Source organism: Haliotis asinina, chromosome 12 (assembly GCF_037392515.1).
Source record: "Haliotis asinina isolate JCU_RB_2024 chromosome 12, JCU_Hal_asi_v2, whole genome shotgun sequence".
Classification (NCBI taxonomy): domain Eukaryota; kingdom Metazoa; phylum Mollusca; class Gastropoda; order Lepetellida; family Haliotidae; genus Haliotis; species Haliotis asinina.
Genome location: NC_090291.1, coordinates 29087831 through 29376188, shown reverse-complemented (window position 1 = coordinate 29376188; position 288358 = coordinate 29087831). Strand labels below are relative to the sequence as shown.

The 288358-nt window shown below is 40.6% G+C and overlaps 15 protein-coding genes and 2 pseudogenes across 16 annotated transcripts; 11 read left to right on the top strand and 6 right to left on the bottom strand.

Annotated features, from left to right (window-relative positions):
* The first annotated feature begins 2001 nt into the window (after window positions 1-2001).
* On the top strand, window positions 2002-2787 carry LOC137258627 (eukaryotic elongation factor 2 kinase-like). The gene has a single exon (XM_067796323.1). The coding sequence runs from the start codon at window positions 2002-2004 to the stop codon at window positions 2785-2787; it is 786 nt and encodes a 261-aa protein (XP_067652424.1).
* Window positions 2788-7872: 5085 nt separating this feature from the next.
* Window positions 7873-26900, top strand: LOC137257366 (RNA cytosine-C(5)-methyltransferase NSUN2-like). The gene is made up of 22 exons (XM_067794693.1): window positions 7873-8295; window positions 9866-9937; window positions 10755-10849; window positions 11334-11441; window positions 12078-12183; window positions 13344-13415; window positions 14163-14253; window positions 14966-15105; window positions 15788-15843; window positions 16295-16369; window positions 16575-16705; window positions 17160-17233; window positions 17849-17976; window positions 19372-19466; window positions 19616-19706; window positions 20224-20313; window positions 22134-22269; window positions 22822-22902; window positions 23311-23449; window positions 24358-24397; window positions 24762-24889; window positions 25785-26900. Exons 1-22 carry the CDS (start codon window positions 8089-8091, stop codon window positions 26192-26194), a joined length of 2565 nt encoding a protein of 854 aa, XP_067650794.1. The 5' UTR covers window positions 7873-8088; the 3' UTR covers window positions 26195-26900.
* A 23210-nt stretch (window positions 26901-50110) lies between these two features.
* On the top strand, window positions 50111-55754 carry LOC137258224 (toll-like receptor 6). The gene is made up of 2 exons (XM_067795816.1): window positions 50111-50229; window positions 53466-55754. Exon 2 carries the CDS (start codon window positions 53604-53606, stop codon window positions 55614-55616), a length of 2013 nt encoding a protein of 670 aa, XP_067651917.1. The 5' UTR covers window positions 50111-50229; window positions 53466-53603; the 3' UTR covers window positions 55617-55754.
* A 1897-nt stretch (window positions 55755-57651) lies between these two features.
* LOC137258094 (toll-like receptor 2 type-2) lies at window positions 57652-61166 on the top strand. Its single transcript, XM_067795653.1, has 2 exons — window positions 57652-57709; window positions 58168-61166. Exon 2 carries the CDS (start codon window positions 58250-58252, stop codon window positions 60287-60289), a length of 2040 nt encoding a protein of 679 aa, XP_067651754.1. The 5' UTR covers window positions 57652-57709; window positions 58168-58249; the 3' UTR covers window positions 60290-61166.
* Window positions 61167-64094: 2928 nt separating this feature from the next.
* Window positions 64095-70003, bottom strand: LOC137257763 (uncharacterized). Of its 2 annotated transcripts, none has more exons than XM_067795185.1 (2): window positions 69856-70003; window positions 64095-66370 (listed from the first exon to the last, which is right to left on the bottom strand). In XM_067795185.1, exon 2 carries the CDS (start codon window positions 66368-66370, stop codon window positions 64925-64927), a length of 1446 nt encoding a protein of 481 aa, XP_067651286.1. In that variant the 5' UTR covers window positions 69856-70003; the 3' UTR covers window positions 64095-64924. The 2 variants fall into 2 exon arrangements, with proteins under 2 accessions (XP_067651286.1, XP_067651285.1); XM_067795184.1 differs by lacking the exon at window positions 69856-70003 and adding an exon at window positions 67991-68034.
* LOC137257461 (monomeric sarcosine oxidase-like) lies at window positions 68710-102553 on the top strand. The gene is made up of 10 exons (XM_067794791.1): window positions 68710-69041; window positions 82840-82976; window positions 86904-86970; window positions 88864-88920; window positions 89291-89422; window positions 89961-90174; window positions 90898-91064; window positions 100992-101178; window positions 101738-101871; window positions 102397-102553. The coding sequence occupies exons 1-10, from the start codon at window positions 68710-68712 to the stop codon at window positions 102551-102553; spliced, it is 1584 nt and encodes a 527-aa protein (XP_067650892.1).
* A 6805-nt stretch (window positions 102554-109358) lies between these two features.
* LOC137257834 (monomeric sarcosine oxidase-like) lies at window positions 109359-121743 on the top strand. The gene is made up of 9 exons (XM_067795310.1): window positions 109359-109730; window positions 112831-112897; window positions 113615-113671; window positions 114100-114231; window positions 114372-114585; window positions 114991-115157; window positions 118646-118832; window positions 119787-119920; window positions 121341-121743. Exons 1-9 carry the CDS (start codon window positions 109631-109633, stop codon window positions 121495-121497), a joined length of 1215 nt encoding a protein of 404 aa, XP_067651411.1. The 5' UTR covers window positions 109359-109630; the 3' UTR covers window positions 121498-121743.
* A 3661-nt stretch (window positions 121744-125404) lies between these two features.
* Window positions 125405-132105, top strand: LOC137258445 (monomeric sarcosine oxidase-like). Its single transcript, XM_067796127.1, has 9 exons — window positions 125405-125740; window positions 126615-126681; window positions 127423-127479; window positions 128046-128177; window positions 128618-128831; window positions 129314-129480; window positions 130205-130391; window positions 131065-131198; window positions 131833-132105. The coding sequence occupies exons 1-9, from the start codon at window positions 125641-125643 to the stop codon at window positions 131987-131989; spliced, it is 1215 nt and encodes a 404-aa protein (XP_067652228.1). The 5' UTR covers window positions 125405-125640; the 3' UTR covers window positions 131990-132105.
* A 1352-nt stretch (window positions 132106-133457) lies between these two features.
* Window positions 133458-141152, top strand: LOC137258177 (monomeric sarcosine oxidase-like). The gene is made up of 9 exons (XM_067795755.1): window positions 133458-133849; window positions 134677-134743; window positions 136111-136167; window positions 136692-136823; window positions 136960-137173; window positions 138093-138259; window positions 138512-138698; window positions 139670-139803; window positions 140622-141152. The coding sequence occupies exons 1-9, from the start codon at window positions 133648-133650 to the stop codon at window positions 140776-140778; spliced, it is 1317 nt and encodes a 438-aa protein (XP_067651856.1). The 5' UTR covers window positions 133458-133647; the 3' UTR covers window positions 140779-141152.
* Window positions 141153-144636: 3484 nt separating this feature from the next.
* On the top strand, window positions 144637-164501 carry LOC137257674 (uncharacterized). Its single transcript, XM_067795035.1, has 4 exons — window positions 144637-144943; window positions 145127-146688; window positions 161240-161531; window positions 161957-164501. The coding sequence occupies exons 1-4, from the start codon at window positions 144652-144654 to the stop codon at window positions 163594-163596; spliced, it is 3786 nt and encodes a 1261-aa protein (XP_067651136.1). The 5' UTR covers window positions 144637-144651; the 3' UTR covers window positions 163597-164501.
* Window positions 153958-155976, top strand: LOC137258611 (tripartite motif-containing protein 3-like; annotated as a pseudogene).
* Window positions 164502-167848: 3347 nt separating the features above from the next.
* On the bottom strand, window positions 167849-169067 carry LOC137257460 (uncharacterized). Its single transcript, XM_067794790.1, has 2 exons — window positions 168987-169067; window positions 167849-168574 (listed from the first exon to the last, which is right to left on the bottom strand). Exons 1-2 carry the CDS (start codon window positions 169065-169067, stop codon window positions 167849-167851), a joined length of 807 nt encoding a protein of 268 aa, XP_067650891.1.
* A 2950-nt stretch (window positions 169068-172017) lies between these two features.
* On the bottom strand, window positions 172018-173236 carry LOC137257459 (uncharacterized). Its single transcript, XM_067794789.1, has 2 exons — window positions 173156-173236; window positions 172018-172743 (listed from the first exon to the last, which is right to left on the bottom strand). Exons 1-2 carry the CDS (start codon window positions 173234-173236, stop codon window positions 172018-172020), a joined length of 807 nt encoding a protein of 268 aa, XP_067650890.1.
* A 2894-nt stretch (window positions 173237-176130) lies between these two features.
* Window positions 176131-177349, bottom strand: LOC137257458 (uncharacterized). Its single transcript, XM_067794788.1, has 2 exons — window positions 177269-177349; window positions 176131-176856 (listed from the first exon to the last, which is right to left on the bottom strand). The coding sequence occupies exons 1-2, from the start codon at window positions 177347-177349 to the stop codon at window positions 176131-176133; spliced, it is 807 nt and encodes a 268-aa protein (XP_067650889.1).
* Window positions 177350-180319: 2970 nt separating this feature from the next.
* Window positions 180320-181541, bottom strand: LOC137257457 (uncharacterized). Its single transcript, XM_067794787.1, has 2 exons — window positions 181461-181541; window positions 180320-181045 (listed from the first exon to the last, which is right to left on the bottom strand). The coding sequence occupies exons 1-2, from the start codon at window positions 181539-181541 to the stop codon at window positions 180320-180322; spliced, it is 807 nt and encodes a 268-aa protein (XP_067650888.1).
* Window positions 181542-184487: 2946 nt separating this feature from the next.
* Window positions 184488-185706, bottom strand: LOC137257456 (uncharacterized). Its single transcript, XM_067794786.1, has 2 exons — window positions 185626-185706; window positions 184488-185213 (listed from the first exon to the last, which is right to left on the bottom strand). Exons 1-2 carry the CDS (start codon window positions 185704-185706, stop codon window positions 184488-184490), a joined length of 807 nt encoding a protein of 268 aa, XP_067650887.1.
* A 7248-nt stretch (window positions 185707-192954) lies between these two features.
* On the top strand, window positions 192955-207624 carry LOC137257676 (uncharacterized; annotated as a pseudogene).
* Window positions 207625-288358: the final 80734 nt, after the last annotated feature.

Genomic DNA, 288358 nt, shown 5'->3' with positions numbered 1-288358 from the left:
TCACAACGAGTTCACAATAGTAACCAAGGCCAAGCCCAAATAAGGAAATCTAATCCCCATGGGTTGATCCGCGGAACCGTTAGAATAATCTCTGGACTGTAATAACAAAGATACCGTTGAAATCAATAGCAAACGGTCATAAGCACGTGCTGGCGTGCCAGGTGCCCTTTCACTGACCAATGAGCTTGCAGTGATCTATTGATACTGACCGGTCAGCCGTGGTCAGAAGGGGAAATACCCTTGCACATTAATATCGGGAGTAACTAAGTGGACGTAATGCACATCTGGTCAGTCGAAAATACTCAGCTGTTTCCCTTATGTCGTCAATTCGCCAATGAGCCATCTGATTCCGAGGTAGGAGATTTTTTGTGTTAACATGTATTTGTTTTCGAGCGAAACAGGGGTATATACAAGTGCTATATGACATTTATATAAGTTCAGGTTTAGTACAGACCAAGTAGGATATCACTGTTTTTAATTAATTATTGATTAAGGCCCGATGTGTTCGACAGTGTGTATCGTGTTTGGTTTGTGCCTGTTCAGCCGTGCACTTAGTCATTTTAACTGCTGTTTATTAATATTTTATATTATATTTCCGTTTTATTCATTTTTGAATGTTTCTTTTCTCGGTATGAGTTATATATACTGTGAATCAGTTCTACAAAATATGTCATATATCTCGTTTCTGGTACAATATATTAATCTTCCAAGAAGGTACTGCCAGTGTTACTCGACGGATGTCTGATCAGACGACAATATGCAGTTTGTGGATAAGACATACATACATATGTGTTGGCCTGTATTTGTAAACATACATACACAGTGGTCATATGTCACTTGGTAATGTGGGCGTGACAAGGACAAACAGCCATATTGGTGATTTATTCATCCAAAGACGTAATATGCGTCTTTTATCTATCTCAGTTAGTAATGTGAGCATTTAGATCGATTCAAAATTGTTAATTTGTGATATACCAAGGTTACTCTATGTTGGAATATTTCATAAGAAGCATATTTTCCAGTTCAGTTGAAACGTCGTTAATTCGGAGTAATTAATCGGAAAACCCCGAGATTACTGTCACAAGGATTGTTAGGAAACTGTTCTCTGACCCAAGTCCCCTTTTATCCGGACGTTATGAGGGAGGACATGTAAGTCTGGATTAACAAGGTTTTACTATAGTGTCTGTACCGGTTTCACTGTCAAACATAAACAGTGTGGAATATTCAGTGAGAGATACAACAAACTCACATTCAATACCTGACGACAGGTGTGCCTACCTGTGCTATGTGTTGTATAGGTAACATGCCTGACAATGGAACAGGTAGATCTGCTGTAGTCGATCACAATGTTAAGTTTATGTAGTTGACTAGGCTAGTCATTAACATTCTTTCCACGCGTCTCTGGTCACTGGGCCAACAGACGAGGCACGTGATGAACGTATACGTCGCCAGCGTTACGCCTCTGATGCTAATGCAGAGGTGCTAACCACACAGGTATATTAGTATCTGACTTGACAAAGCGTGTAATGGGGAAAACATCATATCCGTATAAGATTAGATAACACCGGAATGCATGCTGGGAAAACCACGTCTGGATATCAAGACAACAAGCAGTCACAGGACCATGCAAACGATGATATCACTAGTATAAATCTGACCCCATCTGTTCATTTGCATGTACATGTATATGATATACATGCCTGTTTAGTACGTGGCCTGTTTAGTACTATGCATGAAAAGTGTGGTACTATGACATTGGTTCGACACTTGTGTTCGTTCCAGTGGCAACTTAGTGGGCATTTACACCTAATAACTTGTTGGGTATAGAACCGTTTCGTCGGTTTGGCGAGCAAACACTTTCACAAGTCCAATTACGCTTTATCCCTGTGATCAATAAAAGCAAGACTGTTAATTAATTTTAAAACTGACCTTAGAACACATTACGTCATCTTTAGATGTATAATCATTAATAATCATCTGTTTCAGGCTACTCGTTAGACAATGGGCAATCAGCTGAGCACCGACACTCTTTGTTCTACTGACTCGAACGGACATAGTTACTGGGTCGGCATTGATTGGAAATCGTTTGCAAAGGGCAAGCGGAAGAAGTGTTACCAAGGATGCTTGAACGGCCTTGGGCCAAGGTCAGGAGAGACGGTAGTCGTGAAGGCCTTCAGAAATCAACTTCGGAGTCGGGAGGTGTGGCAAAATGAAGAACTTAAAGGACAAACGGCCAATCTGTTTTTGGACATGTTCAACAGCCAATATCCTGGACGGTGGGACATTAAAGTCAACGTTCCAATAGTTGCTCTCATGGACTCCGTGTCAAAAATAAACGACATCTTGGGCTACCGGAGCAGGTGTAGAAGCCTCAACGACAATGAGTGGGTGGGAATAGAAGAACACATTCCTGGGAAGTTTACACACTTCTGTGTGACGAACACAGAATTTGAACATGAGAGAGCAATACTTCTGGAAGCCTTCTCGCACTTCACGTACCACCAGTCACGAGGAGCTCTAATCATATGCGATTTCCAAGGAGTCGAAAAGGGCGGGGCGTACCACGTGACCATTCCCGTCATCCATTCGCAAAACGAAGAGTTCGGTGGCACTGATCTTGGCGCGCACGGCATCAACGAATTTTTCAAAACTCACCGCTGTAACGATCTATGCAAGAAATGGTCGAGGATGCAGCCACTCTCACCACCTCCATCATTTGAAGACATACACGAGCTACTGCCACTCCGAGCCGTTCCATCTGCTCCACCAATTGACTGTGACGGTTGAATAAACTTCTAGAATGTTATTTTACTCTTCTGCTGCAATCCCAATATTGCAAGAAAAAGTGCTACTGACACTGTCGACATGATCGTCAGGTTTGTGTCAGCTGGAGCATGTGTGTTTCATAGCGTGAGGATGAATACCACCACATGAGCTGTGAATGCTGTAGTCAACAGGGGAATCAAGTGAGTCCGCACCTGGTACTACAGGAACCTCTCCTTCCGGACGATTACGTCAAGCTGACAGATATGCACATGCTGTTTGTACATCTGTGGGTTAGTCTAGTGGTTATAGCGCTCGTTCGCCACGAAGGACATGCCCCACATGGTCACAGTGTGTGAAGTACATTCCTGGTGTTGATCTCAGTGGCGTTGCTAGGACGCCACAGCTCAGATTGACGGCGTGCAAAATGACTGCTTCATTAAAGATACGGTTTCTACTTCACGAACACTTGCCAACGAACATAATCGCAAACACGAACAGGTTCTCGGAAAAAGTGGAGCCGTTTTTGAAGTAACATTGTGAAACGCTGGTACTTTTATGGACGCTTCTATGCATCATGGTGATGTCATGACTTTTGATAACATGTTAATGTGTGAATACATGTTAGTGCGTGCTCGTCAGTATTAATGATGACACCCCTATCAATAATTTGGGGGTACATTAATGTAGACATAGGTTTTTAGCAGACAGATGTTTGACTATAGATGTGCAATATTTGTTTTCGTGAAAGTAAATTGTAGCATGTAATATGACTCTGTAGTTGTGCCAAGGAGTTCTTTAAATAAATGAATCCGTATGATAACTTCTCTGTGTTGAATTGCACTGGGGACTGTCGTGTAAGGCGCCGTGTCTTCTTCCCTAAATCTAATATGATGAAGAAAAACAGACCTATCTCGATGGCCCCTCTCTCAAAACAATCAAATTCTTTTTTAAAAGAAAAATCTATCTCTTAATATCTGAAAAGACATATTAAGACATTCAGTCTTGTTTCAGTTGTGTTTTACACCCATTTTATTGGACATTTTTACAATTTTTGCTTTACGATTCTGCTTGAAAAGCTGTGCCTTCTGATTTGCATCCTTCATGTACAACCTCAAGTTTGAAACAGGGCACGTGTTAATTTGACAGGGCATATAGAATTTGTCATTCATGTTTTCACTCAAAATTGGGTTACCGTGATTAATTGGCCATACTTTATGCACATTCGTTGCTTATCTAGATCTGAAGGTCTGATCACCACCGTTCTTCGTTCATAATCGTCATTAGTGGACAACTCAGACATTAACTCTTGGTGCTAACTGTATCGCCATAACCCTATGTTGAAAAAAATGACGTGGGTCAGGAATTACTCCGGAATGAACAGAAGTATTACCTCTGACGTAACCATGAGCGTTTCAAAAACGAATCTTATGTGACCATATAGCAGTATGGCCTTTTGGTATTGTCTTATTGCCTATGTTGTTACCGAAGTCTTTGATGTATGGTAATATTGTTCTTTTAATAAATAAAGAACTGTTGTTTAAAGCCACATTCATGTCTTTTTCTTTCCAGACATTTGCAAAAGTAGCATGTAGTGCTTTTTGAGATCCTACTGTCCATATCTGTGCATATAAGTGTCGTCATCTTGCATGACCTCTGGATAACCTAGTTAATGACGTCAGTACGAACCTCTAGCCGACCTTGAACAGGCGCGTTTTTCATTCCACATTCACGAGTCATTCTTATCCCGTAAAATCAGACTGAAAACATAAATCAATAACCATTTCTAACACACAATTGCAATTCAAATAAAGTATGCTTACCTCTATTTTGATAATTAATCATTCAGTCTATTCAGTATGTGAATTGATCTAAAAGTACTAAAAGAGATGTTTCTTGTCACAAAATGTGCCACTTACATATGAATCATTGTGGACATTTACAAAAAATACGTTTATTATTAGAGGGATCAATGAGGACAGAAAACAGTTGTTTGTGTACCAAGTCAATGACAGTCATTTCCATTCTGTTCCAACACATTCAGGCACTTTCTTCGGGGAAAATTCATATCTCTGTAAATATTGTCTCACACCATTCAGAAACAAAGTGAGTTACCATTACTGCAGAGTATGTAAACCTTCAGACTGCAACATATCTGATCACAGAGACAGTGTCCTAACTGTCACATGCAGAGCTAATCGGAAGCATGTTTTCAGGCCCATAAAGTCAAACCAGCATCCAAATACCATATCCCTTTGCCCTTTCAGTGTGAATACTATTGGAATTTTCATTCATGTTTTAAAATTTGTGACATTTGGAAAAGCAAAGACGGAAAACATCAGAGTAATCGATACCAAATCACCAAAGTTTGCTTTATCTTTTATTTTTAAATTAACATTTTCGTGATGTCAATATCCAGCCCAGCTGCGGAAACGCGCTTTGGTTTTCACCACAGTCATTGGATGTCGGATTCAAAAGCACATGGTATCATCCATCTAAACTTCTAAGAGATCAACCAACTCTTGCAGCCGTTTTGCGCACCGAGTTGATGTGGCTTTCAAACCCTTACGAGGTACCCATGAACAGCTGGGTGGACTGGGACACATAGTCACAATACTTTGTCCAAGTTCACGGCACGTTGCTGTACCCGCAACAAGGTGTTTGCGTGTATTCATGAGGCCACCATCTGGACATTTAAAAACGGATCCGGGGGTTCTTTTGAGTGCACACTGTTGTGTTCTGTACATTAGGAGTACACTGAAAGAGTCTGAATACAAAGTTGACACAAGGTTCCTACACCCGGGTCACAGGTGGGCTCGATCCTGGCACCTCGAGCTTACTGGATCATTAGCCTGACGCCTTAGACAGCTCGCCCACCATACCCAATGTCGTCTGCACACATCACATAAAATCTGCGAACTGTGGCCAAGCCTGGAGTTAATGGCAAACAAATCAGTGCAATCTTGTGGTAGCCCAATCTGTCTGTGAAGATTCTACGGGCGAAACCCAGGTATACAACCACAGATATATTGAAGACAGGTCAATAATGACTAGGAGGCACTTTAAACCATCACTGTATGGAGCCAGGCAAGTAATGTACCCTACTTCCTCTAAAAAGTGCCTGGGCTCTTATGTTTGCAACATAATTCCAGACCCAGTGCTATTTCTGCATCCTTGTTTTTCGCTGTTTTTGACAAAGTTTCCTTTCACTCAAACTCAACGAATACCGATTCAGGTGCTTCACGGCATGCTGTAGCATGTTGATCATGCTACCTATTAGGCACATAAAAAGTTGCATTTATTTAAGAGTATAAATGTCCTCACCATGTTTAAGTTTACAGGACTATCCAGTTTTAGTGCTCTCATACTTTGGCGTATATGTACCTTCCACCTCATTCTGATTTCTAGGAAACTCTTCGGATTCGATGCGTCATAGTGTAGGTTTCCTGTTCTTTCAGACACTTCTTAACACGATGTAAGCCAAATTTATCTTCTGCCTTAACCACCTCACAATTTCTTAGGGCCAGCACAACTAACATCATTGGGATCATTCTTTGATTGTAGATTCTGTTCAGATACTCTTCCCATGGTGCCATCTCAACAGGGGGTTGAAACATGTGGAAAATTATCTATAGAAAACATACATGCTTAAGTACAATAAACATGTTTTTTTATTCACAATATTATTTACGCCACAATTCAAGGATGCTTCTTACAATAGCGGTTTACGCACGTTCATTACAAGCTGTCCTGGCTGGTTCTTTCCTGACCATAACCCAAGCGATATGGTGAACAACTATTCCAATACCCTAATGTTTATCATAAGGCTGGATTCTCCCAAGAATTTGGGAACGAATCAAATAACACCTTTCACAGACGACCAATCTGGGTAAATGTAGCTGGGGAACTCTATACATAATGATCTCCCTGACTGAACCCCATGTATTCCGTTTAAACCCTTTCACACATTTTCTTACCTCCAGCTAACACATCATTTTCAAAGAATACATGTAACATATGCTCTGTGCAGCATATGACGCTGAAGTTCTACCATTAATCGTCAATGCACATATACATGGATGAGAAGGTGATGTCCAGCCAGAGAAAGAAAGTAAATTACTCCAGTATTCCGGTTGTCAGGGTTACACAAATGCACATTGTAAGGTTCCTAAGTAGATTGCATATTGTAAGGTTCCTAAGCAGCACGGATATTGGCTCCGAGAGGGTATAATCATAGTTCCTCCTTAATAAATGGAAGCCTGAAACTTGAAATGGACTCGACACAGTGTCCAACTTGCCACGATACATTGGTTCACTAACATGTTAGTAAACACTGTGTATCTTAGTTAAGTTCCGACCAGAGTTTCAGAGTTAACACAACACCTCGTTTTGTAAGATAACTTTACCTAAAAAAAATCACCTTGATAATTTAAGATGTGTATGTTGAACTTTTCCAGCCACGTCTTGGCCGTTGTCCAAATGACAAAGAAAATCTTGTCACTCTTTCACGTCTTGACTGTACCGTATAGCTATAAGCCCGCAGCGCGGCTGTGGGCTGGGTAATGTAGACAGCAGTTCTGGTTTGTGGTTTTTCGATTATGTCAGCTTTCACGAAGATGGTAAGGACTTCAAACTGCATCAATTTATCCACCACATCTTAGAGTATGTAGTTCATCTACCATGAACCCGTACTGTGGCGATTTTTCCTGTGAATCTTACAGTAAACAGCATCCATTTTCTATCGTCAAGGTAAACAACAGAGAGTGACAGAGAGTTGTAAAGCTTGATGTCGTTTGTGAAAAAAAATCGTGCAACATGTCTAACGCATAAACATAAAAACAACAATCAACATATCCTGGGGTCGTATGAGTATCGAACCACACAAATCGGCGTGAATGGGAACTGAGTGGATTTATCTGGGTTACAGCTAATGAGTAACTGTCGTTCAGTTTCGAAAAAAATAATCTATGTTCTTTCCAAATCAACACTTACAACCCTTACGGAACGTCTCGTCAGAGACCACATAAAATCTATTACATGTTCTCTGCCCTTATGATTTCACATATACTGTGCGGCCACTTAAAACACACGTGCTATTTTGGACGGGTTGCAACTACCGGAAATGATTACAGTTGGGCCTGAAATAAAATAATCCGTTATTTTCTCGTGTCTTTAATCGAAAAGGGCACATGCCATACCTTGGCCCTTTGCGATAAATGACAAATATAAAAGCTTAACATATTTTTCACCATAAGAATAGTTTTGTAAACACAGTAGTGGCTGTCGATTAAGCGGCGGTGTAATATTGAATACTTCCGGGTTTGAATGCGGCATGTTTTGAGTTTGTTACAGACTTGTTGCAGCAGACATTGTTTGTTTACTCTTGAAGCTTTGAAGACCTGTCAGATAATTTTACCAACAAGAAGTTTTTTAACTGTAAGAGAGGAACACACACACAACTTACCCATGGGTCGGTCTAAACGAGGGAGGAAAAGGCAGCATCAAGATTGGCAATCATGGAGTCAGACACAGGTTATTTACCGTTGATTGTCTCGTTAATCTCTTGTACTCGATGTATTCGTGCTACTTTTTTCTTGAGAATGTTGGTAGTTAGTTTACGTTTTAACCCGAGTCTGTTATGCTAGTGGAGAGGAGTGATCAACAGGCAAGAGCCGCGATGTCTAGAACCACGTGGGCAGAGTATGCGAGTTTTTCGGATCAATCCAAATCTCTCTGAATATGTGTATATGGTACCATTGAATATGATTGGTGATTGAAGGGCGCTTGCTAATTGGGTTGGATGGGGCTTTATTTGAACCCTCAGAAATGTACCCTTGCCGAAATCAAGTTAAGAACAACACCTGGGATTGTATATTTTAGACATGAACTAGTCCATATTACTCAGTCCAATCTCGGTTCATATTGATGCTTAAAGCTGCTGCATTGTAAAATATAATAGTTTCTTCTTTGGAGAAGAAGTGCTAAATAAATGTGTTAGTACCTACACCGAAACATCACACGCATTGCAGTAAAGAAGTTGGTTTTGCTTCAAAATGTGACAGTATTAAATCACTATTATGCTAAATGTAGCTGTGAGATCTTAAATAGTGAATTCCTGTGTTTTTAAAGTGCTTATGAGAAGTCAACATATTTAGTATCTCCTAAAATGAATTTTAAAAAAATATCCTAAAATACTAAAACATTTTTGTGTTTTTTTGCATTCACCCACCACTTGATGTGATGGGAGTCCTATGGAGGGGTTCACTTTATATATACACGTATCTGTATTGTCATGCACCTGTGGTCTTCAGTAATCCATGATTGTCGTAAAAGGTGACAAGCAGGATCGGTTGGCCATGCTTGCTGATTTGGTTGACACGTGTCACCATATCCCAATTGCATAGATGATGATCATAATGTTCATCACTCGATTGAGGTACATTTAGAACATTAATGTTTCTTATTATGCAATTGTCCTTTGAAAGGTCAACATTTTTTATTCTCAGAGACTATAAAGTTCTAATTCCCCATGTTTGTACATGAAAAATAATAAGTTTTTCAGTCTCATAACATGAAAAAAATGTACACAGTTGCAAAATGTAAATAATACATACATAGACCAATACTTTAAAAACTTAATATTGATACAGTTTTGAATGTATCAATAATTGTATTGTTTCGGAAAAGGTATGGTTGTATAGTGGGATCCCTAACTCCTACAGTATGATTTGAAGTCAATCATTTCTTGATGATTGTGTTAGGTTCTGTGTAGCCAGAGAGTGAGTGATTGAGTTTAGTTTTACGCTGCACTCAGCAATATTCCTGCTATATGGCGGCAGTCTGTAAATAATCGGGTCTGGACCAGACAATCCAGTGATCAACAACATGAGCATCGATTTGTGCAATGGGGAACCAGAGACATGTGTCAACCAAGTCAGCGAGTCTGACCACCCAATCCCTTTAGTCGTCTCTTACGACTAGCATAGTCGCCTTTTAATGGCAAGCATGGGTTGCTGAAGGCCTATTCTACCCTTGGAGTATCATGGGTCTCTATTGCCAGAGAATCGATTGAACTAATATTGCATTTGTATGTATGTTGCAGGATTTCAGAACAAATGAAAGGAACTACAAACTGCCAGAAAGGAAAAATGAACTTTTTGTGAAGTACTATAAGGTGAGGATGCGGTACCTTTGATGTGTTGAAGAACATAACTAGACAGGCCCATCTTTGTAGTGTTCCTAATATGTGCGCAAATGTTGGATAATCTGTATCAACCATGCATAAGCAACTACATGACTTTCTACATGACACAAACATGACTTTCTTAAACAGTGGCAATATATATGATGTGTTTTTGAGCATGAGTATGTGTAAGTGAACACAAATTGTGTATTTTAGAATTTTACTTGCCTGTTAGTATTATCCAGGGGTGAGGGGATAGCCATGTGGTTTAGTTTGCTTTGTGTGTTGAAAACCTGGACTAGATTAAAAGCAACGTAAAACTAAACTCTCTCACTCGCCTATCATCCAGAATTTTACCTAATCAGAGGGCTCGATTTAAGAGACTGTCTTAGCGCACTTGCACCAGGTGCGACCTAAGATAAAAACCTAGTTGCACCAGCCAAGTTCCAGTTGCAATGTAGTGTGTTAAAATGTCAGAGGTTTAGGTGAAGTGAAATGCAAGCTGGTCACAATGTCCATTTGTAAATAATGCCGGAAACTCTGTATAAGTTATAATAGTGCTGAGCAATGTTGAAAAGTCACGGAGTATTCTCATGAGTGTTAAGTCAGGACAAAACGAGACAAATATGACTTATTGATAAGTGATTTTTGTGTTCTCAGTAGTTCTAGAGACATGTATGATTTGAACATTGTATACTGACTTGATTGGGCAATCCACTTGTTTGTATCAAGGTATAATTTGTTCAAGATAACCATTTCATAGTATTTCTGCAATATGGGCTAATTATGAGTGTTACCGTGGTTACAGGAACAGAAAATAGTCCCTGAAGGAGAATGGGAGACGTTTGAAGAAATTCTGAAAACAGACCTCCCAGTCACGTTTCGTATCACGGGATCCAGAAAGTATGTATTAGTTGTGCTGTAATATACAGTCTTGCACTTTCATTGGCCGTTTCTGTGGTCACATGCATAATCACATGATGTGTCGATGATTTTTTGTTTTTTTTGACAACATAAATCAGTACATCAGTTGCTAATTTCTCAGTTTAAAAATTTGGGCTGTTCCGCCTGGAGTTTACTTTGACAACAGCATAACGATATGCTTGATTTTTAGAAACACGGTTGACAGTTTTCGAATGGATTGTTATTCAAATTAATTGTTAATGGAATTTGTAGTGTACTGGTAAGACATCTCACCACTGATTGGAGAATTGAAAAATCACTAGGACTGCCTGCAGTAATAATCATGATAATTGATATCTTATGTAGAAAGGCATCTGTTTGAGCACTACTTAAGGCACTGTGACATGCAATCATGAAATGTGATTGACCTGTGTTGCTAGACAAACTGAACTGTGATTGGCTACCATGTTGGCTACCATTCCAGGCAAGCACAAGAGCTCCTCCGGGTGATTAAAGGACAGTACTTCAGCAATCTCGTTAACCAGACCATAGAGGGTGATGTTGAAATCGAACCCCCTAAGAATCTACCATGGTGAGTGTTTAGATGTTCCAATAAATTGAATAGTGAATGTTGCTTGTGAGTTGCTTCTTTTGGACATATTTAGTATTTGAGAATGTATCTCTGTACCTCTCCAGATGTGATTGATTGATTAGTCAGTTTGAATGAGCAGTAAGGCAATGGTCTAATCTGTTTATGATTGCTGAGAATGATGTGAAATTGATGCTATCGTGGTAGGCATGACAAACGGACCCCTCGTGAATGTGGTAAGTGAAAGGTGTCTCTGTTGTTTGTGGGAGCCATGGATTACCCTGCAGTTTAACTGAATCTGCGGTATTGCGAAGAGCTTTATTCCGAGGAATGACTGTATATGCCTGTGAAGAGATTAAATGATCTGCATAAGTTGTAGGTCTATTTTAAACTGTTGCTAGTAATAACGATGTCATGACAACATGTTGCATAAAGCTTCAGCAAGACATGATTCTTGCTCAAGACCAAACCACTGTCCTTTAAAAGTGACCTGTTCCATCTGCAGTTGTGTGAGGTTGAAATAGAAAAGACTTATTTTTGTATCATTGTGGAAAAAAAAGAAAAGAAAATTCAGCAGTTTACTTCATTACCTGAAACGCCTGTGTAGCACTGAGTTACCTCCCCTCTATCCCTTTTCAGGTACCCAGACGAGATGGCTTGGCACATTGACACGAGTCGCAAATACATACGCAGTAGCAACGCCATGCACAAACTGCACGAGTTCCTTGTTGCTGAGACAGAGAGTGTGAGATAACTAGGTCACCGACCTCTTCTTTGCTTATATCACGACTGTTTCTTTCTGTATCTTTCAGTGTTTTGAAAGTGTGTATCTTACTGTAAGACCTTTGGAAATGAAAGAAATGCAGAATTTACAAGGGTCTTACAGTCCCATACACCCTTTCAAAACACTGTGTGATGAATTTATTACCTGTAAAATATTTCTATCAACTTATCTTTAAAACTCAATGATCAAGCGTTGGCAGAATGAGACGCAAAATGTTTTGCCATGATTTTCATAATGGGAGATGCCTTTGGATTTCTTAGTGTATGACGAAAAAAAGATTGAAAAGATTGTTAGACTTTTTATTTTGGGGACATATTTATTGCCACAAACAAGTAAGAAATTATGGCAGCGATTTTACTACTATGTTTATGCTCATGATTGTAATTTGTATATGTTAACTAAAAATTTTCGAATCGGCCATCTGGCCAGTGTCTTTGTACAACCAACATTGTGTGCCACGAGACAGATCCAACTACATGGTTTATACTTTGGCTGTTGACCAATCAGAATGTGGCAAATGTGTCTAAAGGCTAATAATCATGTATGTTGTATGCATAATGCCAGGAAATGCATAGGTTGACAGTTTCACCTTTACACAGCTATGTATTTGACCTATTAATTATCTGCATAATCACCTCTTACTTCTGGGGTAAAAAAGATGATGAGTTCCTGTGGTGATGTAAATCAATTACCAGTGATCAGTTTCACAAACAACTGCAGTAACATATTTGAAATGTCAATTATGCCCTTAACCTTGGCAGTTTTGCATAGAATAAGTGTGGGTCTGTTTTCTTGCTTTTTGATTTCGCAATATTTCGTCATTCATATGATAATACAGACATTTTCATTTAAGCTATGATCTGTCTTGTTCGAATAAGAATGGTCACAATGTTGCCCTGCAAGGAATTATGGATGTAATGCTAAGAGCCCATTCTGATTTCATGATAATGATATTTTCATCATGTTCAGTTTGCAGCATATCTCATCAATTAGGATCAGTTTTATTTTTGTTTTAGTTCTGCTATTTAGATGTGTTATGAACCTGAATAATGAAGATCATCATGGTTTGAGATCACTGTTTCCATGGCGATGCTAATGTTGTTGGTCTCGGTATGTCATAGGGTAACATCAGTCGTCAGGAAGCTGTCAGCATGATTCCTCCACTGTTGTTGGACATCAAGCCACACCACAAGGTAAGGGTCACAGGTGTAATAGCACTTCATGCTCCTACAAACTGTACACACTAGTCATAAGTCTCATATTATTGTAGCATGAAAAAATGTTCCTTGTTATTACCAAGATGTTGTTATCATGGCGATGAGAAAAGGCGTCTAACTGGTGAACTCTCTGAGTGAGGTATCCATTTTACCACGGGCTCTATAGAAGTGGTTCACTCAACCACAAAAGTTGTGTACATGCGTACACACGTGAAAGATTGCACATACATCCTTGGTAAATGAAAACCTTATTTTGTCTGGACTTTTCCATCCTCGATATCTCCTGGGTATACATTCCTATAAAGCTCCACTATACCCTGGATGCATCGAGACCTCCCTTTGCTGGCTCTCCAGTCTCAGTCTCAGGCCAATCAGCTAAGCAGCTGTTACAACCTAGCTCGCCAATGTCAACAAAGGAAGCGGTTGCAGCTGAGAAGTTTTGTTGGCAGTGTGATTCCAAGTTTAATCGGTTAGATAATGTAAACAGCAAAGTGATTTGTGACTAGTACGCTCAGCTTCCCAGCATAGACACCTCATTGGATAAAAAGCCAGCCAAGGGAGGTAATAAATTCATCAGGCGGAGGCGTAGATGAATCCATTGTATAGTGAAGATTTTTTGGAACATATACCCGGGCGATATCAAGGATGGGCCTTTTCTGGATTTAAATGAGCCTGCTAAGTTACTAGTGTACAAACTTTGTGTGTATTTTTTTGCGCCTGTAGATTCTGGACATGTGTGCTGCTCCGGGATCGAAGACTGCTCAGCTGATTGAGTGTCTTCACGCGTTCGAGGATGAAGACAACCCTATCCCAGGTATGTGAGCCTCATGCATAGAGACATTCTGATGGCAGGCTTTCGTTAAACTTCCCAACCAAATTCAGTGCAAGATTAATTGAATTACAGTGAAATATTCACCTTCAACAAGGATTGATATTTGCTTCGTCAATGGCAAAATAGTCCCCTTACAGATCTAGGATTTTCTGTCACTTGTTTAGCAGTCAGTGAAAGTGACAGTTACATTTCAAGCTGGAATTTTTACCTTTTGAATTACCTAATATCTGTGTTAGGATGCTGATGCCCCTTTCCATGTGTTGTCATAAACTATACCAATAACCATTTTCCTATTTGACATGAATTACTGAAGATATTGTCATTTCCAGGAAAGGTTAACATTTATACAGGGTAAATAATTAAAATGGTTATGATCAGAAGAAACCAAATCATTTCTTTTAATCTTTGATAATTGGGGGTGGAATATGCGTTGAGTATTTGCCTTCTGCACTTTTTGGATAAAGGTCGGTATAAAATAATCTCATCATTTTCTTGTTGTTACTTTTTTTTTCCTTTATGAGTTTGAATTTTTAGAGATTCAGATTACACCATGACAGGGCAAACTCATGCACTGCAGTCACCTGATCTTGATGAAACTTCTCACAAAGCATGGTAGGAATGTACAGGGTCATGTGTCTCAACGTCATTAGTATCATGATTATGATTATTCAGGTGAAGGTTTTATTTCTTCCAGATGGCTTTGTAATAGCCAACGACAAGGACAACAAGCGTTGTTATCTGATGGTTCATCAAGTCAAGAGACTTCAGAGTCCCAACTTCATGATTGTCAACCAGGATGCCACAATCTTCCCCAAGATCAGAATCACGCCACAGGTACATCCACGTCCTCTCTGTTCTCGATGTGTCTGTGAAGATGTGGGATAAAGGAGGTCTTCAGCTATTATTTCATAAGGGTGACTACGCTTCAAGTCGCTTGTCGTAAGGGGCGACTAGTGGGATCAGGTGGTCAGGCTTGCTGACTTGGCGGACACTTTTAATCAGTTCCCAGTTGCACAGATCGATGGTCATGCTGTTGACTACCGGATTGTCTGGTCCAGACTTGATTATTTACAGACGGCTGCCATATAGCTGGAATATTGCTGAGTGCAGTGTAAAACTAAACTAACACACTCACTCCACTCTTTTCTAGATGTGTTTGTGAAGATGTGGGATAGAATAGGTCTTTAGGAACTGTTCTTGTCATAAGAGGCGACTAATGAGATCAGGTGATTGACACATTTTCAGTTCCCAGTGGCACAGATATATGCTCATGCTATTGATCACTGAAATGCCTGGTTCTGACTCCATGTTTTGAGAGACTGCTGCCATTTAGCAGGAATGTGTGGTGTAAACCTAAACTCACTCACTCAGTCCTTGATGACCTGGAACTATTGTCTGAGTCTTCACAGTTCTGTGAAGTGTGGTTTCAATTGCCCCTTGCTAATAAATAGTGTGGTTATAAAAGTAATCACAAGTAATCTAATCAGATTTGATTTTTTTACTATTTTTCTTTCAGGATGAAAAACCTGATTTTATGTATTTTGATCGAATTTTGGCTGATGTCCCATGCACGTGAGTATGAACAAGATGTTGGATCAGTACCCAAGGCCTTTACCCCCACGACCCAAAGTCTGTCCCCCCAGTACCCCATGTCTGTATCCCCTGTACCCCATGTCTGTATCCCCTGTACCCCATGTCTGTCTACCCCTCCCCTGTACCCCATGTCTGTCTCCCCAGTACCCCATGTCTGACCCCCAGTACCCTATGTCTGTATCCCCTACACCATGCCTGTCCCCAGTACACCATGCTTGTATCCCCTGTACACCATGTCTGTCTCCCCCAGTATCCTGTGCCAGTCTCCCCATTACCCTAGTCCTTTCTGCTCAGTACCCCTTCAAGTATCCCTCAGTACACCATGCTTGTCACCTCAGTACCCCATGCTTGTCTACTTAATAAATGCCAACATCCAGTGAACATAGCTGGCACCATCAAGGTAATCTTTTGGGTTTCTTTCTGCTTGTAGAGGTGATGGCACGATGAGGAAAAATCCAGATGTATGGGGCAAGTGGAAACCGATCAATGGGCCGAACCTTCATTTGTAAGTTGAAGCCTTCATTTGTATTCTGTGGATAAATTCCAAATTGGTGACAAGTGTGGATTGTGGTATCCTTCTTTTGTTTCTGCAGTATGTTGACTGATATTTTTCTTTTAGTGACAATGATATTTGTGTTGACTATTCGACATGTTTTGATTGACATCTTTGAATTGGCATTCTTGTTCAACAAAACATAAGTTTGTCTCAGGTTGCAGGTTAAGATACTGAAACGAGGTCTGGAGTTGTTGAATGAAGGTGGTCGTCTGGTTTATTCGACATGCTCTTTCAACCCTGTTGAAGATGAAGCAGTTGTGGCAGAAATGCTCAGACAGTGTAAAGGTAAACAACGGTGCCAACCTGTCAAGATCGGATTAGAATTGATCTTCAGTACCCCATGCCAGTTGTAAGAGATGACTCACTGGATCAGTGTTCAGGCTCATTGACTTGCTTGACTCACATCATTGTATCCCAGTTGTGTAGATCTGTGCTTATGCTGTTGATCACAATATTTTCTGATCCAGACACGATTATTTACAGAGAGCTGCCATGTAGCTGGAATATTGCTGTGTGCAGCGTTAAATACCATGTATGTTAAGTTTAAGACAAGCGTCTCAAATACAGATCAAATAGATCTACCCATCACAGGCCTACATCAAGGTGCTTATTACATACACAATTTGCATTTGTTTCAAGTTGATAATTGTGACCAGAAATGTGATGTATGTGAATCTGCTGTCTCTCTATACCCTAGTATAGAAGTAGTAGAATGACCTTGTGTTTCACTAACTTTTAGGGTCGGTTGAGCTGGTGGATATTAGTGAAAGCCTCCCTTCCCTCAAGTTTGTACCTGGACTGTCCAAGTGGAGGGTATGTACTGCATGACAGATTAAGTGTTGATCTAGTGTTATTGGGAAAGCAAACTATGGCTCATGATGTAACACATCACGATGGTCTTCTTGACAAATCACTGAAGATATCTTGTGACCTGAAGCTGTTGGGTGCTGGTAACATTAAGATATTATGAAGCACATAGAGTAGTAGAGTGGTTTTAGTGTTTGCTCATAATACTGAAAACCCGGGTTTGATTCTCCACAAAGGCACAATGTGTGAAGCCCATTTCTGGTGTCATTGTTGTGATATTGTTGGAATATTGTTAAAGCCTCTCCTCACTCACACATTCACTTATTGGGCACAGTACCAGGTGCATAGGCTGTACTTGGGCATACCTTCTCAGGGTGTGTAGTACATGGCAGATTATGCTGTTACTGTTGCTTCATATGATGGACAACAGGTAACACTCTTTCCACGGAATTGAAAATGAAAAACAACCATGGGCATTTTGGGTAGTATTTGTTTTGTGTAAATATTTTTTGGTTGGATTCTTAACTGGCATATTGGTTACTTTCATGTTTAGCGAAATTACTTGTTCCGCTGCTTTGAAAACTTTCTGATATCTAGACAACAATGTATCCTACATTTCAGTTGATGTCGATGGAAGGAGAATGGTTTGACGTGTTCGAGAATGTCCCAAAGAGGTGTTTTGGCACATTCCGCCCCTCAATGTTTCCCCCATCTGATGAGGAGGTGGCATGGATGAATCTGAACCGATGGTACATGTTCTTGAAATCTTTGTGTTGGTTTGCAATATATCCAATGTTTGCATACATGGAATACAACAACATGTATTTCATAGTAGTGTACTGCTAGCATGTTTAATTTTTCCTTATCCTGACTCATGCCTATAAGGCTTATCTCCTCCCTCTATGCGAAGATAATAGAACACTAGAAATCCCTTTGAAGTTCTCTTTATGAAGCAGACATATACTCACGCTCACCCATGAACAGCCTCCCTGTTTCCCGCCAAATTTTGGTCAAATGACCTGCCATGCTTGTCACTTTCTCCTACATCACCTGACAAGGTGGTGGCTAATTAGGTGAAATGACATCTTGAAGTACATTATCATTGTAAACATTTGACTTGATGGGATTTTATTGTGACTGAGCTTTCATTCTGCTCAATGGTGCAGATCTTTGTGTATGCTTTCAGTGAAAAATGTTAGAGTGCAGATTCAGCTATTTTCAGTTTTCTGATGATTATGTAGGAGGTTGTTGTGAGACATTTTAGGGCAAGATAACATCAGAATAAGCTGAAGACACACACCCAGCTGTGAGGAACCACTCTACAAAGAATTCATGGGCTGATGTGTACTTGCTGTGGATTTTGATAATAATACAGTGAGGGGTGCTTGACATATGCTGAAATATTTGCCTCTCTGAAAAGTATTGTGACTTATTTCAAACAATCACTTCACAAAACCTTTTTGAATATATTAGATCCAATCTAATACTGAATACATCTGTTGGTACGCTCTTCAGGTTACGACGGGTTGGCTGTTAAGATAAGTAATGATTATGGCTGGTAATGATTAAGATATCATTGAGCACACTACCTGGTGTATGCACTGTGCCTATGGTGGAGTGAAAACTTTAGGTCTAACAAATTTGGTTTTGCGAATTTGCTGACCGAAAAAGATGTTGAAGATAGGTGGTTGCCAGTTTGTTATTCTCCATGGTAACACTACCGTGTGCTGGTGGTTACAGTCTGATGCTGGGCACACCACTCTTGATTGATGCATGACAAGATCTAATAAGGTGAAATTGTATTTTTAATAAGTTTGCACTGCTACCTTTTGTTGTTTGCAGTTTCACTTCTGTGAAAAGGACTCATGAAGATGTGGGTTATATTTTATCCCCAGGAACCTGTGCTTGTTGTAAGGTGCAATTAACAGGAGTTGGAGATGAGACTCGCTGACTTGGATGACACACATCGTTTCCCAGTTTTGTACAGACCACACTGCCATAAAGCGGGAATATTGCTAAGTGCAGCATTTAAACAACAAACCAAACAACCAACCAACTTCTGTGAAAAACCTCGATAGTATTTTTCCCATTCTAGACAACACAGTTCAGGGTTACCTCTATTGTATATGTTTGTATTGTTTCAGTATGCGTGTGCTGCCACATCATCAGAACACAGGGGGCTTCTTCATCTGTGCCCTCAAGAAGGTGACGAACCTACCATGGACAAAGGAGAGGAAACGTAAGTATTTGAAGATTTACTTAGATTCAGAAAGTCCTTTAGTTGTGGATTTTGGGTTTCTTAAAACTCAAAGGTGTGATTCTGTGGAAGGTGTTTTTGTCCCCTGCCGCAATTTTTGGTTGAAATTTATGTGGATCATTTCATTGCAGCAGTCGAACAAGCTGAAGGAATACAGAGTTCTGATCAGGAGTCAACACCATCACAATCAGATGTTTCATCTGTTGAGAGGAACTCAGATGGGTAGGTAACTTTTGTTCTGAGTATAGTTCAGTCTAAGTACACTGAGGCACTTTGAAGTCATTTAATATTTCTTCACCAATCTCGTTAGTAGTTATGTCTGGTGGTGAACTGGCGCCTTCTTGCATTTCTTTGACAACAAGTTTGGCTTGTCTTTGATGGGAGTGCTCATTTTCGGAACATAATGTGAAAACTTTGCAATACTCTCCTTTGCAATATAGTCACTGAAATGGTTGACGCATATCATTGTATACCAGTTGTGTAGATTGATGCTCATCCTGTTGAACACTGGATTATCTTATCTCATTCTATTATTTACAGATATTGCTGAGTGTGACATAAAACCAAAGTTACTCTTTCATTGCTATATACATGCCAAATCATTTTATGTCGTTGCCAGTTCATGAAGAGTATTTTTCCTTTCTGGGGATATTGATGACTTTGTCATCTTGTTCAAATTGTCAACCAGTTGCTTTGGAGTAGTGTGATGGAAATAATTTGTTGTCTCTTTCTACATAAGACCACCTCAGAAGAGACAGAAGACTTATGGATTTAAGGAAGACCCCTTCCTGTTCATGGAGGCAGATAATAAAGTGTGGCCCCCTATCAAGTAAGTGTGATACTATCAGTTTATGCTGAGTGTGGGCAGCTTGGTTGGCTTTGTGGTTTAAGTATTAGGTTTGATTGTCTTCATGTGTAAACTCAGTGTTGCTGGAATGTTGCTAAAAGTTTTGTAGGGCTTAATTTTCTCACTCTCTCACTCGTGCCTACTTCTGCTGCAGTTTCTTGTTTGATGACATGACCATAGAACATAATTATCTGAAGGTACCCAGATACTATGTTTCATGTAACCATGGTACCCTAATATTTGGGCTTTCCTATCCGTGGTGTCAATAATGGTGTCATGGTACCCTGATGGTATAAGTCACATAACCATGGTGATAATAATTGTGTCATGGTACTCTGATAGTATGGCTCACATAACAATGGTGACAATAAATGTGATGTGGTACCTTAACGGTATGTTCACATAACAATGGTGACAATATTGTGTTGTGGTACCCTAATGGTGTGGTTCATATCATCATTGTGACAAGAAGTATGTCATGGTACCCTGATGTTTTAGTTCAGATAACGTCAATGACAATAATTGTCCCCCGCCGCAACGTGGAACGAGGGACTATATATTCAGCAGTGCTGTACATCCGTACGTACGTCTCGATTCTTGTTAACGTGATATCTCATGAACTGTTGTACCCGATGTCTTCAAATTTTGTGACAGCCTACATTGGGTGATTGTGCAGGCACCATGCAATTTGGATGACCTTGACCTTATTTTTAATGTCACCACGCCTCTTTGACCACTTTTCAAACGCTTGTTATTGCAGTATCACATGAATTGTTGTACCCGATGTCTTCAAATCTTGTGACAACCTACATTGGGGGATTACATAGACACCAATTGATTTTGGTGACCTTGACTTTATTTTCAAGGTCGCTATGACTGACCACTTTGCAAACTCTTGTAAACATATCTCATTGATTGTTGTACCCAGAGTCTTTGAATTAGGTGGCAGCCTACATTAGGGGATTACATAGACACCAGTTGATTTTGGTGACTTTGATCTTATTTACAAGGTCACCATTACTCTTTTTAACATAATATCTCATAAACTGTTGTACTCAGTGTCTTCAAATTTGATGAAAGCCTACATTCGGAAATTACACAGACATCAGTTGATTTTGGTGACTTTGATCTTATTTTCAAAGTGACCATGACACTTTGTTCACTTTTCAGACTTATGTTGATGTGATATCTCATTAATCATTGCAACCAGTGTCTTCAATTTTGAAGCCACAGATTCCATCACATGATGAAATATTTCAGATGGTTGCCAGAATAAACTCTGAAGAGATTAATGTGATCTGATGCTACGTACCTGGATGATAAATCAGTTTTAGTCCTGACAAGTCCTTGTTATGAGTCTGTCATGCCCTCCAGCATCAGTTGCCGCATCTTGTATAGTCATAATGTAATAATGTCATAAGATCCTGCTATATGATGACTGTTCAAAACCTAGTTCACAGACATTAGAAGACAAAGCAAGGTTTGGTTTGATAGATGCTACAAGTAACAAATTGGAATTAAGACTGTCAAGGCTGGCTGACAATTTTGGAAAATGATACTGCGGCTGTAACTAGTGGTTTGCAGATGTTACTGTCTGAATTCATTTTCTGGTTCTGGTGTGTCTGCTCAGACCATGTTCTCCAAAACAGTGATGACAGTGGTGTTGGTAGTGTCTAATCTCATTTAAGTACCGGTATGTCTTAGGAATTAAGGTGATATTAGGTGATGCAAAGGAGCTGTTGTTCTGAAACATAATGACATTTGTTGTTAAGGGTTTTGACCAGGTTTTGGTGTGGTTTTAGGGAATTCTACAAAGTTCCGGATGACTTCCCAGTGACACAGATCATGTATAGGTCAGAGCAGGGAAACAAGAAAAACCTGTATTATGTGTCTCCCTACATCCGCAAGATAGTGCAGTGCAACGTCGACAGAATCAAGGTGAGTTCCTGTCATGCATTCAGTGTGGGACATTCTACGTACTCCTAGGAGCCAGGATTTGCTGACACTGGGTTCAACTTTATAAAATTAAGGAGTTTAAGATCTGGAAGAAAATATTCAAGACACTTTTGGGAAAATTAAGAGTGTTTGCATAACTAATTGCATAACAGCTGTATAGTTTTGGTTTGGGGTACTGTCGGAGGAGGTTAGTCAGGAACCAGTGAAAAGTGGTGTGTTTTTGCTGTTCACGAATTGTATAATGTTTTTCCAAATGGAATAGTTAATGGGAGTTGTGAAAATATTATGTGTAACACTGTTTTCAATGAAAAGCTTCCCTGAAAGGTATGTTGAAAAGCTGCCATTGGAATTCATCTCATTGGGCGGTATTGAAAGCTGGAAAGACTATGTGAAATTCTCTGGTTTAGTCATGTTCATCATAATATTGTCCCCACAAACTTGTTGAGTTGACTTCTTTTTGACATGATGTACATGTGTGTGTTATGCAAACACATGAAAGGAAAAGGGAAATGCATCACTTTTTACCTTTTACAGTTCATCAACATGGGGTTCAAATTGTTGAGCCGGAATCCATCACCCATTGTTCCTGAGTGCGACTTCAGAGTCTCACAAGAGGTAAGAATGGTTGTTGTTGTATGAATAAGATTAAGATAGCTGGAGTGAAAGTACGCTTGAGATGGATGGTGAGTTTAGCACCGAAATGGGCAGTCGAAAAGTGCATGGGTACTCAGTGTGGTGCTCAGACAGTCTTGGGTCAATTGGGTACCCCAGTGATTAAAGTGTTCATACGTCCTTGTTTCGAGTCCCATCATGGGTACAGTGTGTAAAGTCCATTTCTGCTGTCCCCAGCTGTGATATTGCTTGAATATTCTTAGAAGCAGCGTAAAACCATACTGACACACAGGCCGGTGTTTAACTGCTGTGGTGCAGGATGAATAAGAGTGATGCGGTGTGGTATTTGAGGTATTTGAGGAGCTTGTGCACATTCATAACCACATGGTGATTTCATGTGTATTGATGCAGTGTGTGGGCCTTCTATACAAGTGGTTCCCCGGCCGGTTTGTCACAGTCGCCAAGTCTGATCTCATCATGTTGCTGAGTGAGGAAAACCCTTACATCATCAAGTTTACCCGGGATACACAGGATCAGATAGAAAAACTAGGCAAGTGATTAAAGCTTTGATTAAGCATAAATATGTATGAGATGCATATTTGGTTACATTTTCACTTTTCAGCATTGTGTAAGACATGCTGCAATTGTAAGGGTTATTATCTCGTTCATTGCTTATCATGATAATGAAGAATGATCTTGTTTGATTGGTTAATTTTGCTTAATTTCTAGTGGTTAAGTAGTGAGGGTGATTAAACGGCTTACACAATGAGGCATACCTATTAAATATGCATGTAATGTATTAGGAATTATGAAGAAGATCAAAATATGTACAAATTTACTGATTTTATTTAGAAATAATTGTCCACGGTCAGTTAATCAGGTATGCTAGTCATACACTTCCAAGAATAATGAACCTAGTTTTCCTTGGGGGGGTAATGACACCTTGATAAACTTGTAATGATAAACTTGATGACATCGCTATCGTATGACATCACTCCATTGCAAGTATAATGCTGTACTGTGTCCAGAGATGTACTGTTTTTGAAAACTACTGAAGAATGATGTAAGGTGATAAACAGAATCTCGCCCTTGTTATCTACTGATATGAATTATATCAACACTTGTTGGTGAAAGCTTATCACCTCGTGTTCATTTAACTGACATCAGTAGACACATGGATGAGAATCTCAGTATTATATTATGGATTGTGCTGGTCAACATATTTAGTCAACAAACAAGACAGTCTTTCATGAAAACACATAATCATTAGTCTTTTCAGTGGAAGGCCAAAAGGGAATCTGACAGCTAAAATATTGTTCAGAGCTGATTAGAACCCAAATCCCTCTCTCACTTAGCATAGAATGAAGATTTTACACTTTTTGTTGAGTATCCTGATTTCATATGGGAGTGATCTTTGAAAGCTACACCTGTCTAAAATGTTCCTGTTTTAACCTTCAGGTCCTGGGAGTGCTATATTTCGTTTCACGCCAACTGAAAAGTAAGAATTTCTTGATTTCTCTCCATCTTGTTTTAAGTCACTTTGACCAGTCTGTCAGTACTCTGAGCCGACATTTTAGGTGTAACGGATTGCACACGTGAGTGAGTTTTACTCCACAGAGCAATATTTCAGCTATATGGTGGCAGGCAATGAATAGTCAGACCTGGACAAGACAGTCCAGGGATCAAAAGCATAAACATTGATATGAAATGAAACACAAGATTACCTATTTGCCATTCCATTCAGTGCCCTAAATGTATTCTTGAGTTTTTATAGTATTTTTATTTTGAAAAAATAAGGCGTACATACTCCTAATGTTGAATAATTATTTTGGGCCTTGTGTTGATAATGCTCCTTGTTTCAGTGAACCTGAACCCAAGTGTGATATAACAGTGACAGGATGGAGAGGGAAGGTCTCCATTAGATCCTTTGTCTCCACATTTGACAGACAACACTTCCTCTACCTGTGTGGGACAGATCTCCAGGAAATAAGTAGGTTTCAGCTGGTGATGTACATTCTTTCACTTTAGTTGGCTGTCTTTTGAAAACTTTGTTTTCAAGAGACAGAGTTTTGTTTTGGCTGCCTTGTAGTTGGAATCACCCTCTTGGTTTGATTTTTGATACTCATGTTTTTTTTTTTGTCTTCTCTGTCGATAAAATTTAACTCAATCACTCTCTCAGTATTGTTAAATGTAGCTGAAAAGGAGAGTAAATTCATAGTATCAAATAGTACGGCCAAGTTCCAGTTGCAGCAATCATTGCAGCCATAGTGTAAATACTTTGGCATATTGGTTGAAGGATCAAGTTGGGGATCTCAATCATGCCAGTGTTTGATGTACATACCGGGTAGGTATGGCCATGGTCACTGCAAGGCAAAATCCTCTTGTTCAAATTAATCGAAATTCATATGAATTCTTGAAAATATTTATACATTTTCCAATTGATACACACTGATTGTTTAGCAAATTACATGTACCTGACTTATCTTATTTCTGTGCCAAATGTCACATGCAGATTTAAGGGTTTTAGATTCTTAACATCATTCTAAACCCAATGACAATGTAGTTGTCAAATATACCATTTGTCATCTGCAGTGAAGTGATACTTGTGAAGTACTTTTTGTAAAATCTGGGTCAGGTAAATCAGACAAAAAGGCTGGATTTATTGAAAGATTTTTTAAATACAACGGACATTGTGTAAGAAAGCCTGTCTTTTTTGAGGGGTGGATACAGCTTTTTAAGAAAGGAGAGAAGTTCCACAGTTCATTTTCACCGTGAATCACATGAGTTTTGGTGCTGATTTAATAAACTTTCAAGTCAAAAGGGATGTGTTTGTGTTTTGGATCTGCCTATGCCCCTTTTTATTGATGACGTACCAACTGTTACAGGAGCAAGAGTTCAGGAAGAGAAAGCAAGAAGGAAAGCTGCAGAGGAAGCAAAAGCTATTGCTGAAAGTTCTGGTATGGATGGAGTCGACGTGGGGGACTCCATAGAAGAAGATGGAGCTTCCAAAGAAGACCTGGTTGATTCAAAGACTGAGGATCTTAAAGTGGGATCCGAAAAAGAGAAGGCTGATTCAAAAGATGAGGATCTTAAAGGGGGATCCGAAAAAGAGAAGGCTGATTCAAAAGATGAGGATCTTAAAGTGGGATCCGAAAAAGAGAAGGCTGATTCAAAAGATGAGGATCTTAAAGGGGGATCCGAAGAAGAGAAGGCTGATTCAAAAGGAGATCTTAAGGAAGTGAAAGTTGACTCGCTGGCCACCAAGGATGGCACCAAAGAGATAGAGCAGACGTGATGGATGCAAAATCTGCAAAATTCTTGAGACAATGTGTGCAGGAGATCCGATGGAAGTGAAGAAAGAACTATCTGTAGATTCTTACACAGTGAAGCAGATTGCTTGACAATAGAAAAAAACCCATTTGTCTGGAAAAGTATATCAGAAGTTCTTTTTTATTTGTGAAGATTTGTCAAGTGCAATTTGTACAATTGGTACAAAATAAAGTTGAGCTCTTTTAAACAATGTAACAAAATTTGTTTTTACATTACTGATGTTGAAGTAATATCAGTCTTGAGTTTCTTTCAGCTATATATCAGTGTGTGAAGAGGATTCCTCTTTACTAGTATCTTTTAATTTGTCCAGAGCTCTTGTAACCTGTTTCCACTCCCTCGGCAATATTCCTCTTGTGCAAAGGTGGCCCATACAATGAAGGACTCGATATCATACCTTCCAACACTTGACATAATTTCCATAGACTTATATGTTAGTTCAGTGCAGCAATTAATTTGGATCTTTGTAAAATTTGACCGGTAATTGTGAAGTCTCTACTCTGCGCACATAATTTTCAGTTTCAATTTTCCGACCACTATTTAACTAAAGACATCACATTTATGAGCTTATATATGGTTCCACAATGCACAATCCCATAGGCTGCCGTGTTAAAGGAGATCACGGCACTGTCACATGTTGTCGCCATTCGATAAATAAACAACTGAAAATGAAACGGAAATTATGTGATGGTAGGTAAGATGATTCCTCACAAATGTGCGTAATTTGACTTTCATCTTACAATAATTCAATTCATGAAAATTCTTTATGCTACATTAACTTCACAAGTAAGTGTGTTGAAATTAGGTTATGTGTCCGAATATTACTGGCATGCGTTTAACTTTATTATCAGCATGTTTGAACCAGTGAAGGTTTGTGTTACAACTGGTCGTCAGCAACCCATGGGTGTAGTAACAGTTGATTAAATGGTTCATGTGGTCACTCGCTGACTTGGTTGATATGTGTAATCATATCCCAATTGCACAGATACAGTAGATCGATGCTCATGCTGTTGATCTCAGGATTGTCTGGTCCAGATTTGATTATTTACAGACCACTGCCGTATAGCTGAAATAATGCTGAGTACAGTGTAAAACTAAACCCCTCACTCAGTCGCGCAGATTGATGCCCAACGTGTCAATCACTAGACTGTTTGGTCCAGATTCGATTTTTTTTAGAGCTCTACCACATATTTGGAATAGTGCTGAGTGCGGTGTTAGGCAACAAACAAACAAAAAAATATGTCAATGCGCAATCACATGCCTATTGCATAAGAACTATGGAAGGAGGGTCTCTTCCCCAGTGCCATCAGGAAGAGACTGCGGGCTACTAGTCTCAGGGAAAGTAGTCCATCAGATGCCCCATCCTTACAGACTAATAGAGGCAGGACTTCTGGCCTGGTTGAATGAAACCACAACTTTTGAGGGCACTTCCTAGGGTTCATTGTTTCATTTCCTCGCTCCCACACAGTATCAACCAAGGATATACATTTGAATCACATTTCCACACCATGGTTATCCTTCGTAACTAGGGCTTATATCAGTAGGTTTTGCTGTTCCACAATAAATTCTTTCTAAAACAGAGCTTAACTGGAACTGTATGTTTTGCTTCTTTCACATGATATTCGAATCTATCAATAACGTAGGTCAAGAAAATCTGTCACCAAGTTATTCAGTTACCAAACTGTATTCACATTTTCATAAAATGACCTGATTAATCAAATTTGTATATTTCTTTGTTTCGGTAGTGGATGGGGGCTCTTATTCTTCACAGTTGCCGTGTTATACTGACGGGCAAAAGAAACTTTCTTCTCATTCAATTTTATCTCACTCAAAAACAACAGAAAGAAATGGGAGTTTACAATTTATAATTTTTGAAGCAATGACAGGCGTGTGGTAATTACAAACGTTCGATTTTTAACAAGGCTGATAATTTATTGAACATATTATGGTTGAGATGGGGTCAGACTAGAGAATTCATGATCATGGAGTCCATTCTTTAAACACGACAAAGCGTAAACAAAAGTCCCTAAATGGGTTTGTCCCGCTCTGAATAGATTACATACAAACACACGTCTGCTGACTGAAGTTGTTAGGCGTCTGATGACGCCAGCTGGAGTTCTTCGTTCTTCGACAAGGGCTCGAGTCATTTGCTGCACTGTAGCTGGTGGAGTCAGTCCCCATCGAACGACTTTATCAAGGTGGTCACAAACATGCTCGATTGACATGTCAGGAGAGCGTGCAGGCTATGCCAGGACGTTGGCGTGAAAGAAGTTCTGGACAACTCGAGCGACGATGTCTGTTAGCAGCATTCCTCTTTAGGGTCGGTAGGCCCTGATACCATAGGCCCGTAGTCTCCTTGACAATGTCCTTCGACTCACTGGGTGACCGAATGTCGTTGAAGGTTCCTGGCGGTCATGACGGTGGAATCGATGGCCCTCTGTCGCTGTCCTGAAGTTAACCCCGGCATTCTAAAGTGGTTTTCTGCTGAAGTACGACCTGTTTTGTGCTCCAAGGTGGTTTTATGATATGTATGCATGTGCATTTTACCCTATTTGCATAACACGTGCATTTTGCTGTTTTCGATGCAAAGTTTTCAAGAGGTGCGTTTGAGAGAACCCTTGTTGGCAATAACTATGTTTCAAATTGTATTTGATTATATTTACGTTTGTAAATATGAAAAAAAGTGCAAGAGAACGTTTCTTTTGCGCGTCAGTATATTTTCACCTTATCTGGGTCGACCTTTCTGCTGTTAGTCGTCAGTTTTATCACTAGCTCATTAACCCTTATATATTATACTGTTATAACAACAAAACTGCTTGGGACGAGACAGTCAAACTTCTAATTCCTTTTACAACAGTGCTGCAAATGCGACATATACTACAACTGTATATTAGTAAATTGAACAAACGCTACACAGCTGACGTAATTTTAAAAATGCTTCCATTTATAGTCACGGACGCTGTCATGTCAGTTAGGTTTTACGGGTAATTCTCGATTGTTTTCAGGCCGGTGTGTTTCTTTGCTGCATTAGTAAGTGAATTTAGGTTTACGCCGGGCTCGGCAGTAACGGTTTGTAAATAATCGGGTCTGGACCAGGCAATCCAGGGATTGAGATCATTACTATCAATCATTTGGGATACAATGAACGATACCAGTGTGATTCAGTATGTGACTCCGCCTCGGGAAAACAGCGCACGTACACAGCTCACAACCGGACTAGTGTCAACCCACATTAAAGGGTGAAAATCCAACACATGAAAGACGTTGCACCTTTACTTCAACGATATCGGTTTTCTACAATACCGTTGTGCTCTTTACTTCCATAGGACAAAGAAATTGCATGATTGATCGGAAATAGATCCATACCGTTTGTCACTGGGCAAGTTCGGTATAATCACCAAGTGGACAACATAATATTGAACTTGTTTGAACTGGTATTGTTTTGAACACTTAGAAACATCTCGACACTTCTTCCTTGTATTACTACGTATTTATGGTAACAACATAACAGGTCTTGAACAGACAAAGGCATCTCTCACCGGGCTCCTCAGTAACTGATCTCGTTCACAACTATGTAAAGAGATTTCCCTAGTGCACCATACTCGTAGTGCGAGCCATTAACGGGGGTGGGATGGTTGGCATGTGTGATTCAGATTGAGGGTAAGTGCCCACTGCCTCACGTTTGTAGTCAGAGCCAACCAATATGGATTGGATGGTTGTCATGAATGATTTAGAATAACAATAGATCTCCAATACCCCACACCTGTAGTCCCATAAACCCAATGAGGAATGCTATGTGATTTAGGGTGAGGATAGGTCCATCCCTACACTGGACACATGGAGCCGTATGCACATATCACGCATCCAAACATGGACAGAAGCCATACACGACAAATGGAGCCATACATACATATCCCACATCCAACATGGACAGAAGCCATATAAGACTGATGGAGCCAAATAAATATGTCTCATATCCCAAAAATGGTCAGAAGCCATACATATATTTGTCACATGAGGTGAATGGTACCCCTAGATAATAGAGGGGTACACACTAGAAATGAAAACAATTAGTTCTGCAAGAGAGCAGGTTATGGAAGTTTAGATCTATCAGGGAGATGAGCAACTTAATAGTTCCTTTAGTCAAGCTAGATTGGACCGAGGAGAAAAGGAGAAACAAACACATCTATAACAAAACAGAATGAGCAGTCTGATTGTATAACAACAGTAGATACACTTCCTGAACCCGACATTACGCCTTGTAACGTCAGTGAGTGAGTGAGTGAGTGAGTTTAGTTTTACGCCGCACTCAGCAATATTCCAGCTATATGGCGGCGGTCTGTAAATAATCGAGTCTGGACCAGACTATCCAGTGATCAACAACATGAGCATCGATCTGCGCAATTGGGAACCGATGACATGTGTCAACCAAGTCAGCGAGCCTGACCACCCGATCCCGTAAGTCGCCTCTTACGACAAGCTGAGTCGCCTTTTATGTGTAACGTCAGTGGTGAATATACCAAGATATCTGCTTATCGAAAGATTAATAATTGTTTAGTGATATATATTACACAGTTGCAATATCGACATTGCTGTTGGTAACCAAAGGACCTTCTGCAGTTTCTTTTCCACTTGGAGGTTTTCATACAGGACCAAAGAAGTAATTGTCAATTAGCCATGGGCTTGATATCTTTGTGTGTGATTTGTATATTACTAGGGCACATCAGACCTGGCATGTATGTCACATAAGTGTTAAAGTATCACGCGTATTGTTTATATTACTGATTAATATTAGGAATTTCCTATATTTCTAGTGTCTACTGCTAATACCTTAGGTTTTCCATTCTTGACCATGGCAAGTGCTGATGGTTAATTCACCTCTCCCGTCTGTACGGGAGGTGTTCAGATATGGCAGGTATTTGAGTTATAGTCCAGGAGGCGGCAGCTGAAAAATCTGGTGTCGTAGCCTCCCCAGTACTGATTTGGTTTGACACTATTTTCGGTTAGTATGATGTCTTTGGCTCATGAAAAGGACTGTAAAACTCTCTGATTGTGGTATCAGTTTTTTTCACAGGCCATTTTATGTGGTGGGGGTCTGTGAGCATTTTCATGACATTTGGTTTGCTGCCCGACAACACTCTCAAAGTTCATCACGGATAGTTTTACTACTGTTGTGGCTTATGATCTATTAATTATTCATACAGAGAATCATTTTTCGTTTCCTCAAGTTCCAAATTTACATTCCTATTTCATTTAAGATTCTAAGTTTTTGATCCAACCTGTCTTTACATACCCTTCCACATCTCACAAGGGGAGGTAAATTCATAACACGCCATGTGCTCTCAGTATCCACGTGGCAAAGTCATCAAGTCCCCAAGTTAAGAAGGTCTAAAACAATGGTAAGGCACTTACACTTTTAACTTTACATGAAGTGGTAACCTTAAATGCAATACTCTGTTACTCACATATATATTTAGTATGTTGAAGCAAAGGTAGTTCTATGTTATCCATTTTCAGCAGACACATGTTTTTTCTCATAGTACGTCACCTGTTAGCTCACCTTACAATATATATCCTTTATGCTCAGTGAAACTAGTTAAGAATGAAACTGTCATAAGGTTAAATAATAAGATAGCTTTTTCAGTCAATCTTTGTTTGTAACAAGATTTGTAACAAGAAAAAAAGAAGACAAGATTAAAGCATTAAAGAAACAAGCTATTTGGTTATTACAGAATTGACATTGTTAGAATTAAGATGATAAATGAAGAGGATGATGTTGAAGATAGAAGAGATAATGAATACTGAACATAGGGCAAAAAAATGACTGAAAGAGGTTTAGCATATGCCAAGGAGACAACAAGTAAAAGACTGGATAGTGTTTATAAGCAACTATTGAGGAACTATGATCAGGTTAAACCTGAAATTACAAGAGACTCTCTAACAAAGGACCAGGTTGAAGAGATACGTGTTAAATATGCCAAATGGTTAAAATTCTACAGTAGATTGTTTGAAGTTCGTAGTGAGTTCTCTAGGTTACTGTGCAAAGGTGGAGGTTCTGACTTTGATGATACATGTAGGTTGCAAGATATTGCCTTAACAGCTTTGAAGTCTACATTTGAGAATTTCTTCATGCTGCATGGCTCAACCCAACGTGATATTGATGATGGTATCAGGACAAGTGTCATTTCATCAAAGAAGGGGTCTGTTTGTTCTGAAGGGACACATTCAGCACGGTCAAGTGTATCTTCTGCCCAGATACGGGAAATGCAGATAAAGACTGGGTTACAAGCTAAAGTAAACGCACTCAAAGAGAAGCAGGAGCTCAACTTGGAGAAACAGGGGCTTAACACTGAGAAGCAGAAACTTGAAATTGCCCAGTTGAAAGTAAAAATGAAAGTAGAAGAACTGGAGGTGAAGACTCAAATGGAAATATTCGATGCTAGGTGTAGAATAATTCTTCAGGACTTCAACTGTGATCTATGTTAGAATTTTATGGGTCTGAAAAGCAGCTTTCACAACAACGTATTGGCAGTAACATACCTCAGATTGCAACGGAAAAGGAACAGCCTGTCGGACTGACATCAAGGGATTTCAAGGATAATGAGCAACCTATTGACAGGACACAAACTCTTCGTAAGCCAGTGAACATATGCACAGATGGTCAAGTCAGTCATGCTTATGGTGACATTGATGTGATCCATTCTGAGGTACAGCAGTTTCGTAAACCTCCACCTGACATTCAGAGGTTTACTGAGATCCACCTGGGTATCAAAGATTTAAGAGACATGATATAACATGTGATATGAAAGAAAGTGAAGAGGAAAGTTAAATGTAAGCTTCTTAATGCATCATCAAAAGTAATTAAGAGTTATCCGAAAGACCACTTTGAATAGCTACAACAGGGCCGAAGTTATCATTTCTCAATTAAAGGAGCACTATCAACAAGAGTGTTATGTCAATACGTTTTTGAATTTTTGAAACCATTTTGAATTCTGGGTACTATGAAATTCCATATAACATGCTGTCACTCTAGAAGGAAACAAAAAGAACTGATTCTAGTCACAAGAATAATTAAACTTTCAATAAATAAATCACTACCACATATTTCCATGAAAAGTCGGAGAATCTGTAAAATCCCCCTGTCGCAAAGAATAAGCTGTAGAGCATATTAGATTTTGAGATTCTCCTCCTGGACTATTAGATCCGTCTTATGGCCTTTCAGGTATGGCAGGTACTGGAGTTAGATCCGTCTTATGGCCGTTCAGGTATGGCAGGTACTGGAGTTAGATCCGTCTTATGGCCGTTCAGGTATGGCAGGTACTGGAGTTAGATCCGTCTTATGGCCGTTCAGGTATGGCAGGTACTGGAGTTAGATCCGTCTTATGGCCGTTCAGGTATGGCAGGTACTGGAGTTAGATCCGTCTTATGGCCGTTCAGGTATGGCAGGTACTGGAGTTAGATCCGTCTTATGGCCGTTCAGGTATGGCAGGTACTGGAGGTAGATAAGTCTCATTGCCGTTCAGATAAGGCACGTATTGGTATTAGATGCGTCTCGTGGCTGTTCAGGTATGGCAGGTACTGTAGTTAGATCCGTCTTATGGCTGTTCAGGTATGGCAGGTACTGGAGTTAGATAAGTCTCATTGCCGTTCAGATAAGGCACGTATTGGTATTAGATGCGTCTCGTGGCTGTTCAGGTATGGCAGGTACTGACCAATCAATACCCCCTCCCGCGTGTAAAAAATTAAACACGGCAAGTACAGTGATGCAGAGCTCTTAAATTTCACACGGCAGGGAAGAGGAAACCCCACAAATTTGAACGCTGAAGATAAGAACATTTTAACACAGCCTTCATTGTAATAATCCGTATTTGAAGTTTCCATTTCATAAATGTTATCATACAGTGTTTAATATTGTTTTGTATCAACGCCAAAATATATAGAAGAACCTAGCCTTCTAGAAATGAGGATGAAAAATCACCCCCAGGAAATAAATTTAAGAGTCATTTTGCGATTTTGAGTCCTAGTTCTTTCAGGTTATGTCCTGTGTTTATAATAGGTATTCGTACCCAAAATATGATTAAAGTATAATCATGTCACATAAACAGTGACGGTAGTTGCACCATTGGCAGCAGACAGGAATCAATACATGATTTCAAGAAGGGAATTATTGCTCCTGTTATCAGTTTTTCTTATTTATGAAATACACCATGAATATCCGTAAACATGCGGAGGGTATTTTTGATAATTGTTAATTTAAATATTAATCTTCTTGCAGCACTGTCAGTTTAGCGTGGTCTTTGTACAGTGTCTGAAAAAGCCAAAACCCCAACCTAACAAAACCCCAACTCAGAATGGATTCAATCAGACCAGGCAGACCAAAGGACATGTCTTTAATAAATCATTTTCAGTTATTGTTTAGAGGCTGTTTGAGTGATAATAGATATCAATAAAGAACTTTGAACTTGCGGTGCGATAGTTAAATGTTCCCCATTTGTCAAGCCTAAATGTAACGTTCAATTTATGAAATAGATTTTAAGATATGGTGAATTTACTCAGATGCATGGGGCATGTCATGCTATCTATGTACCAGACTACTGACAATTTTAACTTTTAACTTGTTTTAGAAGCGTTTGAAGACATAAGTAGGCATTGAAGACAAAACGTTGCCAAGAAAACACACAAAGGAAAATGCACGTGCAAGTAAGCGGTAATGAGTGTGGTGTTGATCATTATGAAGGGCAAACGTTGTGAATAATTTTGTTGTTCGTTTTTGTGTGAAACAGAGGGCATCAACATGCCACGACTGAGTGCCAACAGTCGAAACATAACCATAGGCCGCCTTCAAGCTTGGGAATTGTAGAAGTGCAGCTGCCCGACATTTCAACGTTCACCAGAGCACCATACCTTGCGTATGGGATCGTTTCCTGTAGACCAGTTCCGCCCAAAACAGCAGCCGTCCAAGAGTTATCACACAAGCCCAGGACCGCTACACCCAGATGATGACACTTGCTCATCGTCTTGGCACTACCATGGAGACGCATCCCTGGATTGAGAAGAATTTCCGTTAGGAACCAGGTGCGCAAAGTGAGGGTTAAACCAGTTGTCGCCCTTTTTTCAGAGACTTCCACTGACGCTGTCGCCTGCGGCGGTGTCTTGGCAGAATCTGGAATCAACCTTAAAAACTGGAGGCGAGTCTGGTTCAGTGATGAATCACGGTTTCTTCTTTACCGGCCAGTTTACTGTCGGAGAAATGAAGGTTTCGACCCTGATTGCGTTCGACAGGTCGACTCGTGGTGCAGAGTGGGATATCCAGTACACACGGATCTGATTAAGTTGTGGTTCAGGGAAATTTGACAGCAAATCGGCGAAGTCGTCACGTCACATGCTACCGACTACTGACCGACAGAGTGAGTGAGTGAGTGAGTTTAGTTTTACGTCGCACTTAGCAATATTCCAGCTATATGGCGACGGTCTGTAAATAATCGAGTCTGGACCAGACAATCCAGTGATCAACAAGATTAGCATCGATCTGCGCAATGGGGAACCGATGACATGTGTCAACCAAGTCAGCTAGTCTGACCACCCGATCCCGTTAGTCGCCTCTTACGACAAGCATAGTCACCTTTTATGGCAAGCATGGGTTGCTGAAGGCCTATTCTACCCCGGGACCTTCACGGGTCTGACCGACAGAGAGTTGTTTCAGCATGACAACGCTGCAGCACTCGTCACGGTCCGCCGCTCTGCTAATTCTAACGTCAGTGTCCTGCCATGGCCTTCCAGGTCACCTGATCTAAACACCCATGGGATGAACTCCAAAATATTCCACCGGCATTTCCACGACTGGTCATTGAGCTGCAGGAAGAGTTGGGAAAAATTCTGCAAGACAGACTTCATCAACGTATCGAGTCTGTTCTGAGACAACAAAGGCCGTTGTTGTGTTGTGCGAACTCTTTGTCTTTTGACATATGGATTTTCCCTTTTTCACTATTGAAATTACATGGAATAAGCTAACTCAACAAAGTCTTCGAAAATGGCTTTTCGTTTCTGGTTTCTGTTTAGAAGAGGAACTGTGAGAGGAACACAAGCGGAACAGTGGCCGTAGTAGACGGTTGGGGCCATGGAGACGCATCTGTGGTCGCAAATGGATTCTAGCCCTACATAATACAGTGAAAACACATCTACAGACAACAAAGTGAGCGGTGTAATGTTTAAAACAGTACTGACACACTGCCTGGTCCCATGGTGGACGTGAAACATATCAGCCGGAGGGTCTCACAGATAGAGGGATCAACATTATGTCCTTTCACGTCAATGAGGAAAGTTCTATCACATGCACGAGATGAAGCATTGTACACTATACGTTCTCAACTGGTCAATAATCAATGGCGAATCCTCCTGAAGACACTGACGCAGCTACGCAATGTCACACAATATACAAACATCGACATTATCTGTGATCATGTTGACAAAGAAAAACACTTTTTATACTCTTGTACTGTTGTCATGAAGCATACTCATTCGTGCAGTGCTCCACACGAGCGAACACCTTCAAGAGGCCATTATCAACTGACCATGAACATGGTATTTGTATTTGTTTTTCTCATTCTCATTGGTAAGTATGTTGCCTTGAGTGTGAGAGTATTGTGTGTAATAAATATATTAGTAATTTATTCCATGCATTATGTGATGTTCAACTATCTTCCACATGAATCACTGCTTTAGGGATTCTCTGAAGTATTTGGAAGTTTACCACGTATTAATGGCTTAGTGTCCAATATGGCTATTTGTACCAAACATTGTACGAGAACCGTTTTCTGTTCTTACCAAAGAGGTAAATGTATTAATTCCATTTAAACCAGTTTTACAAGCCAGTAATTCACTTATCTTTCAGTGCGATATATTGATCATATTTATAAATTCTCAATTCATGGTGCAGGTAAGTGGATGACTAACTGATCTGTCGGGAAGGAGTTTAATATATTTTATCTTCAATGTGCATCTGTAGGACTATACTGAATAGCAAAAGAAACGCAAGTTTCGAAAAAAAAGAAATCTCATAAAAGTAAGCGGTCATGTTTGTCTTCAACTTACTGTGCGAAAACTAAATTATTTGAACGTATTTTACAGAATTTTGTTCTTATGAAATTAGTGAAAATGCAACGATTTCTTCCCTAAGGAGGATATTCTATTGCCAGCTATTATAGACGTGTATGGAATATGTTGGATATATATATTTTCGGTCCCTGTATTACACATTAAGCCTGTATTAACATGCCTCGCCAGAACTAATATGGCATGTGCTGATGGTTAAGTCTCTTCTTTGGTCTGTACCAACACAAACTAATGTGCTAACAATTCTCAATTTACAGAGCACGGAAGAGGAGGTCTAATAGCCCTTGTGGATGAAGGTATACTATATATTTGCATATCTGTCAGTTTGTTGGAGGATAACATGTGGTCCAGTGGTAGACGAAGCCAGTACCAATATGTCTTTTCGTACCGACATGGCAAGTGTAAATATCATGTTTCCGACCTCTCCTGTCCATACCAAGTACTACTCTTACACTCCCTCTCCTGTCCATTCCAACATTGCAAGCGTTAACATCAAGTTTCCTCTCATGCCCATCCTAACATACCAAGTGCTAATGTTATGTCCCCTCTCCTACTCATATCACAATGGCAAGTGCTAACATCAAGTTTCCTCTCATGCCCATCCTAACACACTAAGTGTTAATGTTACGTCCCCTCTCCTACTCATATCACCATGGCAAGTGCTAACATCAAGTTTCCTCTCATGCCCATCCTAACATACCAAGTGCTAATGTTACGTCCCCTCTCCTGTTCATATCACCATGGCAAGTGCTAACATCAAGTTTCCTCTCATGCCCATCCTAACATACCAAGTGCTAATGTTACGTCCCCTCTCCTGTTCATATCACCATGGCAAGTGCTAACATCAAGTTTCCTCTCATGCCCATCCTAACATACCAAGTGCTAATGTTACGTCCCCTCTCCTACTCATATCACCATGGCAAGTGCTAACATCAAGTTTCCTCTCATGCCCATCCTAACATACCAAGTGCTAATGTTACGTCCCCTCTCCTGTTCATATCACCATGGCAAGTGCTAACATCAAGTTTCCTCTCATGCCCATCCTAACATACCAAGTGCTAATGTTACGTCCCCTCTCCTGTTCATATCACCATGGCAAGTGCTAACATCAAGTTTCCTCTCATGCCCATCCTAACATACCAAGTGCTAATGTTACGTCCCCTCTCCTACTCATATCACCATGGCAAGTGCTAACATCAAGTTTCCTCTCATGCCCATCCTAACATTGCAACTGCTAATGTTCCGTTCCATCTCAATGATTAGTATGTCATAATTCAGTCACCATTCAGAGCAATCTATATCATTTCCGGAAATCCACAATTTACTGAGTAAGCATAGAGCCGATGGAAGAAGGTATACCTTATGTGTGCATCAGCCAGTTTGTAAGATTGTAACATGTGGAAAAATCAAGGAAGACACATCGTCATGGTCCAAACTGCACTCTGTAGCGCATGCTCTACGTGACCTCCAATTTTTACCTCTTTGTTCCAAAATTAAGACTATGCATCTTACTTTCATGTTTCTCCAATTGTGTTCAGAGAGCTGTTACAATCAGTCTCCTCACTCCTTCTTATGGAAGTTTCCATCCCCATCTAAATACCACCCGTGAAGATCCGGGTTAGAAATATTGTTCTTCAGGAACCTTGTCGTAAAAGACACATGTCACCGGTTCTCAACTGCGCAGATCGATGTTCATGCTGTTGATCAAAGGACTGCCCACACTCGATTATTTACAGACAACTACCATATGGCTGGAATACTGTTGAATGTTGCGTAAAACTAAATTCACTCATCCAAATATCAGTAGCATATGTGAGCGATCATTCCAAGCTTCAGGAACCGACTGTCTAAACCGATAATTTGTACTTGCGGACATAAAAATGACTGCTACTTTAACACATTTTAATCTGTCTTGCGGTGACGTTCTGCTCATACTATGTGTATTTTAAAAAAATAAAATAAACAAATGGACCGATAAATCATATGTACTATTTAATACTCTTGGAAAATTTTTATCTTTGATTATGACCAGCGGCACAAATAGGCTTTGTATTTTACATGCGAGATCGAATTCCACGGTTGTGATTGGCTATGACGGATGAAAATGACGGTCTACAATGAGTTAATCGTACTATTGCCGAACACGGTAATATCTGTATTATTTGGTTTTCATTATCATTTCGATAATTCACAGGTATGACGGAAACAGTAGACAACGTCAAAAATGACCATTGCTTTATGCATTAACGCGCCACTGTGAGAGATTATATGTGTCGATTCGATGCTGAAACGGTGATGCTAGTAGGTTGTATGAGTGAGTGAGTTTGGTTTCATGCATCTTATTCAGCAATATCACGGCAGGGAGTAACGCATTGTACATATGTGGGAAATCGAACCGAGTCTCTCGGCGTGACCAGCGAACGCATTAACCACTGTGCCATCTCACCAGCGTAAGAGAAAAGGTTTACTTCCCTGTCCTAGGTCTGTTCCCACACATATATAACTCGCTTACTTCTCTAACATAAATGGTTTCCCATACACTCTCATGTAACCATCTCTATCTGTCAAGGCTTTTTTGACTGAGCTTTCCTTGAATAACCGTACTTGTGTTGTTGTGGGTCTGCCAAACAACGCTGAAAATCTTTTTTTTTCAGCACTGTGCTACCCGGAAACGTCTTCATCCCTCAACTACAGAACCCTGCCAGAGACAGGGTCTTGGAAGTTCTGCCTGAAGACCCAAGTTGGAACTGGTTATACAGAAAGCAGTTCCAGAGGGATCAGAGCAATCAAACGAATCAGTAGCAACCCTACTGGCGACTGTGCAAGCTTATGTACCTCAGTGCCAGGATGTTCGACATTTGCCCTGAACCAGTATGATCAATGCTTCACAACCAGATGGTGCCCGGGTTACTTTGATCTTAATTACTCTGTGTTTGAAATGAACAACGTGACTGAACGATGTTCACCAGTAGAGTATGTACCCTCTCCCACCCCTTCACAGGCGTTCAACTAGTTTACACCGGTTCACATGACTGCCATGTGAGTGTACTTATACTTTGTAATGAGAGTTAATATTACTACGTCTTTTCTTCATAAACAAACACGTTTCTGAAACTTGATGGACTTTATGACATTTTGGTTCCTACATAAGAATCACATGTGCTTGCTTTACCTTGACCAATAAACTCAGTTACCTAGTGTGTTCCTGTTTAGTTAAATTTAGAAAAGGAATAACGTGATAAGCGACATCTTAAAAACTAGACTACATGACAAGAGGGGATTTACATTTTCAACAGTCATGTTTTGTTTGTTGTTGAGCAATGTTCTAGCAGTTCCAACCTTTGATATCACATATCACAACTTCCGAATGCAAGATCCAGGAATACTTAAAATATACAGCCCGTTCTCGTCAACACTGCTTTGGGATATGTGAAACAGCGAAACCATTCCAAACACTTAATTTTTAATAGACTCTCTGTTCTGTATTCAAGCACTTTGAAATGTCATTTCGAGTGACCCTACAGACATTTTAGAATTTTACAACGATGTCTTTACTAGCCAATGTGACCCGTGAAGATCACAGGGCAGAATAGGCCTTCAGCTTGCCTCCATGCTTGCCGTAAAAGGCGATTACGCTTGTCGTAAGAGGCGACTAATGGGATCGGGTGGTCAGGCTCGCTGACTTGGTTGACACATGTTATCGGTTCCCAATTGCGCAGATCGATGCTCATGTTGTTGATCACTGGACTGTCTGGTCAAGACTCGATTTTTAATGACCGCGCCATATAGCTGGAATATTGCTGACTCACTCACTCATAATGTGTCATTGTCCTGTATAAACTGCATAAATTATTTTTTGAAATTGCGAAACCTCCTGCAAATCCTTCAAGTATGCAGAATCCATTTTGAAAAGGCTAAATTATAAAAAATAAAATGTTTATCGGGTATCGGCGCGTCACATTTGTTTGTGCGCGTAACATCTTTTTATTACCATTTAACAAAAATAATTTTGACTTTGCCGCGTTTCGATCATCCACTAGTCTACTATAAGAATGGGTGTCTGTAAGAACGAGTGTGACTGAATCTACAACGCTTTAACACGTGCTAAACTTTCCATGCTGTATTTCTGGGAGAGAAAAAAAGAGGAGTTCCTCCCTCATCACTTTTATTTCTATCAAAATGTAAAAACAAAAGTCCTACTGCCCTTGTTACTTTTGAAAAAAATGTGCCCGAGAAACATTTACTTTTTATGCAGACTAACACATTTCACTGAACGTCGGTATATGCATTTATTGGTGCGATTGCTTGACCTGGCAATATGTATCTCTTTGAATAGATTTATATGTGTATCTGTGGAATCTGGCACCAAGGGAAATCGAAGAAAAGGACGTGTCTTCAAGCTTTGGAGCCAAAGGAACTGTTTATTGTACTGATCAGTCATGCTTCCATTTTTAGACACAATTTGTGAATAACAGGTACTACAGTTAGGGCAGGACATGTTTACCTTTTTCGCGAACACCCGGTGTCATCGATGGTTTTCTGGGATCTATTCGTACAATGTTCACAGTTGTACAAACCGGGAGAAAGTTGTGCAGTGGAGTCCTATTTTTGACATTTTTGCTCCTCTATTAACATACTGGCCTTATATGTGGTATTATCTGATATATAATTCAGCTTTTAACCAAGAACAGCATTTAGCATTATCACAGGAATGTGTTCATTTGACTCACATGGCGAACTGAACCAGGATCTTCAGCGTGACGAGCGGACGTTTTACCCGTTAGGTCACCCCGTCGTCTAAATCAGATTTGAACAAAATCTTTCATCTTGGAGAAGTTTTGATGCTTTTACGACTGTTAGTAGCAGGATTGGTCTGGTGGAAGATGAAGCGACGTCTCGGTGCAGATTCTGACACGTTTCTCAAGCTAAAAGGTAAGAATTTACACCTAAACGCCGTTCCGTACCGTAAACATAGACAAGTTTTTATCCATAACGTCATATTCTTTATTTTTGTTTTGCCTCACCAAATTTTAGAATGTCGATAAAGATGTCTTTAGTCTGAGCCTACAAGTTTTATCACACGAAATTACCCTTAAAGTTATGTACATGCTCTTTTTTTTACCTTTTAACAATCACTTTCATTTTGGCGATAACTTCTATTTCGTGACAGAGTGAAGTTTGATGTTGAAATTACTTACTATTTCTTCATATAAAATACACGTGACTGCAATGAAATATTGTTTATGTCGAAATGTATAATTTAAAGCAACGACAGGATTTTGGTAATGCAAACGGGGTCAAATTGTTCGGATGAGGAGATACGAGAAGGAAATCCGTATAGGTAATGTATGTATCAAGTTGTCGCTTGGCTTAACACCTGCGGGATATATCCGGCTACGCCAGTTGGAATGTGTCGTGACGTTATTATGTTCATGACTTGCAATATTACAGGAAAAGCAACGCATTAAGAGTATTTCGATTTTCAACCGACCTTCAGACATTGTGGCCGAGAATGACAAGCTAACATGACTCACTTGTTACGTGACATATACATAAACTGTGCAGTTGCTTTACTACAAACACATACATACATACATACATACATACATACATACATACATACATACATACATACATACATACATACATACATACATACATACATACATACATACATACATACATACATACATACATACATACATACATACATACATACATACATACATACATACATACATACATACATACATACATACATACATACATACATATAATATCAGCCATAAAAATACCAGTATCCCTACATTCCGAAGAATCATGCTGTATGGGTAAGATAAGCTGCCTAGATTAGTTCAGCTGCAAATGTCATGGTGGGCTAATGCGCCAGGCTAGTGATCCAGCGAGGTTGAGGCGTCGGGATCGAGCCCACCTGTGACCGGGTGTAAAAACCGTGGAGTCAACTTTGTGTGCAGACTATTTCAGTGTTGTCACAAATCCCTAGTGTACAGTACACAACCCTGTGCACTTAAAAGAACCCACAAATCCGTTGGTAGATGACCAGATGGTGGCCACACGAATACGTACAAACACCTAGTTACGGGTACAGCAACGTGCAGTAAACTTGGACAAAGTACTGTGACTATGTGTCCCAGTCCACCCAGCTGTGAATGGGTACCTCGTTAGGATGAGAGAGCCTCAATAAACTCGGTGCGCCAAGTGGCAGCAAGAGTTGTATACTCCCCAGGGAGTTGAGATTGAAATACGATGTGCTGTTGAGATTGCCATCCAGTGATCGAGGGAGAAAATACAAGCGCCTTGAGCATGCACTAGTGCGTGGATATGTGCGCTACATAAATATCCTATATCGCTATATAAATATCCTATATCGCTATATAAATATCCTATATCGCTACATAAATATCCTATATCGCTACATAAATATACTATATCGCTACATAAATATCCTATATCGCTACATAAATATACTATATCGCTACAATATCGCTACATAAATATCCTATATCGCTACATAAATATCCTATATCGCTACATAAATATACTATATCGCTACATAAATATACTATATCGCTACATAAATATCCTATATCGCTACATAAACATCCTATATCGCTACATAAACATCCTATATCGCTACATAAATATACTATATCGCTACATAAATATCCTATATCGCTACATAAATATCCTATATCGCTACATAAACATCCTATATCGCTACATAAATATCCTATATCGCTACATAAATATCCTATATCGCTATATAATTATCCTATATCATATATCAAATGTAACTGTACTTCTCATTGCATATCGGGTGGTCAGGCTCTCTGACTTGGTTGACAAATCTTCATGCTGTTGATCCCTAGCATCGACTGTTTACCGACCACAGTCATATAACTGAAATATTGTTGAGAGTGGCGTTAAACAACAAACAAACAAACAAATGTCATTGTTGACTACCTGCAAATCGAACGTCCGGTCAAAGGAAATTATACTACTTTATGCTTGGTGTTGGCAAAAATGAAACAAACAATCATGTTCTTTGTGATTATTTATACTCTGGACTTACTTCATCAACGGATTTAGCATTGCAGAAAGGTCTGGGCAGAGGGAACATAGTGTGGGCATTCTCAGAAACTGTGAGTGAGTGAGTGAGTGAGTGTTGTTTTACACCGCTTTTACCAGCGGGGGACACCAGAAATGAACTTCACATATTACACCCATGTGGGGAATCGAACCCGGCTCTTCTGCGCTACGGGGGAACATCTTAACCACAAGGCAACCCCTCAGCCCTCAGGAGGATGTGTGACTAGACACACGTGCATGTGTTTCATGTTTAATGGCACATGTGTATGTATGTGAATTCACACAGTACGTTTATACGAATATGTGCTGTACATATGCGTTTCCATAACCTACAATTCACATCTAAAGAATACATAATATGGATAAAGAAGACTTGACACAGAACCGTGTGTTCGGCCGTTGCCAAGGGAATCGACAAAAGTTTATGTGTCACATGGAGGCAGGCATTGAGCAGGGAAAAGCAAAAGATGTGAAATTGACCTTTACAAGGAAGAAAGTTTAATTGAATGATTTCGACCAATCACAATCGGGGTGGAGTCGAAATATTGCATTGTTCGGCCTGTTCTTTAGAAACCATTGTAACCTGATCGTGTGAAACACTTCGTCGAGGAAGTTATCTATCATCATAACACAGTTCAAAATGCAGTCATTACAAAAACACTTGGGCTCATTTTCGGATATCCTTTGCCCCGGCTTGATTTTCACGTTTCCCAGCACCTTACCGTGATTTTGTTTGGCTCATTAATGGGTTAAACTTTTGTGATTTCTGGCTTTACTCCAAATTCTCTCATTCCTTTATTTATATATTCCTTTTTCATTTTGCGAATCGTACATTTCTTTGACATACTTGTTAAATGATGATTTCCAGTCATATGAAATAAGAAGTGTAAATAGTTCAGCAATCCTTAGAATAACTTATAAGATAAGATAAGATATTTGTTGCATAGCGTTCCATGAAAGAACAGTGGCAATATTCGATAACCTAAACATATTGTAGATACTGAGAAATACACACATGCATTTCACATATAAAACACGCGTAGTTTATCGCATGGAGACAATGTGAGGAGAGTATGGAAATACACAGAATTCATTTAAAATTGTAAGTATGACATATTTTGGAAATTGTTTCAGAACCTGCCAGAATTTGTTATTTGATGCATGAAAATCACTTTTATGAAGGCTTGAACATGTGTTCACATTTCGACTTGACTTTATCCGTGGTAGATGAATTACATTTATTTGTGTTCACTCTTTAAAACGCATAGTGCGCGCGTGCATGTGCATGTGTGAGCGTGCGTGCGTGCGTGCGTGCGTGCGTGCGTGCGTGTGTGTGTGTGTGGTACGGTGGGAACACCAGGAATGGACTTCACGCATTGCACACATGTAGGGAATCTAACCCAAATCTTCAGGGTGATGTATCCGCTAGGCTACTTATCAAATTAGTGTTTATCCTAACTCACTAACTCGTGAACAGAGGAACTAGGTCGGGCTAGTTGTTCTGGTTCAATTATGAGAAATGGTAACTGGCCATTGAGGTAGATAACTTCAGTGAGTGAGTTTTGTTTTACGCTCAGGAATATTCCTGCTATAGGGCGTGGGTCAGATAACTGGAGGGCAAAGAGGCTCATAAAAATCTACAGTTCTTCTTCAGCAATAAATATGTGTCTCGGGCACTTTTTTCTCCAAACGTGAGGAGGCTGGTATGGAAAAGGGTATAACATTTTATCCTTCTCCCCAACTTTAAGTACCACCTACGCGTCTGGGCACACGCTGAACACGGTTGTTCAATATAAAGTCATTGATCAAGCACGGACATGGTGTCCCCATGACACGATTCATTAAAGTTGGAACGTTTGTCATTGTGGCAATTCATATTGAAAGCGCACAGGATACAAACTGATGCATTAGTGAATCAGATCGGAAGTGCACGTCTATGGGAAACATGATGTGTCTACTTAGGAAGCAGTTTCTGATATGGCGTGGCTGCTGAACTCACATCGTCTTCTGGGTGTAGCCTTTGTGAACATCTTGTTAGTCACACTAACACAGATTAATCCCAATGTCCATCACGACTAGTCTCACAGTCTCCGAACCTCATTATTTCCCCTCCTGTTAGCCTTCTCTCCAATGTTTACGGCCTGAAGCAAGTCTATATTGAGCACCATTGCACGCATATACCGCACCTTCTACCCCCATCCTCTCTGGGCCAGGATATGATTTCATATTAAAATTTAGGTCCACCCACACAGATTCAGGGACCCCATCCGTAACGTTATGAACTGTCACAACTCTTTAGTTTATCATAGGCTTCAGAATGCCGCAGTTGTACGTACGTTTCGTGGAGGGGGACCCAAAATTACAGAAAAGAGACAAAACAACAACAACAAAAAGACAAAAACAAACAAAAAAACTCAAAAACAAAACAAAAACAAACAAACAAAAATCAACAAACAACAAACAAACAAAAAACACCTTCACAGCTGACAAGTAGAATGCCTTCAACTGTCCAGTAGTCAAGGTTCACTTTGTGTCAAACAATGTCCCAGATCGAGGCTTTCTGTGTTTACTTATGTGATGCAATCGAACATGCCCTTTTTATCAAGATTCAAAGAGCATCCTCTCTTGCTCAGAACTGTTCGATCAAGGTTACATCACTCAAGGCTTCAGTAAAAACTAGTCTGTCTCACAGTCCTTGAACCATATATATATTATTTTCCCTCCTGCCTTACCTTCCATACAATGCTCAAAGTTCTACCCGTAAAAGAAGCAAGCCTAGAATTGCTCAGGTTCTGGTTTTTCCATCTCATTGGGGCGCCTTTTCAATTTAAATGGGTTTATTTGCTGTTACTGAAACAGTCTTCTTGTGACCGTTTACACCCAGAATGATATCGGGGAGTTAGCTCCGGGATATCCAAGCCTTCAAAACAGAGAGGGATCTCAGGCAAAGCATGAATCCTTCATTCTTTAGGCGATCAATCAATAAATGAAGTCACTCAGTTGCAGACACGGAACATTCAAGTAATGTATTTAGTAGGACAATTGATCAGTACGACATGATAACTGATGACGTAACACCATAAGTCTTATTGTACAATATCTATACATGATTTAGTAACACCATAGGTCTTACGAAACAATATCTATACATGATTTAGTAACACCATAGGTCTTACGAAACAATATCTATAAATGATTTAGTAACACCATAGGTCTTACGAAACAATATCTATAAATGATTTAGTAACATCACAGGTCTTATTATACAATATCTATAAATGATTTAGTAACATCTTAGGTCTTATTATACAATATCTATAAATGATTTAGTAACATCACAGGTCTTATTATACAATATCTATAAATGATTTAGTAACATCACAGGTCTTATTATACAATATCTATAAATGATTTAGTAATAACATAGGTCTTATTATACAATATCTATAAATGATTTAGTAACATCACAGGTCTTATTATACAATACCTATAAATGATTTAGTAACATCACAGGTCTTATTATACAATATCTATAAATGATTTAGTAATAACATAGGTCTTACTAAGCAAAATCAATGAATGATTTACTATAATTTGTTGACGAACATCGTGCGTCATACTGACGATTAGTAGGTAGTTTTCACCCTAACATTATAATACAAATATATCATGACATACTATTCTTAGCTCACCTTATTCATAAATATTCATGACAAAAGTAACTCGAATAACTTGCTTGAATAATGAGAACTATTACAATTTTTAACATCGCGCAATATTCGTGTAATCGATCAATCTCAAAACACGTATGTAAACACTTCAACGTAACACTATATTTTAAACATTTTCACATTCGTCATGTGTTTTTAAATGTAAACAATAACTGATATACATGACAATAGCTAACGAAGCTATTCAAAGTAAAAGTGGCTTACCTTGAAGTTCAAAAACAAACAGAGAGGGATCTCAGGCAAAGCAGCAATTAGTCTAGTGTGCAAACATCCCGTATATACCCGAGACCTCCTGTTGGAATTTGAAAGCGCAAGTATAATTAGCACTTTCGATATCAGAATAGACCACATGCTGGTTACGTTACTAAAGCTTTGGATGTCAGATGCTAACGCTGACTGGCCAACTTATGAAAGTTAGATGATCAAGGATTATGAATGCCGTCAGAATATCTGAGATTCTGCTGATATCTTTGATAGAATATACTTCACTTTGTCAGCTGTATGTACCCTATCATCCACCCTACACCGACAAAGGGTATCTTCCCACAAGGCAGGTCCCCGAAACGACAGACCGCTTAAAACAACACATTTTATGGTAGGTTGCACAAGGCTTAATTAAGGTATACTATTGACAGTAATGGTATATGTCCAGATCAAAAAGACAACATAAGGTTTATATTTAGAAAGTGTTATACGACCACTGACCATACTTTGACTCTTTTAGCATTATTCGTCTTTTAAAACGTGAAAATAGAAAACATTCATTTAATCTTTTAAAGAAAACTGCTTCGTGAAAAGAAATGTACTCTTCATTATAGATTGTATGCAGAGGAGGGAAGGAAACCAATTTGTAGTGAAATTCATAGAAAAAATGGTATGCTTATGTACCAAATTGACGTCGGGCATATCTTCAGAGTTGTCTAATATATAGTATTATATCGCCTCTTCTTGATCGCCAGATAATAATAAGTCATGAATGCATGTTATTTTAGTTCCAACTGGAAATAATGACATGCTGATTCAACTGTCTTGTGATAATATTATTGTAGAATAAGGTGTAGAATAGTCGCAGTGATTTGTTTATAAATCTGTAAATCTATTAAACTTTACACTGGTACTAAATTCTTACCTACAACATTCCTGTTGTTACTATACTCAGTAGTAACTCTGGGTGAGCTCATTAATTGAATAATGGTGGACAGCATGGAGCAACTAATTAGTGTGTTGAGTCTGTCTTATGGGAGGTCTGTCTTTTGGGAGTGGATCCGACAAACGCTCGTTTAGGAAAATGACCTAACATTTAATTGCATGTAGTGTCTCTTGACCTGTTGTGATTGCATTTAGCGTCGCTTGACCAGTTGTGGCTGCTTCCACCCTGAGGCCATAAGCACTATTTGCCAGCACGCATATAGAGTTAGTCCGAGTGAAAATACAGTCTTATATACATTATAGAGTATTTTCGAGTTTTAGTAAAAACTAGAAGAACAACTGAGCAGTTCTGACACTGTTATATTACTATGAAAATTATGTATGTTTAGATAATAAGCGTTAGCATACTCTAAAGTGTTTAAAGGGTTTTATTGAAGACAAGTGAAGAGCACTTCCAAATTTGAACCATCAGTGACAAAAACGATGTCCGATGAAATTACCAAAGAAAGAGAGAGAGACACACACAGACACACATACAGATATATTTATAATAATGATATAGATGTGTATATTAATGGTCCACTTCACCCCAGTATTGTGGAAGTATGTTGTGCCACAAGTACATAAAAGCTAACAATTACAGGATTACAGTAGTATCAACAATGCACTGTGAGCAAAACTCTGGTGTGAGTGACTATAAACACCAGTGCAAGTAACACCAGCCTTCCCCATTGTTCAGTAGGGAGCGGCCAGTAAACGTCTCCCTTTGAGTCAACACACGTAGATGTGACCTATATTTCACATCGTCAACAGCCTCTTCCGAGGAGACTGGGTACACAAGGAGAGGCAACAGGCAAGAGATGTTCTGCGAGGCCAGTGTTTGCCCGCCGGTCACGACCAAGTGAGTTTTTAATACCGAGATATTTTTCTCGCGTTAAGTATGTCTCATATTTAACTTTAAACAATTGTTTGTGTGTTAACGCTATATAAACATAGTGCTTGATAAACGTCATAGTCTTGCTGCAACTCGAATGTCGGACCTTGGGGCCCTCTGGTGTGTTGTAGTGTAGTTTGTGTACCAATGTAATCGACACCCTACTGGCCTTTAAGTTTAGGCTTGAACCTGCCATTTGTTTCAAATGTGGAGTTTATGTACAACATAAATTAAACGCCGGAGAAGTTACAGTCAGTTGGTAATGGTGTTGATGTGGCCTTGAAGTATTGCATTGAAGTATTGCTTTGAAGTATTGAAGTATGCGGATCATGAAGTGATGTTAGGCACCTCTTTACATCGACGCCGTTAACCTTTGCTGTGGGCAATGTATGCCGAATCATCTTATACTATCAAATTTGTGGTTTTATAATTGCCTTGTTTGAAAATATATGAACAAAAATTTACCATGTTTGGTTTAACCAGGATTCTAACAAGAGTTGACTTCCGCTATTGACTTCCTGTGTAGCAGTGAACATGTTGTTGGTATTACGCAGTAGAGACAGCATTGGACACAAATGCTTTTCAGCAAATTCTTCTACAGCGTTGTACTGGGAATCAGGTGTCCACAATGTTGGAATGGGAAGCAGGTGTATACAATGTTGCACCGGGAGGCAGGTGTCTACAATGATGTACTGGGAGTCAGGTGTATACAATGTTGCACTTGGAGACAGGTGTCTACAATGATGTACTGGGAGACAGGTGTCTACAATGATGTACTGGGAGACAGGTGTCTACAATGATGTACTGGGAGACAGGTGTCCACAATGATGTACTGGGAGACAGGTGTCCACAGTGATGTACTGGGAGTCAGGTGTATACAATGATGTACTGGGAGTTATGTGTCCACAATGATGTACTGGGAGACAGGTGTCCACAATGATGTACTGGGAGAAAGGTGTCTACAATGATGTACTGGGAGTCAGGTGTATACAATGATGTACTGGGAGTTATGTGTCCACAATGATGTACTGGGAGTCAGGTGTCCACAATGATGTACTGGGGGTCAGTTGTCTACTGTGTTGTACTGGGGTCAGGTGTCTACATAGATGTACTGGGAGTCACGTGTCCACAATGGTATACTGGGGTCAGGTGTCCACTATGTTGTACTCGGGCCAGGTGTATACAATGTTATACTGGGGCCTGGTGGCCACAATGTTGTACTGGGGGTCGCGTGGCAACATTATTGTACTAGGAATCAGGTATCTTCAGTGTTTTACTCAGGGTCGGGTGTCTGCAATGTTATGTTGGGAGACAGGTGTCCAGAATGCTGTAATGGGGGTCAGGTGTCTACAGTGTTGTACTGGGGTCAGGTTTCTACAATGATGTACTCGGAGACAGGTGTCTACAATGATGTCCTGGGAGTTAGGTGTTCATAATGTTGAAATGGGGGGTCAGTTGTCTACAGTGTTGTACTGCGGTTAGGTGTCTACACTGATGTACTTTGAGTCAGGTTTCTACTATGATGTACTGCGAGTCAGGTGTCCACAATGTTGTAAGGGGGGGGGGGGGCAGGTGTCTACAGTGTTGTACTGATGTACTTGGAGTCAGGTGTCTACAGTGATGTACTGCGAGTCAGGTGTCCACAATGTTGTAATGGGAGTCAGTTGTCTACAGTGTTGTACAGCGGTTACGTGTCTACAATGGTGTCCTGGGAGTTAGGTGTTCAGAATGTTGTAATGGGGGCCAGTTGTATACAGCGTTGTACTGGGGTCAGGTGTCTACAATGTTGTACTGGGGTTTAGGTGTCCACGATGTTGTACTCGGAGTGAAATAGTGGTAACAAAAACTCCGTATCAAGTGGGACCATGCACGCGTTATATCTGGGCCCCAAGGCGTGTTCTTGATTCAAGCTCATCTACTCATTAGGCGACTTGCTCGTGAACATAACGCTCCTTACAGCAGCTCGTGCGCGGTCTAGATTATGATGTTAGTGGTGTATCATATGAGCCTACCTACAACGCATAAACGGAGTATTTTTATTCCAGGTATTTCTTTATCATAACATGTTTTGATTTCCGACTGCACCCAGCAATATTCCAGCTTCTAGCGGTTTGTAAATGATCGAGTTTGAACAAGACAATCCACTGTACAACATCATAAGCGTGGATCTACATAACCAGAGAAATATGGTATGTGTCAGCCACGTCAACGTGTCTGACATTCCGCCAAGCCTGGGTTCCTGAAGAAAAATTCTAACACGGATGTCTGATACTAGATTTTCGAAGCTCTCTTATCGCTAAGATAGTAGTAACTTAATGTTAATGTATGACACTATCTTAGCGTCAAGAGAGCTTGTCTTTAGATTTACTACAACGTGCATGTATGTAAGTATATACATTTTGGGAGGTTTCAAAGAAAACATGTGTTGCAATGAAATCTTCCTTAATCTTACAAGGACGCACTTGTCACATCATTGATAACAAGAACTGTCTCGTCATCCCCCAACGTATCCTGTTTGGTCAGATATTGTGCTCTTTACACATCCTGTGTAGATACTGAATGCCATCGTCTATTGTACAGATGTCACTTTTCTAGTCGTCACGCACATGACAGAGGATAAGTAATATGCGAGAAAGTAAACATGAATTGCGGTAATTTTTACATTTCATGATTTAACAAAGTATTTTTCTTTATATCCAAACATAACTGAACACAACATTGCGCAATATATACATGTATAGAGCACATCTATCACGGCTGTACGCCGAGTGGATGTTGTAAACGAACCCGAAGCTTTTAGTGGGTGTATTTTCCCTTACTGGTTCTCCTTATGGGCCCATTGCCACAGACAATCTGTCAGCCATCTTTCCCCCACTCTTGCGGTTTCAAACAATGACGCTTGATTCCATGTATTGCTTTCTTTGAACTCTCGTTTATCATCTCCAATACACCTTTCGTAAACATTTCGTCTAATGGAAAAGGATTTTTTGTGTGTTTGTTGCTATGGTGCTTATTCTGAATGGGTTTAATTTACAGCTCGCGTGTTTAGATGTGTGCATGTTGCTTATTTAAGTACTATTTAAGCTGTTTAACGACACCCTTTAAAAAATCAAGTCTAATGATTGATGATTGCCGTTATGAGCACCACCAAACGCCGTCTTTTCGACACCCTACCTATATTAACAGTCTTTGTATACTTTCAGGTGTCGTCTTTAAAAACAAATGTTTCACCGATGAGCGTCAACGACACCAAGGACAGACAATGATATGAACCTCCCAAATGCCAAGAAGCAGATGTTGTGTCAACGATCGAATGACCAAATGATGAAGCAGGATTGACCATGGTGACAGTGTTTCATCATCGGGATCTCACTAGAATGCCGTCCCGTTTAATCTTCATATTATTCAATGTGGCATTTCTAAATGTCTCCTGGCTTCCATGTTTCATGTCATCTGATGTGCAGACCAGTGTATCTTCACTGGGAACAAAGCAGAACCTGCCGACTGAGTGGGAGACCATGTGTAGGTCGGACACCCATCTAAACCTTTCTTTGGTATCCATTTCTTGCACCGTGACAGAAGGTGACGTATGGGATTTCATTCACTTCCGGAACTGGTCCGCCATATTGGATAATGGCACTCGTGTGTCTGTAGACATTATTTGTGAACCTGGAGCCAGTGTCTGTCTCCCCTGGCCGTACCGAGCCAGACACTTGGACTCACTGACGGTCAAGGATTGCATAAACAGATGCTACTTCGCGGACTTCAACAGACCGGAAGTCCTGGAAATTCCTGACTCCCTGAGGGTGTTTGAAGGATATGGTGTTACTGAACAGGTTAACATAATGGATATGTTATCTGTTGACCTGAATAGCCTCCCCCCTGATTTGGAGTGTGGACCGGTGTTTTTGGAGGTGTTCATCTACAGGAACACCTCAACAGACTATATCTATCCTGGTGGATTTGTTCCCATGGAAGATGACAACATAACTGACGCCTTCGTACAAACGACGCGGGACATCAACAGTTTAAAACACATATGCAACTACAGAAATATGAAGGTTTATGATTTGAGTCAAAGGACAGATGCCACCTCAACCATAATATATTCTACTATCATCAACTCTCTATTTCCTGAGTTGAAAACACTAAACTTCTCAAACACAGAGTTACAAGTTTATCCTTCAATTTTGGAAACATGGAGACTCCGTTTTGATAAGCTGCAATATTTGGATCTCTCTCATAACAACATCTCTCGTTTTGATTTAAGAGATATGAGCCTCCTTTCTCAAGATATTGGTCTCATTAATCTAAGGTACAATAACATTCGCACGATAGGAATCCAAGAAATGCATTCTTTTTCAAGAACGAAAGGCGCTGTAATTGACATAAGAAACAATCCTTTTAGATGTGACTGCGCGATGGCGAACTTTAGTGACTACCTCCAGAAGGACATGAAAAAAATGCTAGGTGTAGATATGGATATGAATTACACCTACCTTTGGGACCTAAAATGTGTTACCCCAGAGAGGTTTCAAGGAAGAACGATCAGAGACCTTTCAAAAGAAATGTTGTGTTCAACGGATACAAGAGCCTATATCGCTCAGATATCAGTCCTTAGTGTTGTCGTAATCATTCTGTTGGTCACTATCATTGTCATGACAAGATACAGGAAGGAGATAACCATTCTTGCTTTCACTCGTTTCAATATTATTCTTCCATGTCAACCGACTGAGGACTCAAGCAATAAGACATACGATGCTTTTGTCGCCTATAGTCACCATGACACAACGTGGGTTGTGAAAACTCTCCTCCCACGACTGGAGAGTGGTTCCTCTGACGGGAATAACTTCCGGTTGTGTCTCCACCAGCGAGATTTTGCAGTTGGCGCTGCTATAGCTGACAACATTGTTCAGAGCGTTGAGGCAAGCAGACACACTATCCTGGTGTTGTCCAGGAAGTTTCTGGAGAGCGAGTGGTGTTTGATGGAGTTCCGCACTGCCTTCCACCAGAGTCTCATAGAGAAGAAGAAACATCTGATTCTAGTGCTTCTCGAGGACATCCCTGTGAATGAGCTGGACGCGGACTTCCGGCGTTGCATGCAGACATGGACGTACATTCACATCTCTGACAAGCTGTTTTGGGATAGAATTGTTTATTCCTTGACAGATAAAAGTAGATCAAAAAGGAAATCATCCAATGCAAAAACAGAATGCGCTGACACAAACAATCGTTTGACAGCTCCGACAAGTGACTCTTGTGATAATGTCAGCATAAAGCTACCAGAACAATATGATCTCTGTCTGTATATTGAAAAGGAATCGAAGACAGTTGACCAAATCACTGATTTTTGACTGCAAGTGCCAGGCTAATTCAGGGATAAATGCATACTGAGGAACTGCCTTTGTTTGTTGTTATCAACGAAGAAAGAATTATCAGTTTGAACTGAAAATAAATTGTCAATGTGTTCATTAAACAAACATTTTATTCATGGCATTGTTTTTATATGATTAGTACAGGCGCTGGGCCGCTGTACAGGTTCTGTATGGATACAGTTACAGACGCTTCGTGGATTAGTCAAAGCAGCTATAACTGAAACTCGTGGTTATGATACAGGTCTGGGTTATAGTACATTTGAAGGCATGACATACACATACATCAGGATTATACGAGAGTTGAAGACATGATACACCTCCGGCTAATAATAGACTTGAAGGTGTGATACACTTTCGGGTTGTTAGAGACTTGATGGTTATAAATGTACTTAAAGGTTAGAAAACAAATATACTTCTACGTTATGATGCTCTTCAAAGTTATTGTGCATTTCAAGGTTATTATACTTTTCAAGGTTATAAAAACACTTCCAGCTTACAAATACACGTCAATGTTATAAATGCACCTCTAGATCATAATTACATTCAAGTTTATAATACTCTTCAAGGTTAATGGTTAATGTGCTCTTCAAATTTATAAATACTCTTCAAGGTGGTGATAAATATGCTTCATGATGATAAAAACACTTCAAGGTGATAAATACACTTCAAGTTTATAAATACAATTCAAACTTATAAATACACTTTCTGGTTATAAATACACATCTAGGTTATGCTAAACTTCAAGTTTAAAACACTCTTCAAGGTTATAATACAATTTAAAGTTTTGATTCACTGAAAGGTTATTATACACTGTAGTAGTATGATAGTGCTGATAGTCATAATAGTTCTGTGTGGTAATGAAAAACGAAATGAATATGATATGAACCTTTGATATAATGCTACAACAGAATTCAGGATTTTACCTGGGCTTTATTTACTTACTGCCATTGCCATCACGACAATGAAATATGAAATATGATATCTCTCCACACCAAATGGTTATGTTACTCCGGTTATTATGCCATGAGACATGTCACAGTTCATAAATAGCTGAGCATGTCGTCACTTCCTACTACTGACATGCACCATGTTCCCTTACTGAAGCACGCCACGAATCCCCTTCATTGACGCAGTTCTGAATTAGTCCTTACTGACGCGCGCCACGAATCCCCTTCATTGACGCAGTTCTGAATTAGTCCTTACTGACGCACGTCACGAATCCCCTTCATTGATGTTGTTCTGAATGTCACCTTACTGACGGACGCCGCTAACGCAGTTCTGAATGTGTCGTTACTCACGCACGCCAAGAAGTCCCTTCACTGAGGTAGTTCTGAATGTCTGAACGGCTCCTTATTGACGCAAGCTACCAAGCCCCATCATTGGCGAAGTTCTGAATGTGTCCTTACTGATGCACGTCAAGAAGCCCCTTCACTGACGTAGTCCTGAATGTATCCTTACTGACGCCAAGAATCCCGTTCATTGAAGCAGTTTTGAATGTGTCTTATTGACGAAAGCCCCCAAACCGCTGCATTCACGCAGTTTTAATTGTGCCCATACTGACACATGGTGGTATCTGAAAATCTCCCTTACTAAACACAAGAAGTTGTTATCATTATAATTCTTCTAAATACCACAAAACAATCTATGAAGATTTTATGTAAATGCTACACATTAAAATCTTATAATGACCTTGAAACTTATAAGATTCAACAAGTCATAAATACCGCCAACACCTGGTGTCTTTATCACATTGTAGTTAACACAGTATCAAATGATCTAGGTGCATGATAAGAAGTGCACAAAGAAAAAGGACGGACGAGATCGACATGGGACGACAAGGGACGACAACGGAAATCACAAAGTGTTTCAGCTACATGATTTACTGTTGTGACAGAGGAAGTATGCTTTGCGTTATATATACAAGAGTGTTCATCCTGTTTAGCAGGCTTCTGCATGTCAGGCTGACCAAATCAACTCGTATAAATGTTTACCCCAAAACCTGAAACCTAGATTCAGTATACTCCAGCTCTGCTGGTTGCACCAGGTTAGATCATCAACAGTCAATGAAACAGGTAAGAATTCTGATGGTATACATTTGTGATTTCACAAAGTCGATGTTTATGATTTTGGTAAATCTTTACCCACCATAGAACTACCTGAAGAAAAAAAACATTTGAGTTTTATTTTTTGACAAGACTCAGATCCATCTGAAGCTCAATCACGTTTGATCATAACCAGTCCAATTATGCAGCGTATATTATGATGCTCATCGATACCGATGATACTAAACACGCATGAAGAATACAATGTCATCCCAGAATAGCGTCAGGTCTTGGTTCGTGATTCATGACATTAATTATAACGTTTATATGCGCTCATCCTACCGAGGACATTAGTTTTGGTTTGGAACATGAAATATTATTACATAACTACAAATCCTTGGCAGCTCTTTTTAGGTGCATAAAACAGATTTCAGATTTCATTGAAAAACCCTTTACTTGTACCGCTGCGCCTTTCTATATATCTTTAGAGTCAGAGAAGACATTGAATTATCTGGATCCTTCAGTAGCACCCTGACAGCGCTGTCTTCGTGAGGCCGTTTTCTTCCATCAATGTCCCCTCGTCATCACACTGAATGTAGATTCTGCTCACTGTTACGGTTGTTTCCGAAGACGACAGATTGCGGTTACACCGAAAGACGAGTAAAACCAACAATGAATATGCTCTCACAATCATATTTCAGATTTTGGACGATTGTTACAGCTATTTTGCCATTAATTGACGTTATTGCTGTTACAAACTTCTTTCCCCTTGACATTCCCCCCTCTCTTAAGTTCGGAAATACGAACATGCCAGGAGAATGGAAGTCTATGTGTAAGACCAGAAGCCACAAGACCAACATATCATATATCTCCATGCATTGTCACGTACATGAGAGGGATGTATGGGACTTGAATCAATTCCGGAACTGGTCAGTTAAGTTGGATAATGACACCCTAGTATCTCTTGATATATTCTGTGAGGCTGGAGCACGGATCTGTCTACCCTGGCCATACAGAGCTGGACACCTGCACACACTGAGGGTCAACAGGTGCACGAATACATGCTACTACTCTGACTTCAGTCGACCGGAAGTGTTAGATATCCCAGACTCACTAAGGATATTTGAAGGTTATGACGTGACAGAGGAGAGGAAATTGCTGGATATGTTGTCTATTGACATAAAAAGTTTACCGGCTCCAATGGTGTGTGTTCCATTGCACCTGGACGTCTTTATCTATAGAAACAGGCGGCTTAAAATACTATTTGACGAAGACAGAGAAGATTACCCAGATCTTGAGGACCTGAATATCACTGACACGATCACGAAGAACATACATGATATGGACGATCTTGACTACATTTGCAACTATGAAAATATGAGAGTATTTGATAAAAGTCAACGGATTCAAGCCTCGTCCACCCTTATTTATTCAAGTGTAGTCAACGCACGATTTCCTGAACTTCGGGTATTAAACTTCTCAGATACAGAGTTGCAGGTATTCCCCCCAATTCTCTCAGTCTGGAGGCGCCGATTCGACAAACTTCAAATTTTGGACCTTTCTCATAATAACATATCCCGGTTTGAATTAAGAGATGCAAGCCTTCTCTCTCAAGATGTTGGAATGATAGATCTTCGGTTCAATGACATTCATACAATTGGTGAAAATGAAATTGAATCTTTTTCAAAAGTTGACGGAGTTGTGATTAACGTGAGAGACAATCCATTTCGGTGTGACTGCGCCATGGGAAACTTCAGCACATATCTTCAAAAGTTTGGTGGTCCAGCCGACGCTGGTCTAAACAAGGACTATGCTTATCTCTGGGACTTAGAATGTGACGCACCAAAAAGATTTCGAGGGAGAATGATTATAGAGTTCACACAAAAGATGTTATGTTCCAGTGATATGACAGCCTACATATCTCAGATATCTGCTATTTGTGTAATTGTGATCATGTTCTTGATCTTCGTGTTAGTTTGTGTTCGATATAGAAAGGAAATACAAATACTGACTTTCACACGCTGCAACATCCTCCTCCCTTGTCAGTCATTTGAAAACTCCAGCGATAAGAAGTACGATGCTTTTGTCGCCTATAGTCATATGGATTCAGAGTGGGTCGTTAAAACTCTCCTCCCGCGACTGGAAAGCGGTGCTCCTGACGGGAATAACTTCCGGTTGTGTCTCCACCAGCGAGATTTTGCAGTTGGCGCTGCTATAGCTGACAACATTGTTCAGAGCGTTGAGGCAAGCAGACACACTATCCTGGTGTTGTCCAGGAAGTTTCTGGAGAGCGAGTGGTGTTTGATGGAGTTCCGCACTGCCTTCCACCAGAGTCTCATAGAGAAGAAGAAACATCTGATTCTAGTGCTTCTCGAGGACATCCCTGTGAATGAGCTGGACGCGGACTTCCGGCGTTGCATGCAGACATGGACGTACATTCACATCTCTGACAAGCTGTTTTGGGATAGAATTGTTTATTCATTAATGGATAAGAGTAAACCAAAAAAGGAACAGCCCATCGCAGAAGACGAACTCCTGGCTGGAAACAAAGATGAAAATACTGACAAATGTGTAGGTAAAAGGCTCCCAGAACAGTATGACCTTTGTTAGCATAGAGTCAAATGATAAGGTATTCAATTTTCTTTCCAATGTATACGTGTAATATTGAACTGGAGGCAAATATATAGACTTTGTATGCACTAAAGTATACAATGCCATGACTGGACTCAGTTGTTAAGACTTCTCTGCATTGAATATTCAACATGTTCCAGCAGACACGACAGATCAGTCTCTAGTGTTTAAGTTTTATATCTTGTTTCATTCCAAGAGACCCGTGAAGGTCCCGGGGTAGAATAGGCCTTCAGCAATCCATGCTTGCCATAAAAGGCGACTATGCTTGTCGTAAGAGGCGTCTAACAGGATCGGTTCCCAATTGCGCAGATCGATGCTCAGGTTGTTGATCACTGGATTGTCTGGTTCAGACTCGATTATTTACAGACCGCCGCCATATAGCTGGAATACTGCTGAGTGCGGCGTAAAAATAAACTCACTCACTCACTCATTCCAAGAACAACGGGTACTGACTCTGTCAGCATGAAGAAACAGCATGTTTTCCCACCACTATCGGCACCTGTATAAAATATGTGTACAGTGTATGAGCGCTGTTACAACAATTACATTGACCATTCGTGTCTTCACCGTAACTACTAATTCAAGTCTTTTTCAAGTCTGTCATGATAATAAATGTCTTGATGAGCAGCATGTATTAATACAGTAACAAAAAGTACTGGAATATTTGTCTTGAGTCCACAAAGAGGTCACGTAACCATGATTACGCCTTTGTCCTTAGCAGTCGACAAGTTGAACGTTTGACAGCTGAAATGCACAGGATTTAGCTGAGCTTGAATATAAACCGCGCTATGAAATCATCCTATCCTTGGAATATGTATATCCTATGTACCAGTGTTCTTTAATATACGTTTGTAAAAATAAACATTATTCGTATTTGTTTTAGTTTTTTACGGGAACATCTTACGAGTCACGATGCATTCGAGTTAAAAAAAGCTATGTGATAATTGCTGCGTTCGACAAAATTCTGGTGTAAACTAGAGAACTAAATACACTATACCTCTTTATCAAATACGTCATTGCCAGCTGGCAATACCTTTTGTTGGTTAGTTTGTACTAAAACATGAGTGATACCATAGCTTAGTTAGCACCCAGTAAGAGCAACATTTCCTTGTGTTTGTTTAAGTGTTTTAAAGTCTAAATTTAATTTCGAACCTTTAAAACTGCAGAACATAAGACACAACTGACGGTGGTTATCTTAAATCTTATGTGTGCCAAATTTGTTAGAGGCGATTCATTATCAGCCCAGTCTTCATTCAACCAACCCAGTCGTAACTGAATTAGTCTATTCATTACTGACAGACTAGCATGGATAGTTCACCTCAGGCCAGGGTGGAGGGTGGAAGAACAGACACACAGACACACGAGACACTACATCCGGTTCAGACACACACAGAACCCGAAGAAAGACACATCAGTCTACACTTTGACATAGGCCGATAGATGTTATGACAACAATAAAGCAGGTCTAATGCTTTGGGCTGCAACGATTCGGTTGGATTCATCCAAAATTCAAATCTGACACCTGTGTTTCGTTTTTTGACATCCATTATCAGTAATCCGATTCGACATTTGAATATCTGGCTATTTATATCATTTCCACACGGCCAAAGCGTGTTTTTGACTCCAACTAGAGCTGTTTCTAGAGCTGAAATAAGGCAAAACATGATTGGTTGACGCCGGGCTATTTATCCGATGAAAATAGTTGTTGGAGGACATCGCCAACTTCACGATTTCACGCTTAAAGACCCCACTCTGGCCGTTATATGAAACCTTATGAAGAATAGAAAATGATGGAATCGAGGGTCAAGTATCGAAACTCGACTCGAATCCATGTACGAGTGAATCGTTGCAGCTCAAGTAATACTACATGTAGATGCATGAGGAGCAGACTGTGCCACCGGAGACATGAACCATTTTCTCAGCGATATAGCGCTGCCACGGAAGCAGATTTGGTATGTGTAGATGTTGCTTTAACAACACAGCACGCAGCTACTCAAACCTGAAGCAGAGGGTAAGGCTTGTTAATAGTTTATGTTGTCACGGACCTCATCCATTCTTTGTAACAACGTTATCTTCTCCTACGACCATTTGGATACAAGCGACATATTCTAGCTCTAGTTTTATCCGAGAGACAGAGTATGATTGCATATTAATCATAATAATTCTTGAACGTACCACGTGACTGACTGAGGTGGGTTTACGTCGCTCTTAGCAATATTCCAGAAATGGGAATCACACACTGTAACCATGTGGGAATCGAACCCGGGACTTGATGACGTAACCCTTTAATCATTTGGCTACCCCACAGCCCGGTACATGAATTGTGTGACACACACGGTGTAAGTGCATTACCCGCACCTGTAGGAAACACGCCAGATGAAAGATAACTGTTTTCGTAAACATCGCTAACATGAAACTGAACATTAATATTAACTTCTTATTCCGCAGTATACTCACGTCGGTCGTACATAACTGACAGGTCGTATATACATGTAGTATGCAGACGTCAGTGACCCGGATGACTGGGGCAGGATGTATACAGCTATATTTACCAGCAGAGGAGACAGAGGCAGTTTACCGTGGTGACAATGATATATTCTACCCATCAAACGTTTAGACTCATTCACTTTATGTTGTATATGTACATATGGCTACAACGAAGAAGAATTTCTCTACTACCTTGACGAGAAACAACTGCAAACCTTAATCAGCTTCAACGCACGAGGATGATGCATCAGACTGATGAAAAGCATCTGCAGATATCATGCATGTGAACAGTTGCGTTTTGGTGTAAAGTTTTGATAAGAATTCGCCACTTGTCACCGATTTCATCCTTTATTGAAGGCATGACAATATTTTTTAGCGTTGTGAATTTGTTTCACAATGCATCAGTTCAAGTGTAAACAGTACGTTTAAAGATTATGACTATTTTGCAAAATCTAGTTTAGAACAGTTGACAATAAGTGGGTACATTTACACTGGTGTGTCTAAACTTTTGATGGGTATACATACATATAAACGCAGTTCATTGTATAGTTAGATAAATAAAAACAACCACTAATGAATTGTTGTATTGTTAAGTTAAAATGCTAACCAAGCACTGCTTTTACATTGGTATTGCACAAACATTGGAATTAGTGGTGCGTAGATATAAGTTTACTTAATGTTTTCTGTCATATGTGAAATATTTATGCCTCACAATGATTAATTCATAGCTGTATGTATGGCTAATATGTTTTTGATATGCAAGAAAGTTTTTCCGCAAGTCAACGTCAGTGACAGGTTCTGTGCTGATGTATATACGCCTTAATGTGTTTCATTTTGCGTCTTGGCTACACGGGAGTTGGCATGCGAAATCTCACTTCCAGACATACAACATCCGGGTTCAGAAGATACGTGGCAATAGGCAGGAGGTGTGTTGCTTGTGGATAGGATGGTGAATGCTGAACACAATGAGTAAAGTGGAGCCACAAACAAACAGACACCCAGCAACGTTCTCACATAAACAGACACAGACACACGCACGCACGCACTCACGCACGCACTCACGCACACACACGATCTCTCTCTCACACACATACTCTCTAATACACACACTGACAAATTAACAGACAGTCACAGACAAACTTGCACACTTCGCAACATACATCCACATACTGAGTGAGAATTACTCGACGGTTCTTCAAAAAATTCAAATGATACTACAAAACCCTCATTTGGTAATGATTGTGTCCACATATGGATAAAGCATTCCTCTCCAAGAAAACATTACAGTGGACAGAAGTGTCATATACATTTCATTCCCCATGTGCAGCCACATTTCATCTGTGCCCCGTATGGAGTCATATGTTTATCTACAGTTACAATGCAGAGACATGAGAGTTGCTGGACGTCCTTCTTGTTCGCATCAAGCAATACGCGATAGATTACATTATAGCGATTAAGTAACACTTTTTGTTTCACATAAAATGAATTCAGGTGATTTTCGTGCAACGAACTCAGCTGAATTGTTGTTTCCTGTCACCACAAGTAAGCCCGTAATCATCTTCTGAAACCAGAGAGTTCGAGCTGCGCTGTGGACACAAAATAATGTCTGTAGGCATCATCTTTAAGTGGTGGTCATCTGAATCCTGCGCCTCAAGTCACATGCGGTCAAATCGATTGAAGCTATTCATAACAGACACATGATGTCAGTGTGAGGTATTTCAGTCAGTGTTTGAGATAATGACGTATATATAACTTAATAGCATCATTGAACCTGATCCATTACATGTTTTGGTAGTTTTATGGTACATTGGCATTTGTGCTTTTGAATTCACGTTTTCTTGAACTATTGTGGCACAATTGCCCTTTAACTGAACTAGACAGTGGGTAAATCGTTCGCTCGTCACAACTTGCGTTGTTTTCCTCGATCGGTTCCAGTCTCCGTAGCGAAGATGTTTCCCATGAAGTCGAGCCAAGCACAATGAATTCATACTAACATTCAAACAAAGACATGTTCCCCATGAAGTCGAGCCAGGCACAATGAATTCATACGAAACAAAGACATGTTTCCCATGAAGTCGTGTCAAGCACAATGAATTCATACTAAACACTCCAGATAAATGTATGCTATTAACATTTTTCCTGGGTAGATTTTAAGGATTTGTCCTTGCGTCGTCCATCATTGATCTTTTCCTTGGAACCGTCTGACTGACCACATAGATTTTGGCAGTTTCGAAAAAGGAGGAATTTGACATTATCTCTGTAAAGGACACTTAAAAGTAAGACGACAAGAACGACAACAGCAACAGCTAAAATTGCAACGTACACTTGGTGTGCTGCCGCATTCACGACATCGTTGTAGCATAGCGCTTTCTTTGAGATTTGGCTAATGAGCTTCCCCCTTTTGCTGACTGGAACAACGCATGTGAGGTCCCAAAGGTATTCGTAGTCAGGACTCAGCCCTGCGTCCTTTGGTGTCGGATGTCTTCTAAGGAAGTCACTGAAGTATGCCATGGCGCAGTCGCATGTCAGGGGATTATGCCTCACGTCCACAACGTGTGCAACGGGTGACAGAAACGAAGCCATCTCGGCCTCTGATATTGTTTGAATGGAATTGTAGGTGAGGTTTATAACTTTGATTGGTGCGTCAGAAGTTTGAATACCTCCCTTGAGGTCAAAACGGGATATGTTGTTATGGGACAGATCCAGAATTTGCAGGTTTTCAAGTTTAAGTCCTTTCCATGTTAATAGAATTGAAGGAAATGTCTGGATCTCCGTGGACGAGAAGTTCAGCATTGTAAGCTTCGGGTAGCGGGAGTTTACACATGTGGCGTAAATACTTGCAGACGATGAATCTTGTCTCTGGCTTATGTCGAAGACCGTCATATTTTCAAAGTTACATGTGTGTTTCAGTTTGTTCACATCCCGCGTCGTTTGTACGAAATCGTCGGTGATCTCGTCATTTCCCTTCGGCAGGAAACCATCAGGGTAAATGAAATCTGTTGAGGTGTTCCTGTAGATGAACACCTCCAAGAGCAGCGGTCCACACTCCAGATCAGGGGGGAGGCTCTTCAGGTCAACAGATAACATATCCATTATGTTAACCTGTTCAGTAACACCATATCCTTCAAACATCCTCAGGGAGTCAGGAATTTCCAGGACTTCCGGTCTGTTGAAGTCTGCGAAGTAGCATCTGTTTATGCAATCCTTGACCTTCAGAGTGTCCAGATGTCTGGCTCGGTACGGCCAGGGGAGACAGACACTGGCTCCAGTCTCACAAATAACGTCTACAGACACACGAGTGTCGTTATCTAATATGGCGGACCAGTTCCGGAAGTGATTGAAATCCCAGTTATCATCAACATTCACGTGACAGGAAATGACTACGTTTGAATCTTTAATGACGGATTGACACATGTCTGACCACCCCAAAGGAACACTGCTGTTGGAATGTGCACTGGTTATTTGTATAACTAACGCAATGATTAGCAAGTGGAAGAATTGGGACGACATCGCTGACAATGTATTCGATCTGTCGATTGCTCCGATCTCAGTCGCTAACACCTCCTTCGACATCTGAAAATATAAAATACACCTCACAGTATATCAATCAAAAAATGTATGCCTTCTTCGGCAGTAGTTGTGCAAATGTATTCGCCTATGTAGAACTATTTCAGTTTATAATCAAGCAGAGAAGAAGAAAAAGTCATATAAAATTTATAAAACATCCACGTCAGTGCTCACGATGTCAGTCACTGGGCTGTCAGATGTGATACTCCACAGACTGACATTTTTCTAAAATATCCCTCAGAGTGAAGTACTGACTACGTTTGTAAACTACGATCTACACTGCCAGGTGTCTGACTTCCTTCTTTCTGGAAGGGGTGGCTGAGTGGACTTTGTGCGATGGCGATTACGTGCCTGACTCTGAGAGTCTGGGTTCGAATCCTGGAATCTGTTACCTTACTGGGAAGGTGTAATCCCTGATGTAACATGTCATGCATATGCATGTTTTAACTTTTAGGAGGTATGACCACAAACGGCTATTGAGTGAGTGAGTATTTAACCTCACATCGGCAATATTGCAGCCATATCGTGACGAGAACGATTAATTATAAAAATACAAATGGATAAATAGCACGTACATTGTAAAAAACAGTCAACGAAGGACAGTAAAACTAAGTAACATATCACAGAGTAGAATGTAAAACTAGTGATTAGACCTAAAACAATGAATCTATAGAGGACAATACAATATAAAAAATCATTGGCTTTATATTGTCGATAGCATTCCATAAGATATGACAAATAGCATACACCTATCAACAACTAATCGTTCGCGGAATCTGTTGTGGGACATAAGTATATAATGTCTTTGGTAGTACACCATATAACTGACAATTGATCCGTTGACCCATTCATGCACAACAGATTCACCTGAAGCGCAGATAGATATCTCTCGCGTTGAGCTATCTGGGTCTTCTCAATCATTGTCAATTGATTCATAGGATGGGCTTGTCTACGCCTAGACAATAATGAGACTCATGAATATTCTCTAAACACTGCGAAGACCCACTCAACTGTTATCGTATGCAATTATATGTAGTCATAAATAATTATTTATACTTTTCATGAAGAAAGTTGAATAAAGCGATCATCCGTCTACCTGTAACTGGTAATATATAACCAGGGAACAAGGATAATCTTTGATATCGTAAAAGAATATATAATTCACTCCTGTCTGCCTCGAATGTCCATCTTCAAGGAGCAGTCGCCATCACAGGTATATCACTCAATTAAGAAACATGCTACAGCACTGGAACTATACAGTGCGATTGTACAAATATTGCCACAAGGTATTCACGCATTATTGTGCAGAAATTATGCTATTTTCAGTTTTTCAACATGTACGGTAATTCCTTATAATCCTCACATTAATCCCTCTTCTGGGAGGCTATACTGGAAATACAGCAACACAACAAACGTGCCCTATCTTAACACTTATAAAATATCTATCTTAAGCTAAAAAGCCCCGAACACTGACAAGTGCTAATCGGCGAACAGTCTTACATGAAAGAACGTAATGAATTTAACTGTTACAAGTGGCGTGGTCTTACAGTCTAGACTTTCAAGTGAGTGCAGAGTAACTTTACCAACCACGGACAAACCCTCCTGAGAATGTGCATACAACCTGACCTTGTCTGTAACGACTACTGTGTTGCCTGTGGCTGACAAACACGGCAGATCAATACAATGTGACCATGTCTGTAACAACAGTGTAGTTTGATCTCGTCTGTAACGGCTACTGTGTTGTCTCTCTGTGACCAAAACAACGAACCAGTGCAGTTTGATCTTGTCTGTAACGGCTACTGTGTTGTCTCTCTGTGACCAAAACAACGGACCAGTGCAGTTTGATCTTGTCTGTAACGGCTACTGTGTTGTCTCTCTCTGACCAAAACAACGGACCAGTGCAGTTTGATCTCGTCCGTTACGGTTACTGTGTTGCCTGTCTGTGACCAAAACAACATACCAGTGTTTCGAAAAGTTTTCGAAAAAATGAAATCTCATTCATGAGATGAAGTACGCATTCATGTTTCTGGAACGTTCATGGTAAAGTGAGTCATCCCAGAGGAGATGATGTCATGTAATCTGAAGTCAATACAAAACATTTGCACAAACACACCCACAGTGCAGCAAAACATAATTTTAACACCTGTATCGACGATTGTGGATGGAAAGCATGCATTTCTCTCTGAGGTATTCTTTATAAAGGTTTGTGTCAAAAAGAGCTCTATGTTGTACACGCCACACAGTCGATGCTGCTGGAATCCACTGCCGACGGCCTTATGTAGGGCCAGTTTTGACATATCAACAGCTCCAGCGACGTTCACGACCCTCACACATCAAAGGTGCCGATGGATCATATGGCTCAAGACAGCATTAACGTTCTTCCACGGTCATCTCTTTCCACGCATATGGCTCCCATGGAACATTCTGAGACGTCTGTAGCGTCTGAACGTGAGATTGCAGCAGGTAGACAGCCACTCACAGCTGCACAGTTGGAACAGAGACTGGTGTTTGAAAGGAACCACTTGCCTGAGGCGCGCATTCTTTCAGACCCTAGTGACCTACCTCACCGAGGCGATGTTGCACAGCCTGTGTCCAAGCTCGAGGTGACTATATGCGCTACTAAAGAGGTTGTCACTTTTCAAGTGAAGGCGTATCTCCATTTTACGGACTGTGATCAGTATGAACATATCGCAATTCAATGTCAACAGCAACTTTCAGCTGTTTTCTATAGAATAAATGATTAGACATAAATTTGTTTGTCTTCGATTTAGAAACTTGACAAACAGCCAGACTTGCGTTTCTTTAGGTGTTCAGTATACACCCAATCTTTACTCAGTGGCATCCGTAACGTTTAATCGTTGCTGGGAATAGATATACAAAACAAAAGCATAATAATGATTTCGCATGCCCTGTAAATATTACGCAGTTGAAAAAAACAGGGCATACAATAAGAATGCGTGACAAAAGAGGTCGGATAAATTCAGGAATTGAGAAGTAATGACGTTTTCAATCCCACGTTTAACTTTAGATATGGAATCTCTTTGGTTAACTGTAACCATAAAAAAAATAAAAAATGAAAAAAAACCCCAACCAATCAAAACCAACACACACACACAAAATAAAAAACAACAACAACCAAAACTAGAAACGCCAACAAACCTAAAGTAAAATGTGTAACATTATCAAATTTTTAACGTGAAAGAACAGGGATCTGCCAAACTGAATGTCACCTAATAATGCAGGGTACTTCACAGTTTGTGAATTTGATTGATTAGAACCACAAAACCTGACTTTTAACGACCACACAACGTTGTACATCGACCACATGAATGTGTATAGAGACCACAGCCACATTACGTCGAATAGCAGTCATGACCTTCACACAATATAGAGATTCTAGATAATTATACATATGTTGTTGTGCAAGTCACACTACATAAGAACCTATTTTACACAAATTTACACAAGAAGAACCTTGTTCAGGCGCTTACCTATTGTTGATCCTGTCGACATGCTTGTCCTCAGGCTGTATTTATGTATACAAGCTTTAAGTGTCAGTTTCCTGCAGCTATTGTAGAGTGACGGGACACAAGGTCGACTAGGATGGAGAACAGTCATTCGAACAGCGTATCGCCAATCAACATGGCGGTTCTGTTTTCATCCAATCAGAATTTTTGAGGGATGCTATTGCGACAGGAAGCTGCGCAATTTGTGTACACAGTGTCAGCGGTCAGCTCTCTAGCCATTGGTCATATCTAGCAAGCACGTAGGTGTGTGAATCACGTCGGTATGACCGCTCGTACTTGTAATGCGTTACTAATGTCAAGTGTGCTAACCTCGTGTGTCAGTTTCAAGATGTGGGCAAGCTCGCTGTAACAGAGGAGGTGGCGAATCTGAACGCAACCTTTGTTTACTCTTTGCTCGTTAATCAGTGCATCCAAAATCTACCCGAACCTACTGGTGTAGAATAAATAAGAACATACCTCCGACGAACATACATGCTCACACGTACACACACGCTCATATCGCGATCATGCTCGCACACATAAACACACGCCCGCATGCGCGCACTCATACATACGCACGTACTCACGAGTAAATTCCCAAAGGTGATGAGACAGCTCATAAATTTGGTGAGTGAACTCATCAAGTAGATGAGATAGCTCATATCATTAACTGTATGCAAACCCAAACTCAGGACAGTATTTGACCCTGCTAATCATGGACTTTAAGTCATAGACATTATCTCCAGCTGTTATTCATAAGCCTTATTTCAGGCCATTACTCAAACAGGTTTAGTTCATACTATTATTTCATAACGTTCTTCTGATTTTATTCGGTTTGAACATGCACCATGTGGATGGATACAGGGCTTTATTAATGCTCATCATCATCATTATTATTATGAAAGAGGTGAGTGAATTTGAGATTGCTCCTCAAAACAACAACGTGTCAATGTGGTGGGAGAGCCCATCGGAATAACGGTGACTGCTCGGCAAATCACAGTGGTGAGTTCCTTTGTCAAACAAGGTGAAAGAGCTCATGGAGACTACGAGATAAGATGTGAAAGTAAATGCAATGAGTGGTCCTGCATCGAATTAACCGACAAAGTTGACCAAGGTAAGACTCAGTGGCACGAATCAAGTGAGTCCAAGATTTTCAGTTCGACAGTATTCCACAATGGTCGAGGCATTGTGGGAAGGCCTTGTTCCACAAACAAAGGTCATTCCTGCTGAGGAATCCAGGATGTTTCACGAAGAAATTACATAAAACCCTGTAAAAGAAGCACAAACAAACACGTGGAGTATTTGAGCAAATCCGGGATATCAAGTTTATAGTTGGATCCGCCAGAGCAGCCTACAGTGACTAATGTCTGACGAAGGAGTGATGAACAAACACTCAAACGATATTCGTGATGTCCACAGTGTCCACCGCCATGGACTGGTGAAAGGTACTAAAGATGCGGTATCGTCTCATGGATGCTGAAAGCCTGGCTGTCTGTTTTAAAGACTCTCATGATTGTGTCAGAAATGTAGTGGTGTAGCATGGAGTGAGTGAGAGAGTGAGTGAGTGAATTTAGTTTTACGCCTCTTTTACTAATGTTCCAGCGGCGGTGGACACCAGAAATAGGCTTCACTTATTGTATCCATAACAATCGAACCCGGATCTTGCGTGGTGTCATAGTGCCCCATTACGTGTTCTGAATGATGTAACGTGTCATAGTGCCCCATTACCGTGTTCTGAATGTTGTAGCGTGTCATAGTGCCCCGTTACGTGTTCTGAATGTTGTAGCGTGCCATAGTGCCCCATTACCGTGTTCTGAATGTTGTAGCGTGTCATAGTGCCCCATTACCGTGTTCTGAATGATGTAGCGTGCCATAGTGCCCCATTACCGTGTTCTGAATGTTGTAGCGTGTCATAGTGCCCCGTTACCGTGTTCTGAATGTTGTAGCTTGTCATAGTGCCCCGTTACCGTGTTCTGAATGATGTAGCGTGCCATAGTGCCCCATTACCGTGTTCTGAATGTTGTAGCGTGTCATAGTGCCCCATTACCGTGTTCTGAATGATGTAGCGTGCCATAGTGCCCCATTACCGTGTTCTGAATGTTGTAGCGTGTCATAATGCCCCATTACCGTGTTCTGAATGTTGTAGCATGTCATAGTGCCTCGTTACGTGTTCTGAATGTTGTAACGTGTCATAGTGCCCCATTACCGTGTTCTGAATGTTGTAGCGTGTCATAGTGCCCCGTTACCGTGTTCTGAATGTTGTAGCGTGTCATAGTGCCCCATTACCGTGTTCTGAATGTTGTAACGTGTCATAGTGCCCCGTTACCGTGTTCTGAATGATGTAGCATGTCATAGTGCCCCATTACCGTGTTCTGAATGTTGTAGCGTGTTATAATGCCCCATTATCGTGTTCTGAATGTTGTAGCGTGTCATAGTGCCCCATTACCGTGTTCTGAATGTTGTAGCATGTCACAGTGCTCCGGTACCGTGTTCTGAATGTTGTAGCGTGTCATAGTGCTCCGGTACCGTGTTCTGAATGATGTAGCGTGTCTTGGTGCCAAATTACGTGTTCTGAATGTTGTAGCGTGTCATAGTGCCCCGGTACCGTGTTCTGAATGTTGTAGCGTGAAACACTATCTGTCGTATACACTTGTCCGAGATATCTGAAGCTCATCCAAATATGACCAGCTAATTAAGCGGATTACGATTCGAAGAATTTGTTTCTTACTTCCTACACGTCTGAACTCGGACACTTACTTTGGCTTTATGAAACCACAGAGATGTTTGGAGTAAGCAAGATCAAGTCACTGATAGAAAAACACGGTCAAAATGATTTATTTTTCGGAGAATGAATACATTGAAAATTTCCAAATTCTGAAACTACATTTGACCTTCTCTGTGATGAGCCCCTATCTGCATTAGGATTCAACTCAAGAGAGGGAACGCCTTGATGAGGACCACAAAGATGCCATTGTATCTTGTATACTTTACATGGACACAAAGGGTGCAAATTTACAAATGTTCATAGATACTTTTGCTCTTGCAGCAAATTTACTCCGAGCGTAACTGTGCACATGTGAGTAGACAAGTGCGTTTACATGCACACCTTTGCAAGCATGAGTATATAAACACACGTGTGTAAATTTGTCCATGTATGCAAATGTGCTCATGTAAACGTGGTATTTTTAAAAAATATTTGGATTAAATAAGTAAATATGTGTCATCTTGATTTCGTAGTCTCTCCTTGGTAGCATCAGCCAGGTTATGTGTGTATGCCCTACCTCAAGTAGTTGTTCTACAAGGATGTGAATTTCAATTCATCAAACAGAGGTTCGTGTTGTTTAACAGCTCAAGATGTGTGTTACATCTGTAGTGTGCCATAGTTCCCCTTACCGCATCTGTAGTGTGCCATAGTGCACATTTTACCGTGTCCTGAATACTATGGCGTGTCACAGTGCCCCTCTACCGTATCCTAAATGCTATAATGTGTCATGGGTCCCCTTTACCGCATCCTGAATGCTGTAGAGTGTCATAGGTCCCCTTCACCGTATACAGAATACTGTTGTGTGTCATAGTGCCTATTTTACCGTATCCTGAATGCCGTAGCGTGTCATAAATCCCTTTCACGGTATCCTGAATGCTGTCCAGTGTCATGGGTCCCTTTACCGTATCATGAATGCTGTCCAGTGTCATGGGTCCCTTTACCGTATCCTGAATGCTGTAACGTGTCATAGGTCCCCTTCACCCTCTCCTGAATGCTGTATCGTGTCATAGTGTCCCTTTACTGTATTCTGAATACTCTGGCCTGCCATAGTGCCCCTCTACCGTATGCTGAATGCTGTAACGTGTCATGGGCCCCCTCTACCGTATCCTGAATACTGTAACATGTCATAGGTCCCCTTTACCGTATCTTGAATGCTGTTGCGTGTCATAATGCCTTGTTACTGTGACCTGAATACTGTAGTGTGTTATAATGCCCCTTCTACCGTATGCTGAATGCTGTAACGTGTCATAGGTCCCCTTCACCGTATCCTGAATGCTGTAACGTGTCATAGGTCCCCTTTACCGTATCTTGAATGCTGTTGTGTGTCATAATGCCTTGTTACTGTGACCTGAATACTGTAGTGTGTTATAATGTCCCTTCTACCGTATGCTGAATGCTGTAACGTGTCATAGATCCCCTTCACCGTATCCTGAATGCTGTAACGTGTCATAGGTCCCCTTCACCGTATCCTGAATGCTGTAACGTGTCATAGGTCCCCTTTACCGTATCTTGAATGCTGTTGTGTGTCATAATGCCTTGTTACTGTGACCTGAATACTGTAGTGTGTTATAATGTCCCTTCTACCGTATGCTGAATGCTGTAACGTGTCATAGATCCCCTTCACCGTATCCTGAATGCTGTAACGTGTCATAGGTCCCCTTCACCGTATGCTGAATGCTATAACGTGTCATAGGTCCCCTTCACCGTACCCTGAATACTGTGGCGTTTCATAGCGCCCCTCTACCGTATCCTGAATGCTGTAACGTGCCATAGGTCCCCTTCACCGTATGCTGAATGCTGTAACCTGTCATAGGTCCCCTTTACCGTATCCTGAATGCTATAACGTGTCATAGGTCCCCTCTACCGTATCCTGAATGCTGTAACATGCCATAGGTCCCCTTTACCGTATCCTGAATGCTGTAACGTGTCAAAGTGCCCCGTTTCGGCCTACTGAATGATGCAATCGTGTCCATTACTTTATCATATGCCTGCCCCGTTTCGCTTTGTTAAATGCTGTAGTGTGTGGCATGGAGCCTGCTCGTTAACAACAGGTTGCTTTCGCGTGGCATGGTACCTTAGTTGAATCATGACGCTCCGTCATATTGTTATGACTCCTATGTTGTGCAATGTCTCTCTCAGCGATATCATACAACGACCAAGAAACGTTTACAATTAAGACATCAACATGCTGACCAGGGATATCAAGTGTTGTCCAAGTCTGACATGTCAGCTCTCAAGGAACTACCAGCAGTGAACACAAATAGTCTGACTGTTGATATGCCAGTGAATCCTTAGGAGATTCCGGCTTATAACTGCCCCCCAACAACCCATTCCCATGTTGAAAGAGGTGACCTTGTAGATCGGATGGTGAGAGAGTTCGTTTAGTTTTACTCAGGCACATTCTAGCTATACGGAGCTATATATCCAGTGATCAGTAGTATGAGCATAGATACAAGTAACTGGGATACGATGACGTGTGTTAACCACGTCAGCGAGCTTGACCAGTCGATCCCATTTGTTGCCTCTGACGACAAGCATGCTTTACTGAAGGCCACTTCCAACCGTACCTTCACGGGTCGGATGGGATGGTGACTCGGCCCTCCAAACATTCCATTTGAAAGAAGAGGGAAACATGTTGTCGTTTAGATATTAAAAAGTTCAGTTTCCTCCTGCGAATCCTGGTGTTTTGCTGAACTAAATCGCTCTACGAGACACGTGTTAAAGTGTAGCGGTATTGACTTCAGGCCACGGTCAGCATGTATTGTACGTGCTTAATCGCCAATCAGCAAGTGTCTTCGGCCAGATTACTTGCCCCGTTTACTGCGCAGGCCCTTCTCATACTTGTCAAGCCGACCATGATGTGACATTTTACAGACGCTTCAGTTGTAGAATTTTCAACAGCTGCTATTCTGCGAATCTCGTCATGAAATGATCGCATCAGCCACGTATCATTAGAATTCTGTTACAGACTGAGAAAATGCAACATTGATCCTATCTTTTCATACCCTAATGCCTAAATCACACTCTATGTTTTATCTGTAATGTAGAAGTCTTTCCAACAATGATTGAGTTTCGTCTTTACAACCGATATTCTAAGATGCCTCCAGTCTGTTTGGGTCAAAATAATACTGATAAGTAACAATCTAACTCCAAGTGGGTTCATGATCAAGCAACCATTTCAACGCAGAATGTTAGGAAAACATCAGACCAACCCTGGAAAACAAGGTTTCATAACGTTTGTCTCCAAAATGACAAAATTCCGTTATAAAGTATCGTTATTTTGTTTAGATTTTCTGTGTGAAGTTTTACGAGGGTAGAGTACTTTTGCAGGAACAGCCTCAAGGACGGGAAGCACGTGGAATTCTGACGTCCATCAAGCATAGTCAATTGATTTACTGACATGGTACATGAGTCAGAGAATTTCACCTTTGACATCAAGTCCATTATTTTTAAAGTTTAGGACTTTTGTAAAGACGAAAGTGAAATAAGTCGTCTCATTACGCCCTGGATAAGAGACGTATTTAAACGCCCTTAGTGGCCAACAAAATTTCATGATATTCAAAGTTCTAACACATCATAAATTTTTGCATCAAAAAAGCTAAATAAATTGTTGAAGTTACCACCAATTTGCTTTTAGGTCACATGCAACCAAAAAATCAAACGTAATTAAAACACAATTACCACTTATTTATGACAAATCATATACATTACTGCTTTTAAAAAACCAAATAAACAAAATTATAAGCGTACAATCGTGATTCAAAAGTGCAATATTTTGTAATTGGGCTTACTTCCCGCCGAAACGAAGCCCTCGGGAGACCGAACCCAGTGATAGCGGGTGGATGTGCACTGAAGTATAACGACGGCTTCCGATTGGCTGTTTCATTTGCTGATATGCTGAGGGTTCATTGTGTGTACAGAAAGATGATCTGTTTGATGGGCATTTCAGAAGTGTGGCGAGTCACAAGAAAGTAGGATTCTTTATGGATAACAACTTCTTTTTGTGTACTTGATGCGTCGTTTCAGTATGGATTCATATACTGTTGTCAAACAAAATCATATACACTAAAAGAAGTCGTTATCCATGAAGAATGTATATAGAGATGCTAGGTTTTGAAAATACATGTTCTCTGAATTTGTGCTCGATCCAGTCAAAAGTCATGTCAATAGAGATGGTAAACTACTGCGTGGCTGGAATCTGTCATTCGTCCAAGTACAAAGCAGGACTTGAAACTGACAAGAGTTTGCACCAGTTTCCGTCAGATCCAGTCATCCGAAAAAAATGAATGTAGTTTGTTTGCAACCCACAGACATAAAAAACATGTCATGTGTATCACACGTGCCTAGTTACATAATGTGGTGCACGAGTCATAAATCAATTCATTTTCTTTATGTCGTATAGTCTGATAGGTGTTAAGTTCAAAATTTAGTGAAACGTTTTAACTCCGATTTCGCGGGCTTTTTTTTCATAGCGTTTTTTCAACTTTGTAGGTTGAATTGGCACTTTTTTATGATTTGTTTCGGTAAGTACATACCGAAAGGTACCAGAATCTGCAAAGTTCTGTTTTACGTTGCATGTGACCTTTTTCTAATGTTTTAGTGTTGTTTTTTCCTCTTTGAAGACCTTAAGGTTAACCTATTTTACAATTTCTTTTATAAACTTACATTTTCTTATTTTCAGAGTGATAAACAGGTATGCAAAAGCATGATCCATTCCATTTTTTTTCATCACACATAAAGCGAATAAATTAGTATGCACACTTAAAAATATCAAACAGTTACAAGAAATTGCCCCATACAACATCTCAAAAATAAACATTGGCGTAAAGTAATGTCTTTGACAACTATCCATCACATTTATACAAATATACTGTATTCAGAAAGAGTTAGTAAGAAATGTTGTTAGAAGACTCTATGGCATTAATCACAACACAGAGTAGCAGTTAAAGGGAGACAACGCTTGGCGTATTGTCCGGCATTTCAGCGCTGCAATGAGGAATGTGACACACTTCATACCAACCCGCTTAGACTAACAGCTAGTCTCTGAAATGAACATATGTTACTGAAAAAACGTTCACAGAGAAAAAAAAATAATATCATGAAATGGAACCCTGAGACTTCTTCATTTTCGGACCTGAAGCTAAGGAATATAACCACATTTTCTAGACTTGCGTGGGCTTTCTTGGATATATATACATCAGGGTCTGTACGACAGACTACAACCCGCTAGGTCCACTGACCGAGCTGGTCTCTTGAACTAATAGTGTATATAATATAAGTCACTCAGGGGGTGCCATTCATCACCACTTGCCCCTTTCCTTAACCTCCAGCTGTCCTGGCATATCGGGAATGGCCTACATTCGTCACCACTCACCCCTTTACGTTACCCATTTCGGTCTGGGAGGTAGGTGGTTATAAATTTTTTTGCACATGCACTGGGGAGGTCACTGATCTTGTACATGACATATGAGCATTCACATTATATATACTTCTCCATAAAAATCATGATTACCCCGCTAGCCATAAATTATAAAGGCCCTTAGGAGCAACACTTGACGAGTAATAATAATAATGATAATAATAATATGTGCATTTATATTTTGCGCCAAACTCCACTCAGGAGGTGAACGCTCATAGCACTAACAGTCAAAGCAGGCATATTGTTATAACCAAAGCTGCCTGTTAGGCGCTACATGGTTATAGTCACATAACTTATTCCACCGGGTACCCATTTTCTGCTGGGTGAACAGTGGTAATTTTGAACACACTCACTTGCCTAAGGTGAGACCACATGTGTCATGTGCTTCGTTCTGAGGCAGGACTGGAGTCCTAGAAACTCCCAGGAGTCACCCATCCGAGCACTGTTCGCACCCATCGGTGCTTAACTTCATCTGATTGTGACCTGAGCTTTATGCGTCAGTCCTTCTTATCACTTTTGGAATTGAACAGGAATAGAGTTGTCCTTCTTTCTGGAAGCACTTCTGTTATTTATACGTCGAATTTAAACCCTTCCAGAAGGAAACAGTTCGTTATTCAGCTTAGCCTGGGATAACGCGGGCGGGTAGCGATGGAAGAGGCATACACACAATACACATACACATGGCTCGCCAGTACAGAGGTCACCTTTGTCTTCAGCGCAGCTGTTTAGGGCGAATATGTATTGCCCTGCAAGCTGTGACGTATCTGTTGCTATACTAGTGTTCAATGATACTTCAGGGAAGACAATGCCTACTTACCTAAGATGCAGTTCGCTCTACCACCGTGTGCACACCTCTACACCTTTGCCCTGAACTGTCATAGTTTAAAGCATGAGGACGCTGATTTAACGTTATAATAGTTCAGGGTGAAATTGTGCTTTATTACACCATATATTGTGGTAGAGCGTGCTGTATTTCTTCTCTACGATTTAAGACTTTTTAAGAATAATTACGATCATCAATCTAAGGCAGGAAACAAGCGACGTCGTTGTAACCTAAATTAAGAATCCTTGCACATGGCTAACTGACGCGCTGTCCTCTTACCGTATCTCCGCCTAACCCACCTCTCCATCGTTAAGTAGAACGTTACCAGAAAATGAAATTATAAATAATTTCGTAATGTAATGCATCCACCAGGGATGGTAGCAGGGTAATGCAACTGCAAACCATGAATCAGGATGCAAAGGAGTAGTTGCTGCCGGAGGTTGTACGAGGCGATGACAACTGGCATGCATCATGAAGTCGGTTACAATCATGCAAAAGCGTTCGATTACGTGACAAGTAACCGCTGTGGTAAGAGAATGTCAAAACCTGAGATCAGATGTATTCTGGTTGACTCTAACCATTAGCAATTGGTGTTTACAGCATTATCATTGATGATAAAATTCTCCGCTTTTGAACTTGAACTGTGAAAGGTATTCGCATCTCACGCGTTTATCGGTATCTCGTGGTCATACTTATATGAGTGAGTATAGCTTAAAGTCACGTTTCATCTGTCCTCACGAATTGTGCTCCATTTGTAAATCTACGTGTCTCCGCAGTAAAATGGGTTTTTTTTTCATATTTCACCTGCTCATTCCATGTTTATATTAGACGACAGGATTGGTAGGTATCTGAGACTTAGACATTGTTAATGATTTGTTATTCATGTGTATGACTCAGGGTAAAAAATTAGTCAAAATCTCTAATGTCTCTACTCACAATATAACATTTTGAGAGGATATTTCAAAGTAAATAATCACCTAGAGAGAACAAAAGTGCCAAATAAATTGTTGAAGTTACCACCAATTTGCTTTTCTAATGTTTTAGTGTTGTTTTTTTAGTGATTTTTTACGTTATTATTCTCTTCATCCATATCCAGGACATATCTTTATATGGTTTATTCTTATTTTTAGGAAGTATGTTCAACATGATGTCTCCCCCAAAGTGTAAAATTACCACGGAATTATTAGTAAACAGCATCTGTATTCATTTTAGAGACTTTTCCTTATTTACCTTTTTGTGTTGAGACAATACATTATACATTGTAGACATTCAATCTCATACCCACTAAATTTCAGCCCATTTCTCACCATGTTGCTTTACAGGTTTAAAGTTGTAGAGATTTGTTTAAGGATGTTACCCACGTGACCACCTTAACACTAAACCTGAACATCCAGTGTCACCAAAAGGATTTTGAAATGAACTATTGAGTAGTTTACCTAAGTAAAGGAAACACTCCTCCTTTACACTTTAACCCGATGGGTGCTGAGGGACGTCTGTGTTATCTACGTGACCATATTTTCAAAGGAACATCATATTTTGTCGGATTGCAAACATGTTACACTTATGTACCGTTGGCACTCCACCCGTTCAATGGTTCCAGAAGTAATAATGGCAGAGTCATCGAAGCGCCAAAAGCACATGGCGTCAGGAACCTTTTGTTCACTGGTGTGATCGAAATGTGCTCGACTGTCCATTGACACTTTACAATCCATCCCACACAGTCATAGCTACTTAGGTTTGTGCATCTGTTTTATGTTTGTTTTATGACAGCTTTATGACATGACCTTTTCTAAACAATAAATGATTATTTGCTTTTAACTGACTCTCATCAAACTAAACAGGTAACGTGATTACAGTTTGAATGAATTTTCACTGTACGTAAATAAATATTGTCTGTACTTTAAATAATGAATGAAACGAAGAAACAGTTAACATTTTTGTATCTTATACTGTAACTCTGTCTGTGTACCCGGGTTTTCCGAAACCAAGTCCAGGGCTTTCGACAAGTGAAGTTGACACCAGGGCTTATATTCGGAAACATGGGCTTTTATTCGATTTTTTAAAACAGTGACAATCATATGGAATATAAAAAATCAAAAGTGAAGAAAATATTTTAAGCATTACTTCCACGAACATTGCAATATCTATGCAAAGACATGGAACGCATATTAACTTTTAACTCTTCAAAAATTGGAAATAAGATAGCCACCTTCTCTATCCGTTAGGAGTGAACTCTTTTACTCCATTCTCGAACCAATCGTGCCATTGTTCACCCACTTTGGACTTGAATATCCCGTTTACTCCACCACGTCAAGGAGTTGTAGAAAAGGTTTCATCTTCGGAGGAATGATCTTCATCACTATGTTCAACTGTTTCAGATGGTGCAACACTTTCGGCATAGTATGGCTTCTATGGCTGTCCATGAATTGAACCGATGGCTCAAAACTAATGAAAGGTCCATGACATCTCAAAACTTTGTCAGTCCATTGTTGTACCTGGGCTTCTTTCACGCTGCCACCAGAAGAAACGTCTAAAAGAATGTTTGAAGGCACATCACATTTTGGCAACTTCTTAAGTTCTTTCAGAATCACCACTGCTTTGAGAAAATTGCCACTGCACTTTTACGGTTTTGAACAGATGCTTGCCATTGCCAATATGGGCAATATGGGCAATATGGGCAGTATCGACGTTTTTGTTGCCAATGAAACCCATCGTTGTCGTCATGTCTATATAGCACGGCGTTTCATCCATGTTGAGGATATGAGCCACATGGTAACCCAACGCAAGCTGTTCTACGCCGTGAAGGTGGTCCTGTATGATAGTCTTGATGACAACATGATCTCGGTTTTCTTGTTGACCCTGATGTGTGACATCAGGGTCAACAATGTAGCTTTTAATGTTGTGGCGTTTATAGAAATTGTAAATCAGCGAGTCACTAACACTACGCTGGAGAGCGTGCTCCCGATTTCTCTTAGTTTACGATCATTCTCTCCTTTCTCTGTTCCTTGAACCACGCATACAGACATTGTGATTGTTCAGTTTGTGACTGTAACATACATTTCATTTTCATATATTCAAGCCTTATTTCAATACAACTATTGTACTTGTGAAGCTAGTAGTAATGTTTTGGTATGGTCCAAGTTGGATAGATCAGACCCTTCATTTACCACATAGAACATCATGTAAAATAATTTTATGTTTTTACAAATGAAATTGTGACATCATTTGGGTCTGCTAATTGGGTTTCTGTGTATAACGTCGCACTTAAGAATATTTCGCTCATATGAAGACGTGCATGCGTCGATGGTTTTATGGTACCAGCTCACAGATATACCATGTCACAGTTAACCATGAATACCCAGACAGATTATACCGACATGTCATTGTTGTACTCAGTACTACTCGTAAATGCCATGCAGGGACTATATTTTATGGTGTTTTAGTATGACGTGGCCAAGGATCGAACCCGCGACTTCCACTCTCCGGGCGGACGCTCTAACCACTACACCAAGGAGGCGTTCTATTAACGTGAGGCTTGTGACGAACTGGTACAGTTTGTTAAACGATATCGGTTTAGATATGAAGCACGACCTTTTTGATATTGACCCCTTTCTCTTCGCAAGTAATAAGCAAATATGTTAATGCAACAACAGCTAGATACGTCTTTTAATTCTTAGCTTTATAAGATTGTTCGTTAATGGTGTTAAACAGGGAGGACCTATCAGTTGGATGTTTTTCGTTGCAGACGCTCGGGACCCCTGAGACCACGTGGTTACCTATCTCATTTATTGTTTGTGTCGGGCGATTTGATTGGGTAATATCTCAAAGGCGGTCCTATGAGGAAAGTTAGGAGGAGTCAGTTCAGTTATCATATGGTATATCACTGCAGAATAGGAATATAACAGCCTTACCCATGTGCCTGGGATATAGACTTTGCTAGGCATAGGGCCACACCTGCGTCAGGTACAGACATACGTTCATTTCGACCTACATAGCGTACAACATGTCGGGCAAGACTCGTTATTTTGACACTATCGTCGTCGGGTGTGGAGGAATCGGCAGCGCCGCAGTGTACTGGTTGTCAAAGACATCGTCTTCAGGTATATGCACGCTTGCTATTGAATACCGCTCACATTCACTTTTGACGCCAATAGTTTGACATGCCTTTTTATAGGAGTTCACTGCATTGTCTTTGCGATCTTGAGTAAAACGCATTATGTAATTCAGATCGATAAAATGTAGGTCTGACAAGGTAAGGGCGGGCTTTGTCTTTCTTGTGTCCTTTTCTGAAGGAGAGATTGAGTTCAGTTTCGCCGCTTTTAGCAGTATTCCAGCAATATCCTAGTGGGAGATACCATAAATAACCTTCACATATTGTACCCAACATGGATAATCGAACCCAGGTCTTCGACGTGACGAGCGAACACTTTAACCACTGGTCTACCCCACCGGCCCCTGATGTAAAGAAAATAACTGCATTTGAGTGATCGGATCAATGTTCTTTATATCAAGTGAGGGGAAGTGGTTAAAGCGTCACGCTGAAGACCCAAGTTCGATTCCAAACATGGTTATAATATGTGAAGCTCAGCTCTAGTATTCACCGCCGTGGTATTGGAATTTTGCTGAAAGCGGCGCGAAACTAATCTCAGTCACTGACTTTAGGTTACCTTGAGATGAATTCAGATCGATAGCCCTAGAGAGTTTTATTTATTCTGTCTGTATGTCACATCCAGATGTGTTCGTATTTAGTTGTGATTCATGTGAGAACTTTCTATGGACATTGCTCATGGTCATGGCTGTATTCCAAGCATACATTACAATCCGCTTACCCTCAAGTGTGACGATCCAGGGCACGGCGAGACTTATCCTATGTATGATATTATACTATTAGATACAGTAGGGCCGGTCAAGTAGCTGTGGGTAAACATACCTTTGAGTAGGCTGGGATTATTGACATTCAGTCTATTCTGCTGACGCGGCATAATTACTAAACTGTACACTCTGCTTTCATAATAGATGTGTAGCGTTCAGGAAATTTGGACTATTTCACAAGGGTTAGTCTAAGAGTGTAAAATCGACGAATTGTTACAATGTCCAAACTGTAAATATCTCGCGGATAGTGTCGGCAGTCATTTCCAACAGACATTCGTTGAAATCACCGCTCGACGTACTTGTATTGTTAAATGGAATTGTTTATTAAGAAGTTTCGACTCATCATATTGTAAGACAGTTGTCGCTTACATACATGACAGCTTCAAATCGTTTTGATGTGAAACTCTAGCGCATATGGTTTGATTAAAGTTTACACTGATGCAGATGTTCTCCACCCATAAAACTCATGTACAAAATAAGTAGTGAGGTTTGTTTCCTCTAACCGTTATATTTCAGATGATGAATATTAAATTACAAAATATATCTAAACATAATGAAAATACCGTATGTGTGTGTGTGTGTGTGTGTGTGTGTGTGTGTGTGTGTGTGTGTGTGTGTGAGAGAGAGACTTTATCGGTAGCAAGCTGCCCTCTGATACCTGCAGTCGTCGACTACACGGTAGATACAGCCGCAAACTGTTGTTCAGAGTTGCTTCCCTTTTTAACGCCAGAATCCAATGACCACCACACAGACGGATAATAACAATACACTATACAAGTACAATAAAACAGTGAGCCGCCCTTTCTCGGCTACAAGAGACTATTAGCTAAATTTATATACACACAAAATGAGAACCATACACATATAGAAAATATTATTTAATTACTAAAAACAGATAAAAGCACAACGGTAAGATAGCATAAAATATACATATACATACACAATCTTAAACCGTTATTTTAAACCATATAACACTTGTTTCCGCTTGTGAAGTAAAAGCTTGCTGAATTTAGCAAACTAACACAGTATTCGGATTGACTAACTGTAAAATCATTTAAAGTATCAAGTTATTCAAACATTTACTGAAGAGTCTAAAGCGTATATCATTATAAAGGGGATAGTTTAGTAAAACATGGATTTCATCTTCATCCTTACAATAAAAACATGTTCTTTGCTCCACCAGTGTATCATTGTAGCGACCAGTCTTTATGTGTATATTGTCTACTCCGCATTTGATATCACTCTTAAAATGTCTGTATAGTCGCAGCATATTTCCTCTCTCTCGTCTACTGTGCGTCCTCTGCACCTCAGTTTGTCAACTGGTTCTAAAACTCTTCTGGACTTTGGATTATAGTTCAGTTGTGATGAATCAGGATTCAGGATTCCGGATTCCGGAAGTGGATTACCTTGGATTTGGCTTGATTTGCACTCATCCTGTTGTCCAGACAACAACAGTTAAACAGTCCATCATCAAGTTTAGGTTTTCCCATTCTCAGCCAGAAGGACAACGTCATCCGTGTGGACAAGAACGTTTAGAAAGTGGTCATTGATTTGGACACCAAGTGCAAGCTGATTTATATGACTGATGAGGTCATTGATGAAAATGTTAAAAGGCAGGGGTGATAGCAAACCACCTTGACGAAGGCCACATTTCACGTCGAACCAGTCCGTACATTCAGTATTCCCTACTCCATTCAGTATTCACACAGCTGCGCGTAGAATCATCCAAGACACAATAGCACCGTACATCTTGTCTTCAATTCCACTCTCAGTTATTTTCTTCCATAAATAGCTCTAACGACACAATCATATGTTTAATATTAGCTGCTTAATGGTGACATACTTAAGTTGTATGAACACATCAGACCTGTGTTTTCTTAGTATTTTGGGGGTGTTTTTTTCCACCTTTTTGTAATCTTTTGCTTCTACATTCAAATTTCAGACTAGTGAATTATTTTGTGGGCAAGTAACTTTCAGACATAGCAGGCCCGACTGGGTCTTAAAGTTGGAAACTATTTCGCACACTGTGTGAGACCTGCACCACTTCGGGCTTTTTTCCAACAATAACCTGATATGATATACTATTCACACCGGAAGTACCCGGCATACCGAACTCAGTCTGAGCGAGTGGGCGAACACTCAAGTGTAGCGGAGACTTTATTCACTGATTGGTTCATTTGCCGATACGCTCATCGCTTTTTGTTTCTGGCATATAGCCTGATAACTTCAAATTGCATGTAGTCATTGACTGAAGTTGTGTGTTGAATATTGTCATTAGCAGACAGCCAAGGAGACACATAGGTGTCAATAAAACAGACATTGAGTTTGGTCTGTGACGAGTAGACAAGTTACTTGTTTGTGTACACTTCCTTATAATCCGGGCATCTCGGTTAAAGTCGCGCACCTGGGGTGAAATTAATGAATCGTTTGAACACCGATATCGTGGGGTTATATTTTTTCGTCGCGTTTTTTCAACTTTATAAGTTGAATTTGCACTTTTGATGATTTGTTGGTATAAGTCCATACCCATCCTCGATATCTCCAGGGTATACGTTCCGATCATTCTCTACTATACCCTGGACGCATGTACGGCTCAGATCGATAAATTTATTACCTCCCTTGGCTGGTTTTTTTTATCCAAACAGGGGTCTACGCTGGAAAGTTGAGCGAACCAATCACAACTCACTTTCGCTTTTCAAATCATCTAACCGATTAAACTTGGCAACACAAACCATGCAGAGGTTCTCTGAAAGAGGTAGAAGGAGTTCTGTATGACTTCTCAGTCGCATGGCGAGCATACCCTAGCAGTTGCGACCGCTACCTTTGTTGCCACTGGCAAGCTCGGTTATAACTGCGGCCTAGCTGGATGATGTGAGGATGCAGAGCCAGAGGTAATAAAATTATCGGACCCTAGATGCGTCCAAGGTATAGTGGCGACTTATCGGAACGTATACCATGGAGATATCGAAGGTGGCCCATACCGAGAGGTATCAGAATTTGCAAAGTTGTGCTTTTCGCTGCATGGAATCTGTATGTCTATGCAAGAAAACCTCTCCACTGTTGTTAATCTACCCAGTCCAAGGTATATCAGCAAAACCGTCACGTTTTATCATGAAATAAGCTGGTAAATCATTGACATTACCATTGTATTTCAGTTTTGGGTTTGGAACAATTTGAACTTGGGCATGGAAGAGGCGGTTCAGATGATGTTTCTCGGGTTATGTAAGTACAGAACTCTTAAAAAGTGAAGGTCTGTATTGCTCTATACATTCTCTTGAAAAAGCCATGCACACATGAACTAAATACATGATAATCCGTCGTCAGAAGAAAATTCAATTTGCAAAAATGGCTGCAAGAGATTTTCGAACCCAAACCTTCACGTCCCGAACCTTGCAATTATTCCCTGCACGTAGCTGGAGAGCATTTCAGTTATCTATGAAATGGAGTTAAATGTTTTGGGTTTCCATTATTATGAGTAACGAGTGAAGTCTGTGTCAATCTGTACCAGGGAACCTATATAGAGGGTGTTGTAGAATATCCCTGGCTGTACTAATGACTAATTAGTCTAGGTTTAAAATCCCATATGGCCGTGTGTTCCTTCCCATCCGCAACTGTTTATCATTGCTAAACAATTGTTAAACGGAACGATAGTAAACTGACTATTTCTGTGTTCATCAATAATTTACGTTAATACGTCGCGCAGTAGGATTTCGATCCCGGATTTATTCTCCGTGTTTCGTGGATATGTTTAGCTGCATTTCCATCCCTCCACATTCCTACTGTGGAATATAACAATTCTTCTATATAACCCATCACTAGAGTAGCGTGTGTAGTAGAGGTGCTGCTTTTGTTCCCTAGGCTGTTCCGTTTATTTGCTCATACAACTTGCTGCTGAAATAAAGGTATTGTCTTCCAGCATAATTTCAATGAGTCTATACATGATGGACGTATCATTGAAATTGCGATCAATGGCCAATTTAGCCGATTTGCACATTTTCAAATCCAAGATCATGAGGTATATCAATGGATACATTTTCACGTCACATGTTACTAGAATATCAACCCTAAGTTTTTACTTAGGTCAGTTGATTTAAACAGTGTGTATCAGCTTGAAGGAAACTTGGAACTTTGTGAATGATTTCAGTATTGTATCTGTGAAGTTGCTCAAACACTGAGCAAGACTATTCGGTAGGTCTAAATGTTACGTCTGTGGGATTTCACATTTTCATCATTCTGTTCCATTACTGCTGAGTTTAGTTTTGACTTTTGTATATTTTGGGCATAAAAGTTTGCAGTCTGAAGATTGTATTTCGATAAATAATTATTTCATTGATCTCGTTTATATTTTCTTCAACTCAACATCTTTCTGGTTGTTCCTTTCCCGATAGATTTACTCGTCATATGATAATTCATTCACTTTACTTGCACAGAATTCATAAGAACCCATCCTTCACCTTTATCAGTCTCATTGGTTACATCAGAATTATCAGTTTTTATTCCTGATAGTCCCTCTCTCTCCTCAAACGATAAAGACTCTGTTGGAATTATCGCATGTTTCTCTCTACTCTGTTACTTTTGTTTCCCACTAAGTGACAATGAGATCCATGAATTACGTTTGATGTCACATCGTTCTCAGTGTTGACTATGTCATTCTTTGCTGAAACTGCAAAATGTTCTACAAAATATTCAAAGTCTCAGTCGTCTACAGAAATGATGTATATTCACTTTTTGTTGTCCAACCGCCTTAGTGGGCGATTTCGAACCCTACCCTTTCGAACCCTACCACTATAAAACCAGCTTAAGTCTTGGCTAGTAGAAGCAGCCACACATCCACACGCATGCCCGTCGTCATATTAGCGAAATATCCTTAAGAACTACGTTAAACCCTATTTCACTTCACCTTCAAATGTTCTTTGTTCTGATTTGGCGTTGACGTTGGCGTTGGCGTTGGCGTTGGCGTTGGCGTAAATTTCAAGCCCAGCTGTCATAAAGTGATTTCCGTATTTGTTAACTTCTGTTTGGGGAGATTGATTACTTTAAGATCAATTCGAGTAACTACCTTCGGACTTCGCTTATGATGTGGCGAATGATATAGTTATTATGTTATATTTCCAGTCGCTATGGTTACCACGACGAGGTATACAGTCGCCTTGTTCATCAGGCCTACAGCGCGTAAGTTTGCATGTGTCCTAGAATTGTCCAACAGTCGTATATATATAGAGAGAGTAGGGAGAATATAAGTATGCACATGCAAAGTAACTAAACTGAATTTTGCAACCAACGTTCATCTCGAAAGATGAAGACCCCTGCCAAAAGTATTCGTGAAGTGAGTTTGGGCCGTTTGTTTCTTCAGCATTTAAAATTCAGATAAAATGTGACGAGTAAAAGATGTATTTGTTGTAGGTAACATATCATTTATGTAAGTCTAAATGTAGAAGGATTGTTTTGTAATTTCAATAAGGATCTGCTCTGATGGCAAATTCTCGTATTTTGATCATTCGTATGTTGGAATACAAATGTCTAATCATAGCGTTTAATTCAGATGGGAAACCCTGGAACGAGAAAGTGGGCTAAAAATCATCCACAGAACGGGAGGCTTGCAGCTGGCGAGAAAGGGGGAAGGTGACCACGTGCTGGAGACGTACATGGCTGCGATGACCAGAGATAACGTCAAGTACGACATCATATACAAATAAACAAACAAACAAACAAAATCAGAGGAAAAAGTACATCTGCTCTTCTCTCGTGTCTTTATGTAAAAGAAGTTCATGTCATTATTAGATACAGCGCATACCTGCTTTCACACATGGTGTGCTTGAACCATCTAGACTTTTACCAACCCATAACAAAAATAGAAGACACGCGAAGATATGGGTTAGAATTGGTCTTCAGCAACCCATGCTTGCTTGTATTGGGTGAGCAGGCTTGCTGACACAGGTCATCGTATGTTGATCACGGGATTGTCTGGTCAAGACTCGATTATTTACAGACCGACGCCATTATAGAGGGAATATTTCCGAAAACAGCTCTAAACAACCAACTACAAAGTAGAATTTACATTTGGCTAAAATGAATTGCTGGTACATGAAAAGTTGTAGATCCATGCACAGCTGATCGCAAAATGAAAAGTAATGAATCAATAAATGCAATAATAATGTTCATAAGTTTCAGATCATGCGAACATGAAGTTATTCAAAAGTTTTGGTTTTCAGATTTGATCGCTTGACAAATACGGAGTTGATGCGGCGTTTTCCTCAGTTCAATCTGGAGTCAAACATTGTGGGGTTTTACGTGGAACATTCCGGGATAGTAGACGCCACTATGGCTAATGCAGCTCATATCCAGTTAGCCAGGGGGAATGGGGCAACTATCATAGACAGGTGCCCCGTCACTAGGCTCCACAGGGCTAACAATGGTAATATCGTGGTAAGTATTTAAATTTAGCATTACAAGGGGTGGGGATGGCGGGGAGCAGGAGCATTCGGTTTGATTGTGGAATCGAATTTACCGTATGTTTGTAGTGAGTGAGTATGGTTTTACGCCTCTTTCGGAAATATTCAAGCAATATCACGGCGGGGGACACCGGAAATGGGTTTCACACATTGTACCCATGTGGGGAATCTGGTCTTCGACATGACGAGCGAACACAGGAACCTCTAGGCTACCACACTGTCCCTGTATGTTTGTGGATGTGTCAGCACAGTACCTGTGCACTAGGGTTTGGTCAGACGGCAAATGTATCACACCGATATCACTCGGACTGCTTACTCACTTAAAGTTGTCTCACTTTGAAATGTTCAAAATGGCCTCAGAAGCGCAGGTATCTTGTTTTAGGACAGAAAAAACACACCTGTTTTCAATGTAGGCAAATATCCTAATAAATGTACATGGTAATTTCAAGGATGTTTTCGTTTTTGAAATGTTAAATGCTTGCTGTATCAAATTATTTCGGATACTTTTCAGAAAGAGTTTATAATTTCATTTCAGACAAAATTGAAGATTAAAGATTCAGAGCGGTGCTTATTTTATGCACGAAAGTATATGAAGAGATATGGGTACATTTGGTCATTCAGTTTTTGAGTTCCCCTCTATGATGTTCTTTTAAGCAAAAGCCATGCGAAAATTTTCACCAAGACATCTGTTGAACAGGTCCACACCACGAAGGGCGTGTTCGAGTGCCGGAAGGTGGTTGTGACGTCTGGGGGGTGGCTCAACAAGGTTCTGGGGACGATCGGCGTCCATGTCCCCGTCACCGTCACGCAGGAGCAGGCGACGTTCTACGCCACGCCGCACATGAAGGAGTTCACAAAAGACAGGTAATTATCATTACGCAGACTGCCTACTGTCACCCTTCGGTGTATTGACCTGGGATCCGGTAGGAGATTCAGATGAATTTACCTCTGATAATCGTACAGTGGTGAAAATCACATAAAACTGGGATACAGAGCAAAACTTTCACTATTATCCGACTTCGATATAGGTTACCATTTGCTGTTCACATGAAAACACTTGAAAATGTATAAAATGAATTTCATTTGTTGTCATGGGTACCAGCAAAACACAAACTATAGTATTACAATAGTACTTTAAAATCAGAGAATGAAATGTTATAACGTTGTTGAAAAAAAATATCGTATTCTGTTGGACTTTGAGACTAAACATAAATTTGCTTCGAATATACAAATGACAAAGAATAAGGTAACTCACAATGTGCAACGACGATAAATGTCTATATAGTCTGTTTGCAGTTAAAACGTATTGATGAATTTCTCTTTAGACAAAAAGTAAACCAGTGTAAAGTAAGTTCAGTGAAACTTAGATTGCGAATCTTTGTATAATTTTACCCTCACAATTAAAATTTGAAGTCTCAGATTTTTTTCAACCTAGGATAACAGTTGTTTGACAAACAATCATAGATTCAAATCGTAATTATTGGTTTGTATTACAAGGGGGTAAGTGCAGCAGTTAGAACAGTGAAACAAAAGCACCTGCCGTACGTGATGAGGGTAAACCAGCCCGACTTGTTTCATTTAATGTGCATACCCCCTTGTAATGCAAACAAACAATGCGACTTGAAACTGTGATCGTTTGTTAAACAACTTGTATACCAAGTTGAATAAAATTCTGAGATTTAAACGTTCATCTGGCAAAGTGAAATTATGAGGATTCGCGATCTTAATTTCTATAGTCGATTTACGTTTTTGTTTAAAATGAAATTCATCGGTACGTTTGACACTGTGATCGCATACTGGTGAATAACTTGCGCATGGTTGGCATTGCCATTGCCCGCCATAAAGGCAGATGAGATACACACAGATGGGCCGTGTTGGCTTGTGCTCAGCCTCCGATCGTGTCACGGTCAGTCTGTATCTTGATGTGTACACGTGAGTGTGTTGGTATTGGTACTGGATGATCAAGGCCTTTCTCAACAATGTGGCGGTGGTCTGAACCAGACAATCTAGTGATCAACAGCATGAGTATAGATCTGCACAACTCTGATACTATGACACGTGTCAGTCAAGTCAGCAAGCCTGACCACCTGATCCCGCTAGTCGCTACTTAAGACAAGCATGTTGAAGACCGATTTTAACCCGGATCTTCACGGTGCACCTGCTATGGGCGAGTATCAGACTAAACTGATACGGACTATAGACTAAACATTGTAATACCTACGTAGATTATATCAACTTCTATGTAAATGATGTTTTATCTGTGAAGAAAATACTCAAAAAGATGATACATAAACTTACATTAATATCATAAAACAAAGAAATCAATGCCTGTTATAAACTGCCGACTTGTTAACCGCATTTAGTAATGGACAGTAGTTCCCCGTCTTTTTGTATAGCTTCTAGTGTAGGCAAGCTCAAGCACAGGCTCACAGGACATTGACCTTAGGCGATTGTGAGCTCCAAAGTAGGCACACCGGCTTTTGTGTACACGCTTTAAGATCACGGTGTCAAATTTCAGTGGGATGAGAACTTTCCGGTGATGTAAATGTATACCTCAGCCATTGATTTCAGTTAGGTTTTGAATATATGAATATCGAAATATTGGTTGAAGTCATGGAGATATCCTTAGTAGTTATATCGTAAAGCAAGTTGATGAAACTGGTACATAAACTACACGAACGCCTGAAAATTCAGGCGTAAATTGTGAAAGCACAGATGCTCAGAAACACGTCACAATTTAATTCTGGACTCACAATAGTCCAGAAACTCTCAGCACTGTGGCCACTCTCTCACAAGGGATTTCGCAAAATTAAACAGGCAGCTGTTATGTATGTGTGCTAAGGATGAAAAAATGAAAAAAAATTTTTTCGAAAACTCAAAATTTAAACTCGCTCCAATGGGTCGCGCCAATGGGTAGGCCCATGGGCAGGCCCATGGGCGAAAGTGTTTCATTTCATCCAGAATGAATGTTTTGGAGGTTGTAAATGAATGAAAAAATGTTAATAAGTATCATGACACAAATTTCAGCTTGTTGTGACTTGACTCTGCTAACTGACAGCGATTTTGAAAAATCTCGCCCATGGGTGAAAAACATATTGGCCCATGGACGAGAATAATTAATTTCATTGAAACTACATGTTTTTTTTCCAGGCTGTGCAGTTTTTCAATAAATGAACGTGTATTTATTATTGTCTTGACACGAAATTAAGCTTATTTTGACTTAATTCGGCTAATTAAGAGTGATTTTTCAAAAAGACTCGCCCATGGGCGAAAACCATTTGGCCCATGGGTGAGAATAAAATAAAAAAGTACATTTATGAGTATCATGACAGAAATTTCAACTCACTTTGACTTAATTCTTCTAAATGAGAGCAATTTTGAAAACTCTCGCCCATGGGAGAAAGACATTTTGGCCCATGGGCGAGAATATTTGCCTTCACTCAAAATACATCTTTTCCTGTGGTTTTGGAGGTGTAAATGAATGAGGATATATTTATATGAGTATCATGGCACAAAATCCAACTCATTATGACTTAATTCTGCTTATTGAGACCGATTTTAAAAAACATCTCGCCCATGGGCGAAAAACATTGGGCCCATGAGCGAAAATCTTTCCTTTTCACTCCAAATACATCTTTTCTAATGTTTTGGAGGATGTAAATGTATGAAAGTGCCATTATGAGTATCATGACACAAAATTCAACTGATTTTGACTTAATTTTGCGAATTCAGGAAGATTTTTAAAAATATGCCAGAATAATCACTTTTACTCAAAATACATCTTTTCCCGTGTTTTGGATTTTGTAAATGAATGAGGATATATATATATGTATCATGGCACAAAATCCAACTCATTTTGACTTAATTCTGCTAATTTGTAACAAGTACAAGAATCTGGACTTCCACTTAAATTTTCATAGCTTTTTTTTATTGTCTTGGAGGTTGTAAATATATGAATGAAAGTGTGTTTATAATTATCACGACAAAAAAAAATGAAATCATTCCGGTCTTAAAAATAGATGAAATTCTAATGACAATTCAGTTTAATTTCGTGAGTTTAGTTTTATGTTGCACTCAGTAATATCCCAGCAATATGGCGGCAGTTTGTAGATAATCGAGTTTGGATCAGACAATCCAGTGACCAACAGCATGAGCATCGACCTGCACAATTGGGAACTTATGACATGTGTCAACCAAGTCAGCGAGCCTGACCACCCGATCCCGTTAGTCGCCTCTTACGACAAGCATAGTCGCCTTTTATGGCAAGCATGGGTTGTTTAAACCTTTTACTTCCAGCAACATATACAATACACTTAGAATACTAAGCCTTGAGATTCTTTTGAATTTAGGTATTCTATAAATATACCAAAATTCAACCTATATCTATGAAGTTGAAGTTATTTGTGAAAGCCCTAATCAAGAGTGACCAAACTCCAGTGACTATGCTGGGACACAATGATAAATGGTGTTGTGAGATCTTTAACCTGTATTGAAACATGTCTTGCCAATTTCGCTGACATTCACCAAATGTACCTGCCTAGTAGTTTTAAGTGTACCTACCCAGTTTAGCATGTTTCGTTTTAAAAGTGTGGTCTCCATTTTTAGTAATTCCCGTTTGCCCGTTCCGGTTTTTCCTCGTCCGAGGTTTTATGGGGTATTCTCCCATTTGTCAGACCAGAAATTATCTACAACAGGGGTAGGTCACTCGCTTGTTTCCTTTACCATTTGTACTAATTAGTATGCGCCTCCTCATGCTCCAATGCACACAGTGACCTGATTCGTCTCCATCGCAACTTAGGCTGCGTTTAACAGTACTTCAGTCAGTTTACTGTATCAGTCGAAATCTTACAATGAATGAATGAATGAATGAATGAAGAGCAAGAAGTATATGTGAATGAATGAAAGAAATAATAAAAGAAAGAAGTACATATGTGAATGAATGAAAGAATAAATGATACATCACGGCCATCCCTTCCAAAACATGCTAAAGAACGCAAAACTATCGTTAGATCACATGTGTTAACATCAGCTTGTTATTGTCTCCCTGGTCAGGCGTAACAATTGTCAGACAGGTTAAAACAACAAACTATCTGGTTGACTGCACAGCTACCTGTTGACGTAGTATACCCACAACACCTACTTTTCCTGCGTAACCTTCATCTACATCACCACCCTTAATATATTGAGCAGAGAGCACAGAAGGCCCAATAGCTGTAACCACTGAACCGTGGCGTCTCTCTGCTCCCAAGTTCCCAAGTGGGGGTGTCCTTTTCTACCTATTCCATTGATCTTTAAAACATCTAACAAGCTCAACGCATGCATTTTTTTACTCAAATGTGATGTTATACATATCATAAGAGTATTTTTTATGTGTTATTCAGTTGATAAATTATTATTTCATGATACATATATGTACAATATTTTGCTTCGATTCTGTAACTACCCACATTATGACATTGAGACCATTCTGATTTATCTAGTAAAATACGATTGTATAGTTTTGAGTTTGAATCTTGACATATTTTACCGGTTTGCCACTTTTGCACTCTACCTTTTTAAAGGGGGCGTGCATATTTTGGTGGTTTTTAGTATTCCATCTATTCATTTGGATTTATTAATTTATTTGTTTTTGTTTTGTTTTTTACTGCTAGTGGGCCTGTTAGTCTGCTTTGATAACTGTAAATTTATTCTGACGTTTGACGAGCGGAACATGAAGTGTTGTTATCATGTATGTTATGTAATTATATTATTGGTATGGAGCGGCATTGATATGTATGTTTATGCTTGACAATCCAGTCCCGATTACTTGAGGAGATTAGTTTAAACTATACATTAACGTATCCATACTATTAATGTGTAATCATTATATCGGGCTATGAGGAATACGTAATGTAATCAAGATTGACTTTGCGTTTACTTTTCTATTTTTTAAATAAATTTTCACTATTTTTGCTACACAGATTTACTTTGGCTTCCGTGATTGTTGTCTCGAAGTATTTTAGAAATTATGTTGTTGAGACAACTGGAACTGTTGATCTGCAGTCTTTCAAAATTCATTTTCACGAGATATATTCTCCCTTTTTACCAGTTCTCAGAATGAACATATAGCTGTTTACAAAAAGGTATCTTCCCGTAAAATAAGTAGGACGAAACGTGAAGCATAGCAGCGCATTTGCCATAACTGAAGTTGTTAAAATGATCCTGAAAACTGTCATTTTCAACATTCACCTTGCAAGCAATTTTACCAAGAAACTAAATAACTCATTACTACTGGAAGGAGTGAACTGAAAGCCCATTTTAACTGAAGTCACTGATTGAACTCGCTAACATCGATTCACTTACATTCTGGTACACGTGTCTTATTTCGTTTCCTGAGGACACACATTTTACTTTTTTTATAGAAAAGCCGTGTCTAATCCCATAAAACAACACCGTTGTCACTACACCAAACGATTTTGAACTCGACCCAAAACAAAGGTTTAACTTACAGGACTACCTGTAAGATATTCCTTTCTTGATAACGAGTTTAACAGCTACGCCGAAATGCTGCTTACCTTATAAGAAGTTGTATATCCATAGAACTTTCGTATTTTTTTCCAAATGATCATGACCTGAACAGATATTACTTTGTCAGAGACTTCATGAGTGATTTTCAAGTTCTAATCCACACACTGATTTCCACTTTTTCATCATTTTGACTTTTATCTCAGTTTGTTGAGTATCTCAGCATAACTCGCAAAGACAATGGAAACTGAGCGGAACGATGACGCTTTCTGTTTCTTCCGCGTTCACTTACGTAATTTCCGCAAAGCGCCTACGACAATTTGCACCGAAAAAGTCATGTCTCGTCCGCTGGTCTTGTTTATTGGAGTATAACAGCTGCCGCTTTCATGTGTATTTGACTTGTCATGTACAAAATTCATCCATGGATCACGTTAGGTCATTAGGAGACACCAGCTTTGAAATGAACAGGTGTTCGTGAGTGTATATGGATGAAAAAGACTGATTGCGCAAGACGCGCAGCCAAATATCTCACATTCAAAGGAAATCTCGAATTGATTGTTCTATAAGGCGTCGAGCTGACCGGTTGGTTTTGGTGTTGTGTATAAACCTCCTTTGCAAGAACTTTGTCAAGCATACCTGCTTTGTCCTTTTGCAAGACCTGCACATATTAGTCTTTGAAAGACATTGACATTTATGTGCAGGTGCTCTGGAAAACCTTGTCCGCCACGATATTCCTTCCAATTTAGTTATTGTGTGCATGCTGCATTTCAATTTTGGAAATGTGCTTAAAACATATTTTGATTCTCAAAAAATGTGGTTCGTTTAGCAAGCAAAATATTGCTTTGATTAACACTTCACCAGTACTATACAATATTACAGAATACACAAAACCGGATACACAAAAACGACAAATTATAGCATTGTGATTAGGGGTATATGGGGTTATAGGAGTCCCTTTTTATTCACCGAGACAAGTCCTACACGCCCTGGTGGGGTGTGGATTCGGGGAGGGGATAACGGAGGAGATGACCAAGACACACGTACTCCATACGCTATCATGGTCTTCCTTACTGCTTGAAGATCGACCTTTTCTCACTGTGGTCTATGATGACTTCGGTGAACGGAAAAGAACTTATTCACTGTGAAAACCAGAAAATAGTTGATCCGTCCACGATTTTATCATAAAACACAAAGCTTGATTTTTTAATTTTTTAACAGGAAACTAATTAACTTGTCAAAAACCTTCTCACAAATGTTCAGTGTTTCTACAAAGAGCTAGTCAGACACAACAAACCATAATTCTATTTTTCATGTTTACTTATATGATAGATGTATTTGATGTAATGATATGTATGCATATGTTATTATATGATAGTTCATATGGATGACGACACATGCTTCATTTATATTTTGTATTATATGCTGTATGGGTGAGGTACTGTAAAGCTTGTTCACCAGTCCCAATCAGAGTTACAAAACACACAAATACAACAACATGGAGATGTGTGGAGAAAATAGAGACATATGGAGAACAGCAATGTCATAACTGAACAGAAATCATTCCCTCTATTGGTGAAGGCTGTGTGGGATTAGTTAAACAAAGAAATCTAGTCGACCATGCCTCCTAATCCTCTTACTCCTTAAACAAACGACTTGCCTGGGCTGTCTAAAATTGAATTGAAATTTTGGTAAATTCGATGTCTCGGGTAATACGTAAGGAGGTAATCAGGTGTCAACACTATGGCGTTCGACGCTCCGGACATGAAGGAAAACCAAATACGTTATAAAGTACAGTAATGTGGTCACTATGAGCGAGGCAGACAGTCTGATGAGCACAGCTCATTACGGAAATCTCTTGTCTTTGGAGCTGCTCGTTGAGACGCTGAAGCCTTCTGTCAAGATCTTCTTTATTCTTTATTGTGGCCACTGTCTCACAATATGCAGTTTACATTGCTCACAGACCCTCGATTCACGATGACGCCAACTTTCTCGACTACTGTTCGTGCGACGACTATCATTCAGGAATTGGTTCCGCAGCTCATTCTTTCACCGAAGTCTGTGTGTATGTGTTTTAGGTCGTTAATTAGCGTAGACACGAGTCTTCTGCTATTCTCGGGCATTCTCGGGCACAAGTTCTCCAAGGTATTGGCAAGACATGTTTCAATACAGGTTAAAGATCTCACAACACCATTTATCATTGTGTCCCAGCATAGTCACTGGAGTTTGGTCACTCTTGATTAGGGCTTTCACAAATAACTTCAACTTCATAGATATAGGTTGAATTTTGGTATATTTATAGAATACCTAAATTCAAAAGAATCTCAAGGCTTAGTATTCTAAGTGTATTGTATATGTTGCTGGAAGTAAAAGGCTTAAACAACCCATGCTTGCCATAAAAGGCGACTATGCTTGTCGTAAGAGGCGACTAACGGGATCGGGTGGTCAGGCTCGCTGACTTGGTTGACACATGTCATAAGTTCCCAATTGTGCAGGTCGATGCTCATGCTGTTGGTCACTGGATTGTCTGATCCAAACTCGATTATCTACAAACTGCCGCCATATTGCTGGGATATTACTGAGTGCAACATAAAACTAAACTCACGAAATTAAACTGAATTGTCATTAGAATTTCATCTATTTTTAAGACCGGAATGATTTCATTTTTTTTTGTCGTGATAATTATAAACACACTTTCATTCATATATTTACAACCTCCAAGACAATAAAAAAAAGCTATGAAAATTTAAGTGGAAGTCCAGATTCTTGTACTTGTTACAAATTAGCAGAATTAAGTCAAAATGAGTTGGATTTTGTGCCATGATACATATATATATATCCTCATTCATTTACAAAATCCAAAACACGGGAAAAGATGTATTTTGAGTAAAAGTGATTATTCTGGCATATTTTTAAAAATCTTCCTGAATTCGCAAAATTAAGTCAAAATCAGTTGAATTTTGTGTCATGATACTCATAATGGCACTTTCATACATTTACATCCTCCAAAACATTAGAAAAGATGTATTTGGAGTGAAAAGGAAAGATTTTCGCTCATGGGCCCAATGTTTTTCGCCCATGGGCGAGATGTTTTTTAAAATCGGTCTCAATAAGCAGAATTAAGTCATAATGAGTTGGATTTTGTGCCATGATACTCATATAAATATATCCTCATTCATTTACACCTCCAAAACCACAGGAAAAGATGTATTTTGAGTGAAGGCAAATATTCTCGCCCATGGGCCAAAATGTCTTTCTCCCATGGGCGAGAGTTTTCAAAATTGCTCTCATTTAGAAGAATTAAGTCAAAGTGAGTTGAAATTTCTGTCATGATACTCATAAATGTACTTTTTTATTTTATTCTCACCCATGGGCCAAATGGTTTTCGCCCATGGGCGAGTCTTTTTGAAAAATCACTCTTAATTAGCCGAATTAAGTCAAAATAAGCTTAATTTCGTGTCAAGACAATAATAAATACACGTTCATTTATTGAAAAACTGCACAGCCTGGAAAAAAAACATGTAGTTTCAATGAAATTAATTATTCTCGTCCATGGGCCAATATGTTTTTCACCCATGGGCGAGATTTTTCAAAATCGCTGTCAGTTAGCAGAGTCAAGTCACAACAAGCTGAAATTTGTGTCATGATACTTATTAACATTTTTTCATTCATTTACAACCTCCAAAACATTCATTCTGGATGAAATGAAACACTTTCGCCCATGGGCCTACCCATTGGCGCGACCCATTGGAGCGAGTTTAAATTTTGAGTTTTCGAAAAAATTTTTTTTCATTTTTTCATCCTTAGCACACATACATAACAGCTGCCTGTTTAATTTTGCGAAATCCCTTGTGAGAGAGTGGCCACAGTGCTGAGAGTTTCTGGACTTTTGTGAGTCCAGAATTAAATTGTGACGTGTTGACAGATTATTTCCCGTACAAAATACAATCTTTTTACCGTAGGACAAGTTTCTTCAGTAAGTTTCACCACATCCTCAAAGAACCTATACGAACTGTGTCCTACGCCTCTTGACAAAAACACAAAATACCTGTTGTATCAGTAACATGTGTCATTATTCACACCTGTTGCCAATATCTGTTTTGTTAATTCTCGATCTCAATTAAGTATATGAGTGAGTTTTGTTATACGCCGCTTTTAGCAGTATCCCAGCAATATCACGGCGGGGAACATCCAAAATGAGCTTCGCACATTGAACCCACTTGGGAAATCGAACCTAGGACTTCGGCGTGACAAGAGAACGCGTTATCCACTAACATGTTACCTATATAGGTTTCCAGTGTGGTGTTTCCATGGGTCCCGTTACGACATTTACGGTCTCCCCATCCACGGCAACACAGGGACCAAAGTCGGCGTCGACGCTGGAGGTCACGCGGTCACCGCCGACACCAGGACGTTTGATCCCGATCCAGTGCGAGAAAAGGCTTGCACTGATCTCGTCAACGTGATCTGTCCTAAGGTAAATGCATGACATAGACAGTTCTCTTTTTATATAATATGCTACAAGGCTATTCAGGATGAATAGACGGGTAAACATCAAATGTCTACCGTTACACCATAAATGCCACGGTTGCCCACGAGAAATAGCGCATTGTAAGTACATTGTGTTGCGAATATTTTTAACATGTATATTTGTTTTGCCAGAGTGACTAAGAGCAGATTAGGTTTTCATTTAGGCAACCCAGACATGTCAAGGTGGATCCACACTTAGGGGTTCGATACCCGTGTCTTCGACTTTACTGCTTGGCCACCCGTCCTTAACGTTCCTTGACTGCATGTTATAAACACCACAAAACATACAATTAACGAGACGGAGATTATTCTTGTCATTATATGTTTTTCTGTGCCATGAGCGCAGGAGAATCTCTGTGAATACATACGTGAATAGGGAGGTGAGGTGCCCCAGTGGTTTAAGCATGGACCGTCACACAGAAAACCCACGAACAGAACTGTGTGAGGCATTTTCTTCACTAACTAACTTCCTTGTTTTTCATGACGGTGTACGCCATTGCTTTCAGTTTGCGGGACCGATCCTCAACACCAGGACCTGCCTCTACACTATGCCTCCAGACAGGAACTTCGTAGTCGACACATGCGCGTACAAGGGCTGGTCTGACGTCATCGTTTGTTGTGGCGCTGGACATGCGTACAAGTGAGATATCTTTCGCTGTTTCATCGTTTCAGTTCGTTATGAAAATAGTTCGTGTAGACATTTTAATAAAAATATATACCAGGCGTTATTAATTAAGACGATAACTATAGATAACTCATGCAAAGAAAAGTTTGTCAGAAATAATAGTACTACGAATGTCATCATAATATTAATGTGTTCACAAACGTGACACATCATGCTATACAGACAAAAAGTTTAAACAGCACTTGCAAACATCGGTTATTTAGACCAACCCCCTAAGTTGAAAATGATATTAAACATGAAGCAGTCGGTGTGTGGTGTGGTGTGTAGCGTGGTGTATAGTGTGGTGTGGTGTGGTGTATAGTGTGGTGTGGTGTGGTGTGGTGTGGTGTGGTGTATAGTGTGGTGTGGTGTGGTGTGGTGTGGTGTGGTGTGGTGTGGTGTGGTGTGGTGTGGTGTGATCACTCATCTTCATGTATGGATAGTTTTTTTTGTAACATCTTCGCTGATGGCGGATTTCAGTGTTCATGGTTCTCTTTTCAGGTTTGCAGGGATTCTTGGTAAGATCCTTTGCGAACTCGCCGTTGATGGGCGAACCCAGTATGACATCAGTCGGTTCAACATCACCAGAGACGCCATTCAGGATCCCACCTTTAAACCAACGTTTTTCATGGGCAGCGGTATGGAGGCGAAACTATAACCGGAAATTACACCATCAAGCCAAATTATACTATTAAGCCAAAGTACACACACTATCAAGGGTGTGACGTTAAATATTAACTCACTCACTCACTCACTCATTCACTATCAAGGGTCAAATTGATCGATGCATATACTTTTAAATGCGATATTATTCACATATCAAATCGGTATTAATGTACAGAGTTGTCGTATGTTCATGTGATCCCAGGTCAGTACGCTAGTTAAACTTTGGACTCTAACCTTCCACGACAGCTGGTATCATCAGTATAGTGTTTCATATATAGTCTCTTTATTTGTACATAGCTTGATCGAATGGCGATGTTCATCTGAGAATAATGACAATCTCGACAGATACAGTACTCTACTACTCATAATCAGTACTTATCACGAGGGAATTCTGGAATACCACGTGGAACCGATGTGGTACTTATAACGTGACAAAGCGAATATATATGTATACAAGATAAATCTTTAAGTAAATAATCAAATAGATCTTTGCAGTTCATACTATAATCGTATCTGTATGCCCCTGTGAAGACAATGATTGCTCCAGTATGTCCTTCTCATGGCAATGATTGTATCAGGATGTTCCTGTCTTGGCAATGGTTGCACCGGGATGTTCCTGTCGTGGCAATGATTGCATCGGGATGTTCCTGTCTTGGCAGTGATTGCATCGGGATGTTCCTGTCTTGGCAGTGATTGCATCGGGATGTTCCTGTCTTGGCAGTGATTGTATTAGAATGTTCTTGTTTTGGCAGTGATTGTATTAGAATGTTCCTGTCTTGGCAATGGTTGCATCACGATGTCCTTCTCCTGGCAATGATTGTATCAGGATGTTCCTGTCTTGGCAATGGTTGCATCGGGATGTTCCTGTCTTGGCAGTGATTGCATCGGGATGTTCCTGTCTTGGCAGTGATTGCATCGGGATGTTCCTATCTTGTCAGTGATTGTATTAGAATGTTCTTGTTTTGGCAGTGATTGTATTAGAATGTTCCTGTCTTGGCAGTGATTGTATTAGAATGTTCTTGTTTTGGCAATGATTGTATTAGGACGTACCTGTCTTGGCAATGATTGTATCGGATGTTCATGTTTTGGCAATGATTGTATTGGGATGTGTTTGTCTTGGCAATAATTGTATCAGGATGTTCCTGTCTTGGCAGTGATTGCATCGGGATGTTCCTGTCTTGGCAGTGATTGTATTAGAATGTTCCTGTCTTGGCAATGGTTGCATCAGGATGTCCTTCTCCTGGCAGTAATTGCCTCAGGATGTTCCTGCTTTGGCAGTGATTGCATCAGGATGTTCCTGTCGTGGCAATGATTGCATCGGGATGTTCCTGTCTTGGCAGTGATTGCATCGGGATGTTCCTGTCTTTTGGGTGATTGCATCGGGATGTTCCTGTCTTGGCAGTGATTACATCGGGATGTTCCTGTCTTGGCAGTGATTACATCGGGATGTTCCTGTCTTGGCAGTGATTACATCGGGATGTTCCTGTCTTGGCAGTGATTACATCGGGATGTTCCTGTCTTGGCAATGATTGTAACGTATGTTCTTGTTTGGGCAATGATTGCATCAGAATGGTCCTGTCGTGACAATGATTGCATCGGGATGTTCCTGTCTTGGCAGTGATTAAAGCGGGATGTTCCTGTCTTGGCAGTGATTGCATCAGGGTGTTCCTGTCTTGGCAATGATTGTATCAGGGTGTTCTTGTCTTGGCAATGATTGTAACGTATGTTCTTGTTTGGGCAATGATTGTATCAGGATGTTCCTGTCTTGGCAGTGATTGCATCGTGATGTTCCTGTCTTGGCAATGGTTGCATCAGGGTGTCCTTCTCCTGACAGTGATTGCATCGGGATGTTCCTGCCTTGGCAATGATTGTAACGGATGTTCTTGTTTTGGCTATGATTGTATAAGGATTTTCCGGTCTTGGAAATTATTGTATCAGGATGTTCCTGCCTTGGGAGTGATTGCATCGGGATGTTCTTGTCTTAGCAATGATTGCATCGGGACGTCGAGATTTGCCGACGGCAGGACCTATGTGTACCACAGACGAGGTGCACGTCAAGCTCCACTCTGCGTCAGTGAAGTTGACCGATTTGGTGGCGGTTCGTCATGGTTTGGGGACGTTTCTACGCACACTGACGTTCTCCTCTTGTTGTTGTTCAAGGGAACTTAACTGCTGTCCAGTACAGGGATCATGTTTTGCAACCTGTTCTGCAGAGACACGCCCCTGGACTAACGTCAACAGGTCAATTCACCACAGACCTTGCAAGATCTTCAACATGTCCTTGCTGAGCAATGGCGACGTCTTCCTCAGGCAGTGTTCACAAATGTTCTGAGATCCATGAGGAGACGTTGTGTGGCAGTACGAGACGATAGAAGTGGACACAATCGTTACTGAACACCTCAGTTCCCTTGTTCTCCATTCTGTGAACTTCATTGTGGCGGGTAGTCCAAATGTTAAATGTTATCAACGTTAAAGACAAACGGCGAGATGTTGCCTTGAAATAAATATTAAATTATGGTCCCCAAAATACTGAGTGTCAAGTTTTCATTTTTCTCAGTATATTAGTGTAGTTGTGCATTCGAAATGTGTTGTCTGGGACGTGAAGGTGTCCTTTTGGACGGTGACTTTGACATGTATTCCTTGCTGCTTGTTTTCATAGTAAGAACGTATTTGCCTCTTATGCTTTGTTTGTTTCAGGACGTGTCCTCTAAACATTGCCTGCAACATATCGTTTCTTGGTAGACAGTGCTTGCACCTTTACGGATCTAGTGAAGCAGTGCTTGATGTTCTAGTGCGCATGGTTCTTGCAGTAGGAAGTTCATGTCTGTAGTTTTCTTCAGAAACACTGCTTGTCGTAAGAGGCGACTAACGGGATAGGGTGGTCAGGCTCACTGACTTGGTTGACATATGTCATTGAATCCCATTGATGTTCATGCTGTTGATCATTGGATTGTCTGCTTCAGAGTCGATTATTTATAGAACGACGCCATATAGCTCAAATATTGCTGACTGACAATAAACAAACTAAACTAACAAACTGCAACGGGTTTTGAAAAAGCATGTTCCTGTGAACACTGCATGTAGATCAGGATATATACACTGACTGTAAAATTAGGTCAATGTCCTTAAGGTGCTTGCAACTGGATATTCCAAACGATATTATAGTGGACAAGGAACAGCAGAAAGTCATGATTCCCATAACTGACACTACAGAAGGCCTTCGCCAGCAACAGCCAGAGTAAGATTGCACAAGAAAGTGTAAAGTTGCTCACAACAAGGGGGGCGGTTGAGTAGCCTAGTGGTTAAAGCGTTCGCTCGTCACGCCGATGACCCGGGTTCGATTCCCCACATGGGTACAATGTGTGAAGGCCATTTTCTGGTGACCCCGGGTGTGATATTGCTGGAATATTGCTAAAAACGGCGTTAACCTAACTCACTCACTCACAAGGGTGAGGGTGCATGCGTCCGATACAAGGCATACTTATTGTTGTTAGGCAACTAGGTTAGTCATTGCCATTTCGCTGACCTCGACACAATTGAAACCTAAATTTAGACTTGAAGTTTTATAACGTTAAGCCTACACACGGGCACAGGTCAAAGGTGGTATAGCGTGTTTCTTGTATAAGTACAAACAGGTGGTCCCACGCTAGCTCTGACACATGATAAGACAGGTATGCCGACGAATATATTAACATGGAACAAAAAAAGAGTATGAAACATACATATAGCTATATTCAGCATCTTTCGTTATAAATACAGCTGTCGGGTTCAGTTGCAAGATCACGAATGAATTTTATACATGCTAGTGCACTTAGGTAAAGCTGTCCTTCACTAAATCTACAGTTACAGCACTGTCTTGCGATGAATGACAATGCCACAAAACACAGCTTTTCTGGCAATATACGCTCTTCAAAAAAGAAACGCCAAATGAAATTAAAAAATGATACTTACAATTTTGTACACATATGTAAACTCAAACAATTTTTTAGGGTTGCTCGTTGTTTCTGGAAGGTTTTAGAAGATCATGCTTGACCAAAAGCAACCAAAAATGATTTTGAACGGTTTTATCAATCAGCATTGTCATGATGTACGTGGATGTCATGCAGCACGAATATCAGGCACAATGATTTGTTTCTCACGCGCAAAATATGAGAACAGCATGTGACCATAAAGACGCAAATGAATCTCACAATTTCATCTACGATCTTTGCAAGTACTGTACACGAAAATGGGACGTCTGAACGCTGCCGATCGAAATCAGGCAATTGGGCGATTGCAAGCTGGCGAATCAAAGATTGAGGGGGCATGGATCTGGAACGTTCATTCCAGCACAATAACTTGATTGTGGGATCGACTTCGTCAAACAAAATTCGACAAATGACCGTCGAAGATCAGGAGGACCTAAAGTCACCACTCCTGCCCAAGATCGGTACATGCGGGTAACCCACCTACGTGACCCCCAATGTACCGCCCGGGACACAGCACAAGAACAGTTTGGAGCCCGAAGAGGGTACGATCAGACAATCAGGAACCGTCTCCGATAAGTAGGAATACCTTCCAAACGTCCAAAACTTGCCCCCTCCTTGAAACGCCTACATCGCCGTCGACGAGTGAGATGGTGTAACACGGTGCTGCCATGGAACCTGGCAAACCGGAGGCGCATATGGTTTAGCGATGAATCCCGTAATCATTCGTTATATTCCTACGCTGGGTCTAACAAAACCTAGAAGGAGGTCGCGTCAGAGGTACCGGTTTTCAGAAATAATATTGCTATATGTATCGTTTGAAAACCGTATTTACCGGAAATACCGCGCAGATCTAGGTACTAGTCACATTGTCTCATAACAAGTTAGTTTGTTATGGGTACCCGAAGGTTTTGAAATGTCACTATGGTTGAAATACTTTCTGCGCCTATGTGGTGGTTATTGGTTGAATACTCCAAAGGAGCTGAGAGTGGCCTAACAAACACGTTTTAGGGCGTTTTACCAAACATGTTTCAGGGCGTTTGTTCGTCGTGAGGGTGAGATATAAATTATCTGGTGAAGGAATAGTTCGTGGTACGTTTCCGACTGAATTATACGCAAATGTCATACGGTGACAGACCCAGGTCCTCGCACAAAGGTGAATCCTCATCCCGTTTGGAACACGCCAAAAATATGCAAAACTAAATCATCTGCATTAAACCAAACTCAAAAATTGTGGACAAGTGGGGCAACCCTGCTGGAAACACATGTAAAATCTCTCGATTCAGCAAAAATTCAAGACACGTAACTCGTGCTAGTTTTACATCACATCAGCCGTATCAGTCAAATATTATATGGGTACTTTTTTCAAATTTCAGTTGCTCACTTAATAATGTGATGATTTAAATCGGGCCCCCTAAGTAACAAGGAATTACAGCAAATTTGAAGGAATTGCTTCTCAAATGAAACTCGCCAAACAATTGCAGCGTGTTTCAAGTATTACCGACATTGCTTCCGATAGGGGCAATGTGTTTAGGTTATTACCGCTAAACTACCGATATCGCTGCAATTGTTTCGCGAGTGTGCTGCACTTGTTTACATTTGAGCTGCAAAAACAAATAAATGATGTAGAGACGGATACTGTCCTGAGTGCGCACGAGCGGGCATATACCAGTCTAAGTAAACTTAGCCCCAGTGTCATTCGTTACACTCCTACACTGGGTCTAACAAAACCTAGAAGGAGGTCGCGTCAGGTAACCTTTGAGACAAGTGACATTCGCACATACCTTTTGAACTTTTACCCACGCAAAGGTATGCACCCGAACGATTCCGGATGATTTCTTCCGGGTGATGCCCACAGAGCACCTTACAACAGTGAATAAACGGTCGCTTAAAAAAGCGTTTCTTTTGGCAATATTCAAGGATGTCAGCTAGAGAAAATATTAGCTTATGGTAACCATGTCAGCAGAAACCAAAAAGCATATTACTGCAGGTCAAATATCAGTGCTATATGCGGATTTTCGTTTTTCGTTTGTTGAGAGATCATTGTCAGTGGCCGGTGTATTTTGCAAGTCTCGCCAAGGAGCCTGTATAGAGGTATGGTTGTAGACTATCCCTGGTCTCACCAAACCCCAAATATTAGCCGTTGTCTGATAAGTTAAGTCCGTTTAGCCGTCTCGCATTTGATTGGATGGTCATGGGTCGCTCAAAGGTTACCTGACGCGACCTCCTACTAGATTTTGTCAGACCCAGTGTAGGAGTGTAACGAAGTTTACTTAAACTGAGACATATATCACAGTGACGTTCAGAAGACCAGTAGATGTCAAGGACAACCAGGCAAAACCAGGTGTGGCATCAATAACTGTGGGTGTTCCAACATCTGTTCACCTGCTGATGGCGGGAGGATGTTAACCTGTCAGTGCCCGGATCTAACAACCCAGATATTTCAATTAATTTATTCCGATATATATATTCATTCTGTTCGCTTGAGGGGTTTAAAATGTTTAGATGAGCACAATGTAACTCAATCTGATCGTGCGCTGAAATCCATTAGCATGGAGCAGAACTCGACTTGTCACGTCCGATAACGTGATCATCTAAAAATATATTTGTCCTAGTTTCTATAGAATGCTGCAGGCCGCAGGGACATTAGCTGCTTCTCTAGCAGCCACACTGCCACTTACTAATGACAAAGTACTAATCATAACTACTAGCAATCATAACACGAAAAGCATTTTGAATCTCCAAAACATATACTGACCACTATCAGGTATATATCCAGATAACAGATGTCAGGGTCACAAACCTGTTTTTACATGTCACGTGACATACAATATTCATAGACATAGACATTCACTAGACGGCTGCAGACGTAAAGATAATCCATTCCACCAATAAGCTTCGCCAAATACAAACCCAACATTCCACATAAACTAAAACCTGAGTTATCTTTCCATGGATGGTTACTGTGCCTCACAGACTTGGACATCTTGACCTACTGATAGTACAGCTCCGTGAAGGTTCACTACAGTTCATGCAAGCATCTGGTCTGATCACGAGCAGCATTTATTCAGAGTCCGCTTCACTTGTCACATAGTTATTGTACAATGGCTGCTTCTATACGGCAGTACTATGAATACATTGTCATTGGCTGTGGAGGAATCGGCAGTGGCGCGCTGTACTGGTTGTCCAAGCGTTCCAGCTCAGGTGAGCCGTTTATATAATCTGATATTTAGTCACGTTTGTTTGCTAGGTCGGACATGCATTCGAAAACTCCATGTATATAATACGGGATCGGGTGGTCAGGCTCGCTGACTTTGATGACAGGTGTCATCGTATCCCAATACACCGAGGCTCATGTTGTTGATCACTGAATTGTGGGGTCCAGACCACTGCGTTAGTGCAGCGTTAAACAACAAACCACCCAATCATAAATAATGCCGGGACTGCTTCATGACACGAGGGGAGGTGGTGAGGATCGATAACTGCAACCTTGAAACAATTGTATAACATTCATCAGACAAACGGTAAACAAGTGCTGACATCAAATATGTTGGTGAATGTGAGCATATAAAATGGTGTAGCTGATACACAAATTTACTTTCATCAGCTCATTTCTAATGCTCTATTCCAAACATACATTAATTCAAATACACACATATCGGTATATAATAAATATGACCATCCTTGGCATGATATATACTCTCTACTATGCAGACCAGTCATTGCAAATGTAACTCAAGTAGACATAACATAATATGTAACGTAGTTTCCCATATGATTGATGTACACTATCATATATGTTACCGGAAGAGTTAGATAACGATAGACTCATGAACATTAAGCATCACGGGAATCCAGGGACGATTTTATATGGCTGTGGTCAAAAGATGTGATCATACCCAGACATACCGGAATGCACACACAAAACAAAAACACGTGATGACTTAGTCATTCTCAGTATTCTCCTCACCACTGATGTCGCAACCGACGACGCTGATAAGAACTGGTAGGCGAGTACCGACGGCGCAATCCTAGATGAGTCTGTCACTTTATCATATAACTGACGGCCCATACCTGTCCTGAGTTGCGACCTGATCTGGGTAGGTCATGGGTTGATCCCTGTGTCTGATAACGGTTCCATAGTCTTGCGGTGGTGCTTGGCGATAGGTTGAAAAACATGACTACGGCCGAAGTCGAGTCGTTTGATGGCCTAGGGCATTGTTGCATTGAACTTCTTTTCATTTGCTGAGCATCTGTGATGGCATACAAATGAAAACCCATCGTTTTCAGTGCCAAACAATAAATCTTATTCGTTCATTTCACAGTACTGTGCTTGGTAGCGTTTCCCTCTCTTTTTCGATCTTTTTTGTGGCCCTAGTTTCTCTTACCTACACATAGCTATTCGTGAGACGGGTTGGCATGTCCTATCGTACTTGTGGCACCTTCCATTTACAAAATTCTCTCAAAACGTCTCTGAAGCCCAAAGCCGCTCAGTACCAGACAAACAATCGATTAGCCAGTACATCCAGTAATCTTACGCAAGTGAATGAGTGAGTTTAGTTTTACGCCGCACTCAGCAATATTGCAGCCTTATGGCGGCGGTCTGTAAATAATCTAGAGCAGATAATCCAGTGATCACCAGCATGAGCATCGATCTACGCAACTGGGATATTAGGCTATGAGCCAAGAGCTTGTTACCACAGGGACCAAAAGGTTTCGCGGTTTTTTTATATTTCTTTACATCTCCATATATCAAAAAAGTATCGTGGCCATGTCAGTTCAGTAGCTCAGACTCTACGAGACGACGCTAAATCCAAGATGGCCGCCCCGAAAGACAACCTTTTTCATACAAGGTCCTTTTCTTTCAACAGTAAAGTTCAACAATAGGTTGGAAATGAAAAAGGAGACAAAATGGTTGTGACATTATTAAAAAGTTATAATTATTTCAAGTTATGTTGATATCTTTCAATCATATATTTGTCATGTTTTGTAAGAGTCAAAATTGTAAATTAAAAAAACTCTCCATCAGTGTCACTCTTCAGCACTTCAGGATCCTCACAGTCTGGCTCCCACATGTCACAGTGCTTTTCAGTCCATTTGTAAGCCATTGACAACGTGGCGGTTTACAGACTGTACTTAAAAGAAGTGAACTCCAGATGAGGCTGATATTTATGATATGGAACAGGGACTATCACAATGAACGTGAGGGTGTTCTCACTCTTTGAAATTAAATAGATGTCTTCATAATAAATGGAAAGATGTGTTCTCGAAAAAGTCCTTTTTAGAATTTGATTCTTACAAAATCTGACAAAAATGTCATTTAATGGTATCACATAACACAACGTGCTATTAATTAAATTTTTCTCATCATACAGCACCCATTTATCTCCCTTTATCCATTTCCATCCTATTTGTTGAACTTTACTCATGATTTAAGTTTAGAACTGACATTTTTGTATGCATGTTTAGCGTCAGTACTAAGATACGTGTAGGTATGAATAAGCCTGAGATATATATACATATGAATCAGTCTTGCATGAGTCTGCAATGACAGTGGCTGTGAAAATGGAAATTGTGTGAATGTAACTTAAAAGTTGTGTACATGTGTTCCACAGCTGTGCCGATAACCATCCTCGATATCTTCAGGGTATACGTTCCGATAAATCTACATTATACACTGCAGGCATCTGCGGCTGGGCCCGAAAATTGTATTACCTCCATTTGTTGGCTCGCATTCTTACGGTAGCCAACCAGCTAAGCTGCCCTTACAAACGAGCTTGCCAGTGTCAGCACAAACAGCGGTCGCAGCTACGAAGGTTTGTTCACAGTGCGTCTCAGGTTTTGGGGGAAATCATACAGACAAACTGACAGGTCTGAAACTTTAAAAAATATATGAAGGATCTCCTTGTACCTCTTTCAGAATTCTGCATGATTTGTGTTGTCAAGTTTAATCGGTTAGATAATTTGAAAAGCTTTGTAATTGGCACGCTCAGCTTCCCAGCGTAGACACCTGATTGGGTAGAAAACCTGTCAAACGATAATACAGTTATCGAAGATGCATCCAGGATATAGCGGAGATTTATCGGAACGTATACCCTGAAGATATCGAGGATGTGCCGATAATCAGAGTGAGTGAAAAGAGGTGTAACTGTATTACAGTTATACTACGGGCAACGTTTTCTGCTGCAACGAGCAGGAAAATACGTTCTGATAGATTGTGATGGACAGACAAGACACGAAATAATGAAAAAAATGTGTCAGCTGATAATGGTGACCGACACGGTCATCGCATTTTATGTTTCAGTCCTTGGCCTCGAGCAGTTTTCTCTCGGCCATGAACGAGGAGGCTCACAAGACCTATCAAGGATCATGTACGTTTAACAGAACGGATAACTGAAATTTGCTTTTAGCAATATTCCAGCAATACCATGGGCATAGACACCAGACAATGGGCTTAGAACAGTGTACCCATGTGGGGAATCGAACACAGGTCTTCATGACGAGCGAGCGCTTTAACCACAAGGCTACCCTACCGCCCCTAAATTTGAAGACCTAAAAATGAACGCTTACTTTTATGAGATGTGATGTTTTTCGATACTTGGGTACCTTTTGCTGTTTAGTGTATATGAAAATAGAAACTTTTAAAAGTGTTCGATGGGTGCTGACAAAACGTGCGTACAGTGGTTAAGATACGATATCGGAACGTCATAAAATCATTACATCGGCTGAGATTTATCCTTTCCTTTGATACTCAGATTAAGATAGTCAGGGTTAGTGTTCAGAGGAAGGCATTCTAGACCAAAATGACTAATATTTTGTCCTCATAAATGAGATTTTCTCGAACACCTTGTGTCATCACTGATCATTATTATATGCGCGTTCAAAACTGTGATGCACCTGCTTAGATTAGATTCTTAATTGTAACTGGTGTTCTGACAAAGTATATTTGTTTTTGGTATATTGTCGTTGACGATAGAAACAAACCGTTTCATTGAGAGTTGAAACTGAAACGGAGAGGTATCCCACAAGCTTTAGTGATAGAATACATAGCATATACATGATATATTGAGATTGTCGTTGTGTTACAGACGACTAACGTACCATGATGATCGCTACACCAAACTGACTCCAGACACCTTCAAGGCGTAAGTGAGTTCTTGTTGAATGAGTCAGTGAGTCAGTTGGGTCAAATACCCGCCGAAAGACTCCAAACGTAATTGTATATAAGCCCGATGATACAATTTTGATACTAAATCGGTGATCGATACTAAATATAAACGACCCTTTGTTCTTTGTATCTTAGCAACCACCAAGCATGGGTATCTGTATGGGGGTGTTCCAGAGCACGTTCTTTGAGCAAAAATGTCCCCACAGTTGTTTTTCATTATATACAAATATATTAATTTCAATCACAAACGTATGCCAAAAGTAATGCATATATGTCAGCCGCGGTCCAGGATTGGACGGCTCTTTGCAAGCCCCCCGATGACTATCGTTGACATCAAGGTATACGTGTGTATACGTGTGTATACGTGTGTATACGTATGTATACGTGTGTGTTGTCCGAGTGTAGCTGGAGCCAGATAGAGCGCGAGTCCGGACTCCAGGTTGTATGGCTGACGGGGGGTCTACAGCTGGCCAGGAAGGGACAGACTGACGCCATCATGGAGAAATACGCCGTAGCCATGGACAGGAACAACATCAAGTACGTTATTAAACAATTTCATAATAAAGAATGAATATGAAATTTATTCGTAATTTTAATCCGGTTTGGGGCAATCAAGCTGTACCTGAAATCACACCTTAGGTACATATTGAATTATGTACGTGTAATGTCCTCATCAGATACGACAGACTGTCAAACAAGCAACTGATGGCCCGCTACCCCCAGTTCACAGTGGGTCCAGATGTCGTGGCCTTGTACCAGGAGCAGGGTGGCCTCGTAGACGCTGCCATGGGCAACGCTGTACACATTCAGCTGGCCAGGGGCAACGGGGCTACAATCTTGGAGAACTGTCCCGCTACCAGGTTGACTAGAGCCAAAAACGGCAACGTCATCGTGCGTACTTTACATCACCAACATCAATGTCATTTTACGTAATTTACATCACCAACATCGACGTCAGTGTACATACTTTGCATCAACGTCATTGTACGTACTTTTCAGCACCGACATCAGTGTCATTGTACTTGGTTTACTTGCTCGACATTAACGTCATTGTACATCAAAGTTGGTGTACGTTCTTCAAAGCCTGTGTCAGCCTGTAATGCAATCATACATATTTATCTTACACTGTTTGAGAAACGCTCTTCACAGAAAACCCAATTTTGACTTCCAAGCGTACCATAAAACACCTTTGCATTGAAACAAACAAATGTTAACTCTTTCTTATAACGACAATTGACAGATGTGACAAGAAATACATGCTTCTTTGTGGCAGCTGATCAAGGATTCTATTGTCAGGTCCACACCACCAAGGGCGTGTTCGAGTGCCGGAAGGTAGTGGTGACGTCAGGGGGGTGGCTCAACTCGGTTCTGGGGACGATCGGCGTCCATGTTCCCGTCACCGTCACGCAAGAGCAGGTGACGTACTACGCCACGCCGCACATGAAGGAGTTCACCGAGAAAAAGTGAGAACAAACAAACTCTGCCTAAGACTTGCTGGGTAGCCTCTCTGCTGTCATTGTCAGCAATTCTCCACCTGATATTAATTATTATAATCCGGAGATCTGATTTCAGGACTTTTCATTTAATAGTATTGTACATCAGGCAGGGAAAATATGCCGATAAGTAGGAAACCCATTGTTTTCTATATAGTTGCTACAAAATTCAAATTAAAGTCTTCAGGGGTCAATGTGGAACATGAAACATGAACAAAAGAGCTAAAATTTAAACTTTGACAAACAAGAACGCCAAACTTTATTCTTCCTTTGGTTCCAGAGGTGAGACATCTAGGCAGGACGAGGCCTTCATATGGGTACCATATCTCATATGGGAAACCCCACACCCCACACCCCACACCCCACACCCCACACCCCACACCCAACACCCCACACCCCACAAACTCTTGTATCTTTATGCATATGACGTAAACGTTCCAGCTATACTGACAATTTCATGTCGTTCAATGGCCATCAGATATCCGATTCTCTTAACCACCTGAACTTAAATATAGTAGATCTGGGGCACCGCTTCCTCTGTTCATATGTATATCTCATTTACACATATGGGGCGATGGGTAGTCTAGTGGTTAAGGCTTTGCTGAAGAGACGGGTCCCGTTATCTACAGCGGTGCAAGGCGTTAAGTCCATTCTTGATGTCCTCTGTCGTTTCATTGCTGGAATTCTGATAGAGGCAGCATATAGCCTTACTCACGCACTCGGTTATACATAATTATGGATTCAGAGTGTCAAAACACTATAACTTCAAGAGAACTTCAACTATCCGCATCACCCACAACTCTTCCTAAATGCCCAGCATTATTAGTTTTAGAAGTAGATTCAAGCTGTCACTAGTCAGTAGGGCTAGTGAGATCCTAGAATGTCACAAACAAAATATCCCCAGCAATGGCAAAGTACTTTTCATGATTATATCTACAAGTAATGATTAAGTCAAATGTTTTGTGTGTATATAGGAAATTGGACGGAGAGTATTGAAGGTTTTTAAGTTCTTCCCCATAAAAGAGCAATACCACCAACTTCCGTTGATGTCAAAATTGTTGCCATGGAAACAGAAATTATTTTCATTTGAATTCCCAAACTACCAAAAGGCACTATTTTATCACTAAATATGCGTGTGTACGAACGAAACTGTGAACGGTTTACAGGTTCTCCTCCAGAAAAGAGCACTACAACCAATTTGAGTCAAAGTCAAACTTGTTACCATGGAAACGCCAAAAAATTTAATCCAGAATTCCCAAACTACCAAAACGCACCAGCACACCACCAGACCTATCGTATGCCAAGTTTGGTGGGGAAATATTGATGGGTTTTAATTGTCTACTCAGAGGGTTTTAAAGATCTGCTTCCGTGCACTAGATACAAATGTGCACTGACGCACGGACGAAGTCCATTCTAATATCTCCCGCAAAACGCGTTGCGGGGATAATTATCTTCTTATTAAATTATCTTAAAGGTCACATGCACCGCAAAACACAACTTTGCAAACCTTTCGGTAAAGTAACAGATTATCAAAAATGCAAATTCAGCTGAAAAAAATGAAAAATAACACGATGAAAAAAACCCGCGAAATCGGCGTTCAAATGATATCACCTCAGCGCTGGTATGAAAAGTGATTTCAACAGATACGCTGCGCTGCTACTGTAGCGCATGTGCAGTGATTAGGTTGGCGTCGACAGGAAAGGCGACGAAGACGCGTGAAAACACAGCAAGTGATGCATGCAAGGATTATCGCTACGGTCGAAGTTGGAGAACAAGAGATGTTTCTTGTGATTACAAGCATCTTGGCCTACAGTAATAAAAGTACACTAGCCTCATTCTTGGTTGCAGATTTGCAAACCAAATTTTGAAGTAAGTGTAGCGTTATAAATACTAATTTCATTGTTAAAAATTGCCCACCTTGAAAACTGAAATGTTTTTATACATGTCTATGGAAACACAGAAAAAGATATGGATTGTAGAAAACCGTCTGTCACAGGCAAAACTCATTGTCTGGTTTATTGACCCCTATGTCTGCCTGCCTGTCTGGTAATGACATATGCAACACACAACTTCAATCACTGACCACATGCAATTTGAACTCAACGCCTATCAGGTTGTACACCATAAACAAGTACATTGCTTTATGCTCGTGCATCTGTCACATTTCGTAATTAGACAGAGAGGCAGCTGTGATACCTGTACACATGTTATTACATCTCTGTGGCTTGCAAACAAACTGCATCCATTTTCTATAATGACTTGATCGGAAGGAGACCGATGCGAACTCAGATTGTGATTGTGACTTGAATTTGTACTTGAACGAACGCCAATCTCCAGCCATTCATGATAGTTCACCATCTCAGTATTTGTTGACTTTATCAAACGTAAATGAAGAGAGAGCATGAATTTATAAAACCCAAGATCTCTGTATACATTATTTATGGATGACAACTTCTTCTACTGTATATGATGGGACGTTTCGGTATAGATTCTTACACCCTTGTCACTCTTGCTTGACAACGGTATATGAATCCATACCGAAACGTCGCATCGTATACAATAAAAGAGGCTGTTATCCATAAAGAACCTTTTTATTATTCACAATGCTTCTAAAATACCTACCTAACAGATCCTCTCTACATACTCAGTGTATTCAAATGAACCAGCCAATGAAAGGCTTTCGTTGAGTCCACTCCCTGCCGCTCTGACTGGGTTCGGTCTCCCGGATGCTTTGTTTCGACGGAACTCAACTCAGGTTCAAAATATTGCACTTTTGATTCGCGATTGTACGCTTATAATTTTGTTTACTTGATTTTTATCTCAATCAGCAATGCATATCACATAACATAAATAAGCAATATTTGTGTTTTATTTATGTTTGTTTTGTTGTTGTTTTTTGTTTGTTTTTTTTTTGGGGGGGGGGTTGCATGTGGTCTTTAAGGAATTTAAGTGCCGTCACTATCATAGCAGCTGTCACAGAAAAATTGAGCCATTTGGGCCTCACCATCCTCTGCTGCGTATGCATGTAAATCTATCTGCTTATCATTTCTGACTTTCTTAGATTTGGGGGTGGATTGCGGTCCAGGGGTGCCCTGATTAAGTATGAAATGACAATTGAAATGGGGTGAAAGGGAAGTGTACACCCCACTTTGTAAAAAGGTTGTATCCGCCTCTGCTGCTTGGTCTGTTGGTGTGGGGTTCAAATCACAGAAACGCCCAGAATATGATTCTTGGTTAGTCTTTGGTGAACATGTCGTTTCCACCCATGCATGGCCTCCATCTAGCATACTGATACAAGTTCACCTCAAAGATTCACTATCTATAGGATAACGTCTTTGCCGCGGTTGTCACCCGAAGTCCGTAGAACACGCTAGTTTGGCAAACACGTTAAATTCGACAAACTGTGATTATGTCGAAACTTAACTACAAGCGGGAATATTCAAATCTTTCCTTGACAGATTCCCTATCTGGATTTTCCACTGCCCCCGTTACGACATCTACGCCCTCCCCATCCACGGCAACACGGGGTCAAAGATTGGGGTCGACGCTGGAGGAAATGTAGTCACCGCTGACACGAGGACCTTTGAACCGGATCCTGCTCGAGAGCGGGCCTGTACAGAGCTCCTACAGGAGATTTGTCCCAAGGTACACGTCACACTGTAAAACAACTATACTTCATTGATAAACTAAAGATAATCCTTATACACACAAATGTGATGTAATTGCGTGATTCAGGTCATATATTTTACATCATGAGGATCGTACAACTATCCATCGTTGTTCAACTATCAACTATCTATCGTATATATGTAACTTCATACAATGTTGGGTCGGTGAAGATCCGGGTTAGCATTGATCTTCAGCAACTCATGCTTATCGCAAGAGGCGATTATCGGGATTAAGTGGTCAGGCTCGCTGACTTAGTAGACACATGTCATCGCATCCCAACTGCGTAGATCTATGCTCATCCTGTTGGTCAGTCTGTTCCGGACCTGAGTATATTCAGATATGTCTAGAATAGTGCTGAGTGCAGCGTAAAACTAAACTCACTCGTAGTATATTAATCGAAAATACATTAAACGGATCGATCTATTCCACGGATTCAACTGTTATGTTGAAACTAAGGTAAGATTATACACGACATTTTACTAAATATGATAACATGATAAACGACATTTACTAATATCAGTTGTATCCGTGTGATCAGGTGTTACGACATCAGGTGTAGTGCAGGTGTCGTTGAAGAATCAGGTCAAGGTGAAATGCTACTGCTATTCATTACATTTTCACAGCCCCTCGTATGGCGTCTATTAGGTACCGTCGACGAATTTGATCATGGTATTCATAAAAGTGATACAGATTCCTTCAAAGACTTGGCACTGTACGTTTTGACGGATTCAAATACTTCCGTGTTTGAATTACTGTCAACGTTCCTGTTAGTCGAAGATCTGGTATACCAAGGTTTAACCTTTACACAGACTATATACTGCTTCGATTCGTGTTTTTTATCACACTTATTCTGTGAGACTGCATGTCTTCTCGTGGTACCTCTACGCCTGTACATTTATTTTTAGCCTGATTTGTTCTTGGTGTGTACAGTTCCTGGGACCAATCCTCCAGACCAAGACTTGCTTGTACACCATGCCCCCGGACAGAAACTTCGTGGTCGACACATGCGCATACAAGGGCTGGTCTGACGTCATCGTTTGTTGTGGAGCTGGACATGCGTACAAGTGAGCATTTTCTCGAAAGTAGTGACAGTATTTAGGATCATATTCAGTTGCATTCTTTACGTAAGGCTTGCTCTGTATGAACCAGAGTCCCCCTGTGTCTGTTACTTCCCATTAGCTTTTGCATGAGATATTCTGTCCTTTTAAGAGATTTTAAAGTTTTGACTTAATGAGTAGATCAACCTTACAATGCTGACTGCATATGGTTCTTCGTTTGGACATAGCATTGATAGCTAGATTCATAACCATGAAGAGCCATGAATGTTTTTTTGGAAGTAGTGACAGTATTAAGGATTATATTCCGGCACATTCTGTACGTAAGGCTTGTTCTGTATGATGTGTAACAAATGGCATGTGTTTTTTATTTCCACTTCATGTAATTTATGTTTTATATATGCCATTCTCTATACATTGTCGAAGGTACAAACATCAATTACCACTTTATATTTAACATGTTATTTATACAACGTTTTACATATAGTGTACAAAATCATTGTATCCATGTTTCCTGTAGGCATATGCAATATATAACTGTGCAATAGTGATTGAGTGAGTGAGTGCGTAATTATTGATTAGCTCCGCATGAACAACAGTCATTTATAAACTGCTAAACAATAGCCGAATCATATCCTGAGGTGAATCAACACTAATTAAATTACAGTCATTGGGTAAGAATTGTGTTGTATACTAATGCGACACAATGGTTTTCAACAGCTTGGTAATTTGTACATGTATAAAAATACACTTGGTCAACTGGGGTAAGAAAAAATGTCACCAAAACGCATATATATAGTAATATTTAAAGAGACGATGTCCTAGATACTAATGGGCAACAAGGTATATTATGGAATTGTTGAAACAAAATAAAAGTTTAAAAGTAAAAGTTTTAAAAAAAACCCAAACAGAACAGTGGCGAAGTCATTGTTAAGTGCAGACTAAGCGCCAACACAGTTCACGTTAATGCAAATTACTAAGGAAAGTTGTACTTCACTTGACATTAGAATAGAAAGATGTATATGAGATTGATGATAATTATTTTACAAACAGACATCCAGTCCAATAACTGGATAGAACAGTCTCGTAACGTTTGTGTAAGCCTTGGCATATTCATGGTGGATTTTGCTTATAGCATGATTGCTCTGTCCAACATTTTGCTCGTGCATTTGGACCAATCACCCACAATTACATTATTCACAATTTAAAAAATGCACGATCCGTTCGAGGTTTTCGGACAGGTGCGCTGTTAACAGAACCATGCTGTGTTTTCTATTTTCATACAATTACTTTAAACGTGATAGATTTCTTTTGCCTGGTAGTTTTAGATAATTACTATTAAAAACAAAACATATGAAAAAGCTCAGCTGAGGAGTGTCTTTTCCCCGTCTCTTTATATCCGTATTTTCCATGGATTTTCATTGTTCAGATTTGCAAGTCTCCTTGGTAAGATCCTGAGCGAACTCGCCGTTGACGGACGAACCCAGTACGATATCAGTCAGTTCAATATCACCAGAGACGCCATTCAGGATCCCACATTTAAACCAACGTTTTTCATGGGTACCAGTGTAGAAGCGAAATTATAACGGGAAGGCCAACTCGACTTCCACCTACCCCATGTTTCTGGATGTCATTCGTCAAAACGACAGGTCTTGGTATATATTTATTTGGCGTCTTATTCCACTTATGATTCAGTAACGGAAATCAGCAAGTGTTACGTATACATGATGTGAATGTACCCCATTTCCATGCATATGTGTAATGCCTAACTTACCTGGTGTATGTGATACAAACTTGATTAAGAAAGTAAATAAAAGATTTACATTCTGTAAGATCTTGACTTGTTTTGTGTAGATTCTAATGTAAAGCAGGCTTCATCAATAAGTTACGTATTCGTGAATTCATATGTGTCTAATTGGATGTACTCGTATATTGGTCCATGTATGTACATGGTTACTTCACATGTTCACTTCGATCGTTTCGGACCTATGAACCTTTAGTACTTCGTAAAGGAAGTCGTAGCCCAATGTATGGTGGAAATGAATTATTAGGTCACGACAGGTCTCCTTGCTGACATATTTCAACCAGTGACACACATCTATTGTTATGAGGTGTAGTTAATTTGTTCCGCTTTTGTTATTGCATTCCATTTACCATTCCGTCTTTTTTACTAAAAGTTCGTGTTTTATAAGAATACAAGATTGCAGTCTTTATTACCCACTGTTGCCAGTTGCTCTGGAAATAAAACCTTGGAATATCTTACACACCTTTTTTCATCTACCATTCAACTTGAACACTTTACTGACATTTTACATATACCAAAGGAAAAAATAAGGGATCACATGAAAGCACAAGTATACCTTATTTCCAAGATTTCTCCACATTTTTGTATGAAAAAATAAGGGTATAATGGGCTTTCATGCGATCCCTTATTTTTTCCCTCAGTATGTTATCACTTTGTTATGCCAGCTTTTATCAAAGACTCGTATGTCTGTCTCTCTTTGAAATCTTGGAGGTCAGAGCAGACACTTGTCACCTGTAGATACCACACAGAAGCTGCAGGCAGCCTGCTCGACATAAGGGGAGGTTGACTATTGGACGATGGGAAGTTGAAGTATATATTGGAATCTAACACGAGAACTAATAAACATATAAAACATATAAAGGATAAAACTAAATGAAACACTGAATCTGGACTAGACAATCCAGTGATAAACAGCATGTGCATCGATCTGCGCAATTGGGAACCGATGACATGTGTCAACCAACTCAGCGATCCTGACCACCCGATCCCGTTAGTCGCCTCTTACAACAAGCATAGTCGCCTTTTATGGCAACCATGGGTTGCTGAAGGCCTATTCTACTCCGGGACCTTCACGGGTCTGATCATGATCAAAACATCAGACCAACTATGTGCTTTTCCTGTTGAATGTATGTCCTTAAAATGAAAAAGTTGATTAACAAACTATCATTGCACAGTTCACTATTTGTTACGAGGGAGGACTGTAAAGAGGGAACAGCCAGGTGTGCGATACAGGATGGCGACGGCACCGCACGGGTAAAGGAATCAATCACTTTGTCGGCACTTGTGCACTTGCCTCACGTACACGTAGCTGTCCCTTTCTCTACACTCATTCCTCGTAACAAATACTGACCTACGTAAATATCTTAATGATAGTTTGTTAAACAACGCCTTTATATTTGGGACAATTTCTTCAAAATATTCACAGAGTTTGTCTGATGTTTTGAGTATGATCGGCGTTTCATTGAGTATTTATTAGTTTTCGAGTTAGACTGCAATTCATCGGTCCTCTTTTTGAGTCAAATGGACTATAGTCCAACGTTCTGAAACTATGTGAGTAGATCACATTATAAAAAGGACGGGGTATATATTATATCGGGCAGATGAATCAGTGGAAGGTGGTGAACTGGCCACTTCCCCACGACTCACGGATCACTGATACACCCAAAGCTTCTTGTCGTCTTGGTCAAATTACATAGTTTTGGTTTTACCACCCAATTCGTAAATTCGGAGTGGTATGTATAAATCAGATCTTTACGAATGCGGTTGTTGTTTAACGCTGCACTCAGCAATGTTACAGCTATATGGCGGTGGTCTGTAAATAATCGAGTCTGGACCAGACAATCCAGTGATCAACAACATGAGCGTCGATCTGCGCAATAGGGAACCGATGACATGTGTCAACCAAGTCAGAGAGCCTGACCACCCGAATCCGTTAGTCGCCTTTTATGGTAAGCAGGCGGAGATATGAAAATAATATGGAGTGGACCAGACAATCCTGTGATCATCAGCATACGATGACATGTGACAACGAAGTCAGCAAGCCTGACCACCCGATCCCGTCTGTAATGACGAGCATGGGTTTCTGAATACCATTTCTAACCCGAATCTTCACGGGTTAGATCTTTAAGAGGTGTGTAGGGTGGGAGCACAGTTCGTGTCCATGGAATACACAGCTGCTGTCAAGAGATTCTATACCATCATTTTAAACGAATATTCTCTCTTAGGCCTGGCATCTTGTATTCTCAGTGACCTTTTCATTTTGACGACTGTCCTGAATCTTCGAAGGTATTGATGTAACTGCAGATATGCATGGGTGTAGCCTTTGTGACAAAAGAAAACCATATTGGTCAAGTTTGTGAGATGATTTTGAACAAAGTTATGGCATTATTTGACAAGATATGAATTCATTAAGAATGTTCTTATGGTTTTCAGAAGTGAAAGAATTTAATGCAAATCATTTAGCGTTTTGAAGATTAACATGACATCAAATCCATTTGTTTCAAATACTTTCTATGAATGTGAACAATGATCTTCCTCGACTATAATGGATAATGGTCAACATCTGAGACAGTTTTCTCCTTGAGCATTAGAACATGTCTTCAGGTTTAGCGTCGAGGTAAAAATAGACCAAGATGACAAAGTATGAACCATAATATTTATCAGTGCATATTTTGGGAGTCTTATTGTGTTCTGTGGTATTGTATTGCAGTGTACCGATGTGTCGTGGTAATTGTTGACACCGTTACTATCCAATGCCACTCTAACAGATGCCATGTTCCACACTGGCCAACAAATACAAATGTAAAAGTATAAACTTAAACTGTGCTGCTTACACTAGAAAGTAATTCCCAACAACGAACTACAGTTAAAACACAATCTTCTGACCTAAAACTGTTTATCAGCTGAGCCATTATGAAACAGTCCTAACATTATTTGACAATACATTGCACTGCCATGTAACACTCTTCCCCTTCAGGAAAGCGGGGGTGGGTTAGCCTGGTGGTTAAAGCCTTTGCTTGTCACGCCCAATTCCCGGGTTCGATTCTCCACATAGCTACAGTGTGAAGCCCATTTTTGCTGTCCCCAACTCACTCATTCACTCTTTAGAAAAGGAAGTTGCTAATTCCAGAAAGGTATAGTAAACAATATGCAATGTATTTTGACCGTGCTGTCATTCACATAAACATTCTTGAATGTGTGAATGACATACATCCCTAAACGCAAATTACTTTTAACTTGTCAGAAAACTGTTACATTGGTCAAGTCTGAAGTGCTTCTTAATATTCTTGGGAAAGGTCTCGGCAAGGAGAATCTAATTTGTAACTGCGGATTCTACCTTGACAAGATGTTCGGGATAATCCATTGAAAGGTCAGCGCAATGGGCCTGAATATGTGCTCACGGGGTCCAGGATGGCATCTTTATCTCTGTTAAGCAAAAAGATTCGTTATAAATCATTTCTCTTCTAATACGATTGGGTTCCGAGGTAAGTAATGTATTTTCCCTCGGAACCATAAATTGAGTCGAGTTTATAAAAAGACAACAAACAGAATTTGCTAGTGTAACAAATAATATGTTGCTCAAATTCAAAACGTTGAAGGTATATGTCAGGTCAGGTAACTAGCGCCAGGGTTATCTAATCTGTTTTCACATGCCACACGGCATGCATATTCAACACATCAGCAGAAGTAAAGATTTATTCCACCAATGTAACTGCAGTTCAAATGGGCTGCTAAACTACTATATTATCCGGTAAAATGTATGGACAGTCACACATCTACAGCAGTCTTAACTTGAGTATTTAATAAGTGTTTGGTTAAAACAAATGCATATAGCCTAACCGCAGTACTAATGTACAGGTGTTAGGTATTCCAGCACCGTGCCTGTAGGTTTTCCTCCGCCTATCCCGCATACATAGATTGCATAATGGCCGCGACAGAGAGACAGTACTTTGAGTACATTGTCATTGGTTGTGGGGGCATCGGCAGCTCAGCTCTGTACTGGCTGTCGAAACGTTCCAGCTCAGGTAAGATGTTTTATTATTCATCCTCGTTTGCTCTGTCTAATGGGCAGGGACCTGTCATACATGGGGCCGGTTTGGCCCTGTCGGCTACGGTGATGCTGTCCTTGGTCTCGAGCAGTTTTCTCTCGGTCATGAACGAGGAGGCTCACAGAATGTATCAAGGATCATGTCAGTTAAGCATAGGGAACATGCATCTATGCATAACAACGTCATGTCTTTCCACGATCAGTTAAAGACAGATGATGATTCTTTAGTATTAGCACCATAACCTTGGTCTTTTTGGTGTTTCACCACAGTACAACACGTGCATCACCTCAAGGTGTCTATCTGATATTCCCTGTTTTAGGTGAAGAACTGGTCAGTGAGGTCAACCAATATTCTCACTGTGTTGAAAAAATAATTTCACCATTATACACTCGGTGTGGTTTGGCACTAACATATCCCCACCGTTGTTGATCACATATACATCAAACGTCGTTTTAAAGAACAAACCTAATGAACAGCAGATTAACAGAGAGAGTGCCGGGGTTGTCCACCAGAAACATAGCCCTTCTGATACTCCATCAGTGAGACTATGCTTTCTGGGCTGGGCGTACAGGGGGCTGGGCCCTGACATGATGACGAGCCTTACCGGGATCAACCGAACCCTCCCTGCTGCATGTCATTTTTAATCTGTAAATATGACAACAATATCAAGACAAGAGTATACTCAGTCTCGATTGTCTGTGAAACAGGGACGCAGTGGACTTCACAAGTCGATGGATGGAAAATGAAAATTAAAGTTGAAAGAAAATGATTCAGGTGAAAATGACGACCCCGTTTGATTAACACATTTTCAGTCATTTACTGTCTTCATACATTGTACCTTATATTGCAGTCCTTGGTCTCGAGCAGTTTTCTCTCGGTCATGAACGAGGAGGCTCACAGGACGTATCAAGGATCATGTCAGTTAAGCATAAGGAATACGTACATGCATCTATGCATAACGTTATGTCTTTCAACAATTAGTTAAAGACAGATGATGATGCATCTTGATGCTAAACGTATACGCTGCCAAGCTGGCAAAATGTAAGACGGGTAGTTACAAGAAGACATAACGTAAACTATGTACTGTGGAAGCTGTCATTGGGACTCATTGGGACTGAAGAAATAATCTGGTTTAGACAATGTGCCGGATAGTAGAGCTGATGATAAATGTACGATCCACGAACAGGTCTGAAATTTTATGCTAGTGTTGACAACTTGCCGGATTGGATAGATGCCGGTTTTGACAGCTTCCACTGCACACTGCTGGACAACATATTCATCCCAAGAACGGATAACATGCTTTATTTGTACTCCCAGTGAAGGCACAGACAAGAAGGCATAACTTGACCTGTGTATACTTCATATGTGTGTGTGCTTGTGTTTGTGTGTGTGCTTGTGTGTGTGTGTCTCTGTGTGTGTGTATGTGTGTGTGTGTGTATGTGTGTGTGTGTGTGTTTGTCTTCGTACAAAATGTCAAAATAAGTACAGATGGTCAGTCATAAATATCAGATAGTTATATAAGATCGGAATGTCCTTTTCTCCTGAAAAAAAGATAAGTATGCACACAGTGACAAAACTTCGAATTTCACAAGCATCCGTGTAAAAAGAGAGGTTTTAGTGAATATGTGTGACGTGAACAGTTTGCTGTCGTGTTACAGTCGCCTCACGTATCATGAAGAACGGTACACCAAACTCGTCCCGGACACCTTCAAGGCGTAAGTGACTGGTGTTGAATGAGTGGCAGAGTTGCATTTAATAGCGCTTTGGGCACTATTGCCATTCATCACATCGTGATGAAGAAAACATCAAAGCTGAAGAAACTTTATATACTGCCAAGCAATACAAAATTTCACTTACAAAGTGGATGTTAAAACGGATTTACAAAATAAACTAAGCTGAAGACAGACAACAAGATCTATAGGCATTCAGTATTTCCCAGAAATAAGTCAGTGATAGTCATAATCAATGCTGGCATGTTTTAACAAGTGTGTGTGTGTGTGCGCGCGCACGCACGCACGCACGCACGCACACACACACACACACACACACACACACACACACACACACACACTGCGTATATATACTGAACACCGATCACACAATTGCATAGAAGAAATCTCCAAATATGCTTAATTTTGTTTACATGTACCAGTGAACCATTGTTAAAGAGAATGCCCGGAGCATATTACTGCAAATACGCATAGTAAATGTTTTAGAATTAAAGGGGTGGATTGCACTTGGCAGCTAACCCTAACATGAAGTTATACATTTGTTTGTGAAGATGGGAACAGATAGAGCGCGAGTCCGGCCTCCAGGTTGTATGGATGACCGGGGGTCTGAGGCTGGCCAGGAAGGGACAGAATGACGCCATGTTGGAGAAGTACGCTTTAGAAATGGACAAGAACAACATCAAGTAGGTTACAAGTGCAACGAAAACAAATCAAGTTTGACTGTTGTCTGATTTTGAGTTCTCTTTGGAAGGAGCCATCTTGAAATAAATTTCTGATTCTAGTCCGGTTTGAGCATTCAAGTGGTACCCATACGTATAATGTATGTACAGAACGAATTATATGCATGTTATTTCCTCATCAGATACGAAGGGCGCTAGTGGTTAAAGCGTTCTCTCGTCACGCCAAAGAACCGGATTCGATTCCCCACATGGGTACAATGTGTGATGCTCATTTCTGGTGTCCCCCACTTTGATGTTGTTGGAATATTGCTAAAATGATCCCTCCATTAAAGTTTGTTTGTACCGGTACCTTTCACATTGTTATCGTACTTATCAACTGGGATAATATTTTGGCAGTGCACAGTTTCTTTATATGGCTGGTACACATGTAATGTCCTCATCAGATACGACAGAATGTCAAACCAGCAGCTGATGGCCCGCTATCCCCAGTTCACAGTGGGTCCAGATATTGTGGCCTTGTACCAGGAGCAATCGGGTCTAGTGGACGCTGCCATGGGCAACGCTGTCCACATTCAGCTATCCAGGGGCAACGGGGTTACAATCTTGGAGAACTGTCCCGCTACCAGGTTGACTAGGGCCAACAACGGCAACGTCATAGTACGTCCTTTACAACACCAACATAAATGTCATTTTACGCACTTTACATCACCAGCATCAACGGCGTTGTATGTACTTTACGTCACCAATATCAACGTCAGTGTACATACTTCACATCAACATATACTATACATGCTCAATAACAAATGTATTGTAGTACTATACAATGTCAATTGACTCACTTTACATGCTCGATATCAAAGTCATTCTTCAAATGGAATTTCCATAAAAACGTCCCTGAACATGGCAGCGGCTATACCATTGCATGCACTTTTCAACTGATCTTGAAGAATATGTGAGTACTCGTATCTTAAAAGCCTTTGCATCTGCAGATATATTACATTTAACTTCGGACTAAACAAACTTCGCAGGCTTTCTAAAAATATATCGGTAGATATTGGTAGATATAGTCTGCCATTTCTTTGAGAAATGATCAAAATACATGCTTCTTCGCTGAAGCTGATCAAGGATTCTTTTGTCAGGTCCACACCACGAAGGGCGTGTTCGAGTGCCGGAAGGTGGTGGTGACGTCAGGAGGGTGGCTCAACAAGGTTCTGGGGACGATCGGCGTCCATGTCCCCGTCACCGTCACACAGGAGCAGGTGACGTACTACGCCACGCCGCACATGAAGGAGTTCACCAAGGAAAAGTGAGTACAAATACTGACCAGAACTCGCCGGGCAGTCTCTCTGCTATCACTGTCATAATCATGATATGGTGCTTGTCGGTCCCTGCCTGGCGCTCTGGATTAATGGGTACAACAATGGTCAGCTCGGAGTCACTATAATATGCCTGAGAAGGATATTCACCTGTGGCTTGGTATCTCAGTGAGCTAGCACTGTAAAACCAGCTGTAGTATGGGCTGGTACATGCAGCCACACATACACTCACCTGCACGTCGTCATATACTCTCAAGTACGACGGTACAACCCGTGTAACTTCACCTTCACTGTACAAAGGGGAGATATCCTGTAAGTATGGAAAGTGTTTTGACTCGTTTAAGTCCCTGGATCAGCTGGATATAACGGAACCAGTATTATCATTCAACAAAGAAACAACAACAACAACGACGACGACAAAACATACACACGTACGGTCATTCATACCTTAGCGATAAGGTAGTCGTAAGTGCCATACATTAACGCTAACTTACGACTTTCTTAGCGCTAAGAGAACTTCGAAAATCTAGACCCTGGTGTGTTGCAGTGCAGCTCATTGGTTCATTCTCTAAGAGAACTGCCTATGTAACTGTCATTCTCCCAGTCGCAAACACACGCCAGTTTGTTTAGCAAATATTTAGCAAAGATTGACACAGTTATTAAAGTCGATATCGCTGACTGCAAATTGAAATACAAAAAGCTGTTCTGTTGTAGGTTCCCCATCTTCATTTTTCACTGTCCCCGTTACAATATTTACGCCCTTCCCATCCATGGCAACACGGGGTCGAAGATTGGCGTCGATGCTCAAGGGAACGTGGTTACCGCCGACACGAGGACCTTTGAACCGGATCCTGTTCGAGAGCGGATCTGTACAGAGCTCTTGCAGGAGATTTGTCCCAAGGTATATAAATGATTTCTTTAAACAGGTATCATAGTATATATTGTTGGGTCCATTTCACAAGGGGCTAATGGTATTTAAAACAGAACGGCAAAATCTTTAATGAACTTGGGTTATCGTTTCCAGTCGGCACTGCCCATAGACGAATTAAAAAATGTAAGGACGTAAAAGAGTACCGCGTCATGCTCTACAACCGCTCACAAATCAGCGTTGTTCCATAATTGCAGGTTGGATCAGAGTTCAGCTATCGCAACTTTTGCGACTGACATGTAGACATTTTGGGTGTCGTATACAATAATTTTGTTGGACCTTCGAGGAAAGATGCGTAATGATCATAATACATTAGAAATGAATATGACCGCTGTTTATAAAACAGTGGCCGATAAAAACATTTGCCTATTAGTAAATAAAAACACAACGGTCGACTTTCACGGGGAATTAATTGTGAATACCAAAGTTGAGTGAGTGAGTGAGTTAATATTTAACGTATATTACCAAAATACCAGAATACCAAATTTGATAGGTTTGCTAAATGATCGCTTGAAACGCCTCCGTCCTGTGACCCCGTCTGTTAAACGATTGAATTGGTGTGGTGAAATAAACTACAATCTTCTCCAGGCTGGAGGCCTCTGATACTGAATAAAGCATATTGGCATCTTGTGCTTGGTGTTTACAGTTCCTGGGACCAATCCTCCAGACCAAGACTTGTTTGTACACCATGCCCCCGGACAGAGACTTCGTGGTCGACACATGCGTATACAAGGGCTGGTCTGACGTCATCGTTTGTTGTGGAGCTGGACATGCGTATAAGTGAGCATTTTCTCGAAAGTAGTGACAATATTTAGGATCATATTCAGACGTATGAACCAGAGTCTCCCTATGTCTGTTATTTCCCATTAGCTATTGCTATATTCTGTGTTTTAAGAGATTTTAAAGTTTTGACTTAATGGTTTAAGGAGTAGATCAAACTTACAATGATGACTGCACATGGTTCTTCGTTTGGACATAGCACTGATAGCCGATTAACGGGATCGGATGGTGTTAACACGTGCCATGGTATCAATTTCCACTTGCGTTGATCAATAGTCATGATCAATGAACTCTCTGATTGATACTTGATTATGTAAAGACCGCCTTCATATATCTTGATTATTGCTGAGTTGAACAGAACACAAGAAAAATTAGGTCAAACAAATTAAACATTTTCAGTGGAACACACCGGAGAGATATAATATTGATATTGAAAATAAACCACGAAAAACCCCACTGAAGGGCATAGTGGGTTTGTGGTTAAATCGTTTGCTCATCACACGGAGCACCCGTGTTCGATTCTTCACATGGGCACCGTGCATGAAGCCCATTTCCAGTGTCACCTGTTGTGATATTGTCAGTCAATTTACCCGACTGTTTATATCTATATCTTCCATGGATTTTTATTCTTCAGATTTGCAAGTCTTCTTGGTAAGATCCTGAGCGAACTCGCCGTTGATGGACGAACCCAGTACGACATCAGTCCGTTCAACATCACCAGGGACGCCATCCAGGACCCAACCTTCAAACCAACGTTTTTTATGGGCAGTAACATAGAGGCAAAGCTATAAACAGGAAGCTGCTTCTCTCCCGTGCATCTCCCAGAGGAGACAGTGTCAATGTCAGCATAAGTTGAACCTATTCCACAAAACTGCCATCCTTTCCAAATATAAATTTATTCACTTTGTGTTTGGATTTGTTATCATTCAGCAACGGAAATGTATTTGGCGCTTGCTCTTAGTGTGAATATATCAATTAACATTCCCTTGTATTGCAGGCCTTTCACGTGGTTGAAACTCCCCAAATAGATCGTAAGAATTTAATTCATGGTGATAATCACCACAATTACAACATTTTTTATACAATCTTTAAATGAAGGCTGACGGTTAAAATAATAGGCCAGTACGTTGACCATAATGGTATTCTAGTGGACGTGGACTTTTGTATTTAGAACAGCCTTGGTTGCATTCTGTGAGTACTGGTACACTTAGCACGATGAGAACGCGGCATGCGTACTGGTCGTACGGTACCCGTTTGGCAGTTTCAGTATCGTGAGGACACACTATGTAGACAGTGTTAGTGCACAATGTATTTCAGTATCAGTATTCAATACCTCAGTATTATCATAGCTGTCGATCGATTATGAATTATGAATGCTCGTGGCCTTTCCGAGCCGCTAATGCTCATTAACAGCTAGGGGCCCTAGCCTTATTTACAGGTAGCCCAGACAGTGAATGGCACTTTTCCCAGGAAGCACAACCTGTTCGAACCCACAAAGATTTGACCAGGATTTGTTGGTGATTTGATATGACATTTGGCCAAGATCTGGTGGTGTATCTGCCACGCTAATTAACACAAATAATCTGATGAATGCAAGTAACTGAGATAGGGACATTGGTTGGATCTGTTGTGTGACTCTGTATGAGGGTGTGTACCGAGGGTTCAGCATACGATTTGTATTGCACTTCATTGCGTGGGTTAAGCAATCAAGGTTGTATGTAGTTCACCAGTGTATTCTACTAAAAGTGTGTCTTTATATGGTCATTCGGGGGTTCATCTCCAACACAATCCTATGTATAGACCAGACCTTTAGGGTTTCATGTTTAGAATACTGCATTTGTTAAGCCAGAAGGACGTGTAATTTCCTTAGATTCCGACTAGAAGAATCTAATTTATAATGTGGATTTTCCAGTCCAGTAATCTCGATATCTCGATAACCTCGATGCTCTGCAGGTCATGGGTACCCAGTGGGATGTGATAGTCTGTTCACCTTCTAGCGCCTGACATTCAGCCTGGTTGAAGTGCACGCTGTTATTTAGTTAGCGTTCTGAGCATACACCTTGTGTGTGCAAGTTAGCATAATATAATTACACACATAACTATTAGTTTATGTTTATTAACGTCATTACAACGTGAAATCAGCACACGCCAATTCTAATTCTAGTTTCTGCTCTCCAGGATTTACATCAAACGCATTTCAAAATATATTGTGTGTTGACACTTCTCCTAGAAAGGCCAGGTATGAAGATTGGATAATTGTACCGGGTGCCAAGGTGTCAGACAACATGCATGTGCAACACGTCAGCGGAATCAAAGATAATTTATTCCACTGACGTCACTGTTATCAAGACCTTCATGCTCCAATGTATTTATGCGTTATATGGCATGGGTAGTCACACACCTCCAGTAGTCGTAATTGGGGCATTTAATACGTTTGGTTTATAAGACTATGCATGTGGACGCCCTGCAGTACTATCTAGACAGCTGTTACGTTCTCCAGCACCGTGAAGGCAGGATCTACTGTGCCTATCTCACAGACACAGATTGCACAATGGCTGCGACAAAGAAACAGTATTATGAGTACATTGTCATTGGTTGTGGAGGCATCGGCAGCGGAGCACTGTACTGGCTGTCAAAACGTTCCAACTCAGGTGAGATGTTTTGTTATTAATTCTCGACATGTTGCGTCCAATAATTGTGTTCATTTGTATTATATAAACACTTCGTTGTCTGTATGTTAGGGGCACCATTAGCCTTGTAGTGTACGATTGTGCTGAGTTGCGTGCCTTAGGCTGAACAGGAATCTATGATCATGGTATTTCAGGCTGTCAGCACCATATCCGGGCTCATGTCCAACACGTGCATCACCTCGGGTAGTCTGTTATACAGGCCCCGAAAAATAGGCCCGATACAGATCATCCAAGGGTAGTATATGCGGTAAGGCTAGATGAGTAAGACTCTTGAAAGTCCGTGGGCGCCTTTTCTATAAAACATACCCGGAGTTGCTCCTTTACAGTCTGACACGCCATGACATAGGTGGAATAGTGTAGCTGTAGCTGAACTGCTGTAGTCAGTTCAGCTACAGCATTAGTCAGCAGAAAAAAAGGTCACTTGCTCACTATGTAAATACAAATTTATTTAAGAAAGGGGTGAAACGGTATACCGTGATATTTTGCCTTTGGTTCGGTTTTCTGTAATAGAACAAAATCGGTATATTCGGTTTTCGTACTGTCATTGTATCAAACGTTTTAAACCTTTTAAAACCTTTTTTTCCTAAAATATCTTGAAATCGATTAATTTTGTCAAAATGTATCTAGGTTTGGCTCTTCTTGTCATTTTTCTGCATTATGTTGACATCTCATATACCGAACCAAGGTAGTGAAGCGAGTGCCTGGTAATACAATGTGATACGTGTACGTACGGTAGGAAGAACATACAGTTTCACCCCTGTTTTAAGGAAATGTATTTTATATTTCAGCCCTTGGTCTCGAGCAGTTTTCTCTCGGCCATGAACGAGGAGGTTCACAAGACGTATCACGGATCATGTCAGTTTAGCATTAACGAATAACTTAATTTACACAGATAATATATTCCTGCTCATTAATCGTATGTGTTACTGCTGCACTGTTAGTATGCTGGATCGGTCGTAGTCTATCTGACAGTCCCTGAACCACATTATTTTGCCTTCTGCCAAGCCTCCTCTGCAATGCTAAAGCCTTAAATGAAGCAAGTCTGAATCTCCGGTATCACTGGGTCCCCTTTTCAATATTAAAATGGGTTTGTTTGTTACTATCAAAATAATATTTATTCAGAGACTAAGCATTAGTCTAGAACGGTGTTATCAAGAACGAAGTATCAGATTCATATTATGCCAGATCGATGATTGCTACCCAGGGCAGAAAGCAGCATGACACTGCACGTTTGACACTATGCTAGGTTGAAGGTGACACGAAACAATAATCTGAACATGAACCTTGTTAGATAACACATGTCATATTTGGGATAACACGTACTCAGTGACATTCTGATTCCTGTACTTTTGGTGGTTGACATTCTAGAATATAATTCTTTTCCTGAGAAAGTGTAATCCCAAATATAATATGATTAAATGTTCCACTTTCTAAAAGGCATTGTGTCTGCAGTTTTCGGCTGTTTGGGTTATCCAAATATGCCAAAGGAATACACGGTTTATTTGCGCATGTCGTTGGTAGCTTACTTGTCTACTGGCAGTTGAGTGTCTCCCTCTGAGAGTACGGGTTCGAATCCCGGAACGAAGTTCAATAAGCTGTACTTCACTGAGAACGTATCAACCAAATATAACATATGTTACATTTGGCCACTTTCTAACTGACATTGTGTATTCGTGTACGCAGCTAATTTGATAATATGCTAACATCACTTACATGACAAACATGACAGTTTGTCAGACCAGTAGTTAAACGAAAAGATTATATGACAAATGTACACTGCTTGTTTGACAATACGCTAGCCCAGTTGTTGCAAGAGCGATTACATGCAAACGTACACTGTTTGATTGAAAATATGCAAGATCAGTCGTTACAAGAAAGATTACATGACAAACGTACAGTGCTAGGCCAGTGGTGTGAAACTTCAGTCCCCGGGAAGGAAGGCATCCTCGACCAAAACTCATCATCAAACATGTTAATGGATTAGTTACATGAAGTTTCTTCCATTGTGACATTGAGGGGGGTGATTGACTAGATTGACTACGTAGTTGATTCGTCATTTTTTGTGACAACATACCCAGACGTATCTTCTCTGTACCAAGTCATGTCATCGTCCACAGCACGTATAGATATACATCAACGAAACTGGAAGTGACATAGGTATCTACTTCACTTCCGGGTTTTAAGGAACATCTGTCATATGTTTCTTTGGTGTTGTGTTACAGCCGCCTGACGCACCACGATGATCGCTACACCAAACTCGTCCCCGACACCTTCAAGGCGTAAGTGACTGCCTTTTGAGTGAGTAAGTGAGTGGGTGAGTGGGTGAGTGAGTGAGTGAGTGAGTGAATGAGTGAGTTGTGTGGAAGTGCACCAAAAGCAAAGTTATGAAAAACGCATTAATTACCCCTTGTTTGTTTTAATTAGGCAACCATCCAACACTGGTGTATGCTTTCGTTGCCCCTGGTGTTCAATTCACTTTAATGAACCTCTGATCCACACGGAGTACCATACATATACTGAACACAAAAAGCAATGTTTCTTTTATATTTTAGGGGAATGAAGGCTGATGACATTATTGTATAGACATATCACCCCAAATATATCTATATATATCTATTTGTTTGTGAGTATATTTATATTCATGAGGTACTCATTATCACGGTAGTTGTAATTACCATTAGAGCAGCACAGCAACATTAGTGCAAATGTGTAGGTGACATTGAACAGAAAAAACAGGTCTTGCAGTGAACATTCGGTGGCTACGTTTAGCATCATGGCATATATCTATTCTGTTGGGGTGAAGATGGGAACAGATAGAGCGCGAGTCCGGCCTGCAGGTTGTCTGGATGACCGGGGGTCTGAGACTGGCAAGGAAGGGACAGACTGAAGCACGCTTGGAGGCGTATGCTGTAGAAATGGACAGGAACAATATCAGGTAGGCTGTATTGTGTAGCGGATGACGTAACAAACTGGTTCTGGCTAGGTGAATCTGGATTTCTTTTTAAAGAACGCCACCTAATGAAACTCTTACACAAACTGACAGTTTTATATACATATCATTTCCTCATCAGATACGACAGACTGTCAAACAAACAACTGATGGCCCGCTACCCCCAGTTCACAGTGGGTCCAGATATTGTGGCCTTGTACCAGGGACAATCGGGTCTAGTGGACGCTGTCATGGGCAACGCTGTCCACATTCAGCTGGCCAGGGGCAACGGGGCGACAATCCTGGAGAACTGTCCCGCTACCAGACTGACTAGAGCCAACAACGGCAACGTCATAGTACGTACTTTACATCAACGTCATTGTACGTATTTTACATCAACGTCATTGTACGTACTTTACATCAACGTCATTGTACGTATTTTACATCAACGTCATTGTACGTACTTTACATCAACGTCATTGTACGTACTTTACATCACCAGCATCAACGTCATTGTACGTACTTTACATCAACGTCATTGTACGTACCTTACATCAACGTCACTGTACATACTTTACAACGTCACTGTACATACTTTACAACGTCATTGTACATACTTTACAACGTCATTGTACGTACCTTACATCACCAGCATCAACGTCATTGTACGTACTTCAAAACCCCGGATTCAACGTCATTGTAGTACTTTACACTTTCAAAGTCAGCGTCACTGACCATCCTTTTTCCATGCTCCATACTAACATTGTTGTACTCACCTTACATCATCAACATTAACGACATCGTACGTACTTAACATGCTCTATAAGAATCTGACTATATCTACTGGTCATAAACAACACTAAAGTCATTGTATTTTAATTACATTTTTAATGTTAACGTTGTCATTGTATATGCCGGAACTTGATCAGAACAATGACATTGCATATGCTGATTTTGAATCATTATCTCTTTGTGTATATAGGGAACGGTGGAGTAGTGTTGTTTTTAAAGCGTTGATTCGTCAAACCGAACTCCCGTGTTTGATTCCCATGGTTACAATATGTGCAGGCTTGTTTCCCTTGTCGTGATATTTCTGGAATATTGCTAAAACGGCGTAAAATCCAACCTGCTCACTCTACAGTCTCAAAAGAACGCAATTTCAGTTATATGCATTCTGACAGATATCGTTGGATGAGGCTTGCTATTTTTTTGTGGAACCAAAAAAATGGGAGCTTATATGTTTAGCTGCTTAGTATACACTTCATTTTCACACAGGTCCACACCACGAAAGGCGTGTTCGAGTGCCGGAAGGTGGTGGTGACGTCAGGGGGGTGGCTCAACTCGGTTCTGGGGACGATCGGCGTCCATGTCCCCGTCACCGTCACGCAGGAGCAGGTGACGTACTACGCCACGCCGCACATGAAGGAGTTCACCGAGAAAACGTGAGAATGTGATGGATGAAGATAAACCCCCAAAACTCCTATCAGTCATCATCATCATCTCTCTCTCTCTCTCTCTCTCTCACACACACACACACACACACACACACACACTCACATACACACTAGTACACAATACAATATACCTACCCACATACTGAAACAGTCAATGCACTGCAAGAATGTTTTATGATCATGGTTACTATGTCAAAACGTGACTACAAGTTGAAACCCTCAAAATCTTTCCTTTGATAGGTTCCCCATCTGGATTTTCCACTGCCCGCAGTACGACTTCTACGCCCTGCCCATCCACGGCAACACGGGGACGAAGATAGGGATCGACGTTGGAGGTAAAGCTGTAACCGCCGACACGAGGACCTTTGAACCGGATCCTGATCAAGAGCGGATCTGCACTGAGCTCCTACAGGAGATTTGTCCCAAGGTAGATGGAGGCCCTTTGGTGAAATGTACATTAATTACAAGCCATTAAACATGAAGCATGGTTTATATAGCAATGACCATATGGAGAGTGTGCCTGAATAAAGATGAACGATACACAACTGAACTTGGAAAGTGAATCAGTTATGTAAAACGGCATTCGTTACACTTTGGGGTGTTTCCCTTTTAATCTTTTGCGTTGTTGTGTGTTTTGCTTATCTGTTCTTTAACGCAATACTTAGCGATATACCAGTGGTATGTAATTAATTGAGTCTGGATTTGACAACCCAGTGATTAAACATTGATATACACACTTGGGATATGCATCGGTCAAGTCAGCCAGTCTGACCACCTGACCTCGATAGTTGTCTCATGCCACATGCATTGGTTGCTAGAGACCAATTTTGACTGTGTTTGTTTGAATGACAAGAAATACGCATGAAAGCCGATCATTTAAAACTCCCTTGTTTCAGTAACTTGTTTAAATTACCAAATCAATAAATGATCGCAATCCAAGATGTTTATCTGAAAGGGATGTTTTCTCAGTTTATACGGTGTATATCAGACTTTGTATGCCTAGCTCATTCTAGTATCCATACAGTTGATGCAGGTGTCATTGGAAATGTTATCCATTTCTTGCCGGACCCAAACATCCAAACTTTCCTCAGTCAGCTTTTACATTGCTTTTTGGCAATATCTCAGCAATACCACGGTGGGGAACACCAGAAATAGACTTCACACGTTGTACCCATGTAGGGAATCAAATCCCGCTCAAACCCCTAACGCCTTAACCCTCGGGTTACCCCAACGCCCCTGTAACGTAAGAGCTTGTATCCTTAAGTTAAAACTTTATACCATGGTTTTGGGTATATCCAGCGTCATGCCTGTTTCATATTGTTTCTGTGACACTGCACGTCTTCAGATGGTAACGCCTTAACATTAATTTACAGCCTGATTTGTACTTGGTGTTTACAGTTCCTAGGTCCAATCCTCCAGACCAAGACCTGCCTGTACACCATGCCCCCAGACAGAGACTTCTTGGTCGACACATGCGCATACAAGGGCTGGTCTGACGTCATCGTTTGTTGTGGAGCTGGGCATGCGTACAAGTGAGCACTCCTTGGAATGCATGTTCTTGGTTGTAGTGAGACTATTTAGGTTCCACTTCAGGCACATCCTGTACTTACGCTTTAATATGAATGGTGTGTAACAAATGTCACCAGTGTGAACAATATATTTTTGTTACATTTCGTACAATATGACCAAGAGCAATGTGAATGACGTATACTCTCTACTGACTACTGTATTCATAGTTCCTTATATCTACGTGTCATTTCCAAACCACATTATTGATGAGCGGTGAAGGTCTAACGACTATCATCAATCCTGCAGCTACATTTTAGAGGCGACATAATATTGGTTGAATTATGCCCTCAGATCACATTTTAATAAAATGAAAACCTTCAACATGCATTCAATCTTTTTTAGTAATTTATCATTTTCAGATTTTAGACCTCTAGTGCCTAACCAACAGTCATGCATGACCGCGTGATGCCTTAGAGTGGACTTATGCAAAATGATAGTACTGTGAAATATAAGGTGTTTCGGTATATTAGATTATTCAGTATGTCTTTTGTCTTATTCACATAAAATTAAACCGGGCAATGTTTTCTCGAGTATCGCAATAGATCTTTCTGCATGAATGCATATACATTTCACATATCGAACAAAACAAATTATACCCTACATGACACTGTTTCGAACCTTGGAATCACTTTGATTGAAAAAAACGATGTATACCTAAATTTCTTCGGACAGAAGGATTTCATAATAATAAAATCGGAGGATGTTTGGTCATTTTTGATGCTTATACGCATTGTTGATTTTGCCCGTCAGATTATTTCCATGGCTGTTTGTTTTTACTCAGATTTGCGAGTCTGCTTGGAAAAATCCTGAGTGAACTTGCTGTTGATGGGCGAACCCAGTATGACATCAGTCAGTTCAACATCACCAGAGACGCCATTCAGGATCCCACCTTCAAACCAACGTTTTCCTTATGGAGTAGCGTTGAGGCGAAACTGTAGACAGCAAGTGCTTGTTTTCCGTTCGTGACCCGAAAAAGAATTATTACTATGTACTTAGCCCAGTTCCGCAAAACAACATTCTTTGATATATGTTTATATAGAGTTTAGGTTGTACTTTCTGGAAAGGAATCGTGACTCAGTGAAGGAAATATTGTGTTTGGCTTTTCATTTTGATATGAATACTTCACATGATATTACTAATCTCTTATAATGTAAAAGGAAATGGATTTTGGCATTGTTAAAATAGCAATTACACAACTGGTTATAAAATCACCAAAGGCCTTAGTAGTTCTCACCACTGCTGTTGTAATATCTTTTCCTTCATCTTCAAACTGAGTCTGTGTTTTCAAATAAACAGTTTCATAAACTATGCATCATGGTGTTCTGTAGGACCTTTACAGCGGTTTGAGAGGGAGGCTTGAGTGGCATGAGGAAGACACTGGACAGTAGATGGTCAGCATGACACAACGACTCATGTGGTAACAACCTGGCTATGACTGTTATATCAGGGCGTTGTGTACATTACTAATGCAACGCTAGCCATTTTTAACAGCCAAGCCAGCCATTGTTATCACCTAACGAATACTTATTGACATATACTCTCTACAAAATAGGGGAACCTGGACTTTCAATTTGATAGAAAATATAAGCGTTAACAAATTTTTCAAAGTCAGGCATCTTATGAACGCACCGCCATCTCTCTTGATCACCACCTATAATACCGCGCATGACATACACATGCACAACGCATTAGCAACATACACGTGCATGGCGTGTCATTCTTGATTTTAATGGTTTTTCAAGAGAGTCGATAATTCACCGTAGACCGTTAATTTTGAAAGTCAACTTGCATCACACAGTTTATAGTGTTTCATTGTAGCCATTTGGTTTTTTTTTCATTATTCTGTCTGAAAATGAAAATCGTACACATTCACATTTCATGTCATGCACCAATCGTCTTTCAAGAGCGGTTATTGATCAACAAACAATGGTCATAAGTGAGTGGTTATGTACTCTCAAAACATTCATTATTATCACATCAACACTGACTAACTCCGATATATCTCCTGTTGGTTCACTCCGATTTATCTCCCAAGGTTTCCAATCCTAAATAAAAAATGAAGTTCCCAACTGCTTTAAGATTATAATTTAGCAAATCACACACCTGTCTACCCTTCAACGCATCAAAGCTTTAGTGCTGAAGGTCTCTGAGAAAGTGTCGAGACGCTCTTTGAAATGATACCATACTTGTTTGTAACAATGAAGCTGGGAAACTGGACACTCATTGCTGGAGGTGATCGCAGATTATCGGCCACATTTCTATAGAGCCCAATTTGAACTTCTTCTAGATCACCCTATGACGCTTCAAAGTTGTTTTTCCTGGATCTCTGGATGTCATTCTCAAAAGGTACATTGTAAATGTATTATTAAGCTCAAGTCCTTGGAGAGGTTACATCACTTGCAGCCAATGCTCGTAACCAATTCATATTAGGGTGGACTGGGACACAGTGCTTTGTTTATTGCATGTTGCTGTACCCGCAAATAAGTGTTTGCGTGTATTCATGTGACCACCATCTGGTCATTTACCAACAGATTCGTGGGTACTATTTGCACCGGTTCCACAGTCCACAAATCAGTTAAATCAATGTGTTCATGCTGACCCATGTTCACCTCTTACGACACAGTGCCACTAAAAGTTAAGATAATGATATTGATTAGCAGCGCTGGGCATTGCACGAACTATAGTGCCATATGTGTATGGTTGATTAACATTGCCCAGAAACATAACACTGGGTTGCCAATGATAAATAATTCATGGATATTGAATATATTTCTGTAACAAAAACATACTACCTTAGTTTTAAATGTTTCAGACCTATTAAATGACTTTTTGAGCTCAAATAAAATGTTTTGTGTCATTTGCCATTTCCGGACACATTTAGTTATGTATTTTTTAGGCGGGGACACATGTGCTTTTACCATCCTCAAAAATATCCATGCTGGAGTGAAGGAAATAGCTGTGATTTTCCAAAGAATTAATCACATGACACATGAATGGACACACATGACATACGTATGTGATCAACACAGTCGGTTATGTCACTTATGTCATTTTCCATCCGCATTCGGACTGGAAGGGAGAGAACTCTTTCTGTCACACACCCCGTGGTCAGGTGAAACAGATAGTTTGGTCCAGGTAGGTTGTCGCAGACACTCTCGATAGGACATTAATAATCACACACACGTACAGAGCTGGTACGTCACACCATGGCACACCTGCCACACCATAACACACCTGACACCTCATAATACAGCTTTCATCCCTATCACACCATTATAACATTCCCTGGTCACCCACCGAAGTAACAAAACCACACTCAATGTATGCGTATCCTTATTTGTATTTAATCTCGCCTAGTCCCCTCTACTAGGACACAGAGATGTAATCGGTGCTCCATTCATTTGTGTATGAGAGGGATTAAGTGGAAAGTCCTCCAGTCTGTTTAGTAATTTTCAAAACTGTTATTGATATGATATTTTTACATGTATGTTCGACAAGCCCATATCTGTGAGATAACAACACTCGTGCAGCGTCTGCTGATAGCTTGATGGCGTGCACATGCGCAAGACATACATCTGCAGTGCACATATCCTCACACACGAGAGGTCTCATGTGAATACACCACCTGAGAAAACTTTGACATTAATACAGCGACAACGACATTTTGCAAGCTTGAGAGAAGTGGGAAAACAGAAAAACAGCAACATTATTTTTTCAAAAAACTCCAATATCAATTGAATGAAATATAACGATATAAAAAATCAACATGTTGTAATGGACTGTATGATTATGATATCTTGGTATGAAATATATATTGGAATACATTTCTTGTAGCACATCACTTGACGTGATTACTTGGAGACTTAAAGTAAAGTCTGATTGTTTCACCTACTCAATGTGAAACTGTGTCCTGCCCATCGTTTACACTGGAAACATATATTGCAATTACCTTCAACGTATTCACACTGCAGCTTGTAGCACAGCACAGGGCTCTTTGTCCAAATGTTCCTGTAGACCGATATTCATTATCCTGTTCTCTGATCATAAAGAATATTAGGAACGTTGTTACAATTAACCACAAAACGATATAAAAAAGACAGATAATTTAGTATTAATAAAATTATATTGCCCTTGGTGAAACGACTTGGGCTACACACGTTATACCCACGTGTGGGACTGAACCCGGTCCTCGACGTGATAAGTGTATGCTTTAACTACTTGGCTATTGCACCGCCATTTGAGCAAATAAATTCTTAGGTAAGCTCATCATATCTTATCTTATGTTTGGTCATCTACATTCCGCACATACGTACAGGTTCGTTGGTGCTTTTGTTTGGCAGTGGCTTGATATATCATGACATAAAAGATACAGTCATCTACCGATGATATGTCGAAGTAACGGTTGACTCGAAGTGAAAACATGGCACCTCCATGCTATATTTTTATCATATACGAGTGTCGAACATCGGAAAACTTGCAGTGTTTACCTACCTTGATCCCTCCGACATCGACACAACGGTGTTTAACTGTATATCATCGTGTACTTATCTTGGTCTCTTTGGCATCAACACAACGGTGTTCAGCCGTATATCATCGTGTACTTATCTTGGTCTCTTTGGCATCAACACAACGGTGTTCAGCTGTATATCATCGTGTACTTATCTTGGTCTCTTTGGCATCAACACAACGGTGTTCAGCTGTATATCATCGTGTACTAATCTTGGTCTCTTTGGCATCAACACAACGGTGTTCAGCTGTATATCATAGTGTACTTACCTACACATTGCATCTATCTAGTTGTATCCTTCCAGATGGCGACCTCCCTGAAGCTGACCGAACACTTCCTGACGTGTATAATATGTACAGAGGTGTTTGTCGACCCATGCACACTTGTGTGTTATCACACATTCTGTCGGAAATGTGTCATCAACTACACCAAAACCAGACCAGAAGCCATCAATGCCAAGTCGCTCATGTGCCCTTTCTGCAGCAAAATGACGAAAGTCTCTGATCCTGGCAAACCAGTGGAGAAATGGGCAGATGACGTCAAGCCAAGTTTTGTCATGCAGGGACTTTTGGATTCGTTTGGTCCAGAATCCAAGGGTATGTATATAGTTGCTTTGTGAGTGCGTGCGTGCGTGCGTGCGTGCGTGCATGTATGGATGTGTTAATTTTGGTAAATGGTATGCGACAGGCACTATCAGGTTGTGTTTGGAAGTTTAAAAGTTGTAACGGCGTGTTTCATTTGTGTAAACAATACTTCCTAAATGTATCAATGCTTTTCAGATACAACATTCTGTGTATACTGTAAAGAGGGAGGGGAGACAACTCCAGCTGGTGCTTGGTGTTCTGTCTGTGATGACGCACTATGCGAGAAATGTGTCAGAGTGCATAGTCGCATCCCAGCTACACGTCACCATGACGTCACTGACCTGAGTGGGGAGGTCAAGGTCAAAAGAAGACGAAAGGTCATGTGCACGGAACACAAGGAGGAATGTATGGAGTTTCTATGTAAGGACTGCAAGAAAACCGTTTGTCAGAAATGTTGCATCATTTATCACAGGAAATGTAATTCTGTTGCCACAATCGAATCACAGATCGAGACCATGAGAAATGAACTCCAGAAGACGACAAAGACACTATCAAAGAAGCGCAGAGACACAAAATCCAAAACTAATAAACTAAAATCGACAGTAAATATAGAAAGGTTTCGGTACGCACAAATGGAAGAAGACATCATGTCTGTAACACAGGAAGCCATACAACAAATCACGTTTAAGGGAAAACAACTTCTGGATAATCTCAAAGAGATGTCACACACCCACATCGGACAACTGAAAGCTTGCATAAAATCAAGGCAGTTGTCAGTACAGATGTACCAGCAACAGACGGAGTTGATAGACCAGGCTCTACAATCTGAGTGTGACATGGATGTATATGAGATGTATCAGGGCTGTGATGCAGGTGGTGTGGAGGCTGTTGGGGACACAGACGATGGAGGAATAGTCAGGGTCACATACAGAAATGACACTGAGAAGCTGAGTAAAGCGCTGGAGGGTCTACAGCTGGGTGTAATAGAAGTACTGTATGATGGTGATGTGGACCTGGCTGCTGATCCTGTACTACAGGACACCATTAACGTCAGAGTACCAGAAGAATGTAATGCAGCACAGATAGCTAACTTGGCAGTGATGATGGTGGATGGTACAGATACAGTTGTGATCACAGATCCTGTGAACGAAAGTGTGAAGTCATTTTACACAAGGAACAATCGGTCATGTCACAGTAGGCTAAGTCTAACGAACTTTCCGTATGGTCTTACTAAACTGACACACAAGCAGGTGGCTGTAACAGTTCCACGTAAAAACCAGATTGTAACAGTAGGCGTCAACCCGGACCTGGAACTGCTGTCAACCATCACAACCAGCAAGCAGTACTGGGATGCAACATGTCTGAACCCGTCAACACTCGCAGCAAGCTCCTTGGTCCCGCCCTGTGTAGATATACTGGGTATGAAAGGAAACGTGCTGAAGTCATTCAATCCTCATGACAATGGTAAGATCTTTTGGTATCCCACTAACCTTTGCACAACTAAGACGGGACACATCCTATTGTCTGACAGGGCATCAAAGGGTGTCGCGTGTCTGACCCCCGAGGGTGAGATTGTGTTCCACTACAGACCTACTGGAGACACAGCACTGATGGACCCACGTGGCATCACAAGTACCTGCAGGGGTGACATCCTGGTAACAGACTCCTCTCTACACAGAGTCATCCATCTGACTGAGGCAGGAGACTTTGTAAGAAACTTACTGACAGATGAGGACGGTATTCACGATCCCGTAGGAGTTGATATAGATGGGCGTGGTCGGATGTATGTTGGTCTGTATAATCCCGGAATGGTAAAGATATACACGTTTTGTTTTGTTTGATTGGCATTATTAGAAGCTGGTAAGTGATAAGAGGGTAAGATTCTTTATGGATAACAACTTCTTTATTGCATATGATGCGACGTTTCCGTATGGATCCGTATACCGTTGTCAAGCAAGAGTGGAGTAATACATCATAGAACAGACTTATATACATGGAACCTCCCGGCCCATAAACATCAGAATCAAAGAACACTTATCATCTACAACCAAATCAGATCGGAAATCTGCTATATCCGACCACATCATCAAATGTCCCAATCACAGCATAATTTGGGACAGTGTAGAGCTATTATCCAAAAACCACAAGGACTTCACCCAAAGAAAACTGGCAGAAGCAGTCCAAATCAGGAGACACAAGGACTCAATCAACAGAGATCAGGGATATCTCATCCCAACTGCATACAATGAACTCATAAAAATAACAGATTAGAGCTCACCAGCCACCATTACTCATTACCCTATCAGCCATGCATACTTTGTCACAGCTACAGCCACTATTGTCTTCCTCTTATTGTCTCATCATTACTACCACCCATTGTTGTTGTTGTTGTTGTTGTTGTTGTTAATCCCCCACCATTGATTCATACCTACATGTTGTTATTACTTTATCCCTGTCCATGTATATAAGTCTGTTCTGTGATGTATTACTCCACTCTTGCTTGACAACGGTACAAGGATCCATACCGAAACGTCGCATCATATGCAATAAAGAAGTTGTTATCCATAAAGAATCTTACCCTCTTATAAGATATACACGTGTTGACAATGGACATGGTCGAAGTAATTGTCCACCTGGAACAGCATGGATGGGTCTGGGGTATGTCCGCCCATCTACAGGTATTGCACGGACAATATACTAGTACTAAAAACTCAAACGTACACATTTAAAACTTTAATCCATAGAAAAACATTAGTCATCTCAATGCTACTGTCGTACCCATTTGACAGATCAGCATAATGACATCCCCAAATAAAACTTGCATTAATTCTTCAACAAGTCAGATTTACATGCCTTTTGAATTATCAGTTTTCTAAATATATCTTCTTCAAATAGTTAATGTACCATAAAACGAAACGCCCGCGAATTAAAAATGTGTTCGCTAAAGCCACAAATAACGGCCATTGATGCTTCAGTTACTTCATGTCTAGATGTACCAAGTTGATATTTCGTTCATAATGAAATTATTTTTTCATATTTTTATCAATAGTTTTGTTCTTTGGTGAAGGGAAAGCACATAAGTTTTCCAGTTTCTAATTAGCAGTAACTTTCGGTTCAATTAGTTATGAACAAAAAAACGCTCAATGTTACATCGCCGATTGGATGAATAGGAACCGCAACGGCGGTAAACAAACAACTCCACATCCACACCATAGAGCATGACTGGCACAGGTGGAGGTTAAATATGCACGAGTTGGAGAACTTGCATTAATAAATTTTCTAAATTGGTTCAAATTACCGTAAAATCCCAAATAAATAATAAAATGAACTGTTAAAACACTTCCAACTGGTCACTGTTAGCTTTTGTCTACTGCCCGCAGATGTCACTTTTTCACCTGTTGTATATTTCCCTCTCTCAATATTGTCGCCTCGGTGTTTTTTTTTTATAATATATGTTTTATAATTTATCTCATGACACTTTTATGACGTAATATAAAATGACAAACCAGATCCAAAATAATTTCGTTGTAATGATGTTATAAAGATTTCGCGATCTCAGTGTTTGATTTTCTCTTGTCATATTCAAATGAAAATAATATATCAAACAATTGTAGAGTGAGACATTCTTCAGCTTTCGCCAGGGTGTACATACGAAATTCTTGTAAAGGTTTTCTTATGCATGACACGACACGTTGGAAGAAACGTAATGGTGTCATTTGAATAAAATATGTCATGACGTCGAAAATACAGTTTACAACGAACATTTTCGATTTTTTTGAGACATGTTTTTTTTTCCTCGCTTAGATAATCAGTGATACAAATATCCGAATTTGCAGTGAGTTAAATATGAGGTATTGGACATAAGAGTCGGTTTGCACTCATTTCAACATTTATACAGACTGCCAACATGAAACGTTTTCCTGTCAATCAAGTAATTCATGTTCGTTTTCCTATCTAGTACTAATTTGCCATATATGTTTTTCATTTGTCTCATGTTTAATGACACACCAATTGTTTGAAATCATCCATCCTCTTTCCATTGCCTTTTGTTGAAATCAGTTAATCAGGATAAAGGTTAACTCGTCTATTTTTTGTGGTGTGGATGCAATTACCTTTTTCTTTACTGACAATCCTCAATATGATTCCGATTTTTTCAGTAAGACGTTTGTCATAATAGGCGATTAATATGTCTCTGATCGCCCCTCTCTTTACTTGAATGATGGCACATCATTTCACCCTGATGTTGCTCATAATATCAATCACTGGTTACCCATATCCAGACTCGATTACTGACCGGCCACAGTTATACAGCGTGAATGTGTCTGATTGCGCCGTCAAACAACATTCACGAAAACAAGTGCAATTTATGGAGTATATTTATATACTTATATATTTGTATATATTATATTTATATAATTTAAATAGTCTGATCATCAATCGTCTTTGTCCTTTTGTATTAGGTGTGAGTTTAGTCAAACAGTGGTATAGCTACAAGCCTACAACTAATGCCGATACAAATACCCCGCTTTACACCACTTTTAACAATATTCCAGCATCATCATCACGGGGTTTACCAGAAATGGGTTTCATACAGATGTAGGGAATCGAACCTGGGTCTTCGGCCCGACGAGCGAACGCTTTGACCACTAGGCTACCCCACTGTCCTGAGAGTTAAGGAGGAAGCTGACTTTTATATAGCTCTAAATGTGACAATGCAGATGATAATTTCCATATTAAGTATAAAAGTACAGTCAAATTTGACTAGTGTAGTCACTGGTCTATATCAAATGGAAATGTGAATTTAACAGCATAAGATAATATAATCATATTCATATGTACAGATCTGTATATTTAATACATAAAGATTTATATGAACTTTATTGTCCATGGGACACCCTTGCCTTTCCTGTTATTTTCTTGCTTCTAGTACAAACTGTAATTTACTTATGCAAATAACATGGGCAAAGGTTCTTCAGTTGGAGGAGAACGCGTGTCTGATCCTATTCATATTTTTTGCCAATAAAACTTGTTTAAAACATGGCGGTGTCAGTTCCTGATGTTTGTGCCTGGAGAATCTAACCTTACCAGCCCAGATCATGAAGAAAACGTCTCTGAGCCAAGACTGAAGGAGCAAAGTAGTCTCACAGTGCCTGACTCACACAAGTTATCTCCCTTCTACTTTGTCATTTCTGTGTTTGACAGTGGTGAACAATGATTTGATCGTTTACCTTTTTCTTTGAAGCAACCCTTTTAGCCTTCCAAACAATATGAATTCTCTGTTTAAAACAGATTTTGTAAATATTGCATTTTTGTACTCCAGTATCTCTGCTTATTAGAACATAATCCAGTACCATACAAATGAAACAAGTCAACGTCCTCGAAAGTATCTATCTTTTACTTGAGTAAAGTAAAAGCAGAAATGTGAAAGAATCGAGAGGTCCTTGACGATTTGTTAGTAGCGCATTTAACTACGCTAGTTATTAGACTACGCTAGGTATTAGACTACGCTAGTTATTAAACTACGCTAGTTATTAGACTACGCTAGTTATTAAACTACGCTAGTTATTAGACTACGCTAGTTATTAGACTACGCTAGGTATTAAACAACGCTAGTTATTAAACTACGCTAGTTATTAGACTACGCTAGTTATTAAACTACGCTAGTTATTAGACTACGCTATAGCTAGTTATTATATTTCTAGAAACACAGCGCCAACAGTTACAGTGTCAACAAAAGTTCCTTCTACCTAGTGCCCCAACCACTCAGGTTAACATGTAAATGTGTTCAAACTGAGACATTAGTTTTGTTCAGCCTCGACAGTATCAGGTACACGTTTTCACGAATCCATTATCCTGCTTAACTGTATCCAATTTTACATGTACCTGTAAAAAGGTTCTAAAGTTCTTTGCTAATTGTCTTTCATACTTTACGAGCAACCGCATCAAATGATCGTCCCGGATGTTCATTCTGCATGTTTTGGACATCCGATTAGGAAGTAAATTGTTTGTCAAAACACGGTGAACGTCTTCATGACATCTTCCTAGCAAGTCCATATCTGACACCACCATTCAGGTCTGAAGGGAGCAGAATGTATAAAGACTCTCCCCTGTCAGTCGCCTCTTCAAGGACACCACTTCAGATCCCTTGGAACGAAACTTAACACCATTTAAAATCGTGTTTTCCAGGTAAAGTTGATACGGATTCAATTTATAGATAGGAATCAACTTTCACGTACATCTAACAAAAGCACGGTATCAGATACATCCCTAATAAAGATGTACTTTGCTCAAAGGTGGAAATGAAACGTTTGCTGTCGTTTGTCTTTATAGTATAGATTTCATAAAAGTCTGGATGAATATATATAGGTATGTGTGTTCAATGAAATATGAAATGTCAGTGGAAAGGAATCAACACTTCTAACGATCATCGATAGTATGTTGAAGGGAAAATATGCGAACATTATATGTACTGATTACTGAAAATCAGTAATGACACCAGGTGTTCGCGAGAAAGGACAGATGTGGTGAACGTAATAAGAGTATCAAGACAGACAGTTATGTCACATCTGGTCCCTTCCGCTGGAAGGGAGGCGACTCTCTCTGCCACACCCACACACCCGGAAAACAGATGAGAGGGACTGCTTGGTCGAGGTAGGTTGCTACAGACACTCTCGCTGTCATTAATATAACTCACCACCCACCCAGCCTCCTCTCTCTCTCTCTCTCTCTCTCTCTCTCACACACACACACACACACACACACACATACACACACACATGGAGCTAATACGCCTCACCACGACATACCTGACACACCATCATATCACAGTCCCTGGACACACGCAGGCCCTATAAACGTACACGATGTATGTGTGTCCTTGTTAGCAATCTTCTCTCTTTGTCACAGCTACGACCTAGTTTCATATTGCAATCACATTAAACACATAGAGATAAGGGCTGTAACAAGAAAATAGTGTACTAGTGGTATTGAATCAAAAATCAAGTAATCAATACCGTAATTATAACTTTCAAAATGTAATTCATTGCATATCTTTACTTGACTTGTTGGTAAAATCTAAACTGTTGTGCTTTGTCTACTTTCGTTGTGGAAATGATTTGATGTCATCCAGGTCATGTGATACACACCCGATTACGCTGTGCCATAGGTTCATATGCTTACACTATTTAGGAAACTTTGTTGCAAGACATTATCAGAGCGACAAAGTGGTTTCAACGCTATTTTACTATCTACATATATGAGCTTTAGAAAAGTGGTAAAACAGGGAAAAGACAAACAAATTATTTGGAATGAAAAAAAAATAATATCAACTGAACTTCATATAGCAGTAACGAAATATAAAGAAAAGTCAATTATAACATCTGCAACGACAATCATAATCAATATCAGTTGGTAAGCACATCAGGAAACATTACTCAAACTGAAGTCATATTGTTTCACCTCCTAAATGTAACTCTAAATTTCATGGCTGCACATTGATCTGTTTGGGAGGAATTATATAAGTTTGTGAAAAAAAATCATACTTTATTATCAAAGGTAAAATACTTTACGGATGACCTTTATTTATTTGAAGACCGCCGCCATATTGATGGCATATTACTGAATGCGGTTAAACTCACTCACGTCTGTATTATGTCATGATCCAGCTCTTTGGTATAGAGTCTTAAACCTATCCAAAGCTAGCACGCCTATCCATACTAAAGCATCATCCATAAAATAAATATCTTACATGTCTTATTCTTTAGATTGTTAGAGGGAAATATACACATGTATTACAATTACGTAATTCCCAGCACGAAGGGCTCAGTCCAAATGTTCCTATTAATATTCCTTCTGTTTTTTCTAATCAGACAAAATGGAACATTGCTACGATTGCCTCAGCGAAAGAAATATGTTTCACGAAGCCTACAGAAAATTGGAGGTCATTAATAAAATTATGTTGCCCGTGGTAACATCAGGAAAAAACGAAATGTTTCAAGTACACAAGTTCAATCAACACAATCACACTGAAATCAATATGAACAGTACAGGTTTTCATTTCCTGTTTACACGTGCACCTTCTGTTCACAACAGTGCCATTGCCTCCCCTTATTATTGGATAGTAAACATCGTCTTTATACAGACAGAACGGCACTGCAGAAGAGCCTTCACTTATGACACAAGGGCAAATCTGACATGTTAATCACAACATGCAGGCACTTTCGGTTCACTTACCCACGCGTCCCGAAGAACCGTGATACGCTTGTCTGAACAAAACAAATGCCTTTGAACAACCTCATATTGACACGACAGAAAGTAGGTAGATACAAGAAGGTATTGAACTTGGTGAGAGGACCAAACCTATAATGTCCCTAAAACAAATTATAAACAAAAACATTCTCAAACAATTTCAACAGTTCCGGTTTCCATTCCTTTCGTGTTGACCAACATCTTCTTGAGAGAATTCTCTTCCAGAATTTCTGATCTTGCAACTTTCACTATCTGACCCATAGCCCTATACCCGAATGAAAAGCGCTTTCGGGGTGTGTTTGTATGTGAAGGTCACTTTTAGTGACATCATCTTTTATTCGATGATAATAATATGAGTGAGTGTGTCGTTACGCAGCTTTTAGTAATATATAAGAAATATATCCAGCACACAGGAAGACACCAGAAACGGGCTTCACAAGTTGTACAAATGTGGAAAAATCGAACCTGGGTATTCGACGTGGATGCTTTAACCACAAGGCTACTCCACCTTGACCAGAAGTCAAAGCTTGGAACATTCGTATTAAACATTTATCATTTTCGATTGTGTCGAACCTCAGATAACTTTCAGGATATATCTTGGCACCTCTGACTTCGACAGAACGGTGTTCAACCGTATATCATCAGGTCCGCATCAACACAATGGTGTGAAACTGTATACCATCGTCGTGTACTTATCGTGGTCCCTCTGACTTCGACACAACGGTTTTCAATAGTATATCACCTAACACATTACATTCTGCCTTGTTATATCCTTCCAGATGGCAACCTCCCATAAGCTGACCGAACACTTCCTGACGTGTATAACATGTACAGAGGTTTTTGTCGATCCTTGTACACTTGTGTGTTATCACACGTTCTGTCGGAATTGTGTCATCAACTACACCAAAACCAGACCAGAAGCCATCAATGCCCAGTCTCTTATCTGCCCTTTCTGCAGCAAGATGACGAAGGTCTCTGATCCTGAGAAACCAGTGGAGGAATGGGCAGAAGCCAAGTTTTGTCATGCAAGGACTTTTGGACTCGTTTGGTCCAGAATCCAAAGGTAGACAGACAGACAGACAGACAGACAGACAGACAGATAGATAGATAGATAGATGGGAGACAACTCCAGATATTGTGAAAATTCGCTGTGTAACGTCGTGTTTCATTTGTGGAAAAATACTTTCTAACTGTTCCAATGTTTTCAGATGCAACCTTCTGCGCATGCAGTAAAGACGAAGCGGAGACAACTCCAGCAGCTGTTTGGTGCTCTGTCTGTGATGACGCACTATGTGAGAAATGTGTCAGAGTGCACAGTCTCATCTCAGCTACATGTCACCATGACGTCACTGACTTGAATGGGGAGGTCAAGGTCAAAAGAAGACGAAAGGTCATGTGCAAAGAACACAAGGAGGAATGCGTGGAGTTTGTATGTAACGATTGCGAGAAGGCGGTTTGTCATAAATGCTACATCATTTATCACAGGAAGTGTGATTCCGTTGTCACAATCGAGTCACAGATCGAGACCATGAGAAAAGAACTCATTTAGACGAAAAAGACTTTATCAAAGAAACAAGAAGACACAGAATCCAAAATTAATGAACTGAAACTGACTGTACCTAAAGAAATGTCTCGGTACGCACAAATGGAAGAAGACATCATATCTGTAACACAGGAAGCCATAAAACAAATCACGTTTAAGGGAGAGCAACTTCTGGATAATCTCAAAGAGATGTCAGACACCCACATCGGACAACTGAAAGCTTGCATAAAGTCAAGGGAGTTGCCAGTACAGATGTACCAACAACAGACGGAGTTGATTGACCAGACTCTACAATCTGAGTGTGACATGAGTGTATATGAGATGTATCAGGGCTGTGATGCAGGTGGTGTGGAGGCTGTTGGGGACACAGACGATGGAGGAATAGTCAGGGTCACATTCAGACATGACATTGATAAATTGCGTGAAGCCCTGGGTGATCTACAGCTGGGTATCCTGGTACAAAACACCATTACCGTCAGAGTAGCGGGAGACCACCTTGAAGCAATGATCAATGACTTGACCGTGATGATGGTGGACGGTACAGATACAGTTGTGGTCACAGATCGTGGGAACGAAAGCGTTAAGTCGTTTTACACCAGGAACAATCAACCATGTCACAGTAGGCTAGGGCTGAGGAATTATCCGTATGGTCTTACTAAGTTGGCGCACAACCAGCTGGCTGTGACAGTTCCAGCTGAAAACCAGATTGTAACAGTAGGTGTCGATCCAGACTTGGAACTTCTGTCAACCATCACAACCAACAAACAGTATTGGGATACAACATGTCTGAACCCGTCAACACATGCAGTAAGCTCCTCGTCTCCTCCCTGTGTTGATATCTTAAATATGGCAGGAAACGTGTTGAAGTCATTCAGTCCACAAAATGGTAGCAAGAGCTTTTCGTATCCGTCCTACCTTTGTACTACAAGGACAGGACACATCTTGGTGCCTGCACGGGGATCTAAATGTGTCGTGTGTCTGACCTCCGAGGGTGAGATTGCGTTCCACTACAGACCTACTGGAGACAGCACTGGAGGATCCTCAGAGCATCTCAAGTACTTGCAGAGGTGACATTCTGGTTACAGACTTCTCTCGACACAGAGTTATCCATCTGACTGAGGCAGGGGAGTTTGTAAGAAACTTACTGACAGATCAGGACGGTATTGTATTCGCACGGGGAGTTGATGTGGATAGGGATGATCAGATATATGTTGGTCTGTATTATCAAGGTGTTGTAAAAGTGTATATGCGTTGACAGCGTTCTTGACCGCAGTGTTTATCCACGTTGAATAGCGTTGATGGAGGTGGTACATGCTTATGTCTGTCCGTCTACAGTGAATGAGTATTGTTTACATCATTCTGGCAGGATTAAGCAATTTCACTGCGCGGAGGGTAGAGGGGGTGGGATATCAAAATAGGCATCACTCATTGTAGCCATGTGAGGGATCTTGGATCTCCTGCGTTACGATGCTTTAAGTTTTGGACTTTTCCACCGTCCAGCACCATCTGCGTATATTACACGGACTGCTTCTGAACACTCAAGCATACACTTTACGACATTAATCAATAGAGAAACAATTTATTTGTCTATTTTGTACGTGTTATGAACGCAAGCACTGCTGAAACTGTCCTTCATTGAGACTCCCGAAAACAGCTTGTTAGTCGTAAAAGCCGATCAAACTGAAATGTCAATATCTTTCTCTATTAATACATGGCGCTGCTCGTAACACCAGTCATTGATTCGATTACTGACCGGCAACCGTGATACAGTGTGGATGTGTCTGATTGCGGCCTCAAACAACAGTCACGTAGTCGCTTAAACAAATGCCGTTTGTGGCCTGTAGTCTGAACATCAGTTGTCTTTGTCCTTCTGTATTTGTCATGTGTTTAGTTAAATATGCTGAGTGTGGTATGATCGCAACTCATGGGATAAAAACGTCAGCTTAATTAGCACGGCTGGAAACAACATTGGCAAGGTAGGTCAGGTAGCTATGGAAGTAAGTACAGTGAAGACAATGTATTTAGACTATCAATATTACTGCAACATCACGAAGGGGAGCAGAAAATGGGGTTAAAACATCGTACAGTTGCTGAGAATCTAAACAGGGTCGTTGGGGTGACGTGCGAATGCTTTAATCACTGGTCTACCCCTACTGTCCTGAGACTTGAAGGAGCAGCTGAATGCTTATGTACTTGTAAATGTAAAAATACATATCAAAGTTGCAGTGTGCATTGTAAAAATCTGTACATCATTTGCCAGAAATGTAAGTAGTACATGAAAATTCAATATCAAATGTAAATAAACACTTAACAGCACAAGATGATATAAACATTTTGAACTATGTCCAGATGTATATCTGCATCATACATAGAGATTTCTATTAACTATATTGTCCTGCCGGGCTCCATCATGGTGCCTTTTGTTCTTCTTTTGATTTATATTGTTCACGTATAGAGCACCAGGGCACCAGTTCTGCAGTTATCGAAAGCTGTTGACTAGCACTGAAATAGAATACCACACATACTATCTTATATAACTGAGCATAATTGAATTTAATCAAAGACCGCATGGGTGTTATTAAAGGTACACACCAAATCCTGGAATGTAATGGATAAAACGAGCGAGAATGGTATAATTCGTACTCGCATCACTTCAGAGGCATCGTTTGATGCCAGACGCAAGTCTAACTGGGCTACTAAACACGCAAGGCCGACTTATTGGCTCAAATTGACGCATAGGTAGTTCATTCCTCAGTTAAATTGTGTCGGACAAAGACGATTTGGTATAATTAGTACATTTGCATCTATAGTCTGATAATTTCATTATTCCTAAGATTGTGGTCACTGTTAACAGCAACATTCCCCGGAGCAAGGTGACAAAGATAGCCAGGAACCATATGGTTTACCATTTTGTAAAATAATGTTGATTTAGAAATTTTTGTATATATATTGTTATGAATCTCAAAACGTCAAGTTATGCAGCATTGTTAATTAATGTATTATAAAAATGTTGTTATAATGTATCTTCTTAACCTTTTAACCCTTAAAAAGTTACAACTGTATATTGCTCCCCCTGTCCAGTATTCCACCTTCCAATACAATCTATAGTTGGTACATCAAAGGCAAGACGGTTATCAACGCACAGGAATGCCCAATTTTAACTATCCTCAAACACATGTTCCTTTTGGTGTTAAGGAAAATAGTTGTGAACTTCCTATAAATTGAATACTGACCGTCAGTAATGACACCAGGTGTTCGCAGAAAGGGCAGACATGATGAACGCAATGGCGCTGTCAACTGTCTCGGTTTTTTTCCGCTTTACCAATTCCTTCGGCAGTCTGCTCAAAGGGAGGCAACTCTTTCGGTAGTCAGGTGACACAGACAGTTTGGTCGAGGTAGGTTTTCGCAGACTTTCTGTGCGTCAGTAATGATTTCGCCTGTCAGACCATGACACATCCGTCCTGTGACACCTTTATATCACACCCCTTCCTCACTCAGATCTAACAAAACTACACTCAAAGTATGTGTGAAGTTGTTTGGAATTGTTCTCTCCTTGTCAATGCTTCGACCTTGTTTCATATTACCAGACTGCAATACAAGGGACACACAGATATCCGTGTTGTAACAGGTAATTAGTGTGGCGGACTCATCACAGTGTTTACAAAGTCACAGCACAATAACTTCTTCATTCACTTACTATGTAGTGTATATGATATATCGTGTAACTCAGTATATGTGTAGGTAGCCTAGTGGTTAAAGCGTTCGCTCGTCACGCCGAAGACCTGGGTTCGATTGCGCTCATGGGTACAATGCGTGAAGCCCATTTTCAGTGCCCCCCACCCCTCCTAATATTGCCGGAATCGTGTTAAAAGCTGCGTAAAACCATATGCACACTCACTCACTCGCTCAGGATTTTATAATACTATGGATGACAACATTTTTATTGTTTCAGACTGAGACGTTAGATTTATTCAGCCTCGACTGTATCAGGTACATGTTGCATCTAATTTTACACATACATGTACTTGTAAAAAGGTTCGAGAGTTCTTTGCAAATAGTCTTTCATACTTTACGTGCTACTGCATCAAATGATCGTCCCATGTGTTCATTCTGCGTGTTTTGGAAGTTCCATTATGAAGTAAATTGTTTGTCAAAACATAGTTAACGTCATGACTTTGACATCTTCCTGGCAAACCCTTATCTGATACCACCATTCAGGTCTGAAGGGGGCGGAATGTGTAGACTCTCCCCTGTCCGTCGCCTCTTCAAGGACACCACTGCAGGGCAGAGGTCCTTTGGAACGAAACTTAACACCAGTCAAGATCGTCTTTTCCGGGTAAAGCTGATAAAGATTTAATTTATAGATTGAATTCAACATTCATATCCCCCTAATAAAAGATGTGCTTTACTGAAAGGTGGAAATGAAACGTTTGCTGTCGTTTGTCTTATTGTATGGATTTCATTTTAGTCTGGATATATATAGGATATATAGGTATGTGTGTTCAATGAAATATGAAATGTTAGTACTAACTATCATCCATAACATGGTGAAGGGAAAACAGCTGCAAACTTCATATGTACTGATTACTGAAAATCAGTAATGACACCAGGTGTTCGCGAGAAAGGACAGATGTGGTGAACGTAACAGGAGTATCAAGACAGCCAGTTATGTCACATCTGGTCCCTTCCGCTGGAAGGGAGGCGACTCTCTCTACCATACCCACACACCCGGAAACTATGGACTATGGACTGCTCGGTGGAGGTGGGTCTCTCTCTCTCTCTCTCTCTCTCTCTCTCTCTCTCTCTCTCTCTCTCTCTCTCTCTCTCTCTCTCTCTCTCTCTCTCTCTCTCTCTCTCTCTCTCTCTCTCTCTCTCACACACACACACACACACACAAACATACGTGGAGCTAATACGCCTCACCACGACATACCTGACACACCATCATATCACAGTCCCTGGACACGCAGGCCCTATAAACGTACACGATGTATGTGTGTCCTTGTTAGCAATCTCTCTCCTTGTCACTGCTACGACCTAGTTTCATATTACAATCAACCGTTTATTCTGAATGAAAAAAAACATATCAAATGAACCTGACATAGCAGCAAGGAAATATGGAAAAATCAATTATAACATTTGTAACAACATTCATGATTAATATCACTTTGTGAGAAATATGCACGTGTAATGCGTTTTGTTTCTTTAAAATTAAGTACATTAGTAAATATTACTCAAAATGGAGTCATATTGTTTCACCTCCTAAATCTAACTCTAAATTTCATTGCTGTACATTGATCTGTTAAAATTTTAAAAGTGTGTGAATAATAAGAAATGTATTATACTTTATTATCAAAGGCATGGTACTTTACGGATGACAATTTCATTATTATGACACTTGATCCGACGCTTCGGTATCGATTCTTAAAACGTTTTCAAACTAGCACAACTAGCCATACAAAAGCATCATACTATAATATAGAGCTTGTCATCCATAAAGTATTACATCTGTCTTATTATTTAGATTGTTAAAGGGATATGTATACCTGTTTTGCCATTTCGTTCAACCGCCATACTCTGTACCTTGTATTATAACAGAGGGGCTCATTCCTGACACATCTTGTTTCCCTGTCCCCTGATCAGAAAAATGTAACATTGTCACGATTGTCACCAAAAAAATACCTTTAACCTGAGATGAACCCTTGGTGAAATCAGGAAAGAACGAAATATCTCATGTACAATTTTCAGCTCAGTCAACACAATCATACTGAAATCAATATGGATAGTACAGTTTTCAGTTCATTTCCTGTTCTACAAGTGCATCCTCTTGTGGTAGTGGTGATGGTGATGATGATATAGTTTTGGGGCGACCCCACGCCCTGTAGATACGTACAGCGGTACGCTTGTCTCAACAACAAAAACCGTCTTCAACGTGAGATGAATTCGACAGAAAATAATAAAATAAATATACAAAATTTGACAGAATTTCTGATGCAACTTTCAACTTTCGCTATCTGAACAATAGCTTTGGTTAACATTACCCGTGTGTGAAGGCGCTTTTGGGTGTTCTTTTGTGTAAGTGAAGTTCACTATAAGAAACTTCAGCTATTTTTTGAGTCAAGAATAATTTCGTATTCAAAATAGTCAAAATATGTGAGTGAGTGTATCTTTACGCAGCTTTTAGCAAAATTTCAGAAACGCCGGGGGATACCAGAAATGGGACCGAAACCGAGTCTTAGGTGTGACGAGAATGCATTAACTGCAAGCCCCGTGTAAAACACTACTGATATGTAAAAGTTACAGCTGACTCGAAATGGAAACTGGACACCTTCGTGTTACATTGTATCGCTTTCGGTTGTGTTAAACCTTGCAGTGTTTACCTAGGTCCCTCTAGCTACGACACAATTGTGTTTAACTATATATTATTACCGTGTACATATCTTAGTCTCTCTAACTTCAACACAACGATGTTTAACTATATATCATCGGGCACTTACTCTGGTACCCCTAACTTCCAGATGGCGACCTCACAGAAACTGACCGAACACTTCCTGACGTGTATAATATGTACAGAGGTGTTTGTCGATCCCTGTACTCTTGTGTGTTATCACACATTCTGTCGGAAATGTGTCATCAACTTCACCAAAACCAGACCAGAAGCCATCAATGCCAAGTCTCTTATCTGCCCTTTCTGCAGCAAAATGACGAAAGTCTCTGACCCTGAGAAACCAGTGGAGGAATGGGCAGATGACGTCAAGCCAAGTTTTGTCATGCAGGGACTTTTGGACTCGTTTGGTCCAGAATCCAAGGGTATGTATGTATGTATGTATGTATGTGTGTGTGTGTGTGTGTGTGTGTGTGTGTGTGTGTGCGTGTCTGTCTGTCTGTCTGTCTGTCTGTATGCATGCATGCATGCATGCATGCATGTATGTATGTATGTATGTATGTGTGTATGTTTCTGCAATTCTGATCGAGTTGAAGCTGCACGAATGCTTTCATTTGTATTTGTGTCGTTTAGAAATAAGTGTATAATTATGTAATAAATCATACAATAGGACAGTGAAAGATTTGGAGTGTACGACGTATTTACATCATCAAAGAGTCTGAAATTATTGGATTTAATTCTGGCGGTAAGGTGTAACAATCGCCATCATGTGATCTTTGGGTATTATGAACACTGTTATTGATTCCATTTGTGTTAAGATATATTTCTTTAATATGACTATCCTTTCCAGATTCGAACTCCTGTGCATTCTGTAAAGAGGGAGCGGAGACAACTCCAGCTGCTGTTTGGTGCTCTGTCTGTGATGACGCACTGTGCGAGAAATGTGTCAGAGTGCACAGTCGCATCCCAGCTACACGTAACCATGACGTCACTGACCTGAGAAGGGAGGTCAAGGTCAAAAGAAGACGAAAGGTCATGTGCAAGGAACACAAGCAGGAATGGTTGGAGTTTCTGTGTGAGGATTGCGAGAAAACCATTTGTCAGAAATGTTGCATCATTTATCATAGGAAATGTGATTCCGTTGTCACAATCGAGTCACAGGTCGAGACCATGAGAACAGAACTCCAGATGAACAAAGAGGCGTTATCAAAGAAGCAAGAAGACACGACATCTAAAATGGATGATCTAAAATCGATATTAGGTAAAGAAACGTCTCGATACGCACAAATAGAAGAATACATCGTGTCTGTAACACAGGGAGCCATACAACAAATCACGTTTAAGGGAAAACAACTTCTGGATAATCTCAAAGAGATGTCAGACATCCATATGGGAAAACTGAAGGCACGCATAAAATCAAGAGACTTGTTAGTTCAGATGTACCAGCAACAGACTGAGCTGATAGACCAGGCCCTACAATCTGAGTGTGACATGGATGTGTATGAGATGTATCAGGGGTGTGATGCAGGTGGTGTGGAGTTTTTAGGGGACGCAGAGAATGGAAGAATAGTCAGGGTCACATTTAGACATGACATGGGTAAGCTGCGTAAAGCCCTGGATGATCTACAGCTGGGTACGATAGGTGTCCTGTATGATGGTGATGTGGACCTGGCTGCTGATCCTGTGCTGGAAGACATCATTAACGTCAGAGTAGCCGGAGACAAATTTGAACCAAGGATCAATGATTTAACCGTGATGGTGGTGGATGATACAGAAACAGTTGTGGTCACAGACTGCGAGAACACCAACGTGAAATCATTCTACACCCGAGACTATCAACCATGTCACAGTATGCTATGTCTGAGGAATTGTCCTGAAAGTTTGACAAGGCTGACAGACAACCAAGTGGCTGTAACAGTTCCAGTTAAAAACCAGATTGTAATAGTAGGTGTCAACCCAGACCTTGAACTTGTGTCAACCATTACAACTAGCAAAGCGTATTGGGGAATAGCATACCTGAACCCGTCAAGACTCGCAGCAAGCTCTTCGTCTCCTCCCTGTGTAGATATATTAAATATGACAGGAAACGTGATAATGTCACTCAGGTCACCTAAAAGCAGTAACACGATCTTTCAGGATCCGTCCTACCTTTGTACCACACGGACAGGACACATCCTGATGTCTGATTGGATGTCGAAATATGTCTCCTGTCTGACTCTCGAGGGTAAGATTATTTCCTTCTACAGACCTACTGGAGACACAGCACTGATGGAGCCACGTGGTATCACAAGTATCTGCAGGGGTGACATTTTGGTAACGGACTCCTCTCTACACAAAGTCATCCATCTGACTGAGAAAGGAGAGTTTGTTAGAAACTTACTGACGGATGAGGACGATATTGACACACCAGTAGTAGTTGATGTAGATGGGCGTGGCCGGATGTACGTTGGTCTGTATTATGAAGGTGTTGTAAAAGTGTACATGTGTTGACAGCGTTCATGACCGCAGTGCTTATCTACGGACGCTTTAACCTGTGTGGTTCCCGCTCCGGACCATCTACAGGTATTACACGGACTACTTGTGAGAACACAAACAAACATGTTTATAGCATTAATCAATAGACCCAATGAAATCGTCTATTTTGCACGTTGTATGAATGCTACTACATGCCCTTGCTCATAATATCAATTGCAATGGAAGCTGTCAAAACCGACATATGTCCAATCCGGCAACATGTAAACACTGGCATAAAAACTCAGTCCCGTCCGTGACTTATACATTTATCATCAGCTCTACAATCCGGCATATCATATAAACCGGATCACTTCTCCAGACTCGATTATTGACCAGACGTGGCAATACAGCATTTACATGTCTGACTGCGGTTTCAAGCAACATTTGCTTATTCACTAAAACAAATGCAGTTTAGGGCATATGGTCTAATCATTAGGCGTCTTTGTCCTCTTGTATTTGTCATGTGTTCAGTCAAACACGCAGACAGTGGTATGACTACAACTAATGCAGCTTAAAATGTCCCGCTGCTATTTTCGGTTTCTTTCATTGTTGTTAAACGCAGCACTCAGCAGATGTATGGCGGCAGTCTGTAAATAATCGAGTGTGGACCAGACAACCCAGCGATCAAAATCGCAACCACAGACCTACGCAATGTAGATAATGTACATGTGCCAACCAAGTATATGAGCCTGACCACCCGACCCTCGTTATGATGAACACAATTTACTGAAGGCCAGTTCAAGGGTCTGATTGCTAGGTCCTTTTGCCAGGGATTGCCATCACAAACAGATGCGACTGTGGTTAGTAATGTTTCTCACTAGTTATGACTTTTTAATTGTTTTATGTTTGCATTCCTGGTGATTAAAACGTATTTAAATTACCTACAACTAAGACGAAGTTACTGATCTATCGATTCTCTCTCTCTTTTATTTTAGTAAATCTAATACAGAAATGTGAAAATGGTCCTTGATCGTTTGATCTAGTGGTATACACAGATTGTGAGTCACTTCTTTCTAATGGTTAAACAGTCTACACAAATGACACTGAACACATTACCCTTAAATTACGTTTCAAATAATAATTATAATGATCTCTTGGCCAATGTTTTACCAGAGGTTCAACGACTACCACATCGAACAAATAGCATAATTCTGCTTTGACCGTATCACTATCCAATAGTCATGTCATTAACATGCCCGTGTTGCTGACAAAATGAAACATGTGCCACAAACGCACGAGAGGCCTGTTCATCTGAAAGAAAAGTCCCAGGGGAGCCTATGGAACCAGTCAAAATAGGATATAGCATAATGTTTGTCAGATGCGTCAACCACATCCAGTATTGATATCGATATTTTTGTATTTGCATTTCAGTAAACCTTGAACACAGTACATTGAAATCACACCAGAAGCAGAAAAGAGGGACAATAAGTACATTCGTGCATATCAGGATTACACCACGGCGGACATGTATCTGTTTTATGGTTAGGTCTGTAAGGATGCATCGAACTATCAATGGATTGCAATTGTTGAATCTCCAATAACAATCAGTGGTAGAAATGAAAACAGTATCGATGCATTGATAGTTTGTGTGACTGTAGATGGTTTAGTAATTTTAATGCGCAGCGCGCAAAAGAGAATGTTGGAATTTATGTTTAACTGTTTACTTGATCTGGGTTTCAAAGTTTTTGTCAGTCATTAGAAGAGACTGAAACTACTTCAACTTGTTTTATTTCATACAAACTGTACAGTCATTTTGGAAATGTCCTCAAATAAGACAGTTCAAGGAGGGAAAAATTCTATCGCTATTGCAATATGTATTTCCCATCAATAGTCACCCCTAGGTTTGGGTACTAGTAGTAGTGTTAGAAGACATTAATAGCATGTACGTATTTTCATGAAATCATTTTGTATTTGCTGTTAAACTGACAGAAAGTACTTCACGAGCAACATCTTTGGGGATCATCCAGCGTGTTCATCCTTAATTATTAAGTGAACTGTTTGTCAAAACCATGATGAACGTCTTCCTGTCTTGCTCATCATTCTGGCAGATAACGAAGGGATAAGCAAGGCCCTCGTCTGACACCACCTCCCAGGTCTGAAGGGGACGGGCCGTATGGAGACTCTTCCCTGTGAGTCGCCCCTCTGAAGTCACTACTTCAGGGTACAGGTCCTTTGGAACGAAACTAGCGGTATGGTACCGTTGTGAGATGTCCAGGTCTGGCAATACCTAACAGTATAATGTATGGTCTTCACGTTATTGTTGCCAGTAGCTCCTGTGTCTGAGGAAGATCGGGACTGGGTAGTCTCATACACTGACGATATGAGTGACTGAGTTATTTAGTTTTACGCCACACTCGGCAATATTACAGCTATATTGCGGTGGTCTATAAATAATCGAGTCCCCACCCGACAATCCAGTGATCAACAGCATGAGCATCGATCTGCGTAACTGGAACCGATGACATGTGCCAACCAAGTCAGCGAGCATCACCACCCGATCTCGTTAGCCGCTTCTTACGACAAGCATAGTCGCCGTTTATGGCAAACATGGGTTGCAGAAAGCCTATTCTACCCCGGGACCTTCACGGGTCCACTTGGCGATATGCATTTCATTGATGCGTCTTATGATGGACTGAAGTCCAGACATTTCACCACAAGCTCAGAAGTATTTCTATGTGCTGAATCGACTACAACAGAAATGTTTGTTCTGAGATAGAGACAGTGTTGTAAGACAATTATATTTTCAAAACGTTCTTTATTTTACTAGAATCTCTGCACTTCTACGTAGCTGTCGTAATTAGTAACTGAATTCTTTGGCAATGGACCATTTGACTGGCTAGCTTACAGGCAGCTACCGTATGGCAAGTGTGCGAGTGTGCGGTGTCACGATATACAAGCTTAATCTTTAATGTTAACTAGGTGAATGGCGCGTGCTTCTGGAACGGCAGGACATGCTTTCTCTTTAGCGAACATGTGGTGTCCGATGCTCCGATCATAAACATTTGACAGCTTTCACTGCTTTCTCTCCTCACTAACTGGAATCTGTTTATCATGAGTCAAGACCGGGGTTTCTTTAGCACTAATACCCCCCTTCACACCTGAGGTGGAATGAGCCGGAGTGCTGTCGGAATGAAAATTTCTGGCGATTCCTGGACATTTGAACTGAATTCTAAAACTTCTGAACTGAATTCTAAAACTGCACTCTGTAAGATGCCCGAATGTTTAGAATGTTCAAAACGTTCGAGGTATATTTGAAGTGGAAAAATATCGAACGGCATATGAGGTGCATTGGAACCTGATTCTAAGCATTCTTATTGCATTCTAAGTATTTGTTTTACTTCCATCGAACTGCATTTTAAGCTTTCTGAACATATTCGAGGAAAAATAGAAAAGACAAACCACTTCACAATCCTGTCAGAATGTTTCGTATGCGCCTCGAATGAGTCGGAATGTATTTTGATTACTGCTGGACTTCAGGTTGAATATGCTTCAAATGTATCTGAATATTTAGATTGAAGTTGGAACACAGCTCGAATGTACCTCGAATACGCCTGGAATACAGTCAGAATGTCCCGAATGCTCTCCAAATGACCCCTGACGTCATCTGAATGCTGTCGAATCGCACAAGAACGTGTCCACCTGTCACTGAAACGACTGATAGCATTTGGGACTCTCATTCCATAAAGCTTGAAGAAATTGTTTATTTTCACATTGTCTTCCGAATGCGGGTCAAAATTAGTACATATGTTTGTTCTGGCTGATTCTCATTGATTCCTGTCATTTCGAAAGAGGTGTGAAGGAGCCTTAAGCTTAACGTCTTCTTACTCATGTCCACTGACATGTAGAGAGTGATCAAAGGACTTTGTTGTTATAGGACAAAATGTTATGGATGTCGACTTCTTCTTTATTGTTTTTCTTGACGTTTCTGGGCTATGCCTTGCCCCTTGGTCAGGTGGATGCTAACTAACAGTTAAACAGGATATGTATACTAGTAATGTTCAAGAAGCCAGAGTGGTGATTTTAATTAAAACATAGCAGATGAAAAGAGACTTAAAATATACAAAAGCTGGTATGGCGTTGTTACAATGGATTAAGCAATAGAAACCATTTGACTGGTGTACAATAGTGTGGGGATGATAGTCTAGCAATATACAAAAGCTAGGATAAGGTACTAAGGGTGAGATGATGCTGTAACAGAGGATTAGCAGGTGATTGGTGAAGCCCACGTCTAATTGACTTCCCGGGCATTTGGTAGGTAAAACCCTTGGTCCCTGTTCCTCTGTGGAGCTAATCTTTTGATGTTGATAGCTTCTGAAATTTTTCGTCGCAGCCAATCATGGATGTTCGATGCTATGATGGGTGTTGCTTGCCAGTCAGTGGAGTGTGACGGATTGTTTAGATCTGATTTCTCTACTGAAGTTCTGTGCTCTTTCAGCCTAGTGTCAATGGGGCGAGATGTCTCTCCTACATAGCTGGCGCCGCAGTCACACATAGGCTTGTAGATGTAGCTCCTGGGCTTGTGGGTCGTCTTGGTTGGTGAACATCTGTCACTGGCTTTCAGAATGGTCCTCAGTGTTTTGTCAGACCTGAAGGTCACATCTATACCGGCAGTTTTCTTGAGCAGTCGACAGATGTGGTGGCTAATCTGACCTTGGTAGGGAATGTTAATTCTAACTGGGGATGGTCCAGGTTTTGGTTGGCATTCTTCTTGCTGTTGCAGGGAGGATGATATGTTTCTGTCTACAAGTTGTTTGGGATAGCCGTTGAGGTTTATGAATGTAGTTCTTAGATGGTCTATTTCAGTTTGAAGATGGTCAGAATCGCAGACGGATTTAGCTCGTCTGGTTGGGGTGGAGGCAATTGCACGTTTGATCTGGGGGTGATGGTTGGAGAGGTAGTGAATATACTGGTGGGTGTGGATGGATTTTCTGTAGGTAATGTTGTTGGGGGAGTTCTGCAAAGACACATCTAGGAATGGTAGTTTCTATTGGTCTTCTATTTCCATCGTGAACTGGATGCGCAGGTGCTGCTTGTTGAGATGCTTTCTCTTTAGCGAACACCTGATGTCAATGATTTTCTATGCTCCGATCATAAGCATTTGACAGGAGGATGGTCGGGATCTAGGATGGTGAAGATGTCATCCACCTTTCTGTACCAGGGGAGTGATTGGAAAGGGGATGTAGCCAAGGCTGTCTCTGCGAAGCTGGTCATGAAGATCTCGGTGATTGGCGGTGACAGAGGTGAACCTATGGGGAGCCCATGGATTTGCTGGTAGATGTTGTCTTGCCAGGTGAAGTAGGATGTCTGAAAGCAGCTAGAAACAAATTTGACAATGCTGTCTACTGCGAGTCTTTCCTCAAGGCTACTGATACAAGTGTCAAGTTTGGCACGGAGACTTCATCAAACGGAATGTTGGTGAACAGGTCCACAACGTTGTAGCTAACCATCGTGCCCGGTATGTGAGAGTCCGGTTCTTCACAAACGTAGCAGAATGTGAAACTGAATGTTTGTTCCAAGGTTGGATGTGGGTCATCCTGACTCGATCGGTTGATACTCATGCTATCTGCCACTGGTTATGTAGTCTACAAGTTTAATCAATTAAATCAGTCTGTTCACTGTTCAAGTGGACTCATCGTACGAAATAGAGACACTAAAAACAAAGACTGCGTTGCACAAGATAATGATTATTTTCCATTTAAATTTGATATGGATTTGCGCCGCTGGGCATTGAACGAACTGTATTTTCCTGTACATGTAAAGGGTGAAAAGTGTCCAGAAAACATGGCACCAGCAGGTGTCGCCATTACTGAATAACTCACAGATATGATTCAATATTCACATCATTGTAATACAAGCAAGTTACCTAAGTGTTGTTCAAACGTTTTCTCTCATTTATCATGGTAAGTAGGTAACTACTTTTTTGTTTAGTCTTTGAACAGAAGACATAAACATGAACGCTTACTTTTATGAGACTTCATGTTTTCGAAACTTGCGTTTCTTTTGCTGTTCAGTATATTTGGTAGACTATAAGTGAATGTAAATTGTAGGTATGACGAACGTAATGGGGGTAGCAACACAGTCGGTTATTTCACTGTATCAGTTTTCGTCTACATTCTGCTTGAAGGGAGGCAACTCTTTCTATCACACACACCCCGTAGTCAGGTGACACGGACAGCTTGGTCGAGGTAGGTTCTCACAGACACTCGCGGTAGGACATGACTGACACACACGCACATGCAGCTGATACGTCACAGAATGACACACCTGACACACCATTATATTGCACTCCCTGGTCACACACACTGAAGTAACAAAACCACACTCAATGTGTGCAAGTCCTTGTTTGTATTCCATCTCGCCTACTCGCATTTATGAGTATGTATGTATGTATGTATGTATGTATGTATGTATGTATGTATGTATGTATGTATGTATGTATGTATGTATGTATGTATGTATGTATGTATGTATGTATGTATGTATGTATGTATGTATGTATGTATGTATGTATGTATGTATGTATGTATGTATGTATGTATGTATGTATGTATGTATGTATGTATGTATGTATGTATGTATGTATGTATGTATGCAACAGCATGAGCATCGATCTGCGTAACTGGAACCGATGACATGTGCCAACCAAGTCAGCGAGCATCACCACCCGATCTCGTTAGCCGCTTCTTACGACAAGCATAGTCGCCGTTTATGGCAAACATGGGTTGCAGAAAGCCTATTCTACCCCGGGACCTTCACGGGTCCACTTGGCGATATGCATTTCATTGATGCGTCTTATGATGGACTGAAGTCCAGACATTTCACCACAAGCTCAGAAGTATTTCTATGTGCTGAATCGACTACAACAGAAATGTTTGTTCTGAGATAGAGACAATGTTGTAAGACAATTATATTTTCAAAACGTTCTTTATTTTACTAGAATCTCTGCACTTCTACGTAGCTGTCGTAATTAGTAACTGAATTCTTTGGCAATGGACCACTTGACTGGCTAGCTTACAGGCAGCTACCGTATGGCAAGTGTGCGAGTGTGCGGTGTCACGATATACAAGCTTAATCTTTAATGTTAACTAGGTGAATGGCGCGTGCTTCTGGAACGGCAGGACATGCTTTCTCTTTAGCGAACATGTGGTGTCCGATGCTCCGATCATAAACATTTGACAGCTTTCACTGCTTTCTCTCCTCACTAACTGGAATCTGTTTATCATGAGTCAAGACCGGGGTTTCTTTAGCACTAATACCCCCCTTCACACCTGAGGTGGAATGAGCCGGAGTGCTGTCGGAATGAAAATTTCTGGCGATTCCTGGACATTTGAACTGAATTCTAAAACTTCTGAACTGAATTCTAAAACTGCACTCTGTAAGATGCCCGAATGTTTAGAATGTTCAAAACGTTCGAGGTATAATTGAAGTGGAAAAATATCGAACGGCATATGAGGTGCATTGGAACCTGATTCTAAGCATTCTTATTGCATTCTAAGTATTTGTTTTACTTCCATCGAACTGCATTTTAAGCTTTCTGAACATATTCGAGGAAAAATAGAAAAGACAAACCACTTCACAATCCTGTCAGAATGTTTCGTATGCGCCTCGAATGAGTCGGAATGTATTTTGATTACTGCTGGACTTCAGGTTGAATATGCTTCAAATGTATCTGAATATTTAGATTGAAGTTGGAACACAGCTCGAATGTACCTCGAATACGCCTGGAATACAGTCAGAATGTCCCGAATGCTCTCCAAATGACCCCTGACGTCATCTGAATGCTGTCGAATCGCACAAGAACGTGTCCACCTGTCACTGAAACGACTGATAGCATTTGGGACTCTCATTCCATAAAGCTTGAAGAAATTGTTTATTTTCACATTGTCTTCCGAATGCGGGTCAAAATTAGTACATATGTTTGTTCTGGCTGATTCTCATTGATTCCTGTCATTTCGAAGAGGTGTGAAGGAGCCTTAAGCTTAACGTCTTCTTACTCATGTCCACTGACATGTAGAGAGTGATCAAAGGACTTTGTTGTTATAGGACAAAATGTTATGGATGTCGACTTCTTCTTTATTGTTTTTCTTGACGTTTCTGGGCTATGCCTTGCCCCCTGGTCAGGTGGATGCTAACTAACAGTTAAACAGGATATGTATACTAGTAATGTTCAAGAAGCCAGAGTGGTGATTTTAATTAAAACATAGCAGATGAAAAGAGACTTAAAATATACAAAAGCTGGTATGGCGTTGTTACAATGGATTAAGCAATAGAAACCATTTGACTGGTGTACAATAGTGTGGGGATGATAGTCTAGCAATATACAAAAGCTAGGATAAGGTACTAAGGGTGAGATGATGCTGTAACAGAGGATTAGCAGGTGATTGGTGAAGCCCACGTCTAATTGACTTCCCGGGCATTTGGTAGGTAAAACCCTTGGTCCCTGTTCCTCTGTGGAGCTAATCTTTTGATGTTGATAGCTTCTGAAATTTTTCGTCGCAGCCAATCATGGATGTTCGATGCTATGATGGGTGTTGCTTGCCAGTCAGTGGAGTGTGACGGATTGTTTAGATCTGATTTCTCTACTGAAGTTCTGTGCTCTTTCAGCCTAGTGTCAATGGGGCGAGATGTCTCTCCTACATAGCTGGCGCCGCAGTCACACATAGGCTTGTAGATGTAGCTCCTGGGCTTGTGGGTCGTCTTGGTTGGTGAACATCTGTCACTGGCTTTCAGAATGGTCCTCAGTGTTTTGTCAGACCTGAAGGTCACATCTATACCGGCAGTTTTCTTGAGCAGTCGACAGATGTGGTGGCTAATCTGACCTTGGTAGGGAATGTTAATTCTAACTGGGGATGGTCCAGGTTTTGGTTGGCATTCTTCTTGCTGTTGCAGGGAGGATGATATGTTTCTGTCTACAAGTTGTTTGGGATAGCCGTTGAGGTTTATGAATGTAGTTCTTAGATGGTCTATTTCAGTTTGAAGATGGTCAGAATCGCAGACGGATTTAGCTCGTCTGGTTGGGGTGGAGGCAATTGCACGTTTGATCTGGGGGTGATGGTTGGAGAGGTAGTGAATATACTGGTGGGTGTGGATGGATTTTCTGTAGGTAATGTTGTTGGGGGAGTTCTGCAAAGACACATCTAGGAATGGTAGTTTCTATTGGTCTTCTATTTCCATCGTGAACTGGATGCGCAGGTGCTGCTTGTTGAGATGCTTTCTCTTTAGCGAACACCTGATGTCAATGATTTTCTATGCTCCGATCATAAGCATTTGACAGGAGGATGGTCGGGATCTAGGATGGTGAAGATGTCATCCACCTTTCTGTACCAGGGGAGTGATTGGAAAGGGGATGTAGCCAAGGCTGTCTCTGCGAAGCTGGTCATGAAGATCTCGGTGATTGGCGGTGACAGAGGTGAACCTATGGGGAGCCCATGGATTTGCTGGTAGATGTTGTCTTGCCAGGTGAAGTAGGATGTCTGAAAGCAGCTAGAAACAAATTTGACAATGCTGTCTACTGCGAGTCTTTCCTCAAGGCTACTGATACAAGTGTCAAGTTTGGCACGGAGACTTCATCAAACGGAATGTTGGTGAACAGGTCCACAACGTTGTAGCTAACCATCGTGCCCGGTATGTGAGAGTCCGGTTCTTCACAAACGTAGCAGAATGTGAAACTGAATGTTTGTTCCAAGGTTGGATGTGGGTCATCCTGACTCGATCGGTTGATACTCATGCTATCTGCCACTGGTTATGTAGTCTACAAGTTTAATCAATTAAATCAGTCTGTTCACTGTTCAAGTGGACTCATCGTACGAAATAGAGACACTAAAAACAAAGACTGCGTTGCACAAGATAATGATTATTTTCCATTTAAATTTGATATGGATTTGCGCCGCTGGGCATTGAACGAACTGTATTTTCCTGTACATGTAAAGGGTGAAAAGTGTCCAGAAAACATGGCACCAGCAGGTGTCGCCATTACTGAATAACTCACAGATATGATTCAATATTCACATCATTGTAATACAAGCAAGTTACCTAAGTGTTGTTCAAACGTTTTCTCTCATTTATCATGGTAAGTAGGTAACTACTTTTTTGTTTAGTCTTTGAACAGAAGACATAAACATGAACGCTTACTTTTATGAGACTTCATGTTTTCGAAACTTGCGTTTCTTTTGCTGTTCAGTATATTTGGTAGACTATAAGTGAATGTAAATTGTAGGTATGACGAACGTAATGGGGGTAGCAACACAGTCGGTTATTTCACTGTATCAGTTTTCGTCTACATTCTGCTTGAAGGGAGGCAACTCTTTCTATCACACACACCCCGTAGTCAGGTGACACGGACAGCTTGGTCGAGGTAGGTTCTCACAGACACTCGCGGTAGGACATGACTGACACACACGCACATGCAGCTGATACGTCACAGAATGACACACCTGACACACCATTATATTGCACTCCCTGGTCACACACACTGAAGTAACAAAACCACACTCAATGTGTGCAAGTCCTTGTTTGTATTCCATCTCGCCTACTCGCATTTATGAGTATGTATGTATGTATGTATGTATGTATGTATGTATGTATGTATGTATGTATGTATGTATGTATGTATGTATGTATGTATGTATGTATGTATGTATGTATGTATGTATGTATGTATGTATGTATGTATGTATGTATGTATGTATGTATGTATGTATGTATGCAACAGCATGAGCATCGATCTGCGTAACTGGAACCGATGACATGTGCCAACCAAGTCAGCGAGCATCACCACCCGATCTCGTTAGCCGCTTCTTACGACAAGCATAGTCGCCGTTTATGGCAAACATGGGTTGCAGAAAGCCTATTCTACCCCGGGACCTTCACGGGTCCACTTGGCGATATGCATTTCATTGATGCGTCTTATGATGGACTGAAGTCCAGACATTTCACCACAAGCTCAGAAGTATTTCTATGTGCTGAATCGACTACAACAGAAATGTTTGTTCTGAGATAGAGACAATGTTGTAAGACAATTATATTTTCAAAACGTTCTTTATTTTACTAGAATCTCTGCACTTCTACGTAGCTGTCGTAATTAGTAACTGAATTCTTTGGCAATGGACCACTTGACTGGCTAGCTTACAGGCAGCTACCGTATGGCAAGTGTGCGAGTGTGCGGTGTCACGATATACAAGCTTAATCTTTAATGTTAACTAGGTGAATGGCGCGTGCTTCTGGAACGGCAGGACATGCTTTCTCTTTAGCGAACATGTGGTGTCCGATGCTCCGATCATAAACATTTGACAGCTTTCACTGCTTTCTCTCCTCACTAACTGGAATCTGTTTATCATGAGTCAAGACCGGGGTTTCTTTAGCACTAATACCCCCCTTCACACCTGAGGTGGAATGAGCCGGAGTGCTGTCGGAATGAAAATTTCTGGCGATTCCTGGACATTTGAACTGAATTCTAAAACTTCTGAACTGAATTCTAAAACTGCACTCTGTAAGATGCCCGAATGTTTAGAATGTTCAAAACGTTCGAGGTATAATTGAAGTGGAAAAATATCGAACGGCATATGAGGTGCATTGGAACCTGATTCTAAGCATTCTTATTGCATTCTAAGTATTTGTTTTACTTCCATCGAACTGCATTTTAAGCTTTCTGAACATATTCGAGGAAAAATAGAAAAGACAAACCACTTCACAATCCTGTCAGAATGTTTCGTATGCGCCTCGAATGAGTCGGAATGTATTTTGATTACTGCTGGACTTCAGGTTGAATATGCTTCAAATGTATCTGAATATTTAGATTGAAGTTGGAACACAGCTCGAATGTACCTCGAATACGCCTGGAATACAGTCAGAATGTCCCGAATGCTCTCCAAATGACCCCTGACGTCATCTGAATGCTGTCGAATCGCACAAGAACGTGTCCACCTGTCACTGAAACGACTGATAGCATTTGGGACTCTCATTCCATAAAGCTTGAAGAAATTGTTTATTTTCACATTGTCTTCCGAATGCGGGTCAAAATTAGTACATATGTTTGTTCTGGCTGATTCTCATTGATTCCTGTCATTTCGAAGAGGTGTGAAGGAGCCTTAAGCTTAACGTCTTCTTACTCATGTCCACTGACATGTAGAGAGTGATCAAAGGACTTTGTTGTTATAGGACAAAATGTTATGGATGTCGACTTCTTCTTTATTGTTTTTCTTGACGTTTCTGGGCTATGCCTTGCCCCCTGGTCAGGTGGATGCTAACTAACAGTTAAACAGGATATGTATACTAGTAATGTTCAAGAAGCCAGAGTGGTGATTTTAATTAAAACATAGCAGATGAAAAGAGACTTAAAATATACAAAAGCTGGTATGGCGTTGTTACAATGGATTAAGCAATAGAAACCATTTGACTGGTGTACAATAGTGTGGGGATGATAGTCTAGCAATATACAAAAGCTAGGATAAGGTACTAAGGGTGAGATGATGCTGTAACAGAGGATTAGCAGGTGATTGGTGAAGCCCACGTCTAATTGACTTCCCGGGCATTTGGTAGGTAAAACCCTTGGTCCCTGTTCCTCTGTGGAGCTAATCTTTTGATGTTGATAGCTTCTGAAATTTTTCGTCGCAGCCAATCATGGATGTTCGATGCTATGATGGGTGTTGCTTGCCAGTCAGTGGAGTGTGACGGATTGTTTAGATCTGATTTCTCTACTGAAGTTCTGTGCTCTTTCAGCCTAGTGTCAATGGGGCGAGATGTCTCTCCTACATAGCTGGCGCCGCAGTCACACATAGGCTTGTAGATGTAGCTCCTGGGCTTGTGGGTCGTCTTGGTTGGTGAACATCTGTCACTGGCTTTCAGAATGGTCCTCAGTGTTTTGTCAGACCTGAAGGTCACATCTATACCGGCAGTTTTCTTGAGCAGTCGACAGATGTGGTGGCTAATCTGACCTTGGTAGGGAATGTTAATTCTAACTGGGGATGGTCCAGGTTTTGGTTGGCATTCTTCTTGCTGTTGCAGGGAGGATGATATGTTTCTGTCTACAAGTTGTTTGGGATAGCCGTTGAGGTTTATGAATGTAGTTCTTAGATGGTCTATTTCAGTTTGAAGATGGTCAGAATCGCAGACGGATTTAGCTCGTCTGGTTGGGGTGGAGGCAATTGCACGTTTGATCTGGGGGTGATGGTTGGAGAGGTAGTGAATATACTGGTGGGTGTGGATGGATTTTCTGTAGGTAATGTTGTTGGGGGAGTTCTGCAAAGACACATCTAGGAATGGTAGTTTCTATTGGTCTTCTATTTCCATCGTGAACTGGATGCGCAGGTGCTGCTTGTTGAGATGCTTTCTCTTTAGCGAACACCTGATGTCAATGATTTTCTATGCTCCGATCATAAGCATTTGACAGGAGGATGGTCGGGATCTAGGATGGTGAAGATGTCATCCACCTTTCTGTACCAGGGGAGTGATTGGAAAGGGGATGTAGCCAAGGCTGTCTCTGCGAAGCTGGTCATGAAGATCTCGGTGATTGGCGGTGACAGAGGTGAACCTATGGGGAGCCCATGGATTTGCTGGTAGATGTTGTCTTGCCAGGTGAAGTAGGATGTCTGAAAGCAGCTAGAAACAAATTTGACAATGCTGTCTACTGCGAGTCTTTCCTCAAGGCTACTGATACAAGTGTCAAGTTTGGCACGGAGACTTCATCAAACGGAATGTTGGTGAACAGGTCCACAACGTTGTAGCTAACCATCGTGCCCGGTATGTGAGAGTCCGGTTCTTCACAAACGTAGCAGAATGTGAAACTGAATGTTTGTTCCAAGGTTGGATGTGGGTCATCCTGACTCGATCGGTTGATACTCATGCTATCTGCCACTGGTTATGTAGTCTACAAGTTTAATCAATTAAATCAGTCTGTTCACTGTTCAAGTGGACTCATCGTACGAAATAGAGACACTAAAAACAAAGACTGCGTTGCACAAGATAATGATTATTTTCCATTTAAATTTGATATGGATTTGCGCCGCTGGGCATTGAACGAACTGTATTTTCCTGTACATGTAAAGGGTGAAAAGTGTCCAGAAAACATGGCACCAGCAGGTGTCGCCATTACTGAATAACTCACAGATATGATTCAATATTCACATCATTGTAATACAAGCAAGTTACCTAAGTGTTGTTCAAACGTTTTCTCTCATTTATCATGGTAAGTAGGTAACTACTTTTTTGTTTAGTCTTTGAACAGAAGACATAAACATGAACGCTTACTTTTATGAGACTTCATGTTTTCGAAACTTGCGTTTCTTTTGCTGTTCAGTATATTTGGTAGACTATAAGTGAATGTAAATTGTAGGTATGACGAACGTAATGGGGGTAGCAACACAGTCGGTTATTTCACTGTATCAGTTTTCGTCTACATTCTGCTTGAAGGGAGGCAACTCTTTCTATCACACACACCCCGTAGTCAGGTGACACGGACAGCTTGGTCGAGGTAGGTTCTCACAGACACTCGCGGTAGGACATGACTGACACACACGCACATGCAGCTGATACGTCACAGAATGACACACCTGACACACCATTATATTGCACTCCCTGGTCACACACACTGAAGTAACAAAACCACACTCAATGTGTGCAAGTCCTTGTTTGTATTCCATCTCGCCTACTCGCATTTATGAGTATGTATGTATGTATGTATGTATGTATGTATGTATGTATGTATGTATGTATGTATGTATGTATGTATGTATGTATGTATGTATGTATGTATGTATGTATGTATGTATGTATGTATGTATGTATGTATGTATGTATGTATGTATGTATGTATGTATGTATGTATGTATGTATGTATGTATGTATGTATGTATGTATGTATGTATGTATGTATGTATGTATGTATGTATGTATGTATGCAACAGCATGAGCATCGATCTGCGTAACTGGAACCGATGACATGTGCCAACCAAGTCAGCGAGCATCACCACCCGATCTCGTTAGCCGCTTCTTACGACAAGCATAGTCGCCGTTTATGGCAAACATGGGTTGCAGAAAGCCTATTCTACCCCGGGACCTTCACGGGTCCACTTGGCGATATGCATTTCATTGATGCGTCTTATGATGGACTGAAGTCCAGACATTTCACCACAAGCTCAGAAGTATTTCTATGTGCTGAATCGACTACAACAGAAATGTTTGTTCTGAGATAGAGACAATGTTGTAAGACAATTATATTTTCAAAACGTTCTTTATTTTACTAGAATCTCTGCACTTCTACGTAGCTGTCGTAATTAGTAACTGAATTCTTTGGCAATGGACCACTTGACTGGCTAGCTTACAGGCAGCTACCGTATGGCAAGTGTGCGAGTGTGCGGTGTCACGATATACAAGCTTAATCTTTAATGTTAACTAGGTGAATGGCGCGTGCTTCTGGAACGGCAGGACATGCTTTCTCTTTAGCGAACATGTGGTGTCCGATGCTCCGATCATAAACATTTGACAGCTTTCACTGCTTTCTCTCCTCACTAACTGGAATCTGTTTATCATGAGTCAAGACCGGGGTTTCTTTAGCACTAATACCCCCCTTCACACCTGAGGTGGAATGAGCCGGAGTGCTGTCGGAATGAAAATTTCTGGCGATTCCTGGACATTTGAACTGAATTCTAAAACTTCTGAACTGAATTCTAAAACTGCACTCTGTAAGATGCCCGAATGTTTAGAATGTTCAAAACGTTCGAGGTATAATTGAAGTGGAAAAATATCGAACGGCATATGAGGTGCATTGGAACCTGATTCTAAGCATTCTTATTGCATTCTAAGTATTTGTTTTACTTCCATCGAACTGCATTTTAAGCTTTCTGAACATATTCGAGGAAAAATAGAAAAGACAAACCACTTCACAATCCTGTCAGAATGTTTCGTATGCGCCTCGAATAAGTCGGAATGTATTTTGATTACTGCTGGACTTCAGGTTGAATATGCTTCAAATGTATCTGAATATTTAGATTGAAGTTGGAACACAGCTCGAATGTACCTCGAATACGCCTGGAATACAGTCAGAATGTCCCGAATGCTCTCCAAATGACCCCTGACGTCATCTGAATGCTGTCGAATCGCACAAGAACGTGTCCACCTGTCACTGAAACGACTGATAGCATTTGGGACTCTCATTCCATAAAGCTTGAAGAAATTGTTTATTTTCACATTGTCTTCCGAATGCGGGTCAAAATTAGTACATATGTTTGTTCTGGCTGATTCTCATTGATTCCTGTCATTTCGAAGAGGTGTGAAGGAGCCTTAAGCTTAACGTCTTCTTACTCATGTCCACTGACATGTAGAGAGTGATCAAAGGACTTTGTTGTTATAGGACAAAATGTTATGGATGTCGACTTCTTCTTTATTGTTTTTCTTGACGTTTCTGGGCTATGCCTTGCCCCCTGGTCAGGTGGATGCTAACTAACAGTTAAACAGGATATGTATACTAGTAATGTTCAAGAAGCCAGAGTGGTGATTTTAATTAAAACATAGCAGATGAAAAGAGACTTAAAATATACAAAAGCTGGTATGGCGTTGTTACAATGGATTAAGCAATAGAAACCATTTGACTGGTGTACAATAGTGTGGGGATGATAGTCTAGCAATATACAAAAGCTAGGATAAGGTACTAAGGGTGAGATGATGCTGTAACAGAGGATTAGCAGGTGATTGGTGAAGCCCACGTCTAATTGACTTCCCGGGCATTTGGTAGGTAAAACCCTTGGTCCCTGTTCCTCTGTGGAGCTAATCTTTTGATGTTGATAGCTTCTGAAATTTTTCGTCGCAGCCAATCATGGATGTTCGATGCTATGATGGGTGTTGCTTGCCAGTCAGTGGAGTGTGACGGATTGTTTAGATCTGATTTCTCTACTGAAGTTCTGTGCTCTTTCAGCCTAGTGTCAATGGGGCGAGATGTCTCTCCTACATAGCTGGCGCCGCAGTCACACATAGGCTTGTAGATGTAGCTCCTGGGCTTGTGGGTCGTCTTGGTTGGTGAACATCTGTCACTGGCTTTCAGAATGGTCCTCAGTGTTTTGTCAGACCTGAAGGTCACATCTATACCGGCAGTTTTCTTGAGCAGTCGACAGATGTGGTGGCTAATCTGACCTTGGTAGGGAATGTTAATTCTAACTGGGGATGGTCCAGGTTTTGGTTGGCATTCTTCTTGCTGTTGCAGGGAGGATGATATGTTTCTGTCTACAAGTTGTTTGGGATAGCCGTTGAGGTTTATGAATGTAGTTCTTAGATGGTCTATTTCAGTTTGAAGATGGTCAGAATCGCAGACGGATTTAGCTCGTCTGGTTGGGGTGGAGGCAATTGCACGTTTGATCTGGGGGTGATGGTTGGAGAGGTAGTGAATATACTGGTGGGTGTGGATGGATTTTCTGTAGGTAATGTTGTTGGGGGAGTTCTGCAAAGACACATCTAGGAATGGTAGTTTCTATTGGTCTTCTATTTCCATCGTGAACTGGATGCGCAGGTGCTGCTTGTTGAGATGCTTTCTCTTTAGCGAACACCTGATGTCAATGATTTTCTATGCTCCGATCATAAGCATTTGACAGGAGGATGGTCGGGATCTAGGATGGTGAAGATGTCATCCACCTTTCTGTACCAGGGGAGTGATTGGAAAGGGGATGTAGCCAAGGCTGTCTCTGCGAAGCTGGTCATGAAGATCTCGGTGATTGGCGGTGACAGAGGTGAACCTATGGGGAGCCCATGGATTTGCTGGTAGATGTTGTCTTGCCAGGTGAAGTAGGATGTCTGAAAGCAGCTAGAAACAACAAATTTGACAATGCTGTCTACTGCGAGTCTTTCCTCAAGGCTACTGATACAAGTGTCAAGTTTGGCACGGAGACTTCATCAAACGGAATGTTGGTGAACAGGTCCACAACGTTGTAGCTAACCATCGTGCCCGGTATGTGAGAGTCCGGTTCTTCACAAACGTAGCAGAATGTGAAACTGAATGTTTGTTCCAAGGTTGGATGTGGGTCATCCTGACTCGATCGGTTGATACTCATGCTATCTGCCACTGGTTATGTAGTCTACAAGTTTAATCAATTAAATCAGTCTGTTCACTGTTCAAGTGGACTCATCGTACGAAATAGAGACACTAAAAACAAAGACTGCGTTGCACAAGATAATGATTATTTTCCATTTAAATTTGATATGGATTTGCGCCGCTGGGCATTGAACGAACTGTATTTTCCTGTACATGTAAAGGGTGAAAAGTGTCCAGAAAACATGGCACCAGCAGGTGTCGCCATTACTGAATAACTCACAGATATGATTCAATATTCACATCATTGTAATACAAGCAAGTTACCTAAGTGTTGTTCAAACGTTTTCTCTCATTTATCATGGTAAGTAGGTAACTACTTTTTTGTTTAGTCTTTGAACAGAAGACATAAACATGAACGCTTACTTTTATGAGACTTCATGTTTTCGAAACTTGCGTTTCTTTTGCTGTTCAGTATATTTGGTAGACTATAAGTGAATGTAAATTGTAGGTATGACGAACGTAATGGGGGTAGCAACACAGTCGGTTATTTCACTGTATCAGTTTTCGTCTACATTCTGCTTGAAGGGAGGCAACTCTTTCTATCACACACACCCCGTAGTCAGGTGACACGGACAGCTTGGTCGAGGTAGGTTCTCACAGACACTCGCGGTAGGACATGACTGACACACACGCACATGCAGCTGATACGTCACAGAATGACACACCTGACACACCATTATATTGCACTCCCTGGTCACACACACTGAAGTAACAAAACCACACTCAATGTGTGCAAGTCCTTGTTTGTATTCCATCTCGCCTACTCGCATTTATGAGTATGTATGTATGTATGTATGTATGTATGTATGTATGTATGTATGTATGTATGTATGTATGTATGTATGTATGTATGTATGTATGTATGTATGTATGTATGTATGTATGTATGTATGTATGTATGTATGTATGTATGTATGTATGTATGTATGTATGTATGTATGTATGTATGTATGTATGTATGTATGTATGTATGTATGTATGTATGTATGCAACAGCATGAGCATCGATCTGCGTAACTGGAACCGATGACATGTGCCAACCAAGTCAGCGAGCATCACCACCCGATCTCGTTAGCCGCTTCTTACGACAAGCATAGTCGCCGTTTATGGCAAACATGGGTTGCAGAAAGCCTATTCTACCCCGGGACCTTCACGGGTCCACTTGGCGATATGCATTTCATTGATGCGTCTTATGATGGACTGAAGTCCAGACATTTCACCACAAGCTCAGAAGTATTTCTATGTGCTGAATCGACTACAACAGAAATGTTTGTTCTGAGATAGAGACAATGTTGTAAGACAATTATATTTTCAAAACGTTCTTTATTTTACTAGAATCTCTGCACTTCTACGTAGCTGTCGTAATTAGTAACTGAATTCTTTGGCAATGGACCACTTGACTGGCTAGCTTACAGGCAGCTACCGTATGGCAAGTGTGCGAGTGTGCGGTGTCACGATATACAAGCTTAATCTTTAATGTTAACTAGGTGAATGGCGCGTGCTTCTGGAACGGCAGGACATGCTTTCTCTTTAGCGAACATGTGGTGTCCGATGCTCCGATCATAAACATTTGACAGCTTTCACTGCTTTCTCTCCTCACTAACTGGAATCTGTTTATCATGAGTCAAGACCGGGGTTTCTTTAGCACTAATACCCCCCTTCACACCTGAGGTGGAATGAGCCGGAGTGCTGTCGGAATGAAAATTTCTGGCGATTCCTGGACATTTGAACTGAATTCTAAAACTTCTGAACTGAATTCTAAAACTGCACTCTGTAAGATGCCCGAATGTTTAGAATGTTCAAAACGTTCGAGGTATAATTGAAGTGGAAAAATATCGAACGGCATATGAGGTGCATTGGAACCTGATTCTAAGCATTCTTATTGCATTCTAAGTATTTGTTTTACTTCCATCGAACTGCATTTTAAGCTTTCTGAACATATTCGAGGAAAAATAGAAAAGACAAACCACTTCACAATCCTGTCAGAATGTTTCGTATGCGCCTCGAATGAGTCGGAATGTATTTTGATTACTGCTGGACTTCAGGTTGAATATGCTTCAAATGTATCTGAATATTTAGATTGAAGTTGGAACACAGCTCGAATGTACCTCGAATACGCCTGGAATACAGTCAGAATGTCCCGAATGCTCTCCAAATGACCCCTGACGTCATCTGAATGCTGTCGAATCGCACAAGAACGTGTCCACCTGTCACTGAAACGACTGATAGCATTTGGGACTCTCATTCCATAAAGCTTGAAGAAATTGTTTATTTTCACATTGTCTTCCGAATGCGGGTCAAAATTAGTACATATGTTTGTTCTGGCTGATTCTCATTGATTCCTGTCATTTCGAAGAGGTGTGAAGGAGCCTTAAGCTTAACGTCTTCTTACTCATGTCCACTGACATGTAGAGAGTGATCAAAGGACTTTGTTGTTATAGGACAAAATGTTATGGATGTCGACTTCTTCTTTATTGTTTTTCTTGACGTTTCTGGGCTATGCCTTGCCCCCTGGTCAGGTGGATGCTAACTAACAGTTAAACAGGATATGTATACTAGTAATGTTCAAGAAGCCAGAGTGGTGATTTTAATTAAAACATAGCAGATGAAAAGAGACTTAAAATATACAAAAGCTGGTATGGCGTTGTTACAATGGATTAAGCAATAGAAACCATTTGACTGGTGTACAATAGTGTGGGGATGATAGTCTAGCAATATACAAAAGCTAGGATAAGGTACTAAGGGTGAGATGATGCTGTAACAGAGGATTAGCAGGTGATTGGTGAAGCCCACGTCTAATTGACTTCCCGGGCATTTGGTAGGTAAAACCCTTGGTCCCTGTTCCTCTGTGGAGCTAATCTTTTGATGTTGATAGCTTCTGAAATTTTTCGTCGCAGCCAATCATGGATGTTCGATGCTATGATGGGTGTTGCTTGCCAGTCAGTGGAGTGTGACGGATTGTTTAGATCTGATTTCTCTACTGAAGTTCTGTGCTCTTTCAGCCTAGTGTCAATGGGGCGAGATGTCTCTCCTACATAGCTGGCGCCGCAGTCACACATAGGCTTGTAGATGTAGCTCCTGGGCTTGTGGGTCGTCTTGGTTGGTGAACATCTGTCACTGGCTTTCAGAATGGTCCTCAGTGTTTTGTCAGACCTGAAGGTCACATCTATACCGGCAGTTTTCTTGAGCAGTCGACAGATGTGGTGGCTAATCTGACCTTGGTAGGGAATGTTAATTCTAACTGGGGATGGTCCAGGTTTTGGTTGGCATTCTTCTTGCTGTTGCAGGGAGGATGATATGTTTCTGTCTACAAGTTGTTTGGGATAGCCGTTGAGGTTTATGAATGTAGTTCTTAGATGGTCTATTTCAGTTTGAAGATGGTCAGAATCGCAGACGGATTTAGCTCGTCTGGTTGGGGTGGAGGCAATTGCACGTTTGATCTGGGGGTGATGGTTGGAGAGGTAGTGAATATACTGGTGGGTGTGGATGGATTTTCTGTAGGTAATGTTGTTGGGGGAGTTCTGCAAAGACACATCTAGGAATGGTAGTTTCTATTGGTCTTCTATTTCCATCGTGAACTGGATGCGCAGGTGCTGCTTGTTGAGATGCTTTCTCTTTAGCGAACACCTGATGTCAATGATTTTCTATGCTCCGATCATAAGCATTTGACAGGAGGATGGTCGGGATCTAGGATGGTGAAGATGTCATCCACCTTTCTGTACCAGGGGAGTGATTGGAAAGGGGATGTAGCCAAGGCTGTCTCTGCGAAGCTGGTCATGAAGATCTCGGTGATTGGCGGTGACAGAGGTGAACCTATGGGGAGCCCATGGATTTGCTGGTAGATGTTGTCTTGCCAGGTGAAGTAGGATGTCTGAAAGCAGCTAGAAACAAATTTGACAATGCTGTCTACTGCGAGTCTTTCCTCAAGGCTACTGATACAAGTGTCAAGTTTGGCACGGAGACTTCATCAAACGGAATGTTGGTGAACAGGTCCACAACGTTGTAGCTAACCATCGTGCCCGGTATGTGAGAGTCCGGTTCTTCACAAACGTAGCAGAATGTGAAACTGAATGTTTGTTCCAAGGTTGGATGTGGGTCATCCTGACTCGATCGGTTGATACTCATGCTATCTGCCACTGGTTATGTAGTCTACAAGTTTAATCAATTAAATCAGTCTGTTCACTGTTCAAGTGGACTCATCGTACGAAATAGAGACACTAAAAACAAAGACTGCGTTGCACAAGATAATGATTATTTTCCATTTAAATTTGATATGGATTTGCGCCGCTGGGCATTGAACGAACTGTATTTTCCTGTACATGTAAAGGGTGAAAAGTGTCCAGAAAACATGGCACCAGCAGGTGTCGCCATTACTGAATAACTCACAGATATGATTCAATATTCACATCATTGTAATACAAGCAAGTTACCTAAGTGTTGTTCAAACGTTTTCTCTCATTTATCATGGTAAGTAGGTAACTACTTTTTTGTTTAGTCTTTGAACAGAAGACATAAACATGAACGCTTACTTTTATGAGACTTCATGTTTTCGAAACTTGCGTTTCTTTTGCTGTTCAGTATATTTGGTAGACTATAAGTGAATGTAAATTGTAGGTATGACGAACGTAATGGGGGTAGCAACACAGTCGGTTATTTCACTGTATCAGTTTTCGTCTACATTCTGCTTGAAGGGAGGCAACTCTTTCTATCACACACACCCCGTAGTCAGGTGACACGGACAGCTTGGTCGAGGTAGGTTCTCACAGACACTCGCGGTAGGACATGACTGACACACACGCACATGCAGCTGATACGTCACAGAATGACACACCTGACACACCATTATATTGCACTCCCTGGTCACACACACTGAAGTAACAAAACCACACTCAATGTGTGCAAGTCCTTGTTTGTATTCCATCTCGCCTACTCGCATTTATGAGTATGTATGTATGTATGTATGTATGTATGTATGTATGTATGTATGTATGTATGTATGTATGTATGTATGTATGTATGTATGTATGTATGTATGTATGTATGTATGTATGTATGTATGTATGTATGTATGTATGTATGTATGTATGTATGTATGCATGCATGCATGCAACAGCATGAGCATCGATCTGCGTAACTGGAACCGATGACATGTGCCAACCAAGTCAGCGAGCATCACCACCCGATCTCGTTAGCCGCTTCTTACGACATGCATAGTCGCCGTTTATGGCAAACATGGGTTGCAGAAAGCCTATTCTACCCCGGGACCTTCACGGGTCCACTTGGCGATATGCATTTCATTGATGCGTCTTATGATGGACTGAAGTCCAGACATTTCACCACAAGCTCAGAAGTATTTCTATGTGCTGAATCGACTACAACAGAAATGTTTGTTCTGAGATAGAGACAGTGTTGTAAGACAATTATATTTTCAAAACGTTCTTTATTTTACTAGAATCTCTGCACTTCTACGTAGCTGTCGTAATTAGTAACTGAATTCTTTGGCAATGGACCACTTGACTGGCTAGCTTACAGGCAGCTACCGTATGGCAAGTGTGCGAGTGTGCGGTGTCACGATATACAAGCTTAATCTTTAATGTTAACTAGGTGAATGGCGCGTGCTTCTGGAACGGCAGGACATGCTTTCTCTTTAGCGAACATGTGGTGTCCGATGCTCCGATCATAAACATTTGACAGCTTTCACTGCTTTCTCTCCTCACTAACTGGAATCTGTTTATCATGAGTCAAGACCGGGGTTTCTTTGGCACTAATACCCCCCTTCACACCTGAAGTGGAATGAGCCGGAGTGCTGTCGGAATGAAAATTTCTGGCGATTCCTGGACATTTGAACTGAATTCTAAAACTTCTGAACTGAATTCTAAAACTGCACTCTGTAAGATGCCCGAATGTTTAGAATGTTCAAAACGTTCGAGGTATATTTGAAGTAGAAAAATATCGAACGGCATATGAGGTGCATTGGAACCTGATTCTAAGCATTCTTATTGCATTCTAAGTATTTTTTTTACTTCCATCGAACTGCATTTTAAGCTTTCTGAACATATTCGAGGAAAAATAGAAAAGACAAACCACTTCACAATCCTGTCAGAATGTTTCGTATGCGCCTCGAATGAGTCGGAATGTATTTTGATTACTGCTGGACTTCAGGTTGAATATGCTTCAAATGTATCTGAATATTTAGATTGAAGTTGGAACACAGCTCGAATGTACCTCGAATACGCCTGGAATACAGTCAGAATGTCCCGAATGCTCTCCAAATGACCCCTGACGTCATCTGAATGCTGTCGAATCGCACAAGAACGTGTCCACCTGTCACTGAAACGACTGATAGCATTTGGGACTCTCATTCCATAAAGCTTGAAGAAATTGTTTATTTTCACATTGTCTTCCGAATGCGGGTCAAAATTAGTACATATGTTTGTTCTGGCTGATTCTCATTGATTCCTGTCATTTCGAAAGAGGTGTGAAGGAGCCTTAAGCTTAACGTCTTCTTACTCATGTCCACTGACATGTAGAGAGTGATCAAAGGACTTTGTTGTTATAGGACAAAATGTTATGGATGTCGACTTCTTCTTTATTGTTTTTCTTGACGTTTCTGGGCTATGCCTTGCCCCCTGGTCAGGTGGATGCTAACTAACATTTAAATAGGATATGTATACTAGTAATGTACAAGAAGCCAGAGTGGTGATTTTAATTAAAACATAGCAGATGAAAAGAGACTTAAAATATACAAAAGCTGGTATGGCGTTGTTACAATGGATTAAGCAATAGAAACCGTTTGACTGGTGTACAATAGTGTGGGGATGATAGTCTAGCAATATACAAAAGCTAGGATAAGGTACTAAGGGTGAGATGATGCTGTAACAGAGGATTAGCAGGTGATTGGTGAAGCACACGTCTAATTGACTTCCCGGGCATTTGGTCGGTAAAACCCTTGGTCCCTGTTCATCTGTGGAGCTAATCTTTTGATGTTGACAGCTTCTGAATTTTTTCGTCGCAGCCAATCATGGATGTTCGATGCTATGATGGGTGTTGCTTGCCAGTCAGTGGAGTGTGACGGATTGTTTAGATCTGATTTCTTTACTGAAGTTCTGTGCTCTTTCAGCCTAGTGTCAATGGGGCGAGATATCTCTCCTACATAGCTGCTGCCACAGTCACACATAAGCTTGTAGATGCAGCTCCTGGGCTTGTGGGTGGTCTTGGTTGGTGAACATCTGTCACTGGCTTTCAGAATGGTCCTCAGTGTTTTGTCAGATCTGAAGGTCACATCTATACCGGCAGTTTTCTTGAGCAGTCGACAGATGTGGTGGCTAATCTGACCTTGGTAGGGAGTATTAATTCTAACTGGGGATGGTCCAGGTTTTGGTTGGCGTTCTTCTTGCTGTTGCAGGGAGGATGATATGTTTCTGTCTACAAGTTGTTTGGGATAGCCGTTGAGGTTTATGAATGTAGTTCTTAGATGGTCTGTTTCAGTGTGGAGATGGTCAGAATCGCAGATAGATTTAGCTCGTCTGGTTAGGGTGGAGGCAATTGCACGTTTGATCTAGGGGTGATGGTTGGAGAGGTAGTGAATATACTGGTGGGTGTGGATGGGTTTTCTGTAGATGGAGAAGGTAATGTTATTGGGGGAGTTGTGCAAGGATGCATCTAGGAACAGTAGTTTTTGTTGGTCTTCTATTTCCATCGTGAACTGGATGCGCAGGTGCTGCTTGTTGAGATGCTTTCTCTTTAGCGAACACCTGATGTCAATGATTTTCTATGCTCCGATCATAAACAGTTGACAGGAGGATGGTCTGGATCTAGGATGGTGAAGATGTCACCCCCCTTTCTGTACCAGCAGAGTGATTAGAAAGGGAATGTAGCCAGGGCTGTCTCTTTGAAGCTGGTCATGAAGATCTCGGTGATTGGCGGTGACAGAGGTGAACCCATGGGGAGCCCATAGATTTGCTGGTAGATGTTGTCTTGCCAGGTGAAGTAGGATGTCTGAAAGCAGCTAGAAACAAATTTGACAATGCTGTCTACTGCGAGTCTTTCCTCAAGGCTACTGATACAAGTGTCAAGTTTGGCACGGAGACTTCATCAAACGGAATGTTGGTGAACAGGTCCACAACGTTGTAGCTAACCATTATGTCCGGTATGTGAGAGTCCGAGAGTTTCTTCACAAACGTAGCAGAATGTGAAACTGAATGTTTGTTCCAAGGTTGGATGTGGGTCATCCTGACTCGATCGGTTGATACTCATGCTATCTGCCACTGGTTATGTAGTCTACAAGTTTAATCAATTAAATCAGTCTGTTCACTGTTCAAGTGGACTCATCGTACGAAATAGAGACACTAAAAACAAAGACTGCGTTGCACAAGATAATGATTATTTTCCATTTAAATTTGATATGGATTTGCGCCGCTGGGCATTGAACGAACTGTATTTTCCTGTACATGTAAAGGGTGAAAAGTGTCCAGAAAACATGGCACCAGCAGGTGTCGCCATTACTGAATAACTCACAGATATGATTCAATATTCACATCATTGTAATACAAGCAAGTTACCTAAGTGTTGTTCAAAGTTGAACTAAAACGTTTTTTTCTCATTTATCATACTTTTTTTATTCAGTTTTTGAACAGAAGACATAAACATGAACGCTTACTTTTATGAGACTTCATGTTTTCGAAACTTGCGTTTCTTTTGCTGTTCAGTATATTTGGTAGACTATAAGTGAATGTAAATTGTAGGTATGACGAACGTAATGGGGGTAGCAACACAGTCGGTTATTTCACTGTATCAGTTTTCGTCTACATTCTGCTTGAAGGGAGGCAACTCTTTCTATAACACACCCCGTAGTCAGGTGACACGGACAGCTTGGTCGAGGTAGGTTGGTCGAGGTAGACACTCGCAGTGGGGCATGACTGACACACACGCACATGCAGCTGATACGTCACAGAATGACACACCTGACACACCATTATATTGCACTCCCTGGTCACACACTGAGGTAACAAAACCACACTCAATGTGTGCGAGTCCTTGTTTATATTCCATCTCGCCTACTCGCATTTATGAGTATGTATGTATGTATGTATGTATGTATGTATGTATGTATGTATGTATGTATGTATGTATGTATGTATGTATGTATGTATGTATGTATGTATGTTCGCATTTATGAGTATGTATGTATGCACGCACGCACGCACGCATGTTTGTATGTATATATATATATATATATACAAACTTACTTTTCTGAGTTATACTATTCTGAATTATTAGAAAGAAATATTTATGCTTTTGTTCATCCATTATAACTGTATTTAATCCAAAATTGTTTATTAATGCTGTGAGCAACCAAAAATACAGAAAGTGGTTACTTCTGTGGACAACAAATTTCAATCGTTTACGGGTATATGTTCGAAATGTTTACTTGTAATGTTTAAATGATGACGCTAATGTCCCTTTTGTTTTTTTATGAATGTTCATCGCATGTAATAGTTTCCGTATGTAATTAACTGTATTTTCACGATGTAACAATGCAAAATGTTTTGGATAAAAAATATGGAAACATCAAATTGTTTGGTATATAACATTGGTATATAACTTTATGATGAAGATATGTTGTACCCATGTTAGAGATCGAACCCGGATCCTCGGCGTTACGAGCGAATCTTTTTAACCACTAGGCTACACCGTTTCCCTTTGTGCAAATATGCGCCTTTGTGCAAATATGCCCCTTTGTGCAAATATGCCCCTTTGTGTAAATATGTCCCTTTGTGCAAATATGTCCCTTTGTGCAAATATGCCCCCTTTGTGCAAATATTTGTACATTTTATTGTTAAACACCTGTTGAAGTCAAGGGAAAATTCATGTTTGGTCATCTACATTCCGTACATATGTACAGGTTTCTTTGGCACTTTAATATCTCTGAGAGTGTTTGGCAGTGGCTTGAATATCATGACAGATTACAGTCAAATACCGTTGATATGTCGAAGTTACAGTTGACTCGAAATGAAAGCTTGGCACCTTCTTGTTACATCTCTATCATGTATAGTTGTGTCGAACCTCGGATACTTACAGTATTTACCTACCTTGATCCCTCTAACATAGGCGCAATAGTGTTTAACCGTATATCACCAAATACTTACTTTGGTTTCTCTAACGATGGTATTCAACTATACTGACCGCTAAAGGACCGCGAATTTCAAAACCAAATGCAAAATTACACGCAAAAGGTATGTAGCGTTTTGTTGACATGCTTCCCAGTCCGATATGATAGATATTACCAACAGCATATCGACCAGACGTACCTTAAAAGACAGACGCGGTAAAAGGTCCCGTATGACATTCGTGTAAATGAAAATGCACATGTAGATCGTGACAACCCTACCAATGACATAGAATCCCGAATTTGCCTGAAATCATTCTTGTGTTGACACGATCGCAATATCACGAGTTACGAGAGATGAGAGGAACCAAGCGATTGGAAATTGGCCAGGATCCACGGAGGGTAGCCAATTATCTTACCGTTTATGTTCGAACAATCTACCGCCTACAGGAGCTCTACCAGTCTACTAACAGCGTGCAGTGGACAACCTTCAGTAACATCACAACGTCAATACCGACGGATTGTCAACGTCAAACCAACCATCTACAGAATCGCTTCAGCAGAGCCACTGAAACAGCTCGCCAGATCATCGGGACTCACACCCATTAATGCCAATACAGTGCGTCGACGTTTGTGCGAAAGACCGTGCTGCCATAGACCATATCGTGTTTAGTGGTACCATTTTGGGTGAACTCTAAATGTGATTGCCGAAAATGTGTTAACCATAATTGGCAAGTTTCAACGGAATACTCCGTTTTAATTGTTAATTAGAGCGATTTATAAAGTGTGAGTGAGTGAGTGACTTACGTTTTACGCCCCACTCAGCAATATTACAGCTGTATTGCGGCTGTCTGGAAATACTCGAGTCTGGACCAGGCAATCCAGTGATCAACAGCATCAACATCGATCTGCGCCAATGGGAACCGATGACATGTGTCAACCACGTCAGCTACCCTGACCACACGATCCCGTTAGTTGTCTCTTAGGACAAGCATAATCGCCTTTATGGAGAGCATGGCCTATTCTACCCGCACCTTCACGGGTCTTATAGTGTGTAGTTTTAGATACCTCGATCATTATGCGTTTCCTTTGCGGTTCAGTATATATACTTTCATGTACATTCCTAAACATTGCTCTTGGTTATGTCCTTCCAGATGGCGACCTCACAGAAGCTGACCGAACACTTTCTGACATGTACAATATGTACAGAGGTGTTTGTCGATCCCTGTACACTTGTGTGTTATCACACATTCTGTCGGAAATGTGTCATCAACTTCACCAAAACCAGACCAGAAGCCATCAATGCCAAGTCTCTTATCTGCCCTTTCTGCAGCAAAATGACGAAAGTCTCTGACCCTGAGAAACCAGTGGAGGAATGGGCAGATGACGTCAAGCCAAGTTTTGTCATGCAGGGACTTTTGGACTCGTTTGGTCCAGAATCCAAAGGTGTGTATATAGTTGCTTTGGATACAGTCCAAATTCATACTTTCTGCAACTCTGATCGAAGTTGTAGAAAGCTTTCCTTTGTATTAGTGTCTGTTATAAATTAGTGTCTAAACTGAGTGAACGATTTTGGTTAATCACACGATCAAACTAAAGTAAAGTTATTATTAAAGCCCTACATTTTATTCTGGTAAGTGACATACAACCATCTCTATCATGTTCTGTTTGGATGTTGTGAAAGTTGTCATGTACTGTCATGTTTCAATTATGTTAAAGTGCGTTCTAAATGTATCAGTTATTTCCAGATACAACCTCCTTCTGTGCATACTGTAAGGAGGGCGGGGAGACAAATCCAGCTGCTGTTTGGTGCTCTGTCTGTGGTGACGCACTATGTGAGAAATGTGTCAGAGTGCACAGTCGCATTCCAGCTACACGTCACCATGACGTCACTGATCTGAGTGGGGAGGCCAAGGTCAAAAGAAAGCGAAAGGTCATGTGCAAAGAACACAAGGAGGAATGCGTGGAGTTTCTTTGTAAGGATTGCGAGAAAACCGTTTGTCATAAATGCTGCATCATTTATCACAGGAAGTGTGATTCCGTTGTCACAATCGAGTCACAGGTCGAGACCATGAGAAAAGAACTCAAGAAGAAGAAAGAGGCGTTATCAAAGAAGCAAGAAGACACGACATCTAAAACTAATGAACTGAAATCGACAGTAAATAAAGAAACGTCTCGATACGCACAAATGGAAGAAGACATCATGTCTGTAACACAGGAAGCCATAAAACAAATCACGTTTAAGGGAAAACAACTTCTGGATAATCTCAAAGAGATGTCAGACACCCACATCGGACAACTGAAAGTTTGCATAAAGTCAAGGGAGTTGTCAGCACAGATGTACCAGCAACAGACTGAGTTGATAGACCAGGCTCTACAATCTGAGTGTGACATGGATATATATGAGATGTATCAGTGCTGTTAGGCAGATGGTGTGGGGGCTGTTGGGGACGCCGACGATGGAAGAATAGTCAGGGTCACATTCAGACATGACATTGAAAATTTGAGTAAAGCTTTAGGTGATCTACAGCTGGATGCGATGTGTGATGTAGACCTAACGGTTGATCCAGTTCTGCAAGACACTATTAACGTCACAGTAGCAGGCGAAGAACTTGAAACCAACGTCGCTGACGTGACAGTGATGATGGTGGATGGTACAGACACAGTTGTGGTCACAGACTGGAACAACACAAGTGTGAAGTCATTCTACACTAGGGACAATGAACCGTGTCACAGCAGATTACGTCTGAAGAGATTTCCGTATGGTTTGACAAGGCTGACACACAACCAAGTGGTTGTAACAGTTCCAGCTGAGAACCAAATTGTAACAGTAGGCGTCAACCCGGACCTCGAGCTGCTGTCAACCATCACAACAAGCAAAGAGTATTGGGGAGTAGCATATTTGAACCCATCAACACTCGCAGCAAGCTCTCCGTCTCCTCCTTGTGTTGACATCCTTGGTATGACAGGAAACTTGTTGAAGTCAATCAGTCCTCTCTATAATGGAAGCAAGATATTTCAATTTCCCGCCAACCTTTGTGCCACAAGGACAGGACACATCCTGGTGTCTGATTGGGGATCCAAATGCGTCGTGGGTCTGACCCCCGAGGGCGAGACGTTGTTCCACTACAGACCTACTGGAGACACAGCACTGATGGAACCACGTGGTATCACAAGTACCTGCAGGGGTGACATCCTGGTAACAGACTTCTCTCTGCACAGAGTCATTCATCTGACTGGGGCAGGGGAGTTTGTTAGAAACGTACTGACAGATCAGAACTGTATTCAGAATCCACGAGGAGTTCATATAGATGGGCGTGGTCAGATGTATGTTGGTGTGTTTCTCTGGAATCAAGGTGTTGTGGAGATTTATAGGTGTTCACAAGGGTTGTTTTAGATGAGGGAAAACCACTGAAACAGCCATGCTATCATCAGTGCACTTTCATATATTCACTTATCCAAAGGATTCTTCTTTCAAGTCGTTAGACTATTAGAAAGCTGCGGTATACAGTAATATAGAGTCAAATGTTAGAACTTGGAATTCAACACAATATTTCATGTATACTACTGGAATAAAGTAACTGAAGTATTCGATGTCATGTCATTTTAATGCACAAAGATACTAACATGATTTATGGTGTTCCCTTAATCACTGTTGAACTCTTGACAGGATAATATCGAAATCTGTGTGATTGGCTCTAAGCATCGTGACAGGCCGTTGAGGAGATGTGGTGTCACAGCTTCATCATGGCCGGAAGAGTACCTGAATGTTCTGCTGTCACAAGAAATCTGTCACGACATTTGGACGGGCATTGTTGAAGCGTGACGTTATGTCCTTGTCCTTGTCCTAAGGTTAAATAGTCTCATCCCTGTATCGCACTCTGTCAGACTGTCACTGACAATGACATGTTGTGTCCATGAGATGTAAGATGTCGTATGTTGAGCTCCATCAGTCGGTTCCGTAAAGTCCTGGGCCTCGTTCCAAAGATCAACTTAGCGCTACGATCGCTTTATTGAACAGAGTCCTGGAACCGACTGGCCATAAGTCAGGAAGGGTCGAGCAGTCAAACTGGTATTCTGGAATCGGTTCCTTCGATGGGACAGTCGAATGTGGTTGTCTTGCAGTCCGAGTCAAATCACTCATGTTTGCATGGTGCTGGAAACGTATCCACAGAGGTGGCATCGTGTGCCAAGGGGCACCAGTCTCCAACATACCCACTATACGTAGAGACGCTGATGTTCTGTAAGCCGTGGGTTGAGATTAACGTGTTTTCCACAACCTTTAGAGCTTAAAGAATAATCAACCGCTTCAAATATCCAAACGCATGCAAGTGACAAAGTTCATTGTGCACGAAGTGCACGTACCAGGGACGATATGTGATGTCAAATTTCATGCAATGTGCTTTACTACTTGTGTATTTAGGGTTATTTTTATAAATTTTAAAATAACGTATATTTTATGCAATTTTATGTTGTGCGGTTATTTTTTTTCGATAGAAACATAAATATGAAATGACCCATCATACCTTTCTTTGGTAATTGAAAATTACTATGCATAAGGAGCTGAGAGGTAAGGTAAATCACCTAAGTAAGATAATAATATGTATATTGACTGAGAACTGTAAAAGTGAAAATGTATATCACATTTTCATTGTGTTGTAAAAGGTATAGACGCCTTAGAAATACCAGTAGTGCAGTCCCAAATCCATATATAACGGTAGTAGGATGTATCAGCACAAGACAATGTAATCCTGCTTATATATGTAACGCAAAGAGATTCATTTATCCATCCACCTATTTAAAGAGGTTACACAGCTTGACTAAAGGCATCGTCACTGTTGTTAGCACTGTTCCCTTGCCTTGCCAAATCTTTTCGGGGCGCTGGGGTAGCCCAATGGTTAAAGTGTCCGGTCGCTATGTCGAAGACCCGGGTTCGATTCCCCACATGGACACATTGAGTGAAGCCCGTTTCTGATGTCACCTGCCGTGATGCTGCTTGAATAGTGCTAAAAGCGGAGTGAAGCTATATGTACACTAGACGCCAGGTGTTAGAGCAGCACATGGTCGTAGCGGTTACTGTGTTTCTGCCGCAGAGGGCCAAACCTAACCAGTCAAAATACTGAAGACGAACCCCGTTTCTGTACAAAGGTTGTGTCTCACAGTCCCTGAGCCTCGTTATTATCCGTTCCTCCAAACCCTTTCTGCAATACTAAAGAAGAAGCAAGTCTACATTTACTCACCTGTTGCTTGGGGATTTTTTTGGGGTGTGTGTTGTTTTTGTTTTTTGCTTTGTTTTGTTTTGGTTTTGGTTTATTTTTTTTTGTTGTTGTTGTTTTCTTTGGGGTTTGTTGTTGTTGTTATAAATATAAATAAAATTGCATATCCTTCACCACCATTTCATATTGCTCATTTATTGAAAACTCAGAAAGGATCACAATATTTCTAGACTACTCTGACACAAAAAGCATTAGTGTAAGAACCAAAATGTTAACATATATCATCCCATGACATCAAAGACAGAGAACGCACAAGCTATAAATTATTAGTGTTTCAATGTACTGATTCTACCAAGTTCCAATGGTTCCAGTATCAGATTTTGCACGATATCCTACCCATAAATTCTCTCCTTTATAAAATGGGATACGTTGAAAGCAATTCATGCAGCTATTGTTCAACAGAAGAGGATTCTATATTCCATTTGTTCTGGGAATGCCATTATATACGCTCCCTTTGGAATGATTTGAAAAAGTGGCTGCTAGCAGAAGCTCAGGTGTTTTTTTTCTTGGCTACACCGAAAGAAATAATAACCTACTCATCATCATCACATTAATAACAAAGCATTATATATTCACCAAAAGATCACAAAAGAAAGCGCAAGAGTTCACAGAAATCCAGAGGCAGCTAAGAGATTATTAGAGACTAACTAAATATGCAGCCTCCATAAATTCAAATATTGACACTATTTATAAGTACTAGTTGACATGCCGTTTACCTTTTAGTTAGTTGTAAATAAGTATAGCTAAACACTCTGAATGTATCGGAAAGTCTAATGCTGCCATTCTCGTTGCGTCAATAACGTACTCGTTGCTTCGTACATTTTCTCGTTATTTTCTGCGTTAGTTCAAGTTTCAGTAAAAACTGAAAAAATTCGAGTACTATGTGGTTACTTCAGTTGCTGTTTTCGTTGCTTCGTCCGTTTTCAGTTTTCTTTCCAAAACCTGAAGTAACGAGAAAATACTAGAAGCAACGAGTAAAATAATCGGTAGATATATGTTGTTCACTTACGAGGTATTAGCAATATATAAAAGGATCATTTTTATACTGTGCTAAGACCCCGTTAGTGACAGTATATACCTTGACGGCAGTTTTTAGCATTGCAGGCCCCTGTGGCCATCAAAGACCAGACAGTAAGGTCTATGGTAGAATCAGGTCACCACAACACATCAGTTCGTTTCAAGCTGTTCGGGCTATATGAGATGCTCTGGAAAATCGCACATTCCGAGTTACAAAGTTCGTGGTACCTCTGCTTTCGTTATGATGATATATTCATCGCAGGCGTTTCAAGTAAAAACTACTTGCAGAAATAGAGCTCTGTATCCCTCAAATTTACACAACTGCTAACAGGACATGTCGAAATAACTCACTTCGGCCTAACTGGGCATTCTGTGGGATACGTAAGAGAATATCCAGAAAAACATGTTTACTCGTAAAATCGGGCAAACACGAATAACTGCTGAAAACAACAGATCAGATTATACATGCAGTTATGTCGACTCATCTGGCATGAAATGCATGCACTGCCGACACAAAGATATTTTGTGCTTTGTCATGTGTGCTAAATGTGTTCCATCTACTGATTAACATCATACAGGTCCTTCTTTCATAAAGTTTATATTAAGATATGTATAAGAGTATGATACTTGATGCTCACGGAAAAGCATCGTATTAAATGTCTCCAAATATGTAGGTGCCGTGACCAAATGGAGATTGACATGACTGGATCTTATTTGTGAATTGTTATCATATGCTGTGTATTTCCCCAGTTAGATTCCCTAAAGGATTATCATATGCTGTGTATTTCCCCAGTTAGATTCCCTAAAGGATTATCATATGCTGTGTATTTCCCCAGTTAGATTCCCTAAAGGATTATCATATGCTGTGTATTTCCCCAGTTAGATTCCCTAAAGGATTATCATATGCTGTGTATTTCCCCAGTTAGATTCCCTAAAGGATTATCATATGCTGTGTATTTCCCCAGTTAGATTCCCTAAAGGATTATCATATGCTGTGTATTTCCCCAGTTAGATTCCCTAAAGGATTATCATATGCTGTGTATTTCCCCAGTTAGATTCCCTAAAGGATTATCATATCTTAACTTAAGGCGACATCTCTTTCCCCCAGCCCCACCCGTCTGCGACTCCCGTCCTGGTTTTGTTTTTGAGACGACCCCCTCCTACCTGTTTTTTTTTCATACTGACAGAGACTCTGTTGTAGCTACGTCCTTAATAGTTTCAGCCTGAAAGTTAGGATTTTTTACGAGCTATCGTGTATGGTGAAGCTAGGTCTTATTCAAAAATGGGCAGTTAAAAAGTACCTTTTACAATACAATATCACCGCACACTAGTTTCCATAAAACCATAGTCTGTTCCAAATAAATCCGCATTGCTCATTTCTGCACTAATTTCTCCTCAGTGAAGTCTTTTTTCACGTGTCCTACCTCCCTACCACTGGAACTTTAGTTAGGCCGAGCAGAGGGACTATATATATGGAGAGATTATCCCTGTTGTAACAGATATTTCACACTTTCGCATAGCAACTACATAAACTGTAGAGATAAATGTGAAAATATGATTGTTTTTTTTCTATTTCCGACAGTACTTTAGCAATACATTCGGAACCAGGTAACGTAAAGCAAGGAGAAGTTACGAATGCTTAAAGCTATTTCAAAGGGAGACAACTCATCGTAGGAGAGTGCGCTTCCGTATACAACCATTAGTGTTCCTTCCGGTTTAGGACTGCAGTTTGCAGTTTCTTGATAACAGAACCAACTAATCTCGATATAACATGAGCAGAATGACCTGGAAAAGGAAAAATAGTACATCCACGAGGACTGGATGGAAGCTGATCAAGCATGAGGATGAGCAGGAAGCTCGAGAAAACAGTTCGAGTCCTCCGCTCTCATCCAAGATGGCACCAAATGAGATTCATTCTCCGAATTTGGTTAGCTATGCACAATGATATTTCTAAGCATGTGATACTATAAGAAAGAGTGCATTATCTGACATGAACCCTAGACAAAAAAACACACATTTTTATTAACTTTCAGGCTAGAGTGCAGTTTACCGGGGGAAAATCGGAAAGATTGCACTACTCCCAATTTTCTATGTCTACATTCCTCATGTAACAAATCCTACAAAAATAAATCGTCAGGACACCACTGCCACCACCCACCCCCAAACAAAACGAAAAAACCCAACCAAACAAACAACAAAAAGTGACAACCGTATCCAGGCGTAATGTATTGCAAATTCACGAACATCTATTTTCCGCCCGTAGCTGTTTTCAGAGACCATGTAATAGATTCTATTAAATGGTCTCTGCTGTTTCTAACCATTTTATGCCGACGAATATAGGCCTATGTTTTTGATAAAATGTCTAAACCAAAATCTGAAAACCTAACTCTATACCTAACCTAAATTCACGAGATAATCCTAATAAATAGAATAAATTTCAAGCGGAGGTTACGGGTTGTATTGTTACCTCACGCCAGTTGTATGAGAAAGGATGGAGATTGCACAACACAGGCTAATGAATATGTAACTTTATCAGCAATCGTGCACACTCTTCTCGAAAACCTGGCAGTCCATGTCTCTGCACTCCTCCCTCATAACAAACAGTCACTTGTGTCAATAGTTTAGTGATAGTTTGTTAAACAACTTTTATTTTTAGGACAAAAATTCTGCAAAAACCTCACAGAGTTAGTATGATGTTTTGATAATAATCAGCATTCCTTTGAGTATTTTATGTTTTTTAAGTTTCGAGTTAAATTGAAATTCATCGGTCCACCTTTGAGCCAAACAGACTGTAGTATAAACAAAACTGAAGTCAAGGGTTTTATAGTGATTTTATAAACTAGCAAGTAGTAGTGGAGAAAAAATGGGTGGAAATGGACGAAATTGTTCAAGAACATCCATAAATGGTTTTGTGCACAGTATATCATTGTCAGCCACAAATTTAAAGGGGAAGTGTTAAGTGGAAAATATATTTTTATTGAATAGTTTCATGTTCAGTGATGGAGTTTTCTGTCTTGTATACTACATTGCAGTCATCAGTGGTTATCACTATGACGCCATCTGTCTGTTTAGTTATTTTTAGGATATCGTCATTACCATGTCTGTCCATCCAGTGCAGAACTTGAAAACATTCATTATTTCTTTTTGAAACTTTGTATGCATCAGCCAAGAAATGAAGTGGTTCCATTTGATATTTTCAGAATTAATTTTCTATGATTCCATGGCTACAAGCATTCATTTGTCAACAGCCAAATGGTAATAGGGAAAGCTTGATTTATGTTTTAGCTGAGCCACTCAATTGTTCATCTTCTAGGGTCAGAGAGTCATTCAGAAAAAAGGGAATCGTTCTGTTCTGTCCTGATGTAGTCGACAAACCACAGCTTGTTGCTTCATTATTCCCCACTCAGGCATCTCTACCTGAGCCTTCTACCCTGATAAACAGCCATCTGTCTCTGTTCTGACCTGCAAATTTATATGTGCGTGAATATCCTATCCAGCTCACTTGTTTCTTCAAGTTTACTACCTCTTTATCTGAGTGCCATACTTTTCAAACCAAAAGCCCTTGTTCCAAGCAAACGTAAAAGTGAAACAGTCAACACACTGGGGTGTGGTGGGCGAGCTGGCTAATGCACCAGGTTATTGATCCAGCGAGGTTGAGGTGTCCAGGTGTGAAAACCTTAGAGTCAACTTTGAGTACAGACTATTTCCGTGTTGTAACAAACCCTAGTGTACAGTACACAACTGAGTGTACTTAAAAGAACCCACAAATCCATTGGTATATGACCAGATGGTGACCACATGAATACATGCAAACATCAAGTTGGTAAGAAAAGTGAGAGGAGCAAAGGAAAAAATTTAAGATGGAAATGCTGAGAGAAAGAACGAATGTGATGTGAGAAGCTGGAACGGATGAGGAAATCATGAGAGAGATAGGGGATTGCTGTGGAGCAGGCAGCTGCAAGAAGGAGAGTAAAACAGACGAATGGCAGGGAATGAATGCAATAACAGTTTTTTACTTAAAGTGACGAGAGTGATTATGAGACAGTTTGTAAGAAATGTGGACTGAGAGATCCTGTGGATGTGATGGGGTGTGAGATTGGAACTAACATACACAGATGTTTTGTTCCAGTCAAGACATTTCCATTATAATGCACAGGAATGGCATGCATAGACAATGTTTATTAGAATGTATGTATATTTATTGCAACTACACATATCCACTCAACATCTACTATCCCATCTAGTATGGCACATCTTTTCTAAGATTAAGGGGTTGTACCTCAGTGTTGAAACGCTGTGGTCTTACCATGGTGCAGTACGGTGGCTTCAATTTGGTTTGTTTCAGTTCAGTTATATGAGATGTGATCATGATGCAGAAAATTGATGAGCCAAACTTTACATTGTTTTATAACATGGGGAATAATGACCATACTCCTTATTATTTTGAGTATACAAAACTGTCTTCACTAGACTGAAATACCAAGCTACCTAACCTTAACACTGCATTACGGTATGCTAAACCAAAGGCAAATTACCACAGTGCTACCAATTCTGTGGTGTACTGTTTCACCCCCATCGTTGACTTTTTGTACCCCTTTCTGTGTATGTGAAAGGACCACTGCTGAAGCTGTTGTTGGGTTTTATTTATTTGTTTACATTTTCAGTGTGAGTGTGCTATTTTTTTAATTTTTTTTTGTTTCTTTCTTTTTCATGCCAAAATATCCAAGGTACATGTTGATATGTTGTCAATGTCAAAAAAATTACTAAATATTGTCATTAATTTTAACTCACTCTCGCCTTCCAGATGATGACCTCCCAGGACCTACCAGAACATGTCCTGCAGTGTACACTGTGCACAGAACGCTTCATCAATCCCTGTTCACTTGTGTGTAATCATACATTCTGTCGTAATTGTGTTGTCAACTACACACAGACCAGACCAGAAGCAATCAGTTGCAAGTGTCTCATGTGCCCTTTCTGCAACCAGATGACAAAAGTGCCTGAACCTGTGTATTCAGTTGAGGAATTTGCAGAAGATACCAAGCCAAGCATTGTGACACAAGGAGGACTCAGGGACTCATTTGATCCAGATTCTATAGGTAGATAATGTCTTTTGTCGTACATCTTCGTGTTCAGTCTCATTACCTTATTTTTGTATAAGGGTGGTTGTTTGGTAGCATTGTCATGAAAGTGTCTATCTGCTCATAATTCCCAGATTCGTTTCCCCTCATGGCTGTAATGTGTGAAGCCCATTTCTGTAAAAAATCTACAAAATCTAACTCACTCACTGTCATTGAATAAAGGTATCTATGCCATAGGGTGTCACACACATAATTTATTTGTACGTTTGTGAAAACACATACCTGTAAATTTGAGGGCTGAATTTCTTAAAAGTTTTCAAGACAGCAAGAAGGATTCAGAATCATTTGTCCTGGGCCCTTATGCTAGCCTACAAACAATGTTTTGATTCAAACTGAAATTTCTTGTTATGCAACTAGTACACTAGAATTCAGAGTGGCTGAGTGTTTAGTATGTGAATTCGGACTAGATACATGATAATGGTACCTTGCATGTAGCTGAATAGCTCCCCATATATAAATGTAAACAATTATTATGTCACTATGAAATCACATGCAAAACACCTTGGTTTTGTCATTGCAGTGACATACAGTAATCAATATCAAATTAAGTTTTGGCATAATTCAATCTTGTATTGATTGTATTCAAATTTTTGGCGTAACTATCTTCAATTAGTGTTAAAATGTTAATGTTCATAATTCTCTCACTGCATTCCAGACACAACCTCTTGTGCACTTTGCAAAGAGAAAGGGGAGACAACTCCATCCACTGTCACATGTGCAGTCTGTGATGCAGCACTGTGTGAGACATGTGTCGCCAACCACAGTCGCATCCATGAGATTACCGAGCTATGTACAGAAGAAGTCAAGGTTGAAAGACCAAAAGCAATGTGTAATATACATCCACAGGAATGCATAAAGTTCCTGTGTAAAAATTGCAAGAAGACAATATGTGACAAATGTTTCTTATACCACAAAACATGTGATTTAGTTGTCAACATCAAGTCACAGATCGGGATCATGAGAACAGAACTTAGGAAGAAGAAAAAGTTGTTGTCAAAGAAGCAAGAAGATATGAAATCCAAAACTGTTGAACTGAAATCAACACTAGATATACAAACGTTACGATACAAAGCGATGGAAGAAAACATTATGTCTTTAACACAGGAAATCATTGAAGAGATCAAGGTTAAAGAAAGAAAACTTCTGAATTATTTGAAAGAGATATCAAACAGTCACATTGGACAACTGGAAGCACAAATCAAGTCGAGAGAGTTGTTAGCCCAGATGTGCCAAGAAGAGGCAGAACTGATCAGTGAGGCTTTACACTCTGAGGACGACAAGAGTGTGTATGAATTGTATGAGGGTTGTGAAGCAGGTGATGTGGAGGCTCGTGATGACATGTTGGAGAAAGGAAAAATAAGCAGAGTCATATTCCAACAAGACAATGAAAAGCTGAGTAAAGCACGGGCGGATATGCAGTTAGGTGAGCTTGACGTCTACTATGACGGTGTTGTGGATCTGACAGTTGATCCAGTGTTACAAGACACCATCGATGTCCGATTACCTGACACTAGGAACAAAGGATGGGTTGCTGATGTGACAGTGGTGGTGGTGGATGGTACTGATATAATTGTAGTCACTGACCGGAACAACAGCGATCTAAATTCCTTCTACACTAAGAACAGGCAACTTTGTCACGACAGACTGAATCTGAGCAATGTCCCATGGAGTCTGACAAAGATGGCACCCAAGTCCTTAGCTGTCACTGTGCCGGGTGCGAAACAGATTGTAATGGTGAAAGTCAGTCCTGATCTAGAACTGCTGTCAACCATGCAAATGAGCAAACAGTACTGGGGTATAACATGTCTGAACCCATCATTACTGGCTGCAGGTTCCAAGTCTCCTCCCTCTGTTGACATTTTGGATTTGTCAGGAAACATGTTGCACTCCTTCAATCCAAACCTGGGTGGGAAATTCATATTACAGTGCCCCAACTACCTGTGTACCACCAGAAAAGGCACCATCCTGGTGTCTGATGGGGCCACTAGATCTGTCACATGTCTCACCCCTGAGGGTGAGATAGTCTTCCATTACAAACCTACAGGACAGTCAGCACTGAAATGTCCTCAGGGCATCACAAGTACCTGCAAGGGTGACATCTTAGTTACAGACTTCTCCCTGCACAAAGTCATCCATCTGAACGAGACGGGACAATTTGTGCGAAATGTACTGACATCTGAAGATGGTATAGAGAAACCACTAGGAGTAGATGTAGATGGACGCAGTCAAATGTATGTTTGTCTGCAGAATCAAGATGCTGTGAAGATTTTCAGATGTTGATTCTGGACACAGTGGATATCGAAGCTGTTGTGTAAAGTTTGTAAGAAATGAGCTTCACTGGATCAGGCAGTCACTCTCTGACAAACCTGCTTCATACAAACAAATACAGCTGTGAACATGGGGCTCCAAAGACACTCCATTGGATTCATGTCCCATCTGTGTAGTCAGAAAAGAAATAAATGAGGTATTAATACATCTGGTCATTTATGGTATTCCCAGAAATTATTGAGAATCATGTTGCGTCATGTAACTCATTACGTTTATTAACTTCTGGCGTTTTACTTACATAAACATGTTAAAACATCATCCTTTTACAGTCTCAGTCTTGTTTTAGTACTTTGTTAGACCTCCTCGCTCAGCAATGCATGCCTGAATACATCTAGGCACACTACCCATCAAAGTTTGTAGGTAATCGTGTGACAGGGTATCCCAATATTGGACCACCTCGGCCTTCATATCTTCAATATTTCTCAGTCCCTTTTGGTTTATTCTGTCCTTCATGACTTCCCACACATTCTCAATTGGGTTTAGGTCTGGGCTGTAACTAGGCCAGTCTAAAACTTGAACATTTTCGCCCGACAACCACTCGCGCAGTGTGTTTTGGGTCATTATCATGCTGGAAAATCCAATCATCTTCATACAATGTTTGTGCTGTCGGAAGAAGGTGACCATTTAGAATGTCAAAGTATCTTTCTTTTGTCAAGTTTCCCGTGAAAACACAATGGTGTCACTCCGCGAGCCGATATGCCACCCCACATGTGAAACTTCGGGCTATGTTTTGGTCGCTGGTAGATAGGTTTGACAGTATCTTTGGTCCAAATTTTCACACAGTTAGGGAAAAGCCAAACAGAACTTTCATCCGAAAAGAAAACATTATCCCAATCTTGATTTTCATGAGCCCGACACCAGTTTAAACGTTTTTCCTTTTGTGCATCTTTCATCAACGGCGAGGGAATTCCACGTTTTTTCACCCAATTAAGTCTCTGTAATTCCCGCCTAACTGTTTCATTGCATACCTGAGGACTTCCTCTGCTAATCATTTCATTTCTGATGTTCTAAACACTTTTCAATTTGCCCCTGCTCACAATCTGCCCAAGTCTTCGGCGATCCACAACACTGAATTTCGTAGGCCGACCTGCCCATGCTTTGTGCTCTATCCCGGTTCCTGTTTGAATATTCTTCAAAGTTCTGTATACTGTAGACAGAGGAATACCATGTCTACAAGCTAACACTTTAGCATCAGCCTCACCCCTTTCAAAATCATCTAGAATGAGCTTTCTTTTCTCTCTTGCTGTAAATTCTGCCATGTCAACACAGGAAGCCGTCTGCTCAGACAAGGGAGATAACTCTTGACGTAATGAGCTGCCTTCTAAGCATTCAAGAGTTGTCTCCCTTATTTAGTATGCTTAGTGCATAGTGAAAGTCCTTTTTCCAATCTTAGCATCATTAGAAAAAAAACAAAGATTTTCTCAATAATTTCTGGGAACACTGTATAGGCAATTAAACTGACTTATTCTGGCATTTCAAACCCCCAAAAGAAAAGGCTGTGGCCCCTGTAGCTCGGAAAAGTGAATGACTGGACTCAGAAACAGATGCTAGTGTTATTGAAACCAGTACTTAAACTGTTTCATTGCTCAGATTCAGATTGTAAGAAAACAGTTCATACATCCATGTTTTGTGTTGTCTCACTTCTTGTTGAAGAAAAAGATCCTTCCTGCATTAAAACCTGAAAGCTGTGTTGTTCACTGTCAGTTTATGTCTAAGTCCTTGGGACTTTTGGTTTGTATTGTCACTTCTGGTTCTGAAAAGAAACTGTTGGCATCGCATTGAAGAGTGAGAAATTATTGAAATCAGGATTTTGCACATTTTCCACAATATTTTGGCCAGTGTGAAATATATATTATTGACGGCACACTTTCACACATTTTGACAATGTTTTAGCCAGTATTGACAGCACAATTTCACACATTTTCAAAAATATTTTGGGCAGTGTTAGATGAAGGGGCTCATTATTACCCTTAAGATAAATTTGTCGAAGCCAAAGCATACAAACCATGTAGCCGGATTTGCCATGGGTTGTATGTATGACCTTGACCTTAGATGGAATGTGGCTGCCAAACTGCTGATTGCTTCAAAATTTTAGAGTCAGCGTGTACAATTATAAGTATAAAAAGAGTAATGAAACTGTTGCCAAAATTTCTTATTTATTTGTATCAATACATATATCAGAAATAAAATGTTTCTGTATTTCACATGTCTTTTATCAAAATCTCATTTCATCATTTTTATCATAAGCTACGCCATCTCAAGTTATCTCCCTTTAAGACCGTTACGGAAGTATCATGGTGAAACGTTTTGAACCTCATTCTGCCGAAGGTTGAATGTTGTTCTTTAAAGAAGCTTACTTAGAAGATCTTCAGAGTAATAAATGCGTCCACACAGTGTTTTGAAAGGGTGTACGGGACTGTAAGACTTTTGTAAATTCCATATTTACAGGAAATACGGAATTCACAAAGATCATACAGTCCTGTACACCCTTTCAAAACAAGCCTCAGGATATACATAATTTACAAGGGTCTCACATCCCATACACCTTTTCAAAACACTGTGTAACTAACAATATGCACTCATGTTGGCCTCCTAACTATGCAACAAAAGGCGTATTATCCGACTTGTCTGAAATAGATAACTGGAACTTTGAAGCATAGAACACCTGCCATGTATGCAATGTAAACATTTGCTCTGGATTACGCAACTTGTCATACACGCAATCCTGCATTCCTTCAATTGAACTTTTTAATTTATCATTGTAAACTGAATGCATTATTTTTAGGTAGGAATGAATTATATGGTAGCTCCCAAGGGTCCACTGTATTACTAACAGGAGTGCATATATTTTTAGAGAAGGGTGGTGTGATATAGTGTCTTTCACACTGCTTTGCTATATCACACTGTTAGTTCTCTCAGGGAGAAAAGAATGGCATGAAGCAGGCTCTTTGAGATGACACACATCGCTGAGTATGGGAGCGTAGTGCCAGTCAAACACGACACAATATCGCTGAGTGTGGGAGCATTATGCCAGTCAAACGCGACACCATATCGCTGAGTGTGGGAGCATTATGCCAGTCAAACACAACACCATATCACTGAGTGGGGGAACATTATGCCAGTCAAATACTACACCATATTGCTGAGTGTGGGAGCATTATGCCAGTCAAACCCTACACCATATCGCTGAGTGTGGGAGCATTATGCCAGTCAAACACTACACCACATCGCTGAGTGTGGGAGCATTATGCCAGTCAAACACTACACCACATCGCTGAGTGTGGGAGCATTATGCCAGTCAAACACTACAAATGGTGTAATGTGCAATCCAACATCTACAAACATGAAGATAAACCATTAAAGTTATATTTCCTGTTTTACTGGGGAAACTTTCTTATTTTCTTAGATTAACGCTACTGCACGTTTCTTCATTCATCTCCACCTGGAAACAGCAACCTGTGGTACACAATTTCTCCCTAACATTCTTTTACGTTCAGTTACGAAATACCCAATAAAAGCACTTCACATTTTTTTTATGCAAAGAACAGAAGAAATTGCTGGAACGAGTATCATTCTGTAATAACTTTTCATGTTAATACAGGTGTTTACTATAGATATTTAGAATAATATATGTTAGCAAGTTCCATTAGTAACAATGTGACTAATCACGATTTATTCTTTACACAATAAGATGTTGACACGAAAAAGTCACTACAAATGTGGCTTTTATCTCATCAAAATAGGCATTTATGTGATACATGTACATATCAATTCTGTGAGCTGATATCCTTTTGAGGAGTGGCAGATTTAGGCTGCACCACATAACATACTTCACTTTTATGAATGTACCCAACTACAGATCAGATGACAAACAGGTGTAGTAGATATACTCTGAACAATTTCATTTCAAGTTGAAGTAAATATGTTACAATCTGGTGTACTTCAGTACAGATCTATGGACATACTTCTTGTGTTAGTACTGGCTGAGCTGCCTTAATGACTTGAAGAAAACTAATATTGAGGGTATGTATTATTCTTATTTTGGGGGATGTTGATTTGCTCTCTACTCAAAAGCATGTTTAAGAGGGGCTGTTTTACAACCTTAGCCAATAATAACAATACATGGATTTTAAAGCTTGATATATTACAGAACCAACTGTTTATTTTGAAGGGAATGTGGGCTGTGAAACAAAAACATACATATAAGTGGCCTAAGTTTGAATAATTGTTGAAAAATGTTTTTTTCTTAACTTTACAATATCCTCCTTTTGATTTTGAGTCATGAAAATAAAGATTACACTGTCTTCAACTTTGATCACTTATACTTATTATATTGTTTATTTCTGATGATCCCTCCCTATCAGCTATTCTTTTCTCAGATTGTTGATTGAACAGGATACAGATGTTTGAGAAAAAGGTGGAAGAGAGGGGCACTATATGTGAATAGATACAACAGCAGAAAGAAGGTGAAAAGATTAATTAAATTTTATCAATTCCTTCATCTGAAAACAACGTTAATGCCTTTGTGATAATTGTGTCACGTAACGAAAATCTCTGGTCTTGGATTCGATCCGGAATGTGCGGGATGATAATAAATTCAGCGTGTGCAGTATTTAGCGCTCTATTTCGAGTTAGCTCCCTTGCATTGTTCATCATAGTCTTACTGACACGTTGGCTCATTTGATTCATAATTGGTTTCACAGATCACTTTGTTCATATATAGATTGTAATATAAACTTCAACCTGTATTTCTAGCTATTAATAGATTGGCATTATTTGAGTATATTAATTGTTCTTGTTTCGAGATGTCATGCTCTAATGTACTGGACAAAAATAGGGCTATACTTAAATTTTGAAATTATGACTAATGATCTATTTATTCATTGACACACTGATGAAATATCAATAATAAAAATACCAATATCCCTGACTTATTTTGTCAGGTATCTTTTACCTTTCCAAAGCGTTTTGTACAATGACATGTACTTCTAAATATACCAGATCCGTGCAGGTCCGAGGTAGAATAGGCCTTCAGCAACCCATGCTTGCCGTGAAAGGCGACTATGCGTGTCGGGTGGTCAGACTCGCTTACTTGGTTGACAAAATTGCGCAGATTATTGCTCCTGCTTTTGATCACTGGATCATCTGGTCCAGACTCAATTATCTACAGACAGCCGCCATATAGCTGTACTATTGCGGAGTGCGGCGTAAAACTCAACTCACTCTAAATTTACCACATGGACTTGCCACAACACGTGTTGCTATGGACATTTACAACGCAAAATGTTCTAGACAGTAAACTGGAAGTAGTCAGTTTAAGCAAGTGATATTGTTATTCTTGCTTTTCCCACTTTCTTCGTCTTGGTGCCAAGGCAGTAATACAGTCCAAAGATCTTTATATTCCACCTTACGGGCAGACGGAATATTTTACAAGCTATACGCGCGTGTCGCTTTCCCAAGTGCTGCTCCTTAGATTCCTTGCCACATAGTGACGACATGATTACAGATGCAATTGTTGAAGTTTTGTCTTGCCCTTGCTCATCTATTAGTGAACACTTTGCGTTAGCATTATTTTATAGAGTTTATCATCACGTGCTCATTATGTCAGTCTAAGTAAACTTATCCCCAGTACTTTTCGTTACACTCCACCACTGGTGTAGTGTAACGAAATACACCGAGACGAAGTTTACTTAGACTGGAACATCAAAGACGTTTATACACAACAATGTCAATGTAATTTCTGGTGTCAGTTCCTATTACATAACCATCTGCACCTAGCCGAATGTAGCACCATACAGTGATGGGACTGGAACCACGGAACCATTTCACATGACGGATTCGAACCGCAGAACCTCTGGTCCAAGGACAGACGCCGTGTCCACGTATTCAAAGATCCTGTTAACACCGTCACGGACGCGGTAAGAATGTCATCTATGGGACGACTCGACCACTTTATTTATTGGAGTCGTCAACTAATAACAAATATCGACCTGTGGCTATTTGATTAGTCTAATTTACAACGAAATGAAGGGTTTCATCTCTGAAGGTCAAAGTAACCTAGAATCAGACGTAGCTATTGGCGAGAAGCTGTCTGGTGCTGTCGGCCAAATCACGATGTTGCTTCAACAAGGGAATAATTGAGTTATGGAGAGCTCCGTTCAAACGCTTTTCTACTCGACCATTCCATTCTCACTGCATAAGCGAGCGCATGCTGCAGTCAGGGCAATGTGGTAACCTGCTGGAATAAGCGTTCGCTCGTCACGCCGAAGACCTAGTTCGATTCCTCAGATGGACACAATATGTGAAGCCCATTTCTTGTGTTCCACGCCATAATATTGCTGGGATATTGCAAAGAGGGCCGTAAACCCACACTCACTCACTCTCCCACTAACTCTGCTGCAGGCAACAGTATACCAGCTATATCAGAACAGTATGAATAATCACGTCTGGATCAGACAAACCAGTTGCCCCGTCGCATTGGAGTGCAATCTGTCTGACTGACTACCCAGTACATTTAATCAACTCTCACCCCAAGAAAAGATTGAATTTACTCGAAACCAATGCTTACCCCGGATGTCTACAGTGAAATATCAAACCAACAACGACTATAGCTGTCACTGAGGTAAGGGTGACGATATAATGTTGATGGGGGAGGTGTTGATGAAGATGACATAACGACGTAGATGATGATGATCTGACTGACAGCAATGCAATTCATCAACGATGGATTAGTTTACGTTTATGAAGACAACTCTGGTGTCATCAAACACCATTCACGGAGACAGGTTCTGCTAAGAAACCATTCTTAATCGATTTACATATGTTTGCCGTCAGTTCTGTGTTCGACATATAAGGGACATTGTGGATTCTACACACTGCTGTTGCCAAACGAACATTCTCCTTCACGGCTCTCATTCTTCAATCCAGGGAGCAGACGACATCGAATTCCATCGATCTCAATAAATGTAATGGTCATCTAAGATTTTCGTCGATTGATTCTCAGCGATCGTATTCATTCAATGACTCGGTTACCCCCCTTTGTTCTTCAAAAGTGCTCTTCCACATATCTTCTTTAAATATGTCTCCATTACGTGAGTTCCTTGACCTTTGGTCTGAGGTCACCGGGGGACCTGCTTCATCCAGTTCGGGCACTTACAGGCAAATCTAGCTGATTACTTCCGTCTTAGAAAAGAGAACCAAATATTTGGAATGGCTAGCAGTGTTTGCCACCTCCAAACATGAATCGAAGGATTGTAAAGCTTGGCTGCAACATGATCTAATAGCCATTTCCTGAACGTAAATGTCTGCAGAATTGGACATTGAGGTGTTCGGGTGCAGACGTGAACGTGACTCCTGCTTGAAGCATATGGGTCCTTGGACATAATTTGGTTAATCAGTGACGTATACACCTGGAAATTAATCAAGCAACACCCCAATTTTTTCTATTGGAGCAACTTTGAAGTGTTCTGACAATCAAAATATGCCGGGTTGATATAGTTTGACACTTTTTTATTCAACAGACGATCTCTGACAAACAACTTAAAGGGAAAAAGTATCAAGACTTTGCTTTATTGCAACGAAATCCAAATTCTTAAAACTGTCTTAAATTCATGAAAAAATGGACACAATTTACTATTCATCCACAGACGTTGTTGTCAGGTGTATTAACACAAATGTCACATGGAAAGAAAGAACAGTCATCTGAGAGTCTGCACACCGACTTTCATCAATATCTAGTGTGTCCTCCCTGCGCACGCACCACCGATTCCAGACGCCTCCTCATTCCTTGGATGAGTCTCCGGATCTGATTCTGGGGGATCCTGTTCCACTCCTCATGCAGGGCAGCCGTCAATTCGTTGAGATTATGGACTGGTGGGTCTCTCTGCCTCACACGACGGCCAATAAAGTCCCACAAATGTTCAATGGGGTTGAGGTCAGGGCTCATGGCAGGCCATGGAATTCTGTCAATTGCATTTTGCCGCAAAAAATCATTTACAGCATGCGCCCTGTGAGGTCTAGCATTGTCGTCCATAAATATGGGTCTCGTTGCCAGAGGATGGTTCTCAAAATGAGGTACCACAGCCCTGTCAAGAACCTCCTGTTGGTAACGAACACCGTTAAGGTTGCCACGGATGGTAATGATATCCAACTTGCAGTTCATGGAAATGCACCCCCATACCATAACGGAACCTCCCCCAAAGGCCACAGTCTCCTGGATGTTCCGTGGAGCCATTGCTGTGTTCCTCTGCCTCCAGACCCGAGTACGACCGTCCACCATGTGCAGCAAGAACCGGCTCTCATCTGAGAAATGGACCTTCCTCCAAGAGGCAATGTTCCAGTGCAAACGGTCATTACACCAGGCCAGTCGGGCTGCCTTATGGGCTGGAGACAGTCTGGGTCGCTTGATTGGCCTCCTTGCCCGGTATCCTGCAGCTTTCAGACGATTCCGAACAGTCCTGTTCGAGATGGGTCTCCCTGGAAGCCACTCCTGTCTCAACCGAGAGCTCGAGTCGAAGGACCTGCGCCGTACAAGTCTCAGTAAAGCTCTGTCCTCCCGGACTGTGGTCTTCCTGGGTCTTCCTGGTCTAGGCAGGTCTTTAACTTCATTAGTGACCCGGTATTTTTTCAAAAGTTTTGAAATTATGGAATGATGTCGTCCGATTTGAGTCCCGATTTGTCTTAGAGACATACCAGCATTCCTCATGCCGATTATTTGCCAACGAGTGGCCTCTGATAATTTCCTACGTGCCATGACATTGAAATGAATGAAAAACCGAATGCAATCGACAACCTGCGCTTGTAAACACCCCAGGGAAAAAGTGCATTTTTCGAAAGTTGAGGTTAAAGCAATGCACGTGCGCTGTGCAAGCTTCACGTGCGTCATATCAACCCATGAAAAGCTCATGCTGTATGTCAATACATCAAAATTGAATAATCAATCATCAAAATTACTTCGTTAAACTTTGTTAAGTTTTTATGTGTCTTTGAATTTGGTGTTGCTTAATTAATTTCCATATGTATAGATGCACAGTGTGACCAATTCGTAGTCCTACAATTTAAAACTTGGTAAATAGGTATTATCCGCCAAATCTTCAGGTTGTCAGGTTTCTTTGTATGCATGGTTTCACGAATGGTTAGGGTTTGTTTGATTGTTGCCGCATTCAGCAATATTCGAGCAATATATCTGTAAGTAAACCAGTTCTGACCAGACAGTCCAAGGACTGACATCACAAGTATCGATACAATGACATGCCAACCAAGTCAGTTTGTCTGACCGCCCCGACCCCCCGACAACCATGGTTGTTGATAACCAGTTCTATCGTGGTAATACTGAGCTGGATTATGGTTTTATTTAGTGTATTTTAGAGGTTATTGTTAGGTATAGCCTCCGCCTCAGCTCCTCCACATCACGGATGGTGGGGGATTAAAGCGCTCACTCGTCACGCCATAGACGCGGGTTCGATCCTCCACGTGAGTACAGTGTGTGGAGGCCAGTTATGGTGTACCAAGCCGTGATATCGCTTAAATATTGCTAAACTGCATAAAACTAAACTCATTGATAATTAGACAGGCCAGTTTTGACAAGATTGTAGTTATCATATTATATTGTAGGACATACATGTTTTTCTACAAACTTTTTTCCTTCATTACTGCCTGGGTTCAAGTTACTGTACGTCATGAAGAAGTGGTAGAATTAGTGATGAACAAAATGAAGGTGGTACTACGACGTTGATGTTGGTAATGATGATGGAGGATGTTGGTAATGATGACGGAGGATGTTGGTAATGATGACGGAGGTAATGATGACGGAGGATGTTGGTAATGATGACGGAGGATGTTGGTAATGATGACGGAGGTAATGATGACGGAGGATGTTGGTAATGATGATGGAGGATGTTGGTAATGATGATGGAGGATGTTGGTAATGATGACGGAGGATGTTGGTAATGATGACGGAGGATGTTGGTAATGATGATGGAGGATGTTGGTAATGATGATGGAGGATGTTGGTAATGATGATGGAGGATGTTGGTAATGATGACGGTGATGGACCTTTCAAACCAGTGATTAGAGTGATGAGTAGCTTCCGCCCAGCCTGGATGCGATGACATGCAATCAGCCAAATCAGTATTTTAGGCATCGTTGGACATAGAGTTCCTAGGAACCTCTATTCTTACTAGAGGTAACCGATTTCCAAAGCCTCCACGGATGTGGACGGTAATACCAGTATGGTGCAGCTTCTAGATGTATGCAAAAATAAATCTGATCAAACTCCTAGCAGATCCATACAGGAATAAGGGAAATAACTCTTTTCATCGTACAACGCAATTCTGCAGACAACTCGGCCATTCACACATGGCGTATAGAATCAACATGTCCCTGGTAACATGCGAGACCGGTTTCGTCAAGTACATTCAGTCAAAGCGGGAGAGGCGGTGTCGCCAAACACTTCGTTTCAGGCACACTGTCGAGACAAACATGGCAGCTGCCATGCACATATACTGAAATAATGTGTCATAAACTAAAGTACGTATAAATTCGTTACGTAAAGTTTTATCAGTCTAGACAATTGACCATTCGTCTTTTGAATTTTTGTCACTTCAGGTTACATTGACAATCAATGTGTGAACTTGCTGATACTCTACAGGTCTCCAAAGAAAACCTGCCATACTTCCTTTGAGGAATTAGTAGATACACTGGAAATAATACCGGGTAAATTATTGATATGTGGAGATTTCAATTACCACGTTGATGATAAAACAAATTCTGATGCCCAAAAGCTCCTCTTTATTTTGGCATGTCATAATCTTGTACAGCTGGTTGCGGAACCTATTCATTCATGTGGATATAGGCTCTACCTGGTCATTGCAAGAGAGAACGAGTTGCAAATAAACAACATCGGGTTTGACCATCCAGTAGACTCTGATCAATATGGTGTATTGTTTACCGCAAGTATCAGAGTACCCACAAGAGCGAGGAAGGAAATCAAATACCGCAAGTGGAAGATCGATGACACTGGAAACCTCAGCCAGGACATTGCCACGTCATGCTCGGAGTACCAAGGTCTCACTGTGATTGAGAGTGTGGAACATCACTACTCATCTGGAATCGCCTTAGTACACTGAGGAAATATACACCGCTAAAAGTAAACGTCGTAAACTTGAACGGCAGCACAGGACAAGCAAGTTAGTCATCCACAAACAAGATTCGTGACTGTCAACGGAATCTTGTTTGATCTTTAATAGAGACAACAAAATCAACTTACTACAAGCAGACATTGGAAACTGCGACCGGACAGAAAGAGGTGTTCGCAATTGCAAATACATTTCTGTTTAAGCAAAATTGTACAGCACCCCCTTCTCATTCCTATGTGGTTGAACTCGCCAATAGGTTCTCATTCTTCTCTGAGAAGATAGCAGGAATCAAGCAATTATTCTCATCAACAGATGTATACAAACAAACATCAGGTAACTACACCTTTCTGTCCCTCTCAAAATTCAAAGCAGCGACAGAAGAGGAAACTTGTAATGAAGTCACCAAACCAAATCAAGCAAGCTAGATCCAATTCCAACCTGGCTCGTTGCTAATGCTGATTAATGCTGATTAATGCAAATTAATACATCTCTACGTGAAGGTGTTATGCCAGAACAGCTGAATCGTGCAGCTATCACCCCTCTCCTCAACAAGAAGAGCTTAGATCCTGAACAACTTCAAAACTACAGACCAGTATGGAACCTAACATTTGTGTCAAAGCTGACAGAGCGTGCAGTTGTTACAAGACTAAGTATCATCTTTCCCAAAATGATTGCCAGGAAGAATTCCAATTTGCTTATCGTAACTTTCATAGACAAAAACAGCATTGACGAAGGTTCAGAATGATCTTCTCATGGGAATAGATCAAGATTGGGCAGATATTCTAATCCTACTAGATCTCTCAGCTGCTTTCGATACCATCAACCACAGGCTACTCCTTTCAACTTTGGAAGGTGCGTTTGACATCAATGGAAACGCATTGAAATGGCTGGAACCTCTAGAATATATCGCAGACAACAGACCGTCATGATAGATGGAAAGATGTGAAGTGCCAAGGACCTTATATATACGAGGTCCCACAGGGATCCGTGCTAAGTCCTCTCCCCTTCACAATCTACACTTCCTCTCTTGGTGCTATTGTGAGGTCTTACAATCTGCGCCTGCATTTTTATACTGATGACACACAGGTTTACATGGCTTTTAAACCGCTGGACAAGTCATCAGTCACACTCACATGTGAGTCAGTTCAGCAGTTCAGCATCAAGATGTGGATGACTTCTAAATTCCTGAAACTGAATGAGGAAAAAACAAAGCTTCTTGTATTCTCTTTCAAACGAAGTGAAAATTCTCTCTCCCTTCCAGAGTTCCTCATTGGTGACTGTACGATCTCTGTAAGCAAGGAAGGCAGGAATCTTGGTGTAATATTCGACTTGTGCCTGAACATGAATTCATATTTATAACATCAGCATGAATAGGAGGTATCTCGATGTCAGGACTACCCCAACTCTTCTCCAAGACTTAATCACGTCAAGATTGTATGTGTGTATGTATGTATGTATATGTGTGTGTGTGTGTGTGTGTGTGTGTGTGTGTGTGTGTGTGTGCGCGCGTCCTTCAAACAATTTCTCCAATCCCATTGGCTCTATGCCACGTTGACATGTTTCAGACTACAGTGCACATGTTACGTCATCATTCGTAGAAATTCGTAGTAATTAAATTACCGCAATAAATATGACCAGATATGACAACAGAGAACACCAGAATAACGCCATAACCTTTTTCGGATTCACAGGGTATCCATCTGTAACGATACAGAACAAACATCTACGGACCAACGACAGCACAACAAAAATCCAGATAAATAAAGGTTATCGCATTAAAGAGGTTCGTACTTATTAGATGTCCACAATAACAAAAGCGAACACCAGAAGAACGTCATAGCCTTGTTATGATGTTCGGATTCACAGGGTATCCCTGATAAAAGCCAACCGTAACGATACAGAACAAACATCTACGAACCAACTACAGCACCTCTAACATCCAGATAAATAAAGGTTATCGCATTAAAGAGGTTTGTACATATTAGATGTCCACAATAACAAAAGCGAACACCAGAAGAACGTCATAGCCTTGTTATGATGTTCGGATTCACAGGGTATCCCTGATAAAAGCCAACCGTAACGATACAGAACAAACATCTACGAACCAACTACAGCACCTCTAACATCCAGATAAATAAAGGTTATCGCATTAAAGAGGTTTGTACATATTAGGTGTCCTTAATGGGAGCATCCGTAAAAACTAGGTGTCCCTGTTGGCAAGTTGTTTCTACATGTGTTTAGGTTTGAACTAAGCGTTACTCGAGTGGCTGGGTGTAAGAGGGAAATGGCTTTGAAAGGGGTATAAAGAGCTGTGTGTTTGTGCCTATGATTCATGCTGAAGGTATGCTCGCCCAGGTCACACGCCCTGTATGAACAGAGCCGCATGCAGTCACGTGACTGTCCACGGACATAATGTATGTAGCTGGCACACAGGTGGTTAACGTTAGGAGTGGCGCCGATAGACAGATCGTGTTGAAATTGACATGCACAAGAATGACGATAACGTGGGCATGTAAATAGACGCACATGGAAATACCCACAGTGAAGACTGTTCATTCCGTGGGTACCAGTCAGGCCTTGCAATTGAAGGGTAACGCGGTGCAAAAATGTTAGGGATAAGCTGGTAGATTTGTTCAACCAGGTCATATGAATATACTGAAGGAAAAAAAGTAAGGGATCACATGAACGTGTACCTTTATTTTTTCAGTTTCTTCACAAGCTTTGTATCGCATTAGCCTGTGAAGAAACGGGGGAAAACAGGATGGTGCTTTCATGGAATCCCTCATTTGTTTCCTCAGTACATGTATATGTAACAGACATAAGATTAAATGTTGTCTACTAGACTACCAGAAATATCGTACCCATGATTTTTAAAAGTTTGTTTCGTTTTATTTATTTTGCAACGCCTCCCAAAACTGTATTCCAGGTAATGAAAACTTGATACTTTATAACAATTCATGACAGACAGAGCTCATTTTATTAATAGCAAAACATGATCTTGTGACGAACCTTGATATAATTAAACGTTTAGATAAAAAAGCAACAGAAAAATATCAACATTACTGAATAAAAAATGGTAAGGAAAAGGTTCTTAAAATGACAATAAACAACAATTATTTTCATTCCTTCCCTATTGCATTTACATCTTTTTAGTGAAGCGTATTCAACTAAAGCGTAGGTGCCCTTGCCTCGCTGACCCACAGCTTTTAGAGATGTAAGATTAATGTTCCCACAAATCCTGTAATAGAGAACACAATACCTTTTAACTTCCCTTCTATTCAATGTTATTCGTGCGTGCTACTATACTTTAAGAATTGTCCCGTTTTAAGCTTCTGTGAATTAGTTTCCCGTGCAAGACAATTACAGCTACGTGCTCCTTTGAAGCATTCGCCATCCAGCCAGGCCAGTCAGTCGCTTGGGGCACCTACTGTGTCACCTGCATATTCACTAGGGTATTACATTTCACTACCTGGCGCACCTTGTTCGCCAGCGCCAATATACCTGAGTCACCTGTAGCTACCTGTGTGTGCCCAACACAGGCGTAATTAGTTATGTAACATGTGTATAATATGAATAAAACCGCTATTGTTCGAAATAATTTCGACACTGACACTTTGCATATTTACCACATTCAAATAGGAAGTGGACCTCACCTTCATTACTATTACACATCTTACAGGTTACATCTGAGTTCACAGTTTCCTCCCATGTAATATTACATCGTAACGGTAATGCAGTGAATCTTAACAAACATGCATATCTCCTTAAGTCTTTTACATTAATTCTTAAAATGTGATTATCAAGCGGTAATGATGCTAGGATACATTTAAAATATGCAAGTCTGGATCATTCCAAGATATAGCTACTGATATTTTGCTTTGAACAATCAATTAATATCTGCTTAAATAATGATAAAAATAATGGGACATCTCCAGTATCTTGGGAAAACCAAACATAACCATGACCATACTCATTTGAGAGTTTTCGTATTTGAGAAACCCACGGAATCCTACATACAAAATCCAGTCTAAGTATATAACTGTAACGTTGCTTGGGATAACGACCATTAGACATTCTTAACAGTTTACACCAAAATGTAACACATCTAAGATGATAATCAACATTCATGGTATATCTTCCACATTCAGCTAATGCAGCGTTACTTGATGTATGTTTACCTACCCCTATAACAAATTTACAAAAGTTGCAATGACATTTATCGACAACACTTCCGTCCTGAAATCCCCACACCTCTGCCCCGTACGGCAGTACAGGTTTCATTTTACAGTCAAACAATTTAAATAACACATGAACAGGAATATTTAGTGATTTATCGATCTTTTTGAAAACCGTTAAAATCAAGAATGACACCCCACTCAAAATTGAGCTTCCCCTACTTTCGTTTGAAAAGTATATTACTAGCGTATAGCATGTGATACAAGTAGAACGGGTAGCATGTGATCACGAAGTTCCCATTGTAACTATGAAAGGACTTCATTATCTTCTTCAGCAGTAAACTGGGGTTACTTTGGTTTATAACAACTTTGAATAAGAGTGTAGACTGATTTTAACTGTTGTCACTATCCATAAAAATCTTCATTCTTATGTATTTTCACTTCTAAATGACATTCAAAGACTTGTTGTCACTAATACCTGATGTTAAAGCCAGTGTGTGAAATAACCACTTTCCCGCTAGCTCGTGGCAAGTAAAAATTTAGTCAGGGACTGTGAGACAGACTGTCACTGGTCCGACTGGCCAGAGAATTTTTATGAGGTCATTTTGTAAATATATCCCTCTCACCGACTTAAGATATAACACCATAAATCATGCGCGATTATGGCCTGCTAAAAACGTTCATCATATCTGCAGTTTAATGATGAAACCCGTGTCGACACTTACATTTCGGAATAATGAAGTATTTCGTGGGCCAGTTACTTTCTTATAACTTGCCCGACTGGATAGTGAAATTTGGAAGCTATTTCGCACTGGTTAAAACCACTTTTCAACGTCGCACACTAATGTGGACGCTATTCGACTTACAGCAAATCTCCCACTCAGTTTCAACAAACATGTCTATTGCCGATACATGTTTCTCCACACAAAAACACACTGCCATCGGGTACAAAACAAGGCTGATGAATTCAGACGAATTTCCACACCGCTTCAGAATGTCACCCCGGTATTATTTGCGTAATGATCAATTATGCAAAAAGTCTCAATTTTTCGTCTTCTTTTTCTCGTTTTCATTGTATTTACGGTTAAACATACTATGCACACCTAAGCGCACTACATATACATTTGCCAAAAGCTGCCCCGAGATGACATAAATTTGATCTGTTACACAAAGACATAAAATTTGCTTCGTGCCACGTACATCTTTGTAGCCAGGCTTCGGTGTTGACACAGTAAACACCACCCGTGTCGACATGAACATGACCGTGTACTGACTCACTGGGTAACCGTCTATGCAAGACAACTACTTATACTGTTTAAGCATAATAGCCCGTTAATAACATACTTCAAAGGACTGTACGTTGTTAAGTCAGCTTAGAAACACTAAGACATGACGCAACTGGGTTTCTATAGAGTCACGAATGGCCATTGTATAGAAATGTATTTGCAAATGTTTGTACGGATATGAGAACGTATTTTTTGTTGACTGCGGTAAAATTTAATTGTGTTGATTGTGGTTTGTTAGCGCTTGTATCTGTGACATTGTATTTTGAGTCTTTTTTTAGATAGAAATAGGAGGCATTAGACTGGCAATATATCCGATAAAATATTGGCATTCATATAGCGCTGTCTCACGCCATAAAAGTATGTTCAAAGCGCACAACACATTATTGCCTTTGATAACCCAAGCTGCGTCAGCGCGGGGTCAGTGTGACCACGGAAACTTTCTAGACAGATGAATGTTCAGGAATTTTGTTTAAAACACACACACACACACACACACACACACACACACACACACACACACACACACACACACACACACACACACACACACACACACACACACACACACACACACACACTATTTTGTTTGAAGTTGACGGAGACGTTTTCTTAAACAGGTATGAATTTTCAAACGGAGCTCTTGGTGAGAGGTATTTTGGATACACGGTCTGAAAATATGTCACTATGCACATCAACACAGTAAAATGACATTTAAGCTCTTACAATTTCTCGTTATCAACATATATAACTCTTACATATATGGCTAATTGAAATACACTTCACCCTTGTATTACATCGTGCTTTAAGCACAGTTTCTTCAGTGCTTCATGAGTTGTTGGAACTGCCAAGCACTGACAGAGATGAATATTACCATAACAACAAGACAGTTTTGTAATACCGACACAGGTTGCCCTGTCCCCCGGGTTAATGTAACCCGCACCGAGCCACTTATTGCCAGCCATATACGGCATGAAATGAACCTGTAACAGCTGTGTTGAAATGTGCTGGAACGCTTGAGTATACATCAGCTGTTAATTCTATATACATAAGGGACGATTTCAGACTCGGAATTATTCAGCTGAAAGAAAATAACTGGAAAGGTTCCCAGGCCGCATTACGGCAAACACTTTGATATATTATTTCTAAAATAGTCTCAACGAAGTCAAGAGTATAATGTGCTGCTTAAAAAGCGAAAAGAATAAACAAGAAAGAACAAAGGTAAATAAATTTTTTTTACAAATGAGTAATATCAATTACAAAAATACAGAGAATGTTAGAAACGTTTTCTATACAAAACGGTCGGAATGGTGTTGAAATTTGGTTCAGAGGAATTCTGATCTTGATATGACTGCCCATATAGAAATAATTCGGATATGTATGTAATGTAATTACATCAATAATCAAAAATGTTTGTACGAGCGAATCATTTACATCAAATAAAGTTCTGGGGATATATGTCGACGTTCCTGATAAGATGGTCTAAAAACAGGGTTTCCTGACAAGAAGGGTTTCGCTTTCCACCGCGGTGTCCATACTAGATGGTGTGCATTCTTCATCTGACACCTGGCTGTTTGATGTCTGCAGCAGGAGTATCGACCGAGGTAACTTACGGCTAGATATGAACCACAATATAGTATATGTCAAGAAACGTGACTGACAATATCCTGCATGAGTGAGTGAGGTTGTCTAGGCGTAACACCACTTTCCACAGTGCTCCGTTTATGCGTCAGTTTGGGGTGGCTATACAGGTAAAGTGAAACCCTCGTGAGCAGAAAATCAAGGGACCTGGCCAAAACTTCTAACGGTTTATCTTAACCGGCCAATGCCTATACATATCTACCGCGTTTTGTGAATACAAAATGTCTTTCAGAAAGCTGTCAAATGCAGCATAGGTATAGTATCTCTAGGATTACTCTTTCCCAGTATTAAAGTACAAATGCTAGTACTTTCATAGGTTGATCCCCATCCTGGATTCGACCTCACACTCAACCCCCAAAAGTACTAGAATATGTTCTTTCCTGTTAAAGAGTAATCCCCAAAATACCATATGTTACTTTGTTGTAGACGCCCAACTGTGACTTGGTTGCAAGTATTAAATAATCTACCTCACGTTCTTATACATAATTGTGTTGTATTGTGTTGTACACAATTCATTGACCTGAAACACGCATAATAACTAACATATTAATTTCGAGATTTTGAAAATTCAATAAATAATGTCATCTTAAATAAACATTACATAAATGCCATCATTCTTCTCCAGAAACATTTTCAATGTTTATTATATCATTATGCTACAACTCATAAGCAGGTTAATTCAATGTTAACTCGCTGTGTATTTGGGATTAGGAGGATAATTGGTATCAGGTGGTTATCAGGAGGATTTACTATGCAGCATGTCTCCCAGGGCAAGGGGGCGTTTCGTGGTCATTATTGTTTTAAAAGGTTCGACTAATCAGATGTATAATTGGTAATTATAATATAAGAGCACCGGGACTGAAAAATATGTCTGTACATAACAGAGGTTTCGGTTGTAAGGTCTCTGGTTTGCGAGATTTCATAGTAAATACGTATCTTATACGTTAAAGACATTTTATTGTTGGCCTAGATAGAAAAACATCATTATACCGTTTATTGACTTAATTTATTAGTGTATTTGTTCATCCTGGTATTTTGTTTATATTTGCTTGCACGTTTCCACTCTATTAATTTTACAGCACTAAGTATAGATTAAGAGCAAATGATAATCTTTTCAACATCGGTCCAAACATTTTCGTCCGTCATTCTTGGCCTATTATTTCATGATCAAATGAATAAAACTTTAAAATTTTGAACGCTTTTATTAAAAGGCATCGTTCTTACATATTTCAGCACAAGACGTCAGCTGAAACCAATGTTTCCGAACACTGCCAGTGTGAGTCAGCCTGGGTGAAGTAACCTCAAAGAGCTTTCCTGCCAAACCCGCCATAAAACAATAACTGTGTCCACTATGACAGAGATTTACAACACAGATGCTAGATAGCGCGGCACAATGACAGGCTGGAATCATAAACAGAGCTGTAACTATAGGCTTGTTGAGTACTAACGACGGTACTCCAGTACTGTATAAATGTCAAATGGATGTAATGTAGCTATTGTAACCCCCACAACTCCAGTTCTAAGTAGATGCTTTTTTTTTTTTTTTTTGAATTCCCAATATTGTTAGCGTTTATTGCACCGGGTTGCTTCACTCGTGTTTAATGCATGAAGACAGGTTCCTGGGATATCAGATCTGGAGGTCAGTACTGACGATAAATTATGGGTGTCCAAGTGAGAAGTTGAGATAAGTTATACTGTAAAATTGTCAGGCCTCCAAATTTCATCTGGTAATACATTAACAAACGTTATGTTGCGTTCGTTAATGGCATATTTTGGATGATATATTGTTCTTTTTACTGCTCTCACAATGTTGATTGCGAAGACGAACAGGTACCAGAAGCAAGATATATATCTTGATAAATACATGTACTCACAATTTACCCCATCATTACAGAAAAATACTTTAACTGAAATATTAATAAAAGCGACAATTTCTTTCCCTTATTCATGAGAATTCTATGGAATCCAAGAGACATTGCCGCATTGTCGCGCTTTGGTTAATTTTGCCTCTTTTTGCTTGTTATAGTGGCTTACACACACACACATTATATATATATGTGTGTGTGTGTGTGTGTGTGTGTGTGTGTGTGTGTGTGTGTGTGTGTGTGTGTGTGTGTGTGTGTGTGTGTGTGTGTGTAGTTTAATACTATTTAACAGTATTGCAGTTCTCACAGTGTATCAGGCTTAACCTGGGAAGACGTCCTACACAAAAGAAAGAGGGTGAGTGAATATAGTTTCACGCCTCACTCAGGAATATTTCACCTATATGGCGCCGGTCTGTAAATAATCGAGTCTTCATCTGGATCTTCACGGGTCCCTAAATAGAAGTGACGCTTGTCTCATACGTTTACTGTGTGACTGACGAACCTAAAAACCCAATTTGGGCGAACTTGCATTCGGATCCGCGATCATATATTTGGGAGTGACCTAGGTACGCAAATCTGAATTGCGACGCCTCAGACGAATGTGCCACACATGCCCTCACCCCTAGGCTCTCAGTGCAGATAAAACTGAACGACTGAAATACTAATTCAAGGATTTCCATTTACTGGGTTTAAATAAAGGAGCAATTATTACTGACAGGTTGAGTTTATCAAGAGTTTATCGATAGTTGTATATTTACTAACATTGTCATTATCTTTGCATGAACATATATATTCCATCTGTTTGAGGTTGTTGAGATTAATATTCATGCGTCTGGCTTTGATCAAGGCTTCGTCATGACCTCCCGCCATAAGATGTGACCGCGGAGCATGACCCATCAGCCTCTTTATAAAACAATGTAATACCTAACATGCGCTGTATCTAGGATTGCACTTTCCCACTAAGGTACACAGATTCTAGATTCTCTCAGAGTAAAGCGCCTAGTGGCGGTAATGTCAGCGATCTAACCCACTCATCCATCACAGCTTCCAGGTTACCTTGTATGCTGTTGCCTTACACTGAGGGTGTGGATTCGAATCTGGGATGGGATTCAACCACAGAAATATAGAAAGACCGGTTTATCTGAACATGTGCAGTTGTCGTTCTCTGGTGAACCTAGGTATTTTCACTGTGCACCTGGAAGACTGGTGGTGCGTACAGCTAGCCGTACGGATTTCAACGCAAACGATAGCACTTGTTTGAACGGCATTCTGAAATTTGTGAGTCAGTAATGAACCATACAATTTTTTGGATAACAACTTGTTTATTGCAAACATGGACGTTTCGATGTAGATTCTTACATAGTTATTGGTCACTATGTCTTGAACTCGTGGTAACGATGTAGGAATCTACATCGAAACGTTCCTGCATACAGCAAACGTGGGGTTGTTATTCATAAAGTTGTATGCTTAAATAGTAAATGTAATTATAACTGGACAGTCGATGTCTGACAGATAGATCTGCTTGTTCGGTGTGCTTGGCCAGGTTACGTCCGACATATATGCTATGTCAAGCTCATAGACTATTTTTGAAAATACTCCTAATGTCATGTAAAGTGGGTCAGATAACGTATGAAACTGTATTTATACTTTATATCAGCTAAAGTCGGCCATATGAGTGAAGTGTCAAACTGGTGCATAAATGTCATTTTGCGCCAACTAACCTTGGGCGTAACACTGGTCATGAAGCTGTGTGTATATGTAAGATACCCGTACCCCTGCCAAATAAACCCAAGTAAACTCAGGTATGTCCATGGACATTAAGATGTCGTCCATACGCATATACCTGTACGTCAGATAAATCCAGGTAAACTCAGGTTTGTCCGTGTTTGTGCCCACACATTTATACCTGTACGTCCGATACATTGAGGTATACTAGGGTTTTCGCTCTGGACAATAAGCTGTCTACCCATATATACCTGTACGTCAGGTAAACTCCGATACACTCTGGTTTGCCACTGATCATTAAGGTGTGCCTGCACGTATATACCTGTACGTCAGATAAGCTCAGGTTTGTCTGTGGACACTGTTCCTTCACGTAGATTCTAGTACGCAAGGTAAACTCAACGCGTACAGCCGTCTAACCAGCACTTAATCAACAAACGTGATGAGGTATGCAGAAACCCTTTGTGTGTAAGTTTACAGAACACGTTCCCAACAGGAGATATGCTAACTCTGTCACCTTACCTCAGTCTGGCTATACAAATGAGGTCCCCGTAAGCGCTAAGGTATTTCCACCTCGGTAAACAATAGGGGAACGTGCACAAATCATGATAAGTGGAATTAATGAGGTCACACAAACTCAGACGTTTACAGATACAAATCGTTTGAGGCTTCTGTTAAACACTTTCTTCAGCGTTCTTGTTTTATTTAAGGACATTCCTACATCAGAGTGATGGATCGCGGAGGGTGGAGGGCCACAGAAGGAGGAGAAAGGGAATGATCAAGTGTTTTAAACCAAATTGTCTGTGTGTTGACCTGTATGGATAGGGTACCGGGCATCTGATATTCTGCTTGTGGAGTCTGGAGATTGTTGGACCAAATTCATTTGTGTCAGGATAAACTGATAAATAAATGCGTTTGAAAATATTCACGGGACGTGAAGGATATCCTGAATAATTATTTTAAATACAGGAAATGTTCAGACGAAGACAAAATTAGTAGTACTAACTAGACTGTTTCTGTCGAGTGATGGTTAGCAACATTTACTGAATATTTACTTGTTTTGAATGCTTGAAAAAGATGCCGTCCTTTGATGAATAAGTGTTCAAGAGAAAATTCCTTTCACTTTCTCTCTCTCCCCTCTCTCTTTCTTTCACTCGCAAACACAAACACGCACACACATGCATGCATGCATGTATGCAAGTACACACACGCACGCACACAAACACGCCATTTACAAACATAAACCCACGTTTTAATCGCATACCTTTCTAGAAAATGAATCTGTCGTCGAGAAGGAATGGTTATTCTTGGGAATATTAATTTGAATTGACTTTTACCAAAGTGGACATCGGTTGACGGCAGAGGATCTGTCCTAGAATAACCTAGATATTAGTGCGAATATCACCAATGAAATTACACAGTGTCTTTCAGATTCCACTCATGCAATCACGGCACAAGCCGAATTGAAACTCACGGAAAGTGACGAATACTGACGAACGCGACTAATTGTGAATAAGTGGCCTTAAGAGAATTATTTCCGACATCACTTAAACGAATCCTGTTACAATCCAGATGACCTAGGGGCTGTTGGTATGTGAGTGTACATGGTGGTAGTGGTAAGTGTTTGTTCACACAGGGGATGTTGTCATTAACAAATATGTCAGAATGTCCCAGAGACTTGTGATTTCCTCGTCATACCTTGTAGGAGAACTGGAATAATGCAGTTTCATGTGCTTGGAGATGAAGCAGGCAGCAGTTACACTGGTCTATCCCCGAACCACATTATTTTATACACTCCCCACCTACCCCTAAAACCCACGTGAGTGAGTTTTACACCGCTTTTAGCAATATTTCAGCAACATCACGAATGGGGACACTAGAAAAGGGGTTCACAACATTGATCCCATATAGGGTATCGTAAGATATCGAAACCGGGTTTTTAATGCGACGAGATAAGCCCTATATGAAGCAAGTCTAAGATTCCTCATCTTCTGAATTTATCGGTTATTTGTTACTGTTAAATCATGCATGTGCAGAGGCTAGGCGTTAGTCTTCAGGATTTGTTTCTGAATGAAAATATTTTACAGAGAAAAAACACACAAAATCTTGAATTATTTTGATGTATGAGCCCATATAATATCATTATTTCCAGAAAACTGCAGTAGACACATGACGTAGACGTTCCATGTATACCGGACAAAATAAGTTAGGGATACTGGTATTATTGTGATTGATATTTCATTGGTATGTCAGTGAATGAATAGATCGTTATTCATAATTTCCAAATTTACATATATCCCTAACTATTTTTGTATTACGGCCTTGCATGGAATACATTGTTTCAGAGTCTTAGTATGAGAGTCTAACAGTTTACAGTGAAAACTCGTTAATTCAAATTCTGTTAACTGTTGTTTTAGACGACTTGTCTTAATTTGTCTTTGTGATATGATCTCTTATAAACATCTTTTTCTCCAGCTACCGAAAACTCGTTTTCCCTGTAGTTCTAGTAAATGTGACATTGGGAACAAACTAGAACAGTTACATATATCGCTCCATTCTTATTCAAAATAAGCTGAAATATTTATGTTTTGCACAATCAACCGAGCCGAAATGAACACCTACTTCCTAAAATTGGTAAGAGACGTTGTTGTCTCATTCACATGTTTAGGCAACCAAACAAAGGTGAAGGATTCTAGGTAGTATGGACCCAACCATCAATGTTTCTCGTATGAAGTATGGTTGAATCAGAGGCTCGGGTTCTGTGACGGCCAATGACGTCATAGTGCCCTGACAGCTTGGCACGTCACTCATATTATCAATCAGTGCTTGGTCTGGTTCATTCTGGGGCGGTGAGATAGTCTGTTAGTTAAAGCGTCCACTCGTCAAGCTGAAAAACACGGTGTTCGATTCTCCATATGAGTCCAGTGTGTGGAGGCCATGTCTGGTGTCCCCCGCCGTCATGTTGCTGGAATATTGCTGAAACCGACGTAAAATCTCACTCACTCTCTCACTCACTCACTCACTCACACTGGTTTGGTTTCAATTATTTATGTGTAGACGTCTTTAACTGCAATATTTCTGAGTGTAGTGTCAAATAACAAACACACCTGACCCTCCCTGAATAGGATGGTTTCAGAATAATTCCGAAGCTCAAGCGCGGTCACCGTCCACCTATCTTCCAACCGAAGCGCACGTTATGGCGCCCTTTGTGCTATTCAAGGGCCATATGCCTCGTTTCTAAATTTAAAAATACGAGAGAATGGGGATATTTGGCAAAAACTCATAGAACTGCATGTCAACCTGAAACTAATGGTGTCCATTAAACTTTTGCCTCTTTGTTTTCAAAGAAGATCGGGATGAAAGGACACGTCCCTTGTCACAGACATGAATTATCTCCCTTTATTACTCCTCGGTGAATTGGAAGAACACGATCATTACTCAAATTGATGTTAATGCTTCAAGCTGGAGCTACAGCTCTACAATTGGCGGAATTCGTCACATTAACTTTTAGAGGAATTAGACGGTGTCGATAACATTGCTGACCCCGCTCAATGAGTCATTGATTCGTTTTTATTTGATCTTTGAATTCGCCACTTTCCGGTACATGCGATGGCGACCAAATCCCATGAACGGTTCACTTTATAGGTTATATCGAATAAAGGAAGCTATTTTGTGATAACACACATCTCGGACGTAACGAATATTTATCGTCACCCCTGACATCTCGATTTGTAGGCCGAGATGTGAGACTGTATTTTTTTATCTCGTGATTGTTGGGCCGATGGGCTGGCTAAATGATTCTTTGAGCACCACAGCCGGAAAATTGTTGAAATGGCGGCTCTGTCTCTCAGTTAGTTCTTTCACACTTATCTATTCTACATTTTATTAAAAAATAATTTGAAACATTTGTGAATACATCTAGATACAGAGGGTCTGACTCTAGTATTAGGTTAATATATTTTGAGCATGCAGAATTAAATAATATGAGACTGGAACCAAAGGATTATTTTGATCTTCAGACTCTTTTAGTAAGCGAAGATGTTCTTGGCTAAAACTGTATTATACTTGTTTTTAAGAATGGATATATATTGTATGTTCTGGTTAAATAATGGATGAATACCAGGCAGATTTAATTTACACGTAGATGATTACATTTGTCTTTGTCTTGTTAGGAGGCAATTCGTCAGATTCTGAATTTTGTAGTATTTAAGCCACGTAGACACGTGTGTGCCGATGTATAATAACTCATTTCAATCAAGAGATTTAAACCAAAGTATATCGGATCCTGGTGCGGTAAAGGGGCGGCAATATACAGTGAATAGAGCTGCTTTAGATCACTAGATCATGGTTCGGTTGGATGTTAATTAAGATGACAGTTTCCACGTCATTTATATACTTACAGCCCTTGTCTCTTTCATGATTTCGACAAGAGCATGAGCGAGTGTTTATAAATCACTACTTACAGTGATGATACTAGATGTCAGTCTGGCTCCCTGGGTCTGTTGTGCTTGTCCGACACTGGAGCGTTAGCGCAGGCGCAACAGACTCAGGGAACCAGACTGACCAGATGGCCGCGTATTGATGACCATATCCTGCCTCACTGGTGGCATCTAAAAAGATGGAAAGTCTGGCTCCCTGGGTCTGTTGTGCTTGTCCGACACTGGAGCGTTAGCGCAGGCGCAAGAGACTCAGGGAACCAGACTGACTAGATGGCCGCGTAATGATGACCATATCCTGCCTCACTGGTGGCATCTAAAAAAGATGGAAAGTCTGGCTCCCTGGGTCTGTTGTGCTTGTCCGACACTGGAGCGTTAGCGCAGACGCAAGAGACTCAGGGAACCACACTGACCAGATGGCCGCGTAATGATGACCATATCCTGCCTCACTGGTGGCATCTAAAAAAGATGGAAAGTCTGGCTCCCTGGGTCTGTTGTGCTTGTCCGACACTGGAGCGTTAGCGCAGGCGCAACAGACTCAGGGAACCAGACTGACTAGATGGCCGCGTAATGATGACCATATCCTGCCTCACTGGTGGCATCTAAAAAAGATGGAAAGTCTGGCTCCCTGGGTCTGTTGTGCTTGTCCGACACTGGAGCGTTAGCGCAGGCGGAACAGACTCAGGGAACCACACTGACCAGATGGCCGCGTAATGATGACCATATCCTGCCTCACTGGTGGCATCTAAAAAAGATGGAAAGTCTGGCTCCCTGGGTCTGTTGTGCTTGTCCGACACTGGAGCGTTAGCGCAGGCGCAAGAGACTCAGGGAACCAGACTGACTAGATGGCCGCGTATTGATGACCATATCCTGCCTCACTGGTGGCATCTAAAAAAGATGGAAAGTCTGGCTCCCTGGGTCTGTTGTGCTTGTCCGACACTGGAGCGTTAGCGCAGGCGCAAGAGACTCAGGGAACCAGACTGACTAGATGGCCGCGTAATGATGACCATATCCTGCCTCACTGGTGGCATCTAAAAAAGATGGAAAGTCTGGCTCCCTGGGTCTGTTGTGCTTGTCCGACACTGGAGCGATAGCGCAGGCGCAACAGACTCAGGGAACCAGACTGACCAGATGGCCGCGTAATGATGACCATATCCTGCCTCACTGGTGGCATCTAAAAAAGATGGAAAGTCTGGCTCCCTGGGTCTGTTGTGCTTGTCCGACACTGGAGCGTTAGCGCAGGCGCAAGAGACTCAGGGAACCAGACTGACTAGATGGCCGCGTAATGATGACCATATCCTGCCTCACTGGTGGCATCTAAAAAAGATGGAAAGTCTGGCTCCCTGGGTCTGTTGTGCTTGTCCGACACTGGAGCGTTAGCGCAGGCGCAAGAGACTCAGGGAACCAGACTGACTAGATGGCCGCGTAATGATGACCATATCCTGCCTCACTGGTGGCATCTAAAAAAGATGGAAAGTCTGGCTCCCTGGGTCTGTTGTGCTTGTCCGACACTGGAGCGTTAGCGCAGGCGCAACAGACTCAGGGAACCAGACTGACTAGATGGCCGCGTAATGATGACCATATCCTGCCTCACTGGTGGCATCTAAAAAAGATGGAAAGTCTGGCTCCCTGGGTCTGTTGTGCTTGTCCGACACTGGAGCGTTAGCGCAGGCGCAAGAGACTCAGGGAACCAGACTGACTAGATGGCCGCGTATTGATGACCATATCCTGCCTCACTGGTGGCATCTAAAAAAGATGGAAAGTCTGGCTCCCTGGGTCTGTTGTGCTTGTCCGACACTGGAGCGTTAGCACAGGCGCAACAGACTCAGGGAACCAGACTGACTAGATGGCCGCGTAATGATGACCATATCCTGCCTCACTGGTGGCATCTAAAAAAGATGGAAAGTCTGGCGAGATAACAATGAATTGTAATGTGACCTAATGAATATTTTCACCATATTCTCCTACAAGATGTTTACTGTGTTGCGCTATCTGATATCAAAGAGATGACCTTTGATAATTTAATCATCTTAATCTCCATTTATTTTGTATTTTAAAGAACGTAAACATCATGTCATCTTATTAAAAAATAAAATATTTGGTTGATTAGGTAGCCTTTAAAAATACTCCATTACAGAATAATACCCAGCGTTAACGACAAATCCATATCGTGGTTGAGTGTTGTCAAATTACAAGAATCAAATATTATTGTTAAATTTTGTTTTAAATGATCAAACTCCTTTCGACAGTTATGAGGCAATCGACTATAGTGTGCATGAGGAGCCCGAGGCCATATTGATTTGGATCTCGCCATTTGAGCCTTAATTGCTGCATAGAACAAACGAAATCTGACTCATTTTTGCGCTCATAACCTCAAAATATTTGACTGAAATTAATTAAAAATATCGCCAGGAATATCTCTCTTTTTGCCATGTCCCTCAAACCACGACATCATTGCAAAGGAGATATTTTATGCATTTAAATATTCTGGAAAATATTCGTCCTTAAAGGAATCTTTTTCTGAGTCATAAATTACCAATTAATTTGTCTTTTTTTCTGGGGCGAAATTGTTGCGTTTGATAAATGACTGCAGTTGACAGGTATTCATTTCCACTGTCTGATATCGACCTTTTGATGAAATTACTGCATGAATAATTGAAAGTGGTTATCATGTCAAAGGTATCAAAGACTCGGGCACACCTGTGACGAAATACGTCTGTGGCATTATTTCATTTTATCATCGTTACCTGATCCTTAAGATTGGTGTATTGGACGCTCTGTTATTAAGGAGTCTGCTAATTCCATTCTCCAAGTGGGGTGGCTTTGTATTACCGTCAGAAATCGGCGAGCGCGTTAATGACATACATGTAGCTCATTGTCTGTGTACGGCCATTCGACTATCAAAACAGGTTGGGAATAAACTGAATTTAACGCCACCAAGGTATTGTGTCTGTAATATGGATCAGGCAGAGTGTACACATGTGGAAATTGAATAAGAGTCATGTTCGTTTCGAGGAATTTGTATATCATGTCATTAGGCCTGGCTGTACATGTGAATGACACGCAGTGGACACGGATGTCTATGGGTGGGTGGGTGGGTGTGACGGTGGTGTCTGTGCGTACGCGTGCCTACTTTCGTTTTTGTATGTGTGCGCGAGTGTGTTTTGGGGTGGGTGTGCGTGCGTGCGTGCGTGTGTGCGTGAGAGCGTGTGCGTTGAGACAGACAGAGGGAGTTTCTTGAGGTGACACCCTACAGTTTATAGTTTGACTCAATCAGGTTCCGGTAGCATCTCTCAAGGTTCCTACACTACATAATGTTACAGTCGTCCGACCACTGCCTGTAATTTAAACACTCTAAATGTAACATGTCTAGGTGCCCTTAGGTTCAAGTTCTATGAGGCTGTTTCTCAGTCAAGATGGATAGTTAACTATCTTTCTGAGACTTAACCACTTTCTAGGATTCTAAGTCCACCAAGCATCATAGGCTCATCAAAAGAAACAACCAAATGGCGCGGACAGTCAGGCTCACTGACTTGGTTGACTAGGGGTCATCGTGCCCCGACGGATCGTTTTCACAATGTTGATCACTGGATTGTCTGGTCCAGACTTAATGATCACACATCTCCTCCATGCAGAGGAACACAGAACCAAAAACAATAATCTCGATGCCACCTGTAGTTTAAGTCCTCCAGACAGTAAAACTGTAAATTGATTGAAGTAAACATTATTCAGTGTCAGTGTGACACGAAATATAAATCTGATACGCAGATCCTCTGCTTGAGACCGATAATACACAAGTCTGACATTCAGCAAGGTAACAGAAACTTGGACCTGCTATGATAAAACTGCATGAAGGCAAGATGATATCATTATGAAAATATATAATCGCATTGACAAGTAGAGCGCTGTAGGCTAACAGAGATAAACACAGGCTTTTTATCAGCCATCCTTTGTTTGAAGGTACAGTGAATGGTTTCCCAGCCGAGCTAACTCAAGTTTAAGGATACGTTTTTATTGCACGTCACGCCAGCTGCAATGCTCTCAGCACGCGACCGTGCTATCATGTTTTCCCCGTAAATGGGTGTTCAAAGACGAGTCAAGTAGGGACAGTTGATCGTCTGAGCTTTGACTTGCACAAGTCTCTAAGGTGATAATAATCGATAGTTTAAATGTTAATTTCTAAAATGTATAAATTTATCTCTCACAGACTGGCGTCCTTAGACTGTCCGCTTAACAGACTTGCCTCTTTAAAGGATAGAATTAATATGCATCATGGGTTTACCCTTCAGTACAGCCTTGGAGCAAGACTAGTGTAAACGTCGAGAATACCCCGAAGAAGACCTGGTGCATGGTATACATGCAGAGACTCGGGGTACCGAAACAGGTACCCTCAGCATTATTGCTGTGGTTGGTTGGTTGGTTGGTTGATTTTGCTGGCTGGTTGTTTAACGCCATACTCAGCAATATTCCAGCAAGATGGCGGCAGTTTGTGAATAATCAAGTTTGGACCAGACAAACCAATGATCAACCACACGAGCATCAATCTACACAATTGATATACTGATATGGCATCTGTTAGTAGCATCTATGGTATCATGTGTGTGACATCTCTTGTCCTTAATCGCATCAACATAGACATGAAGCTGGCATAATGTCTGATAAGCTCCCCTTAACTAATGATGAACGGTTTAGACAATAACACTTTCGGTTTGTCCTCAGTCGCACACTCACTCACTGTCACTGGCTCACTCGCTTCCACTCTCTCACTCACTTCCTCAGTCGCTCACTCACCTATATTCTCAGTCGCGCGCTAGCTTCCTCAGTCGTTCACTCATTTACTCAGTCACTCACTCACTCACATACTCAGTCACTCACTCACTTCCTCACTCACTCACTTCCTCAGTCACTCGCTCACTTCCTCAGTCACTCACTTACTTCCCCACTCACTCACTTCCTCAGTCGCTCACCCACTCACTTCCTCAGTCACTCACTCACTTCCTCACTCAACCACTCACTTCCTCAGTCACCCACTCACTTCCTCACTCACTCACTCACTTCCTCACTCACTTCTTCACCCACTCGCCCACTTCCTCAGTCAGTCACTCACCCACTCACTTCCTCCCTCCCTCACTCACTCACTTCCTCAGTCGTTCACTAGCTTCCTCACTCACTCACTCACTCACTCACTTCCTCAGTCACTCACTCACTTCCCCACTCACTCACTTCCTCAGTCGTTCACACACTTCCTCAGTCACTCACTCACTTCCTCAGTCACTCACTCACTTCCTCAGTCACTCACTCACTTCCTCAGTCACTTACTCACTCACTCACTCACTTCCCCACCCACTCACTTCTTCACTCACTCACTTCCTCAGTCACTTACTCACTCACTCACTTACTTCCCCACTCACTCACTTCCTCAGTCTCTCACCCACTCACTTCCTCAGTCACTCACTCGCTCGCTACAATATAGAGGCACTATAACTCACGCTGAAGCTGTAAGATCATCTTGCTATTTACTCACACAGCGAACATCATTATATTTCCAGCAGTTTCTCCTATCTATCTTTAAACGGGCGCCTATGCAGAAAAAAAATAAGAATTTAATCATCAGAGCTGAAACCTAACCGCGTCAGGCGGATGAGGTCCTTCATGCGTTTTGTATAAAAAATAAGGTTTCACGAGACTGCGTTTTGTTATAAAAAGGGAATACAAAAAGCTGAACGGATCAAATTTGGAAAGGAAATAACAACACTGTGTTTCTGGCATCAGTTTTTGGGCGTATCTTTCCATCTCAAACATTTAACTGTGCATCTGGAACCTATCGTCTCGTCATTACGTGTAAGTCACAAATACTGCAATATATAGATATATCGAGACAGACAGACAGATAGATCATACGATGGCGTGAAAACGTGTGCATGTATGGCTGCTTGTACTAGCTCAGACTAAAACTGGTTTTATAGTGGTAGCTCGATGCCGCGGTCAGACATGAATGACCTACTCAGACACATTATACTCCGAGCCTACCTGTCCTTGTTGTACGCACCGATGCCGAGCGTCAAACAGGGAGCAACAAACGCCATATTTTAACGTCTTTTGGTATGACCTCGCCGGGGATCGAACCCCGACCTTCCGCTCTAACCACTACAGCTCGGAGGCGGTCCGTGAAGATGTGGACTAAAAATGGTCTTCAGCAACCCATGTTTGTCGTAGGGTGCGGCTAAAGGAATCGTGTGGTCAGGCTCTGATGTCTGTTATCGTATCAGAGTTACTTAGATCGATACTCATGATGTCAATCACTGGATTGTCACTACCAGACACTGTTGATTACAGACGGTCAACATATTGCTTGAAAAGTAATGAGTCTGGAGGTAAAGAACAAAGAATCCAAACTAATTGAAAATATTGACAACGCATAATGTTTCGTTTCAGCCCTCTCTAGTCGAATGACGATTATCTCAGTATTGTATCAGTGTCGGGGTGGTACGCAGTTCGTGGCTGGCTAGGCTGATTCTGTATACATTATAGGCCATGCACTTACACGATTCCTGTTACAGTTTCCCCTACAACAAAGGAGATCCTGGACACATTCCATCACACCTTGCTAACCCCCACCAAATCCCATGCAAAGACAGGGGATCTTATCCAACGCGCAGCCCTCACAAATCATAAACATTAAATGCAGGAATGCCATATTAGTGAAAAACACATGGTCCTTGTTCGATATTTTTTTAAAAAACCTTACATATACAGTTGCATTTCACACAAAAATCAATTTTGTCAAGCCAGACTTAAATATTTGCCATTTTTTCCACCTTCGTCTTGGGTTTTGATAAAACCATGCCCTCAAAGAGGCCTCTCAAATTCTCAAAATCTGCCATCTGTGGAAGAACTCGCTCAAGGCAAACCCGCCTTCGGTGTAAAGCTGCAAATACTGTTAGTGCTAAATTTCGCCACGCGACAGCGTCTACTTTTTAATGGCACGTGCCATGAAGCTGATAAAATTACTCTCTGCTGATACGCTACAGTGCGTTTTGGAAATATGGCTGCCATCTTGGTCCAAGGTTCTGAGGCCATGGTGCTTTATGGAACACACAATTTCGGGCTTCGCGTAGTCTCGATCATAGATAAAAAAAGGTTTCCTGCCAAGTAGCGTAAGTATCCCCGCGCCTTAAACATCCAAGTGTGTTGTGGTTGAACGATATAGTGCAAGTAAAACTGCCTTTATACACGGAGAACAGCCATTCAATGGCACCAGTGTCATCCGCCATACGTAGATAAGCACCGTCCTAATGGATCAGACGTTTGCGTGTCAGACTAGGATTTCCTGGAATCGTAATGGGGCAGTTGACTTTCTATATATTCAGATGTTTATCTATAACGAAACGCCTAGACTAACATGGCTTTTTTAAATTAAAAAATGTTAATATTTTTTTAAAGATTATATATTTATTGCATAGCATTCTGTAAAGAAACATTAGCAATATTCAATAAACTACAAATATAAACACAGTAATAACAAAGATATAGAAATACAGATACATTAATGATGTACATTACAATAATTTTACAGATTGTATGTAGTATAAACATATGAATAAAATGGAGTGAAGAATTCTAAATTTGCCAAAATGTTGTCGACCATTCCTTCACTGGTGCCCGAACTCGTTAATCCCTTGATTTGTGTACTACCATGGTTGTATGTAACCGAAGTACAGGTATTCCCATTGTGGTGCTAGTGAGTGAGATGGGCTCGACACTAGGACCTCAATGAGTGAGTGAGTGAGTGAGTGAGTCCTGGTTTTAGCAATATTCCCGCAATATCACGACATGGGGCGAACTTGAAATGCGCTTCACACGCTGTACCCATCTATGGAATCGAACCCGGACGTTCGGCATGACGAGCGAACAATAGATTTCTGCCTATACCGTATGGTAGTAAGAATCCCTTACATATCCATAACACGGTTCATCATGCTTATGAATGATTAATTAAGACTGTAATATTGCTTCGGATCTCTCCATTCCGGACATTCAGTTATGGCCGTTGAGTGAATGACTTTAGTTTTACGCCGGGCTTAGCTATATTTCCATCAGGGGACATTGGAAAAGGGAGTAACACATTGTACCCAAATGGAGAACCGAAGCTGGATCTTTGGCGTAATGAGCGACCGCATTAATCACTGGGCTACTCGCTCTACGTATATGGGTTCACAAACTTAAGTATACAACGTTCACACAAGGGAACACCTTTCTTCATTATCCCCTGATACAGTTTTCTTTTGGGCCTAAAATCAACACAGAGACCATTACACCTCTTTAAAGAAACTTGAAGGTCCTTCTCTGACTCCGATTAGTGAATCGTCGTCTGGTCAGTTCTAACCTGTCACGTGACCATATTGTCAGCTGGAGAACAAGATGGCGTCTGGATAATAACATTTCACGGTTTGCAGGGTACTGAAGTAAAGCAGCGGGTGGTTATTGGCTCTACGAACTTTCAAGTGACTTTCGCCACAGAAAACGATTAATTATCCCAGAGTATTTTTTTGTGTGTGTGTATGATGGATCTTTGAAATTCAGCAATAACAGAGCTTCCAAACCCCCAAAGACAAAAAAGCTTGAGAAGCCGGGGTTCCAGGGGCTGCAGACCCCGGCCGGGTCCAGGGCGGAGACCTGGTTGGGGGTCAGGGGTTCGAAGCCCCCTTGAAGCTGAAGAAAAGTAGTGTTTTAACACCCTCAAAGTGGAATTGATAAGCTAAAAATGAGTGAAAAACTGGCTTTGATTAATTTACGTTAAATTATTTTTAAAAGCGTGAGATTATCAATGTCTGCCATGAGAGCGTGACCAATGCTTAAAAACCGTGAGTCTCAAGCTAAAGGCGTGACAGTTGGCAGGCCTGCAATAACTTTAGGTGTTCACGAAAAGGAAAATTTAGATTTTGTACGTAACAGCTGAGTTTTTCGGTTTGGATTCTTCTACTGGCGAAATTCAGTACTTCTCCCCGCCGTCTTCTTCATGCCTGAGTCTTGATTTACTTTTAAAGATTCAAACGAAAGGCATCACAGAGTTTCTTCGAGTTGTCCTTATTCCTTGACTCCCCAATCATGGCCCAGCCTCGATTATATACAGACTTACGCCATATTACTGGACAGTCGCCTAGAACGGTGTTGAACAACAACCCCCCATAAAGATAACATTCAAGTTGAAGCGACCATATCTCCGAGGAACAAATAGTACTGCAGCCTTTGTGTCGTAACTTAAGTAATGTCGCATATACAGGCAAAGTCTCGAAGTTCAGGCGGTAATAATCATTGGTCATTCCAAATGTGATGTAGCTGGAAAAGTGCTGGTGCGGCGAAAATCCATACTCACTCACAGATTTAGAGACACGTGAAGACCCGGGTTAGAATTGTCCTCAGCAACCCATGTTTGTCGTAAGAGGCGGCTAACATTTAAGTAAGAGGTGACTAACGGGTAAGTAAGAGGCGGCTAACATTTAAGTAAGAGGTGACTAACAGGTAAGTAAGAGGCGGCTAACATTTAAGTAAGAGGTGACTAACAGGTAAGTAAGAGGCGGCTAACATTTAAGTAAGAGGTGACTAACAGGTAAGTAAGAGGTGACTAACGGGTAAGTAAGAGGTGACTAACAGGTAAGTAAGAGGTGACTAACAGGTAAGAGGTGACTAACGGGTAAGTAAGAGGCGGCTAACATTTACGTAAGAGGTGACTAACAGGTAAGTAAGAGGTGATTAACGGGTAAGTAAGAGGCGACTAACAGGTAAGTAGGAGGCAGGGTATGGGTGGTCAGGCTCGCCGACCTGGTTGAAACATGTCATCGTATCATCATTGCACAGATCCATTCTCATGCTGTTGATCACTCGATTGTCTGGTCCAGACTCGATTAATTACACCCCGACGCCATAACTGGAATATTGTTAAGTGCAGCGATAGATACCAGCACACAAACAAACAAACAAACAAATACAAATTACGATGATTCAGGATAGCGTTTGACATCGATAGTTAATGTTGGCTGTAGAGCACACGTTCTATACTAAAACATATTGCAAGGACCTGTGCCCATGTATCATCTTCAGACTAAAGATAGTCTGAGCTAAGACAAAGAGGACGGTATCCTTCATTAGTGCCATTTTTCTCACATGCCCCACTGCGCACACAACAGCTGGAGAATGAAGAGATAAAATTTCTATTTGTCTTGCTTTGAAATGTTTTATCTCAAACATTGACTGGCATTTCTTACACGTGTTTACAAACACAGAACCAGACATTAGCTGATTGATGCACTGCGTGTATATCTCGGAGCTGCGTTCTTATCTAGAGGTAGTATTCCGAGCAGAGTCTCTACACCTGGCTGATAGATAATGATTGAGTTAAAGTTGTTCAGTGTCGCGGCCTGTACTATTCCAGTGAGTGGGTGAATCGGTGAGTAAGTGAGTGAGTGGGTTTAGTGAGTGAGTGAATGAATGGGTAGACGGGTGCGTTAGTGAGGGAGTGAGTGAGCTAAATGTTCGCCGCTTTTAGCAATAGAACAACGGACGATACCAGAAACGGGCTTAACGTATTGTACCCATGTGTGTATCGAACCTGGGTCGTCGGCATATCAAGCGAACGCATCAACCACTGGGCTACTCCACCACCCATTGCACTCTTCCAGTCATGTCAGGACGGTCTGAAATAGTCCAGCCAGTTTGTCAGTGCAGTTCTCAGCAAAATGGGCTAATTTGGAATTAATTTTGCACATCGCCTCACAATGCACCTGACAAAAGGAATAAATTTAATATTTTCAATAAAACCTAATATCCAGTGGAGAGAATAAATATCTGGATTTATTTTTTTAGCGGACATCTTAGCAATGTCGCGTCGATCTTTTGAATTCAGACATGCAGTTAATGATTTTATGCTCATCGATATTTTACCCTTAATCTGCGCCAAGCCGCAGTATCCATCAGAGCAACTCCCAGAAGTAATGGTCTGACACCATCAAACAGTTGTGCAGGAGTGGCGAGCGAGTTGTGCAAGCTGACAGAACGTCAGAAACGAACAATCACCTCCTTGGATTAACCGTGCCCATTTCTATATGATTAATATGAAGCGGGGTTTCGCGTTGCGCTGGAAGGCCACATTAAGCTGAAAAGGGATTATTGAGGCCCAATAACGTCTTTTAACATTCGGACGTGACTCACAAGATATGAGCGGTTGTCCCCTTTTATCTGAAGGTGGACAACTTTTCAAGTGGACAATACATGCTTTATGGGGCCCGATTAGGGTGGTCCATTGTTTCGGAAAGTTGCGTTATCATTTGTTATGTTTATAATTTGTGTGGTTTCGGTTTTAAAACATGCCTAAAACTTTGAAACTGTCGCTCTGGCTGGGACTGAGTGTTTGCACACACTGAACAGAAATCATCTCCCCAAATTAGGTTGGGACGTCCATAAACCATCGCAACAAACAATAAGCCATTGGCTAGCTTAAATAAAAGGCGTTTGTTTAATCCTAGATTTGCTTGAATAATTAAAACGTAAGCAATCATCAAAAATTATATTATACAATTTATGCTTCCTCGAGACAAAGACAGAGGACGTGGTCACGTGCCATCATTCTAAATTGTTTGCTTTGTGCATGTGACCGAATCAGCGTTGTTGTAACTGTCATCGTCACCGTCACCAAGCAGCACGTGCGCCTCGTGGTGAAGTGACTGTAATGCTTGAAGCACCAGTGATTCCTGAAGGTGAAAGGTCATCAGGGTCTCGTGACCACAGAACGTCACGTCGGCATCCTGGTTCACTTACACAAGGTATCTTGAGTCTTCCACTGTCGGACATAAGCACTGATTGAACAATTGCTGTCTATGTTGCCACTGGTTTGCAGCAACAGCAGACTATCCACCATAATGAGACTCACGCTTCGTCTCTGACTATATATAATTTCGATAGTAACAAAGAAATTCACATAAATTGAAAAGGAATCCCAAGGAGGTCATGGGGATTCAGAACCCGAGGGAATATAGACTTAAAGGACTTTAGCACTGTAGAGAGGGCTTAGCAATAGGGAAATTAATCTGGCTCAAGGATTGTTAGAACAGACTAGAGCCAAGAGGTGCAGGCTCCAATCCAGAGCCTCTTTCATAAAACACTGACGTGATCGTTTGTCGCTAAGGTAACCTCAGTGCAATGTAAAAGGAATGGGAGTTAAGGTTAGGCTAGTAAAGTTTGTTTCGTGGAAGGAGCCCGGAATGGTCCTGGGTGGAATCAAGCTAAGGTTTCAGGGTGGCGGAGCCCCCCTAAAGTCAACACATGCTTACAAATTCCCTATGAACTTTTTTCAGTAAAATATGTTCATTTCAGAGACTAGTTGTTAGTCTACTATCAGTTTTGTCATGAGAGAGTGACGTTAGTGATAAAAACGTTGGAATGCATTGAGTGAGTGTGTATATACCCTGAACAGTATTTAAGTTACGCCAAGGCGTGTCGACTTTAGAGATACATATATCACAACGGGCTAATTTGTACAAAGCGATCTTAGCGCTAGAATGACTCCCAATCTCCAACATTGGCTTAAGACAGTCGTAGCGCTAAGATCTTTTTGTGGAAGTGGGCCTTGGGGACCGACAAGCACACATATGTTGCTGAAATGAGTGTCAATCTTGGATTCTATCCACGACCGAGGTTCCTGTCCCAAATAAGGGAGGAAACTCTTTAAAGCGTGGACGAGTGTGCCAGCTGAGTTATGACTGATGCCTCTGATTCTGTCAGATGTGTATTAAGCACTGGCCGTAAGCACTAACTAACATGTAATTATCTGTTACATACATTTACAATGAATCCACTCTACAGTAAGTGGGTGAGTGAGTGATTTACTTTAGCGCACCTTTGAACAATATTTTCAGTAATATATGGTAATCAATGCTGAAGATGGTCCAACGTTCTAGTGAACGTATACTGAAACCCAAAGACACTGTAAACCATTTTCAGTAAAGGGCTGGCAGCCACAGATCTACACACAGGGTTGAATCTGGAATTCGAAATTGGGAAAAGTGGATGTTTTATGCCCGAAAGGACGCAACTCTCATAACCGGAATGCGCTAACCTAGTGACAAAACACATACTTCATCTCCATCTTCAAAGATAATTCAAAACACAGCTGCTTCTTTGTTAAACAAAAAACCAAAAACAATTTGCAATGTATCATTTTTCACTTTTCTGAACTGGTCCCAAAAGGTCAGGAAACAATTGCTTCACTTCAACAGCATGCGTTTTCAGCATTAAACATTCACGATCACACGGGTTACGTTATCATTTCTGTTCAACATTGTGACTCAGCTTAGCCATCGACACCACTCTTACCAACCCCAAGGGAGCCTCGCCAAATATTCCAGATCACACAAGCTTTGGGTCCATTTCTTTCAGTTGCAAAAATTAATCATGTAGAAGAGAAGACATCAGTAAATAGAGGAGACATGTTTCATTTGTTTTTCCATGTCTGCCCATAAAGGATGACTGGCTTGATCCAGGGTCCTGAAAACAGGAACGTCATATTCAGAAGTGACAGTAACTCCGATGCAGTAGAGGACAGTTATTGCAATTAGTATGCTCGCAAAAATAAATCATTTCGTTATGCATTTTCTGTGCGTCGCCATTGAAGGATTTGTAATTTGTATCAGTTAGAGTTTGTTCATGCATCTTTTTAGTGTCAGTGCTTAAAAGCTTTCCATACGTTATGTAAGTCCCCATGGAGATTCGCGTCGGAATATCTCCCGGCTGTTTGTCGTAGAGGTGAAGAAATTGAGGATCGGGTGGACATAATGATCAGCGAAACATCGTGGTCTGGTCAAGATGGGGATATTTTATCTCCATCGAGTGTCTGTTTATTTATGTTATCGACTACTGTAACTCTCGACCATACCTTTATAGTCTCTTTCGCGGTCCCTGAACAGCATTATTTTCCCTACTGCCTAGACTAGCATGGGTCTTGAAGGTAATAAATTATAGTGTAAATGACAATTTCTAAAAATTATAAATGTCCCTGTAACAGACTGTCGTCTTGGATTGTCCGCTTATCGCGACTTCCTGTACATCCATGTGTTTAGCTGGGGTACTTACTGTCCAGTCCTTCGTGCAATACTGAAGCCCTAAATGAAGCAAGTCTACATTTCCTTTGAATACCCTCACCGGGGTTCCTTTTCAATGCAAATGGGGTTATTTGTTTCTATCAATGTTATATTAGACTAACAGGTAGTCTCTGAAATGAACATATTTTACTGAAAAAACGTTCATAGTGAAAAAAAATAATATAATAAAATGGAGCCCTGAGCCTTTCTTCATTTTCAGAAGCTATGGAAATCTAGACTTGCCACATTTTCTAGACTTGCCTGGGCTTTCTTGGATATATACTTCAGGGTCTGTACGACAGACTAATATTATATTTATTCCGAGTGTAGTCGTTAGTTGTACATTATAGTAGAAATTGGGATTATCACACGGTAGACTGTACCCAAATCATGAAACCTCTCGACGTTATATATGGTCTCTTTTCTGAGCAATAACTGTCCCAGGCTTGTCCTTGACTCTTGAAGCTCATTACCTTGTTGAGAGCTTGTCATCGTGATCCGACGGTGTGCATCGTCGCTGTCAATCACTGGTTTGTCTGACCGTCTCGGCTATGGACAGACCACGTTGATAAGGTCGCTGGTAAATGCAGCGTTCAGTGACATTCACTCTATCGTTCGTCTAAGTGGAAAAAAAACATCACATGAATTAATGAGGTTTGTTTTTATTGTGCCTTTCCTAGGTCACTGTGTCGCAAGCCCTTTGAAAGGTTCTTTTGGAAATGGTCAATATTCCATACAGTAGCACGCATTCATGAATAAAACTTGAATAATAGCAGCACGCGCAAATTCAGTTGGGTCTTTCTTTAATTGTTTTTGAATATGATTCACAATGAAGTGAGAAGAAACAGTATGCCTGTCAAGAGTTCAAAAGGTCGCTTAAATCTCGTCGTATCAAATTTAAATGAATTCTCTACTGAGAAACACCAAAAAATGAAATTTTGCCAATGTGATTTGTGTCGGTTATCTTGACTGTAATATATCACTCAGTGCCAATTTGCCAGTAACAGAACTGATTTATGTTCCCCTTGCGTGATAAGCGCTGACAATACCCGCACTGGCGATGTATAACAGGAAATTCTGCTAGAAGAAATGCACTTCCAGGAATTATAAGCTGGAAGAACATGCCCAGCGATGACTTACGTATCCGTATCCAAAGAAAATGGTGATTGTACATGCATTCATTACTGAAAGAAAAATCTAAATTTAGGCGTTCTTTTCGAAATAAATAATGTAAGAAACCAAATGAATATAGATAGCATAAGTATTTTTGTACTTTGTTGATATTTACGAAATACTGAATGTTTTTTGAAAATTAGGAATAAACAGCAAATGAGAGATACCTGACTGCTTTGAATGTATGTAAACATTCGATGTTATTAGATCGCGTCAGTTGTATAGTGGTTGGATGTAGATGATGTGGTCACATGATGCTATGTTTGTGCACATAATTCATGAAATCAGTCACCCTCACCCTCTAGACCCGTACCTTTTCCGTATATATATATAAATTACTGAAAAATACTTTTGTAGTTTCAGAGGGGAGGGAAACCTTGAAATTACGGATTTGCAGCAGCGTGGGTGAGTATGTTTTGTTTTACGCAGCGCTCAGTAATATTCCAGCTATATGGCGGCGGTCTGTAAATAATCGAGTCTGGACCAGACAATCAAGTGATCAACATCATGAGCATCGATCTACGGAATTGGGATACATTGCATTTACTGAAGCATTCACTGAAGATGAATTCTAACCCGGATGTCCAGGATTGGTTTAGTAGGAAGAGAGTCGCATGACACATGGACCCTCGGTATGCATTCCTTTGTCAGATCATCAAACAAAATATGCTAAATATGTGTGATTCCTCATTAATGTCCGCTGTTATCATTTTAAGCAGACGTTTGAAATTTACATGGAGGATTCTGATAGCGCATCTTCGTATTCCCCCAACACTGCGTCATGAGTAGGTCCGTGCCCTGATATGCATGAGCCGGGGCAATCACGTGCGGTCACGCCCGCGCCACGTGCATCTGTCTATGAATATTTTATCATAAAGTGCTGAATCTGAAATGAAATTGTCTTGAAGTCGTAAAGACGAGTGAAGCAATTAGTGCATCTCAGCAGTAATCATACTTCATCGACACGTTTTATGTTCGCTTTGATGATAGCAGAATATTATTACATGGCAAAAAATTATCAGTACAAATATCCATCTCACAGTCTCTGATCCACATGCCTAACCCTAGTGACAACGCTAAAGGTGTAAACAAAACAAGGGTAGATTTCCTGAGGAGCTCCTTTTCAATATACATTGGTTTATTTGTTGCTATATACATCACCAATATTCAAAGATCGAAGCGTTCAGAACCAATGGTCTCACAATGATTTAATACGTAAGCCCACTCATATATTCAGAAGTGTTAAAAGTACACCAAACTTCGTGAAAGAGATGTATTCATATTTCCTCATGTGCTTAGTGCGTATGGCATATATATCTCGCGATGCTTAACCTCTTCTCTTTAAGCAACACGTTAAAGTTATAATGATTGTTTATTAAAGAACTCATCCCTTTCTTAAAATTTAATATCTTGAACCAACCCCTTAAAATCGTCCAGTCAACCGTAACAAATTTAATTTCATCAAACCAAAACAATTCCTCAAAGCCTTCACATAAAAAAAATGTTTCCTTTCTTCTTGCCCTTAATACGATCAACAGAGAGGGAGCTTTGCTTGGTCCTTGCCGCACGCAAGTGTTAATTTCATAGCGTGATTGACACCTGAAAGACATGTCCAGCTCAGAGCAAGTGTGATGTAATCCATAACACTGGTATTAACAGATTACCAGCTGCTAATTCCCTTCATGAAAATTAGTTTTTTAGGCTCACTCTTGTGACTCATTGCCCGTGCTTCAAAAACGAATTGACTTCCGAATCCTTTTTCAAACATGACACTTTTAAATGTTTTAAAGGAAGACCTCATTTTTTCTGTTTCTTTAAAGATTTTTAATCTCGCTTCTCGTGTTGCGTGTTTAAAATTGAAATTCGGTAAGAGATTGTTCAAAATTAGACTTTGAGGTTTAAAGCTGGCCAGGTGGCGTTGTTCAAGCAAGCCGTTAGCGTCTTTCGTGTTTTCCCACTTTTCATCATCTTCTTTTGATACTGAGCAGGTTTTCAAAAATAATTTAGAAAACAATGCTGTTGCTGCAGAAAGGTATTTATCAATGAGTACATATCCAATTAAATGAAAGAAAAGTAAATGGATTACATGCATATGCAAAATTTTGTAACAAAAAGATGTATTCTCGTAGTAGTATAGTGTTCTTGTAAAGGACGATAACTAAACTGATTTAATCAATTTTCTACAGGAAAACGCCATGTTAGTTCACTTAACACATTACCTGCTATTTCTGACAAGTAGATTATAGATGTAACTGCATTAACAACGATTGCACAGAATGGGCCCGGGGGATAAACGCCGTTCTTAAACATTCTGTCTTAAAGGTACACACCCTCCCAAAACAGACTGTTGAAATATACCGTAGAACACAATACTAGTATATTACTGGCGGCCAAGAAAATATCTGTTAATGTTGTCAAGACGTCACTGTGCTCTGACAGAAACACTGCATACTTCAAGTCGAAGTAGGGGGCGGTGGGGGACCCTTGTGGTTAAAGCGTTAACTCCTCACGCCAAAGGCCCGTGTTCGATTCACCCTGGGGTACAAAGTGTGTAGCTCCCACCTTGATCTTGCTGGTATATTGCTAAAAGTGGCGTAAAACCCAATTCACTCACTCGGATCGATGACGTAACTATGAAAAACTACCCGTATCAAACACAGCGCCATTGACTTATTTGAAGTTAGTTGATGAGCTGCTACAAGCGAAGTTTTACCAACACTGAGTATTCATGTCACAGGTTTTACCACTGAAAAACTCAAACACATTCTTTTTACGTTTCCGATATTTTATCTTTTACGCTTAATACTGACAGCCATTCCCTGCCAATGACGTTACATATTTCCAAACTGCCAATCAAGAACGACTACATTTTCGTCCTAATGATATCACTTCTAGAATGTGCCTCTATGTTTCTTTACACTTGATTATGCAAACACTTGCTATTCAACTAAACTAGATTATATAGAAGTGACTGTCTAATGAAAGTTAGTTTGCAACTCATGAAAATATTCAAATGAACAAAATTACATTAGTTCAGAACATGTGACACTGAATTATAACACAAAGTCAGATCATGTATCGATTACATGGATAAAACTGTGCTTTCATACTGCATTACGTTCACATCATAAGGCGATGGAAATAAATTGACAGGAAAACTTCAAAATATTTTAATCATGCCACGAAATGAACGCTTATATTTCTCTGAAATGAATTCTGTAAAATAACCATACGCCTTTAATCTGTCCGAGTTCCAGCACAAAAGCGGCCACATTCCTTTAGTTTGGCACTCCCCAAACCCATTTCCTACTCGCATCTTCATTTACTCGGCTGTTAATCAAATTTGCATGTGGTAAATTAGCACTGTCCACAGGCAGTCTTGTTCCCATCTGCCCAACAGCAGTTATCAGCTGCTGTCTCCAAGATGCTCCAAGACTCTTAGATAACCCGGCTTCCTGGAACAGCTCTTTGTCTCCCGGCAGCATCGTCATGGGGCCTGACTTCAATGCCTCCAGTCTCTCTCCATCGGTGATGTATTTCTTGGGTCACGTATTGTTCTCGACTAGCAACTAGTCTCTGAAATTAACATATTTCACTGAAAAACGTTCATAGTGAAAATAAATAATATAATGAAATGGAGCCCTCAGACTTTCTTCATTTCCTGAAACTAATGAAATCTAGACTTTCCACATTTTCTAGACTTGCGTGGACTTTCTTGGATATATATGACAGACTAATATTGTTCTAGACTAGCATCTAGTCTATGAATTGAAAACATTTTACAGAAAATGAAGGTTTCTAAATTATTATATTAATGAAAATGGTATGCAAGGGAGACCCAAAAAGGTGAAACAAAAAAATAAATACTTCTATATTTATATGAAAACTCAGCATTCCTTTTGGAGAGGATGTACATAGACTGATTTAAAGTTATCGCTAGTGGAAGTATAACATGATATATTTGGCACTTTTGAGCCCCATTCGGGATTCGAGCCCACACTCCCTGAATGCAATGTAAGAAGGCAAACTATATAGATGTAGATATGTGTGCGTGTGTTTTTTCAGATCTGTATAGGACGCCTTATCATGGATAGTAATGGATGAGCCAGCTGATTTGAGGTTTGGCTAGAGAATGCATGAGCGACTGGCTGAGTTAGTGGGTGAATGCACTCTTTCAGCTGGTCTCAACAATACCACAATTCACAGATTTCATTAAAAGGATCACTCGAAATCTGACGAGAGAAAAATTATATCACAAGGTTATCTCTGGAAAAATTTAATCACAAGGTTATCTCTGGAAATCATCTCGCTTGTACTAATTTATACATCCTTAAATAAGACTCGTTTTTTCGTTTTTTTGTTTCTTTTAATAAAGTGTATTCCTAACATAGCAGACATAAAGTTTCAGCATGGTCAGCATGAAATCCCACGTTTCTTTAGTAGACATCAATAAAGGGCACTGCATGGCCTTTTCAATTAACCATTCGTCACACAACTCAATGTAAAACCCATTAGAACTGATTGTATGCATAGACATTCTTTAGCTATCAAAAACATCAAATGTCTGGCTGTGTTCCTCTTGGTTTGGACAGGCAAATATCAGTTTGGAAAATAGGTATTATGAGATGAATATTAGTGTAAACTGACATTTCGCGGATAAATTGATTATATGAACCAGTTCCTTGTTCTCGTCTGGATGAACTCATCAGTGTTGCTGCTGCTTTGTCCATTCTCCAACGTAGTAAGTAGTATTCTTCAGCGTTCTGCGTCAGCCTCGTCCAGAGCCATCAATCGATATAGACTTTCCCATTACAGTCCAAACATTCAATGTATTCCAAGTAACGGTAATTGAGAAAAAATAGTATTGAGGTCAGAGCGGTCCCAGAGGTGTAGGTTGTTTTCAAAAAGTGTTCAGTAAATAACAGAAGGCATATCATGGCCAAGACGTCACGAGCCTCACGATGAGGGGGAAATTCATTCAACGGAGGAAGGGGGTGATTCTGGAACAAATCAGCATCTTGTAGTGGTCAACTTCATGTCATTCTGTTTTGTTTTGTTTGTTTGTTGGATGACGCCATGGGATTATGTTATGCCTGGGTGATGCCAGGCGATTATGCCTGAAAAGGACGATGCCAAGATATTATTGAAGTCCAGGATGACGCCAGGAGATTATGTCAGACATAGATGATGCCATGGGATTATGTTAAGCATGAATGACGCCAGGGGATTCTGTTATGCATGGATGATGCCAGAGGATTATGTCAGACACGGATTATGTGAGGAGATTATATCTGAACCATTAGTATTGTTGATGTTGTCATCCTTTGTGTAATCAAACTGGCAAAACATCCTAAGATTTTCTCATTTGACTATTTGCGCATACGTGCTGATGATTAAAGACAAAAGTCAGCTATGATAACGCCAGCTGACATGACCTGCGTTGAGCGATCCTACGGATACTCTGTACCTCGATAGTCACAAATAAACAACATGTAAGTGTCAGCGGGATATCAGTGAGTGAGTGAGTGAGTTTAGCAATATTCTAGCAAGGGAGAGGTAGATCAGATTTTGTACCCACACATTGTACCCATATGTGGAATCGAACCCGGGTTTTCAGCGTGACAAGCGAACGCTTTAACCTCTAGACTATCCCAACGCCCCCTCAACAGGATGGCAAGTATTTATCACAGACTTTAAACTAAATCCAACCGCTGAGAATCACGCACAGTGTGAAACCTACATCATTTGTTTTGAAAACCTCCAGGCTATTTGATCAGTTGTTACATCAATTCTTCAAGTAAAACAGTTTTCTGTAGTCTTTTCAATTTTCACAAAATAATTCGACCAAATTGGCACTTCTTAAATAATTTCAGTTTCCATAGAAAACATTTGAAGAAAATGAAAAACTGTAAAATTCTGATTTGTCTGTGAATTGCAATTTTCGTACAAAAAGTTGGATGAAACTGGCATCGTCCTGAAGTAACTTAATTTGACCTCGTCATTGGGCAGCGGTTCCTTTGGTACGGCATTGTAAAACCTGGGATAAACCTGATTGAAAAATCTGGTTCTATTGCATTACCTCCTCAAATATTGGGCTCTCTGGTTGAGAACTCGACTAATAATCAATACATATTCTTCGCAGAATGATTATTTGTGATTTGTACAGGAATGCATTCAATTCGAGTATTATGTTTTCCTTTGGATCTTCAAGAGCTTGAATAGCCAGGAAGTTGAGTTTTGTATCAAGGGGATTTGGAGGAGAGTTCAGAAAAAAATGGCGAATCGGAAGCGCTATCGAAAGTGCACTATAGATGGACGTTAAATTACGCGATACGCTGCACGGAGATTAATCATAGTCATTAGAGCGGCATTGTTTGTTAAATGTTCATGTTTAAACACTTCAGTCTCTTTGAACAATCTTCAAAGCGTTGACAATGAAAAGTGAAAAAATACCATAATCAGCACACTCTGGAAATGATCTTTTCTCAAATACATTTTCAGGGTGTTAACATTTCTTTTAAAGCTAATTTCGTACTGCATCTTGATTTATAAACGTTCGCCCTGATTTATTCAGATCCATGGTGAATAACGGTATCAGCAAGTAGTATGGATTAATGAAAATCAAACTTTTTAAAGACGCACAGACGTGGAGATAGGAATGTATTTAATGCAAAGCCAGTAAAAGCTATATTATACTGTTGTCGTTTTGTTTGTTGTAAATTCGGTCAAATGCACGCTGATCCCCCTCCATAGGGGTAGTAACATCAACATTCAATCTTTAGGAATTATATTCATCGCATTATATGAAACTTTGTTGTTTTTTCATTGTTGGGGTATTCGTTGCTCATGCTTTCTGTCACTGGTTTTCCTCGTCAGACTAGTTTCAGTTTAGTTGGAATAATTGGATAGTTGGAAGATATGATACTCTGCGCAATATAACATTCACTTTATGAATGGATTGAGAACAGTTGAGAACAATGCTTTTGAGTTTTATGAAATGACCGTAAGTTCATGTCATGGTACGCGACTGGAGAAATTAGCTGTGGGTTAGTTATGATGTTAGGTAACAGTTTAGTAGTTTCTTGTTTACAGATTCTTTATATCGACGATATAGTGGTTGAAAAAAAACACATTCATCGCCAAGATCGGTATTCACATTTAAAATCCTTTAAAGGTGTACTATACAAGGACAAAATGGCAATCCTTGCAAGTTTGATTCAGGTAATATATGTAATATACTATTATTATGTCAGTCTAGAAACTGATGATTACATGGAATTACCCCAGTTCACAATAACTTCAACCGCTCCTTGTCTGTTGAAAGTAGTTCCTCTTTAACAATAGCACCAATGTGACGTTAGATCATAACTCATTCGCGATAAAGATACTTTCCCATAGCATGACCCCAGTCTATAAGATCCCAGAGTTGTAGAATGTAACCAGTTCTGGAATAATTTGTTAGCATCACTTTCTCATCACTTTCGTGACCATGTGCAAACAGTTATCTGTCGATGTTAAAGGCAATTCCTTCGCCTCGCATCCTCATCATCCCTACTCCAACTCTCCATCCCAGTTTTCCCCCTGACCAAAGTACCAGCGTTGGCCACAATGAGTGTTGACAAGCAATCTGTCCTCGACGGTCGATACTACCGCTACTACGGAGGACAATTGGCGACATCCTCCACTACGTCGCGATGCAGATTTGACCCAGAGAGTGCGTTCCAGCGACCTGCGCAATTAACGAAGTGGTGTTTTTACTAGTTAGTTTCTGGAGCCTCTGAATGAGTGGCTGTAATTGACGTTAACGCTGTTTCTGATCCGTGATGGAATACTCTTGAGGAGATCCTTTGTGATCTCAGCGTTGTAACAGATGGACGCAAGGATGCCTTAACATCAAGCAATTTCAAATCTGGCGAATCTATGAACTCGTTAAACATAAACAACGCCACACGGTTCAAAATCGGCTCTACCAATGTTAAAAGGGGCCCACATACTTGAATACATTTCCAGTCTGTATCATGATGTTTAATAAATGTCCTGTGTCAAGACCTCGACTCTGTTGAGCTGGGGAGTTAATTTGAACATTTGATGCTGCACTTATATGCATAATAAAAATATTGCGTTTCTAGATTCATAAAAAATCGATTTATTTCTTTCATTCAAATGTTCTAAAAGTTCCAGCTGGGCTCGGCTTAATGTCCCTTAAATTCATGATCAGGAAATTGAATACTAAATTATCAAAATATCACCACGAATCATCAGTATTGATAACACGCAATGATTTTTAGGGTGAGTAATTTCTTTTTTAAAGTAGCGACGTGGCTATTATCCGACGTCATATCCACTTTGGAAATTACGATGCGCGTTTTATTAACATATCGTTCTATTTTAACAGGCCGACAAAACATCAAGTGGCACAGTTGGTTACCTTCAATGTGAAACACCATTTCTAACCATTAGTATAGCATACTCAGGATGGAACCACCCAACCATAGTCTATTATCCAGTCTTCACAATGAATGGCTAACTAGAACGATGGCAACTAATATGAAACGACAGTTGAGAAATGAGGGACGGTTTTCTCTCGAGATTTTAATTCAAATGCCTCCAGACCAACTTCAGTGAGGAAATGCAGACTAGCATCTGATGCGCGAGGAAACAATGGCATGACTCACGTGCACGCAGACGACAATTGTACCATACTCTCCGACCCAAAGCACTCCTCGAGACAGGAACGTCATTCATAATAGCAAATAATCATCTCGGGGAATTGAGGGAAATTTGTTCAATTATGCGTCCTGGGAAAATCACCAAAGTGATAAACTTTAGACAGTTTCGACATTTACAATTGGTAGCATCTCTCCACGATGACATACATGTTGAAATTGATGGGCGGTATTGCCTTTCATATCTCAGAGACAGTGATGCCACCGCTAGTTGGTCAATGTGCCAATTAATGTAGTTGATGGACTGGCATAATTAATCAGGAATTAATTAGGGATTATCCTTAATATTTGATAAGTAATGGATGTAGTCATTAACGATGTGTAATTATAGTTTTTAGAATTAATTAATATGAAAAGTCAACGACATTTGCAAAAATTGTTCACATTCGATAGAAACAATCAATGTTTGCGAAACTCGTTGTATATTCAACTTAGTCTGCATTAAAGTTCATATATATCTCGCATTAACTCAGTACAAGTGGACCAGACAAGTCAGTTGACAGACATAGAACTGTTCAGATACATCACGCATCATTTCCATTATTTGCAGTTGACTTTTTATGATGTATATCATCCCGAAACCATAGCACCGCAGAGTTGACGTCTCTGTATCAACCAGATTACAACACGTAAACCCTGAATGAAAACTGGCATCAAACAGTATAGCACGGAAACCGTTGTAACAAGATTAAGTTGATATCAGAAAATAAACGAACCTCATTCTCAGAGGAGTCCAATCTCGGCGATTCAATCCGCAGATTGAATTTGGATTCATTAGACCAAAGTTACATATACAAAAGAAGTTATGCAGCTTTGTTGAAATGAAACCATTGTCTTGATAAATACTCAATGATGCTTTCGCTGAGGTTGGGTAGCCTAGTGGTTAAAGCGTTCGCTCGTCACGCCGTGGACCCGGGTTCGATTCTGCATGTCGGTGCAATGGTGCCTGGTACATTTCTGGTGTCCCCAGCCGTGATGTTGCTGGAATATTGCTAAAAGCGGCGTACAGGTACACTCACTCGAAGATGTTTTCATATGCACCATAACCTGTCGAACACCTGGTGTCATTACTGATTTTCAGTGATTTATTTACATAATTACCATCACTAACGTCCTGTTCGGTAGATATTCGAAGTTGATGTTTTTCTTTGATGATCCGGATTCATTGATAAGCTCGTTATTTCAAGTCAGTTCCTCAAGGTACAGACGTATCAAGCAGCATGCATGTACCATGAGGTGGGCAGGGGCCGGTATAGCAGTATATCAACCACAGGACACGGGAATTTTGGTGGTAAATGTATCGGAAGTCGAGATCACGTGATTAACTAGAGCATAATGATCCAGATTCTCCATCAGTCATTATTCAGTCGGGATGCAGATGACAGGCATTATGGAAACCCATCCAAACAGGACGATAGCCATTACGCTAGTCTCATTCCCAGAATCGTCTTCGTACGAACAGGTCTCAAACGCCGCCATTTTGATTGATGAAAACGTAAACGATTTTAGCACTTGCTATTTTCAACATACCCAATGTTAATCTTTCAAAATAGCAAGAGTGCGTTTTTTAACGCCGGTATTTCAACAGTCCAGCAATATTACGGAGAGGAACACCAAAAATGGCCTTTATTCAATGTATCCATGTGAGGAATCGAACCCGAGTCTTCGGCTTGACGGGCGACGCTTCAACCACAATGCTACACCAAAACCCCAGCTTTGGCTATGCGAAAGGTTCCCATCTACGTTTCTTCAAATCAAATAAAGTCAAGGGTTATCATACTTATTTAACTTTTTGTTAAGGACTTTTTTGGGATAAATATCGGTCTGTAAAAAACAAACAATATAAAAAAAACTGTGAGACAGAGCCGAAAATTCTATCATGCATCAGAAACTTGAAAATGTTCGGCGATTATGTCACGAGTTGTCTATTTCAATCAATTCACGACGAGATATCACGATATGCACGGGACGTATGTGCAGCACACCTGCCCGTGAGTGTGGTGTAGCATTACAGTGTAGATATCAGGTTATAAATACTCCACGTGATCAAATGATAGCCAGTTATACGAAGCTTGGGTTTTTCTTAGCTTGAAACCTTGGTGAATGAAATTGTACTGGCGTGTTTCAATGATTGCATGTGACTCTGTTGTTGACATTACGTAATCTGAAAACACAATTGATTCGACTTAATTGATTTTAATTAGATCCCTCCTTATCTCATCAAAGTCATGTTTCGGTTTGACGGCCTCAGTAATCCAATTAAAATCCAGCCAAACGTAATGCAAACATGTCAAACATTCGGAATTAGCGAGATTATTATATCAGGACAATTTTTAATAATGTTATAAAAACCCGCTTACAGTGAATTATTATAGGCTGAAAGTAGCCAGATATTTGATATCCCCATCGTGCAATACAAAACCTCTCATTAAAACCCCTGTCACCAAAATGTGACGTGCAAGGCAGCGCGACAGGGTAACAACATTACATAAAAAAAATATATATATAAACACAAGCACACACACACGCACGCACACACATCATTTCTTTCTCTCTCTCTCCTCTCTCTCTCTCTCTCTCTCTCTCTCTCTCTCTCTCTCTCACTCACTCTCAGATACACATCCACACATCGTTTCCTTTTAAACATCCCCCATTATTTGTTTGGGACCACGCATCTTTTCAACAAATATCAACCCATTGCCTTCCCACTGAGACATAATTTCATCCAAACTATTGATTAATTAAATCAATTTTACATGGAGGAGAACGCGCACATGCTTTGGGTAAATGAGGTTAACGGATGAATGCATCGACTGTTCCAGCTGGCTCCCGCAGTCGACTTCAAGGTTAATCAGACCGCCAGTGACGAACTGTTTGACTTCAGATGCACTTCAGAATGGGATGCTAAAACCCAACATTTTCTTTAACATGTATGAGTAAGGTTTTACGCCGCTTCTAGCAATATTCCAGCAACATCATCGCGGCGGACAATAATAATGGGCTTCACACAATGTACCGATGTTGGGAATCGAACCCGGGTCTTCCGAGAGACGAGCGAACACTTTGACAACTAGAATACCCCACCGTCCCTGTTTCACATAATGTCATTACATAGTTGTTGGTTCTGGTTAAAGTTGTTGTCGTTGTAGGAGGGGTATAGGTGATACTGAACCTGGAGAAATCTAGACTTGCTTAAGTGTTTTTGCGTTACGGGGAGTTCTTGGCAGTAGGGAGAATAATGTGGTTCAGGGACTGTGAGACAGTCTAGCAGCGTAGCAGTTGGAGATGTAGAATTGGTAGAAATGGCACTAGATGAATGTTGTTATCTCCACCCATTGGAACTTACCCCGGGTCTGCTGTGCATGGCGCGAGATGTCTCATCCACCGGACTACCTCGCTGTCCTTGATGGTCCGCAAGGGCGAAGCTGGCGTCTTGTCTGTCTCTCTTCTTCTTGTTGTTGTAAACGTAAGGGTGGAGATTATCGCTTTTAATGATTTTTTGTCTCGGCAAGGTTGCATATTGTCTCCCGTCGTGTTGTTGGTCTCGGCAAGGTTGTATATTGTCTCCCGTCATGTTGTTGGTCTCGGCAAGGTTGTATAATGTCTCCCGTCGTGTTATTGGCCTCGGCAAAGTTGCATATTGTCTCCCGTCGTGTTGTTGGTCACGGCAAGGTTGTATAATGTCTCCCGTCGTGTTATTGGTCTCGGCAAAGTTGCATATTGTCTCCCGTCGTGTTGTTGGTCACGGCAAAGTTGCATATTGTCTCCCGTCGTGTTGTTGGTCACGGCAAGGTTGTATAATGTCTCCCGTTGTGTTGTTGGTCACGGCAAGGTTGTATAATGTCTCCCGTCGTGTTGTTGGTCTCGATAAGGTTGCATATTGTCTTCCGTCGTGTTGTTGGTCACGGCAAGATTGTATATTGTCTCCCGTCGTGTTGTTGGTCTCGGCAAGATTGTATATTGTTTCCCGTCGTGTTGTTGGTCTCGGCAAGGTTGTATAATGTCTCCCGTCGTGTTATTGGTCTCGGTAAGGTTGCATATTGTCTCCCGTCGTGTTGTTGCTCTCGGCAAGGTTTTATATTGTCTCCCGTCGTGTTGTTGGTCATGTATGGTAACATGTCGTCTTTCTGATTGTCCTTATGGCGTTGCAGTCGTTATGATATTGATGGAGATGATCATCAGGTCGGTGGTGGTTGTACCAACTGAAACAGTGTTTGCCAGAAAAGGCAAAAAAACCCCACAATAATGCATTTAGCAAGTCCCACTGCCACATAATTTGACCCTGCCCTTTGTTTGACTAGACAGTAATTAAAGGGAGTCTGCGTGCTGCCCCTAGACATAAAACAGACTCCGTGTGCATGTTTGGGGGTCATCAGTGCCAAGCTTCGCTTTGTGTCAGATAACGCTAGAATGTTCCTCTTGACATTCCGCCAGTCTGTGCCCTCCAGAAATGCCACATGAAATGAACTGGTACTGTGTGTTTCTTGTTTGAGCCCGCACTCATCAATATTCAAGCCATATGACCGCGGCATGCACATATCCAAACCCATGCCAGACAATCCAGTGATTGTTATTATGAACGATGCACTATACCGGTGGGGTACGATAGATAGACAGTGAGTTAGGGAGTTTATTTTTTGCAATATTTCAGCAATATCACGCATTGGACTCCTGAAGCCCAAAGAGGTAATGAAACCCGGGTCTTCAACGTGACGAGCGAACGTTCTAACCACTAGGCTATCCCACGATTCCTTGGAATAAATGAACTTGTACGAATGAGATTCTTTTATCACGAAGGAATCCGACCATAACACAATGTGTAAGTGTTAACATTATCCAATAACGACTTTGTCTCCATGACCCAAGAAAAGTCTACATTGCCTCAGTTATAGAAATTAAGGACTCTTCCGGACTCCATCTGGACTGGATTTGTAGATGGATATATGTATTTCATAGTGTTAAACAACATTACTGAATTTCTGGTACTAAATGTCAGTACACACTAAGACGGTTGATGATGGCAGAAGCGAGTAAAAACTTTACAAATAAAGGAACTTGGGTAATGTGTTATGATTTAATGCGATTTTTTTTATTACGTTTCATGGCCGTTTTGCAATGTGGACAAATAATTTGGGAAGTAGACCGTCTTTAATGTGGACGTGGAAACTTCAGTGTTTCATCAAATGTTTTCCTTTGATCTTTTTATTTTGATCTGAATCTTTGATACCACCAAGGGAGCACTTGATTAGTGCATTAAGAATTGTCTTCAGGGGGTATATGTGGGAGATATTTTGCAACTTGAAACTAGCATCAGAGCCGAGGGCCGCTTTGCAAAGCCCCCAGGCATGATCGAATATTCTTGAAAAATGTGCAGTTTTAGAATAGAAAAATATTCTCCGAATGTAAGATGGAATTTGTTTTACAAAGCCAAATAATAATGTTGTCTTGTTCCTTTGCTGTGCTCTGTCCGTTACAGTCGTGAGGATAGGCTAATGGAAGAGAGTCCGGAAACCCGAGATCGATTCCCCACATGGGTTCAATGTGTGAAGCCCTTTTCGCCTTTCTGCCGTGATATTGCTGGAATATTGCTGGGATATTGCTGGAATATTGCTAAAGGTGGCGTAAAACAATACTCAATCACGTTACAGTCATGTGACATCACAGCAAATAGCTACTAAATGACACGAGGCGTAATGACTCATGCACTCATACAGATATCATATCTTTGGTCGATGACAAACCGCTGCTTCCTAGTCGGCGAAACCTGGCATATTAGTTCAATTAGTTAGTTAAATATACGTCAGACTTTATAGTGACATCATCACAAAGTGTTGACGTGATTAACATAGCAGGTTTTTGTTGTTATTGTTGTGTAATTAACAGGACAGTTTTGTTGCTGCTGTTGTTGTTGTTGTTGTTGTTGTTGTTTAACGTCACCCTCAGTAATATTCCAGCTATATGGTAGTGCTTTGTAAATAATTGAGTCTGGACCAGACAATCCAATGATCAACTGCATGAGCATCGGTTAGGGAAATGAGATACAAAAGACAGCCAAGTCAGTGCGTCTAGCCACCTGATCAACTAGTCTCTGAAATGAACATATTTTACTAGAAAAAAATAAATCATAGTGAAAAATAATTAAAATAATAATGAAAAAGAGCTTGAGACTTTCTTCAATAGACTTGCCACAGTTTCTAGACTTACGTGGGCTTTCTTGGATATATTTGCTTCAGGGTGTGTATGACAGACTACCCGATCCCGTTAGTCGCCTCTTACGACAGGCACGTGTTATTAACCAACCCGGATCGTCACCGGTCGAAAATAATAGTAATCATAAATAACGGGTTTTTCCACTGGTGAATCAGGATGTTGAAAACGATACCGATGATGATGGCTGCGATAATAAGGATTATCTGTATGATAACATCACTTACCGACATGGCATTAACAATTGGCACATATCAGTTATCGCCTGTATATCACTCGAGCCACACGCCACATGTTCTAGTTAATGGTAATAAATTATTCCACATTAGCAATCGCTGCACTTTCGGCCAATGCCCCGGAGCAAACTCTGCCATGATGATGTGAGAAATTGCTCAGCCAATGGCGCATGGTTTCGACAGTGATCTGTCATAAAGCATTAGGTCGGAATAGCATTGTATGTACACAAATCATTACCAAGTGACGTTAACTGCACAAAACCTGTCTCAACTAGGAGTGATTAACTTTAAATCAACGCCACAGGCTACTAACCAAATGTTAGGGCACGTGTCATGCTCACACTAAATTTTGATACCATTACGTAAGGCGATTACGGCATATCAATTCCTAGTTATGTAATTATTGAAATCACCCCTAATGACAATGTGTCAGCAGATGATACATACATTATGACGACTAATATGGTATGAAGTTTCTACATGAATAATTTCTTGGGTAATAATTAATCCAGTGTGCGACGAGGATTCTAATTATTTCTACATCCCCGAGGAAAAAGTGTAATAAACAATGTATGACGTCGTCTCGTGTTTCCTGCTTCCTTGACAATTTGTTCATGGGGCGTGGTCCTCACAACCTGCTCTGATCAGACTTACGATTGTTGCATATTGATTCATATAAGGAAGAATGTCTTAGATTACCGGTTTATATTCACATTCTAATTAAACTAGAATATATGTGATTTAAGAGGTCATGCCGAATTCGTAATCAGTAAAAAATCCGAATAGCTGTCAAACCGATGCTGAGTATTAGTCTATTGTATTCATATTATCATGTTGAAGAAAGTAAACATAATGTTTTAATTTCATTATAGTATGTCAACACATTTAAAAGCTCACCTGCTTTGATTATATCATTAGAGGTGCATGGTAAATATAGCACATGCTTTTAAACTTTCCCCAAGCCACTGTACAAGACAGAGACCATTTGCATGTCTTACCGCATTTAGATGCGATGGGTTATTGAGTACCTGACATACATCTTTTCGTACAAGAATCTCACGAGCAAAACACATTTTTCATTTTGTAAAAACGAAGGAAGCTATTTCAAGAAATAACTTTATCGCGAGTGTATATAAATTACAAACCGCAGTAACAATTAAACACACTATAAAGTGAGTAACTGTTTGGACGTGTCCTGATAGCAATAAACACTTTTTGATCACGGCGGGTGTACGATTATTCTGGGCCCCCCACGATGAGCCTGTGTAAATAGTCGTTATGTATGGATGAAAGCAGCCCCGAGGTAACTTGTAGCCATTCTTGACTCGTCGAAGCAGGCAGCCATGGCCTACAGATGTAGGCAGCCATGGCGTATACTTGTAGGCAGCTTTAACAAATTTTGTATGTGTAGGCAGTTATGACGTATCGATGAAGGCAGTCATGACGTATCGACGTAGGCAGCCACGGTTTATACATGCACATGGAGGCAGCTTTAACATATTTTGTATGTGTAGGCAGTTATGACGTATCGATGAATCAGCCATGACGTATAGATGTAGGCAGCCATGATGAATCGATGTAGGCAGTCATGACGTATCGACGTTGGCAGACAAAATATAGTCATGACATAACTATGAAGATTTGACCATTAATTATCAGTGGTACATCAAATACGATTCGATTCTTTATTTATTAAAGACTTGGGCTATATGCCCCTAGTCATCAGAAGACGTGTGAATATCACCATGGTGTTTCAGTATGTATAGTCATGATATAGCTGTTCATCCCATGTCATATGTACGTGAGCACGTGAATGACGTACCTGTGTATACCATCATGAATGTCATCATGACATACCTGTGTATACCACCATGACAAAGGTCCGCTTGTAGAATCCCGTTAAACTTTCACCTCCTATTTTCAGTAATACAAAACGATGAAATTTAAGTAACATTTAGTCCTAGAAATGTAGTTATCGTATTAAAAAATAAAATATATATCTACAAAATAAATCCGAATTGAGTCAGCAACAAGAATGGAGAAGACTCAAGACCTGTCAAATTATTCTAGACTTGAGTAGGACTAGAGGACTATTTAATGCATTCTGTAGGGTTTAGGGTCTAGGAGATCGCATAGACCCTGAAACAAATATACCCCAATGCAAGTCCAGAATGTGTGGCAAGTCAAGATTAGCACGGTTTCTGAAAATGAACAAAGTCTTTGTATTGTATTTTATTTCAATTTAAAAACCTTTTACAGTTCATTTCAGAGACCAGCTCATAGTCAAGGAGACGATGAAATTGTGTAATCGTATTCTTACAAACCTGTCTGTACAAACACCCTTGACATATCTGTACAATCTTTAAACGACTGAAAAACGATCACACTCATACAAACACAAAAAAAGTCCTCCTCTAACAAGTAGATCATAAAACCAGATTTAAAAATAGACATCATGACTAATCTCACAACCGGATATGTGAAGTTATTTTGAAACCCCCAGATGAACAAAGCATGGCGGTTAACAGTGATCTATATTGTACCCTCACCTCACACTTAGTGTACTTAATGTGTTAATGTCCTTCCACAACAATCCCAAATAGAAATTGGTACAATTATCACAGAGGGAAAATCAATTATTTGTTTGATGCCGATGAACACAAAGAAAAGCAGGCAGTAATAGTGACAAATGCGAGGTCAGAAGCCGCTTGCCTTTGTTAGTATTGCCTATCTATCGTGTTACCACGCGGTACTCGCTCTAAACGTGGTTATCTTAACACGACTCGTGTTTCTAACAGCCAACACGATGAATTGGCTCCCTATCGTAAATATAATTGTCAGGGTCTTGTAACGGTAATTGTGGGTTTGCCGTAGCTGAATTAGAGATAAGCAGGTGTTCCGTCTGTTTGAGAAGGTTGTAGTAAATTTGCTACAATAGCATCATAGCATTCATCTCTGGTAATTGTGTACCCAACTTGTAACTTGTTCTACTTCTTCTGGCCAATAAAGAGGAGGTAGGGTAGCCTCGTAGTTCAAATGTTCGCTCGTTCGGTTCCCAACATGGGTCCAATGTATGAAGACCCTTTCTAGTATACCTCGCCGCGATCTTGCTAGAATATTGCGAAAAACGACGACCTCCAAATGTATTTTTTTATTTGTTGTTCAATACCACAGATCAGTATTCCAGATGAGTGAGTTTAGTTTTTCGCCGCACTCAGCAATATTCCAGCTATGTGGCGTCGGTCTGTAAACAATCGAGCTGGCCCCAGCTAATCCAGTGATCAACAGCATGAGCATCGATCTACGCAAGTGGGAATCGATTAAGTGTGTCAACCAAGTCAGCGAGCCTGACCACCCACTCCGCATGGTCGCCGACAAGCATGGGTTACTGAAGACCAATCCAAACAGAGACAGTCAAAGGAAATATTAAAAACTGGAGCTTTACTAGTTTTTCAAATAGTATTTTGGTTTTATATTTTAAAAGCATTGTAAACCAACATGTTGTCTCTGAAATGAACATATTTTACAGAAGGAGGACAGTTCTGAAAATGTTTGAATAAAACATAGACTAAGTAATGCAGAAGCCAAAAGAATTTCACTTTTCAAACCCGAAGATTCACCAGATATTATAGACTTGTACTTGCCGAATTGGATATTTACGTTTCAGTGTCTGTATGACAGACTTGTATAGATATTCAGGGTCTCACATCCGAAATCAACCATGCCCCAAGGGGTCCACTCCTTCTTACCCAACTTACAAGCGGAGATTAAAAGCGATTAAAAGTTACAGGTCAGTGATAGTGCTGGGTGTGTCTGTTGTCCCTGATTTGGCTGTCCTGTCCTTATCTGTTCTGTTCGACTTTGATAAGACTTCACCCACCACTACAACGTAAGGCACAGTCAGAGCCACCTCATGGCCACTGGTGAACATAGCACACAAGTTAAACTGATAGTCATACCACTTACTAACAATTATATTTGATCTGAATGAACTATATCCGTACCGTTTGCTAAAAACTGAATTTTAATTGAGTCCACTACTAGCGGGCCTAACAGCACTGTAACCTGTGTCGCATCTGGTGCTGGTGGCTGCATGATCTGAAGGAGCTGTCTAAGACTGGTAGTGTTGCCCTCAAATCAGTCAGTCTCAAATTCTGTCATGAGCAATAAAAAGGAATTTTCAATACAGTTACCAAAATTATGAAACGGATTTCATCCATGTTTAATTGACCATGAAACTGAAACTGACTCCACCCCTGTTGGATGAAATATTCTTCAAACTACAAAACATGTGATTTTAGGGAATATGTCTAAAATTCTAGTCTGTTTTTTCCAATGAGTGTGTATAATCTCCGAAAATTGCACTGAGTGAGTTTAGTTTTACGCCGCACTCCGCAATATTCCAGCTATATGGCGGCTGTCACTGATCATATATGTAACCACTGAGTGAGTTTAGTTTTACGCCGCACTCAGCAATATTCCAGCTATATGGCGGCTGTCACTGATCATATATATAACCACTGAGTGAGTTTAGTTTTACGCCGCACTCAGCAATATTCCAGCTATATGGCGGCGGTCACTCATCATATATATAACCACTGAGTAAATCAGACATAATCACTGAAAATTTCAGAGATTATACATAATCCCTGGTTTTACATATTCACTGTAAAATATATATGTATCATAGGGTCAATACTAGCTGACACTTCATCACATTTGGTCCCGGATACTATTCAACAGGGAACAAAATAAGGGATTACAGGGGATTATGACACGACAGTGATTACTTCTATTGAAACAATATGAGCTAGGTAAGTGGGAAGACCCCTTCCAGGGCTGTACTGAGGGCTAAGCCTATTGGTGTACAGTAATTTTATCATTGTAAGAGGCAAGTCAAGATAAGTGGACAGTACAAGAGAGTCTGTTATTTATATTTTGTAGGAATTATCATCGAAACTATCAACCAAGTCTAAACCCAATCTGCACGGATGTAAAACATCATGGCTGCTCCTCATTGTGCATTGTGTGCCTAACGCGTGACATTGTAATAGAATTCTAAAATTCTCTTTTTCATATGGCTACTTCCTGTAAATAAAGGAGTGTGTACACTAAAAAACCTGTGATTGATATGATGAGTAATTTACAACCATGCCAGAGCACTATAACATGCTCAGCCGAGTTAAACCAACCACCGACCGCATACGACGAATGGGGGTTGTGGGGGATGTATTCTACCAGAGGTCCCCACTGCGTTTACCGCAGATGTGTATTTGGGCAGTCACTATGATTACCATTGCAGTGGAACTGCGTATATAGAACAGCATGACCCCCAAACCACGAAACTGCGTCATAATTACAGAAGCATTTCATTATAATGGCTCTATTTCAGATCCTGAACACAATGGTCCCTGGGACACCCAATTGGCTCCTAAAGTGTCTACAAGGTACACTCGATTTTGTCCCGTGACTGCAAGCCGTGTTTACCCTTTCTTACACCTGACAGATGAACTACATTAGTACTGAAAAAGTTCTTCTTACACAGTCTTCGAGCTGTTTATATACCAGACTCAAAAAGTATATTCCTAGGAATGAAAACTCAACAAAGACGCATAATAGTATTATTCATTTTCCGCATAACGTAATTTCTAAATTGTACAGTTGGTTTAGCGTGTGCGTGTTTTGAGCTTGGTAGAGGGAGGTGGGTATTAAAACCCAGTCAGAGATTAACCCTGAACCCAATGCCTTCAATACCATCCGCATTCCTGGCCCTGCCTCGTACACTAACGTCACTTATATTCTGATCAACGACACGCATGATGAAGCACTCTGTCACCGGCGGCATTGATAGGTAGGGATTATTTTGAACGCGGGGTCACGTTGACTGTTTTCCGGTCTGTATGAAGACTCATTTCAACAGTCGTGTTTTGTCTCTACAGGATAAGGCAAACATCAGCTGTCCCGTGCGATGTTAGCGTAGTTCTAACAAGTTACTGTACTGTACTGTTACACAAAACCAAGAAAGGTTGAGAGTGAGTGAGTGAATGCAAGTGAATGAAAGGGATGATTGAGTACTGAAGTGAGAGAGGGAAGGAAAAGGTTGAATGGGTGAATACAGCAAAACTCTCTGAAAGGGTGACAGGTTTCACAGCTCCATTTGGATAGTAGTAACTTGCCGAAATATAATCACTACAAAAAGCGCCATGCATTGTCGAGCTGAAAACGAACAAACACAGGTGAAATAGCCATTATTCACCAGAAATCAAAGATCACTATCTGTTGCAGCAAAGCTCAAATTTCGGTTAATCCCGTTGAAAACATTCACGTATGCAAATTAAATGCATAGAGAGTATATTATCTTAATAACTTTGCATGCTTCAAGATTACCTTATCTTTCTACAAGTTCAGTCCGCATTACCATGACAACATCGGTTCTTGACAAGTGGTTACTCAGAAATTTGTATACCCAAAAGATGCAAATGTTTCGAGTATTAAATATGTTCATGCAGGGCAATGACTATGTTGCGTTTCTAACGTGACCAGTATACACAGTTGGAATTAATTAGTTGTATCATGTTTAAATCGAAGTCGCTTAAAGATAATGCATTGACGCATGGGCAATTCTCGCGATAATGCCCAGTTCTGTGTGAAATGTATGCTTTTAACCCATAGGAAATGTAATTATGCTCTGCATCATTCCGTTCCAAGAATGAATGGAATAGATAATGTTTCCTTAATGCATTTGTTGCAAGTAAAGAAATATTCTCCCTATAATGAAAATCACACGCCTTGAGCAGATGTAGCGTTTCCCGAGCTCAGCATGAACGCCGCGTCTAACGCTCTCAGCAGACCCTTGTCCTACCGTTATTTCTAATAAGTCCCTGGTAGCGTTATTTATATTAAATCCTGAAGGGTTTATTTGAAATAGAAGAGCTCAACAAAGAGGTCAAGCCCCAATGCTGAAACAATTGTTCCGAATTAAGCTTAACGCTGTGTAGGGCTTTTACGACATCTTGACTACATCCCCGATAATGCGAGCCACCTTCAGTACAAAGAACGCGGTGCAAGATCCACACGGACTCCAGCGCTTGTTCGAAAAGTTTGTTATTGTGAAATTCTTATCAAAGATTAAAAAGCCGAGAGTGAGAAGCGTGCACACATTTCAGGCACTGTTTGCATTTCTGTTGATTTGTGGTGTTTAACTGCTAAACGCAAACACCGCAACGTCATTCTTGCACTTTCCTTGTTTATTTGTCGGGAATTGCATGCGAACGTCTTGTAATCTCGAACAAACACCCCACACTGGTAACGAATTCAAGACCTGGCCGGTCTTATCTTGGCATATGGCAGTTTATTTATTCGGCATGCAGGTATAGGCAAATAGATCAATGTTACGTTAATACCCAGGGGGCAGAATGATAACCCTGCCCATTCTCTGTATAAAATAAGGTTGGGAAAACCATTTCGACTCTTTGAATTATAGGATGCACGCATGAGATCTTGTAATCAATAGTGTTTCCCAACTGCGCCACTTCTATGTCGAATTCGCCATCGACGTCGCATCTCTGCATGTGTGAATGATACCGCATAGTGATAGCCTGTGGCTGCAACTTCAGAGAACTGTTTCCCTAGCGATGTGTTATTAGTGAGAGTTGGCACTACTTCCCTGAAGAGGACAATGTCCAATAACGCGTCCTTTATAGGAGCTCCCCTAGGGTCTGCTGCTGGGGGTTGCCAAATGATTGGAGGTTTGGCGCCCAAATAAAATAATTCCGTGGAGACTGGACAATAAAGGAATGCATTATTGTTTAGGATCAGTGGAGTAATATTCCATTCATTGCATAAAATGACGTTGAATTAAATAAATATGTGTCTTATATATCTCTAGTGCCGAATATACTGGAACACGACAGCAGTAAGAGCACTATACCCATTCATCGAAAGACAACAATATACAGTCCTTACACTTCATTTGTCATCTTATGAAATTAATGATATTGCAAATAATATGATAATATATAAGGACAAGTATGTCATTAGCTGAATACTTAACTGATGTCATCAGTGACTTCTAAGCGATCCATTCATACTATCCACCCCACCCCAGACACCCCTAGCTAGGTAGTTAGTATATTCTGTTTCTCATTAGAGATATCGGACAAGCTGCAAAAACACTGACCAAACGTCCATCTCTTACGACAAGCATGGGTTACTGAAGATCATTTCTAACCAGGATCTTCGCAGGTCATTCTGCATATGTTTATTGTAGCCAAAACGTAAGTAACAATATACAGGCGGATTTCGTTTCAATCATACAGCGATATTGTCGTAGTTAAAAGTTAAAAATTGTCCATAAAGGGTGGTTAAATGTTTGCTCCATGTAATACTGACTTGGAATGCACGGCCCTCTATTTTCTACTCAGAACTGACAGACGAAAAAGAAGCAGTATTGATCATATTTTGCATAATCATTACATTTAAGTACCTATGTACGTCAATTTCGATCGTTTTCTTTTAAACGAATTGCTTAAAGCGGAATTTTCAGAGGGATGAAATCTTTTTGAAGATATACCCCAAATATATATATCTGCATCCATTCAGACAGTTGAGAGTTGTAAACATAAGAATCTCGCTAGTCACGTTCAGCCAGAAACTGTCGGCTGGATCGGGTCAGACCATAGAGAATATATTCAGTGAGGTGTCCTACTCAAGACTAGACTGCTTGAGCCCTGGGGATGTATAGGACTGTTCAGTGCTGCATGCATTTGGCTTTGTTTTGTAGATAAATATATTTTCGCATTTTCACAGATGAACTTTATTTGTTGGACTAAATGCCAGCTTAGGCATGGATCCCCAGACTCTGAAACAAATATATCCAAGAAAGCCCATGTAAGTTTAGAATGTGTCATAAGTCTAGATTTGATAAGGAAGAAGAAAATCTTATGGCCCCTTTATTTTTATTAACGGTGTCTCCTGTTAAATATTTTCATTTCAGAGACTAGACGTCGGTCTACTTGGGTCTCGGAACATAGCTCTACTGAGTTAGGTCTGCGGAAGTGGAGGAGTAAGGCTGCCTTGACACGGCAGATAATCAGTATCTAGGGCATCGATCTCAACATTTATAGATCAGCGGTAGTCCACGTTATGGCGTCACAGTTACCACTAATGCCGCTTTGTGAAACCGTGGCGTACAGGGTCGATATCAGCTTTCGTTCTTACTGGTCCCAATGGTAGCATGCTGCTCAGAGATATATTCTGTACGTACGTCACAGTAATTGAAATATTCACCGCAATAAATATTTAGTTTATATTGCATGACTCAGTATATGTTGATGTTTCATTGATGTATTCATTTCACCATCGTAATCACACACGTAAAATATAGTATTGCGTAAGGAGGTGTGGTAGCCTAGTGGTTAGAGCGTTCGTTCGTCATGTAGAAGACCCGGGTTTGATTCCCCACATGGGTACAATGTGTGAAGCCCATTTCGGGTGTCCCCCGCCGTGAAATCGCTGGAATATTGCTAAGGGTTACGTAAAACCCAACTCACTCACTCACTCACTCGCCGAAGATAGTGCTGGTCCTCATCTGCGAAAAAGACGCATGTACGCACTGTTTAAAAAGACAAACTATTAATATCCCGATATAAAATATATAGTGATAGTTTGTATTTCACGGTAATATACTCTTCGAGAGTCTTGAAATGAAACGTATGTTTGAGAAACTTAATGAGGAATAAAAATTTTACTGGCTGTTTGTCCAATATCAACCTACACGCCCACATTGATTAACTGCCTCGGAGCATCCTTGAGTCATTATAACATGAGCGGATGTGGGTCGAGTTATTCATAGCTGCTGTTTATGATAGCTGATAGGTCGAGATAAGGACCACCTACACCATCATTCCCGTCGCTACAGAAGAGCAGCATTAGGGTGGGGTAGTTACTTTAACGAGCGGTCCTTCAACCGACTTCAATTGCATCGGCTATAGATAAGACCAATTTAGCAGGAATATACCCCCTCTGGCTACCAACCGTCTGCAGCCAGCGCGTACACTTAGTCACCCAATACGGACTTGTCTGGTGGTGGAGCTAAGTCTCTAGCCTAAAGCTTGGACTCTAAAAGTATAATTTTGTTAGAAACAAGTAGCTCAGATTAAATTGAAAAGGTGCCCCAGCGAGATGGGAGATGCAGAACTTGAGAAAAATGTAGACTTGCTTCTTTTAGATTTTTTTTCATTACCAACATGGACTGGTGGAATGGAAACTGGTGTGGTTCAGAGACCATAAAACAGAAGAGGTGTCCTCTCATGGTGATTACGGTGGTGTAGGATTTGCTCGTTTTGGCGTAGTACATTACTAGTACATGTATTTAGTCCAGTCTGTAAGTTCCTGAACCATGTTATTTTCACTTCAGCCGAGCCTTCCCTGCAGTGCCACAGCCCGAACTGAAGCAAGTCTAGATTTATCCAGGTTCTCGGGTCTCGCTGGCGCTCCTTTTCAATTTAAATGGGTTTATTTGTTATAATCAAAATTATATATTCAGAGCCTACTAAGCGTTAGACTGTTTGGTCATGATATCGTAGTATTAGACTAACATGCGGCCCTTAAAATACAGAGATTTTTTTTTCAATCCTAAAGAGCAATCTTCGATCATAGAGCAACCCCTCGTATCCTACGGGTCATTTCAGAACTGAAATGGGGATTGCCGCCGTTTGATTACAGAATGGAATCTAGTAGATTATACTATTTGTGGTCTGTGGTTGCATGGTGTCCAGTGAAGGCGCACTGGTAACAATTTAGGTGAAATCTACAATGTTGGTGTTGAAGAACAGTTAGATTGGTGGTCATCTTCAACAGCTTTACCCTCGTGAGTTTGTTGGGGTTTAATCGTGTCAAAAGCACACTTTGCACATGTTTCGTCATGACATGTTCGACATATGCCTCTGTTCACCAAGTAGTTAATGGGTACCTAGTGGGATGCAGATTTCGTTGTTGACATGCTACCCTAGGCAGTGTTGCGTTGCACACCGCCCATGAAGCTGAGAATGAAAATTGAGTGCACATCGATCTATTGACGGGGTGATAATGCAGCCTTTTGAACATGCTGTCGGTTTGTGTATAAAACGATATACATCTATAAGATGTCTTATAACTAGTCTTAGCGTAATCTTCATTGCGGCTGGAGGGATGCAGTTGGTCTGGGTCCAGGAAGGGTGAATGTTGCCGTACACATCGTCGTTTTTTAGAAGAGGTTGCTGGGGCCGTTGCGTTCGCATCTGGGTTATGCAATTTTAAGTAGATTGAATTGCTACACGAAACCAACACTGACTTTGAAAGTGGTCATTTAATACATGTTGACTCTAATTCAATCCTACTGTATTGATTGTGGAGATCACACTTAGACGGAGTCTGCAGATGAAAGACTTGGATGAAAGAAATGAGGTTCGCCTTCCAATTGTTTTCATTGATCGTGAGAGAGCAATGATTCCCCCACAGACCAGGCCTAATCCCTGCACAGTCCCTGGCAACGTTGTTGTAGTTGTTAAAAACACTCAGACATGTAGTACATGAATTCGTAGCTGTATACTAGGTAGCTGTATGCCACTAATACTTCAAAGAATCGTCCTTTTTTTGGCTCACATATCTTTAGAAGCCAGTCTCGCAAGATAAAAGGGTCATAAACATATTAATAATTGCATAGAATAATGTCTTTGTAGATCCTACAACCTTTGACCATAGATATTTGTGTAAATCTTCCAATTCTTGACATTCTGATAAAATCACAATTTCTAGATTATACAGACAACAAGAACAAGTTGTCTGCGTATCTAGACTTGCCTATTCTATAATATCATATATACTTTGTTTCTTCGTTTGCACTCAGCATTAGTTCAGCTATATGGCGTAAATATCCTAGCCTGGAACAGACAACCCAGTGATCAACAACATGAGCATCGATCTACACATATGGGATACGATGACATGGGAACCAATCCGGCGAGCCTGACCACCCAATCACGTTAGTCGCTATAAAGACAAGCATGGGTTACTGAGCTATAACCCGGGTGTTCATTGATTTAATATCATAGAGAGAGAATCGTACACATCCCTGGACATATGATTCAGTAGAGACTGTGGTGCAAGGCTGTCAGTAGGGTTGTCAGCAGATGACAGATCCTAACCCAGTGTTTTATCAGCGTGGCCTGCGTGACAGGTGGGACAGACATGGTCGTTAGATAGGTTCATGTATACATTATCAAGTACATGCTCCAGAATCAGGTTACACGTTGTATGAAGTCTCGTCCAGAGTCTCAGGTTGCTGGCATATAGTTAAACTAACGCGTAGTCTCCGAATACATATATTTTTGAATTTTTTTAATTTTTGGAAAAAATGCCCCTGTCAGATGGGAAATTCAGAGGGGAATCGAGGCTTATAGTCTGCCATACAGATCCTGAAGCACATGTATAAAAAAAAGCCCACACCTTCTGAAAATGAAAAATAAATGTTACTATGAACTTGTTTTCTGTTATCTTTTGTTGATAATATTGTTTAAAATGGGTAAACAGTTTTCCGTCAGCATTTTGGCTTTTCCATCAGTTTATCGACAGTCAGTTGTCTTGAAATTAATCAACGCCAATATTCTGATTTGGCAAAATTGCATGACCCTGTTTCTTGGATCAGCGTTGCCGCAACTTCATTTCATCTGTCGCCGTTGTCCTCTCTGTGTGAGCATCCATGGAAATCTGCAGCAGAAATTTATAACAAACTTAATTAATCTTGGTAAAATATCTCCCTGTCGGCCTTAGGACGAAAACGTGGGGATTTTATCTTGCAGGAATGAATTTGATGAATTTCGCAACGGATTCCTCTGGTTCCAGAAATCCTGTCAGATCTGTTACTCAGATCATGTGGGTCCGAATAGTGTAACTGCTATCAGATTTCGCCAGTGAAAGGAGACGCAGTCAATGACCCAGAGGTCAGGTTTACCCTATTCTCAATGTTATCTCTCCAAGCTCGACCACAACGTGTACCATACGTCGCCCCGAGCGCTCTGACACAGTCATAAACTTTCCCATTGTTTAAAGTTCCAGGACACTGTTTCAATAAAGTTAAGTGCCCCCAGGCTCGCTAAATGTTGCCCTTCCCCTAGAGGTCAGAAGAGGTGGGGAACAGAGGTGGGATAGGATGGGAGCGTGTGTGTCATTACCTGTGTTGTTGAATCTAAGTGTGAACGCTCCGCTATGTCATACAATAGGAATACCAGCAAAGATCCCATTTGAAATCGGTCTCCAGCAACCCATGTTTATCGTAAGAGGCCACTACCGGGATCGGGTAATCAGGCTCGCTGACTTGGTTGATACAAGAGACCAAACCAGGTCTGACCACCCGATCCCGTTATCAGCCTCTTACGACAAGCATGGGTTCTAACCAGGATCTCCACGGTTCGTTATTATAAAGGCCCAAATGCTGGTGTTAGCTGTTAAATGGTTTGAAAATGACCATTTTAATGTTCCGCTTAATTTCGACAAATAGCAGTGATCACGATTCCAAGAATGTGATTCACACAATGTAGCAGTGCAGGCAGTGAACAGGGACTCGATTAGTATGGAGTACTCAGAAACCACTCAAAGTTCATTAAGTGAAATGAAAGTAAAAGAGTCAGTCGGTTTACTTTTTTTTATGTTCTCCATAACGCATTATGATTTAACATGATGAATTGTTCTCAGGCAGACAGTGCTCCTTTAAGGGGTTCCTGTAGTATCGGGCATGATACATGAGGATGTATCCGTTCTGTCGTCCACGGAAAGGTCAGAGGTAAGTCGTCTGCTCGAGTGTGTAGGAGCAGATGTGATGGAAAATAATGCTTCAGATTTGGCGGGAATTAAGGTCAGATTATATCGTTTCTTCCTTCTCTACCTGCTTTGGAGCAGAATACGTAACCAATACAGTAGACAGTAGATAGGATTCCATACTGAACAACCATAAAGTTGAAGAGTTTGTTATTGGACCTGGTAGTCCACTGTCCCTCCTGTGGCCTGGCAAGCCTTGTTTGACATCGTGCCCTGATGGCACAGACGGTTTACCTGTTGTTGGTTCCCATGATGAGGTGCTGACAGTAGTCTCTTCATGGATACCTCGATGGCCCAAATGGTACGGTGTTCGCTCCATCTCAAAACATCAGAGTTTGATCATATGGTTAAGCCACTGGACGCTCTAACTGTCGCTGACTTGATAATGCTACCTGTTGCTAGGTTCAACGGTGTAAATGAATATTGGTGAGCTACGACGACATATTCAAAACAAGAGATCAATTTCGAAAATCCCTACCACTCTCCACTGCCTTTGTGGACTGAATGAGTTTAACGCCGCTTTGACATGTATTTCAGACTTTGGGCTGTACGAAAATATCCCATGCACGTCTCAAGCGTTTACCACTTCGGTGAAACATTCAAAGACAGACATGGTATTAACAGACTTTAGGAGCTAAAAGGGATCCAAAGCCCAGCAAAGCGGATCTTAGTAACACCCGGTGATCTTAGAAAGATGTTCACAGGCTATTAGAAAAGAAACTAATGAACATAACATTTCAATACTACATGCATGAAGACAATTTTTGTCTTTTACCCATTGATCAGCAGATTCCCTTTGATCGCCTGAAAGATATTAATGAATATTGGTACAAGATGTGTAAGCACCAGGTCTGGCGAAACATTGATATGATTGTATTTTGAGAGCAAACAGCATGAAGACGGGACAGTACTGGCACTCGTCGATAAAGGTTCGACAATATCTTCTTGATAATTGAACGGATGGCTATGTTGAATGTGCACCATACGTGTACATGATTAGTTGTGTGGGTGGTAATATCTCGCTTATACAAGCCCGGTGAATACTCCATCTTCTGTAGCCACTCAGATGGGTGTTTTAATATGACACGTCATGCCAGCTTTCTGTTATAAATGTAAGAATCAATCCCACGACCGTGTTTTCAATAGAAACTGTTAAAAAACCAATCGATTACGGTTACACACTAGAAAGTCAGCATAACCTTGTTGGTGAGATCATTGTGACATTTCATCATTCATCTTTCCAGGTTCGCTAAAAACGTGAAATTCGGTTGATAGTCTCGATCCAGAAACCTAGTGACGAATGCGTGCGCATCCATGATAACATGGATACCCCACAGCAACATATAACGCTGGTTCCAGCCCTTACTTTACCCCTTGAACACCAGACAGAGACCATGTAATATATGGTTTCTGATGCCAGACAGAGACCATGCAATATATATTACCTGATGCCAGGCAGAGACCATGTAATAAATGGTCCCTGGTGCCAGACAGAGACCATATAATAAATGGTCCCCGATGCCAATCCTCAGAGACCATGTAATAAATGGTCCCCGGTACCAGACAGAGACCGTATAATAAATGGTTTCTGAAACGTTTTTGGTTTGTCGTGGTCTGGGACGAAAACTCAAGCTGGTGAACTTTAGACTGTTTTGATGGGTTTTTTTACCATAAGATAATACGAGTCAAGATCTAACTGAACAAATCAAGCTTCTTCTGACTCCACATAGCATCTTAGAAAAATATTTTACAATTATTTTGAATGGATATTTTTATAGACAAAGGGTTAGTGCAGCAAACCAACTGAAGATGGTCAAGTTATCATAGTTGTCAAACTAAATACGAAGAGTAGATCTAGTTGGCAGCATGGGATTCTGAAATGTCTCGGCCGTTAAACCGTGAAGTGAATCAGACAGCACAACGCTGATATAGTACGGTACGTCTTGTATGAAACGAAATTAACCCAGTCAAGTCCGGAAACCATGAAGTTACAGCGTGTGGATCAACTCGAAGCTGGCAAGGGACATCAGATGTAGCAACCTGTCTAATCACTTCATCCAAATACAAAGTCATTTCAGACACAATTTTCACCCAAATACTCGATCCAATTGGGCAATGTCAATCCGAATCTGCGTCAGCTTCACTTCAGCTTAATTCTGCCTTACCAGAGGAGTCCCATCTGAACACTGGCAAACGAAGACGATCCTCACAACACCAAGTCAGCACAGACCCGCAGACGACAAACGCCATAGCTTCCAGTAAGATGTAATGGGTTGAGAAGGAGGTATCGCTTTTCACCTCGTTAACGTCGCATGCCGGGCAGACGACAGCGGTCGTGGGTGCAATCGATTTCTACCTCTCATCTCTGGAGCACCATACGTCTGGAAATTAGCAATCTCTGCGATTTCACAGTGTGCTTCCACGACTGTGCTGCCATGTTGGTACACTGAATACCGGACTCAGGCAAGCAGTTCTCCAGAGAGTGTAGGTTTGTATGACCAGACGACATATCGATCAAGCGGAAGACTTAGCTTCACGACCTCCCCGTGCAATGTAACAATTAAGGAATCAATATGTTTTTTTATTATTTACCGCAGGAATTATTAGCTGAGTTTTCTTTTGCCATTGTACAGGGACTTGGTCTATTTTTGACACGGCCTATGTCCGCTGAGCGCATTAAAGCGACACTGCAAGTGACTTATGGCCCTGTCAATATCCCAGACCAAAGATTACAAGGCGGTTTATTATGTCTTCATCTTCCTAGACGGCTTCCTGGACGGCATCTGAAGCTTCCAGATGCTTAAGGACGTGTAGTGTGTGACAAAACTACAGAACGTTTGGTGGGTCGGCGTGCTGATTATAGTCAGAGATGTATACTGAAAGTGCTAAATACCGGTATTAGTTTCCATCCCTACAACACACCAGTTCTCCACGAGTCGAAGCAGACATTTATCAGCTGTAGTAGCGAGAGAACCCTCAAACTGACTTATGGTAACGCCTAGCGATATGCATGTGTGAATTGGGTTTTACGCCGCTTTTAGTAATATCCCCGCAATATCACGGCATGGGACTATACCAGTCACTTTATATTGGCCTATTAATAATGATAATCTTTCCACACTTTATATATATATACGTTTTTTTCGCAGATGAGGAGAGAACTGTGTTGGGCGAATGAGTGAGTGAGATGGGTTTTATGCCGCTTATAACAATATTCCAGCAATATTACGACGGGTGACATCAGAAATGGGCTTCGCACATTGTACCCACGTGGGGATTCGAACCTGGGCCTTCGGCGTGACGTGCAAACGCTTTAACTATTAGTCTGTCCCAACGCTCCTTAAGTGAGTGACCCTAGTTATATCTCTGCATGTTAGCTCACTGTGAGCTTTGCAACTTTGGCCACTTTAATGAAAACCATCATAATGGGTATGGCCCCGACGAAACTAGATACAGAATCGTTACGAAGTGGGATTTGAACCCAGGATCATAGGGTTCTAGCGTGCCCAAGGGACGCAACTCTGCAAGTGAATTGTGGCATGTTTGACTACTGGGCCGCCCATGCTCTCACCGTCTGGACAAGGTTAAGAAATGTAGAAATGTATCATGTATATTAATACAAGACACTATTATGGATGACAACTTCTTTAATTCTTTTAACACGACGTTTCAAGGCTAATTCTTGCCCCTTCCTCAGGTGGATAATGAACATAGGGGCGAAGGGGCAAGAATTAGCCTTGAAACGTCGTGTTAAAAGAATTAAAGAAGTTGTCATCCATAATAGTGTCTTGTATTACCTCACCAAATTCTAAATGCCTTTGAAGAATTTTATCATGTATATTGTACTTGATGGTGTTAACTGAAAATTTAGCTCAATCTGGTATGAGATTACGCGTTCCTTTAACATACCAATTAGCTTACTGTGGCCCACGATATGAGAAAATCAATAATAGCGTTCTTATATGTTTCAGTTACTGTATTATGTGGACAATATTCAATACAGGGCACGAGTGTCCTGCTACAGGGTTGAAATTACGCAACCGACGTCAGAATACGCATGAAGAAATAGCAATTTTTGTGACACATTAATGTCAAAATCAATAATTGTGCCGCCGGAAAGTTTTTATTATGGTATTTATCAGCAGTTTATTCAAATAACGGGCCAAAATGAAAATGTTATAGGAAATTGGTATCAAAGTTCCGCAATGGTATGTAATTTTGTTGTGAGTGCTCATAGGCAGTTTAGAGAGACTAAGTACAGTCTAATTTTACTCTAACTGCACGGTGCTGTCACGGAACATGATTCACAGCTGATAACGATGGCAACAGCTGTTGCATGACGTCACTCGCAGGTATTGAACCATCATATTATGGTATAATCTATAATACAGGTGTAAAATAAACCTTGACTGTATTTTGAGGGAACTGAGGTCATTTTGAAATATGTGAAACAAGTGAGAATTTTTAATACATGAACGTGGCTGGTAGGAGGGAACATATTGTTATAATTCTTGTTAGAATAGACACGCTTTTATAACTTCAAGGAAGTGAACATTATTCTGAAAAGTAAATAAGAAAGTTAATACTCGAGAAAACGTATTTAAAGGTACCTATTTTTAAAGTCACGTCACATCGTTTGATGTGAGCTGTCAAGTCAAGTATTATCAAGGGGAGTCATTTTCAGGTGGGAGGAATGGGGAGGGAGAGAGAATAATGTTGAACACAGGTGTTTACGAGAGGTGTGTTTTGTTTGCGTATTTGTGCCACTGTGAGCAACACGCCAGCTATTATGGATGACCGAGTCTTGGCCAAACCAGGGGTTGATGTTATGAACAACATCTACCGTCGAATGCGATGCCGTGTGCTCCACCGAGATGTCAGCCACATAGATGAGCAATAGAGAATGGAGTCTGATTCCCATCCCAGAGGAAGTCGGGGTAGCCTAGTCGATAAAGCGTACGCTCGTCACGCCGAAACTCTGGTTCGATTCCCCATACGGGTTCTGGTGTGCCCCCTTCGTGATATTGCTGGAATATTGCTAACAACGGCGCGAAACAAAACTCACTCACTCACTCAGTCAACAAACACTCGCATACTTGTAAGCACTCACATCACATAATCTTTAAGGCAGCGCTAACCAATGTCACAATTTCTTCAACAATTTGTGCAGGAGGAATAAAACCGGCATGCCAATCGATAAACACCGTTTCAGGTGTGATGTGAAGAGGTTTCCAAGAAACAACCCAAGAAGCCGAATAAGAATTCAGAAGTACATTTGTGACTGCTACACCGTCAAATTGGTGTTGGAAACACTGGACCTATCAAAATACGTCCAAATCGTCTTGTGCATTTCACGGCATATTTACCTTGACTCCTATGCCCCATGTCGACACATGCGCGTTCACCCCTGACATTTCACACCACATTTCAAAATATTTATTTTCACCAGAAACGTCTATATCCGAAGCACCGAGCACCCTCCTTGTATATTTTCCTTAAGGGCCTGTAATTTTCTGTTTGGCCAGAGAAAAGCTTTTTACCATCGATCGAAATGGCAGTTAGGTGGCTAAAAACGAACAGGCATTTACAGCTGATCGACGCGATGGGATTAGATAGTAGAATTTTACCATTCCCATCTCGAACGGCACAAATAATACGTTGAACATGTGCAAAAATGTTTAAAAGATTGTTGGTGAAATGAGAAAGTGGCAAGTCAGATAGGATTAAGCCTTTGTACACTTACGTTCGGCTTCTCAAGCAAGAAGATAGGAATAGCTTAGTCAAGTCTTATTTTCCCGTTAGCCAAGCTCTTAGGACCGTTGTTCGATGAACTGACGTGAATGGTAACACGTCGTAGCTGTTTTGTATGGATATGGCTATAGAGAGCGGCTATTGTTTAAATGGCATCTTCCTTGAATGAATGTAAGAGAATTAGTAATTTGAAAGTCGCTGTGACGTTAAGTGAGTGAGTATAGTTTTGCGCCGTTTTAGCATTATTCCAGCAATATCACGGAGGTGGTCACCGGAAATGGGCTTAATTCACACAAATTGAACCCGAGTCTTCCGAATGAGGAGTGAAAGTTTTGACAACAACGCTTCTCCACAGCCCCTCATGGCGTGTAACTTCTTGGTAACAGTGCTACTTGAGATTACTGGGCCTGGAACAATTCTCTGGTCAGTTGGTCTTCAGCGCCCAGTGCTTGTCGCAACAGGCGTCTAAAGGGATCGGGTGGTCAGACTCGCTGACTTGGATGACACACGTTATCATGTTCCAGGGCCCACTTGCACAAAGCGACCTTAGCGCTACAATAATTGTAATTCCCATTCTTCAGCATAGGCTTTAGATAGTCGTAGCGTTAAGATCGTTTTGTACAAGTGGACCCTGCTGCGTAGATCTCACGCGGTTGATCATTGGATTTTGTGGTCCATACTCGATTATTTACAGATCGCAGTCATATAACTGAATAATTGCTGAGAGTGTGGCTTTAAACAACAAACAGACTAATTGTCATGGTACCAGTGAGAGAATTGTTATTGGGCGAAGTAAACTGCAGGCATGCTAGAATCTCCAACTTGGCTTGCACGTATAAAGAACGACGCGCCAACACTACCTATTCGCCGGAACACCATGATGCATACGTTCGCTTGATACAGTGAACTTGAGTCAGTGAACCTTGGTACGTACTGCGGTCAAGCAATACTCCAGCTGTGTCTGTGGCCTCCAAATAATTAAGACTGTACCAGCATCTGACATACTAAGCTACTATGCACGACTAACGACCCAGTGAGTCGGGCGCAACAACATGAACTCTAACTGGCCATTCACAGACTAACGCTTAGTCTCTGAATATAAATAATTTTGATAGTAACCAACCAACCCACCCAAATATATTGAAAGAGAGACCAGAGATTCAGAACCTGAGGAAATCTAGACTTGTTTCATTTAGGGCCTTAGCACTGTAGAAAGGGCTTGGCAGTAGGGCAAATAATGTGGCCCAAGGAGTGTGAGTCAGACTAGGTCGCATCACATCAACAAAAGGCGGTGGGTTAGGTCAGTGGTGAAAGCGTTCCTCGTCACGCGACCAGGCTTCGATTCCCCACATGTTAGAAAATGTATAGGTCCGTTCCTGGCATGTCCCTCTGTGATATTGCTGCTGGAATACTGTCATAGGCAGCGTAAACCTAAACTCTCTCACTCACTCACTCTCTCATTCACTCACTCACTCACACTGAAACTATCCAATCACCAGTTTCTTACAAATACGCGGAACCTAGCTCATATTTTTTATTTCCCAGACGAATGTCTATCCACGCAAGAGAAGACAACCGTATGTGAACAAGGTTGTGTTATCTTTTTCCATTTGGAAACATGGAAGTTTAATAAGTCAACTACTCACAAAAAGAAATCTTGAAAATCATTTCGACAGACACAGAAGCGATGATTTTACATTTCGCTTCAGGGGCAGAAATGTAAACATATAGATACTTCAATCTTTTCACTTTTTAAGCCACGGGTAAAATTAAGTGCAGTTTCTCAAATAAACAATATTTAGTAGCATTAATTGGTAATATGAATCACTGACCTAACTGAACACGAGCCGAGAGCAGGTGCTCCTATCTGTAGTGTGACTGTCTATGTTTATATCGGTGCGAGCGGTGTATAACAGATGTGATAAAACTCTCAGTAGCATACAGACATTTCACACAGATGAAAAGGTCGGACTGGGGAGTTGAAATGGATATGTTACAGAAACAAGCCTACATATTCCTGATCCACAATAATCTCTTTCGCAACAACTTCTCTACTTACCCTCAAATGAACTGCTTGGTTTGTCTTGTATTTCTCAAAAACTACATTTTCATGCCCATATACAATATGACTCTCATCATTTCTTTATTGGACACATTGTCATGAAGTCCTTAAGAGCAATCTGCACATGACTGCTCTCCTTTCCTTTATCCATGAGAAGTTTTTTGATTTTTTTTCTTTGCAGAAGGCTAACGTAACTGGGTGATTTCCAAACAGAACACAGGGTAAACAAATCGTGTGTCAGAACTAAATTGTGGATTCGTGAATGACCACAAGCAAAAAATGACTCAGCAATAAAATATACAATTTTAGGCTGGCAATAAAATGTCTATACAGTATGGTAATCTAGAGAAAGCAGGAGTAACATGTCCTAGAATCAATGTTAGTGTACTTCCCAATGTTCAAACAAACCACCACTTTTGAATGGTTTGGTAGAGGCCTGTCTCAGTTCCTGTTTTCATCAAGGAAACGTAGAGAAAAGCCATACAAAAAATCAGGGAATCTACCTTTCATCAGCCTTTATAAAATTGTCCAGTCCAAAAACATATAGAACGTTCAATCCTGTTATAGTCATGAAAACACAAGGACACATAAATCTAGTTCCTGGAGCGATGCTGGGAATCTTCACCCTCTGCTGCTGAATGCTGTCAGAAACTGTCTGCAACACTCGACATTTTTAGTAGTTGACTTATTTGCGGCCACTGGCAAGAACTACAAGTAATACATTCAACTATTTCCTAAATCAGATTATGAACAAATTCATAATTTAGATGATGTACAGAAACAGCTACAAATAGAAACCTGCGTGACTCCAGAATATCTTTAAAATGTCATCAGTCTGCCATATTGTGGTATCAAGTTATTGCAGGTAGTTGACCGGACGATCCAGGAGATCATAAAGTATCATAATTATTGTGATAGTTCTGCTATCAATGAAACCCTAAAGATCCGGGATAGAACTTGACTTCTGCAACCCTTACTTGTCGCATGAGTCGACTAACGTGATCCGGTGGTCACCCTCGTCTTGTATTTCTACGTTCATGTCACGCGTATTGCTTGTTTACCCTGTACTTCGGGTGACGATACATTCAATATATTACCTACATCATCCCCGCCCAAAACTGTGTTAACATCTTCACGTGCACTGAAAACAAACAAAGGGGTCTGCTCATCTCTTCAAGCCTACAGTCTTTACTGCATCGGAACATCTGCGTTTGTTAGAAGTTCAACCTATTGAGCACACGGCGTCAATCCTGGTTGAAGAAGTAGACAGCACACGTTGTGATGCATATTTCACTTGGATGGCGTGTAATTAACAGGTTTACTTGACATTGACATGAAAGCGGGGCTGTAAAGGTATGTTACCTTACAGCAGAGTCAATGGTTATGACTGATACTATTAGCACGAGGCCACTATAATATTGAAAACACTCTATAATCTCTGCGCAGACTTGCTGGGGAACCAGTTTATCACATTAGGTAACGGTAAATTAGTTGGTGGTGTGTTTTTTAATCCTGGGCGTGTTGTAACACAACTTTTCCCTCCTGCTTAATTACAATCTGAATTGTTTTTGCGGTTAGTGCTACATTTAACGTGTGAAATGTAAATCCAGATTTTTTACCCAGGAGATTTATGTTACAGAAACTCGTCAAACCTAAATATATATTTTCAAAATTAACGCCCAGATGAAACGAGCAAGTGTTCCGTTGAGTGTTATTTTTGTGTTTTCGGGATGTTTGTAAACTTTGCACTATAAATTGTGTAAGTAAGTAAATACATCAAGACAGATTTATATCACAAAATCGCTTACCGATGACGTCCCGTTTGACCGATATGAGAACAGAAATACCCGTATGACACAATCGAAAGCAGCGTAGCGTTCGGTTTTCGTTTTGCTTCGTTTCATATGAACGAAGAAGAGACATGCAGTTCCTGCAATACAAGTTAAACATGAACTATGTAAGGGAATGTATCTTGCATTTACACCAGTTTTTGCTTAATTACTTCATAAATGGTCAGGGCGGTGGGGCAGTCTAGTGGTTAAAGCGTTCGCTCGTCACGCCGGAGGCTTGGGTTTGATTCCCCACATGGATACAAATTGTGAAGTCCATTTCTTCTGTCCCCAGCGATAATATTGCTGGAGTATTGCTAAAACCGGCGTAAAACTAAACTCAGTCATAGATGGTCAAATTAAATTAGTAATAGTAACAGTAGCAACCCAAACTAGGAATATATATCACCACACAGCTCATTCCCAGAAAAGGTGTAATTTTAGTGCGAGTAAAATATACCGATTAAATTATTTTAGTCGAGTGCACTTAACAATTAGCTTGGGCACAAACTCCTATCGGAGCCGTATGTATGTGCTCCACACGCAAGTATCGCCATTTCTTGACAATTATGTTTGTTCATGCAGATAGAAACCATATTTAGGTTTTTATTTCTGAAAATGGAGAAGATTGCGTGCCTGAGAACTGTCAGACCGGACTATCGATCTAGCATCATCCACAGCGCCTGAAATAAGCACGTACTATGTTGGGTTGGGTAGAGTTATGATGTAAGTACTTAGACTGGAATAAGATTGTCATTCCCTGCGAGTAAAACACTGAATTAGCCACCGTTGCTCGAATCAGTGTTTGGGTCTCTAAGACACCTATGTGCATACGTATGCGAGTGAATGTTGTTTTAAAGCCATCTTGTCTGGACAGGGTAACCTTGGAGCTGAAAATGGGGAATTAGTTACAGGGTACTGTTTCAAAAGCGTTCTTAGAACTACGGTGGTAAATACTAGAACATCTCTTTATGAAAGAACATATTTTACAGACAATAACCGTTATGCTTGTCATCTTGTTCCAGTTGCGTACTTCGATGCTCACGATATCAATCACTGGATTGTCCGGTTCAGACTCAGTTATTTACAGACCGCCGCATGGTGTTGCAAATATCTTTCCGGATATACCAAGCAGTACATGCATGCGAGCGCGTGCTGCACGTGCATTCCGTGCAGAATTCTATCTTTGTATTTGCCTTAGCAAACAGAGGACATGTGAGTAAGCCAGTGTAGTTTTACGCCGCACTCAGCAATATTCCAGCTATATGGTGGAGGTCCGTACATAATAGAGTCTGTACCTGGCAGTCCAATGATCAACACCATGAGCAACGATCTGCTCAAATGGGAACCAATGACACGTGTCAACCAAATCAGCGAGCCCGTTAGTTGCCTCTTATGGCAAACATAGCATATTCTTCGGCAAGAAAACAATGCTTCTGAAGGAATTGTTTCCGGTGGTTGTTCCGCGCTGTTCCAACAATACAATTACTGCTTCTTGATATATTCCATGAAGCACTTCGCGATTAGCGTGTTCTTACCGTGCACGTGAGAATCATGCTGTGAGCCAGATCCCGCTGTCAAACGTTTCCGGTTGATGAGCACGAGCTGCATGCTGATTTGGGGATTGTGAGGTTTGTTTATCTAAGTGGTCATTCACCTAATGATCCGTCTTCATGATGTTCGAAGTAACATTTACCGCATTACACACTTCGGCTGAGCCACTTTCTTCCGCTACGAATGCAGACAGAAAAGTGAACAAGTGCACATACAGCTTATGGGAATGTTGATAGGTTTTAAAAGTGGGGCGTCATCTTAGCATTAAAAAAAATAATAATTGGGGAGAAAATGACATTAGCTGGCCGACATTTAGTAAGTTACTTTTTTTCTTTTAGTTTTTGTTGATGTTGGTGAAAATATGTTAACAAATTAACAAATTCTTTAATACATGCCGTTTCATGTTACGGTGCGGGATGATGATGCACAAGCAAACTCCACAGCTTCACCTCTGTGGAATAAACTGAGTGAGTGAGTGAGTGAGTGAGTGAGTATGGATTGGTCCCGGTTTAGGTAAAATTCAAGCACTGTTACTTCACACACGAAATTGTCTTCACCCCTTGAACTCACGTGGGGAATCGAACGAACACTTTAACCACTTTCCCGTATGGGTACAGCATAATCGGATCCAGAGGGGTGGGGTGTGCAGGGGTGCACAGCCCCCTCCCTGCTTTTGTCCTGATATTTTATTAAATGACCAATGAGACTCCGGTGAAGATGAAGTGTCCACCTCCCCACCCCAACCCTTTTCCTCAATAGTACTCTCTCGCGCGCGCGCGCACGCACGCACGCACACACCCTGCCTTTTCCAAAAAGCTGTATCCGCCCCAGGTACAATATGTATTTTTAGTAATTTCTCTCTGGTTTTGACCACGCTACAGACTGCCTATGACAAATGACGACACATCATATTGTACCTGTACGAAGTCACGAGTAATTCTTTCCGGAGCCGTTATGAAAAATAGTGTTTGTAAATGTTGAGAATGAAGCTTCCCTCCTACACCAATTATAATCA

Bases quoted from the DNA above. Each gene is read 5' to 3' on its own strand.
- LOC137258627 (XM_067796323.1), top strand. From the start codon at position 2,002: ATGGGCAATCAGCTGAGCACCGACACTCTTTGTTCTACTGACTCGAAC.
- LOC137257366 (XM_067794693.1), top strand. From the start codon at position 8,089: ATGCGGCATGTTTTGAGTTTGTTACAGACTTGTTGCAGCAGACATTGT. The intron at 8,296-9,865 runs GTTATTTACCGT...TGTATGTTGCAG, and splicing joins AATCATGGAGTCAGACACAG to GATTTCAGAACAAATGAAAG. The intron at 20,314-22,133 runs GTAAGTGTGATA...GTGTGGTTTTAG, and splicing joins AAAGTGTGGCCCCCTATCAA to GGAATTCTACAAAGTTCCGG.
- LOC137258224 (XM_067795816.1), top strand. From the start codon at position 53,604: ATGGTGACAGTGTTTCATCATCGGGATCTCACTAGAATGCCGTCCCGT.
- LOC137258094 (XM_067795653.1), top strand. From the start codon at position 58,250: ATGTCCCCTCGTCATCACACTGAATGTAGATTCTGCTCACTGTTACGG.
- LOC137257763 (XM_067795185.1), bottom strand. From the start codon at position 66,370: ATGTCGAAGGAGGTGTTAGCGACTGAGATCGGAGCAATCGACAGATCG.
- LOC137257461 (XM_067794791.1), top strand. From the start codon at position 68,710: ATGGATCATATGGCTCAAGACAGCATTAACGTTCTTCCACGGTCATCT. The intron at 69,042-82,839 runs GTATGAACATAT...CACCTGCGTCAG, and splicing joins CATTTTACGGACTGTGATCA to GTACAGACATACGTTCATTT. The intron at 90,175-90,897 runs GTAAGTATTTAA...TCTGTTGAACAG, and splicing joins CTAACAATGGTAATATCGTG to GTCCACACCACGAAGGGCGT.
- LOC137257834 (XM_067795310.1), top strand. From the start codon at position 109,631: ATGGCTGCTTCTATACGGCAGTACTATGAATACATTGTCATTGGCTGT. The intron at 109,731-112,830 runs GTGAGCCGTTTA...TTTATGTTTCAG, and splicing joins GTCCAAGCGTTCCAGCTCAG to TCCTTGGCCTCGAGCAGTTT. The intron at 112,898-113,614 runs GTACGTTTAACA...GTTGTGTTACAG, and splicing joins CAAGACCTATCAAGGATCAT to ACGACTAACGTACCATGATG.
- LOC137258445 (XM_067796127.1), top strand. From the start codon at position 125,641: ATGGCCGCGACAGAGAGACAGTACTTTGAGTACATTGTCATTGGTTGT. The intron at 128,178-128,617 runs GTAGGTTACAAG...TGTCCTCATCAG, and splicing joins ATGGACAAGAACAACATCAA to ATACGACAGAATGTCAAACC. The intron at 131,199-131,832 runs GTGAGCATTTTC...TTTATTCTTCAG, and splicing joins GGAGCTGGACATGCGTATAA to ATTTGCAAGTCTTCTTGGTA.
- LOC137258177 (XM_067795755.1), top strand. From the start codon at position 133,648: ATGCATGTGGACGCCCTGCAGTACTATCTAGACAGCTGTTACGTTCTC. The intron at 136,168-136,691 runs GTAAGTGACTGC...GTTGGGGTGAAG, and splicing joins GTCCCCGACACCTTCAAGGC to ATGGGAACAGATAGAGCGCG. The intron at 136,824-136,959 runs GTAGGCTGTATT...TTTCCTCATCAG, and splicing joins ATGGACAGGAACAATATCAG to ATACGACAGACTGTCAAACA.
- LOC137257674 (XM_067795035.1), top strand. From the start codon at position 144,652: ATGGCGACCTCCCTGAAGCTGACCGAACACTTCCTGACGTGTATAATA. The intron at 146,689-161,239 runs GTTGATATAGAT...CCTAACTTCCAG, and splicing joins GTATTCACGATCCCGTAGGA to ATGGCGACCTCACAGAAACT. The intron at 161,532-161,956 runs GTATGTATGTAT...TATCCTTTCCAG, and splicing joins GTTTGGTCCAGAATCCAAGG to ATTCGAACTCCTGTGCATTC.
- LOC137257460 (XM_067794790.1), bottom strand. From the start codon at position 169,067: ATGGTTAGCTACAACGTTGTGGACCTGTTCACCAACATTCCGTTTGAT. The intron at 168,575-168,986 runs GTAGCCTTGAGG...GTGTCTTTGCAG, and splicing joins CAAACTTGACACTTGTATCA to AACTCCCCCAACAACATTAC.
- LOC137257459 (XM_067794789.1), bottom strand. From the start codon at position 173,236: ATGGTTAGCTACAACGTTGTGGACCTGTTCACCAACATTCCGTTTGAT. The intron at 172,744-173,155 runs GTAGCCTTGAGG...GTGTCTTTGCAG, and splicing joins CAAACTTGACACTTGTATCA to AACTCCCCCAACAACATTAC.
- LOC137257458 (XM_067794788.1), bottom strand. From the start codon at position 177,349: ATGGTTAGCTACAACGTTGTGGACCTGTTCACCAACATTCCGTTTGAT. The intron at 176,857-177,268 runs GTAGCCTTGAGG...GTGTCTTTGCAG, and splicing joins CAAACTTGACACTTGTATCA to AACTCCCCCAACAACATTAC.
- LOC137257457 (XM_067794787.1), bottom strand. From the start codon at position 181,541: ATGGTTAGCTACAACGTTGTGGACCTGTTCACCAACATTCCGTTTGAT. The intron at 181,046-181,460 runs GTAGCCTTGAGG...GTGTCTTTGCAG, and splicing joins CAAACTTGACACTTGTATCA to AACTCCCCCAACAACATTAC.
- LOC137257456 (XM_067794786.1), bottom strand. From the start codon at position 185,706: ATGGTTAGCTACAACGTTGTGGACCTGTTCACCAACATTCCGTTTGAT. The intron at 185,214-185,625 runs GTAGCCTTGAGG...GTGTCTTTGCAG, and splicing joins CAAACTTGACACTTGTATCA to AACTCCCCCAACAACATTAC.